This window comes from Myxocyprinus asiaticus, chromosome 19, assembly GCF_019703515.2.
Source record: "Myxocyprinus asiaticus isolate MX2 ecotype Aquarium Trade chromosome 19, UBuf_Myxa_2, whole genome shotgun sequence".
NCBI classification, from domain to species: Eukaryota; Metazoa; Chordata; class Actinopteri; order Cypriniformes; family Catostomidae; genus Myxocyprinus; species Myxocyprinus asiaticus.
In genome coordinates, this window is record NC_059362.1 from 40,128,455 (window position 1) to 40,416,812 (window position 288,358).

The window sequence follows — 288,358 nt, forward strand, 5'->3', positions numbered from 1 at the left end:
ATAAAACTAGAAAACACCTACATTTATACATCCATGTCAAAAACATACCTACATTTAGTCAGACTATACAGGGATTGAGCAAATCATCATTTGTGTTCTGCAGAAGAAAGAAACTCACTAACATCTGGGATGGCATGAGGGTGAGTAAATGATGAGAGCATTTTTGTTTATTTTTATTTTTTTTACACCAGTTCTTTTAAAGGAATGGTTCACAAAAAAAAAAAAAAAAAAAAAATGCTCTTATCATTTACTCACCCTCATGCCATCCCAGATGTTAGTGAGTTTCTTTCCTCTGCAGAACACAAATGATGATTTTTAGAAGAATATTTCAGCTCTGTAGATCCATACAATGCAAGTGAATGGTGACCAAGACTTTGAAGCTCAAAAAAACACATAAAAGGCAGCAAAAGTAATACATAACACTCCAGTAGTTTAATCCATGTTTTCTGAAGCTCAATTACACTTCCTAGAGCATGACACAAGCGCAGAGCACCAGATGGCACTAGGAAGTGTAATCAAGCTTGAAATCATGATCGCCAAAGAGACTGTTGTTTTCTGCTGATGTCATGATTTATAGTGAAAAAGGAGTTACATTTTGGTCAGTTCTCACCCAAAACTGATTGGATCGCTTCAGAAGACATGGAATAAACTACTTGAGTCATATGGATTATTTTATGCTGCATTTGTGTGCTTTTTGGAGCTTCAACGTTTTGGTCACCTTGATTCACTTGCATTGTATGGACCTACATAGCTTTGATATTCTACTAAAAATGTTTGTGTTCTGCAGAAGAAAAAGTCACACATCTGGGATGGCATGAGGGTGAGTAAATGACGAGAATTTTCATTTTTGGGAGAACTATGCCTTTAAAGAATAAAACTGTTTAGTAGAGCATTTTTGAATATTGCCTGATTATTAAAAATTTGCAATATAAAAAAAAATCATTGTACACTGCTACTTGTTGGAAAAAAAAGTTGTTAGCTTGTTACTGGAACAACTACTGATGAATGTAGTTAAGCAGCATCGCTATTTTCAGTTAGTTGTTTCCAAACACTAGGAGTTACCCACCTGAACGCTGGTCAGTGTGGTGTACTGGTAGGCTTTGATGACCAGGTAATTGGCCTCTATATCGATCAACCCCAGAATCATGTACTTCCACCATCTTCTCTTCAATATCGCCAGTAGATTCTCCTCTCCTGTGAGAAAAGAGTAGGAACCCAATTTAAGCAATTAGGAGCCTCAAATGATCCATACATATATTTGGACAATCAGTCTGTAGCAATTAAATTAATTATTACAAAGTCAATATGGATAAATAGGTCAATGTGCATTTCTGTTGGAGGCTGCTCTTGGAAGGATAAAAGGTGTTTAACATGATTTACACAAGTATGACATATTCCTGGATCAACATTATTTAATGGTCCTGAAAAATTATTTTTCAATCACCAATCACTGGCCTCAGATTTCAGGCTTAGGGTCAACTTTTTTTGTGTTATGTCATGTCTTAAAGCCTCCAGTGAGCAAGACAAAAGCAACTGCGGCAAGTAAAAAGAAAACTCCATAAGATGTTAAATACGCCATAAGATGATATGCCAAATATGATCTAGTTGTGTAACGTGTAATAACAGTAATGTTTTAATAGAAAAAATTATTACATTTTTCAAAACGTTAATAAGCCAATGTTTAAACAATAAGGATATCGCTAGGGGCCATTCAGACCGAAGCGCATGTGTTTAAAAAAAAAAGCAGCACAGCAGAATGCAGGTGTCTTGAGACGTGCTTTTAAGTTCTTTTAAGGGGCCGCTCACACAAAACACAGTTTTGACGAACTTCTTTGACCACTGCACTGCATCTTGCTGGATTTTTTCAGGTCTCGCACAAGAGCAACCCGTTTTTAAGTTAAAAGAACATCAACTGTTAAAAACGTGTCTCGAGACCCGTGTATTCTGATTAATTTGTTGCGCTCCATATAACGTTTTTAACAGAAGAATGTGTTTGGTGTGAAAACTTGATAAGCCATCTTCAAAATGGGCCATTCAAGTGCGAAACACTGAAAAAACAGCAAAACACGGCAAAGATATCCAACTTGTGCATGTTTACATAGATAAATAATAATAAAATAAAAAAACAGCACTGACGGCCCCTTAGGCTTCATTGGGGTAGGTTTAGGGTAAGTGTTGAAGGGTTAGTTCACCCAAAAATGAAAATTCTTTCATCGTTTACTCACCCTTGTGCCATCACTGATGTGTATGACTTTCTTTCTTCTGCAGAACACAAACAAAGATTTTTAGAATAATATCTCAGCTCTGTAGGTCCTTACAAAGCAAGTGAATGGTGGCCAGACATTTGAAGCTCCAAAAAGTACATAAAGGCCAAATAAAAGTAATCCATATGACTCCAGTGGTTAAATCCATTTCTTCAGAAGTGATATGATAGGTGTGGGTGAGAAACAGATCAATTTTTAATTTGTATTGATCACATTTTCACATTTTGAAAGTGAAAGTGAAACTGGAGATTTGTGAAAAAAAAAATATTGATAATGTTTAAAATAATGTTAAATGTTGATCTGTTTCTCACCTGCACCTATCTTATCACTTCTGAAGACATGGATTAAGCCACTGGAGTCATATGGATTACTTTTATACTGCCTATGTGATTTTTGGTGCATCAAAGGTCTGGCTACCATTAACTTGCATTGTAAGGACTAACAGAGCTGAAATATTCTTCTAAAAATCTTCATTTGTGTTCAGCAGAAGAAAGTCTACACATCTGGGATGGCATGAGGGTGAGTAAATGATAATAGAATTTTCATTTTTGGGTGAACAATCGCTTTAAGCTTAAAGTATGTTTCAGTTTTCAATGTCAGTGAAGTATATTTTGAAGGCTAGAATGATAGATTGTGTCAAACCGTAATGGCCAAGTAATTTTTCCAACAATTGTTTACAGACAAATAGTTTACTTTTAATTTACTATATCACAATTCCAGTGGGTCAGAAGTTTACATTCACAAAGTTAACTGTGCCTTTAAGCAGCTTGGAAAATTCCAGAAAATTATGTCAAGCCTTTAGGCAATTAGCTTCTGATAGGCTAATTTGAGTCAATTGGAGATGTACCTGTGGATGTATTTTAAGGCCTACCTTCAAACTCAGTGCCTCTTTGCTTGACATCATGGGAAAATCAAAAGAAATCAGCCAAGACCTAAGAAAACAAAATTGTGGACCTCCACAAGTCTGGTTCATCCTTGGGAGCAATTTTCAAATGCCTGAAGGTACCATGTTCATCTTTATAAACAATAGTACGTAAGCATAAACACCATGGGACCACGCAGCCATCATATCGCTCAGGAAGGAGACGTATTCGGTCTCCTAGAGGTGAACGTAGTTTGGTGCGAAAAGTGCAAGTCAATCCCAGAATAACAGCAAAGGACCTTGTGAAGATGCTGGAGGAAACAGGTAGACAAATATCTATATCCACAGTAAAAAGAGTCCTATATCAACATAACCTGAAAGGCTGCTGAAAAAACCAATGTTCCAAAACTGCCATAAAAAGCCAGACAACAGTTTGCAAGTGTACATGGGGATAAAGGTCTTACTTTTTTGAGAAATTTACTCTGAATTTGTAAAACTGTTTGGCCAAAATGACCATCGTTGCAAGCCGAAGAACACCATCCCAACCGTGAAGCATGGGGGTGGCAGCATCATGTTGTGGGGGTGCTTTGCTGCAGGAGGGACTGGTGCACTTCACAAAATAGATGGCATCATGAGGAAGGAAAATTATGTGGATATATTGAAGCAACATCTCAAGACCTCAGCCATAAAATTAAAGCTTGGTCACAAATGGGTCTTCCAAATGGACAATGACCACAAGCATACCTCTAAAGTTGTGGCAAAATGGCTTAAGGAAAACAAAGTCAAGGTATTGGAGTGGCCATCACAAAGCCCTGACCACAATCCGATAGAAAATGTGTGAGCAAAACTGAAAGAGCATGTGCGAGCAAGGAGGCCTACAAACCCGACTCAGTTACACCAGTAACAGCAATGCTACCAAATACTAACAAAGTGTATGTAAACTTCTTATCCACTGGGAATGTGATGAAAGATATAAAAGCTGAAATAAATAATTCTCTCTACTATTATCCTGACATTTCACATTCTTAAAATAAAGTAGTGATCCTAACTGACCTAAGACAGTTTTCTACAATTAAATTTCAGGACTTGTGAAAAACTGAGTTTAAATGTATTTGGTTAAGGTCTATGTTAAATTCTGACTTCAACTGTATATCTTGTTTACTAGGTATACATGAATATGATATATCGCTTGATGCATAATAACAATAAATCCATATATACAGTATACAGTATATCTATAAACTCAATGTTCCAAACTTCATACTCCCTATCTGACAGAAATACAGAATTAAGAATCAAGTAAAAAAGTAAATAAAGATGTTCATTTGTCAATTCCCATGAAACCACAGATGAATAAAATATAGATCTACATATTTTCCTAAAGGTGCGGTTGGATTTTGCCTGTTTGGGCCCCAGAGAAATAAAACACAGCAGCCTGTTCTCTTTCAGAGCTTTTATTAAAAGAACACAGTAATCTCTTGATACAGCGCGGCTGCTCCTGAAATAAATATGAGTTTTTATAGGATCATAACGGCAGTAGCACCGCAGGTAGTTAAAGAGAGAATGAAAACTTGATCGAATTATGTAGACCATTCGAACCCATTTTCCCATCATGCTAACAATTTTTTTCTAAATGACTAAATTAACCAGTTTATGTTTTAGCCTCAATACATTACTAAACGAGGATGGACTTTTTATCTGGAAATAAGCCTTATGATCTTAAGAAACAAACATCCATGGCCTCGTTTCCCATAAGTACAGCAAGCCTAAGTATCATAGAAACCACTTTACAAATCACCTTATTTTATAACTGGATGTCAATCTGTTTTTATCCATTTTTATTTAAATTCAGTGATTATGAGCTGTATGATACAGCATTAAAATGGACTTTTAAAGGGATAGTTCACCCAAAAAAATACCATTCTTACATCATTTACTCACCCTAATGTCTTATTAAACCTGTATGACTTTCTTTTTTCCATGAAACACAGAAGGACATTTTAGGCAGAATGTTTGGTACTTAAATCCTAAGTCACCATTTACTTTTATTGCCTTTTTGTGAATGCAGAAATGTGAATGGTGACTGAGGCTGGTGTTCCACAGAAGAAAGAAACAACATGGAACAACATGAGGGAACGTTTTGCAGAATGGCTTACTCATAGATGTTTCTGCACATTAAACTAGGATTGAAGAAAGTATTTTAACAGAAAAAAAAATTACACATCATCTGTAAAAAGCCCTCTGTCCTTCTCTCAGCTTTATAAGGATATATATTACACTGACAATGTGCCACACTATTCTCTATGTGACTTATAATTTTGCTTTTCAATTATACTATGCATTTCCCACCTCCCACGCATAAGAATATTAACGGTGTGTGCCATTATTTCGAATTTTTACACAGCTGTGACAGTAATGTCATCATGAAGCTTGTTCCAAGGACTGACTTCGGACAGCGTGCTGGTCGAACAAGTAAAAGAAAATTACTCTTAAAGACATGTCATTCTGAGAGAACATATAATAATCCCATCTTCAGAGAGTGCTGACAATTTCCACTGTGTTACCAGAGTGTCTGGATCTTGCAACAGATGACTTGTGTGGTCCTGCTCAGTGTTCGAATTGTGCAAGAGCTCTTGGAGTGTCCCCCCGTGTTAGTCTTAATAGTCTTAATAATAGACTATAATTTTTAGAATTTTAAAGAGTGGTCACCGCAGCTGAGATTCATAGTGTATGGTAAAGCTATAAATGTGTAGCTCATTTCCACAAATTATTTTTTCTGTTGTTGATGTCATTTATCAGCATGTGCCACAGACCAGCAAAATAAATGGACAAAGACATTTCTCCACATAGCATTCATGAAAAAAAAAACATTAAAACTGTTAAACAGTGAGCTAACATGAAGTGTTAGATAAACATTGACAAAACTATGTGCATATTAACAGCATGCATTTTATTTAACCTCTAGCGATGGTTCAGTTCTAAGAAAAATTATTATTTAATGTCAGTAATTTAGGTGTACCAACAATCATAATTCAAAGAAGAAAACAGCGCTTGGCACCCTTGTGGGTGTTTCAGATTTTCCAATGGAAAAAAATCTAAGTTGGATTATTTATGAAAACTGGGACAGATAATGGTCAATGTTGTGTTGTGTTGTGTTCTGTGGTTGTGACACCACAATAACATGAAAAGAATTCTAGTTTTCTGTCTACGGGCATGGGTAGGTGAAGACCTAACAAGAAACGGAAGACTATTTCACAACTAAGGGGCTGCTACTGAAAAAGCCTGATCACCCTTGGACCTTAAGCGAGAAGTAATTGATTGCAAGACCTGAGTGACCATGATTGAAGGAGATCACAAATATATTGTGGGGCAAGACCATGCAAGGCCTTAAAAACACTTAAATCTTAAAATTAACTCTAAAACTAACTGGTAACCAGTGTAAAAATCTTCTGCATACGTGTAAGGGAAGACAAGGGAAGGGAAGGGAAGACTGAGGTAAGTTAGAAGATAACAGACCGAACTGGTTATCAAGGCTAGACATGCAAGCTGAAGAGCCAAAGACAATTGCTTCAGTTTTGTCTTCACTGAGTTGAAGGATATTTTTTGACATCCAGTATTTTATCTTTAAGGCAGGAAAAGAGTTTGCTTAAGGAGCAGCTATTGTTTGACCTGACTGGGAGATAGAGTTGTTAATCGTCTGCATAACAGTGGTATGAGATATTATATTTTTGAAAGATAGTGCCCAGAGGAAGCATATATAGGGAAAATAGTAGAGGACCCAAGATGGAACCCTGTGGAATGCCACATGTGAAAGGTGTTGATATTTATATTTATTTTTTTGCTCATTTTCAAATGTTTTAATGTACAGCTTTAACTGGTTAACCCTTGTCCCAGACCCAGACTTAATTTTGAAATATTAAAATATGAAATATTTAGAAACAAATATGGAAACCTATCATAAAAATATATATTTTAAAAACTATGAAAATATAAACACATTTAAATAAATAATCACAAACCATTTTGATATTTACCTTGTCAAAATGAGTAATATCTGTTTTTACACAATTACTGACTGTCTTTCAGATGTGTCATCATTTCCATCATGACCAACAATTTTGCCACTATATATTAATAATGTTAGTAATTAATAATAATGTTAATAACCTAAAACTAATAACGTTAATCATGTAAAAAGCTAACATACTTGGTTTCCAATAAGACAACAGTGTCAGTGAAGCACATGCTTGAAAAGAAATATGAGACAAACAAATAAAAAAAAAAAAATCAAGGTAAATGTAACTTTTTGTGCATAATTTCCAATTAAAGTGCAATTTTAAATTATGTAAAAATATAATTTAACTGTATTTAGGATACATAAAATACTAGTTATGACAGTAGCCTTTGTAAGAAAAATGTGTCTGCCATTTTATTCCAAAAATGTTTAAAAAAATGTCTTTGAAATATTTCCATCTCCTTCATTTCCACCTCAGAATGCAATAAAAATGCATAAAAGCGTCACATACATGAGAAGTTGATAGTAGCTAGATGCATTCAAAGAACCAAACATTCATTCTCAGACTCGTAAAAACTACAAGAGAAAATCTATGTTTTGAGGTGATCATATGATGTTGCTAAGAGCTGAAAGTAAAACCCAAAGCCCTGAGGTAATGGCATGTAAATGCATGGCATTAGTCAAAACAAGGCAGTTATACTCAAGAGAACATTGAGCACTTATGTTAAATCAATAAATAATGCTGCAGTCCTCCCCACAGCACATCCACATTCACTGTGGCAATTACTAAATTACAATACTATTACTATAGAACTAACATACCCTAGATCCTCATGAGAGTAAATGATCCCTTCCAGAGACTAATTCATGTTTAAAATACTCAAATTACAAAATAATTACTAATAATTGGTTCCAAAGACAAGCATGTCCTATTTGCAGGCCTATATCAGCAATTAAAGAATGACTTAAAAGCACTCACTGACAAAATAATATCCACTCTTCTGTTCAAAAGATGTGCGTTCAGAATGGAATACTAGCTTACTGAATACTCGATAGTATATACAGTGTACTGCCTACTAGTATGCAGTATGCAATGATAAACACATTGGCATGTTTAATTCAGTGAGTGGCATCCAGTTTTCATGCCAGAAATAAATAAAGTTATTTTGCATTTTTATTGCAATTTTGTCAAAAAATATCTTTATAAATGTCACAGAGTGCTCTGGTGGTATACTGCTCATTTATGTGATTGTAGTAGGTCATCCATGTATTGCATGCATAGTAATTAAAAATGTGTGTGTGTGGCCGTAAATGGCTTATTCTCGCTTCACAATGACTGAAGAGTAAACATGCTCACCCCATCATTTTGTGGACACAGTTTATTGATTATCTGTCTATGGGAAGAGCCTGGGGAGAGTCGAGGCGTTGTAGGAATGCACACCATAAATCTCTTGCCACACTCCTGCCATCTTAACATTTCTAATCTGTGTCAGTATAAGGGAGTGGATACAGCTGGCCTCTAATAATCCAAAAAAAGAAGATTTCAAAGGTAATAATCAATGTAGAGGACAAAACACTGGCCTCACATTTTACCTAGCACAAGATTCCACAGGAGAAAAAAAAAGATGCCTGTTTGAGATGCATCTGCCAAACTCTCCACCAAACCTCAATGTGACATATTTCACATTCATATCATTCAGGTTCAGTTCACAAGAAGCAAACCCTGCTTAAATAAAACATCTTAGACTTGTTTGGACCATCTTAACTAGTTTTAAATGGGCAATGTTTGTCTGTTACTGGCACAAGATGTTAGCAAATCAATCTTTTAAAGTTGATTCTTTTGAATGAATCTGTCAATGAATCAGTTGGTCTGAATGATTCAATTCGAAATTGGTCTGAAATAATTTTGAATTGGTCTTAATCAAATATTATTTTTTAAATCCTTATCCAGTATTCACAAATGCCTGGAAAGGTAAAAAGGTGGGGGAACCCTAAAGCTGGTTAAACTGGTTAATGTTGCAGACCAGTGAAGCAATGAACTAGCACGAAGGTGCCCAAAATATATCCCTTTTAATGGTAACCAACAATATGGTTTTAACAGGTAATTTAAGTTCTGAACTATCTTTGCAGGGAAAGATGATCCAATGTCTTGTGGATTTCTGCTACATAAGCTCTAGGCATTGGTCTTGAAATTATATAAGTAGTCACACCAGGAATCATTTGAAACAAAAAAAAAAAATTAACATATTACAGCTAAGGCTCCAGAGTAAGTTGTACATAACATAAAAACTTACTTTGAATAATAACAAACTCACACCGACAACATCAGTATTATTTCCATCAAGCATCATAATGGCAAATGTCAGTTAATTTTGGCATTCAAAATCCTTACAAATTCTGATCCAAAGTAATTTTTTTTTCTAAATATACAGAATGTCTCTAGGAGACGAGCTGTGAAAAAAAAAAAAGACAAATTTTGCTGTAGCAATAAAGCAGGAAATATCTCCAATATAACAAGCCTTAAATAAGCAATTAAAAAGTTTTCCAATGCCAGGTCTCTAGATGTGTGAAGAAATCAACATTAAAACAAATCTCAGCAGCGTAAAATCAATATCACGGGGAATCCCATTACAATGATTAATTAGGTTATTGAACGCATCTCTGTAGGGGAAAGTAACAACTGTTGTACAATTTGTACAAGCATCCTCTATTGTCAGATTATGACAGTGATAAATGTGGGTGGGGGCATAGATTTTTATTGCCATGCCTCCACCAGTTCAAGGCCAAATGTCATCAATTAAATGGAGCTTTACACTGACAGTAGGCACTGGCCCAAATGGCATGCATGATGTTGACTTGTGGTCTTGTGGCCTTCACTCACATGTGTCCATGAAGTCCACGAGACCATAGGGTGTCCCATCAGTCATTTAGATTCAGAAGGTTGCTCACAAGCATCCCCTCGGGGGCTACAATGTGCCCTTTTGCCAAAACCACACTGGAGTGAACTTCACAGTGAACAATTGCTGCCTGACAGTAAATAGAGTACTACGTCACTGTAACAGTTAAACAGCGGGCAAGGAGGAGGCGGGAACCAGCTGAACAATCAACAAACTTTTAATGCATAAATGAACTTAAACAATGAACTTACACAAACATAAACACACAGCGCGGCCGCATGCGTCTCTCGAACCGGATTCTCCGGCTGCCCTTTATCTCACTCTCCCGCTGATCAGCTGATTCAGCGCCAGCCGTGCTTCATCACTGCCCAGCCACGCCCTCCTCCTCGTCACAGTCACCAAGACAATATTCAACATCTATTGTTACGATATTTAACTAATTTCCTTGGAGACCTAGAGACTAGTGTTGCTTACAAGTCCCTAATTTAGAGTCCAAGTCTCAAGTCTCATCAATTGATTATAAGTCATCAAATCATTCTTTTTGTATATTTGTTTGCTACACAAGTGTGAAATGAGTGTCAGACTTGAGTTTTCATCTCCAACCTTACCAAAGTGTGGACACGAAAAAGGACCAAAAGGGCTGATGGCATCATCTGGGACAGGGCCGCAGATGGAAGTAGTTAGTATTACTCACCAAATGTCAAAATTGTATTGATGGATGAGATAAGGATGATTTTGAGGGGGGCGGGACTTAGACCGGATGTGTGTGGCAGATGTTTGTGTCTGATAAGTCTTGACCGAATGTGCAGTCTAAGTCCTGCCCCCCTCATCAATCATCCTTATCTCATCCATCATTCAAATTTTGACATTTGGTGAATAATACTAACTACTGACGGAAGTTAACTTCTGGTCTGGTCTGAGGAATGAACATAGATGAAGACATCAGTGAAAACAAACTTGGCTTTCACACAAGATTTCCTCTAATTTCCCACCACTTCCCACATAGCAGCTGTTTTCAGATTTTCTATTCCTGAAAGCCATATGCGGCATAGACATGGTCTTCTTGGAACAAGAGCAGTTCTGATTAGGTTTGTGTTCTCTGGGTAGATGGGACATTCTGATACACTAATGTTTTGTTGAAGGCTATCCTTTCATTTTAATCTTGAAATATAATACTTATTGCTCACTTAATACAGGATGGTCATTTACACCAGTGATTCCCAACCAGGAGTACACGTACCCCAGGTGGTACATAAGCAGATTCCAGGGGGTGCGTGAAAATAATTGGATTTTGCTATGTTGAACCTAACAAAATCACATAAATAAATAATAAATTAGGGATGGGTAAAAATATCGATTTTCCAATTAATCACAATTTTTATTTTAAAAATCCTAATATTGATCTTTATTTTTTTGAATGATCTTTACTCTATGCAAAGTTTGGCACCAAGATATTTTCACTGCATGCTGAGAGTAAATGTTTGGTTTGACTCATCCCATGTAATGTGTGTCCAAAGATGAGATCCAAGCAATCTACTTGTTAATAATAATTAATTCATAATTAATAATAAATAAAAAAAAGTTCCCATCTGGGCTTGTTTTGTACATCAAATAGCATTAAGAGGGCCCCCATCTTTTTATCATGGAAGCATTGTTGTGTGTGTAGATATTATTTTATTTAGTGAGATAACAACCTCCGCGGCTCTATCATAGGAGAGAGCGCAATGGTCAGCTTGCGTGTTACAACAGTACTGCCCATAGAATGTCTATGGGACCACCACGTTATGCTATTTTATGTTAAACTTGTAGGCTCGACTTGGTAGAAGGGCTCTGGTGTGTGTGTTGAGGTAAGTGCATCAGTGTAATGACTCCCGATGGACACATTACAAAGGTTCCACCTTTCAAACCAGTATTTATGCTGGTGTATTAATGGTAACTGCATTAATCACGTTAAAGAAAAATCAACGCGTTAAACTTTAATTAATCGCATGCGTCAAGGCATTAATTCTGACAGCTCTATTTTATTGTCTTCCCTGAGGTGAACTGATAAAGTTATTAAAGTTTTTTTGCACCAAAAAAGTCATAATTTAGTAATAGATGATCATTTTTCACCCTGTCTCTGGCTCTCTGACTGAAACGCTCGGTTTTGGCATAAACGTCTCCTTAAAACTTCAACGTAAACACCCACTGTTATGATTGGCTAACATCGTGCAGCCCCTCAAATAAAGCCATATTTGATACTCTATCGGAAGTGAATGAACAAAGCTCCATAACATTATAAAACTACATTTTAGGGTTTCCACATGATGGACATCCAACACATTGAATCTGAAAATATTACACTGTTCATCTCAAGCACAGCTGTTAACACACAGCACCATAAACTATCATACAGTCATAACATTTGAAATATTCATGAATGAAACGGTTTACTCACTGCTTTGCGATTGGCTCCAATAGTGTTTTTAACTGCCCAATCCATCAATAACAGTTCCTTTGCTAAGCTTGAATCGTATTATGACAGGTTTACAAAAAATCCATGCTGATATGAGCCAAAAAACGCACACACATAGTCCAAAGCATGGTGAAATGCCACACACACATAGGCACACATCGCCGGAAACACATAAAAACGGTCAAAGACGTCCATATAGTGCATGTTTACAAACACCAACAATCAAAAATAGTGCAGATTTGTGAAAGAACGCATTTATGTCCGCATTTGTGCTCAAAACAACAAGAGGCACAGCAGCTGAAAGAAAGAGAATGGCTTCTCCTCATCAGAGTTGTAGCTTGACAACGTGTCTCTTAAAAGTGGTGAGATACATGACAGCGGTCAAAGATGTCTGTGTAGTGCATGTTTATATACAAAAGTAATTCAAAATAGTCCAGAGGGGTCCCCTTTGGTATTCAGGAATAGTTAGCCACACTAGGCCTGTCTGTCCAGGACAGTGGCGGATTTAGGCATGGGTGACATGGGCAGTTGCCCAGGGCGGCAACTTGTGGGGGGGCGGCATGAAGTTAACAACTTCGGGGGCGTTCTCATTTACAATCACCACCCCCCAACAACTTCGGGGGCGTTCTCATTTACATTCACCACCAACCCCCCACCCACAACATTGGGGGCGTGTTGAAGTGGGTTTCGCCATACAAGACCGTAGGGCACCATACAAGCTAGAACCGCTACTGGTCCAGGGGGCGATGATGCATGTTGTGGGATGTGTAAATCCAAATGAGCAATGTCTCGTGATGTCACGAACACACAGATTGCAAAATGAGATGTTTCAGCAGGGTGGTAGTGTCACTATAAATGCTCTTTTTAGACTGGGTAGGAAGTTTTGAGTTCTGAAATTTACAGTATGTTTTTATAGAACAGTTACCTCTTATATGTCTAAATATCAAGGAAAATTAGATTTTCCATTTCCCTTACAGTACTCTAGGTAAAACTATTCAGAATGACCATTTATTACCCCAGTCTCAGCAATGCCCATGTTTTTGCTCAGATAGTGTGTTTAAATGATACTGGAAATATAGTTCTTTATGAATGTATGCTCATCTCAAGCTGTTTGTAAGTATTGATTTATATTTGTAGCACAGTATTTCATACAGATTTACTCGTTTAGCCTGCTATTTAAATGGAGATGGAGATGTCGGCATTCTCTCCATTATGTCTTTACTGCAAACAAAAGACATTTTAAAAAAGAAATTAATTTATTACTGTTGTTATCACCATATTATTTTGTTTAATAAAGTATATTGCATCTCCATCATTATTAAATCCTTATTCTTTGTGTTTTTACTTTAAAATTGTATTGTAGCTTTCTATTTTACCAATGTTTACTTGCATTGTCCGATCAGGCTGAAAAATGTAATATAAAAATATTTAAGGGTCTTCCATAAAACTTATATCAGCCATATCAAGTGTGTCACCTCTTAAATTTAGGCTATTTTATGGGTATACCCTGCCCGGAGACTGCTTTTTAACATTAATATGTGGTAGATAAAACACTTGAATAATCATGTTACAAGATATACAAAAGGGTTGATGATAAACAAAGCACATACTATCTTCGAAAATGTGTTTTATATTGCAATTGAATAAAATACTAATGTGAAAATAGCATGTCATAAATCCACCCTCACTGCTGCCCCAGAGCTTCTGCCCTGAAACTGCTTGATGCAGTGATTCTGCAGCTGGATATATCTCAAACTGCCGCCAGTAGTCTTAAAGATACAGTACCGTTTTAGCTCTTGTTCTATATATCAATGTTAATACTTGTAAATAGTACAAATTATGCATGTAAACAAACATAATAAACATATGTATGCAATATAATATGCAATTTCAAGATCACATTTATTGATATAATACAAGGAATTTGTACATTTTTAAAAAGCTAATGTGACCAAAATTATGATAGAATAATGATAAAATAAACATTTTAAAATTAATATTTCATAATGTAGTTAGAAGGTCCCCTTAATAATTAACAGCATTAGCAAAGAGACAATTTCTTTCATATTTAAGCAAAATGTACATTATAACTCAAATATACCTGAAATTATATTATCCATATTAATGATAATGTTAACTGATATATTCTTTGGTACACATCAGTGGCGGACTGGCCATTGGGAGAACCGGGACTTTTCCCGGTGGAGACCTCAGGAGGTCAAAACTAAATAATACATGAACAATTCATTTTATATGAGGTTTGCAGTATTTGCAACCCTATTACTAAATTTTAAGACATTCATGTCTAAATAAAGTTTAAACGCATGATTTATGTGATTGCTATTTTCTAGCAATAAACAATAATTAAATAAAAAAATTACACAACAGACAATACGTGTAAACTAAAAAAAGTTTTAAAAAAGCCAGTTTAGTACCAAATGTTGTAATTATTGATAAACGTCCCATTAAGTAAGAAAAAAATAAATAAATAAAAAAAGTTGACGTGTTTTTATTTCACAAATTTTTTCACCATTTACATTTTTTTATTTTTTTTTTTATATCAACTTTAGTGACCGGGTTGAATGGTTGAGCTTAACAAATGCATTTAACATAAAAATACGTCTTTAACCAAAAAATTCCAGTGAACAAAAAAAAAAACTTCTGAAAGCTTGGGTTGTGAAAATGTGGCTTAAGATCTTAAAGGGATAGTTCACCCAAAAATAAAAATTCTCTCATCATTAACTCACCCTCATGCCATTCCAGATGTGTTTAACTTTCTTTTTTCTGCAGAACACAAATGAAGATTTCTAGAAGAATATCTCAGCTCTGTAGATCCATACAATGCAAGTGAATGTTGACCAAAACATTGAAACTCCAAAAAATACATAAAGGCAGCATAAACATAATCCATATGACTCCAGTGTTTCAATCCGTCTTTTGAAGCGATCCAAACAGTTTTGTGTGAGAACAGATATATAACTTCTTTTTCACAATAAATCTTGACATAAGCAGTCTGCTTGACAATCATGATTTCAAGCTGTGCATGCAGCACTAGGAGGTGTAATCGAGCTTGAAATAATGATCATGCATAGAGACAACAATTAAAATATTTATTGTGAAAAAGGTTCAATGAAAATTTATTAGATTGCTTAAGACGTGGATTAAACCAATGGTGTGGTTTTGGACAAATCTGGTCACAATTCACTTGCATATGAATCTACAGAGTTTAGATATTCTTAAAAATATTTTTTCTGTTCTGCAGAAGAAAGTCATTCACATCTGGGATGGCATGAGGGTGAGTGAGTAAATCATGAGAGAATTTTCATTTGTGGGTGAACTATCCCTTTCAGACAGTACAACCTTGAGCGGATTGCGCTTCTATTCTTCATTTTCATTAACGTCAGATTAAACATTTGCGTCTACCCTGAATAAGGTCCACTGGGATCATAAATTGGTAGCCTATTTTCAAAGGATCCTTTGAGGTCTTTTGGCTGGATCAAGAAACTGTAAGCTTTCAAAATGTATTTAAAGTTGTGTATTTAATATTGCCTCTGATCAGTGGAGCGCAGTATTCTGGAATTGCCATAATATGAATCAGGCTTAATAACGCACACGGCGCAAAGCACTGTAGCTTGAAACATTTGGGTTAGACATCAGCATTAGCCCTGGGTAATTAATAACTGCCTAGCTGCATTAGTACAGGGAATCATGTTCAGACTACACCAGTAAAAAGTTATGAGAGAGAGAGAGAGCAAAAGAGACAGATGGCGCTTTCCACGAATGGGGTATGAAATAGGGCCTGAAACACTTTTTAAAAGTTTTTTTTTTCAAGAAGTGGTCAGTGAAAGGAGGTGCCTAACATTCATAAAATGTTTAGTCAACCTCAAAACTAAATACATGAACCATTTGTTTTATATTAGGTTTGCAGTATTTGCAACCCTATTATTAAACTTTAAGACATTCATGTGACAGTGACCGGGTTGAATGGTTGAGCTTAATAAATGCATTTAACACAAAAATTGTTTTAAAATTTACAAAATTAAATTAGTTTTTTTTATTTACTTGACTTATTTACATGCTGTCGAAAAGGGCAAAATCATGCTACTACTTGTTTTTTTTTTTTTTTTGTTTTTTTTGGAGTATTCCATAGTTTATTTTTTATATAACTGTAAATCAACAACTGATTACCAATTTATAAAATTATGAAAATTATGACAATGCTCGTGGGTTTCTGTTGTTGGATACAGCCAAGAAGGTCAAGACCTCTGAGGTGGGACAGGCAAAATCCCCATTATGCGGGGCGACACAAACATTTAGGCTCTGTCAGGCTCCATTATTTTTTTTAATGGTTGTAAACTTGATGTTTTCCAATTTTGTAAATGTTTAATACTGCTACTTACATTATACAGCAGTCCTGCAAACAAAAGCAAATCTGAAAAAGCATAATAGGGACTCTAAATCTGTGGCATATTGTTCCCATATTTGGCTGGTTTTATTGGTGATATGGCAGGTTTTGTGTTAGTTTAATTGCTTTGTCAAGCAGACCCGGCAACCCACTCCACAGTTTGAATCCAATTTGAACAGAGCGCAAGGGTCACAACAGCTACAATGTTCACAAGGGTGGTGAAAAGAGGGGAAGAGAAGGAAATGAGGAAAGGAAGTTTCACTCTACCAATGCTAGTGTAAGATGGCAGCTTCTACGCAGTCTGACTGTAAAAGATGAGGATCATTATTTGGCTAGAGCTAGTGGACACAGGCCGGTTGACAGGCAGCTGCTCGCATTGCCTTCTCGTTATCCTGAAAGCACACATTGCCTTCCCACTTTCTGTAGCGTGTGGGCATGTTTACTGAGGCTTCAAACACAAGACTTTGGTCACTGAGGTAGAACAAAGGGAACAGGCCAATTTGCCAGGCGCTACTTGGACGTGACTACCCGATGACTCGCGCAGAGCAACGTGCTTGTATGCAAGTTTGTATGCTGTGTTCACATACTTTGTTCACGTAGCTGCAGCTAGGCTCCTCAATTGTAATGATGCACCATAGGGAAATGGTGTATTAGAAAATAATACACAGTATATACATGTGTGTGTACACACACACACACACACACACACACACACACACACACACACACACACCGATCAGCCACAACATTAAAACCACCTGCCTAATAATGCCGCCAATACAGCGCCAACCCGCATCTCAGTATAGCTTTCTGAGATGCTATTCTTCTCACCACAATTGTACAGAGCAGTTATCTGAGTTACCGTAGACTTTGTCAGTTCGAACCAGTCTGGCCATTCTCTGTTCAGTGAGTTCTCTGCGCCTCTTTGCTTGACATCATGTAAAAATCAACAGAAATCAGCCAAGACCTCATAAAAAAATTGTGGACCTCCACAAGTCTGGTTCATCCTTGGGAGCAATTTCCAAATGCCTGAAGGTACCACTTTCATCTGTACAAACAATAGTACGCAAGTATAAACACCATGGGACTACGCAGCCATCATACCGCTCAGGAAGGAGACGCAATCTGTCTCCTAGAGATGAACGTAGTTTGGTGTGAAAAGTGCAAATCAATCCCAGAACAACAGCAAAGGACCTTGTGAAGATGTTGCAGGAAACAGGTAGACAAGTATCTATATCAACAGTAAAACGAGTCCTATATCGACATGACCTGAAAGGCTGCTCAGCAAGGAAGAAGCCACTGGTCCAAAACCACCATAAAAAAAAGCCAGACTACAGTTTGCAAGTGCACATAGGGACAAAAGATCTTACTTTTTGGAGAAATGTCCTCTGGTCTAATGAAACAAAAATTGAACTGTTTAGCCATAATGACCATCATTATGTTTGGGGGGGGAAAATGGTGAGGCTTGCAAGCCAAAGAACACCATCCCAACCGTGGTGGCAGCATCATGTTGTGAAGCTGCTTTGCTGCAGGAGGGACTGGTGCACTTCACAAAATAGATGGCATCATGAGGAAAGAAAATTATGTGGATATATTGAAGCAAAATCTCAAGTCATCAGCCAGGAATTTAAACCTTGGTCGCAAATGGGTCTTCCAAATGGACAATGACCCCAAGCATACCTCCAAAGTTGTGGCAAAATGGCTATGGGTATTGGAGTGGCCATAACAAAGCCCTGACCACAATCCGACTGAAAATTTGTGGGCAGAGCTGAAAAAGCATGTGCGAGCAAGGAGGCCTACAAACCTGACTCAGTTACACCAATTATGTCTGGAGGAATGGGCCAAAATTCCACCCAAGTTAAACAATTTAAAGGCAATGCTACTAAACACTAACAAAGTGTATGTAAACTTCTGACCTAAGCTATTCTGAGAGATGCGGGTTGGCATTGTTTTGGCGGCATGAGGGGGACCTACACAATATTAGGCAGGTGGTTTTAATGTTGTAGCTGATCGGTGTATATATATATAATATATATATTTTATATACACATACACACACACACACAGTTGTGCTCAAAAGTTTGCATACCCTGGCAGAAATTGTGAAATTTTGGCATTGATTTTGAAGATATGACTGATCATGCAAAAAAAAACTCCCTTATATTTTAGGATAGTGATCATATGAAGCCATTTATCATCACATAGTTGTTTGGCTTCTTTTTAAATCATAATGATAACAGAAATCACCCAAATGGCCCTGATCAAAAAAGTTTACATACCCTTGAATGTTTGGCCATGTTACAGACACACAAGGTGACACACACAGGTTTAAATGGCAATTAAAGCTTAATTTCCCACACCTGTGGCTTTTTAAATTGCAATTAGTGTCTGTGTATAAATAGTCAATGAGTTTGTTAGCTCTCACGTGGATGCACTGAGCAGGATAGATACTGAGCCATGGGGAGCAGAAAAGAACTGTCAAAAGACCTCCGTAACAAGGTAATAGAACTTAATAAAGATGGAAAAGGATATAAAAAGATTTCCAAAGCCTTGAAAATGCCAGTCAGTACTGATCAATCACTTATTAATAAGTGGAAAATTCGGGGATCTCTTGATACCAAGCCAAGGTCAGGTAGACCAAGAAAGATTTCAGCCACAACTGCCAGAAGAATTGTTCGGGATACAAAGAAAAACCCATAGGTAACCTCAGGAGAAATACAGGCTGCTCTGGAAAAAGACGGTGTGGTTGTTTCAAGGAGCACAATACAACGATACTTGAACAAAAATGAGCTGCATGGCCGGTTGCCAGAAAGAAGCCTTTACTGCGCCAATGCCACAAAAAAGCCCGGTTACAATATGCCCGACAACACCTTGACCTGCCTCACAGCTTCTGGCACACTGTAATTTGGAGTGACGAGACCAAAATAGAGCTTTATGGTCACAACCATAAGCGGTATGTTTGGAGAGGGGTCAACAAGGCCTATAGTGAAAAGAATACCATCCCCACTGTGAAGCATGGTGGTGGCTCACTGATGTTTTGGGGGTGTGTGAGCTCTAAAGGCACGGGGAATCTTGTGAAAATTGATGGCAAGATGAATGCAGCATGTTATCAGAAAATACTGACAGACAATTTGCATTCTTCTGCATGAAAGCTGCACATAGGATGCACTTTTACTTTCCAGCACAACAATGACCCTAAGCACAAGGCCAAGTTGACCCTTCAGTGGTTACAGCAGAAAAAGGTGAAGGTTCTGGAGTGGCCATCACAGTCTCCTGACCTCAATATCATCGAGCCACTCTGGGGAGATCTCAAACGTGCGGTTCATGCAAGATGACCAAAGACTTGGAAAAATGCCTCCAGGTCATGCAAAAACGAATGGGCAGCTATACCACCTGCAAGAATTTGGGGCCTCATAGACAAATATTACAAAAGACTGCACGCTGTCATTGATGCTAAAGGGGGCAATACACAGTATTAAGAACTAAGTGTATGCAGACTTTTGAACAGGAGTCATTTCATTTTTTTCTTTGTTGCCATGTTTTGTTTTATGATTGTGCCATTCTGTTATAACCTACAGTTGAATATGAATCCCATAAGAAATAAAAGAAATGTGTTTTACCTGCTCACTCATGTTTTCTTTAAAAATGGTACATATATTACCAATTCTCCAAGGGTATGCTAACTTTTGAACACAAAAGTATACATATACAGCAGTTAGTTCTGGTCCTTGAATCTGATTGGAAGAGAGACGTTCCATGAGTACTGATGGTCTTCACTGTGTGTATCACTCCGCTTGTGTTCGTGCCGTTCTAAACTAAAGTGTAAGAGCAGTGCAGATGTGTTAAGGGCCATCTGTCTCTTTACTTTTAATTTTGTGACATTATATATTTTAGCCAGTAGGTGGAGGCAAAAGACCATTTTTGTGTGTAATATGAGCCAGTTAGTGACGTGAAGTGAGTCAGCGTCACTCAGTGTTTATATTGAACAGCACGTATTGATCGCTCGTATTACTACTATACTACTAAAGCTAGGAAATAGCTTTAAACGGCTTTAAACTAACAACTTCAGCATTAAGGCTCATCACAGCTGAGAGACACAACAGACTGATTAATTACACAAACTCAAGACGCTTACCTCTTACATAAGAGAGGACAAAATGGTGGAGGAGGTTGTGGTTTCTATTAGTTAAAGACTCTTGTGCACCGGCCACCGCGAAATAGGGAGGAATACCCCCACTTGGATGGCTATTTTTCCACTGAGAAAATAGGATGCATTTCACCAAAATGACATTATCTTCAGAAAGCTGACTAACAGACTACAGCATCATCAACAGGTGATTGCACACGCTCCCTCTCTCTCTCTCTCTCTCTCTCTCTCTCTCTCTCTCTCTCTCTCTCTCTCACACACACACACACACACACACACACACACACACACACAAACACATCCTTGTTTCTCCAATAACATGTTAGAAACAGCCCAAGCTGTGATACTAGTAGTTCTGAAGTGATGTTTTTGAGAGGCTTGGACACATCATTTGGTTTGAACCAGCAACAGCAGATTCTGATCCGTCGTGTAAGAAAGTAGTTCCATGCACAGATACGTTTTTTGTGACCGTACTCAGTTTTTCCTAATTTTTTAAAATTTACTTGTTCATTGAACTGTTGTACATAAGAAATATCACACTCATACATCAGCACTGCTGATGATTTTAAGCAATATCACACAAGCAAGAGTGCGATATGACCCTACATCAGCACTGCTGTGATTACCAACGGCACTTGGCCTATGGCCTCGTGCCTGCGGCCGGATCACAGCAGTGCTGATGTAAGGTCATATCGCACTCTTGCTCGTGTGATATTGCTTAAAGTCATGTTAACATATGTAATATTTACATCTTGTGGGTATACTGTTGAATCATTGTGTATTTAAATGTTTATGGACCGGCCCCATTCACTTCCACAACACATTTAAGTGCCTTAATGTAACCCTGTTTTTGCTTTTTTTTTTTAAAAAGAGGGACAAGTCAACTTATTTGTTATAGTAATCAACATTATGCCACAAATGCTGTCGATTAGGCTTAACTTGTATTGATCCCCAGAATATTCCTTAAAAATAGTTTTTCAGGACAACCTGGCTTCTGTTTACAAAAAAAAAAAAAAACAGTGTGTTAGACAAGGAATCAGAGATGTGAGATTTCACAAGACTCGTCCTTTATAAATAGACTGCGAGTTGGCATATTTCTCAGCTCAGAACACGACTCGTTGCCAGATCTATTCATAGCTTCCTCACAATGTTTTCTAGCATCAGCAAGCTTTCTGCATGGACAAAAGGCCCAACACCCATTCAATTAAGAAGAAAATATAATTTTGTGCACTAAGCTTGACATCTCGGCAACAACGATATTTATTCAACGTTAATCAAAGTTTTTGTCCAAACCAGCTGCGGCTGCAACCATAACAACCATCAGCACATTTTGTTGATCACTTCGTGTCAATAGGTGTGTTCGACTTGAACTTTGCATTGCCGATCAGCAAGATTTGCCGGTTGCAGTGGGGGAGGAGTTGAAAAGGGAGATGTCAAGCCAGTCACTTTGTGTTTTCCGTCATGTGGTGAACCTACATCGGTCACGGAAGATCATGCAATATTTGTTTTCTTTATTGCAGACGAAGTGAAATTCAGATAGACAGACGCTTGAATTTTACATATAATAACCAGAAACATTATTCATTTGAAAAGGTTGCTTGATGCAGTGCCTACTGTGTTTACAAGGAAGTCCAATAAAAGCCATTATATACATTCCTTTTTCCATTATTTTTTGACACCATTAAAGGAGTCAGTATTTTAAAAAATTCAAAAAGGTTTGAGTTAAGATGATATTACTATTATAAACATAATATAACAGAATATAAACACGATGTACTGTACAAATTTGTGAAAGTTTAGCGGAACAGAAGGTGTCAGAATAAACACCTTAATTGCATACTACTCCATAGATTGACATAACAGAAGTAGTAAGAGTAGTATGTGTAGTATACCATTGCGAACTCAGCCCATGAAACACACATTGTTGTCATCGGTGAGTCTGGCCAATTGCGAAAAAGCTGTATCATCATCAGAATTTGTGCAGCCGTTCTGAAGCAACTGCGCCGGCTGAGGCAGGTGGCAACTCTTGAATCGTTCTCGCTGTACTTTAATTGCATACCTCACCGTGAAGTGACGGTGGCGCAGTCTAAAGCCAGACAAAATTTCTATCCATGCACTGCTCCAAGTCCGGCGCCGATCGGTCTGCACAGCACTGCACGAAGTCAAACACACCTTGTATTTGCAGCACCATGCTGGGTAGCCCCGCCCACAGGTAAATCTCATTGGTCCAAAATCCCGCTTGACATACAGTAGCTGTATATATTAAACATTAAATATGTTCTGATTTGTTACTGTGACGTGTCGCACAGTATTTTTGTGTTCAGTGAGGACAGACATATTGCTTATCACTGAAAACGTATGGCATAAATGTGTTTTGAGAAATTGACATTTAAAATTGGCCTTTACAATGGAAACATTACCTGAATCAACAGGATTGCAGTCCTTTTAGAACAGAAATGCACACAGCCTGGCTGACAGATTTATGGATGGAAAGCTACTTGTAGTTTTTGAAAAGTACTACTGGAATCCCAGAAGAGGTCAAGATCGAGAAAGAATAATCCTTTTCTGACAGTGTCTCATAGAAATGCTTGTTCTTACGGTTTTATCATTGCCTTGCCTCAAATGTAACCTTTCATTATGTTTCCATTGAACAATGTTTTTTATTAAAGGAGGCTTCCCTTACCTTGCCTGACTGCAAGAGTGGTGGTGTAGACCAGGAATAGTAGTATGTAGTTGAGAAAGCTCTGGAACACGGGGGTGTTGGCATGGTAATCATCTGCCAAGTACTTGCTGGTCAAACCAATTCCACAGATGAGCAGCGATAAGATCTGACCCAGGGCCAGAGTCAGGAGGAGTTCCCTGTGAAAGAAAGACCAGGAGTCAGGACCATATTAGGGTGCATCTCAATCAGATCCCTAGTTATGTAGTCAGTAAACTGGCCAAGGAAGCAGCCATTTCATAGGCTGTCCCATTCTCAAAATCCTTTAAGTGGCTTCCTAAAAATTCCCAGTGTGCACCGTAAAAACCAGTGGGCATCGGTTGCTCACTAAATTCACTTAACTGAAATGTCTTCAGAAGTCTATTACTGTAAGTCATTAGAGGATGAGCAGAAGTGTAAATTCATGATGAATCAAAGCCTGATTTCCTGTCTTTTAAAAGAGATATTGTTTGTAATTATCTTTCATACCTAATGTGCATGAAAGGCAAACAATCCCGAAAACGTTTAAAAGGAAATGTTTACATCTAACCCTAAACCCATTCAAATCTTTCTTCAATACTTCTACAAACCTTTAGTTCATTATGTGGGTATTATGCCCTAATGGTGGGCAAAAATTACTTTAAAAAAAGACACAAAAATGGTCCACAAATTTGAAAGGTATGACATTTTTGAGGACACAATAGGTATTTCAGCTTTAACAGATACCAAACTCCTTAAGAGAAAACATGCAATATTCTGTGAATACACTTTTCTTTCTATAGACAGTACAAGGTCTTTCACAGCAGAAAATCACACACACCCAAAGAATGTAAAGTAGCACAGTATATACTGTGCCAACCGCAAAAAAGTTTAAGTGGGTCCTACACCAATTAACACTTTACTTTTAGAAGCACATTCATATGGTACAACCCACTCAGAAGTGTATTGTACAGGTGCATCTCAATAAATTAGAATGTCGTGGAAAAGTTCATTTATTTCAGTAATTCAACTCAAATTGTGAAACTCGTGTATTAAATAAACTCAATGCACACAGACTGAAGTAGTTTAAGTCTTTGGTTCTTTTAATTGTGATGATTTTGGCTCACATTTAACAAAAACCCACCAATTCACTATCTCAAAAAATTAGAATATGGTGACATGCCAATCAGCTAATCAACTCAAAAGACCTGCAAAGGTTTCCTAAGCCTTCAAAATGGTCACTCAGTTTGGTTCACTAGGCTACACAATCATGGGGAAGACTACTGATCTGACAGTTGTCCAGAAGACAATCATTGACACCCTTCACAATGAGGGTAAGCCACAAACATTCATTGCCAAAGAAGCTGGCTGTTCACAGAGTGCTGTATCCAAGCATGTTAACAGAAAGTTGAGTGGAAGGAAAAAGTGTGGAAGAAAAAGATGCACAACCAACCGAGAGAACCGCAGCCTTATGAGGATTGTCAAGCAAAATCGATTCAAGAATTTGGGTGAACTTCACAAGGAATGGACTGAGGCTGGGGTCAAGGCATCAAGAGCCACCACACACAGACGTGTCAAGGAATTTGGCTGCAGTTGTCGTATTCCTCTTGTTAAGCCACTCCTGAACCACAGACAACATCAGAGGCGTCTTACCTGGGCTAAGGAGAAGAAGAACTGGACTGTTGCCCAGTGGTCCAAAGTCCTCTTTTCAGATGAGAGCAAGTTTTGTATTTCATTTGGAAACCAAGGTCCTAGAGTCTGGAGGAAGGGTGGAGAAGCTCATAGCCCAAGTTGCTTGAAGTCCAGTGTTAAGTTTCCACAGTCTGTGATGATTTGGTGTGCAATGTTATCTGCTGGTGTTGGTCCATTGTGTTTTTTGAAAACCAAAGTCACTGCACCCGTTTACCAAGAAATCTTGGAGCACTTCATGCTTCCTTCTGCTGACCAGCTTTTTAAAGATGCTGATTTCATTTTCCAGCAGGATTTGGCACCTGCCCACACTGCCAAAAGCACCAAAAGTTGGTTAAATGACCATGGTGTTGGTGTGCTTGACTGGCCAGCAAACTCACCAGACCTGAACCCCATAGAGAATCTATGGGGTATTGTCAAGAGGAAAATGAGAAACAAGAAACCAAAAAATGCAGATGAGCTGAAGGCCACTGTCAAAGAAACCTGGGCTTCCATACCACCTCAGCAGTGCCACAAACTGATCACCTCCATGCCACGCCAAATTGAGGCAGTAATTAAAGCAAAAGGAGCCCCTACCAAGTATTGAGTACATATACAGTACATGAACATACTTTCCAGAAGGCCAACAATTCACTAAAAATGTTTTTTTTAAGGTCTTATGATGTATTCTAATTTTTTGAGATAGTGAATTGGTGGGTTTTTGTTAAATGTGAGCCAAAATCATCACAATTAAAAGAACCAAAGACTCAAACTACTTCAGTCTGTGTGCATTGAATTTATTTAATACACGAGTTTAACAATTTGAGTTGAATTACTGAAATAAATGAACTTTTCCATGACATTCTAATTTATTGAGATGCACCTGTATATAGACATAGCTCTGAAGAGATGGTCTCATCAAACATTAGATCTTTCTAGAGCAGCTCCTATGACTGTAATTTCTGTGACCTCCCAACAAGCAAGCCATTCAAGATCTGTTGGCTACATCCACCCTGTCCAATTTATGCAGAATCTGTGAGGATAAATTCACACCAGCTGTCGTGGTGATAAACAAACCATCTTCTTGTAATTCATCAACAAAGTTCCATAGTTTTGGCATTTTCTGGGTGGCGTTAGACAAAGGGGTCAGGGTTTGACTGGTTATTATGAGCAGTCCCACTTTATATTAGGTGTCTTTAACTATGCACTAACATTAAAATACATATAATACAATAACTACATATTGCTCTGCAAAATTCTCACAAAATGCACATTTGCTGCTACTAAGGTTGAGGTACAGGTAGGTTGGGTAGGTAGGAGAATGGTTAGGGTTAGGTGAAGGCCCTACAGGGGTGGGCAACTATTTTGGTACAGGGGCCACATCGGGCTTTTGGTAGTGCATAGGGGGCCACACTGTACTCCTTTTGAGTTCTTGTATCTTTTAAGGCCAGAAATAGTTGACTTCAATTTAAATTTAGTCAGTGTGACTAAAGAGACTAATCTGCAATTGCCTAAAGTATTGTATTGCTCTACAAAAGGTAGATACTTTTCTATCAACCATTAAAAAAAAAACTGAATAAAGGCTGAACATAATTATATATTATTTATTTTTTACCATTACTTCCCTGGTAATTTATTATTCAATTTAAAACTCTCTACATTAGGGGTATGGTTTAATAATAATAATAATACAAAATTAAATTATAGAACTTTTAATGTTTGTCACAAAGCGGGACAGTTTACTTTTTTATTCTCAAAATATTACCCGTTTACGCGCTAAAAGGATCATGCGGGTCTCGTCATGGTTTGTCCGCAAATGGTTTTGCTTTTCATTCAGCATCCAACTGAATAAAACAGGCTGCATGACTATGATAAATGATTACTGCAAGAGTTAGATTAACATACAGGTGCGAGGGACTTCAACATTTCTAAATTGCACAAATTAAAAATACATATTCGTCTCTCGCTTGCTTTTGCTCGCGTGTCAGTGGTTACCCCTCCGTGTGTCAATGATTCCGAGATCTACGTTTATATTTTATTAAACTTCATCACTGAGAAGGTTTACCTGAAAATTTAATAGCACCAAACAGCACAAGCTGCCTCATGAACGGACACAGAGTGGCCGTATCACACTTTACCTTGAGCAGAATATCGCACTAAAGATTGCTAAGTTTGTTCAAAGGAGAAATCGAGAGCTAGAAAGCGTTCACTCATGTGAATTGTTGCCAGATTGCACAAAATAAGTCTAACATTAGGCAGAATATTTCCAATTTGCACAAGAATAAATCTCTAATTGGGGGAGTTTGCATCTCTTAACTGGCAACCCTGAGCATGTTAAATGCTTGTTGTCCTAATGCAACATAACTGAAATATCCATTTTTAAATGAAAAAATAAAAAAGCTTTTAGGATAAATGAGCCGCGGGCCAGATTAAACCATGTGGAGGGCCGCATCCTGCCCCTGGGCCGGAGGTTGCCCATGTCCTGTATATGGGATAGGATTATAGGTAAGGTTAACAGTGTTACTACAGATGTAACTGAATGCACGTACTTTAAATGTAAGTCCAATTCAATGACATGTATGAACAGTACATAATAAGTGCATTGAATTTAATGCTTAAGTTCATAATAGTTAAAGAAACACATTTTTTATAATGTGGGTAGTTAGCTCCAACTGGTGGATGCCCTAACTATACCATTTTGGTTACAAAAAGCATCTTTCTCCATTTTTTGCAAAAAACATTCAAATTGCAAATATTTCAATATATTACAGTAAATGTTTTAACAGTGTCCATTTTTGGAGGGCTCTAAAGAGAGTAAAATGGACGCTTTTTGAAAAATTGTTTGTTGCCTTTTGTGTCCCAGCTCAGAATAGTCGCAAGGGGATGCCTACTAGCTCTCCACATGCTTGTGGTTGTCATTTTCCTGCTTATCCAGAGTGTTAGTTGTTATGTTTGTTTAACCAACCAATGGAATTCCTCTTTGCTGGTGTCACCAGGTATGTTTAATTACAGGTACGGTATGTGTCTAAGCGTTTGACAGTCCACTTGGCTGGATCACAGGGCTGAAGTCAAGGTGGGAAATCAGGCGTATGGAACCGTGTTAGGAAATGAACTGTCAATCAACTTGACTTAAAATAGGGGACCTTCCCTCTCTTCAAAAGCATTCTTCCTACTCCCCAGTGCACACAGCGCATACTAAATAACCCAGTGCTCACTGCGCCCACTGTATACACCCACATGGGTAACAAATGAAGCACACATACAGGTTAGCTCCAGAGCGAACATGCAGTAAAATGAAAGAGATGCTGCAATATCAAAAACATGTGCTGCATTGGTACACCGTCAAAGACAAGGTGGAATAGAAAATGGTGAAAGAGAAAGCTGCAGCTAATGCATTTGTGCCATCTTTCAGAAAAACCCACTTAGTGCTTTACCACAGAGATAATAAAATGAATGTTGCTTAAATCATTTTGAATTGGATTAGAAGCAGCTTGAAAATAAAAGCAGCCATAATTTAGAAATGCAATCAAGCACTCTGAAAATGTTTTTCATACTGTACATTAAAAGTTAACTAAATGTTAAATACAGTAGACATGCTTGCCACAAAATGTTGCATCTATTCAGATGAAATCTTAAGAGTCAAATAAAAAATAAAACAGCTTTGAGACTTGGAAACAATTGCTTAATACTAAGGTAATGGTTTTTAGTAGACACTGAATGGTTGATGATAAAAAAAAAAAAAAACAATTACATTTGCACTGTAACATGTAAAATGTGCAATTTTTACCTTAAGAAGCTACTTCTATTTGATCTCACACTCAAAATTGACTTTCAAAAATGTAACGATAAGTGGTTGATCGATATAGATTTTTCAATGACCAATGCAATATCTACAGTGTCAATGGGCTCAATGACAAATAAGGTTGGCAAAAATAATAAAAATGAGAAATCTTTTAAAAATCTAGTTTAAAACACAAGTCAATTTCTTAGAAAAACCTGTGTGTTCATGTTGGTTTTATAATAAAAATAAAGAAATAAATAAAACATTCAAAGACAAAAAGAAATAATTATTTAAAATAAAAAAGACAAAGATTTAACCCTTGTCCTGTCTTTACATTTTTTACCTAATTTGGTCTTCTTGGTCAACCTTAGCTGTGGGAAAGCTTCTATATATTAGTAAATATTAGCCACGTTTCCACTATTGGCCCAAATGAGGGCGTGCTAGTGCATGCCAGGGCCAGTTGCATTCCCACTGTCACTAGCGGGGCTTCATCGTGACTCCTTGGTGCGTTTGGCCCACCGATAACCCTTGTGCTAAACAAGGCCAACTGGGGATTGAGGTGGGTACAAAGGCGGAGTTTCACCAAACTTGTCAGGATATGTATCCAGCGCACAACGGTACAGGTTCGAGAAAAAAATTAATAATAAAATGTGGGTACAGTAAAAATCTGTTGAAATGCACAGTGGACAAAGCGGTGCCCAAAGAAATTACTTTCCATATTTTGGTGAACTTTCATATACGGTGTGCTTGGACATCGTCCCACTGTTAGTGGGAGGCCACTCGGGACATCATGGCAGTTACAGTTGATGGGTTGTTATCGCTAATTTATCTTGCTAGCTAGCTAATTTTTGCATTCAATATATACTCGCTATTCTAGATTACATGATACCTCAAGCTTGAGCTCCCCTTTTGCTTGTGAAATGGGCGAGGTGTGTGACGTTGGCACCAGCTATTGGCCCCAGCTGGCCAGTTGATAGCCTTGGCTCACACTGGCCCGATAGTGGAAAAGCGACTATTGATCTGCTTCTTTGTGAGAGCATGAAAATTCCAAAATACACTGTCATAATATGTTGTCTAAAAGGTGTGATGAAAGAAAGATCATGAAAGAAAGATTCTGTTGGAGAGGCGTCACTGTGGGGCAAAGAAAGTTCAGGTGTGTGCGTGTGTGTATAATTCAAATCGCTTAAAATGTTTTGGTGAGGGTTAGGTTTAGGGGTAAGGTTAGGGTTAGGGGATAGAATCTATAGTTCGTAAGGTATAAAAATCATTATGTCTATGGAGAGTCCTCACAAGGATAGCCGCATCAACATGTGTGTGTGTGTGTCCACAGGTCCAAGGCCTTTATGTGTATGTGTGCTTGCAAACATATGTGCTCAACTAATGGATGAACATGCTCCTGAACACTCAATTTTTCTCTTATTTTTGATCTCCCCCATTCATTTTCAATGGCCGGTCATGTTTGACCAGAAGACCACAAGTGTGACTTTGTGCCATTTTGTACAAAATAAAAGCATTTTAAAACAAACTTCCTGGTTAAACATTAAAGCACACTAGTGTGATAAACAGTACAGAATGCTTTCATATTTTATTTAATATTGCCAAAATCATCCACAATTTTTTATTTTTTTTTATTTCACTCAAAAATTAGGTGCATAAGCTCAGGTCAATGAGAAATACAAAACCTGTGCTAATTCAAAGAAAACAGTTGACAAAAAGATCTAATGCAATATTTGGTAATAGGTCTGGTGAGTTTGCTGGCCAGTCAAGCACACCAACACCATGGTCATTTAACCAACTTTTGGTGCTTTTGGCAGTGTGGGCAGGTGCCAAATCCTGCTGGAAAATGAAATCAGCATCTTTAAAAAGCTGGTCAGCAGAAGGAAACATGAAGTGCTCCAAAATGTCTTGGTAAACGGGTGCAGTGACTTTGGTTTTCAAAAAACACAATGGACCAACACCAGCGATGACATTGCACCCCAAATCATCACAGACTGTGGAAACTTAACACTGGACTTCAAGCAACTTGGGCTATGAGCTTCTCCACCCTTCCTCCAGACTCTAGGACCTTGGTTTCCAAATGAAATACAAAACTTGCTCTCATCTGAAAAGAGGACTTTGGACCACTGGGCAACAGTCCAGTTCTTCTTCTCCTTAGCCCAGGTAAGACGCCTCTGACGTTGTCTGTGGTTCAGGAGTGGCTTAACAAGAGGAATACGACAACTGTAGCCAAATTCCTTGACACGTCTGTGTGTGGTGGCTCTTGATGCCTTGACCCCAGCCTCAGTCCATTCCTTGTGAAGTTCACCCAGATTCTTGAATCGATTTTGCTTGACAATCCTCATAAGGCTGCGGTTCTCTCGGTTGGTTGTGCATCTTTTTCTTCCACACTTTTTCCTTCCACTAAACTTTCTGTTAACATGCTTGGATACAGCACTCTGTGAACAGCCAGCTTCTTTGGCAATGAATGTTTGTGGCTTACCCTCCTTGTGAAGGGTGTCAGTGATTGTCTTCTGGACAACTGTCAGATCAGCAGTCTTCCCCATGATTGTGTAGCCTAGTGAACCAAACTGAGAGACCATTTTGAAGGCTCAGGAAACCTTTGCAGGTGTTTTGAGTTGATTAGCTGATTGGCATGTCACCATATTCTAATTTTTTGAGATAGTGAATTGGTGGGTTTTTGTTAAATGTGAGCCAAAATCATCACAATTAAAAGAACCAAAGACTTAAACTACTTCAGTCTGTGCGCATTTAATTTATTTAATACACGAGTTTCACAATTTGAGTTGAATTACTGAAATAAATGAACTTTTCCACGACATTCTAATTTATTGAGATGCACCTGTATATAGCATAATGAGAGATTTATAAGGAATTATGTATAGGCCGGTCAAGTGTAACAAAGTGTGAATTTTGCGATCTGCAAAAATAATGTGAATTGCCTAAAACAAAAGAACAATGTGAAAGTGGAGATTTGTATTAAAAAAAAAAAAAAAAAACAGACTTCAAAATTGATCTGTTACTCACCCACACAGACCATATCGCTTCTGAAGATATGGATTTAACCACTGGCCACTATTCACTTACATTGTATGAACCTACAGAGCTGAAATATTCTTCTAAAAATCTTTGTTTGTGTTCTGTAGAAGAAAGAAAGTCATGCACATCTGGGAAGGCATGAGGGTGAGTAAATTAGATAATTTTCATTTTTTGGGTGAACTATGCCTTTAAGCCCTAGAACAAATACAAAAAAATACAACATTGAAAACATGTTCATCATAGAAGAGGTGTATTCAAGTAATGGTTTTGTGTGAATTGCATTTTTAATGTATTTTTGAAATAAAACTTTAAATGCAAAAAAATTAGCATAATAACTTTGATGATTTCCAAATGGCCAAATTGGACCGGTTTATCTGCCTGGCTGATAAAACTTGGCTTATCACTGTACCTAGTCAGGTTCATTCAGTCATATTTAATAATATTTTTTAAATGTGAATAAAACCATAGGAGAAAACTAATAGCCATTCTATTTCAGCTAAATATCATACCAAAAGGTGTACAAAACTATAAACAGGTGAAAGTCACACAAGTCTCTCCACCAGGTTTTCCAAAGGAAAAATGACAACAAATGCTGTTCCTCAGCAGTTCAGCGGTTGTGCCGAATTTCATGATAACAGTATTAAACTGATAGAGCAGATATCCTACATCTCATATCTCTATCCCCGTGGGCTTTTGTGGCCATTTTCTCCTTTTCTCAAAGACTACAGGCTTTTGCAGTGAACGTCATAGTCTTCAGACAAAAGGCAACACAGTCTCCAAAAAGACACTGAGCATATACACTACATGGCCAAAAATATGTCGGTCAAAATTCCCTACTATTCAAATGACTCCATGTAAACTTTAAATAAACATAAAACACTGATAATATAATTTGTATAACAGTATAAAGTATTTAGCATCTCTGTGGCAGTGTCAAACTTCTGAAGAACAGACCCTTCAGTCTTTGGATATTAAATATTGAAATGTCATACATGATTAAGGCCTTTTGTGTGTTCTGGAAAGGTCTGAAACACACATGCAGAGCTCGCTGTGACCACCAGTATACCACAAAGGTAGAAATTTGCATTTAGATAGAAACCAATTTGCTTTTCTCTAACGCAATTTTATTTACCATGAAATATGTCAAGGTTTTTTCTTTTTGGTCTATGTAACATTGCCTCAAGAGGTATTACCTGGCCAAAAGTTTCAATTAATTTGGTTTATAGTTCCTGTAAGGCACCCTTTTTCATTATGGTGTCAAAAGAGTGACAAGGACAAAAAAGAAACTGATATGAAGCTCATATATGCTTTACTGTCCTTTACCTGTTCCTGCTTTGCCTCAAAACAAAAAGCGGGGGCTGTTAGGAACTGGCAGCCTCAGTCACCATTCACTTGCATTGCATCTGTTTTCTATTCAATATGAAACCTTTCTTTCACCTCAGTCCAGCATTTACTGCCTCAGTGAAAGGATCTGTGTTGTATTTGTGGAATTCTAGTGTGCTTCACAAGGACAGGTCTGTGATAAGGACCGACAGAAGAGGAAAAACAGCAAGTAAACATTTTATCTGCTGAAGCAAACAGAAAACAGAGCTCAGGACACAATGAACCCAGGCCTCTGCTACAAAAGCATCTTATGTTCAACTCCAGGGTCATAAACACAGCTTTTTTTAGACAAAGTATGACAAATATGTGCCCTATACTTTCAGGGATGTTTTCCGTTCAACAGGAATGTCATGAAAAAGGTCATTTAGAGTTGACTTTCTGTTCCTGTTTCTGAAGTGATGTATGATGTCTTTAAAAGGATAGTTCACCCACAAATTAAATATTCTGTCATCATTTACTCACCCTCATGTCATTCAAACTCCTTATGGGATTAAGGTGTTTTAATGAACCTTTTCATGAGTAGGGTCTAAATTCCCCTGCAGTGCCCCCTGGAGTGAGTTATTTTTGCATGTGACACTGCACAGGGGTAGAGGGGGGCAGAATGTAGACAAGTATTTTTTATTTTTTTATTTCTAAACAAATGGGTTATGTTTGCTTTACTGTATTAGTTTTATTTATTTCATTTTTATAGCTGTAAAAAAAAACAAATGAACAAATAATATCAGCAGTGCTGCTTGCCTATATGCACTGTTTGACTTCTCAGACATTTTGTGAGTGTGTGTGTGTGTGTGTGTGTGTGTGTCTATGTGACAAATGCTTATGTAAACAGACTTGGCTGCGTGCATTGGATAATCACGCTCGATCAGCATGTTTTCACTGTGAGTATACGAGTTTTAAACTGTTATTGTGATGCTTTTATAATAGTTTGGCTGTCTGTTTCAGAAAATTATTTCTGTATTATATACCTGAAAAGATTGTTTGAGTTGCTGTTTGTGTGAATGAAAACCGCATCTGCACCTAATAAGTAGACGTAGCAGCATGCATGGGAAGACTGCATGTTTGTTTTTTAGCCTAATCTGAGGTGAAGAAGCACAATTTACGATTCCAGTGTTGTCCTTTATTTTTGTTTGCACTTTAATTTACAGTACGTGTACTTTCGGTATACTTAATGTACAAGAAAGTACTGAGTAATATTAGGTAACTTCATGTACTTAATATGGGTAAAGTTTAGGGTTAGGTTTAGTACCTAGAAATTAGATGTTGTAAGTATATAGTATGTAAATGTAGAACAGTACTGTAAAATAAAGTGATACCTCAGATTTGACTGCTGATTTGAAATATAATCTTTGATCGTAATCTTGACCAACCATTTGAGATTTCTTTCCCCATTCAGGTAGATAGGAGCTGCACTGTCATGACCAGAAAAGTTCCAAGGAGCATTCCAAAGATGCTAGAAAGACTTTGATGAAACTTAATTTGTTTACTTGTGTGCAGAGGAAGAATTACAGCAAAATTTAAAATACTTGGAAGATATTGCTAAAAGCTAAAATCTCTGAACACCAACAGAGCACATTTCACATTCAACTTTCACCACTTTTTTTCTAAATAATAGCATGTAAAATTATTTAAAAGAATGTTTTTAGCCTTTGCGTAGACTCAAAGTTTATATATGTGCATTACCCTAATGGCACCAGGATTGGTGATTGCAAATGTTTTTTGCAGTTATTTTTTTCCCCAGTTTTTATTAATGCATTTTGTTCATTTCATTTTTTCCCCAAAAGAAAAGCGCAGTTTATTAAAGTAAGCTCTTTTTTTTTTTTAACCGTTCTTGGTAACGTTTGTGAATAAAATAAAATATAAATTTCACATCTGTGCAATACTTGTTATTTTTAACTTGCATTTTAAATTTACGAGAAATTAATTACTTGTTTTTTTTTTTGTAATAATGCCCATCCCTTGTTCAAGCGAGAACATGTGATGTTTAGCACTAAAACAATGAGCGACAGTAAATTATGGCAGAATTTCTATTTTTTAGTTGAACTCTCTTATCTTTTATGAGTTACCAATTACATTGAGGGGAAAATATTATCCACTGAAAATCTTCCCCTTTGCTGCAGCTCTCAAATCTCTGTCTTCATTGTGCATTTTCAACACACAGTATGCACTTCTTAAAGCATGAAGACACATAAAGCAAAAAGACTTAAAGATGAGGGTGAGCAAATGATGACAGAAATGTATTTTCTACTATACATTTAACAAATGTAAAAGATTAAATGACATAAAGCAACGATGACTGCTGAGAAACACTGTTTAACTGGATAAGCTTGTGGTAACCACAGTAATAAAGTCTGCATTCAGCCGCGAAAGTGCCTCGAAGTGTGAAATTCAAGCCCTTGTTCAAGTCATTTACCGCCAGCTCTCTTTTTCAAGGGTATCAGCCCTTCAATCCAGTAGCCTATGAAGCAAACCGAATGTTCCTCACTGAAAATCCCATGATGCCTTGCCTCTCAGTTGCCCGCCAGCATGACTGCCATTAACTATTCACTGAAACAAGACAGCTCTTGCTGTTTACTTGGGATTAGGGCAGACAAACATCAGTTCTACCAGCTTCACAAGAGCTAGCGATCATTTCTTCAAACTACAGAACTCTGTAAACTAAATATTTGGGTGAATTGTGGCACTGAAGTCTCTTTTTTTTTTTTTTTTTTTTTTTTTTTTTAAAGATGACATGAGTGTGTGAGGAGTCGTAAACAACTCAAAACTTACAGGAAGTTCACAGACAGATAGAAGCTAACTAGGAGAGAAATTCATCTAAAGGTAAATCCTGATACCTTCTGTCAAGAAGGCTTATTAATCTACAGAACAAATTGGTAGATGAGGAAATGCATTTACTATCCAACATTCTTGGTCCTCTGTGGCTTATAAAAAGGAAACATTTTAGATTTCCATCTGAAATATGTCTGGGTTATGTATGATCATCACTAGCATTTTTAACAAGCTGGTGAGTCCGAAAATTGGAAAATGGGGTCTTTTTAAAAGTTTTAGCTATACAGCCAGTGTTAATTTAAAAAAAAAAAAAAAATGTATTCAGCTTTACTTTGTCTTTTGATAAATATGTCTTTTAAAATGCACTCAATCTTTTGTCATGTCATATTAATTCATTTTAGTCAATTTTAACACAGACTAAAACGGAATATAATTTTATGCAACAAAAATGTGGTAATTAAAAAAAAAATGTAATTAAAAAGTGGAATCATGCTTACGGCTCCTAATAAATACAAAAATAAATCCCATTTACTTAAACTTAAAAACTTAAGTTTTGTTGCTGCCTTAACATTTAAAGTAAAATCAATGCGGCATTACAAATCATTTGATTTTACATATGGTCTTAAAAATAGACTAGATGTAAAATAATGAGTTTAAAAGTTTTGTAAAGCCACAATGATTTTACTTAAAAATTTAAAAGAATAGTTCACCCAAAAATGAACATTCTCTCATTATTCACTTACCTTGATGACATCCCAGATGTGTATGACTGTCTTTCTTCAGCAGAACACAAATGAAGATTTTTAGAAGAAGATAGAGCTCTGTCAGGTCCTTATAATGGAAGTACACGGGTGCCAGCACTTTGATGATCCAAAAGTCACATATAGGCAGCATAAAAGTAATCCACATGACTCCAGTCGATCAATAAATGTCTTCTGAAGCAAATCAATAGGTTTGTGTAAAAAAATAAAAGATAATTAAAACATTATTAACTTCTAAAAAGCGCTTCCTGCCAGCAGCTGACGCGAAGCATGATGTAAGCGCATCAGCAAGTTCACGTGAGAATTCGGAAGCGGTGCTTACTATAACAGAAGAACAAATGTCACGCAAGAGTTCGGCCATTTCAATCAGCATCAGAGCCCTGGATGGAAGTGCCGATTTAAAGTTAAAAATGTTTTAATTTTCGACTTGTTTCTTACATAAACCTATTGATTCACTTCACATTCACTGAGTGACTGGAGGAGTCGCATTGATTACTTTTATGCTGCCTATATGTGACTTTTGAATCGTCAAAGTGCTGGCACCCGTGTACTTCCATTATAAGGACCTGACAGAGCTCTATCTTCTTCTAAAAATCTTCATTTGTGTTCTGCTGAAGAAAGACAGTCATACACATCTGGGATGGCATCAGCGTAAGTGAATTTATAGACCTTCACCTGAATCACACCATTCCACAAATGTCTCAGACCTAAAACCTTCAACAAAAGACTCTGATTTTCCAAACTTCTTGAATCTAAAAATGGTTTACTCAAATGGATGTACTGACAGATCGATAGGCTGCATTTTACAACAAAAAGCAAATCGTCAAGCTCCTCTGAAACAACTGTGGAAAAACAGCTTTGAAGTCCATCTGACAAAAGTGGGATCTATCTGGTAATTTTTTCTGACAAACTTTCTTTGAAAGAGTCAAGTGAAAAGCTGCAAACCTTATTTACAGAGCTTCTGTGTAAGAAAAGAAAGACTGTTTAAGGATTGATTTAGTTTTCTTCTCACTTGTATCTCCAGGCATCTCCTCATCAGGGCTCCATGCTAATTCTGAAGGTCCAATCAAACATCATTTTCTCCCAAATCCAGATCAATACAGATCAGTGGGGTGACCTATATGGACTCTTCTCAAGGGGTAAATATACATCAAGAGCTAATTTCATTCCTATTCAAGGCATCTCCTTCCCTCTTGATACAAGACTCCTGCTAGGTTAAAACGAGAAAGAGGCTGAAAAAGAAATCACAAAATAAAGCTTTAGCTCACTTCATTTATTATACAGCTCTGAAAAAAATTAAGAGACCACTGCAAATTTATCAGTTTCTTTGGATTTACTATTTATAGGTATGTGTTTGAGTAAATTAACATTTTTGTTTTATTCTATAAAGTACTGACAACATTTCTCCCAAATTCCAAATAAAAATATTGTCATTTAGAGCACCCCAGATCATCACCGATCCTGATGATCTGGGGGTGCTTCAGCAAGGCTGGAATCAGGCAGATTCATCTTTGTGAAGAACGCATAAATCAAGCCATGTACAAGGTTATCCTGGAAGAAAACTTGCTTCCTTCTGCTCTGACAATGTTCCCCAATTCTGAGGATTGGTTTTTCCAGTAGGACAATGCTCCATGGCACACAGCCAGGTCAATCAAGGTGTGGATGGAGGACCACCAGATCAAGACCCTGTCATGGCCGCCCAATCTCCAGACCCCATTGAAAACCTATGGATTGTGATCAAGAGGAAGATGGATGGCCACAAGCCATCAAACAAAGCCGAGCTGCTTGAATTTTTGCGCCAGGAGTGGCATAAAGTCACCCAAGAGCAATGTGAAAGACTGGTAGAGAGCATGTCAAGACGCATAAAAGCTGTGATTGAAAATCAGGGTTATTCCACCAATTACTGATTTCTGAACTCTTCCTAAGTTTAAACATTAGTATTGTGTTGTTTAAAAATGAATATGAACTTGTTTTCTTTGCATTATTTGAGGTCTGAAAACACTGCATCTTTTTTGTTATTTTGACCAGTTGTCATTTTCTGCAAATAAATGCTCTAAATGACTAAATGTTTATTTGGAATTTGGGAGAAATGTTGTCAGTACTTTATAGAATAAAACAAAAATGTTCATTTTACTCAAACACATCCCTATAAATAGTAAATCCAGAGAAACTGATAATTTTGCATTGGTCTCGCATTTTTTTTTTCCAGAGCTGTATATCGTCGCTGTCTGATAAAAACATGCATCTCCAAATAACTAATTTTTCAAGAGCATGAAAAAACTCTCTCATAAACAATCTTACAAGATACTTGTTAAACAGACAGCCTAAAAGATGTTTAAAAGATTAAACATCTTTTCATTGGTCATTTCGATGCACAATTCAAAAAGTAGGAAGAGACCATTCGGCGCATTCCGTCTATGGTAAAAATTCTAAATTGCCAAAAGTGAAGATACGTGTATTTCAATGGACAGCAACGATATACTCTTAATGCAGTCATTTTTAAAGTGGTACATTTACCTCCAGTGGTACGCCATCAAATGACAGAAAATGTTAAATACTAAAAGTATTTTTAAAAAGGTAAGCTTTATTTAAATTTTCATGTTTATTTTGTTTTATTTTTAATTGTCTAATGATTCAGAAAAAAATATATACTGAAAAGTTAACCTAAAATGTTGCTTCATGTGGAACATCTAAATTAAATGATTTTATTCAAAGTCAAAAATACTATTTAATATTACTGATCATTAGGTTACACCATCAACATTACTTTACGTTATACCAACAAAATTACTATCAATCTATCAATCAATCAATCATTTGGCATTCACACTAAATCTCCAATCTAGAATATTACATCAAATCTAGAATATTACAAACCAGGTATTATCAAACTATTTAAATGTATGTATTGTACAGTATCTACAGTTTAAGAGATTTCCTTTTTTTTTTTTTTTTTTGCCAACGATATATTGGAAGATGACACCACTATTAAAAGGGATAGTTCACCCAAAAGAAAAGAAAAGAAGGAAAGTCATACACAACTGGGATGGCAAGAAGGTGAGTAAATGATGAGAGACTTTTCATTTTTGGGTGAACTATCCCTTTAAATAAGCAAATGTTCGCTTGTCATTCTGCAGGACCAATGAACTAGTGAAGACAAATAGGTGATTGTGAACAAAATGGAAAAAAAGAAAAAAAAAAATCAAAAAACAGTGAACTTAAAAAGAAAACAAAATAAACAAATATTGTGCAATATGATAAAGATGCAATATATTGTGCATTCTTAACAGCACTTTTCAATACACCATGAGTTCTTAAAGAACTGATAGGGAGAAATCGTAGGACATGTAAAATGTATTTGAGTTGAAATTATTTTATTATGTGAGAAGAAAGAGACCATGCAGTGATAAAAGAGACACTAGCACACTGTAGAAGATTGGCTGCCAGGGACAACAGTCAAATATACAGTTTATGGGTCATTTTATAAAAAAATAAGACCATAGAATCCTACAACTGACCAATTTAGAATCATGTATTCCAGGGAGCCATGAGATAATTACATCAGACAAGCACAAACTAAAAGGACATAATCACTTTGAGCTTTAAACTAGATTGGATGGATGAATTAATCTGGATCACTTCTGTGAGGATACATTTATTTATTTATTTATTTTTACCCCCACTCTATAGGTCGCCCTCTATTGCATTAATTTCCCCTCTCCTAAAGCACATAATCAACCACCTATAGTGCCTGAGCACAGCAAAGCATAACACTGAAATCTAATATCCTGCCTCGGAGATGACCCTCTGGTGTAATCTACGGTGCTTCATGATGCAATTAGGGGATCTAATGGCTGGGTTCTGTCTCGAAATCAGCACTGCTGATGTAGCTCAGGATTTCTGGAGAGTTCCAGACAATATTTTCACCCCTCCAAAACAAGAAGCCTAAAACTAGCACAGACTCCCTGTGGGGTCTTCGCCACCCGGCTGGACCGGCTTTGCTATATGTATCGAAAATAGTGCATGCTTCATTTAACTAATTCACCAAGGGATTACGGAGAGCACAAAAGTGATTTTTTCCTCAAATAGAGGAAAGATCTTTTATCAAAAGTGGTCTAACTGTGCTTGGTTTGGAATTGGCCTCAACGAGGGAAAGCTACCACAACTTTGGTAATAAATCTCCTGAATTACTTGCAAGTGCCATTCAATTAGACATTGAGCAATCTACAAGACACGGGTTCTAGTCCCATGGAAATCAGGAAGTAATCACATTCACATAAACATGGGTGAGTGCAATTTGGAGGTTGTATTTCGCTCTCGGATTACATTTTCACTCCACTGACAGTTATGTTTAGGGTTGGGGTTTAGGTTAGGGGGTAGAGTTAATAAAATATGCTTTCCTGTTGACTGCATTATCATTTACTAGGGCTCGGTATTGATACAGGTTTCCCAATTCGATTTGATTCAGATTCACAAGCTCTCAATTCGATTCTATTCCGATTTCATTTCGATTAGATTCGTTATCGATTCATATGGGAATATTTCAGTTATAATGTCCCTTTTGCTTACATATGAAATAAATTCTCTCCCAGCTAATGCTGTTGATTATATAGGGGACCTTCTAACTAGGTACATTACGAAAACATTAATTTTACAAGTTTATTTTATTAGTTATTCATCATTTTGGTCTCATTTTAGCATTTAAAAATGAACAAATCCATGTATTCAATCAATAAATGTGATAATATATTGCATATATTTTTTTGTAATTTATTATTGTTTAATAACATAATTTGTACTATTTAAAAGGTATTTACATTCATTTGTTGAACGTGTTAAAAAATGGTACTGTCTCTTTAAGGAAGATGGCATTTCTGTGAACAGCATCTGTAAATGAGCCCGTTAACGAGAAAGACTCGAACGGCTTTATCTCATCTGTCCTACACGTGATTAGAATTAAATGTTTCTTTTTTGTTGTTACAACTGACTGTAGAGAACAGAAAGGGTATTAAAAGAGACATTATTAATTGACAAATGGGTTTCCGTGGATCTAGTCTTTGGACACAAATTATACGGAACAACTTTTACTCTCAACATGCAGTGAAAGACCTCGCTACTGAATACTCCACCACCATACTACACAATTAAAAGGTAGGTGAAATCTAAACATTTACCAGACAGTTGCCAATATTCATTTTAGTCGCATAGCATGAAATTTGGTTGCTAATGCAAGCGATTTCCTCTCATCATAGTAGAGAGTTGCGCATGGAGTAAAAGATCGATCTTGGGATTTAAAGGTGCTGTAAGTGATTTTTTTTTCATGAAAAGGTATGCAAAAATAAATAAATAAATCTACTCCCTGAAAGATATCACTGAAATAAGTGTCATGAGATATCTCACCAGTCTCTGTGACAGCATTAGACTTTGTAAACAGCAAACAAAAATGTGTTCGCGGTCCACAGTCTCTGACGCTTTCGACCTGTCAATCATTTTGCGCATTCTCATTGTGTTGTCGTTGCAGCGAATTGTTAAGGCTTAATGTCATATTCTGATTTATAATTTGTCAGTTGAGGGTGCAATTTCACTACTGTTGTGTTTGATAACCGTGGGAACATGCTTTATGTCGGTTTCAACGGTATCTGTGCGGTGTTTTGGAAAGAGGGGGCATGGCTAAATCAACGGCTCAGTCTCGTGGAAGTTAGAACGGCTAAAATCGCTTACAGCACCTTTAAGGATCAATATCGAGATTGTTCAAATAAAGATCGTGATGCATTGGAAAATCATATTATTGCCCAGCCTTATCATTTACAATTAGAAGTATAACTCACTTTTGCCAACACCCTGTGGACATTTCACTTCAAGAACACTACCAGCCTTGGCCACTGGGGGCAGTGCTTCGAAACTAGGTAAACAGACCGATTTCAGAAGAACTTATGATCTCCTGTTGCTCAGTTCACAGTATGATCAGTCTGATTAAACGTAAGTGCAAAGCTGTCCTAAATTGGCCGGTTTTGGCCAAAATAAACTCTAAACTACACAAAATTTTGTGTCGACATTCAAAAGTCTGGCTATGCAAGACTAACACATATCACACTCCCAACATTTAAGAAAGCCGCAGACAACATGGCCTGTGTTCAGCTGGCATGCTAGGTAGCAGAGAGCAATTGGGAGACCAACCATGCTGCCAGAAAACAACTCAATGGTCACTTCACTCTGAACAGAGCTGTAGTCATGAAATCAATCCCCCTTCATATACAGCCGCACACAAATAACCATTGTCTCCATAGTACAGGGCCATAACTCAAGCTGATGCTTGTGAATCACTCTCACTAACAGATAACAGCTTCTCTCTCCTGTTTTCCCATTCTTACAGGCGGAAAATGCCAATCAATCAACACAAGTCTTAGGAGGAAGTTGGGTTTGGTAATCCTATTTTAAAAGGAATATTCAAGTTAAGCTGAATCGACAGCATTTGTGGCAAAATGTTGATTACAATATAAATGAATTTTGACTTGTCCCTCCTTTTCTTAAAAAAATAAAAATAAAAATGTGGGTTAAAGTGAAACAATTACAATAGAAGTGAATGGGGGCAATCCATAAACATTAAAACCCTCACCGTTTCAAATGTAAAGCCAAAAGACGTAAACAATATGCGTTAACATGATTTTAGTATGATAAAAATTGCTTGCTAACCTTTTCTGTGTAAAGTTACATCCGATTTAACAACTTCGTTGCCATGACAATGTAACACAGAAAATCCTAAAACTACTGTAAAACTATGATTTGAACAACTTTACAGCTTTAAGCTAGTAATGAGCTAGTGAAGGAAAAAAGGTGATTTAAAATGGTGGAACATGGTGAAAAACAAGAAATGGTGACCAGTTACAGAACCTAAAATATACATTTTTCATTATACATTCAAGTTTTAAACTTCAATAAATGTAAAAGCAATTATACTTAAACATTGAGAAAAAAAAATTCTAAACCTAATTAAGCCAAACAAGAATCTTCACAAACTGAAAAGTAGCCTATGCATAAATGCATATACTGTGAATGCATGCACACTGTGAAAACCAACAGAAATAGTATACAGGCCATCCTTTCAGGCATTTTTGACATACTTTTCTCAACTACGATTTGGAACGCAGTAATCCTAATCTTGCATACTTTATAGGACAGACAGTATGCAAATTGGACAGACACTGGCATGCAATCTTTCAACAAAAGTTAAATCATAATGAGCTTCATGCCGCCTGATGGGAGAAAGATGGTTGAAGCAAGAGACTTGAAGTACAATAGTACACTGCAGCGCTTCGTCAAACTTAATTAGGGTCTGAAAGACAGAAACACTTGTCTGTGAACCAAGATGAGATGTCATGACCAAGGAGGTTGGAAGGCAGCAGACAAGCACATACAACTTTTATTCAGCCATTAACAAAAGCCCCACAGAGACAGCTGCCAAATGCCAAGAGAGGGAATAAAACAAATGCCTCGTGATCTCAGCTATGTTGTCAATCATACACCTTCAGTCAGTAGTACATAGACATAATTGGTACTTGGAGATCCTTTAACATTATATACCAGTGGTTCTTAACTGGTTTTGCTTCGGGACCCAGATTTTACATTGGACATCAAGTGGTGACCCAACACAGTAAAAAAAAAAACGCAACCTTGATTTAATTTAGCATGGGTAACATTTTCTTTTCTCTTGCACTGTTTTGTTCATGGTTTTCAAATAAAAGGCCATATATCAAGTGACATTGTTTTTGTTGTTGATGTAGACAACAAAATATACAGGAGTACCATATAAGATTATTAAGATCATGTATTTTATATATAAAATAATAGTAGCCTAAACACATTTAGAAACTTTATATACAACCGCCACAGTTGTAATAAAAAAAAAGTTTCAATAGATTCCACCTAATAGATCATTAACTATAACTATATTAACTTTTGTAAAAGTACCAAAGTTACTGATACTACTGTAAAATCGTGATACATTTTTGTAAGGGTGATGATGTGCAATTTTAAAAACCTTTATTTTGGCACATGCACAGTGTTCTTTCTTTTCCTCTTTGGTAATGTTTATAATATCAGGGCTGTCTAGCTGTTTGAGAGGTTTGACTTCCACCATAGTGTTTTAAACTAGAAAATTCTCACAAGAATTAAAATGGGTCAAATCAGTTTTGTGGTCTGCGGCGCGATAACATTTACATTTACATTTATGCATTTGGCAGACACTTTTATCCAAAGCGACTTACAGTGCGCTTATTACAGGGACAATCACCCTGGAGCAACCTGGAGTTAAGTGCCTTGCTCAAGAACACAATGGTGGTGGCTGTGGGGATTGAACCAACAACCTTCTGCTTACATGTTCAGTGCTTTAGTCCACTACGCCGCCACCACCACTCACGAGGGAAGTCCAGCTGACCAACGCACACTCCAGGGATACAGTAGGTTAGAGCAAAGCAGATCATTAGCATGAGTGGTTCTGTGATGGCACATGCTGCACACTTGCACAAAAACCAGGCTTTAATTGCATCACATTTTCAGATGAGAAGCACTTAGAGCATACAAAGTGCAGAACGCAATATGGATATCATTGAATTTACTTTGGTGGCCCAACATTTTTTTATATTTAAAAAGGAAGCACCGTGGCATTGTTCTTTCCCTTCTGTCTGCATCCCTATCAGAACAGACCTGACCCACCAGTTGAGAAAAACTGGTAAGTACAAGTTCTGATGAGTACAAGTTAGCATTAAGCAACTATTAAGCGTTAAGCATTAGCATATAGTTTCATTAAATTATCCAAAGCTGGAATACGTCAATTGCTGAACCCGGCTTCCAAATATATTTGTATAATGACCGCTTAACTGAATGCTGTTCAAGGCAACCGATTTCTGAAGTGGCTGTGCTAGTTCATTCTTTGTATCATGAATGACATGTATCACATATCATAGTCTAACATCTAAAATCCCCTTTTGTGCTCTATGGAAGAAAGAACGTCTACTGGTTTGGAACAACTTAAGGGTGAGTAAATGATAATATCATTTTCACTTTTGGGCAAACTATCCCCTTTAACCTGTCCATATTGACATATTGGGTTGAATATGATACCAAGTAAAATTAGCATGGAAATTCCTGCAATTATTGTCAAGATTAGCATAATCATGACCTAATCAATTATGCATTCACTAGCTGAAATAGACACTCACTACCATTTACTAATCAAATATACAGTATGTTCATTAGGCACAGTGGCATCATCGCAGTTCATAACACATTTAGAATCTCCAGCGGTGTTCGCAATGTGAAGTTAGTGAAGTTCATGCAAATATATGTTAAATGATAAATGACCCTGAAAACATATGGCTTGATGGAAGGTTAATGAGAAGCATCTTATACATATCCTGTGGCTGCCCTGCTGAAAAAAACAGCCTAAACTAAGCCAAAGCTGGTTAGCTGGTTTAGGCTGGTCTCCCAGCCAGGCCAAGAAGGTCTTGAAGTGGTCTGGCTGGTTTTTATTACCATAGTCTGAGATTTTCTTTTTTTGCAGAATGATTTTTATCACCATAGTTTTGGTTTTCCTGTAGTATTATTATGGTTTTACTATGAACTTCATGATTAAAATACTGTAGGTTACTGTAGTAAAACCTGGTTACTGTAGTAAAACCATTTACATTTTCGTAAGAGATGGATAAAGCTATTGAGATGGAACCCAAATTAATTGCAAGGGAATGCATTGTGAGGGAGTGCAAAAATATTTCAGAATATAAATTACCTCCCTATTATCTAAAAGGCTCTGTAACAATTAAATGGTTAGCTGTATTTTTAATTTTTTGCATTAAGCATTATCAGAACAGACCTGCAACCCATTTTGGGGTTGCAACCCACCAGTTAAGAACCACAGAGCTACAATTCCTGTGCCTTCATTTATTATCTTATCTTCATGAAAATAGAGCTGCTCCTTTCTGACAAGATTACCAATGAGCATGATGGGCATTTACTTATCGAAAATCTCTTCTCTTTTATAACAGAACACTAAATCAGAAACCTTATTTCATCAGTTTTTCAGAACATAATCCAAGATGTGATGAATAATTTACCTGGTATTACATGGTAATAAAGAGTTATTCAGGCATACCACCCTCGTGAATTATTCAAACCAACATTATAGTTCTTATCCAAGGGAAAGGTGGCCTGATTCTCCAGTCTTTCCTTGTTATTCCAAGGCAGATCTTCAAAGGATCAAAATTACACTGAAATAATATATTGTCTACACAAAGTTGCAGCCATGGTACAATCCTTGCTGACTGGGTACAAGCTAGTTCTGAGTGCAATTGCTGTTCTCCGTTACACCACATTTCCTGCTTCGGTGATTCTGTGAAACAGTCCTCCTGGAGAGATTCATCAGATAAGGATAGAGCCCAGACACACAGTCTTGTCTCGATTGTGGTGGCCTAGTTTTACTTCAGAACCTCAAGGTATACAGGCGTAACTATGTGCACATACTGACTCGCGCCTATACACAATGTGTTCACATGATCATGCAAACTGAAACTGCAGACTCTCACACACCCATGAAAACACACGATACAATCCGATGATAAAGATAGCAAAGGTCTAATAGATTTAATGGATACTAGGTGTAGTATGCAGGCACATTGCTAAATACTTAATAGGTTTACTCACTAAAAAATGAAAATTATGTCATAATTTACTCACCCTTATGTTGCCCCATACCCTTTTTCCTTTCATTTTTAAGTAGTTCTGGTAGCACTACACAAGGCATTTTTGCTATTTCTGCCTTATGAGCGAGCGACACAATGTGACGTGGCAAAACTAGATTGCTCCAATGTCACACGCTTGCAATGTAGACTGCTTTGTTGGTTCATAAACAGTGAGAAATAGTTCGATTTGTGTGTAATACCTGCAATTCATGGTTCATGACTTTGACATAATCTAAAACCTATTGGCTATTTTGAAAAAGGGGAGTGTCCCTTTGATATGCCCCACCCAAATTACCTGTTGCAATCGGAAATAAGTCAAAACAGAAAGAAAACTGTGATTGTCAAACAAATTCACATAATCTTAACTGACCTTGCAGCTCAATACACCTAGTGAAAACTTTGCAGACTATTAATGCTGATACATATAGTTGTGTGCATTATTTATCAAAAACATCAACAAATGAAAACCCCAGGGCAGTAGCCGGTACAGTTGCATCAGCTCAGACGGGAATTATCTGCCCGCAAGTCACGCAGCAGCACAGGAATAATAATCTTTCAAAATTTCTGCAGTTGCTTTTGGAACTCAGTCATTTTACAATCTCCGAGGGGCACGGGACAGCGGGAGTTGTGGCCAAAGAATCGGTCAACAATACTCAGGTCTGGCGGGAGTACTACCCTATTAAAGATGAAGCACAAGAGAGGGAACGCATGCTGAAACGAGCTCAACTCTTGGCACTTTGTCAAAAAACTGAATTTGAAACTTCACCCGAAAACGCTTCTAAAAATAACTCCTTGTGCATTGATAAGAGCGGTACAAGCAAATTGATTTCAATTTCTTTGTTTCTGACTTGCTCTTAGTTAGTAGAACCTTTGAAACGCCTGCCAGGGTGACACTGATATCATCCTTAAAAGACTCACATTATAAAAAGGCAGCATATTTCGGAGGCAGGCAACAACAAGACGCAACCATTTCATCTGTCCTTAAGCAAAGGAATCTGCCAGCATTTCCTACAAGCAATGGCACAGGAAGCTCTTTCATCAAACATGAAGTTACATTCCACAGCATATAAGTCATGGTATGAAAGACAAATAGAAAGAAAAATAACTGAGTGCAAAAAAGTGCAGGAGGAACGCAAGAACGCATGTGAATGGCCTCTTAAACAGTATACAATTTAGATTGTGACTGTGGCGATATTTTTGCAAAATTAAATTACATGGTTTCTTATACGTATTGCGGCACTTCAGAGGTGAAATGTTTACTGTGTGGCGAGGTTTTAATGTGAATACTCTATAAAGTTTTAAATGTAAAAACCTACCACCCAACCCTGAACCTTAAATCTAATCCTAACCAACAGTGTCAGAAAAAAGCAAATCCAAGTTTAAAAATGCAATTGCTATGATACTTTCAGCTCACATGTCAACTCATATCCCGGTCCTTATTGCTCCAATAGCTCAACTGATAGTGTTGCACATGTGATGAAATGTAAATCGCACTTGTACAAGCTTGTTAATGTAGTTGGTTATGTAATGCAAACATCAAAATGTATCGTAATGCACTACAGTACAAGTATTTAGATGTCATAAGATAGTCAGTTCCTGACATCTAAACACATTTACAGGGCGAAAAGTACAGGTGCACCTCAATAAATTAGAATGTCGTGGAAAAGTTCATTTATTTCAGTAATTCAACTCAAATTGTGAAACTCGTGTATTAAATAAATTCAATGCACACAGACTGAAGTAGTTTAAGTCTTTGGTTCTTTTAATTGTGATGATTTTAGCTCACATTTAACAAAAACCCACCAATTCACTATCTCAAAAAATTAGAATATGGTGACATGCCAATCAGCTAATCAACTCAAAACACCTGCAAAGGTTTCCTGAGCCTTCAAAATGGTCTCTCAGTTTGGTTCACTAGGCTACACAATCATGGGGAAGACTGCTGATCTGACAGTTGTCCAGAAGGCAAACATTGACACCCTTCACAAGGAGGGTAAGCCACAAACATTCATTGCCAAAGAAGCTGGCTGTTCACAGAGTGCTGTATCCAAGCATGTTAACAGAAAGTTGAGTGGAAGGAAAAAGTGTGGAAGAAAAAGATGCACAACAAACCGAGAGAACCGCAGCCTTATGAGGATTGTCAAGCAAAATCGATTCAAGAATTTGGGTGAACTTCACAAGGAATGGACTGAGGCTGGGGTCAAGGCATCAAGAGCCACCACACACAGACGTGTCAAGGAATTTGGCTACAGTTGTCGTATTCCTCTTGTTAAGCCACTCCTGAACCACAGACAACGCCAGAGGCGTCTTACCTGGGCTAAGGAGAAGAAGAACTGGACTGTTGCCCAGTGGTCCAAAGTCCTCTTTTCAGATGAGAGCAAGTTTTGTATTTCATTTGGAAACCAAGGTCCTAGAGTCTGGAGGAAGGGTGGAGAAGCTCATAGCCCAAGTTGCTTGAAGTCCAGTGTTAAGTTTCCACACTCTGTGATGATTTGGGTGCAATGTCATCTGCTGGTGTTGGTCCATTGTGTTTTTTGAAAACCAAAGTCACTGCACCCGTTTACCAAGAAATTTTGGAACACTTCATGCTTCCTTCTGCTGACCAGCTTTTTAAAGATGCTGATTTCATTTTCCAGCAGGAATTGGCACCTGCCCACACTGCCAAAAGCACCAAAAGTTGGTTAAATGACCATGGTGTTGGTGTGCTTGACTGGCCAGCAAACTCACCAGACCTGAACCCCATAGAGAATCTATGGGGTATTGTCAAGAGGAAAATGAGAAACAAGAGACCAAAAAATGCAGATGAGCTGAAGGCCACTGTCAAAGAAACCTGGGCTTCCATACCACCTCAGCAGTGCCACAAACTGAACACCTCCATGCCACACCGAATTGAGGCAGTAATTAAACAAAAGGAGCCCCTACCAAGTATTGAGTACATATACAGTAAATGAGCATACTTTCTAGAAGGCCAACAATTCACTAAAAAATGTTTTTTTTATTGGTCTTATGATGTATTCTAATTTTTTGAGATAGTGAATTGGTGGGTTTTTGTTAAATGTGAGCCAAAATCATCACAATTAAAAGAACCGAAGACTTAAACTACTTCAGTCTGTGTGCATTGAATTTATTTAATACACGAGTTTCACAATTTGAGTTGAATTACTGAAATAAATGAACATTTCCACGACATTCTAATTTATTGAGATGCCCCTGTAAGTTGTAGCAAATGTTCGTATTTGGATCAAAAGGAGGAAGCGGGAGACGGTTTCAACAGTCAGGTGAGACCAATTTATTATACTTCAATTTAAATGCCAGGAACATAAAGTACTGCTTTTCAGCATAAAACAAAACACAGTTCAGCTTTTCAGCAACAATAATAAACTCTCTATGAAACAGACACTCAGTCTCTGGTGTGTGCCAGTCTCTCTCTGCCTCTCTCTGCGTCCTGGACCCGTTTTTATCTCTCCCATATCTCACTGTCAACTGAGAAACTGCAATTAGGAGCAGTTCATCTCAGGTGGAACTCCTTACCGCTTTCTCTCCCACCAAACAGGCACTCGACCACGCCTTCACCTCCACATAAGTATTTACGTATATACTGATAATCAGCAGCTTTACTCATGATTTTTGTGTAAAGGGAAACAGAAAAGATTTTTAGCACCTCCTAGCGTTCACTTCACCTGAAAAATGGTGCGATATGTACGTGTCACAAATTTTTTTTGGTGGCACTCCTTGGTTAACTGTCCACAGTGAAGGTTGCATGTTATCATCTCATTTCATTCTTATCTGGTGATAACAGCTCTTTCCGTTTTTCAACCCATGCTACTAAAGAATGTTTAATCAGTTGCTGAGGGATTGAAAGAGGATTTTGATTTATCCTGAATGATCCTACCATGACTAGCATGGATTTGACGCCCAGAGATAGCATACAATCCACAGAAACAAAGAAGATGTTTCAGGACGATTTCTCACACATATTATTCGCTTCTACATAAATATAAACCATATAGCTAATAAATGGATAAAAACAAAATACGTACCATTTTAAACGAATAACCACAAGACATAAACAATATGTGTTAACATGATTTTAGTTTGCTCACTAACCTTTTCTGTGTAAAGTTACAGCCATTTTTTACAACTTCGTTACCATAATGATGCAATGTAAACAAACCCTAAAACGACTGTAAAAACTTTAAAGCTCAAATAATAAATAAGTTTAAAACTGAAGAATTAATGTAAGTGCTTTTATAAAATTATGTCCTTCAAATTTCTTTCTTTAAACCCTCCAAAAATTGGCCCCATTCATTTTCATTATAAGTAAGTCATTATTTTAGATTTTTTTCCAGGAGTGATGAGTCAGACTTATTTTTGTGGTCATCAACATAATGCCACAAATGCTGTCGATTGAGCTTAACTTGTATTGAACCCAGAATTTTCATTTAAGTTAATCAAGTTTAAGGAGTACACAAGCATGGCCTCAAAGCTAACAGACATGGACTAAAAGTCACAAAATGTCCTTGTTGATTCCATGGAGTCTTTAACATAGTGACACAGTAGTTTGCACATAGTGGCTTGACTTTCTGCAGCTCCCTGAATGTTTTACAGCCTAAAAATACCCATAATGAGCAGAACTGATGAGTCCCTCCCTGTGTGTTTTGACCTCCTCTCTCTCACATACATATAATTCGTCTTTGTTCCCACATTCATGACCTCACAAGGAGAGGGATGATATTTCAGAGGATCACTTCCTCACAAACCTTCATTCATGAACCATGTGCACAGCATGTCTGAAAGGAACAAGCCCTAATTGAACAAGCCTGAGAGGGTGAGGGGCTAATGTGCTGCTCACTCCTTTTCTCTCAATGTGACTATTTCTTTCTCAACCTTTTCTTTCACACTTCTTAATTTCCCTATCATTTGTATCTTGTTTTCCTCATTTTCTTTTCTTCTTTTCCCACTAGCTGTTTTGTTTTTTGTTTTTTGTTTTTTATCTTTGGGTTCAAATGTCTGAGACCACTAGTGAAAATGCCAACTCTGTTCTCATGACAACTCTTAATTAATATTAGTGCGTTCATGTCCTCAAGGGACGTTCGTACTTACGAAATGTGAAATGTGTGCGATCAAGTAATTATAGTCAGAAAGGACGTACCTGTTTTGCCATTTCAGAATCAGAATCAGAATGAGCTTTATTGCCAAGTATGCTTACACATACAAGGAATTTGTCTTGGTGACAGGAGCTTCCAGTGTACAACAATACAAAAATAATAAAAAAACAGCAGCAAGACATAGATAATAATAAAAAATAAAAAATAAAACTAATTATACACATACGTACAGACACACACATATATACACACATGGGTAGTGCAAATCTATTACAATCTGTTATGTACAGTGCAAATACAAATCTGTTATGTACAGTGCAAATGTTTTTTGTTTTGTTTTTGTTTTTTTGTTTTTTTCAGAGGAATGAAATGGCAGAAGAGGTTGGATGTGTTGGATAAATATAAGAAAGACTAAACTGTGTATTGCACATAGTTATTGCTCAATGGGGCAATTTAACTATTCATGATATGGATAGCCTGATGGAAAAAATCTGTTCCTGTGCCTGACGGTTCTGGTGCTCAGAGCTCTGAAGCGTAAGCCAGAAGGCAACAGTTCAAAAAGGTAGTGGGCAGGGTGAGTGGGGTCCAGAGTGACTTTTCCAGCCTTTTTCCTCACTCTGGAAGTGTATAGTTCTTGAAGGGGGGACAGGGGGCAACCAGTAATCCTCTCAGCAGTCCGAACTGTCCTTTGTAGATTCTGATGTCTGATTTCGTAGCTGAACCAAACCAGACAGTTATTGAAGTGCAGAGGACAGACTCAGTGACTGCTGAGTAAAACTGTATCAGCAGCGCTTGTGGCAGGTTGAATTTCCTCAGCTGGTGAAGGAAGTACAACCTCTGCTGGGCCTTTTTCACAATGGAGTCAATGTGGGTCTCCCACTTCAGGTCCTGTGAGATGGTAGTGCCCAGGAACCTGAATGACTCCACTGCTGCCATAGTGCTGGGGGGGGTGTGTTTCTCCTAAAGTCTACAATGATCTCCACCGTTTTGAGCGTGTTCAGCTCAAGGTTGTTTTGACTGCACCAGACAGCCAGCTGTTCAACCTCCGTTCTGTATGCAGACTCATCGTCATCTCGGATGAGGCCGATGACAGTGGTGTCGTCTGCAAACTTCAGGAGCTTGACAGAGGGGTCCTTGGCGATGCAGTCATTGGTGTAGGGAGAAGAGAAGTGGGGAGAGCACACATCCCTGGGGGGCACAAGTGCTAATTGTACAGGTGCTAGAAGTGAGTTTCCCCTGTCTCACAAGCTGCTGCCTGTCCATCAGAAAGCTGGTAATCCACTGACAGATAGACATGGGAACAGAGAGTTGGTGTAATTTTTTCTGGAGTATAGCTGGGATGATGGTGTTGAAAGCTCCTTGCTACAAAAAGGATCCTTGCATATGTCCCTGGTTTGTCAAGATGTTGCAGGATATGATGCAATCCCATGTTGACTGCATCATCCACAGACCTGTTTGCTCAATAAGCAAATTGAAGGGGATCTAGAAAGGGTCCAGTGATGTTCTTCAGGTGGGCCAACACCAGTCTTTCAAATGATTTCATGACCACAGATGTCAGGGCAACAGGTCTGTAGTCATTAAGTCCTGTGATTTTTGGTTTCTTTGGGACAGGAATAATGACTGAGCGTTTGAAGCAGCATGGGACTTAACACTGCTCCAGTGATCAATTGAAGATCTGTGTGAAGATGGGGGCCAGCTGGTTAGCACAGGATCGAAGACACGCTGGTGAGACGCCATCTGGGCCTGAAGCCTTCCTCGTCTTTTGTTTCCGAAAGACGTGGCTCACATCATCTTCACAGATCTTAAGTGCAGGTTGAGTAGCAGGAGGGGGGAGGAGGGGTTTGCAGGAGGTGTTGGTGTTTGTGTGAAGTGAAGGTCAGAGTGGGTGTGGGGTGTGAGATTGGGCCTTTCAAATCTGCAGTAGAACACATTCAGGTCATCAGCCAGTTGTTGGTTCCCTACAGGGTTGGGGGTAGGAGTGCTGTAATTTGTGAGTTGTTTCATGCCACTCCACACTGATGCAGGGTCATTAGCTGAAAACTTGTTTTACAGCTTCTCAGAGTATCTTCTTTTAGCCACTCTGATTTCCCTTGTTCAGTGTGTTCCTGGCCTGATTGTACAAGACTTTATCCCCACCCCTGTAAGCATCCTCTTTGGCCTGACGAAGCTGCCTGAGCTAACCACGGTTTGTCATTGTTGAACTTTAAATAAGTCCTAGTAGGAATGCACATATCCTGATATATGATGTAGCAGTATCTGTGAGCTCGTCCAGGTCTGTGGCTGCAGCCTCAAAAACACTCCAATCCATGCAATCGAAGCAGGCTTGTAGTTCCCACTCTGCTTCATTGGTCCATCTCTTTACAGTCCTTACTACTGGCTTGGTTGATTTTAATTTCTGCCTGTAGGTTGGAAGAAGATGAACCAGACAGTGATCAGAGAGTCCCAAAGCAGCTCTAGGGACAGAGCGATATGCATCCTTTATTGTTATGTAACAATGATCCAGTATGTTCCCGTCTCTGGTGGGGCATGTGATGTGCTGTTTGTATTTGGGCAGTTCACGTGTGAGATTTGCTTTGTTAAAATCCCCAATAATAATAATAACCGGGTATTGTTGTTCCATGTCTGTGATTTGATCAGCCAGCTGTTGCAGCGCTGTGTTCAAACACGTGTTTGGTGCGATATACACACTCACCAAAATAAACGAGGAAAACTCCCGCGGCGAGTAGAAAGGCTTACAGTTAATAAAGAGCGCTTCCAAATTAGGACAGCACATCCTCTTTAACGTTGTTACATCTGTACACCAACTTTCATTGATATAAAAGCATGTTCCACCACCTCTTGTTTTCCCCGTTAACTCTGCGATGCGATCCGCTCTGAACAGCTGGAAGCTCAGCAGATGTAACGCGCTGTCCAGAATGGCTTCACTCAGCCATGTTTCTGTGAAGCACAAGGCAGCAGAGGTTGAAAAGTCCTTGTTTGTGCGGGTGAGGAGATGTACTTCGTCCGTTTTGTTAGGAAGAGAGCGGAGATTCGCTAAGTGAATACACGGCAGCGCTGTTCAAATTCCGTGCCGACGGAGTTTGACCAGCGCACTGGCTCTTCTCCCTCGCCTGCGTCTCTTGAACAGCAGAGCTGCGCCTCCAACTCAAATGTCTAACAAAAGTCTGAATATTCGAAAACCGGGAAAAGATTGTCTGGTACATGCTGTCGAATGTTCAGCAGTTCGTTTCTGTTAAAACTGACTGGAAAAAGATTACTAAACACAGGACAAACAAACAAAAACAACAAAAGAATTGAGGAGCTCCACACTGAGGCAGCCATCCATGGCGCCATCATTATTAAATATTTCATATTTCTTTCTCTCTTTTTCAGTTACTAGCAAAAACAAGAAAACCACACATTAGTTGTGTAATCAACACTTTATCTATGTATCTGATAATTCTTGTGCGGCCACATATAATCATGGGAAATTTAGTTTTGTGGAAAACACTTGTCACTCTATTAACCAGCTACATGAGTCTTTTTTTCTGGCAATTTTTAGCATTATTCTTCATTAACAATAAAAATAAAAAATAAAAATGCATACAAACTAAACTGCAGTCAAAATCCTCAAGTAAAACTGAATTATAACAAATAAAAATGGTTTCCACCATGATTCTTACTGTAAATCGACACGCCCACAACTCGGAAAGTCAGAGCGCGAAGAAAATCCAGAGATTCCCACTTGTAATTACGACTTTGTGGTGGTGCTCATGTGCGTTCATCTCGTAAATATGATCATTGCGACATAACTTTAACTAACCATAATTCGTACGAGATGGTGAAATTGTAAGATAGTGTATGACTTGGCTTGTACGAAAAAGGTACAACTTTCATTCCCATAGAGACCAACGAATCAAAAAGCAGAATTTCAAATCGGTACAATACAGGCATCAAATTTGAGCTAGCCTTCTATCCAACACTATTTAAGAAAGGAAACATCTGTAAACAAATTTGGCAATACAAATGGCTGATGTAAAGAGCTGCACAATTAATCGAAATAAAATTGAAATCACGCTATGACCTTGTGTGATTATTAAACCGCAAAGGGCTGCTATTTAATTAAATATACAGTATAAATAGTCTGCTCGCACTGCTCACTTTAAAGTTTATGCACGCTGCTCTGTCCTGTCTGTATTGTGTTTTATTTATTAAACACTGCATTATTACAGTATTTTCAGAGCAGTTCTGTGCTCCACAACTCATATCATATAGTAAATTGCACTAGTTTTGAAAATAATCGCAATACGACTTTTTGTTCAAATCATGCAGCCCTACTGATGTATGTCAATAACCAGTAATATGCTTCCCTCGTCTCTTTCTAAACCCTTATGTTGTCTTTCTTCCGTGGTACAAAAAAAGCTATTTACGTATTAAAATCATGGTTAGGTTTAGGGTTTGGTTAAGAGGTTAGCTTTATGGGTAGGTAAAGGTTTGGGTTAGGGGTTAAATTTAGGAAAAATCATATTAACATTGTTCGTTGGTTTGTTCATTTTTCTCAATGGGAATAAAAGTAATACGTTTATCTATGAGCCATGTTTGTTTTTGTGTACGATATTATACTATTATTATGACTTGTCATGAGACCAGTTGGAAAATGCTCCTATTTTGCACAGTTTTTACATTACAGATTATATTTATTTTCAGCATATCAATTTGAATGAAAAGTTGTAATAAAAAGTAACATAAATTTCAGAATTTCTAGGTATTTGGTATGACTCCGTTTAATGACTTAAATGACAGCATGCACTCTGACCTTTCGTAAAGGTGTTAACATGGCCAATCTCACGAATGTGCTTATTTGATTAATAACCTGGAAAGAGTACAAAATCATCATAGTCGTAATTAAGTCTTTTTCCTTTTACATCATAACATTTACATGTTTTGAAAAAACGATTTCATGTTTTAATTTTTGTATTTTTAATCTCACGTTTTCTTCCCACTTATTTCCCCTTTTGTCCATCTCATTTTTCCTACTTTACAATTTCCTTTTCCTCTCCTTCTTCCTTCCTCTTTTTCCTCTCTTATTCTCTTAATCTATACCTAAAGGGACTGATTCACATTTACTCCTGAGAGCTGGCAAAGGTCTTTAGCTGTGGCTCTACAAGCCTGGCCCAGTTAACCAAGCCTAAACCTCATTAACCAGTGAGGGGAGTGTATGGAGCCATTCCATCAGAGACAACAGGGCTAAAGAGAAAACCACTGAAGAATAATAATGGAGTTTAAGGTTTGCTAGGTGGGCTAATGAGTTCCCACAAGTCAATGATCCGACCCCCGCGCTCTGCTTACAGATCTCTATTTAACAGTAAAGCTGCGTTCACGGCCCGGGTTTGGGCTAACAGAGTCTGAAGTTCTCACTGTGCATGCTAAAAGATGCCTGCTCCTCTGCAAGGTGCATCTTGGGAAAATGCTCAGGGCTGGTGATGTCTTTGCTGAAGGATTTAAATATCAGGTTTATAGACCAGGGCCAGATGCCTCATTTATAAAACGTGCATACGATCAGATTCGATCCTAAATTCCATTATTTGTCTCTACGTTAAAAGTGAGGTGTGAGAAAACTTTTATATCAACTCCAAGTAAAAAGCATGTGGGTGATTCTCACGAAAACGGTCAAGAAAATTTCCTGGTCCTATTTTACTCCAAAATCAAAAGAAACAAATAAGAAATTGTATTTTGCATATAGGAAATTACATTTATTTTTGGGCCATTAAGATTTTTACAATGTGACCTTATTTTAATAACAGTTACTCACATACCACCCCCCCAACAACATTCTCATTACCGTAATGTGGAACAGATGGTCATTATGATATTCTCAATACCGCAACGGGAGTACAATGATATATTGTATAAATTGAAAACTATTCATACGTCAGAGTAGTACACCCTTGGATGTCTTTTATTTTCGCTGATTTTAATATAAAAATATAATTGTTAAACAGCCTTTTTTACTTTAATACAGTATAAAAATGACTGTTACAGTAATGACAATCATGACTGAAAACAATAGTAAAGGAACGTCCGAACGCTTTAATGGTAATGAAAATTGGGGAGTAAAATCTTTATGCAAAATATGATTTCATATTTTTTTGTATTGATTTGGGCACAAATATGACCAGGACATTTTCTTGACAGGTTCCATGCAAGATCAACCATGTGTACAAATGTTTTTGTGCCAGTACGCCAATGTGTGATGAATTGATTTAAATGACACAAAAGCGAAGTATGTGATTCTGAGATAACAGACAGTTGTAAGATGTAATGCACAGGGAGGAAAAAATAATGAGATATTTAAATAAATAAACATATCAATATACAGACAGACAAAAACAATGTAAAAGTGCATGTAATGATTCTAAAACTGATTATGAAAATTTAATTTGAAAATTAATCACTGAGAAGTTAATGAGTTGAATATTAGGCAGAAACCAGAAAATAGTACAGCGCATAATTCGCCAACCGCACATTATGAATGAATGACTTTTCGCATATAAAGATATGTGCGCGTTCTATAGGTGGAGTGCATTCACACATTCACATGAACATAAAACATGAAGTACTTTTTCATAATATTAATTTGCCCTTTAAATAGTGGCCCCAGTATAGATTTACTGTATGTTATTTTGTTCAACATCTAAATACGTGCAGTTAACACTCAAATGTAACAAGTATGTATTTTAAAGAACACTCGTTAACCCAAAAAACTAACAACTTCTCTAACATATATTATGACTAACGCAGCAGAGTATACAAATAATCTAAGGTGTTAAATAGATTAGAGGATCCTATCAAAGAATACTGCATTCTGTCAGAGTAAGTGTGCCAACGCTCCCAGTCGGATCAATGCCTCGATTATGTGTGGATGTCCCACGCCTTACATCACTCCTTGGCAGTCATGAAGACACTGCTAAATGGGGGAACAGGGCCGGAAAATTGGACTTCTGCCATCTTCAGGGACACATCCTCTCTATTATGACCTTTGACTTAGATCGCACAATTTCCTGGAAGAGCTTGGCTGTTTTTTTTAAACTGATAGAAATGCTCAAATTTTTCGGACATAAAGGGGTGAATTCACTAAACCTTTGCACCACTTTTTGCAAAAAGCATTTCAGTGTAAAAACCTGTGTCTTATTTACTAACCACACACAATCCAGTTTAATGCGCTGAAATAGCGCTGCGCCATGAGTATTTGAATTATGTTATTTTTATTCTTTTCAAAACAAATACAACTAATTTCTGAGTAAATTAGGCTTATTGCAGATTGCGCCTCAATAACAAAAGTGAGCGTTATATGTATGGCACAAATAAGGTTGTGCTATAACTGGTTGCAGAAATCAGGTGATAAATGCAATATTATTTTAAACACCTTATTAACAAGTAAGCGATATTTGCTTAGCGAAAATAATGTTGCGCCATGATCAACGCAAAAACCAGACATTACAATTTTTTATTAAGAGAGATGTTTAACACGTTCTACCAATTGTAGCAGTAGAAAAATGCTAAAATTTTTTCTGACGTAAAAGAAGGGGCGAATTCACTAAACAGTTGTGCCACTTTTGTGCAATATCTTTCAGCGCAAAAACCTGCATCTTATTTACTAGCCACTAATCTAGTTTAACAATCCGGGCGCTAAATGTGTTGAAATTGCAGAGTATTTAAATTATAAAAAAAAAAAACCAACACACAAAAAATGTCCATAATATTAACGATAAAAGACTGTAAAAATGCTACAGTACAAAAACATTAACTGGTTTAAAAGTAGTTATCATAAAATATACGTAAAAAAAAAAATAAAGAAATAAATAAAAACAATGTATATTTAAAAAGACAATACATGTAGTTTTACGGTAAAATGTTGCAAAAATAAAATGTGTTTAGATGTAAAAAGTATGATTTTCCCATATAATTAACGGTTAAAATGTATATTATGTTTAACAAGAGAGTACATGTACTCTCGTTTAACATACAGAGTACAAATTATTGTTAAAATTACTGTAAAAAACAGTAATCGGGTGTTTCCAGAATTCCCTGCTTGACCCATTACATTTCATTATATTTTATGGGAATAGTTGTTTCTTCTTATTTTTAATATCAGTTATGTACGTTGGGGTGTTCTGTGTTATATCTGATGTAGTTTAGTTAATGTTTATTGCATTATTTTAATTTCACATGTGTTACTCTGATGGTGTTTAGTGTTTGTGTGAGTGACACTGAGCACTGTCTCTACATGTTTATTGCTCATTGCTCCTGGAAGAGCCACTACTGATGAACTTTATGTCATCATGTGCCCTTCTGTAATTACTACGGTGATTAACAATACATTATAAAGTAAAAAGCAGATTTTTACAGTCAGAAGGTTAATATATTAAGTTTATCATTGAATAATATAAACGACAGTACTGCGTTGTAAAATGTACTGTAAAAACAACAGTTTTAAACTGTAAAATTTACAGGTTGTTCTGTAAAGTTGTTTACATTTTTACTGTATTTTTTTCCATAATTATTCTGCCAGTTTTGTTTTTTTGTTTTTTTTTTTTTGTAAAAAATTATATTATTTTTACAGTGTAGGTTTATTATAGATCCTCATTAACAAAAGTGAGTAATATTTGCTTGATGCATATAACGTTGTAGTATTACGAATGAAATATTATGAGCTAAATTAGGCTGCAAACACAATTTTATATATTAAAAAAAAATTTGGTATACATTTTCTAGCGATCGTGGCAGTAGAAATGCTAAATTTTTTCTCACATAAAAGGGGTAAATTCACTACACAGTTGCGCCTACACGTTGTGTTATTACCCGTTACGGAAATCAGGTGGAAAACATAAATGTATTTTAAAAAAGAGATGGTTGTGTAGCAAACCTGATTGCTAGCAATCGTGGCAGTAGAAATGCTCACAATTTTCTGACATAAAGGGGTGAATTCACATAACATCTGCGCCACTTCTGCACAAAAACATTCTCATTCACTAACCACCCACCCGCAATCTAGTTTAACCAGGTAAGTGCTTAATGAGTAAAAATGCATTTTTAATTTAAAGGGGTCATAAAATGCTCTTTTTTATATAGTTTTATTATCTTCCCTGAGGTCCACCGATAATGTTGGTAAAAAAAAAAAAAAAAAAAATGCATTAAAAGTCATAATTTAGTAATATATGATCATTTTCCACTTTGTTTTTGGCCCTCTGTCTGACGTAAACACCCACTATTATGATTGGCTAACATCGTGCAGCCCCTCCAGAGCCATTTTTAAAGCTCAATAGGAAGAAACTGAATAAGTACTAAAACATTATAAAACTAAACGTCAGAGTTTAACACATAAAGGGGCGGTCAAACTAGGCTTTAAGATTTTTTCGTACAACGCAATGGACCAGGATATGATGTCACGCGGGAGGACTTCTGGTGCAAGTAAACAATACATAAAAAACAAATAATATATTAAACATTTTAAAATATATTGTCTGCTCACTTTCCTGCAACAATAAATCTCACAGCTTTGAAATATGTATCCTTTGAACTGAGCCAAGAGGTCAGCATGTGATGTTTCAGTCTACTATTAGTCGAGCATCCTCTTGTCATATACAGTGCATCCGGAAAGTATTCACAGTGCTTCACTTTTTCCACATTTTGTTATGTTACAGCCTTATTCCAAAATTGATTAAATTCATTATTTTCCTCAAAATTCTACAAACAATACCCCATAATGACAACGTGAAAGAAGTTTGTTTGAAATCTTTGCAAATTTATTAAAAATAAAAAACGAAACAAAATCACATGTACATAAGTATTCACAGCCTTTGCCATGACACTCAAAATTGAGCTCAGGTGCATCCTGTTTCCACTGATCATCCTTGAGATGTTTCTACAACTTGATTGGAGTCCACCTGTGGTAAATTCAGTTGATTGGACATGATTTGGAAAGGCACACACCTGTCTATATAAGGTCCCACAGTTAACAGTGCATGTCAGAGCACAAACCAAGCCATGAAGTCCAAGGAATTGTCTGCAGACCTCCGAGACAGGATTGTATCGAGGCACAGATCTGGGGAAGGGTTCAGAAAAATGTCTGCAGCATTGAAGGTCCCAATGAGCACAGTGGCCTCCATCATCCATGAATGGAAGAAGTTTGGAACCACCAGAACTCTTCCTAGAGCTGGCTGCCTGGCCAAACTGAGTGATCAGGGGAGAAGGGCCTTAGTCAGGGAGGTGACCAAGAACCCAATGGTCACTCTGACAGAGTTCAAGCATTTCTCTGTGGAGAGAGGAGAATCTTCCAGAAGAACAACCATCTCTGCAGCACTCCACTAATCAGGCCTGTATGGTAGAGTGGCCAGACGGAAGTCTCTCCTCAATAAAAGGCACATGACAGCCCACATGGAGTTTGCCAAAAGGCACCTAAAGGACTCTCAGACCATGAGAAACAAAGACTGAACTCTTTGGCCTGAATGGCAAGTGTCATGTCTGGAGGAAACCAGGCACCGCTCATCACCTGGCCAATACCATCCCTACAGTGAAGCATGGTGGTGGCAGCATCATGCTGTGGGGATGTTTTTCAGTGGCAGGAACTGGGAGACTAGTCAGGATCGAGGGAAAGATGAATGCAACAATGTACAGAGACATCCTTGATGAAAACCTGCTCCAGAGCACTCTGGACCTCTGACTGGGGTGAAGGTTCATCTTCCAACAGGACAACGACCCTAAGCACACAGCCAAGATAACAAAGGAGTGGCTCCAGGACAACTCTGTGAATGTTCTTGAGTGGCCCAGCCAGAGCCCAGACTTGAACCCGATTGAACATCTCTGGAGAGATCTGAAAATGGCTGTGCACCGACACCCCCCATCCAACCTGATGGAGCTTGAGAGGTCCTGCAAAGAAGAATGGGAGAAACTGCCCAAAAATAGGTGTGCCAAGCTTGTAGCATCATACTCAAAAAGACTTGAGGCTGTAATTGGTGCCAAAGGTGCTTCAACAAAGTATTGAGCAAAGGCTGTGAATACTTATGTACATGTGATTTTTTTTTTCGTTTTTTATTTTTAATAAATTTGCAAAGATTTCAAACAAACTTCTTTCACGTTGTCATTATGGGGTATTGTTTGTAGAATTTTGAGGAAAATAATGAATTTAATCCATTTTGGAATAAGGCTGTAACATAACAAAATGTGGAAAAAGTGAAGCGTTGTGAATACTTTCCGGATGCACAGTACGAATTCACGATTCAGAGTTCACCAAGCTTGAACTTTGGTATGCAGCATAGTACGAAATTTCTTTGCATGAGCTTGCGTTTCAGCTCTGCTGCATTCGCTGCGGTGGAAAGTTTGTGTCAATGCGCTCGGTGTAGATAGGATGTCAGCACCATATACTATCACACAGTCATGACATATGAAATATTCATGAATGAAACTGTTTACTCATGTTTTTTGCGATCATGTCCAAGTGTTTTTAACTGCCCCATCCTTCAATAACAGTTCCTTTGCAAAGCTTGAATCATATTATGACTGGTATAATATAAGCCGAACATACAATCCACTCCAAAAGACACATCCATATCCAGTTTCCAGTATCATTCTATCATGTCTTCATACATACTGCCAACAACACAAATAAACGGTTTAGAAACTTTGTGCAGACGCGCCCGGCATAGACAGCCTCAAGCCAGTGCACCGTACATCCACATCCAGTTTCCAGTATCATTCCATCATGTTTTCATACATCAACAACTAAAAATAGCTCAGATGGCCAAAACAACGCGTCCATGAGTCTGTGCTCAAAACAGCAGGGCAGCAGCTGAATGACAGAGAGTTCCTTTTCACAGTTGTAACTTGACACCGCGTCTTTTAAAAGCGACCCGAGATATGTATCAAGCGGTCAAAGACGTCTGTCTGTGCATGTTTATGTAGAAAAACATTTAAATCCAGACAGGCACATGAAGGTGTCCTGTGTAAGTCTACTTAGGATGAATCTCCCATGACAGGCCCATTATCTCTCCTCTTCACCTGTGTGACTGACTGAGCACCAGTGGGTGAGGCCAAGGGTGCAATGACGGAAAATAGGCATTGCATATGCAGATGTATTTGGTCCTTGTGACGTCACAAGTTCCACGAATTCCAAACGAGCAGTTTTTGCAGCTTGGTTTAAATAAATGGAAACTTTCAGTTCTGAAACTTACAGTATGTTTTTATAGTACAATGACCTCTTATATGTAAAAAGATTAAGGAAAATTGTATTCCTCGTGTCATGACCCCTTTAAAAGTATTTAAATTAAATTTTTATCACTCTTTTCAGATCAAACACATACCTCCTTTATATTTAAATTAGGCTTATTACAGATTGCACCTTATTAACACAATTGAGCGATATTTTCTTGTCGCAATTAATGTTGCGGTATTACCGGAAACAGAAATTGAGCGGTAAATAGAATATTATTAAAAAAAAAATAAAGAGATTTATGTACATTTTCTAATGATTTTGGCAGCAATAATTCATCAAATGATGATCAAATAATGGAGGAGCACTATAACCGGCATATATGCAGACACGTGGTGAAAACAAACACACTTTCAACATTTTAAAGAGCCGATTCGGGTACCTGGATCGCAGGTGGATGACCGTTATACAGTCCAAGTAAAGTATGACAGATTGTCTGTTGCGTCCTCCACAACCTAACACTCAGAACTCACTGGAAAAATTGTGAATTGTGCCATGCAAATTGCGTTCAGCACAAAATATAATGGCTGTGTTTGGTGAAATGTGTAAATAACAACACTATCAGCAATTTATTCTTAGTGATTTCCTTATGCGAAATCCCACAGTTTGGGTGTTAAAACAATAGGGAATCAAAATGCAGCTGGGTGTTTGATTCTACAGATGCTACCTGCACACTTGCATGTAACCAGTGGTGGATATTGACTAATGGCACTGAAATGGCTTTGCCATAATGTCTGTTTTTTGTTTTTTTAATACTAGGGGAAAGGAAATGGAGGGTGCATTCCAGTTTAACATAAGGAAATGAAGATGTAATCCTTGTGTCAAGACAAACGGGGATAGTCCGGCACATTAATTAATCTCTAAGACAAGATAAATCCTTCTGTCTTTCCTTTGCTTTCTTTAATCTCTTAAAGGTGGCGCTTTCAAATGACCAGTTCAATCAAACCCTGGTAATGGTGGAAAGATGGAAACATTCAATTTCTCTCTCTTGCTCTTATTTTTAACATGCTAAAAAGTGTTTTTGAGAAAATTTCTAGACATGTAATCAGTGTAATCACAAAGAACAATGTCCTGGCACTTGGTTTGTGTGCAAAACACAGGAAAAGCAAGAAATAGTTCACCTAAAATTCTAAATTATGTCATAATTTACTCACAATCATGTTGTTTCAAACCTGTATGACTTTATTTGGAACACAAAAGGAAATGCTTTGTGTGAGGAACGGACTGAAATTTAAGACGTTGTTCACTGAAAATCTTGCCCTTTTCTGTAGCTCTCAAATCTCATTCACACTTTTGCATATTAAAACTAGGCTTGCCATGATTGGTTACGGAAAACGTGAAAACCAACAGCATTTGGCGTCACTGACACCAAAGCTGGGCCAAGTTTATGTACACAAAAAACGCGATTTAAATTTGAGAGCTGAGGTGAACAGGATGATTTTCATTGAATAACAATTTGCACTATATTTTGGTCAATTCCTCACACAAAGATATTGTATGGCTTCAGAAGACTTGGAGTACAGCACACAAGTCATATGGACAACGTTTATGTTACTTTTACCTTGCTTTTTTTTTGTCCTTTTTTGGAGCTTGGCCACCCTTGGTGGTCATTATATAACTATTACATTAAGAAAAACAGATTTTTCTTTACCCAAATTTCAATGGTAAAAAATACAGGTACTATTTTCAGTGCTGTTATTTTTACTGAAGTATATTCCTCAGAAGTAAATCAAACAGCACCACGTATCACTCCAGATGAAAAGTGGCTGTCAGTGTGGATCAAGACCAGCTGTAAAACTGACACAATATTTACAGATGTGCAGCTCTGTCATTGACCCCTTATGAGAATACTTCAGTGACGAACAAGGAATTTTGGCATATATATTTTTACTTCTTGAGTTTATTACATGCATTTTAATATAGGATATACTGTATAAGAGGATTTTTCTTGCTCTTTAAAAAAATAAAAAATAAATAAAAAAATAAAATACTCTGATGTACCATGTTCGTTCGCAATGCAAAGCTCCCTCCCCAGTCTACATTTGTCAAAACTTAGGGCACATTCACACAAAACCGTTTTGGTCTGCTTTGATGAGGTTGTGACTGTTTTTGGGTTGGGGGAAGATTAAAAAGTTTATGCTAAAGCACAGAGTCTCTTTATGAAATACTTCATCCCTCATATCAAAAGCACCCATTTCCCAGTGGCCCGTACGGAGACAAATTGAATCTAACTTGTCCTTCATTCACCGGCAGACTGACACACCGAGGCGTCACTCCTGAATTCACTTCGATTAATCACATCTCACTGGAGGGAATCAGACATCAAGCGGATGATGATATTTGACTTTGCTGCAATGCTGTGAGGGGCAATTAATTGAGGGGAAAAGATTTTTCTTTTCTTATTCTTTTTTAATCTGTTATGTTTGATTTGCATGTGTTGTCAAAACATGCTCGCTCCCCTGTTACTTCTAAGCAGGGTTATACGGTAATAGTTTTGAATTTTTCATTTAGTTTTTATTTCTATTATTTTTTTTCAAACTTTCAATTTAGTTTTGTTTTTATTAGTTTAGTTTTAGGTAATTCAGTGTGTTATAGTTTTATTTTAGCTTTAGTATTTAAGGCTGCCAAATGCATTAACTAACATAACTTAAATATGTTTAATGCCATTAATATATGTACACACAATTGAAGTCAGAAGTTTACATACACCTTAGCCAAATACATTCAGAAACTCAAGGTTTTCACAATCCCTGACATTTAAACATTGCCTGTCTTAGATCAGTTAGGATTACTACTTTATTTTAAGAATGTGAAATGTCAGAGTAACAATAGAGAGAATGATTTATTTCAGCTTTTATTTCTTTCATCACATTCCCAGTGGGTCAGAAGTTTATATACACTTTGTTAGTATTTGGTAGCATTGCCTTTAAATTGTTTAACTTGGGTTAAACGTTTTGGGTAACCTTCAACAAGCTTCTCACAATACAGTGATGGACCTGCTGTAATGGAGTCAGGTTTCTAGACCTCCTAGCTCACACATGCTTTTTCAGTTCTGCCCACAAATTTTCTATTGGATTGAGGTCAGGGCTTTGTGATGGCCACTCCAATACCTTGACTTTGTTTTCCTTAATCCATTTTGCCACAAATCTGGAGGTATGCTTGGGGTCATTGTCCATTTGAATGACCCATTTTCGACCGAGCTTTAACTTCCTGGCTGATGTCGGAGATGTTGCTTCAATATATCCACATAATTTTCCTTCCTCATGATGCCATCTATTTTGTGAACTGCACCAGTTCTTCCTGCAGCAAAGCACCCCCACAACATGATGCTGCCACCCCCATGCTTCACAGTTGGGATGGTGTTCTTCTGCTTGCAAGCCTCACCCTTTTTCCTTCAAACATAACGATGGTCATTATGGCCAAACAGTTCGATTTTTGTTTCATCAGACCAGAGGACATTTCTCCAAAAAGTAAGACCTTTGTCCCCATGTGCACTTGCAAACTGTAGTCTGGCTTTTTTATGGTGGTTTTGGAGCAGTGGCTTCTTCCTTGGTGAGCAGCCTTTCAGGTTATCTCGGTATAGGACTCATTTTACCATGGATATACACTACCGGTCAAAAGTTTTGAAACACTTACTCATTCTTTATTATAATTTTATTTATTTTCTAACATATTTTTTTTCTTCACATTTTAGAATAATATTAAAGTCATCAAAACTATGGAATAACATAAATGGATCTATGGGAATTATGTTGTGACTAAACAAAATCCAAAATAAATCAAAACTTTGTTATATTTTAGCATCTTCAAAGTAGTCACCCTTTGCCTAGAATTTGCAGACATGTACTCTTGACATTTTCTCAACAAACTTCTTGAGGTATCACCCTGGGATGATTTTTAAACAGTATTGAAGGAGTTCCCATCTATGTTGAGCACTTATTGGCTGATTTTCTTTATTATTTGGTCCAAGTCATCAATTTCAAAAACATTTTTATATATACACTATATTGCCAAAAGTATTCGCTCATCTGCCTTTAGACGCATATGAACTTAAGTGACATCCCATTCTTAATCCATAGGGTTTAATATGACGTCGGCCCACCCTTTGCAGCTATAACAGCTTCAACTCTTCTGGGAAGGCTTTCCACAAGGTTTAGGAGTGTGTTTATGGGAATTTTTGACCATTCTTCCAGAAGCGCATTTGTGAGGTCAGACACTGATGTTGGACGAGAAGGCCTGGCTCGCAGTCTTCGCTCTAATTCATCCCAAAGGTGCTCTATTGGGTTGAGGTCAGGACTCTGTGCAGGCCAGTCAAGTTCTTCCACACCAAACTCACTCATCCATGTCTTTATGGACCTTGCTTTGTGCACTGGTGCGCAGTCATGTTGGAACAGGAAGGGGCCATCCCCAAACTGTTCCCACAAAGTTGGGAGCATGGAATTGTCCAAAATCTCTTGGTATGCTGAAGCATTCAGAGTTCCTTTCACTGGAACTAAGAGGCCAAGCCCAGCTCCTGAAAAACAACCCCACACCATAATCCCCCCTCCACCAAACTTCACAGTTGGCACAATGCAGTCAGACAAGTACCGTTCTCCTGGCAACCACCAAACCCAGACTCGTCCATCAGATTGCCAGATGGAGAAGCGTGATTCGTCACTCCAGAGAACGCGTCTCCACTGCTCTAGAGTCCAGTGGCGGCGTGCTTTACACCACTGCATCTGACGCTTTGCATTGCACTTGGTGATGTATGGCTTGGATGCAGCTGCTCGGCCATGGAAACCCATTCCATGAAGCTCTCTACGCACTGTTCTTGAGCTAATCTGAAGGCCACATGAACTTGAGGTCTGTAGCGATTGACTCTGCAGAAAGTTGGCGACCTCTGCGCACTATGCGCCTCAGCATCCGCTGACCCCGCTCTGTCATTTTACGTGGCCTACCACTTCGTGGCTGAGTTGCTGTCATTCCCAGTCGCTTCCACTTTGTTATAATACCACTGACAGTTGACTGTGGAATATTTAGTAGCGAGGAAATTTCACGACTGGACTTGTTGCACAGGTGGCATCCTATCACAGTACCACGCTGCAATTCACTGAGCTCCTGAGAGCGGCCCATTCTTTCACAAATGTTTGTAGAAGCAGTCTGCATGCCTAGGTGCTTCATTTTATACACCTGTGGGCATGGAAGTGATTGGAACACCTGAATTCAATTATTTGGATGGGTGAGCGAATACTTTTGGCAATATAGTGTATATATATATATATATATATATATATATATATATATATATATATATATATATATATATATATATATATATATACAATTTTTGTTTTAGAAGGAAATAAATTAATATGGTGGCACAATTATATTTTTGTCTACAAAACTAATTTAAAACATTTAAGCATACGCCTTCAGATCAAAAGATTTTTAAGATCATGAGAAATATTTCAGTCAAGTGTTTCAAAACTTTTGACCAGTAGTGTAGATACTTGTCTACCTGTTTCCTCCAGCATCTTCACAGGGTCCTTTGCTGTTGTTCTGGGATTGATTTGCACTTTTTGCACCAAACTACATTAATCTCTAGGAGACAGAATGTGTGTCCTTCCTGAACAGTATGATGGCTGTATGGTCCCATGGTGTTTATACTTGCGTAATATTGTTTGTACAGATGAACGTGGTACCTTCAGGCATTTGGAAATTGCTCCCAAGGATGAACCAGACTTGTGGAGGTCCACAATTTTTTTTCTGAGGTCTTGGCTGATTTCTTTCAATTTTCCCATGATGTCAAGCAAAGAGGCACTGAGTTTGAAGGTAGGCCTTAAAATACATCCACAGGTACACCTAAAATGAACTCCAATTATCCTATCAGAAGCTAAATTAGGCTTGACATCATTTTCTGGAATTTTCCAAGCTGCTTAAAGGCACAGTTAACTTAGTGTATGTAAATTTCTGACCCACTGGAACTGTGATATAGTCAATTAAAAGAGAAACAATCTGTCTGTAAACAATTGTTGAAAAAATGACTCATGTCATGCACAAAGTAGATGTCCTAAACAACTTTCCAAAACTATAGTTTGCTAATATGAAATCTGTGGAGTGGTTAAAAAATGATATAAAAAGTGTATGTAAACTTCTTGCTTCAACTGTATATATATATATATATATATATATATATATATATATATATACACAGGTGCATCTCAATAAATTAGAATGTCATGGAAAAGTTCATTTATTTCAGTAATTCAACTCAAATTGTGAAAATCGTGTATTAAATAAATTCAATGCACACAGACTGAAGTAGTTTAAGTCTTTGGTTCTTTTAATTGTGATGATTTTGGCTCACATTTAACAAAAACCCACCAATTCACTATCTCAAAAAATTTGAATACGGTGACATGCCAATCAGCTAATCAACTCAAAACACCTGCAAAGGTTTCCTGAGCCTTCAAAATGGTCTCTCAGTTTGGTTCACTAGGCTACACAATCATGGGGAAGACTGCTGATCTGACAGTTGTCCAGAAGACAATCATTGACACCCTTCACAAGGAGGGTAAGCCACAAACATTCATTGCCAAAGAAGCTGGCTGTTCACAGAGTGCTGTAACCAAGCATGTTAACAGAAAGTTGAGTGGAAGGAAAAAGTGTGGAAGAAAAAGATGCACAACCAACCGAGAGAACCACAGCCTTATGAGGATTGTCAAGCAAAATCGATTCAAGAATTTGGGAGAACTTCACAAGGAATGGACTGAGGCTGGGGTCAAGGCATCAAGAGCCACCACACACAGACATGTCAAGGAATTTGGCTACAGTTGTCGTATTCCTCTTGTTAAGCCACTCCTGAACCACAGACAACGTCAGAGGCGTCTTACCTGGGCAAAGGAGAAGAACTGGACTGTTGCCCAATGTTCCAAAGTCCTCTTTTTCAGATGAGCGCAAGTTTTGTATTTCATTTGGAAACCAAGGTCCTAGAGTCTGGAGGAAGGGTGGAGAAGCTCATAGCCCAAGTTGCTTGAAGTCCAGTGTTAAGTTTCCACAGTCTGTGATGATTTGGGGTGCAATGTCATCTGCTGGTGTTGGTCCATTGTGTTTTTTGAAAACCAAAGTCACTGCACCCATTTAACAAGAAATTTTGGAGCACTTCATGCTTCCTTCTGCTGACCAGCTTTTTAAAGATGCTGATTTCATTTTCCAGCAGGATTTGGCACCTGCCCACACTGCCAAAAGCACCAAAAGTTGGTTAAATGACCATGGTGTTGGTGTGCTTGACTGGCCAGCAAACTCACCAGACCTGAACCCCATAGAGAATCTATGGGGTATTGTCAAGAGGAAAATGAGAAACAAGAGACCAAAAAATGCAGATGAGCTGAAGGCCACTGTCAAAGAAACCTGGGCTTCCATACCACCTCAGCAGTGCCACAAACTGATCACCTCCATGCCACGCCGAATTGAGGCAGTAATTAAAGCAAAAGGAGCCCCTACCAAGTATTGAGTACATATACAGTAAATGAACATACTTTCCAGAAGGCCAACAATTCACTAAAAATATTTTTTTTATTGGTCTTATGATGTATTCTAATTTTTTGAGATAGTGAATTGGTGGGTTTTTGTTAAATGTGAGCCAAAATCATCACAATTAAAAGAACCAAAGACTTAAACTACTTCAGTCTGTGTGCATTGAATTTATTTAATACACGAGTTTCACAATTTGAGTTGAATTACTGAAATAAATTAACTTTTCCACGACATTCTAATTTATTGAGATGCACCTGTATATATAATTTAGTATATCAAAAACTAAAATTTAAATTGTGGTCATTTTTATTTTAGTTAGAGTTTTGGAGTAATAAAAAAGTATTTTAATTAAATTTCAGCTTTTCCTGAAATTTTTTTGTGTTTTTTATATTTATTTCAGTAAACAATTTTTTTTATTTTATTTTTTTTATTTAACGATAATTCTGGCTCTAAGCCTAGTCATAACAGATCCATGAATTATCTGGGGTGCCAACATGTCTGGGCAAACCACCACTCATCGCTGACCCACACACATGTTCATAACCTTAGCACTCCAAAAGATTTACTGGTGAAACCAACTGCTGAGTTTGGAAATAGAAAAATGTTCTGACATTTTCCGCTCTCCTGACCTGATGGTGGGCACAAATTGGATATCTGGTTATTCTTACACCTCACAGCAATGTAGAAGAAGAATAAAAAAATAAAAACAGTCATAAATGTATGGGCGTTTCTTCAACTACATGCACTTTTGGAACTGTTGACTTTTAGAAAATATTCTCCCTCAAAACACACTTTTCACACTGGCACTAGTTTATTTAATTTGTCTACTATCAATGTACAAAAGCTTATATACATGTATCGCAGGAGAATTCTGTAATTTTCGTTGTTTTTTTTTCACACCACGTGTCTCACATTTTTATCTCAAGCTTGCTTTACAATATTGGTAAACATTTAAACTAACTCATTATTAAACTTTATTATTAACTTCATTAAATGTAGTGAAGGAAAAGATGTCAAGACTAAGGTAGAGACATAATTTGTGTAAAAATTAATATAATTATTTTCACACAATAAATACTGAAATGGGTTATGTTGTTAATTTAACTCCGGTTTCAACTTCATCTAAGTTACAATAATGAACAAACACAATCTGTTTTAACTAATAACACAAATATTATTGTATTGTTCTTGTAAACACTGAATACATAATTCAAACAATCACAGTGTAGGTTGGAAAAACTATGTGAACCCCTAGGCTAATGACATCAACAAAAGCTAATTAGAGTCAGGAGTTGGCAAACCTGGTATCAATTAATGAAACGAGACTGGAGGTGTGGGTTAGAGCTACTTTGACTTATAAAAAGCACTCAAACGTTTTTAGTTTGCTTTTCACAAGAAGCATCTGCTGACGTGGACCATACCTTGCAAAAAAGAGATCTCAGAAGACCTATGATTAATAATTGTTGCTTTGCATAAAGCTGGAAAGGGTTACAAACTTATCTTGAAGAGCTTAGATATTCATCTCTCCACAGTTAGACAAATTGTCTATAAATGTAGATGATTTAGTACTGTGGCTACTCTCCCTAGAAGTGGCCATCCAGCCAAGATGACTGAAAGGGCACACTGCAGAATACTCAATGAGGTAAAAAAAAAAAAAAAACAACCCTAGAGTGACAGCTAAAGACTTGAAGGAATTATTGGAACTGGCTAACCTCTCTGTTCATGAGTCTACTATACGGAAAACATTAAACAGCCATGGTGTCCAAGGCAGGACACCACGAAGAAAGCCACTGCTTTCCAACAAAAACATTGCAGATCACCTGAAGTTTGCCAAAGACCACCTTGACACTCCACAATACTACTGGTAAATGATTTGTGGACTGATGAAACTAAGGTTGAATTGTTTGGGAAGAACACACAGCACTACTGTACATATGGCGTAAAAAGGGCACCGCATACCAACATGAAAACATCATCCCAACCACCGTTCCCAAGTACAGTCGAGGAAGCATCATAATTTGGGGCTGCTTTGCTGCTTCGGGGCCTGGAAGAATGGTCCAAAATTCCTTCTGAAAGTTGTGCAGGTCTAACTGGCAGCTACCAGAAATGCTTGGTTGATATTATTGCTGCCAAAGGAGGATTGACCAGTTATTAAATCCAAGGGTTTACTTACTTTTCCCCAGCACTGTGAATGTTTAATAGGATGTGTTCAATAAAGACATGAAAGATTATAATTGTTTGTGTGGTGTTAGTTTAAACACATTGTGTTTATCTATACATGTGACTTTGATGAAGATGAGATCACATTTTATGACCAATTAATGCACAAAAGCAGCTAATTAAAAGGGTTCACATACTTTTTAAATTTTAAGATTGAAAGTCTGGGTCTGGGACAAGGGTAACCTACAGTAAGCTGGTCATTATCACAGAATAATGTAGATTATACTGCTTATTACATAGCTACTTACCAAATAAATAAATTAATGGACATGAAAAAATTATTTTTGAGTTGAAATTATGTTATTATATGAGAAGAGACCGCAGAGTCTCCAGAAACAGCTGAATCCACCTCTGGTTTGTGCCGGAGGTCTTTAATGTGTTTATATTGCAAAAATGACTATTCATTATCTCGATTATTACAAAACTACTTGCCAAATAAATAAATGAACATGAAAGTTTAAATAATTTTAAGATTAAGAGATCACAGAGTGATATGAGAAGTAGGAACGATGACTGGCAATATCCGGATAACACAGGATGTGCAATCATTTTTCAGAAATATGAGACCATTGGATGGCGCGATTGACCAGTCTGAATCAAGTATTCCAGAGATCCATGTAATAAAGCGTATATATAAATGTATTAAAAAAAAATAGCGATCCTGTTGGTGCCAATGGCATGGTAAAAGGTTTCCAAGTCTTCATATAACAAAATGAAAGACTTTAAAATCTTTTAGTTTTAATAAAAATAAAACTCTTAGACATAAAGGTGCCCACATCTGAAAAAACATAAGTATGTATGTGCAGCCCCTCTTACACATCTGATGTATTAGCCACTATTGTTCCCATAATTATGCTTTTGAACAAGTGAAATAAAGATATTAAATGGCACTGAGGAAGGAGTTAAAGAGCGTTCTGCTAAGACTAAATAAAGCCGATTAAGATGTCTGGATTAAATTGCTCATGAATGTTCCAGAAAGCAATAAATGGGCATAAAGCTGTGAACAAAACTGAGGCTCATTATCAGGAGGAGAATTTCATAACTGAGACTGAATGTTAACTCGGTTTTAACAGCTCCTGTCATTTCAAGCCATGCGAGTTCCTCTGACCTGATTACCGCCACATGATTAAACAGCCAATTACATCGCGGCACAGGGCTCCGAAATAGCCATTCTGAGGGCAGAAATCATCAGAACTGTTCCACTGTTATTCTTAATGGGCTCTTTACATCAGAGAAAGAGTGGACCAATTAAATTGAATGAGCTTTAAAGAAATAGTTCACAAACAATGAAAATTCTGTCAGAATTTACTCACCCTTGTGGCGTTTCAAACCTGTATGACTTTCTTTCTTCAGTGGAACACAAAAGGGGAAATGTCGCTCTTTTTCATATAATGAGAGTGAATGGGGACTCGGGCTGACAAGCTACAAAATGACAAAAAGCACCATAAAATTAATCTCTAAAAAAAAAATATATATAGTTTATATGATGCACATGCTATTTACAAATCTTCTAAAGACAGTTTTGTGTGAGGAACAGACTGAAATTTAAGTTGTTATTCACTGATCATCTTCCGTGAATGGGGCCAGTCCGTAAACGTTAAAATACTCACTATTTTAAAAGTATAGCCACAAGACGTGAACAACATGCATTTTAACATGATTTTAGTGTGATAAAATTGCTCTCTAACCTTTTCTGTGCAAAGTTAAATCAAATTTTGCAAACTCATTGTCATGACGACGTAATAGCGTTAAACCTGTATCCCAGTAACAACAATTTAAACGACTTTACAGCTTAAATAATACACAAGTTTTAACAGAAGGATTAATGTAAGTGCTTTTATGGGCGGGGGGTTTGCGAGTCGCAATTATTTTTTGTGGTAATTAACATTATGCCACAAATATTGAGATTGACCTTAACTTGTATTGAACTTACAATATTCCTTTAAATTTTTAAGCTTATCTGATAATCATAATTTGGAATCATCCATTGATCCTCAAAACAAAGATCTCAATTAAACTTATAGGCTACTTTGTAGCATATCGCTTTTATAGCACTTTTTCAGAGGATTAATTTAAAAATCAGGGAAAACTCAGGGCATAGTGCATAACACTTTAATTTTTCTAATCTTTTCCTCAAAGACATGGGTGGCACGTTTCATTTAACATTTCACAAGATTTCAGCTGTTCAGTGTGCAGTAATTGCACCACAGGAAATACAAAAAAAAGTTGCGTTGTTAGACGCAGGAAGTCCACGCTTCCATGTAAATGGCTTGGGTGCACAAGAACAATAACATCAGCCCACCCTCCTCCTCAATGAGTCACGTGCATTCCAAGTATTATTTCCTCGGTTGCTTAGAAAAGGAGACACGTTATTCAAGGATTACGCTACGTCTTAACAACTCTGAAAATATGCATTCTGAAAGACGAGTGGTTATGACAAGTAGCCTAGAATTCCAAAGGTTAAAAGAGGCTGTTTAAAGGAAATCATTGTCCACCAAGTTTTCTGATTAAATATAAAAAAAAAAAAATTAAAAAAATGTCCCTATGGTTATTGTAAACTAGCAGCTAAATTTCTTTGCTGTCTACTGAAAGGTTAAGAACTCTGATTTTAGGACTACAAAGGACAAAAATTTAGATTTTCTCAGTGTCAACAAAGTAGTTGTGCATGCTTACACTGAAGAATATGCACCCTCTTTTTACTGTTAAAGGAATGTTCTGTGTTCAATACAAGTTAAGCTCAATCGACAGCATTTGTGGCATAATATTGATTACCAAAAAAAAGATGTTCAACTCATCCCTCGTTTATTGAAAACAAACTGCAGTTACAGTATTGCACGTAAAATGGTAGTGAATAGGGCCCAGTCCATAAACCAATACACATAATTTCAAAGATATAGCCACAAGATGTAAACATACATGTTAAAATTATTTTATTGTGATAAAATCGCTGATTGATGATTTTCATGAGGACCCAAATGTCAGTGGAGATGTGTGTTATTTATTTGAATGTTTTTTTGTTTTTGTGGATTTTTTCCCCTTTTTCTCCCAATTTAGAATGTCCAATTCCCAATGTGCTCTAAGTCCTCGTGGTGGCGTAGTGTCCCGACTCAATCCGGGTGGCGGAGGACGAATCTCAGCTGCCTCCGCGTCTGAGACCATCAACCCGCGCATCTTATCACGTGGCTTGTTGAGCGCGTTACCGCGGAGATATAGCGTGTGTGTAGGCTTCACGCCATCCACCGCGGCATCCACGCACAACTCACCACACGCCCCACCGAGAGCGAACCACATTATAGCGATCACGAGGAGGTTACCCCATGTGACTCTACCCTCCCTAGCAACCGGGCCAATTTGGTTGTTTAGGAGACCTGACTGGAGTTACTCAGCATGCCCTGGGATTCGAACTAGTGAACTCCAGGGGTGGTAGCCAGTGTCTTTACTCACTTGTTGTATTCGGCAGGTCATGTGATTCTAACATGGCAGCCCCCATGTAGAACCCTCACCATGTAGAATAAAACAGCTTTTATTCTTTAGGAGTTAAAACTTTTTTAATGAGGAAAACATTACTGAGTGTACCTTTAATATGCAGAGACAACTGTAAGTAAGCCATCTGAAGGTTGATTTCCTGGAAACATTGTGACGCTTTCCAAACACTGCTCTGTTTGTTACAGTATTCTGACCAATCCAACACAGCAACACTGGCTCAACCATCAGCATGAGATTGGGGCGGGCCACATTTTTGTCATGACCAATCAAAGACGAGGGGGAGTGTTCAGAAAATCTGTTTGAATAATTTTTGCAATTTCAATTGGTGACAATAGCGGCACAGAAATATCACACCTCACCTTTAAAGCTGTACTATGTAAGATTTTTTTGGTTAAAAATGAACAAATTGTCATTATTGATTAAGTACATAAACAATCAGTGTTCAAAACAATGTCCTTACATTACCCAGATTCATTTCAGTAAGCCTATATAAATGATTTGTATTTTGAGCTGTCAGGTCAGATTTGGTGTGAAATCGCTGACTTATGTCATTCCTCTTTGCGTCATGACGTCATGTCCGTAAACACAGGAAAGAAGTAATGGCTGTCACATGTTCTGGCTGAGGACGCTGTTCAGTTCAGTCAGTCACAATCAAACAGTTCAGGATGGATGGATGTTTATCTGTTATCCGTTTGGCAAAGTTGTTTACCTGCTATAATGCTTGGAATTGGATACAGTATTTTTGGAGTAATGCTTTTATGAATCGAACATTACCCGTGTGGTTACCGATCGTGATCTGTTATCAGGGGAAGTTAATGTGCATGTTTACTGATACATATGACTTCTTAAATTGACATCTTGCACATAATATTTTCATGTTTAATAAAGTATATTTTATCCCCATTATTGCTCATTTTATGTTTTTAGTTTACAGTGTTATTAGGCCTACAGTTTCACTTGCTTTATCAACTGCCCTGTTCATTTTTTCATTTTAGTCACAGTTTTAGTCCTTGGGCAAAAATGTCCTTTAAAAATAGTCAATATTTTGTCATGTTATATTCATTAATTTTAGTCAGTTTTACAAAAATGACAAAATTGTAGTCAACGAAAATAATATATTTTACTTGATGATGACGTGCAAAATTGCCAAAAAAAAAAAGTGTCAAACTGTAACAGACCAAACTTTAATCAAATATTCAAATATTTAGAAAAAAATCATTTATAAACATTTTCTAATGTAAACATGTATCAAACATACAGTATAAATGTTCATAGGCCTACTGTCCTTGTTGTAAAAAAAAACCTGAGCTCCTGAAATAATAATGAATAGACTGAAGTGTTAGCTAATTTTTAGAAGTTAGCCTGTATTCTGAATTCTTCATGCTTTAGAGACGTATTAATTTTACGCGAAAGGAGATTAACATTGAGTGTAGCGTGTTTCTATGGAAACAGTGTATTCACAATGCAAGTTACGCAAAGCAAATTATGATTATTCTGACTAGCGCATCATTTAATTCAAGTTCACATGTTAATTCGTTTCATTGTGCAGATGTAAGTTGTTCCATAAATGTTACATATGTTGGATATATAGATGAATCTCATGTATAAATAGGATGCGCTTGAATGAAGCATTTACCCCGTTTTAAAAGCGGTTAATTTTGCCAGTGTTAGCAAGTTCAACTCACGCAGCTTAAGCGGAGAAATGCCCAACACACTTGAATCCATATCTAATATCTTCTTCTATTTACAAATTATCAAGATGTTTCTTCTTCAGTTTATATCTTGCACTGTTAATATCTTGCAGTATAATTTTTATCGTCATATTTTCGCCAACACCATGCTTTAAAACAATCATTTAATAATCTTCATGATGCGCCTTTTTTGTCTCATCTTCGTTATCGTTGACGAAATCAAAAAACCTTTTGTCAACAAACGATTTCATCATTGATTTCGTTGACAAGATTAATCATGTAAAAATAATGAAGTCTTACATTGAACTCGAATCAGCAGAATCACGTGTTTCACCTCTTAAATTGATAACTACAATCCAATACAAACATTAATAGTCGATAAAACACTTGAATAATCTTATTAAAACATACTGGTAACTGGTGGTGATTCAGGAGAGTCCCCTGTTCTCTACGTAAAAGCACTTACGATTCATTCATTAAAAATATGTAAATAGGAGTGTCATCAAAGCAAGTAATATTTCATTTTTAAATGTTTAAATCACATAACAAAATAATATCAACATGAAAATAGCACGTTATAACTCCGGCTCTGAATATCTTCCAGTCATGAACACAAACCGGCGATGTCCAGGTAACCTCAAATCATGAAATTCATCCGCCAGAGCAGCAGTGTCAAAACGGACGTAATGTATTCTTCTGCAAATTGCTTGCGGTTTTAAATTTCAACCACAAATGTCACTAGAGAGCACCAAGTTACGTAGTGCAGCTTTAAGAAAAGTGCCACATTTACAAAAATGTCCCAAAACCTCTGCTGCCATTTGGCTAAATATTTTACCAAGACCGTCCATATGCTACAGATCCTACCAACACACTCTCATGGCAAAATCGTCAGGATTTGTACGACTTTTCTTAATTTGGCTAATTCGTATGATTCCATGCGACTGCACTCGTTTGAATTCCTACAACTTTCACTACAGCCAATGACGTAGCTGGACATTGTTTCCATCTAATACGCGACAATTACTTGCTTCTGTCATACACAACAGCTTCCTATTAAGTTTACACACTCTACTGATTGATTAAGATTGATAAGGGGTTTGGGTAAGGGCATAATATTAAAAAGTATGTCCTTAACGCCTCATGTGCGGAAACTCGTGCTTCCGCATTAGAAATCCGGGAATTTGCACTTGATGAATTCATATGCGAGTTTATGCAAACAACATCACGCAAGACCATATGAAATAGCAAACTCGTAAATTATGTACGAATTTTCATAAGATCGGATTGGATCCTACTGACACAAACGGGTTGATCAGTTTCCAAAGAATTTAATTTGTTAAACAGCATTTACAATTGCCCCCTAAAACAACAGAATCTGTTTTTCCAAATACAAAACTTGATTTGATTAAGCTTAGTTGTCCTCGCCATCTATCTTGGTCTACCAGTCAGGGGAAAAAAACCACTCACATTTTGCTCGTTTCCACTCTGTACAATTTCCAGTAATTACTGTGTGTGCACCATCTGAAAGAAAGGGGTGTGAACTGAACCCACATTTTCAACCATATGTCATAACTACCCAGTTCTCATCAACTCATTTTACCTAGCATCAGGTAAGAAAAACACGACTCTAATAAAAGGTAATAGAGGACAAACGTACCTTTTTAACGAACTAACATGGGTGCCTCATGGAAATTACGAGACACTGCCAATCACCATTTACTTTCATTGCATCTTTTTTCCATACAATGAAAGTGAATGGTGACTGAGGCTGTCATTCTGCATAATATCTACTTTTGTGTTCCACAGAAGAAAGAAACTCATTCAAATTGTGTTTAAAATTCTGGTTCAAAACACAGAATGCTGGTGTGCTGTTGTTCCAACAAGGCTTTTTAACTAGCTTAGCTTAGCTCAGCATGACTATGCTGATCCACCATCTATACCAGCGCCAAACCAGCACTAACTACCATAAAACAGCCTACGCCAATAAATTGGATGTAACTGAGTATTTCTGTAACTGCTGATCTCCTGGGATTTTCACGCTCTAGAGTTTACTCAGAATGATGCCAAAATCAAAAAACATCCAGTGAGCGGCAGTTCTGCGGATGGAAAAATGCCTTGTTGATGAGAGAGGTCAATGGAGAAAGGCTATGGTAACTCAGATAACCACTCTGTACAACTGCAGTGAGCAGAATAGCATCTCAGAATGCACAACATGCTGAACCTTGAGGCGGATGGGCTAAAACAGTAGAAGACCACGTTGGGCACTTTATTAGGACCATAATGTTTCTAATAAAGTGCTCCATGAGTGTAATTATCAATATAATATTGTGATTTCTAAGTGACTCAGCGAGCACCACTAAAAGTGTTAATTTCTAGACAACGTCCAAAGAAGTTTACCGAGAAACAAATGAATAAAGATTGCAATATATCACAGTTTTGAACTGCAATACACTAAACATAAAGAAACGCAATATCATTATATCATGAATCCAACCCCTAAGTAGACACCACTAAAAGCATTAATTTCTATACAAAGTCCAATGAAGATGAATGAAACAAATTAGTAAAATAATGCATTATCACAGTTTTGAAATGCAAGATACCAAAAAAAAAAAAAAAAAATCACAATATCAAATCACGACATACATAGACATCGATATAGTTTCATGAATCCCACCGCCTTTGCAGGCACCACTGAAAATGTTTATTTTAATACAGTTGGCATCCAGCTGGTTCTCAGATCCCTCTGACTGTGCAGAAATTCCTCGGAAAAAAAGAACAGGCCTCACTTTCACCCCAAGAGCAGATTCCTCTCTTGGCAGGTTCACAATGGGCCCAGAAGCAGCCTGCGTGCAACCCGATCTGCCCCTGCACAGATTCCACCTCCTGGGACATTGTTCTAGGAGATAAAGGCAAGTGGCTTGGATAAAAAGCACCAGCAGATGGCAAAGAGAGAGAGAGTACAGGCTGCCCGACTCATCTGACCTAAGACTACCAGCTGTCATCCTGGATACATAACCACACATAAAACTGGAGCTCAAACCACCGAGCGGCTACCCTTAAACACATGGACGCACTCATTGCTAAACTAAACAACTCAAACAAGTCAGAAGAACACTTCTGTGCATGTATAAACACTTGCACGATACGTTAAAAGGTGGAACGTCCCAATTATAGCCCCCACCAGCATCCGAAATTAGCCAGGGCTTGCGGCAAAAATGCCTTCAAACGTGACAACAATTTGAGAGCATTCATTAAAATATGATATATTTCATCATTGTATGTTACATTATGATATATACATAAGGTGTTACTGTAGCTCAGCTGGGGGCAAATTTCTGATACTGGCCCCCACCCAAACTAAACATGAACTCAGGCCTCTTGAAAGATGATTAAGTGGAAATTTTCAACCAGGCTTGCTTGGATCAGAGTTTTATAAAGCCAAATGTATTTTCGTTCTGTATACTGTAAGTTCACGACAGGTTTTGTGTGGCCGCACTTGAATGGGCGTTCAGTATGCACTTGTGATTTATGGCCGCAGACACCACAAGACAAAAGAGGCTTGTGTGCATTTCTCAGGACCGCACTGTAACCGTCATGAAGTGAATCCTGTCTTTTACAGAAGAGAACATCTGTGATACTCTCTGCAAAAAGCACACAGACAGCGACCATTGCAGCACTTTATTCATGAATAGCTCATGAATTTATGCAGAGTCAATTTGACTGTGAACTAAATTGTACAGATTGAAGGAACAGTACAACACAAAAAAATAAAATAAAAAAACATTTTGAAGAATATTCACACAGGTCTTTCTTTTCCATACAATGACAGTTCACAGTGACCACGGCTGTCAAGCTCCAAAAATTACAACCAAGAGAACCGCTGCAACCAGATCATGAAGTCAGTGACTTAAACTGTGACACCGAATCAGTCCAATTAGAATCGTTTAGTATGATTTTGTGAACCAGATCAATCATATCATCGAAATGTCGTATGGAATACTTTTATGGTGGTTTTTGTCCTTTTTGAAGATTGACAGTCATAATAAATAAACGTAAACATTCATTAAATGTCAGAAAAACTGAATGAAAAATAAAAGCATAAAAACATGGAAATAAATATAAAATACATTTGAATGTGTTTTCTGATGTTTTTTGTCATTTTTTGGAGCTTGACAGCCAGTCAGTCAATTCATTGAATGGAAAAAACCTGACAGTGATTTCAAATTTTTGCTTATAAAATGTATGAATAAAATACTGTTAAAAAAAAAAAAATAAATAAAAAATGTATGCATATTTATTAAATGTAAAATAAAATAAATAAATAAAAATGTAAAAAAAATAAAATAAAAAAAATGTAGAATAAAAATACTAAATGAAAAATTAAAGCATAAAAACATGGAAATAAATATACTATTGTGATGTTTTTATGGTGTTGTTATTGCATGGAAAACTCATATGTAAAGACTCATATGTTGTTGCTCTTCTCTTGAACAATAAAGGAAACCTGCTACTGGCCCATGAAGGTAAAAAGAGGACTTGCATCACCTCTGTGTAACTAATAACAGTCATTAAGAAATAAACCAGGCTTACTCAAAGCATTGACTTGGATCCACTACTACAACAATAACACATATGGACCCACTATTATAAACTCGAATCTAGCCATAGGAACAGGTGGACTCAGTTTGCACACACAAAAAAAATAAATAAATAAATAAATAAATGCAAACCAAGTACAACTGCTAAATTAACATTTAAAAATGCACGCACAGCATGACAAAGTAAAATTAATTTCTGCAAGCATTGAAGAGCAGACACAGCTTCCATAAATCCTGTTTTATGACGTTTCCAGTTGATCATTTGATAGTGTCTCTTACCTGGTAAACACTTTCTTCATCCTCTGAAACACAGATGGTGATGCTGTGACTGTCTCTGATGGAATGGTCTCAATAGTGGTGACAACATGGTTCTGATGCTCGGGAATCATGTCTAAAGCTTGAAACTGAAGCGATCGATCAATAAGCAGTTATCATTCTTTGGTTATTGCGACAGCTTTAGCATTCCATCCTGCAGGTGAGAGTAAACAGGTGTATATTTATCCAGTGACTGATGCAGGTGAGAGGCTGGAGGCTCCTATAGTTCGCTGGATGTTACAGATTCGTGCACGATCATGCACCTGTTTCCCTGTGTGGTTTGTGAGCAGATGTTCCTCTGTGTTTCGATGTGCATTTTCTGAACGCCAGCGCTGGACTGGTGATTGCTGGGAGGAGGCGAGATTTTGAGTGAAATGTGACCGCTAGAGGTCACTGTTTCCAACTACACTCCAACCAATGACAGTGATTTAAAAATGATGTTTATAAAATTAAACAATAAAGTACTTTAAAAAATAAATGTAAACATGTATTACATTTTAAATACTGCAATAAATGCAGTATATTAGCATATTAATTAAATGTAAAAAAATAAAATAGGTACACTGTGATAATTGTATTGTACAAGTACTGAATGATAAAAGCATAAAAACGTGGATATCAATTTATGTAATTTATAAATAAATAAATAAATGTACGAATAAATTAAATAATTAAAGGAATACATTTATACAGAAATTATTAAATAAATGAGTACACTTATATTTAAAAATATATACTAATAATAATAATAATAATAATAATAATATATATATATATATATATATATATATATATATATATATATATATATATAAACTGGCAAAGAATATCAGATTCATTTAAAAATGAGCAAGAGAGAATCAATCCCTTAAAAACTAGCAATTAGTGTGAAATTATTGTGAATAAGATTAAATGTCATAACTGAAAAGCATTTTACAGTAATTTAATTAATTTTTTATGCTATTTTTTTCAAAGTTAGTAGAAAGAAATTTAGTTGTTTTATTCCTCTAAAGATGACAAAAAAGAAAGAACGAAAGAGCAAAAGAGTGAAATAAAGAAAGAAAGAAAGATAGATAGAAAGATTTGAGCTTTTGTCAGTTAAGGTAAGGGTTAAGGCAACCCCTTTAATTGTATCTTATTTTATTTTCTAAAGATCTAAAGATACCAGAAGAAATAATAAAAAAAATACATTATTTTATTTTATTCTTCTAAAGATGAAAAAAGAAATAAAAGAAAGACAGAAAGAAAGAATTGAGCCAATTTTATTTTATCTAATTGTATTTTTCTAAAGACATAAAATACCAGAAAAAATATCAAATAAATTATTTTATTCATCTAAAGAAAGAAAGAAAGAAAAAATTGAGCATATGTTGGTTAGGGTAAGGGTTAAGGCAAAAAAATTGATTTATCTAATTTTATTTTCTAAAGACCTGGAAAAAATATATATTTTTATTTTATTTGTCTAAAGAAAGATAGAAAGCCTGTGCAATACTCTTATTGATTATTTTTTATTATATAGGCTCCTGTTATTGATTCGTTTTATAGAAAAAAAATTTCTCCCAAAGCCAAAAAAAAAAAGAAAGAAAAAAAGGGAAACATAAAAGAAGAAAAACAAAAATGAATTCTCCACATTTATCTTCAGAGGATGTATCCTTGCCTTAAGGAAACACTGCAGGTTGCTCCTTGTGCACCGAGATGTCAACAAAGACAGCACACAGTCGGTCAGCCAAGAGGGCCACTCATCTAACCTCAGATGCTTGTTAGTGAGCCAAAAGACCAACAGTTATGGATGCTTTGACCCAGAATCAATATATTGATTGCCTTTGCTCGCAACACATCTTCATGTGTAATGGGCACACTTACAATAGTACAACAGACATTAGCTGGCCTGTATTTACAAGCTGTCTCTCTTCATTTGGCTTTAAAAACAATTTAGAATAATTTAATCGACATCCACTTCAATATCAATGTAATGACAGAGTTGTCTGTTCAAAATGAGTCAGTGTTTAGCTTGAGAAAGTACTGTTTTCATATAGGCTTTGACCACCCATCACCCCTTTGTTGTCATGGAAACCAGTGGCCAGCCTGCTGAACAGGATTCGCTCTCATGTTGCATGTGTGAGAAAGCGCAGTATAGAATATATTCTGAGCCTGAACCACATTGACGGGTCACTGGCTTGTTCAGAGAAACTATATATACAGACTATACAGAGTAGGTGCAATCATAACCATCAGGTAATTCTTGTGTTAGGAACAGTGTTGGGTAAGTTACTTTTTTTTAAAAGTAATCCACTACTGATTACTTATTACTTATCTAAAATTGTAATTGGATGGCTTTACTGCTTACTTCATTTGGAAAAGTAATAAGATTACTGATTACTTTGACATTACTTTCTAAAAGCAATCAAATCTGCAAAAATACAAAGTGACACTAATAGCTCTTTTAGTACTTTAATATTGACTGAAAACAATAACAAAATTACAGTAATATGACAAAGACAGCAACTTGGCTAAAGAGATCCAATGCATTTCTAAAAATGCAACTTAAAGGTGCAGTATGTAAGATTCAGAAACCCTTGTTATTAATGACACCTGTGGCTGTTAAGTGAACTGCAGCCAGCTACCTGTTGCTCGTGCTCGCGCTCGTGCACACACTCCATAGGGACGCGAGCGAGCATTAGCCAAAACAATGACGTAACGTACAAAAAGGCTGAACGTGATTCACTGGCATCATGCTGACAGATGCGATAGCATAATTAAAATTACACAGTTATGATTGTTTTACTACAAACTTTGAGACTAAACTAAAACTACTTATCAGCTAACATAGCATACTGATACACACATACAGCTACATACTACCAAACTATACCAGTTTACTGTTGCACTGCACTGTTATGTTGCACTATTGTATGTTTTGTATGTCATATGTTGTACTGCGATCAAGAAACCAGCGTATTTGCTTAAATTTATCCTGTAGGGGAGAAGCAATTCACTAAGATAGTGAGGTGCCAGACCATAATGTAAGCAGGATTAGTTTATATTTGATGTGAAACAAAACTGGTAACCAGTGAAGTTCAAACAGGAATGGAGTAATATGAGCTGAGCGCTTGGTGTGTATGAATTCTAGCAGCATCAATTTTGAATATATTGCAACCTAGCAATAGAGTTAGCTGGTAAACCAATGAAGAGGGCATTGCAATAGTCAAGACGTAAGGATACAAATGCATGAACCAGTGTTTCGGCATCTTTGAAACTGATAAAGGGACGAAGGCGAGCAATGCGGCGAAGGTGAAAGAAGGCAGTTTTAGACACAGATTTAATATGAGCTTCAAAAGTGAGGGAGGGATCAAAGATGAAACCTACATTTTTTTCAGTATTGGATGGTTTAATGAAAGTGCCATCAATACCACAACCAAAGTCATAAGGAATTTTTTTCGTAAGTGTTGGTGTTCCAATAATAATGATCTCAGTTTTATCTATGTTCAATTTTAGGAAGTTGGTGGTTTTGGAGTATTTATTTCATTTACACATGTTGACCGGTCTGGAGAGTAGGAGCAGATCTACAAGCTGTACATATTTGAATGTCATCAGCATAACAGTGGTAACTGAAACCGTGGTAGCGAATGAGTTGACCCAAAGGCAGTATATATATAATGAATAGTAGAGATCCAAGAACTGATCCCTGAGGGACACCTAATATCAGGGAAACAGTAGGTGACTGATAATTTTGCATTGAAATGTAAAACTGTCTATCCATGAGGTATGAAGAAAGCCAGGAGAGAGGAGCACCAGTGACACCAACATCCGAGAGGCGGGAGAGAAGTAATTCATGGCAAACAGTATCAAAAGCAGAACTAAGATCAAGTAAAGAATCACTAGTGAGTAGTAGGACATTGACAACCCATACAAGGGCGGTTTCAGTACTGTGAAGTGGACGAAAGCTAGACTGAAATGGGTCAAAAAGATCATTTTGAACAAGGAAAGGTTGTAACAGGGAGGCAACAACTCTTTCCGGTATTTTTGAAATGAATGATAAGTTTGAGATAGGGTGAAAATTAGAAAGAACAGTAGGGTCCAAGTTAGGTTTTTTAAGTACTGGAGTTACTGCCGCAGTTTTAAGTGGTAAAGGGAGAGAAGCAGAAGCTAGAGATCTGTTTATGAAATGTGAGATAGGTGCGGGATGTGGGAGCAGGATCAAGTCGGCAAGATGAAGAATTGGACTTCAATATTCAGTCACTGTTAGAGGAGGGGTGTGTAGGAGTAAAACTAGACAAATATTGACAAGAGTGGTCTGGCATAAAACTCAAATCTGAAGCCTCATCTATAAAGCACTGGCAGACAGCATTCAACTTTTCCTGGAAATAATTCAAGAAAGAACAACAAAGCTCATCAGCATGATGGACATCATGAGCTGGAGGTTGGGTGAACTTATTTATCATGTCAAACAAAACCTTGGGCCTATTGCTTGCTTTATTGATAATTGTAGAGACATAGTTAGACCATGCAGAGTTTAGAGCAATTTTGTATGTGTTGAGGTGTATGCTTGTTGTTTCCTTTTGGTGTGTATATACAGGTTTGAATGTGTGTTGCATCATGCATGTGTATGTGTGCATGTATGTTTGTTTGTGTGTGTACATGTGCAGCATAGCATGTGTGTGTTTACACAAGTTTACAGTGAGTGGATTATTTCAACCTCCCTGCTTGTGCTCTGACAAATTGAGTATCTTTTATCACTTGCGAATCTGTAACGCTATTGCATTATGTTTGTGTTTTATTGTGTACAGTACATAAAGAACATAAAAGAGCCGCTTGCTTAGCAACATCTTTTTCAAGATGCCGTTCCACAAATGTTTCCACCTTGAGAGCAGGAGCGGGGTCAGAAGGGTGGCATGGGGTGGCAGCTGCCACCCTAAAAATTAGCTTTGCCACCCCACTTGCCACACCAACTCGGAATCCTCCTCAAGATGACACCGCACAACCAGACGGGAACAAGCGCTGTTTTCCATTTACGCCCGAAGCCAATCTCCCCTCCTACCACGGCAGCTGCAGAGGGACACACGAGGGAGGCACGCGAGGAAGGGGTAGAGCACGGAGATGGGGCTGGGAGCACGCTGACACAGCGCTTGCTGAGATTGAATGTGAGCATATGAAAACTTGAAACACTTCACTTTCGTTTTCAATTTGAATAAACAACTACACTCTGCTTCATCCATAGTAACGCCGCTCACTCGTCTGCCGTCACCTCGATACATGTCCTCAATGCCAGTGGTTCTCAAACCTTTTTGACTACTGGACCCCCATCATATCTCTCAAACCAGTTTCAAGGACCCCCTGGACCCCCCTCCCTCTCTCTCTGTTCTTTACTTTACATTTTTACTTTTATTTAATACCTTAATTTCCTTTTATATTTTATAATATATTACAATTTCAATATTTTCATAGCAATAAAATTACATTAATCACACAAAAGACATTAATTTTCATACAATATAAAATTTGATCAAAACGTACAGTATTTTAGTAACAGAACAGTATTATAACACTGAATTTCCAACAGTTTATCTTACTTTTGATTGTCAATTTGTTCAAAGGATTCACATTACACGGACCTTTACATTTCTATTGTTACTGATCAGTATTTTAAAGTCATTAAACATTAACCTGAATTATAGATTTTATCTATTTTTGGAAATAATATACATGTAAAAAAAATTATATATATATATATATATATATATACATACACTACCGTTCAAAAGTTTAGGGACACTCTGTTTTTTTATTTTATTTTTTTTATATATTTTTTTCACATTTTAGAATAATAGTAAAGTCATCACAACTACGGAATAATAGAAATGGAAATATGGGAATTATGTTGTGACTAAAAAATCCAAAATAAATCTAAACTATGTTATATTTTAGCATCTTCAAAGTGGCCACACTTTGCCTAGAATTTGCAGACCTGTACTTTTGACATTTTCTCAACCAACTTCTTGAGGTATCACCCTGGGATGCTTTTTAAACAGTATTGAAGGAGTTCCCATCTATATGCTGGGCACTTAGTTGCTGCTTTTCTTAATTACTCAGTCCAAGTCATCAATTTCAAAAACTTTTCAAAGATTTAGAAATCCCGGTCTGACTTTTTTGAAGTCCCTTTCAGGGGTAAGGACGTATTGTCACCCCAAAGAAGCAGATATTACAGCTTTCCCTACTTACATTAAAAATTGTGGACAGTTTTGCTGCTTCCTGTGGTGATTGTTGTGCTGTACTGATAGACTGAACACCGGGGCACGTGAATGCTCTGACATCACGATCCGCGTATATCTTCTCACTCTTAACGAATATTATCCATAACAGCAAATTAAACATTAAACATAATTGTCACTAGAAGGGGAAATGCAACTGTCGTATCCGGAGGTCGGAGATGGTGAAACGGGGGTGCTCTATGACAGTTTGGGCATATCAAGATGGCCGCTCAAACACTTCTGGTGGCTTCACCTCCTGCTGGCAGTTTACCGTTGCATCAGCGATCCAGTTCTATCCACCATTTTCCTGAACGCGGAAGTGTTCCATGATTCGACTGTTTTCAATTTCCGGTCTCAAGTGTGCCTGAAATTCATTTTGACACTAAGCAACACTTAAGTGGTTGTTGTTCTCCTCTGGATCGCTCGTTTTGGCAGTTTTTACTTGGCGTCTCGAGACATACAAAATAGGCAATTAGAATCACCATGGCACCACCCAGTGGTTGCTCAGGAAAATTGTGGATACACTGTATATATCAGTTGTCTTTGTATGTCATCAGCGCATGCACCTGCCGTTGACTGTGCTTAAAGAGTATCACAAAGAAGTTGTAGTCACATGTCAAACACGTCTTTATTGGCTCAGTGGCTCGCGGTCAAAAAAATCTAATATGAAAGGTAGGGCTCTCGACCGTGCCCAAAATGAACACGATAAACGTATATCTAGCCTTAAAGGAACAGTACACCCAAAAACTATATTTCTCTAAACATTTACTCACTCTTATGGCACCTCAAACTCATATGACTTTCTCTGCAGAACACAAACAAAGAATTCTCCATATAATGCAAGCCAATGGGATCCAAAACGTTCATGCTCCAAAAAGGGTCATGTCATCATAAAGTAATCCATATGACCAAAGTGATGGTTGTTTCAGTTGAAGACACATTGATTTTTGTACATTTACGCCTCTCATCCACACTGGTACAGAGTTTTCCTCCACTGAAAATGGAAACTTTTGAAAACGCTCTCTATTATGGCATACTTTGGAAAGAAAATGACGTTAGAAAATGAAATATAGAGCTTTCAACCGAAAACGTATTTGCGTGGACAATAAGTTTATTTCATTATTAGACAGCGTATCTACGTAGATTTTAGCAATTTCCCTATTTTTACTCTGAATGCTGCATTGCAGTCTTGGCCAGCATGAATTAAACATCATTACTAAAGATCCCATGACATCAAAAGTGAGTTTTGTGGCTTTTAGTTCATGTCTATAAACTATGAAACCATCTATATATGAGTATATTTAAACTTTCAGCATTTAGCATACACACATTTAAAAGTTTTTCTTTTAAGAGTTCTTCAAAAAGTCAGTAAAAATATTTCAATGGTACATCCACCATAATATGAGATAATTGTGATTATGGGATACAGTATTCCATGTAGTGTGCTCTGTTACATACTGCACGTTTTAGCAAATGTAGTAGGTCATTCAGGTCACTACATGCATACAGAAAGTTTTCATACTGTCTACACTAATACTAGGGCCTACAATGCCGAAATAGTAAGAGTAGTACTGTAGGTTAGTATGATATTCTTGACATAACCAATGACTTACTTTATATTTGATTTCTTGACTTAAAGCTATTGCTTAAGAAATCCATTTAAAATTTCATGCAGCCACTATATACAGAAGCCTTTATCTTTTTACCTTTGCTGGGGGCCGTGACTGTAACATAACTGCTTTGTCGACTGACAGAAGACAAACACCCCTTTAGAAAATAACGACCTGGCAGCATCTGTACTATAAATAGGCACAAATTCAAATCAATAAAAAGAAGGGACTGCAGAGCTTATAAAGAAAGTCCTTGAGTGGATTTATGCGGCTGCTAATGCATCCTGACATTTGTGTTCTCTACAACAACCTAATGATAATTCAGGGTTTGGCTAATCCACTATGAGTTCCTATGTTGTGGGCAGGTCTGAATTATTCTTTCTAAGCACCTTGGCCCAATTTGGTCGGGTGATCAATTGATTTGTTTCTATTCAAGGTGTTAGAGTGCCGCTGCCATATTTATCTTATTAGACATGGGGGGCGGACCACCTAGAGCTTCGGTCGATGAAATTCACTAACTGACTGAATGTCCACATTAACCATTTTATTTTTCAGAACCGAGTACAATAACAAAGAACAAAGGATTTCCAGAGACCACCATGAAACAGACCAAAGATAAAGACCACCATGAGGTCCCGTGACCCACGACCTAAACCATCCGCTGTAAGTCATCCAGTTTTTGGAGTTATGTCCACACCTCTTTAGTATTCCTCAAACTTTCTCTCCTTTATAGTGTAAAAAAAAAAAAAAAAAAAAAAGGCAAAATTGCCATATACAGTAGTGGCCAGTGGCTGTGAAAACAAATCTGCATTGTTTAGCCTTTTGATCTTTCATTGAAAAAAATCACAAAAATCTAACCTTTAACTGAAAACAATTGAAACAGGGGAAATATCTCATTATTAAATAAATATTTTTCTCCAAAACCCATTGGCCATAATTATTGGCACCCTTTTATTCAATACTTTTTGCAACCTCCCTTTGCCAAGGTAACAGTTCTGAGTCTTCTCTTATAATGCTATGTCTATGTTAGTGGACTCTCCTCTTCAGTTCAGCCCACAAATTTTCTATGGGGTTCCGGTCAGGGGACTGGGATGGCCATGGCAGAACCTTGATTTTGTGGTCAGTGAACCATTTTTGTGTTGATTTTGATGTTTGTTTTGGATCATTGTCCTGCTGGAAAATCCAACCAGGGCCCATTGTAAGCTTTCTAGCAGAGGCAGCCAGGTTTTAATTTTTTATCTGTTGGTATTTGATAGAGTCCAGAATGCCATGTATCCGAACAAGATGTCCAGGACCTCTGGCAAAAAAACAGCCCCACAACATTCAAGATGCAGCACCACATTTAACCGTGGGCATTGGGTACTTCATCTCTGTGTACGCCAAACCCATCTCTGGTGTTTGCTGACAAAAAGCTTTTTTTTGTTTCATCTGACCATAGAACCCATCGCATTTGAAGTTCCAGTAGTGTCTGGCAAACTGAAGACTTGAGTTTGCTGTTGGATGAGAGCAAAGGCTTTTTTTCTTGAAACCCTCCGAAACAATTTGTGGTGATGTTATGTCCGATTTTTTTTTTTTTTTTTGACTTTCTGACCCCAAGACCCAACTAATTTCTGCAATTCTCCAGCTGTGATCCTTGGAGATTCTTTGGCCACTTGAACCATCCTTCTCACTGTGCATGGAGACAAGATAGACACACGTATTTTCCAGGCCAATTCTTAACATCTCCAGTTGATTGGAACTTCTTAATTATCGCCCTGATGGTGGAAATGGGTATTTTCAATGCGTTGACTATTTTCTTATAGCCACTTCCCATTTTGTGAAGTTCAACAACCTTTTGCCGCACATCAGAACTATATTCTTTAGTCTAACCCACTGTGATTGATGATTAAGGGAATTTGGCCTGTGTGTTACCTCATATTTATACCCCTGTGAAACAGGAAGTCATGGCTGAACAATTTCATGTTCCTTGTCACCCAGGTGCACTAAAAAATGTAAAATATGAATGGGAATATACTTCATATATATTTTACTCATAAGAATTTCTAGGGGTGCCAATAATTGTGGCCAATGTGTTTTGGAGACAAATATTTAATAATGAGATATTTCCCCTCTTTCAATTGTTTTACTTCAATTAAAGGTTAGATTTTAGTGAACTTTTTTAATGAAAGATCAAAAGGATAAAAAATGCAAATTGCTTTTCACAGCCTTCTTTGCTCATATTTATCAAGGGTGCCAATATTTTTGGCCACTACTGTGTGTGTGTATATATATATATATATATATATATATATATATATATATATATATATATATACTGGCAGCCAAAAGATTGGAATAATGTACATATTTTGCTGTTTTGGAAGGAAATTGGTACTTTAATTCACCAAAGTGGTATTCAACTGATCACAAAGTATAGTCAGGACATTATTAATGTAAAAAACAGCACCATCACTATTTGAAAAAAAAAAAAAAAACATTTTTGATCAAATCTAGACAGGCCCCATTTCCAGCAGCCATCACTCCAACACCTTATCCTTGAGCAATCATGCTAAATTGCTAATTTGGTACTAGAAAATCACTTGCCATTATATCAAACACAGTTGAAAGCTATTTGGTTCATTAAATGAAGCTTATCTTCTTTGTCTTTGTGTTTGTTTTTGAGTTGCCACAGTATGCAATAGACTGGCATGTCTTAAAGTCAACATTAGCTCAAAAATTAGTCAGTCAATCATTGTTTTGAAGAATGAAGGCTATACAAATTCTTGAAATTGCCAAAAAACTAAAGATTTCATACAAAGGTGTAAACTACAGTCTTCAAAGACAAAGGATAACTGGCCCTAACAAGGATAGAAAGAGATTTGGAAGGCCAGATGTACAACTAAACAAGAGGATAAGTACATAAGTTAGAGAAATAGACGCCTCACATGTCCTCAGCTGACAGCTTCATTGAATTCTACCCGCTCAACACCAGTTACATGTACAACAGTAAAGAGAAGACTCAGGGGTGTAGGCCTTATGGGAAGAACTGTAAAGAAAAAGCCACTTTTGATACAGAAAATCAAAAAGAAAAGATTAGAGTGGGCAAAGAAATGTGCACATTGGATAATAGATAATTGGAAAAGAGTGTTATGGATCTTAATCCCACTGAGCTTCTGTGGGATCAGCTAGACTGTAAGGTGCATGCAAATTGCCCAACAAGTCAGTCACATCTATGGCAAATTATACAGGAAGCGTGGATTGAAATGTCACCTGAGTATCTGGACAATCTGACAGCTAGAATGCCAAGGATCTGCAAAGCTGTCATTGCTGCACGTGGAGGATTTTTTGATGAGAACACCTGAAGTAGTTTAAGAAATTCTTAACATTTTTTTCAAATTTTAATACTAATTTTTTCCAAGTTATTAATGTCCTGACTATACAATGTGATCAGTTGAATGCCACTTAAAAGTAATAATTTCTTTCTATAAGAGCAAAATCTGTACATTATTCTAAACTTTTGGCTGCCAGTGTGTGTGTGTGTGTGTGTGTGTGTGTGTGTGTATATATATATATATATATATATATATATATATATATATATATATATATATATATATATATATAGATAGATATAGATATAGATATATATATATATATACAACAGTTAGTTACGGTCCTCGAATCTGATTGGACAAGAGACGTTCCATGAGTACTGATGGTCTCACACTATCAGCACTCGGAAGCTTCACTGTATGTATCACTCCGCTTGTGTTCGTGCCGTTCTAAACTAAAGTGTAAGAGCAGTGCAGATGTGTTAAGGGCCATCTGTCTCTTTACTTTTAATTTTGTGACATATTTTAGCCAGCAGGTGGAGGCAAAAGACCATTTTTGTGTGTAATATGAGCCAGTTGGGGACGTGAAGTGAGTCAGTGTCACTCAGTGTTTACATTCAACAGCACTCCGTGATCACTCCTATTACTACTAAACTACTAAAGCTAGGAAATAGCTTTAAATGGCTTTAAACTAGCAACTTCAGCATTAAGGCTCATCACAGCAGACTGATTAATTACTCAAACTCAAGATGCTTACCTCTTACATAAGAGAGGACAAAATGGCGGGTGGTTTCTATAGTTAAAGACTCTTGTGCACTGGCTACTGTGAAATAGGGAGGAAAACCCCCGCTTGGACTGCTATTTTTGCACTGAGAAAATAGGATGAATTTCACCAAAATTACATTATCTTCAGAAAGCTGACTAACAGACTACAGCATCATCAACAGGTGATTGCACACGCTCCATCTCTCTCTCTCTCTCTCACACATACACACACATCCTTGTTTCTCCAATAACATGTTAGAAACAGCCCAAGCTGTGATACTAGTAGTTCTGAAGTGATGTTTTTGAGAGGCTTGGACACATCATTTGGTTTGAACCAGCAACAGCAGATTCTGATCCGTTGCGTAAGAAAGTAGTTCCATGGACAGATACGTTTTTTGTGACCGTACTCAGTTTTTCCTAATTTTTTTAAATTTACTTGTTCATTGAACTGTTATACATAAGCAATATCACACTCGCAATCATGCTATATGTCCTTAAATCAGCACTGCTGTGAATCAGACGCAGGCAGAGTACGTAGGTAATCATAACAGTGCTGATGTAGGGCCATATCACAGTCTTGCTTTTATGATATTGCTTAAATATATAAATATATATATATTTATAATTGCTTAGATATCAAAAGTGTATAGTCATTAAATATGTAATAGATATGTAATAGGGTCTTTTTTCACTTCCTTATACTTTTATGATTATTTTGTATCTGTATAAGTTAATCACAGGGTAAATACTTCTTTATTACAAGACAAATGAATACTATATCATGTTGATTATATCGGGTTGCTAAGGACCCGAGTACGTAATAATGTTTAGCGAAACACCCATGCATTTAAGGGTTAAAGGTCAGTCGACCAGACAAATAAATTAATATCCACTTTCAATAATAACCCTCATATCAGGGGCCTGGGTAGCTCAGCGAGTATTGATGCTGACTACCACCCCTGGAGTCGCGACTTCGAATCCAGGGCGTGCTGAGTGACTCCAGCCAGGTCTCGTAAACAACCAAATTGGCCCGGTTGCTAGGGAGGGTAGAGTCACATGGGGTAACCTCCTTGTGGTCACTATAATGTGAGGTTCTCCCTATCAGTGGGGCGCATGGTGAGTTGTACGTGGTAATCGACCTTGATTGAGGCAAGTCACTATGCCACCACGAGGACTTAAAGAGCACATTGGGAATTGGGCATTCCAAACTGGGGAGAAAAAAATAATTAAAAAAAATAACCCTCATATCAACTTCCAGCAAGTAGTGATATTTAGTTTGTTTGCTCTGTATTTTTCGTTCTTCTCCTTTTAAAGATAAGATTCCATATCATTAAAACCATATACCAAGAGACGACAAGACCATTTTGATTCTTTGATGCTCAACCAACTTGAAGAAAAGAAAAATAAACAAAAATGCCTTTAGACAGTATAACAGTGTTGCATGTAGTCTACTGATGGTCATCTTGTAACCAGTTGTAGTTCTTCATAAAGTATCTTTAACTTAAGAGTTACATTTGAAATTCCTTTTGAAAATATGGTTAACAGAAAAAAAACAACAACAAAAAAAAACACTTATTTACTCTGTAGAGACAAAAAAGGCAGAGAGTATACTGTAACTAGCTGCTGTAAGAGGCTTAAGGCAAAAACCCATCTTGCTTACAACTGCAGTTTATGAACCCCACTGACGAACTGTAAAATCCATTTAGAGAATAAAAATGAAAAGAAATCCAAGTGACATGAAAATAAGCAATAAATAAAGATGGGAATGTAATACATTAAACATGACGAGGGGATCATAAGACTGAATTATTTTGCACATTTCAAACCACATCCCAAATCTAAAGCCTTAGAGCCTAATTAATGTTAATTTAACATGTTAATCCATTCTCTTGAGCAAGACATGGTTTTAAAAATGCAATCCGAGATATTTTCAATATTTACAGCAACAGTCTATAATGAAAGTGCCCTTATGAAACATAGAATTATATATATATGTGTGTGTGTGTGTGTGTGTGACATATTTGAGTGTACACAAAATCATAAAACTGATCCAATCGACTGTCAAATAGATTTTAAAAGGCAATTGTGTACATATTCTTTAGTTGGCTGAAGATTCGAGTAACAGATATTGAATAACCAGACGAAGAGTGAAATTCAAAAACAATAGCAGTGCAGGTATGCCTTTTCTTCTCAAAATAGACATTTTCACAGTCTTGGACTTCAAAGGGAGTAAATGACAGCAGACAGAAGCAATGAATAAGTCTCAGGATGTAATCGGTGCCTCAGATGTTCGTAACACCTTCTGTCCGCACTGACCTACATGTGTGAACTACTTCAGAAGTTGCGTTTTTGGACATGGTGAAGTGTTTAATAAGAACAGGCAGAATTTATGATGACCCCCATCCTTCAGCTTTGATGTTCCAATTAAAAATCACATCATCTCAGATGGGTACGAGTATGAATTTAGATTAAAACAGATGAGTTTATAAAACATAGAGAGCTAATGATCTAGGGCAGAAGACAGCTTGGTTCTGTATGCAGGTTTCTCACACCTTTGAGCAATGAAATTCCATGGCTTTTCCAGTCATTTGTGATTCGACGGATTTCTAAAAACATTTTAGAGATTGAAATAGGGCTGGGTGTCGATACGGATTTTCTGATTTAATTAGATTCTGATTCACAAGCTCTCAATTTGATTAAATTCTGATTAACTTGGGCAGGCCTATATTTCAGTTAGAATGTCCATTTTGACTACATATGAAAGCATTTTGATGATTCTCAATAACAATTTCAAAACCACAACAAATTAGCCTACTAATTAATATGAGGATACATTGTTTTAAGACAACAGTCAGAAATAAAGAACAAAGAAACACACTATAAGCAATATAATAAAAACAATAAAACAAAGATACATATTAAAGCTGAAGTATGTAACCTTTTCAGTGTTAAAACATTTCTCCTATCCCAACTTAATATGCAGAGACAACTAAGTAAAACTACTTAAAAACTAAACACTGTGTCTCTGTGGCTCTATAAAAATAAACTGTTTGTTTTGAGTGACCCATCCAGCCGACACAACAGCACTGACTCAACCAACGGTATGTGTTTGGGGCGGGACTATCTGTTTGTTCGTTCAACAGCAGACCGAAGCGTATTCAGAAGGCTGTTTGAAAACAATGCTTTTTTTTTTTTTCAGTGCTGCAGAAATTACACACTTCTGCTTTGAGCTTTTTAATTTCATTAGCTAGCTTATCAAGTATTCAAGTAAGCATTCAGAAACTGGAAAAATGTATGAAATGTAACAGAATTACTTAGATTAGTGGTCTTCGCTGTATGATTATAACAGATTCATATTTTTTTAAGCTACTAAAGTTATCCAGCCAAGATCAGCAATTTGTTTTCTTGTTATATTTGTTTGATTAATAGGTCTATGCTGCGTTTACATTTTAAAATAAATCCGCTTTTTTGTCCCACTGCTTATGTTCACTTTAGACATAATAACTGTGTTTACATTAAAGGAATATTCTGGGTTCAATTCAAGTTAATTTATGGCATAATGTTGAGACCCACAGAAATGAATTTCAACTCATCCCTCCTTAGAAGAAAAAAAAAATAATAAAAAAAAAAAGCAAAATCTGGTTTATAGTGAGGGATTACAATGAAGTAAATGGGGCAAATTTGTAAACTTTAAAATACTCAAAAGCATGCCACAAGACAAATGGGTGTTAACATGATTTTGGTGTGATAAAATTGCTTACTAACCTTTTTTGTGTAAAGTTATATCAAATTTATTCATGCGATTATCTAATCGGCCAATCGTGTGGTAGCAGTGCAATGCTTAAAATCATGCAGATATGGGTCAGACGCTTCAGTTAATGTTCATATCAACCATCAGAACGGGGAAAAAATATTATCTTAGTGATTTTGACCGTGGCATGATTGTTGACAGACTGTTTGAGTATTTCTATAACTGCTGATCTCCTGGGATTTTCACACACAACAGTCTCTAGAGTTCACTCAGAATGGTGCCAAAAACAAAAAACATCCAGTGAGCGGCAGTTCTGTGGTTGGAAACACCTTGTTGATGAGAGAGGTCAACAGAGAACGGCCAGACTGGTTCGAACTGACAAAGTCTATTGTAACTCAGATAACCACTCTGTACAATTGTAGTGAGCAGAACAGCATCTCAGAATGCACAACACATCGAACCTTGAGGCAGATGTGCTACAACAGCAGAAGACCATGCTGGGCACTTTATTAGGACCATAGTGTTCCTAATAAAGTGCCCAAGGAGTGTATATCTCAAACTTCATTGCTATGAAAACGTAACACCATAAAACCTAGAATGACCATACAAATTAAGATTTAAACTACTTCGTTCAAATTATACACAACTTTATACAGAAAAATTAAATCAAAGAGATTTTGTATAATTAAATACTTCATATTTCTGCCTTTAACCCTTCCAAAAATTGGCCCCATTCACTTCCAATATAAATGTTTTAAAAGAAGGGATGAGTTGAAATAATTTTTTAATGTAGTCAACATTTTGCCAGAAATGCTGTCAATTGAGTTTGTGTACCACCAAGCTTAGACTCAAACAGATTTGGGTTTCAGTAACATTTATTGTACATTCACACAGGACACTATTACACAACCCTGCCAATGGTGCTTCATGAATTACACATTTAAGACTTCTTCAAAGGGGCTTAGCGGTAAGAAGAATGATGTACAGCCTATGGCATTTTTCAACCAATTATGGACTTCATGGATTATTAATAAGAACATTTTTATTAATCTATAGAATCATTGATTAAAAAAATAAACAACTCTTTAAACAGGTAATAACTCAGACTTCTGAATGGAACAGTATTTACTGATGACAAATAAAAAAAATATCTAAAAGCATAATTAGTGCCATGAGCCATTACAAAGAGCAAGAGCATTTGGGGGACAATGTGGAGCAATCAATTTACGCTCTTAGAATTACAAACTTCAGGGTTTAACGCTGATTAGTGTAATTTGTGGCACACACGCACACATTCAAACAACATAATTACACATAAACGCACAAAACCACACATATCCTGTTCCAGCTCAGTTAAGCCTTGATTGGAGCATTATGTTGCAATAAGATAGATTCTGCATGCAGTAAAATTGCGGAATGGAAAATTCTCATCCGTTTTCACCGCCAGCTAAGAGTTCATTTTGAAAATCCCGTAAAAGTACATCCTCTCCGAGCACTTAGAGCCCGCACCGTAGAGTCACGCTATGAAAGATGCCCGATTGTACACCACACCGTAGAGTTCAGCGCACAGGCGTAAGCATGGCTAACTTACCTATTTTAATGAGTCCGTCAGGGCGGGGTGTGTCCACAGCTATGGTAAAAGAAAAGACTGACAGTAAATTTACACCATACGTCTAACGTTCTTCAGGCTGAAAGGAGCTCCTCTTTGTGACTGGCGGCTTATTGGCGTAACGCAGGGCAGCGTCTGTCTCCTTCGGGCGAGCAGACACACTGCTTTGTGTGCATTTACACGGGAAGTTCACACACATAAAAATATACAAGCACAATCACACCTATACACACACACACACACACACACACACACACACACACACACACACACACACACAGAGAAGCCTGGCAGAACTTGGCGGAGAGGAGTACAGTTGATTCAGGTGGGTTGCTGGCGCTCCAGTGCTTGTACTGTAAACATGAAGAGAGGGATGTAAACCCCATCCATCCCTTCTTTCTTGCTTTCAATTCCTTCTGTACTCTCTGCGGACAGTTCCTCACTTGCCCAACCGCTGCTCACACGATGCATATCGCTGAAGTGCACCAAACAGGTCATCGTAAGAGACGTCTATGTGGGACGGCAATGAACTGCAAGAAAGGATAATTAGTTGGGAACCAAAAGATCAAACAACATGCTATTAGGCACCAGATTAAACACTGTGTCAACAGTTTATTAAATTATGAATGTTTAATGAAGTACAGAGGGGAAACTAAATTTAGAATCAAGTTTGCTAAATAATGCAGCAAAACAGCACAGTGACGCACTGCCACCTAGTGGACATTTAATAAAGCAGAAATAAACAAAAATACATAAAGGGCAGTACATAATGCAAATTCTTTCTCCATTATTTCTGTTTGATTCACAACTCTATTCAAGAGTCTATGTAATGCATATGAGGTTAAATAGATGTTGTTGAAATTTTGAAAGTAACAGCAAATAAATTTAAGTAGCTGATATGACATAACATTAACTTTTTTCACAACATCTAAAAGTATTAGGAATATAATTGTTTTAAAAGCAATTCCAGCTACGATGGATTTTCATGGCGAAATCCAGGTTAATAAAATAAAACAGAAACACCTAACCCTATATATATATATAATTTATTTATTTAATAAAAACTCAAACTGATTCTGGACTGACTTAGGATTTACCCTATTTTTAATTGGTGGTTGACTGATAATCAGATCCCGATACTGATATTTACTTAGTTATGTTATATACTTGTACAGTATACAGTACCATAATATAGACTTTGATATGTAATACTTGGATATATATATAAATACATGAATTATACCAGATGAAATTAAACTAACGCTATAACAGAAATGTTTATGTATTTGATAATGCACAGCAATTTCCTTTGCACTGTTACAGCATTTGAAAAAGCTTATTGAGATAAGGGAGGCAGCGCAGACAGGTTTAGCAGTTAATCTGTGCTGATAATCTCACAACAGGATTTAAGTGTACTCTAGAGGCAGAATGCCAGCATATGCACTGATGCACATTCATCAAGAACAAGCACACAATAATGCATACTTTTACTGGCACAATATCTCTAAAACACAAAATTATATATTGAAAAGTTATACGCTTAGGATACAAAAATGCACACAGCTCTGGAAAAAATTAAGAGACCACTACAAAATTATCAGTTTCTCTAGATTTACTACTTATAGGTATAAAATGAATATTTTTGTTTTATTTTATAAATTCCAAATAAAAATATTGTCATTTAGAGCATTTATTTGCAGAAAATGACAACTGTTCAAAATAACAAAAAAGATGTAGTGTTTTCAGACCTCAAATAATGCAAATTAAAAATCAATCAATCACTTTATTGTCACTCAACCATATACACAAGTGCAACAGTGGGTCTTGGGTGCAGTTCTGAGCAACATAGCAGTCATGACAGTGATGAGACATAAACCAATCTACAATAAACATCAGATTTACACAACACAATTTACATATCTAATATACACATAATTACACACAACACAATATACAAATAATAACATACAATGTACAGTATACAGTACACACAATATAGAATACACAGTATACAATAAAAATAGTATATATAGTATATATAAAATGAACAGTAGGTTGTATTGTGCTGTATTGACATTCAGGCTGTTGGTTGATAGTCAGTTGCCAGTGTGTTGTTAAGAGAGAATATAATTTATGACAGTCCAGTGTAAGATGATAAGATTAATAAAGTGCAGTGCTGATGTATATTGATCGTGAGAGATCAAGTATTCAAAAGTCTGATTGCTTGGGGAAAGAAGCTCTCATGAAGTCGGCTGGTGCGGGTCCTGATGCTGCGATACCGCCTGCCTGATGGTAGCAGTGAGAGCAGCACATGGCTCGGGTGGCTGGAGTCTCTGATGATCCTCCGAGCTTTTTTCACACACCGCCTGGTATAGATGTCCTGGAGGGAGGGAAGCTCACCTCCGATGATGTGTCTGGCAGTTCGCACCACCCTTTGCGGTTGAGGGCGGTGCTAGTGCCGTACCAGGCAATGATGCAGCCAGTCAGGATGCTCTCTACAGTACAGGTGTAGAACCGTGTGAGGATGTGTTGGTTCATTCCAAACTTCCTCAGCCGTCTCAGGAAGAAGAGACGCTGGTGAGCCTTCTTCACAACGGCCTCAGTGTGGACGGACCATGCTAGTTACTCAGTGATGTGGACACCAAGGAACTTGAAGCTGCTGACTCTCTCCACCGGTGCTCCATTGATGGTGATGGGGCTGTGTTCTCTTTCTCTTCTCCTTAAGTCCAACACAAGCTCCTTTGTCTTACTGACGTTGAGGGAGAGGTTGTGCTCCTGACACCAGCGTGTCAGAGTGTGCACCACCTCTCTGTAGGCTGTTTCATAATTGTCAGTGATCAGACCTTCCACCGTCGTATCATCAGCAAACTTAATGATGGCACTGGAGCTATGTGTTGCCACACAGTCATGTGTGTACAGTGAATTCAGGAGTGCGCTGAGAACACAGCCCTGCGGGGCTCCAGTGTTGAGGGTCAGTGATGAGGAGATGTTGCTGCCCACTCTAACCACCTGGTGTCTACCTGACAGGAAGTTTCACATCAAGCTTAGAGGGCACTATGGTGTTGAATGCTGAGCTGTAGTCTACAAACACATGTGTTTCTTTTTTCCAGGTGGGAGAGAGCAGTGTGCAGTGTAGATGCAATCGCATCATAAGTGGAGCGGTTGTTATGGTAAGCAAAATGCAGTGAGTCCAGTGATGGAGGCAGCACAGAGCAGATGTAATCTCTGATTTGTCTCTTGAAGTATTTGCTGATGATGGGGGTCAGAGCAACTGGACGCCAGTCATTTAATCAAGTGATTTTGGATTGCTTTGGTACAGGCACAATGGGAGATAAGGAGAGGGAAAGGTTGAAAATGTCCATAAAAAACACCAGCCAGTTGGTTCGCGTGTGCTCTGATGACGTGGCCCGGAATGCCGTCTGGACCCGCGGCTTTACAGATATTCACCCGTCGGAAGGATCGGGTTACATCCGCTACAGAGACGGAGAGTGAACTAACCTCCGTAGCTTCAGCTGCGAGACAAGTTCATATTCATTTTTAAACAACACAATACTAATGTTTTATCTTAGGAAGAGCTCAGAAATCAATATTTGGTGGAATAACCCTGATTTTCAATCACAGCTTCCATGCATCTTGGCATGCTCTCTACCAGTCTTTCACATTGCTGTTGGGTGACTTTATGCCACTCCTGGCACAAACATTCAAGCAGCTCGGCTTTGTTTGATGGCATGTGGCTATCCATCTTCCTCTTGATCACAATCCATAGGTTTTCAATGGGGTTCAGGTCTGAAGATTGGGCTGGCCATGACAGGGTCTTGATCCGGTGGTCTTCTATCCACACCAGATGATGATTGCCAATATCGGGAAATGGCAAAACAATGGATCTGGGAAATGGTCAAACATATTAAACAGTGGCCAGGGTGTGAAACTAGTACCCACCACCCGCAAAATGCAACAAGGCTGAATTCAGTTCGCAAGCTCCTCGTCCAAATGTATTTAATGCGCTGGTAATTTTGCTCATATACCGGCAACCTGTAAGACGTCTTGGAGTGACACATGACAAGAAATGCTGTTAGTCACAAAGACTTTAGAAATGTCTTTTATGTTTTTCATGTTTCAATAAATGAATAAAATTTTTTAAAGCAAACTCAATAAAGCAAAAGAATTCACCGCCCCTCGGCAGGGGGGTTGACGATGTAATCGGATATCGCAATCTTTTTTAAGGTGATTATTGCTAAAATATTTTTTGTATATAGACCAGTCCTAGCCACAAGCCATCAAACAAAGCCAAGCTGCTTGAATTTCTGTGCCAGGAGTGGCATAAAGTCACCCAACAGCAATGTGAAAGACTGGTAGAGAGCATGCCAAGACGCATGAAAGCTGTGATTGAAAATCAGGGTTAATCCACCAATTATTGATTTGTGAACTCTTCCTAAGTTAAAACATTAGTATTGTGTTGTTTAGAAATGAATATGAACTTGTTTTCTTTGCATTATTCGAGGTTTGAAAACACTGCATCTTTTTTGTTATTTTGACCAGTTGTCACTTTCTGCAAATAAATGCTTTAAATGACAATATTTTTATTGGGAATTTGGGAGAAATGTTGTCAGTACTCTACAGAATAAAACAAAAATGTTCATTTTACTCAAACACATACCTATAAATAGTAAATCCAGAGAAACTGTTAAATTTGCAGTGGTCTCTTAATTGTTTCCAGAGCTGTATGTACTACAGAAATTTCCAGGCTTTTACAGGCCTGGAAATCTCAAATATCTAATAACATTTCCCTGATATTTTCAGGTTTTCATGACAATGATATTATAAAGTGTATAAAAACCATGGTATTACCATGATACATGTATATAAAAAAAAATGATTTGTTAGTGATACCCAGAAAAGGACCTCAGCAAGACGTAAAATGTTTTAAAGAATGAAAATAAATGCACAAACACACGTGTACACACACACTTTGTGGTCCACAGTCTATATACACCCTGAAGAGATAAAACAAAGTTTGTGCTTGCTCAAATGCATCAACATATAAACATACTCACATAATCTCAGTTAGTCTGATGTGCCAGGGCAGAAAGCCAAGTGTACTTTCAACAGGGCCAAATTTCAGCACCAGGTCTGGGTCAGGTATGTTCTTTGACTCTAAATGGAAAAAAACAAGCATTAGTGCAATGAAAAACACAGGGTAAAAGCTGAGGGCTTTAGGAGGAAAAATCTGATACTGAGATGCTTCCAGGCTCTTTCAGTAAGAGGCACTAACTGAGAGCAGCTCTGAAGCCATAGAAACAGTTGTAAAGTGTTCTGAACTTATACAAAGGTTGCTGGCACACAGATCTGAAATCACTGCACAAAACATTTGAAGCAAAATCTGAAGGCTTTTTTGAGTAACCTAGTTGTGATTGAGACATAATGCAAATATTCTTAGTTGCAATGACCAATATTACAAAAGATGATGGCATATTTCAGTGTCTCCAGGACTATTTGCGGCAGCTTGCAACTTTGCTGCATAAACCGTGAATCTGAGGTTATCAGATACCTTGTTTGACAGTGGCAAAACAAATGCTTGAAAAGCTTGAAGCAGTCCAGACATCTCTAACCGCACAGTTGCCATCTATCATCTCCACAGGGTTGCCAACTGTCCCACATTAGCTGGGACGTCCCGTATTTTGGCCGAAATGATGACTTCCCATACGGGATGCCTAGTGTCCCCTAATGAAGAGACGAGACGCTAGAGAGAAAGAATCCTATTGTATTCACTATAAAAAAACTTAAGCGCCGCACATACATCACAGCTTGCATTTAATCTTTTGAGTGCGGTGAGCAGTGCAGATCAATCACCGATTATTTGGAGAGGTAACAATGTACTATTCCACCGGAAAATGAGACAAAAACATGCCGCTCATGTCATATATTCACTTTGAATTATTCAAATTTGATTAGAATTTAAAGTGCTCAATAATTGCAGTTCTCAAACAATCATAGATTAAATGCTCCGGTAATGTAATAATTGCAACAGGTCTAATTATCAATATATCTGTGTTCTTAATTTACAGTTTTATTGTAGGTTTTATTTTTTTAACCATACCAAAGCTCTCTTGAATTGGGCAGAAAATTTTAACATAAAAAAATAAAGGGTCTTCCATTGAGCTTGTATCTTAAATGTATGGTATTTTTGTGTGTATTTATTGTTTTCCTTGCTTACTGCATATTCAGTTATTATGCACTAAAATGTATAGGTAATTGCACTTATACCGTCACTGACGCAAATTACACAAGTATGCTGATTTTTTGTGATTTTTCAATGCAAAATACCACAAAAAAATGGTGCAAACAGCATTGTGATTTTTAAGAAAAGCCACAGCAAATTCCGTCATTTTGGGCCGCAATAATCAAGAAATAGTGCAGTGAAATCCTGGTGGGACTGATATTTGAAATGGTCATTTAGGGGCTTTAAGATTGCTGGATGGTAATCAATGTAGGGTTGAGAATTGTAAGGAATTTTATGATTCCAGTTCCTTAACGGTTCCAGTAATTCTTTTAAAAGAATTATTTAGAAATGAGAAATGCAATTCTTATTGCATTTACTACCCTCTGCTGTCTGTTACCAAATAATGAGATAATTTCAGATTTGTACAGAGCAGATATAACAAATCAGAAATAAATTTAATACAGTTCTTTTAAAAGGTGTGTTTGCAGACTTTGAGACAATTACAATCCAATAATATATCCTTACTCTATTTTAAATTATCTAAAATAGATCTAAACCAACACGAAATGTGATGGCATATTTCATTACTTCATTTATTATTTTATAAATTTCCAATAATTACAACAAAACTTGTGTATCTTTAATTATACATTGTCATATGAACAACCAGTCAGTAACTGCACTGCTTGATTTAATAGAGAATCAGGTCATAATTAAATAAACAGTAACAGTTCCAGAGACAGTTAAGACTGTGTCATGTAGCCTAATGATGTACTTCAGACTGGTGAGACTTCAACAGTTCTTATTTAATTTCGAGTTGGATATTCATATTTTGCACATCAATAAGACTACTTGTATACTGGAAGTGCTGTATGTTTCACGCTGTAGATTCAAAAGAACCAGCTCAATAGAATGGTTCTTTCGAGATCTGACTATACCGGAAGCTCCATATGTTTCACGCTGTAAAAAGAGCCGGCTCAAGACTCGTTCGATTGGGAATTAAATACACTGGTAGAACTGTGTTTTTACACTGCAGAGTCAGAGAGGGCTGCGCTGCTACAGCGATGCACTGCTGGTCAGAGTATTTGAGGACGGTGTTCCAGCCACATTGGCGGAAAATTGCACGCTGGAGAACCGTTAACAGAACCGAAAGTCACGAAGATCATACGATTCCGGTATTTTTTTAAAGAATGGAACCGGTTCTGAACAAGAACCGGTTCTCGGTTCCCAACCCTATATCTATGCATTGGATATAAAGAAATGTCATTTGTTTCATGAAGAACAACACAGTGTTTAATAATTAAACAGTGCTTAACAGTGATGGGAGACAGAATACTGAAAGTTTTCATGAATGCGTTTCCCAAAACTAATGTCATTTTCACACTAGAAGTTTTGCTGTAGATCAGGGTTCGATTTTTGCATTGAATCTCAGTTTGTTTGCTTAGTGAGGAAAAAAAAGGGGGTCTGGGATTCAGACACAATCTGGAAATGAACAACTACTGAATATGTATATTTTCAGCTGATTCAGACCATCTTCACTGATGTATGATCTGGATTGCTATTGACATTTTTATACAACAGTAATCAAATTACAGGACTACCCATTTTGTCCTTATATTCAATTGCTATTTTGTACTGATGGTCAGCAGACTGGCATGCTGTAAGCTCACCTCTGAGTAATGAATCAAGCACAGTGACATTGATGTCTTTGGATGTCTTTTCCTTCTGCTCAACGGCCTTACAGAGCTGCTGTGCTGCCTTGACAATACTGAGCTGTCCATCGTCTGGAGATAAGACCTTCACCACTGACTGACAAGATAACACTGCAAACACAGACACAAAACCATAACAATAGGATATATTCCAGTGTGACTTCCTTCAAATAAAAACACTTGAAAAGACAGGCAATGCATTGACCTAGTCAGGTCACTATTCCATTTAGAAACTGAGTAAGTGAGAACAAGTAAATAGGCTAGATATTAAGTGACGGTCTGGCTGTTATGGTAGTTGCACTACAGACGTGAAGCGCCGTGCCACGCCACACTGCATTGTGGTTAGGAAAAGGCACAAGTATTGCACACAGAACACATCACTCTGTGAATGGATGAGGCAATCCAAAAAAGTGAATCTAATCACCGTACAGGCAAAAGGTACAAACAAATGTTTTTACCGTTCCATGGGTTTGCAGGTTAGTATATGAAAGAAATAAAGAAAAAAAAAAAAAGTGCAACTGCGCAAACTTAAAACTATGATTATTATGCAAATTCTCTCTATATAGCCTAGGCTTTATTCAAGATGTCAAACCACAAAAAGAAACTTTCCTATACACAATGTATCTTCTAGCATAGGCTGAATTCAATAATGTATGTCACTTGATGATTTTAAATTTAATGTCATGTAAGGGAAAACATTGTGAGTGGTGCACCAGAGTTTTGAGCAGTCTCCGGATTCGTAGCTGGGCACGGCCGAAGGCATGCGTACATTCATAAAAAACAATGGTTTCGAATTTTAGGATGCTGTGTGTCATCTGCCAGACGCATCCGATGCGTGACCCCCTCTAAAGTCAGGTGTGCTATGAGACTGTGATGGGATCTAGCTAAATTCAGCCATCATGTCACATCTTGTGAACAAGCCCATACAAAGTAACAAAGCTATTTTAATCTTAAAACAAAACACAGTATTATGGTATTAATATGCATTGCTAATATTACTAGCTTGTTAATATTTAGTTACAGCTAAATTTAGACGAAGAAATTGAATACAATGCTGTCATTATTTTAAGATTTATCAAAATTGTATTTAGCAAAAACAAAAAACTAATTTTATAATGATTACTGCCAAGCTAAACAGTTCAGATATGTATTTGATTCAGTATTTGGTTGCTTTTGTATTTTAGTTTGATTCTAAGCAATACCTACTGAAAAATAAATCATTATTTGCAGTTTAGCCTATTTAGTCTAATTTCTGCTTCATTTCACGTGTGCCTAAAGCACTTTGTAAACCCTATCTAGTAGATTACAAATAAACATTATTACGGTTGAGCGATATGGCCAAAAATATTATCACAATATTCTTTTTCATATCGTTTGAAAACGATATTTATCACAATATACAGTACGTTCACATTTGCACACTGCACATTTTTTTTTGGAATTTCCAAGTTGCCAGAAAACAAAAAACAAAACAAAAAATCCTAAACAGCCAAAATAGTCTCTTAAAAACTGCACTGGGGGTCCAGAGACAGCCAAAGCAGTGGTGTCTGAGGGATCCAAAATATAAAAATATTTTATAGAGTTTAACAATCAAGTGCAGTTGGATATGAATATTAAAAGATCATCTGTTCGTTTTAAAGCATGATGACTGCATATAATTTTACATTCAAATTATTTTTAGATTTTATTACAATTAGGTACCCAAGTATGGAGGCATAGAAGCCCTTGTGACTGAGGAATGATACTGCATGGGGGTTCAGGGGTATCCCGAGAGAAAATTTACAAAATGTAAATGTCAGAATGGGCCATTTTTATATTTTAATTAAAGTGAAAAAAGACTAGGCTACAAACTAGAAGTTTTATTGTCTTTCCTTGTCATCCATGCCAGAGATGATGACATCTGATTGATTTCACAAAATTAGAACAGAAATCTATTTGTTTATTATTAAAGGCTCATAACATGCTGATTAATAAAGTTAAATTTAGAAGGAAAAACGTTATGGTCTAAAGGCGTTCTGGAACCACGTTAACTTATGCAGCGCCACATTTCTACTCGCATGTGGGGAAAAGAGGCAATGCGTGCAGTGCGGGACAGGGCATAAATGAAGTGTGTTTGGTGCTAAAGAAAAATATTCAAGAATACAGCACAGAAAGATCAGATTTGGTGTACACAGCACTGTTGTTTTGTTGCACTGCATACTAGAGACGATGAAAGGGCGCAACCGTCATCATGAAGTCTTGCAGTCCAGATGGAATCAACCCAGGGTCCGGACCCGGACCGCGGTGACTGGCGTAGCCTAATTGTTAGCAGGCAGCTAACAATAGCAAGTTCATACACTCTGAGAAAGCTGAACTTCTTGCGTTTTTTGTGACAAGCACTTGATCGTCTAGATGTAGAACACAGGCTAAATATCAAAATTTACTCTTATGTAGCTTATCATCGATATTGTGGATTTTTTTATCATGATAAAAATCGAGATCATTTAATTGCCCAGCCCTAATTATTATTAGTAGTAGTATTAGTAGTGTAATGTGTTGTGAGCTTACAAAACAGTGTATAATTTGTGCATTTTTGTTACAAGCAATTGTGAGAATCTTTGATGCTTTTAACTGCATCAGTTAAATTTAGCTCGATCAGACCCTTGGATTGGACAATTGTTGTGTATCATCCCCCTTCTCCCCTCAATCTGCTGCTGATCACACCCACTTTGGCTGGCATTTTTTGAAAATGTGGTGAGAACTAAACAGTGCAGATACAGGGGGTTTAATGACCCTTTAAGGTTTCCATATCTCGCGGTGCGTTTACAAATGGACAGTGCGGCGTGAGAGCAGGTTAATCAGCGATGCGTGGGTGGTCTGGTCCCGCTCTGCTCCCGGGCAGCAGATGCACCGTGCGGTTCAATCAGGTAGCGTCGTTACGTCACACTTTTGGAGTATTTGGTGTTTCTCATGCACAGCAGTAAATGACAGCGCTTAAAATACAAGTGTGGCAATTTTATAGTTGGACATGGGGGGAAAAATGGTCGCAAAATGTGACCACTTAGTCGCATCAGCCCACTACTCGACCGGTCCACCAAGAAAAGTCCCGGTGCTCCCGATGGACAGTGTATCCCTGGTGACACCGCAAACTCCATTGTAGCAACAATGACATTCAAAAATGGTTTTCGTCTTTCTATTTACGCACCGAGATTTGAACAGATTCCTTGAATCTTTTAACTATATTGTGCACTGTAGAGGGTGAAATGCCCAAAATCCCTCCAATTTGTCTTTGGGGAACATTGTTCTCAAAGTGCTGGATTATTTGCTGATGCATCTGTTGGCAAATTGACAAGTCTCGAATGATCCTTGCTCTTGAAGGACTAGGCTGTTTTTGGAGGCTCCCTATATACTATGACACAACTGCCTCACCTGTTTAACATCACCTTGTTTCAACTCGTCAAATTGTTATTAGTCTTATTAGCCACTGTCTCAACTTTTTTGGAGCGTGTTACAATAATCTGATTTGAACAATAAAAATTCACAAGGAAAAACATCATATAATGTGTAGTTGTAGTGCTTTCAATATAGCAAAAGGTGAATATAATTTACAAATCACTCCTTTTTGTTTTTATTAGCATTTTTCAAAACAAATTCAGAATTGGGGTTGTAAATCAGATATTGTCAATCTCAGTCCAATGAAAGCACAAAAGTCCTCACCCAAAATATGAATGAGCAAAGGGGGTTTCGCATGCATCTCTATGCCGCTCCTAACCAGAAAAGCTGGCAGCAATTAATCTATTCCAGACAAAAGACTATGCAACTAAACACGCTTCCATGTTTATCCACAAAGTCAGTAGTGAATCGTAACCAAAGACATGAAAACAGACAAAAGGTCATAAAACTTGTTTATGAAAGGCCAAACCCTCCAATCATGAAATATTCTGACCAAACCTGTTTGTAGAGACTCTTTTCCACAGTGGGCGTTTCCAACAAATAGCAACAGCCCTTTTTTAAGGTAAAGCCTAATGCATACTACACGACTCAAGCTCGTCTCCTTTGATGTTCCGAGTCTGTGACTGGTCTGCGACGAGAAGTCTCAAATCTCATGATCAACGGTCGTGTAGTGTGCGCACTTCTGCGACAAGCCCCAACTAGTCTCAGACGCCACGACAGATTTCAAATCAGCTTTATATCTAGACGTCTTTTCGCCTGGTGTGCACCCTGTCCCAACGAGCTAGACCGACAATGCGTAAAAGCCAATAAAATATATAGAGCGCGCAAGAGGAGAGCAAGGTATTGGGAATCAGGCAACAACAAAAAAATTCACCCAAATCTCCCTACCCTCGATCTCTTTATTATTTTCAGCAGTTTTCCTTTTTTTTTACTTTGCAAATAAGTGCAAAATTTGGCACGAGCTGCTCTTTCATGTTTATTGGCATGTTATCACGAATTAACTGCGCAAGTTTGTAAATGTGTTTTATTATCGTAATTTTAAGATGCGTTTTGGGTGATCCGTTTGAAACGGGACAACGCTAAAGACAGCTGTAACGGGTTCAAACTGGGCTTGTAGTGCCACCTAATAAATCAAGAGTTTAAACTTTGCCGGTAACGTGAGGATTTAAAGGGAAATAACTGTACGACCAGAAGATTTTAAAAACGAATGCATGTACATGCACAAGAACTTCATGAAATTCTTCAGTGTGTCTAATGTCAGCATGATTGGACACAGATATGAGAAGCATGCACATTATAAGCTCAGTTACAGGTACTGCACTAAAATAATTCAGAATTCTGCTCTAAACGTCACGTTTGGGTATAATTAAGAGAAACTGTGCACTGATATTTAAAGCTTTCTTTTTCTTCTTTTACTTTTTTGCGCTTTATTATCATTCAGTAATATAAAGATGTAATGATTGTTGTAAGTCCTCATAAAATAATCAGAGTCTCTCACCCTCGATATCCGAACACAAGTGGGCCAAAAAGACGACCAGGTGTAACGGTGATGTGTCTCGCTTGTACACTTGTGATCGGATCACCCAAAACGCATCTTAATACCAGTGTACCCAAGGCCTCAGTCGGGGATAAATGGTTGTGTAGTTGATACACTACAGTCCTGTAGTGTCCGCACCAGCACAACAGAAAACAAGACTGTGAGTCGTAGTGTGCCGACTGCAAGTCCTGAAGTGTGCGCTTGGCTTAAGGAGCCTCACCTTGATGCTCTTGTTTGTCGGTACCATTCTTGAGGAACTCCACTGTGTATTTGGAGTTGTCCATTCCCAGAAGCTCCTGCTGTTGTCTCAGGATCTCCTCCATGAGTCTGGAGTTATTCCTCCTAAACACTCCTGGTAAACAAGATGACAATGAGAAAGAACATATAAAAATATCCCACACCCCCTAAAAACAACAGTTTCAGAGGAAACTCTTTGTTCTTCATCCACCAAAGTTGGGAACTACTGTAAAAAAATTTGGACTCGCTGTACTTAACCATCTGTTATAACAGCAAATGGGTTGTTATTAGCAAGCTCACACTTCCAGAGGACAAATTTAGGATGTAAACATTGAAGACTAAATGAGGAACATTTAACCTGCAATGAGCGTTGGTGAGATATCCAAGGCCTAACTGTGAACTTTACATTGAGAATTACTATGATAACTGAGTGGTTTAGTTCTGCATGAAGCTGAATCCCTTTCCAAGTGTCCACGCATTGGCACTTACAAAATATCTGTCAAAGGTTCTAGCCTAAGCAATACAATATACACTCCCCTACTTCCATTGAGAAATATGTTGGGCTGAAACTGAAATTGACTGTTTTGAAATAGGACAGACACACTCTCCCTCATGAAGAGAAGTAAGGTTTGATGTTCCCTGTCATTTTGAGCATGAGGATTACAGTACCATGCTGAGGCTTAAAAACAAGCTTATTACTGCAAACAATTGGGTTAATTTTAAGCTCATTCTCATATTAACAAAATAATACAAGATATTTTGGTAAAGCAGCAAGTTAATGAGTTAAAGGAGCAATATGTAATATATTTACTGTACTTAAGCATAAAATTATACTAATAAGTTATCAGAGATTTAAGAAACGTGCTAAGTTGAAATACTGGCTTCTCCGAAAACAATGCCACAGCCAGTATATTAAACTTTAAAATGTCAGTTCTGGGCCGGAATTTCTGTTTGTGTTTTGGCCTGTGTGATCCCGCCCACTGCCCATTTCCCAATAGTATTCGACACCCCGGGTTGCCAGATTTGAAACATGTTAGCGGGCAAACACAGCACGCTGCACCCATGGAAGCCAGCAATACATCTAGCTAACACTGACAGAGTTATAAAAAAAAATCCACATGAGCTGGTTTATAATTTGCAAACAATAAAAACATTACAAACGTACACATTAGCTGATCAACTTACAGTGTAAGGCTCGTCGCTTGCCACTGTCAGTTTTCTCGTTCCTGTTGCGTGTCCTCACCTGGCAACTCGCGTGAGCTTCGAGTCTGGGGAGGAGGGGGCGGGGTAGACAACTCTCTCCAATATTTTGAATTTGGACTGCAGTACCCATTTTAAACGCTTGATGTCAATGTCACATATTGCTCCTTTAATAACTAAAATCAGTTGCTTTTGCTATATTCTAATGCAATTTAGACAAGCCACAAAGCAAAACTGGGACATATAAGGAAAAGGTGAAAAATTTGCAGTAATACTCTGATAAAGATGTGACCACAAACCACATCATTAAAAGTGTCATTGCAACTTTGTACTTTGCTCAAGACGTGAGTGTTTAGGAAACAGCAGGTGACTGTATGCATGTGACTGTCTGGAATTCACTTCCCTATACATGACTCATTCATTTGCATCCAGTGCACAAGAAGCTCAATGAGTCTTACCTTGATTATCATACACACTGACATACGAGATGCCCACTGCCATGCACCACACCACCAAATTGGCAATGTCAGTATAGTGGATCTCCTCTTCAGTGATCAACAGCCCTAGATGAAGCGGCAGCTTCTCTAAAGTTCTTCCATCAGCTCCCCAGCGAACCCGACAGCTGATCCGTTTGCCTACGTGTCCAGTCTTTTTCTGACTGTGAAACCCGAGGGCAAGAGGCAGTAATAATCCCACCACAGCCCGTTTCCACCTCCAAATGTGGACTCGGAACCAGGTGATCAGCGCGCGCTGGAGATGAATCAGCGCGTGTAAAACCCGCCACGCCACCTCATACAGAACAGCCATGGTCTTACAGTCTTTAAACGCGTTGTTGGTTAAATATTTATCGGCGTTTGAAGTAAATTCCTCATGCTAAATTCAGCCGCGGAGGTACGAGCGATGATATATCGAGGAATGTGCCATTTTGGTCACTGCCAACACCGCAGCGTGCCGGCTGCCATTTCTTCAACCTGCCAACCTCTCCACTCTGAACTCGCTGCTGTGTGACATGGAGCTCTCTGATTGGACGGCTGAGAGATCGCATAACGCGTCGCTCTAAGCGCTGATCTGGGATCAGCTTTGACGCGTGTCTTACCATTGAAATATACTAGAAAAGAAAGACTAAGGGCTGATGTGATTGGCTGCAGTACCGGCAAATGTAAAATGAGTACTAATATCTGTAAGTTTGATAAAAGAATATAAAAGAACCGTAATGTATTTTTCTTATTATTTTAAATACACATTTTACGATGTTCAGGTTATATGTAAACCTCGTTTTATAGGATATGTGTAAACCTTTTTGATAAGAGGATTAAAAAAGTATTTTAACACTTGCTGACCACAGACATCAGTGGACTGTTTAATGGACAAGCATTGTGACAATAAAATAACATTTAATTTTTATTTTTAAATTATATTAAATTAGATTAAATAATTTATAAAATTACATTTATAACTAGTGTTTTGTTTGTCACTGTACTTGTTTTGTAAGGGGAAATTGGTGACCATTTAGTTTACATTGGAAGCTGGCAAAACCATGATTTGTTTCAGGGATGTCACTTTTCCCCCGCAGCCGCCATATTTGTGACCGATCATTAGTAGGAGAAAACAATGGCGGTGAATGGTAAAACACCCGTAAAATGATATAAAGAAAAACTTCAAAAAACACTTCTGATATATGCAAAGTCCCAGAAAAGGTATATAGCCTACATGTCTGAGGTCAGCTCAGATAATGCCAAATTTGACTTTCGCAGACATTTAAATATATTTTATCCACAATTTATCTCCTTACGGCGGAGAGTCTGATGTGTGACAGGCGTTCTGACAGTCTGTGCTACCTGCTCAGGATGTGCTAACAGCAGTAAAAACAGTGATATGTAAAGTTAAATCGTGGGTCGCATGTGTCGGCAGGCATGGGCGAACCTGTCAGTATGTACTACAACAGCATGAAATGTGTTAAAAACCTAGGTAGCACATATTGTCAGGCAGATAATACCTATCAGGATGTGCTACCAGCATAACTATCAGATAGTGTGATATGGTGTAAGGCTGTACTAAGCCCTAACCCTACCTCAAACCCTAACCCTAAAACTATGCGACTATAGCATTGGTAGCACATCCTGATAGGTAACATATATTTTCAGGACACCAGCGAGTGCACACGCCTACCGGTACATCACTGTAAACATCTCTTGTTCAGAAGATACTCATGTTTGTGTTGTTTTCTGCTCTGATTTGGTCGAAATATTACAAAACATCTGTGATGATCCCATCTGTATGAATGTAAGAGTGAATATGACAAATATGTTTACATTGTAGTCTGCAGGGTTGGGAGGGTTACTTTTGAAATGTATTCCACTACAGATTACAGAATACATGCTGTAAAATGTCATTTGTAACATATTCCGTTAAATTACTCAAGGTCAGTAACGTATTCTAAATACTTTGGATTACTTCTTCAGCACTGGTTGATTTTTTCACTTGTTTTGACTATAAAAACTCTGCCAGTACAGTAAGACAAAATACACGTTAAAAATACATTCTCTGAAAAACCTAAATATCTTATGCAGTGTTGTTTCTAAAACAAGATCAATCAAACTGATCATGTTTTAAGGATTTTTAGATATTTTTACAGGAAAACAATACAAAAATTATTATCAATGATACGATTTTTGCCCTAATATCAAAGGTCTTACTAGAAAAAAGAAATTATGATCCAACGTGAATTTTCTTGATAAAAAAGTATGATCGTGCCTGGTAACATGTGCATGTAAAATGGCTAGAAATAGCATTTTAGTTTAGCGTAAAGCTGACAATTTACACAAGGTTTATTTCTATTTCTTCTGCTCCAAACTTACTTCTCTGTCTGCTCGTATGAATGTAACACATCATAAGAAAGTGTTTCACCGCTGTTCAGATGCACTTTGGATCGCATCATTTATATGTATAAATGTTTTCCATCTGAAAGGACTAAATATTAAATGAAACAAATGACAATAAAATGCAAAGTAATCTCTTCAGTAATCAAAATACTTTTTGAATGTAACTGTATTCTAATTACCAATGATTTAAATTGTAACTGTAGTGGAATACAGTTACTTATATTTTGTATTTTAAATACGTAATCCCGTTACATGTATTTCGTTAGGCAGGTAGTATTATGGGGGAGTGACATTCTCACTCAACAGAGCATTTTATTTAACAGCAATTTTACGATGAGTCATCAATATTTTGGTCCGTTTTCCCAGAGGAGAAAAACTGCACAGTTTAATACATTTTCTGCTAAAAGTCCACTTTTCATCATCAGTCCCATGATGCTTTGCTGATGATGTGGGTGGAACTTCCGGTTAAGTGTAAACAATCGTTATGTTATGTACTAACGCAGCATTAAAAATGACAAACAAATGATCACAGAATTACAATGAGGCGATATTGTTCTTCCCCATGTATCTGTTAATGATTATGGGTTTGAGGATGATGGTCAGATATCACAAATAGAAGCATTTTAGTTATTTTATTGAGTCTTTATCCATCGATGGAAGAACCTGAGCAGACTAACCTGAAAAGCTATGTAGCCTATTAGCGCCTTCACAGCTGTAAATTTGGACATGTTTTGAGAACTGTAGATAATCATGGTTATTTTAAAGCATATACTGAGTCTAGTCAGAACCTGAAGAGTTTGTTGTTCCGAGATTATGTACTTACTGCAAATACAGGGGTGGTCCAGACAGCAGGATGCTCGTGTATTACAGGACTCGGGCCATGATACTGTCATGCTGCCATTTTACGGATAAAATACAATTATTTTGCAGGAGATTAATGTGTAGTAAGCTCACTCTAGCTTTATAATTGTTGGTTTACATACATAATATCCATGTCTAAATGCTATAACATACATTAAATGTTTTAGTGTTGACTGAACAACTGATCCTATTGATAGATTGAATTTATTGTTCTTGTGTAGGAAATATCAATGTCTTAGCAGCCACACTATTATCTGTACCTTACAAATTATTTTAAAGCTTTTTCAAACAGATGTTCCTAAGTCAATCCTTCTGTAGGCAGCCGATGGAAGAAGCAGCCTCATCTGGGACTGGAGCGCTTTGCATTGCTTTGCGAGTGGTTTCTGAACTTTAGTTTTGCTTGATTATTAGGATAACCATTAACAGAACACACTGTCCGGAGAATTTTAAAGACATCTCACAACATTTAAAAAGCAAGAATCTAACCGCATGACATGCAAGCAAGCAGTGACCGGCTACACACAAAACGGCAACCAATCGGACTTCCGCTGGCCAACCAGAAATTCAGCTCAATTAACGAAATACAATAGAACCACTGAGAATATTGTGGGTAGACATGGGCTAAAAGCCACAAAACTCCAATTGTGATTTTAAGGGGTATTTAAGAGCTCAGTTGATTATTAAAGGAATAGTTCAAAAATTACAATTCTTTACTCACCCTCATGCCATCCCAGATGTGTATGACTTTCTTTCTTCTGCAGAACACAAACAAATATTTTAGAAGAATATTTCAGCTCTTTAGGTCCATACAATGCAGGTGAATGGTGACCAGACCTTTGAAGCTCCAAAAAACACATAAAGGCAGCATAAAAGTAATCCATAAGGCTCCAGTGGTTAAATCTAAGTCTTTAATGAACTATCCCTTTAATTCACTTGTATTAAAAAGGTCAAGATTCCTAAAATGTTATTGTTTGTTTTTTATTTTATTGAGTCAAGAGACATCATAGACAAAACAGATAATAACAGATCATTACAAATCATAACCATCATATTCCTCATTGTCTGTGAATTAAACTTGGCTCTCCAATAATTAATCTTTGGTCTGCTCCTTACAGATGTCTTGAGCTAGTATGCATGCTTGCCATTCATCAAGAGATGCATAATCAGGCCCGCTGCAAAAATCAGGACTAATTTCCACATCCTGTGCTTAAAGAGCCTTTTTGACCATAAGGAGTTCACAGCTACACTGCCATTGGTTTCCATCCAAATACAGCGGTTTCAGTTTTGGTAGCAGTTGAGTGCATCGCAAGGTGGAGAGATTGTTATTGCATAGATTTAACACTTGCAGTTGTCTGAGAGGTCTTAGGTCATGCTCAAGTTGTTGCCCTTTCAGATCCAAATGAATATGAAAACAAGAATTTTTACAAGTGAAAACAGTTATAAAGAGATTCTTGAGGCATTATTGTCTAACATGACCAATATATCACTGGATTTCGTCATCTTCAACATGATAAATACCATTTATATGCCAAAAGAACATATGGTGTGGGATGGACTGTGTGTCATAGGCTTTTAGATTCTACAGTTAGATTAAGATAAAATTAAGATTACAATTCGAAAAGTTGGATTCATTGCAAAATGAAGGAATAACAATATTTGAGACTCTTACTGTTTGTGTAAATTAAGTATGCAGAATTTTTGGCTCATATCGATAGCCAATAATTATTTTTGATGTTTCAACAGCTGATATTATAAATCTAGAAGGTTTTGCCTATTCTTAAAAGGAATATTCTGGGGTCAATACAAGATAACTTCAATCAAGGTTTGAAGTTAACTTAAAAGAATCAAGGTAACAGTGAGGCACTTACAATGGAAGTGAATGGGGCCAGTTTTTGGAGGGTTTAAAGGCAGAAATGTGAAGCTTATAATTGTATAAAAGCACTTACATTCATTATACTTGTGTATTATTTGAGCTGTAAAGTTGCTTAAATTATCGTTTTCACAGTCATTTTAGGGTTTGTTGACATTACATTGTCATGGCAACGAAGAAAACATTTGTAAGCGATTTTATCACACTAAAATCATGTTACCACACACATTTTTACATCTTGTGGCTATAATTTTGAAAAAGTGAGCATTTGAACTTTTACAGATTGGCCCCATTCACTTCCATTGTAAGTGCCTCTTTGAATCAAGATTTTTGCTTTTTTTTTTAAAGAAAAGGAGGGACAAGGAGCTCAAGCTTAAAGTAATATTCTGATTTCAATACAATTTAAGCCCGATCGACAGCATTTATGTTAAAACGCTGATTAATACTAAAAAGAAATTCTCCTTTTGTTTAAAAAATCAAAAATCGAGGTTACAGCGAGGCCAATTTTTGGAGGGTTTAAACAGAAATGTGAAGATTATACTTTTATAAAAGCACTTACATTAATTCTTCTGTTAACACTTGTGTATTATTTGAGCTGTAAAGTTGTTTAAATCATCGTTTTTGCAGTCATTTTAAGGTTTTAGTGTTGACAGCGTTACGTCGTCATGGCAATGAAGTTGTAAATTGGATATAACTTTAAGCAGAAAACGTTAGCAAGTGATTTTATTGTATGAAAATCATGTTAACACGGATATTGTTTACGTCTTGTGGCTATACTTTTGAAACAGTGACTATTTTAATGTTTACGGATCTCCAAATAGGATTTGGCTTAGAAACTCCATGCTCTGAAACGGCCCTAATCTACATAATGCTACCAATGCATAACAAGGTCGCTTATGTGCACTAAATCCCTAATTTAAATTTTATAAAGAATCTACACACCCATGAGAAATAGCAGAGAGTAGATTCTGTTCTAAAGCCAGGTTGGTTAGATGGATGCAGTTCCTCAGGGAATTGGCTACATAGTTTCGGATGGTGTTGTTCTCCAAAAAGAGGTGTTTAAGCTGTTTCATCCCTGCTAGCTGCTGAAAGGTGACTTCCTGGATATTGTTCTGCCTGCAGTCTAGCTTCTCAAGTTTAGAGGCCAAACTTCCAGGCAAAATTCTTTGTTGGTTCCCTGCCAACTCGCACACAGATAGACTGGGCAGTCAAAGACCCCCATCCACTGATAGTGGATCTCACAGAAAGAGTTACAAGGTTTTGCAGCTGGGACATTTCATGATTCCTCAATGCTCGGATCTAATTCCTATCCAAATTCAGATGAATTAGAGATTGAGAAATATCATGAGGAACTTTTGTTAGGTGGTTTAAAGATAAATCTAAAGCCTTTAGAAGCTTCAGTGAGGAGAAGAATGCTGAAGGTACTGAGGAGATCCTGTTGCTTTCCGAGCTGAGCAAATTGAGAAAGGGCACTTTGTATTGACTCAATTTTATTACCATTAAGATAGAGGCACTCTAGTTTTACAAGTGCTGACATGTTGTTGGCACGCAAGATGCTAATCTGTTTGTTCTGGAGTTTCAGGATCCGTGTCTTCTTCAGGACCTCCAGGGAAGACTCTTGCAAGCCATGTATCCTATTATGACCCAGACGGAGGATCTCCAGGATCTCCAGACCAGAGGGCAGGCCACAGGGAAGGTGGCGAAGCTTGTTTTTTGAAGTTCCAAAACTTGTGTGATCTGAATACATTGGTGTCAATTTGCTTGAGCCCTTCTTATGACAGATTGACTTCTTCAAGGCATTGTAGACCAGAAAAATTCGAAGTATGACAAAATTGGTTTCATATATATATATATATATTACATTGGTTGGTTTCAAATATATACAGTATATGAAAAAAAAAAGAAAAGTGAGAAACCTCAGAGTAAAAAGTGGAAAAACTGCCATGAACATGATTGATAAATAATTAAATCAATATTTTACTGATTTTGATTCTAAAAAGTAATATTTTAATTGCATGTGATTTGAATCAAATAAGCACATGCACAAGTAGTGGTTGAACAACTGTGTAACGGCAATAAAAGAACAATAATAATAAAAAATGAGATGATTGTATCCCAGGTTTATTTTCCTCATGTCTTTAGAGATGCCCGGTGGTACAGACTGAACCCTGAAGCACTGCACTGAGGTTGCTGGTTCACAGATACAGTTTTTTGGACACACGTGGTGGCTGCTGTGACCATTTTGAAGGTACAGCAAGACACACAGAAAGCAGAATATCATCATTATTACTAAGCAGCTTTAGGTATGCTGAAGCGGCATTTTGAGGTTCCAAGGCTTATATATCTTAGGCAGATGCACACTTGTGGGAATAAGACTCCTCTGCTTTATTTGGAACAATGGCTTAGATCATAGTTAGAAAACAACACTTCACACCATCAAGGAACCAGCAACAGATTGTCTTGTCTGTTTGCCAGTGTGAGAAACTTGCTGATAAATGTTTTACAGCCTATTCCCCTAAACAAAAAAATGTATTCTGCATGAATGCTTTGCCCTCTTTTTGCACCCAGTAATATAACCTTGATAATACAAAGCTTTAAAATCTAAAAAAACAAAATTGCAATAGTTATGGACTGCTGGATTAACCTCAAACTACAATAGGTAGCTTTTTGAAACATACAAATTAATAGAGTGTGGATCACAGATGAACTTTTTAGCTTGATCTACAGCCTAAAACACCTAATAATTAATTGATCAAAATCAATCTGTAAAAAAAAAAAAACTGTAAAAAAAAAAAAGAAAGAAAAACTGTAAAAAAAAAAAACTGTAAAAAAAAAAAAAAAAAATAAAAAAAACTTTTGTTTGTGCAGCAAATAACCACAAAGTAATTATTACTGCACATTCCTAACTTAAGACATTGTTGTGCATTTAACATGTTCAGACTGATTCGTGGGTTGACATGTTGAGAGAAGCCCGAATAGCCTGTTCACCCTCTGTGAGGACAAATAAAGGCCTTTGTTTAGAATCAGCAAGAAGTCAGCAAAATATGATTTAGTACAGGGTTGCTGGACCAAAACATTTCTTTTGAAGAAGCTGCATATTCCACTTTGAAAAACCCCTCTGTCATGCCATCTTCCACAACATAACAGCCAACCATAAGATTCATCTTTATTTGTTTGTTTGATTTAAGTTCTCTTTCCTGTTAACTTCTGCATGAGCCAAAACTTTTGAACATGACATGATAATCAATCATTTTGATTAATAAAAACTGATTCATTAAAAGTTAACAATGCTGAAAGCTGAAAACCTGAATATAATTTTGGGACATTTTTATTTTCATTTAATATTTAATTACTGTTTTTTTCGCCTTCAATTTTTAAATGTTAATTTCATGTCAAAAGCACTAATCACTAATCATGTGTGTATTCATTCATTCTTTAATTAATGCATTAATAATTGATCATTATAAAAACTTGTTTATTATAAAATAAATATACTTATTAAATATAAATAAAAACTAAATTAATTTAATAAAAAAATGCTTGTAATATTTTTTAGATTGTTTAATATTATTATTATTGTAATTATTCTTCTCTTTATTATTATTCTTATTTATCATTATTCCTTAACTTTTTCTCTAGCTCCAGTTCAGGCTAAAATATATAAACAATATTCAGGGATATAAAATTAAGAGGAAAAAAATCATACATCTGTCAAGTTATGCAAATTAAAAATCGTAACTTTTTTTTATGCTTTACTATTTTAACAACTTCACTGTCCTATAATAGGGATAATATTGCAGTTCTATGAGAAATGAATAATCACATGGATAAATGTTTTTACATAAATAATTAAAAAATGTATTACAAAAGAAAGGCTGAAATCTTGGATTAGGTTGTGAAAAAAATAAAAATAAAGAGGTCCCCCAATAGACACGCTCGTCTATCGACTGCTTTCCTCTTCGGATTTCATCGTGTGGCAGACCCTACTAATCGCTGTTGACTTGCGTTCGATTTCGGATTTCCTGGACGGATGCGCTCGCGGAAAACATCACTTCCACCACGATCACCCTCACTATCTATCCGTTAAGAAGCCTGCAGTTAACACAACTTTAAACAGCCAAGTGATCTCGCCGGGGAAACGAGTAAATTGGAGTTATTTGTGTGTTCTTCCTGTATACGTGTTGGTGTTGAATATGTCTGCGGCCGCTGGCGCTGCTCTGTCTCCCGGTTCGGCCCTCTCCGCCGGTCCTGCTGCGAGTCCCGGCTACGGCATGTCCATGTTCCGATGGCTGGAAGTGCTGGAGAAAGAGTTTGATAAGGCGTTTGTGGATGTGGATCTGTTGCTGGGAGAAATCGACCCGGATCAGGCTGACATCACGTACGAGGGCCGTCAAAAGATGACCAGTCTCAGTTCATGTTTTGCTCAGCTGTGTCATAAAGCCCAAACCATCTTTCAGCTGAACCACAAACTAGAGGTGGGTGGAAAAATATTCTTCTTTTTGTTCTTTTAACCCTTGTTCGTCAATAATAATAAAAAAAAAGTTACTTAGAGGTCCTTAGAGGAAAAACTGCCATAATAATAATATGTATCAATATTATTTTCCACTTTCAATGAGTTAATTTTTTAAACCAACATCAGTCCTGATCATAACTACCAAATATTCATAAATTTTCAGGATTTTAACCTTTTAAATGGCAGTTTGTTTATTTAATGCCACTGTTGTTTTTTAATGAAAAAATACATAAATAAATAAACACGAAAAATGAATTATTTTCCATATACAAAATGCTAAAGGGAATGTCTTTTTTTTTTTTTTTTTTTAATTATCATTCTGGGACATGTCAATGATTAGCAATGACATTGATTTTGATGCATTATTATTTTTTGTGCAATGTCAGATTTAAAAAAAAAAAAAAAAAAAAAAACAAATTAACACTCAGGACCTTAGAGGTCAGAATTGTTATATATTAATATTATTTTCCACTTTCACTGACTTAGATTTTTCAGGATTTTAGCCCTTTAAATGCCAGTTTGTTTACGTAATGCCACTGTTGTTTTTTTACACACACACACACACATACACACCCACCCACATACAAAACACACTCTGACATCCATACCAACACACCCACATTTTAGCTGCATCATTTATACAATTGGCCTGCAGTGCTCTATAATACAGAAAATAGGAAAAAAGCATGTATTTGCTCCATAGGCTAAACATGAGAAAATTGCCATTGCCATCAATTGCTATCATAGAATTCATGATTTTATGCTTTAATGGCACATACATAAACAAACATAAGAAATAGCAAGTTTGGAAGCAGTCCGTATGTGTGCAGCTTTCTGAATCCACTGGAAATATTGCTTTGCATGATATGGACAAAGAATTAACAGCATGCAAACCTTGTTGATAAACCTGTTGAGCTAGTTACGGCCAGATACTAGTTATTTCTGTTTCAGTTGACTATAGTCCATCACAGATAAGATTCATAATGAAATGTGGATTTAAACTGTAATTTGAACTGCAGAATCACTGAAGTTTCTATATCTCAACTAGGGCTGGGTATTGATATAGATTTCCTGATTCAATTTGATTCCGATTCACAAGCTCTCGATTCAGTATCAATTCATATGAGTATATTTCAGTTATAATGTCCCTTTTCTTTACATATGATAGAAATTCTCTCCCAGCCAATGCTGTTAACTATTATATTATATATCTTACAAGGTACATTACGTAAATACTAAATTTACTAATTTTAGTAAATTTTTCATCATTTTGATCACATTTTGACTTTTTAAAAATGAACAAATCCATGTATTCAATCAATCGATAAATATGATATAATATTGCATATATTATGTTTGGTTACATGTTTATTGTTTATTTGCATAATTTGTGCCATTTACAAGCATTTACATTGATTTGTTGGACACGTGCTAAAACCGGTATGGTCTCTTTGACAAATCTGGCATTTCTGTAAAGAGCGTCTTTAAATTAGCGCATGTTAACTAGGGATGCACTGATACCGCTTTTTCTCTTCCGGTTCCGATATCGGAAATCTCAGTATTGGCCGATACCGATCCCGATCTGATACCAGTGTTGTTTTTTGCATAATCAGTTTAGAATATCTTTACATTATTGTGTGGAACTAATTGGGTGTGCTCTGTAATATGTAAAGAAACACAAACCTCTAAATACACATTATTTAAATATAAATGTGTAGCTTATTAAGAAAAACTTTATTGTTATTTAGTATACTTGATAATGTAGCAGCAAAATTAACAGTAATTCCAGTAGAAGTCATCAGTATAAGTATCATAAGACTGTTGTGAGTTATCTTGTTCATCATGTCTATACCCTGTCTGGATATTACTCACCTGCTGTTTGCCACTGCTCAACTGGATTTACTCACAATGTTTATGTCACTGTTTCAATCATCTGTTCAATAAACCCTGCTACTGAGTTCATATCTCTGCCTCCGTGAGTCTCTCCGTGACACCTTTAACTTTTAAAACCCTCACGCTTTTATTTTGACATTCTGAACTCCTGTATGTGTCTGTTTGTAGGCAAGTTCACAGTAGTTTAATTTGCTTCTTATTCAAATTCTGATAAAAATGCACCTCCGGTGCCAGTCTAAATGCATATAACTATTGAGCACCTACATCTGAGATGTTGTTCGTGAGTAGCACTCAAATATTACGCACTGCGTGAAGGCTAAAAATAGTCGCGAGTGTGTAAACAGAGCAGCGCCATTCAATAACGTGCTGGAGCTGCGCGTGCATTTTATATATTTACTTATTAAACACAGCCTTTTGTGATTCACAGAGCTATTGCATGTCTTCAAGTGGCTTTGAGTGAAATGCATGAGTCATATTAACTACTTTGTGATTTAATGGTTTTTTTGTAATTTTTTTGAGCTTGACAGTAACGAACATGACTAACACACAGTATCAGATTTGGATCGGCTTGTTGGCCCGATACCCGATCCGTTTAAAAACATCAGTATCGGAGCCGATACCGATCCAGGTATCGGATCGGTGCATCCCTAATGTCAATGAGAGAGACTTGAATGGCTTGATCTCATCTGTGCCATGCATGAATAGAATTAAAGGTAAAAAAAAAAAAAAAAATATATATATATATATATATATATATATATATATATATATATATACACATACATATATACATATACATATATAGCGAACAGAAAGGGTATTAAAGGAAACAGTATTCAATGACAAATGGGCCGCGTGGATCTTGTCTTTGGACATGTGGAACAACTTTTAATCTCAAAACACAGTGAAAACACACTATACTACACAATTACTGGTGAGTGAAATGTAAACATTTACCAGCCAGATGCCAAATATATACATTTTAGTCGCATAGCGTGAAAATTGGTTGCAAATGCGAGTGATTTCCTCTCATTGAAGTGGAGGGTTGCGCATAGAGTAAAAGACTGATCTTGGGATTTAAGAATGGATATTGAGAGAGTTCAAATGAAGATCGCAATACATCAGAAAATCTATATATTTACCCACCCCTAATCTTAACTGGTAGGGCAGTGCGCCTATAATGCTAAGCTTATGGGTTCGAATCACATGGAACACTCCTAATGGCAAAATGTTCAATTCAGTGTAAGCCGCTTTAGGTAAAATTGTCTGCCAAAATGCATGAATGTAAAATGTAATCCCACTTGACAGCATTACATGCACATTTATGTGCCAGGTCAAACCAGAACTAAGTATTGTTGATGTAGCATCTAATGTTCCTATGAGTCCTGGGATTTTTCTGTCACATAGTCTGGATAATTGGCGTCTTGGCTGTGTGTTGGTAGTGTCAGACCTCTCCAGAGACCAGCCTGGGTAATCTGCTTTTGCCAACACTTTTCAGATCTTTTAATGGCTATTTATTAAAGCTCACTGTCCAATTTGAAAGGCAGTATTATCTTCCACAAGGGAAATGGATCTTGTTTGCCACGGAGGAATAACTTGATTTGAGGAGATAATAACAGGTTCACAGCTGTGGCGTGACTCAACTTTCACTGTATATTTGTGTAGGAGGCTGAATTTCTTTCTGTAAAGGTACTTTAACTGGTAAAGAGGTCACACAAATACCCACCTCTCCACCACCAGTGCTTAGCGGTGCAGATTAACGCACAGCTTGACAAAAACTCCCTGATTTATGAGGAGAGCTGTATGGTAACCTCCGATGAAGAAAAGAGCTTCTGGTCCATACAGTCTTAAACACTGTGGCAGTAGTACGACGGTACAGTGATGGTACCACTCCATGGTATTTACATTGTAATCGAAAGAATACCATGGTATTAACTAGTGGTTGACTGATATGGGTTTTTCAATGGCCGATACTGATATCTAGTTAACAGGATGGCTGATATAAGTGCTTGTATATGTAATACAATTTTACACCAGCAAATCAGAGAACACATTTTAAAGTGAAACAAACACTTATTTGTACAATATGTACTCAAATTTGCTTAAATTTAAAATAAATAAAAAAAAACCTTGAAAACGGAAATTGTTTTATCTATTGGTAGATTTTGTAACTGACACAATGAAAAGTTAACACTTCTGTTTATCAACCAAGCAATCACTGTTATCTGCCAATAATTGCAGAATGGCCCAATATTGATATTGGATGATATATAACTATTGATATCTGGTCAATATCAGTCTATCACTAGTATGAACATGATACATGTCCAAAACCCTTTGGTATTACCATGGTACCATGTCCAAATAATATGATAATAACGTAGTACTACCGTGGGAGTGTTTTTATTGGCAAATCAATCAACATTACTTCAAATCAGCATGAAACGACATTCCCAACCCTTTTATCTTTCATAATGTGACGAATTTCCGAGTGAAACGAGGATATTCAACAAGAAAAAATTTAGAGCAAGGCTTTATGTGCAGCTAATTCAGTTGTGGAGGCCTGAAACAAAGCTGGCACCTGTTGGCTGAAATGTAAGCGGCCTTGGTGACATCAACTGAAAACTTACTTTGTTTCAGAGCTGGAGCAAGTTGTTACATTTTAATGAAATTATCAACTTTTTTCCCTGTGGAATAATGTACATTGGTGAATCATGCACTGTAAAACCAAAAATGTGTATTATGTAAATAGGGTCAATTTTGATTTAATGTTGACTTATGTGAGGTCGTTTCCAAAGTACCCGCCCAAATGTCTAAACCGAACAACGTCTCTGAAGGGCTCGGCATGCAACAATGGGGCATTTTTCTCCATTTATAGGCTGCCTCCCACACACTGAACTCCCTTGAGGTACCTCAGTGCCTCCGTTTTTTGAGTCACAAGAACCATTGACGTTTTTATTTGTAAGTGGAAGATATTCGGTTTTGCCAGTAGAATAAAATTATAGAATGTAGACTTGTTCACTAGCATTTTAAAGAAAATTGTGTCAGATCCTATTGGGAGGGACTGCAGTGGGACTTGGAAGTATTCCGAGGGGCCATTGGGTTCAGATTAATTACTCACTTCTTTAGTTTCAGTACAACAACAGTGCTGACAGATAAAAGAAAACATCTGTTGTATTACTGCTGAAAATTAGAGTCCCTCAGCTAACCTTGGCTATCCAACGGAGGCCAGGCACATAAATAAATGAGTGATTTTTCTATGAGAGGACTTTATTTCTGTCCTTGACACAGCTACACTTCTTAAGAGGCTGAGATACTGGATGACTGAGATGCTTTCTAATGACAGGGCCATCGGATGGAGACTGGCTCTCATTATTCACTCTGGCTGTGCTCATTAATGGGTGTGTCAGCTGAGACATGTTCTTCTGAAGAGAAGAGGAAATGTTAGAGAGAGGAATAGAATTAATAAACAGTTTTCAAGCTAAATCTTATCTTTCTATGTGATGTAAAAAGCATCAAATAAATTTTTTTTAAATTAACTAATTGGCCCCATTTACACCTAGTATTACCATCCATTACCAATGTCTCAGGTGATCTGAGCACAAGTCGACTAAATACAGGTGTAAACGGGATACGAAACGCTTTGTGACCAGATCATTCAACCCATATTTGGATGCAGTCAAAATAGATGTGACCACATTGCATTTGTATTGCAATCTGATGCGTTCTTATGTGTCCCAACTTACTAGTTAATCAACCATTGTGCTAAAATAAGGGTTTTCAAATTTTCTGGTTCATTACGGCTGTAGAAGAAAAAAACAACTCTCACAACTGTCCAAGCAGCCGAGCACCATGGCTTAATGACTTGGAGTGTGTGCGTTAACCACCAGGCCACAGCTCTGACACCATTTCCTCATTAAAACAGTGTTTCTGGGGGCCTGGGTAGCTCAGTGGTAAAAGACGCTGGCTACCACCCCTGGAGTTTGCTAGTTCGAATCCCAGGGCATGCTGAGTGACTCCAGCCAGGTCTCCTAAGCAACCAAATTGGCCCGGTTGCTAGGAAGGGTGGAGTTACATGGGTTAACCTCCTCGTGGTCGCTATAATGTGGTTCGTTCTCGATGGGGCGCGTGGTAAGTTGAGCGTGGTTGCCGCGGTGGATGGCGTGAAGCCTCCATACGCGCTATGTCTCCGTGGCAATGTGCTCAACAAGCCACATGATAAGATGCGCGGGTTGACAGTCTCAGACGCGGAGAGATTCGTCCTCCGCCACCCGGACTGAGGAGAATCACTACGCGACAGTGAGGACTTTGTGCATTGGGAATTGGGCATTCCAAGTTGGGAGAAAAAGGGGAGAAAATCCACAAAATAAAAAAATAAAAAAATAAATAAACAGTGTTTCTAAAAGCCATCAAATGTCAAAATCTAGAATTAAGTATTTCCTTTGAAATGGACACTGAGAATCAGCAGTTGCCTTCATTTTCCATCATCTGTATGACTGTATGATTCTGGAGAGGGTGAAAGATGGTGCAATACTTAATAATATGGTGTAATGCTTAGATCATACTCAGACACTGTCAACTCAGCACTGACTCTCATTTTGAGTATGATTCATGGGTGGCTATTTATTAATATCTGTGTGTATGTGTGTGTGTGCTTCAGGCTCAGCTGGTAGACCTGCGGTCAGAGCTGACGGATGTTCAGGCAGAGAAGGCCGTGGTGGAGAAGGAGGTTCATGAACAGCTTCTGCAACTCCACGCCATGCAGCTTAAACTCCAAGCCAAAGCTGGCCAGATGGTGGACTCTGACTCCATCAAGGACAGGATGGTAGGCACAACACAACTCCATCCTAAAGTCTATTTTATTACGGTATCCCATAGAATATCAGCTTAGCAACACATGCACATCACTTAAGGAGCCCTATTTGTTAAGATGCTGCCTATATTGGCAGATGACAGAAAGGCTACTAGGTTTTGGAACATAGCTTAGGTCAGTTATTGTTTACTGAAATAGTGTTTGGCAGGCCACTCATAGTGGTTTAGATAACATGTAAGCACTGAAGCCAACTGGTTCATTTGCCCATTCTTTAGCCAAAAGTATGTGGACATCTGATCTCTGAATATCTTATTCCACAATAATGGGCATTAATATAGACTTCGTTCCCCCTTTGCTGCAGTAATGGCCTCCATTCCTTTGGGAAGGTGTTCCACTGGATGGTTGGACATTTGATGGAGGGAATTGCTTCCAGTGAGGGGACTTTAGGACCTTGCAGTGATTTTGTGTGAATTTAGGCTAGCTTGACCATAGCTAGTTGGGTGTTGGTTTTGAGTGGGGTTAAGAATCAGATCTTCCACCCCCATCTCTACAAACCATTTCTTGACAAACTAGGAACTTATTTTGTGCACAGAACTAATGTTGCAGAAAGGGCTTTGCCAAACAAACCACTAAGTGTAATGGTGTAGATGATCATTGTGCACTGTAGGTTTAGTTTTCCATTCTTTTGAACACTGGTCGCAGTGAAACAATGACAAATCCAGAATACTGTCCTGCCACTACAAAGGCAAAACACTGAAACAAGACAAAAAGAAAAAAGACATGTCCAGCCAAATGTGTGGTACACACACATGGTAATTGACCTATTTGAAATGTACATGAATCTGAGCGTAGTTGGGCCTAACCTCTCTTAAATAATCTAAGAGACCAGATTTTGGTCATTACTCAGTTTTAATTAAATGTGTAGTTACTGCGTTTTGCCTGTGCACACCATTATTTCTCTGCCACCAAACTTCTGGATTGGCACAATGCATTCATAGCATTTTCTGGCATCTTCCAAAGCAAGACTTTCCCATAAGACTCTCGGATGGTCAAACATGGTTCATACCTCTTGAAAAGGAGTTTCCACACCTCCAGAGTCCAACAGTGTCAAGGTCCAGCCAACAGTTTGTGCATTGTGCACAGTTATTTTAGTCTGGTGCCACTGGAAAGACTTTTACGGAGCTCCCAAGTTGATTTTTGTGCTGATGTTTCTTTTGGAGGAAGTCTGGAACTCGACAGTGAGTCTTGCACTAACGCTTCAGCACACTTCAGCATTCGGCTGTCCCGTTCTGTGTTTCTGTGGCCGAAATGTTGTTGATCCTAGACTTCTTCACTTCACAGTACCATCACTTGGAGTAGCCAAGGGCACAGATCTAAAAAACTGATTTTATGTCTACTGAGATTACATAGCTGTATGCTTCTGTTTAGCCAGCTGTCAAGTCAATGGGTGTGGCTAGATTCTCCATCGTAGCCACATACCTTTGGCTGTGTAGTGTAGCTATGACATTTGGTGGGATTGTTGTAATGATAGGAGTTGTTGTTATAGAAGGTATTTGATTAAAGTATGATCAGTTGTAATCAATGCTAACCTAGCTCTGGTCGGCACTCTGCTGTCTTCCTGACTTAACCCTGCTGAAGTAAAGATTGATGATGCTTAACATGCCTTCCTGTTTAACACTGCCACTCTAACCTTTGACCCTCTGTTTCTCTTCTCAACCTTAAGCCTGTTCCCTCAGTGGAGGAGATGGTAAGTTTAATATCGTTTTAAGTCGGTGTGTGTCTTGTCTAACGTCGCTCTTTGTTTCTGTTTGTCTAATTCTTTCTGTTAATGCTTCTGCTGTCTATTTTAACATCCTTAAAATAGAATAATGTTCTTTGTGAACTAGATTAACTGCTAGACTTTATCAAAGAATTTTGTCTTGTTTTCCAGGAAAAATGTCGAAACATACTTAAAACATGATACATTTACATAAGAATGTAAAAATTATAATATATAAGCTGAACTTTGTTGATTTTTCTTTCCATACTTTTTTGTTTGGTTTTAGGCATACATCTCACAAAATCTTGCTAGATTTATTCTTAAAGCTAGAAGAAAGAATTGCCAAATGAGCTAAGAAAAATGCATTTGATTCAAAATATTCTCTCAAAGCAAATCTTAATATCTTATGCAATTTTGCTACTCTTGTCTTTTCAACTCTGCGGACATGCCGGCAGGTCTAAAAGGGGGCGTTATGTTGCAAAAAAAGTTTAAAATGTTCAAGTCAGGCATATGGTTTGAACTTCTGCATTTATGTTACATAAAAATAAGTCCTGAAAACATTTGCATCAGAAATCAGTGACACCGAGAGGCCATGTGGTAGAAATATTCATGTGAATATAAAAGTCTTTCAAATAGCACTTAAATCATATATCAAAGCTCTAATTCTCAGGAAAGCGACTGCACAGTTTATTTTGTTGTCCTAATATCACAGTTTGAAAGATTTTCAAAAGAATCACAAAGTGAAATATGATATCTGTAAGACATGAAATACAACCGTCTCTTTTATGCGCAGATCACTGCTGCTGTAAGCCCCAAATAGCTCAACTTTATATCTGCTTTTACCTTAGGCAGTTTTCTAAAAAATTAGCAATTTTTTACTTGTCTGTGAGCTTGCTTGGCTGAATAATCCAATGTTTTATCTTAGATCTCCAGAACAAAATATGCGGTCCAGCAGGAAAAACATGCTAAAAAAGTTATCGGAATATATGTTATTGACTATTGATTGAAAAGGGGAGGATCTCAGCTTTCTAATGAACCCTAGATTGAGCATCTAGTCCACTCAGAGGCTGAGATATTCGATGAAACAATGGGGGTAGTGCATGAACTGAAAATTAGACTGAATGTCTATGGACGAGCACATCTGTGAGGGCTAAAATTAAAGCACCACCTTCACATCAAATCAGCATTTTGTGACAGAAGGTGATGCAGGATAAATTATTTTTTCTAGTACATACTGCCATCTAGTGGAATAAAATGAGACTTTGAGAGCGGTGGAGTGAACAGAACCAGAATTACATGCTTACAAATTTAGAAGAAAAAAAGGATTGTAAAAATATACAATATTATTTATAAATAATTGGAGTATTTTATTGGTGTAGTTTGCAGTAGATGGTGAGCTTTTACATTTGAGTGTGAAAATTGCAGGCAGCAGCCCAAAAATGCCCCAGAATTGAAGAGGTTAAAGTTGTTTATACATATTTTTACTAGAAAACAAGACAAAAGTACTGATTAAGAAATGTTTTATTAGCTATTCTATTAGTTATTCTGACTGGCTGGATTCATGTCACACTATTGACCGACTCGTAATAAATTCCATGCTGTTAATTTTACGTTTGTTACAATTCTCAGTCTTTAGTACATGCACATTTTGTTGTATGTGTAAGCAAAAGAGTGTTTATTTGTACCTGTCTATCATGTGTACTGTTGTGAAGTTGTAGTGTTTTTGTGGTCATTTTAGTGACGTACAGTTTTTTTGTCCTGTCCTCTTGGGTAGCACATTGGAAGGGCTGGTAATAATTTGGATTTGATTTGACTCTTCTGGGACCTCATACTTACCCCAGTCATCTTAGCTCAGTCAGCATAGACATTCATACGTCCTGCACAGTGCAAGAGGTCCAGCTCTGTAACCACTCATCGTTTGTCTTTGTGTATTTCACAGGAGAAGGAACTGGAGGCCAGTAAGAAAGAAAAGGTGAAGGAGGTCAAGTTGGAGGCAGAGGTCAAGATGCTCAAGAAAGAAAACGAGGCCCTCCGCAGACATATTGCAGTACTACAGGCAGAAGTGTATGGAGCCAGACTGGCAGCCAAGTACCTGGACAAGGAGCTGGCTGGAAGGTATGAGAAAACGAAAGCTTCTGTTCATTTTCACACATCTGCTATTGGTTATAGCTAAAGTGTATAAAAGCTCAGTGAGCAAAGACACTGACTACCACCGCTGAATTCCCGAGTTTGAATCCAGGGTGTGCAGAGTGACTCCAGCAAGGCTTCCTAAGCAACCAATTGGCCCGGTTGCAAGGGAGAGTAGAGTTACATAAGTTACCTTCCTCGTGGCCGCTATATGGTGGTTCTCGCTCTCGTTGGGGCACGTGGTGAGTTGTGCATAGATGCCACGGTGAATAGTGTGAGCCTCCACATGCACCAAGTCTCCTCAGCCATGTGATAAGATGTGTGGGCTGACTGTCTCAGAAGCGGAGGCACCTGAAATTCGTCCTGTGTTCAGGTGTTTGAAAAACAATTATTTTTGCTGAGGTGGCAGGCACAGAGCTCTGAGTTTCACTTTAAAGCTTGAATGCTCTTTTCTTCAGAGTGCAGCAGATCCAGTTGCTGGGGAGAGACATGAAAGGACCAGCTCATGACAAACTGTGGAACCAACTTGAAGCTGAGATTCACCTGCACCGCCATAAAACAGTCATCCGAGCCTGCAGGGGGCGCAATGATCCCAAGAAGCCCTTGCCATCCCCAGTAGGGCATGTAAGCACAATTTCATTTAATCACGATAGCACTGTTGGCAACTGAAAGACATTATTCACAGCAGTGCCATTTTTGATTTTAGACGGGAATGACAATAAGGCTGTGAGGGATAGATTTACAGTCTCTTCAATTGCATTGACCGTAAATAGCCGTGTAAAGGTTCAAGATTACATCTAAAGCTCTAGAGTTTTTAGTCTACTGATTTTTTTTGGAAAGATGTTTTTCTCAGTGTTTCGCCAGCGAAATGGTCTAAAACACTTTAAAGTCGGCATGAAATCTAAATTGAACCCGTTTAATTTATTATTGCATGTTACTGGTCTTATTGTGAAGGATTCATCCATGCATATTTGCTATTTTATAAAAAAATAAATAAAAAAAATGTACTTCGTAATCTTAAATCAAAATGTCATAACTTGCTCTTACGGTGAAATGACTGACTCTTCTCTGCTGATGTATGCAAGTGGTAGTCAGTTTTAACCCCACCCCTTCAAGAGTCTTAAGTTAGAGTAAATAAACTTGACAAAGCAGTTAATGCACAGATGAAAAGGTGTATTTTTGGCTGTTTCCCCCCAAACCTCCCATTCCTTACGCACTTCCTTGGTTATGGGCCATCTGGCTTGAGTTTACATTTTGAAGGAGGAGGAATAAGGGGAATTCGCAGTTGGGTTTGAGACATTTCACACTTGAATTGCTGATGTTATCACTACTGAATATAATGCGACTCGTATGCCTCTGGAGTTTATTCACATTTTTAAATGCAGATACCTTGGGATGTACAGCACAAGTAAGTGTTTTTTTCCCATTATATTTAGTGTATTGTGATTCAGAAGGTTGAAATATTGTGATCTTTTACTTACTCGTTTCTCAGCAGCCACAGTCTCGTCTTAAGCAAAGACCGCAATGTGCTTTTATCAGTGTGTTAAGATCGCTGTTCAATTTCCCCAGTAATTGGCTCTGGCCCGAGCAGCATGGTTTAAGGGGTGTGTGTTTGTGTCTGTGTGTTGACTGCAAATTCTTATTCAGATCTGCCCCAACTCTGGTATGCAGCGGCCAATTTTCACAATCCAATCAACAACCGATGGATAAAATCACGTCCCCACCCTACATTTTTTTCTTGTTCGATAAGCCGATTCACTCGGAAATATGTCACAATATGGAAGTCGGTCACAACTTATGTTTCTTGCCGACTTTAAACAACACTACAGCCCATTGATGAGTCCGTAAGTCTATCCCTCACAGCCTTGTTTTCATTCACATAAAAATTCAAAGATGCCGCTGCTGTAAATAACGTCCATAGCCAAGAGAATGATTTGCCTGGTGTTTTGATATGAATATTTGACCTCGTCCATCTACCTCTCCAGGACACAGATTCTTTGAAAAAGACTCAGGGAGTCGGCCCTATACGCAAAGTGGTTCTGACCAAAGAAGACCATGAGGGACTTGGCATCTCCATCACTGTGAGTTCAAACTTTGCATGTACATTATACTCCAAATTAGGCATTGTTTTATCATTAACATCAATGAATTACTCACTGTGTGATTTGATTTTTGCATTCCTGTAATTATACAGGGAGGTAAAGAGCACGGAGTTCCCATCCTCATCTCCGAGATCCATCCCACCCAGCCTGCAGAGCGCTGCCGAGGCCTGCATGTGGGAGACGCCATCTTAGCCGTCAACAACATCAACCTGAGAGATGCAAAGCACAAAGAGGCTGTCACCATTCTCTCACAGCAGGTGAGACACAGACTGTTACTTGGTTTAGTTTGCAGTTCAGTGAGGGGGCTGTCACATCAGGCTTAGCATGTGACCTATAACTTATTATTAGAACTGTTTTAAATCACATTCTCACACCTGCAGCGAACCACCCAAAGGTTAAGATGCTCTTTAATTGGGCGTGTGAGGTGTAAATGGAAGCGTTATGAAAAGAACATCCCCCTTTAAAGGGATAGTTCACCCAAAATCGAATTATTTACCTAACCTTCATGTCGCTCATTTGACTTATCTTTCTTCCATGGAACACAAAAGGAAATGTTAGGCAGTGACTGAGGCTTGCATTCTGCCTAACATCTCCATTTGTGTTCCACGGAAGAAAGTCAAATAGGTTCTGAGTGACATGAAGGTTAGTTAAATGACAGAATTTTCATTTTTGGGTAAACCATTCCTTCAAGTTATATTGCATTAGTAACACAGAAGTGACAAGCTGGGAATGACAGCTCTCGGGGGAGCAAAGGGTTATTTTTACCTTGCATAACAAACAGAACTGACATGCATAGATGCACACATCCAGACACTCACAGAGTTGTTGTTTTTCTCTGCAGAGGGGGGAAATCGAGTTCGAAGTGGTTTATGTGGCTCCAGAGGTGGATTCTGATGATGAGAATGTGGAATATGAGGACGATAATGGCCATCGTTATCGCCTGTACCTGGACGAACTAGAGGAGGGATCAGAAGCCAATCACAACAATGGCACTGCTGACCCCGCCTCCCTACTAGGCAAGTGCTTTGAACAAGTTGATTTCCTCCAGCCAAATGAAATGGTTAATCAAAAACAATCCAAAATGCTTAGTTTAATGGCACCTTGTACACCTAGTATTAACATTGTTCTTGACTTGAGTTTATGCATTGGGAATTTGGGGCTGTGTTGTATAGATAGTTTGAGGTTGGACATCAGCTGAAAATGTATTTTAGAGGTGGAGCAATATTTTTTTCTTTGCATTAATGTATACCAATGAATGGTTCACAATAAGACCCGGGCAGAGTTTACCAAAAGCATCGTAAGCCTAAGTAGATCATAGAAATCATTGGCGCCAATGGTCTCTATGATCAACTTAAGCTCGCAATGCTTTTGAGAAATGCAACCCTGGATAGTGTATTAGAAAAGTAAGTGGGGTCTTGTTTGATTCCTGAGAATGTAATTTTAAATTGACTTTATTATCAATTTCTCTACTCCGACCTTGCTTTTCTTCTCCTCCTGCAGCTGTGGGGAAGCACTTAGCAAGTAACAAAACAGAGAACGGAGATGCAGCCTTGTCCAGTGAGAGCCCTTCGGGGGACAAGACTTCCAAGACAGCAGAGTCTATAGAGAGTTCCTCTTAGACCTCCAGATAAAAGAAAAAGATCCTTGGAGATGGGAGAAGAGCATCAGACGTGAAGATGGAGAGCAGAAAGAGATTAAAACTGCACATGTAAAATATGTGACATATGAAATTCTTCTTGTTTTATGCCGCATGAGGAACAGACTGCGTTGACGTCCACTGGAGATGGACTGAACCACTGAGAAACACTGAGAGGACATATTGTTACTCAGCGGCTACAAAGGATTGTCTGCAGATTCACTTCATATCAGTTTAGTTGCAAAGAAACACTTGAGAGAGAAAAATGCAGAGCTAAGTAAGATGAGAAATGTGATGGGTTTAAAAAGAATTGTATGGTACAAGCGTTTTGATTCTCGATTCCTCTTTTGTGTAATCTTTCTGTGCATTTAAAGGGATAGTTCACCCCAAAATGAAAATACTGTGATAAATACTTACTCTCTTGTTGTTTCAAAACATGTATGACTCAAAGGAGTTTGGAACAATATGATGGGCAGTAAATGACAGAATTTAAATTCTGTAACGGCCCTCTGTAGGTCAGCTGAATTTAAAATAAAATGTAGGTTTCCTGCTTAAATGATTGATATTTCTCTTGTACTTCTAAAGTAGATGGATGTAGCAATGAGTAACTGTTTACTCAATATGTATAAAACATCACTAGTTTTTAACCTCTCAGTTTTAGCCTAATGTGAGTCTAATCTATGATGTTAACGCTGCTGACCCATCCTCTAAAGCATAGGTAAACAGGATGATGCTACTTCCTGTTTCGCAGAGGGGTCAGTCATAAGGTCCTCATCCTTCTATTTCTCTGCATTTGTCACTTCATTAATCCAAGAACCAAAATCGGCAGTTTTCCAGGTGCCATAAAGTTGATTGAAGAGATGAATATTCTAGAGTGACTTTTTAAGAGTTAAAGGGAAAGTTCACCCAAAAATGAAAATTTTCTCATTTACTCACCCTCATGCCATCCCAGATTTGTACGACTTTCTCTCTACTGCAGGACACAATTTTTTTTTTTTTTTTTTATAAGAATATCTCAGCTCTGTAGGTCCTCACGATGGGGTCCAAAACTTTGAAGCTGCGAAAAGCAATCAGAGTAATCCATAAAACTCCAGTGGTTTAATCCATGTCTTCTGAAGTGACTTTGGGTGAGAACAGTCAGGAATGTATCTCAATTTTCACTATTAATCTTGACAGCAGTCTCTTTTGCATTTTTGGGTGAACTGTTCCTTTAAGAGTGAATCTCAAGCAGAATTGTCCAGGTCATATCACACTCCAAAATAAAAAGAAATAAATAAGAAATTATATTTTGCATAGTGAAAAAGGAAGCCTGTTTTAGAAAAATCATCCTGTCCAGACACAATTATTTCTTTTACATCAGTATAAATTAAATCCAGTACAAAAAATACAACCATGATGTATGAATACACATGTACTATACTGTGTAAAATAGATTTTTATGTATTTGTTTTTTATTTTTTTTGCATTAAATTAGGCAGCTGACAATTGATGAAATGCACGCTTAAAGGAATGTTATGGATTCAATACAAGTTAAGCTCAATTGACAGCATTTGTAGCATAATGTTGATTACCACTAAAACATATTTTCAACTCATCTCTTGTTTATTAAAAATAAAAAGCAAAATCGCTGTGACAGTTAGGCACCTACAATGGAAGTGAATGGTGGCAGGCCATAAACATTAAAACATACACTGTTTCAAAAGGACAGCCACAAGATGTAGGCCATTATACGTGTTGACATGATTTTAGAGTGATAAAATGGCATAATAACCTTATCAGTGTAAAGTTATTTCCAATATACCAACTATAATTGTTGCCATGTCAAGGCAAAGCCGTAAACCCTGTAAATGATTTTATCACACTAAAATCACTTAAATAGGTATAATGTTTACATATTATGGCTATACTTTTGAAGTGGTGTATATTTGAATGTTTATGGACTGGCTCCATTCACTTCCATTGTAAGTGCCTTACAGTAACAACGATTTTTGCTGCTGCTTTTTTTAATCAGACAGGGATGAGTCAAATATTCTTTGTGGTAATCAACATCATGCCACAAATGCTGTTGATTTAGCTTAACTTGTAGTGAAGCCGGAACATTCCTTTAATTGTCATAAAACAATGTCACAATGCAAAAAATCTTAATGGTTACAAAATTAGGCTTTAATATTCAAAATATAATTTCCTGTTTTTTCTTTTTTTTATTTTGAGGTGAAATATGACAAATATTTCTTCACTGTTTTCATGACATTTACCATTACATATCTACAGAGGAGTATTTTGAACTTCTTTGCCATAGACTGTAGACCTGATAGTGCCATAGAACCTACTGTATTATCTGTGTTTGAAAGAGATTACGGATATTGGTTAGGGGTAAGTGTACATGTATTGTTAGATGGCAGTGTGGCTTAGTTTATTTAAATGTATTTAATCAAGCCAATTTACTCTATATTTCATGAAGAAAAACTATAAAAGGGTACAAACGTTTTGATATGAGCTTTAGAGGATTTGAAACAACAATCTTCCTATTTGGCTATCTTGGCTCTGGTGCCTAAAATCTGTGAATTGTAATTACTGTATAGCTCGCTAAAAGAGAATTCCATAATCATCAGTGTTGTTCTCTACCATTGAGTTATTTAACATCACTTCATTCCCATACTGTGGAATATCTATTTCTCAATAGCATCTTTGACTGCATCTCAAGACCTTCTCTGTTGTCCAAAAGGTGTTTATTATAAGACAACAGACCAAATGCACAAATCTGACTGTCTGTACACTGATTACTATATATGTGGGCTGTATAGCAACATAAACCTTCCCTAAACATGCTAAAGTGTAGCCTTAGTGCTATATATAATATAAAGTTATTTACAATCACACTGTTTGTCTGTTATTTATCACCTCACTGTTGTTTACATATGTGTTTTAGATGTTAGGCAGATGAGGGCAGTCAGGACAATCAGCTCATTTGGCCATACGGTCTTTCTCTTATCAGTATGTGGGCTGGTTCAGTGGGCTGTTGTTGTTAATTTTATTTCCTTGTTACTGATAAGTTCATCTGGGTGGTTATTAGTCAGGTGTGATGTGTGCCTGCAGGGCACCAGTTGCTTCCCACACTGCCAATGCATGGCACAGCACAAATGCAACTTGGATCTGGATGTCAAAGATTTCCCACTTTTTGCCTATTTTCCCAAAATGTTTCTCGATTGTGATAAAAAAACAAAAAAAACAACAATATTTTTAAAATACTTATTTTTTTAAAGTGTCATAAGAAATGTGTTTCTGAAACATATTTGGAAATGTTCCAAATGTTGTTAATGTATGACATGAAATGTTTCAATAAACGTAAATTTACTTGCCCAGAGCATTGCTGAATTGATGGGGTGTTGATAAAGGGCCTTATTACAGTTGAGCAAATTTGTAAAAAAAAAAAAAAAAAAAAAAGGTTATCCATGAACTGTTACAGAACCTCTTATAAACGTGAGGGGGCAGTATGACCTGCAAACAGAAGTCCAAACAGCACATTACATTTAAAGATAAAAATGTAACCAAATGAAAATTAATTTAGTCTTCAACCTGTATGATTTACTTTGTTCAGTGGAAAACAAAAGAAGAAATTTTGAAGAATATACTAGTCCTTTTTTAAAATGCCATTGCAAGGAAAGTCATATGGTTTTGGAACAAGGGTGAGTTAATGATGACAGAATTTTATATATATATATATATATATGGATTCCTGCACTTTTTAATCAATACATTTCCTTGAATTTTTCAGTTGTTCATGATTTATTTTTTTTTAATCCCCTTTTTCCTCCCAATTTGGAATGCCCAATTCCCACTACTTAGTAGGTCCAAGTGGTGGTGCAGTTACTCACCTCAATCCAGGTGGTGGAGGACAAGTCTCAGTTGCCTCTGCTTCTCAGACCGTCAATCCGTGCATTTTATCACGTGGCTCGTTGTGCAGGACATCACTGATACTCACAGCATGTGGAGGCTCATGCTACTCTCCACGATCCGCACGATGATGCAATGATGTTCCGTGGTTTTTAACGGTGCATTGTGGGATTTGTTTTTAGGGAGTGAGCGTTTCAGTGCACTGAACAGAACGATTTTGCGAATGAGACAGCCCTAAATATGGCTGACTCCCTGATTGAGACGCACCCAAATTCTTTCTAGCAAGTCAGTCCAATGTCGGCCATATTTGAAGCGCTCTCGGGAGGCTATTTCCAGTCATGCCAGTGCAGCTCCTATCTACTTGAATGTAGAAAGACCAACGTCTCAGAAACGGTTGGTCAAGATGACAATCTAAGAACATTTTTCAAATCAACAATCAAATCTGACAACACTGGTATCATAAATTATGATTCTTTGCCTCATATTACGCAAATAATAAAAATAAAATAATTAAAAATCCCGGCTTGTAGATAATGCACATGCGCGTTCTAGAGTTGATTGACAGGTGATGTCTCTATCTAAAAGGTGATTGGCTCTTTTAACTGTAAGGCGGGACATCCGTTGAGCACTGAGAGCTCCTTGGTTGAGCGTTCCAATTTCTCCCATTCATTTAATAGAAGTGGCCCATCTCTGCTAAATAATCTCTGGAATATATCAATATATCAAGTAAAAAAAAAAATCTGACAGTTTACATTGTAGATGGAGAAAATGGTAAATCCTGGGCTTCACATGCACACAAGCAGAGGCTAAATAAATTCTACTGACTCATGTATATTAATCACAAAATGTGACATTCGCTCAGTAGGCCAAACCGATTGGCTAAAAGGAAGACCACCCGTGTGTAAATTTAGCCTAGTTGTGGCGTAAATGGGCAATAAGATAACATTTTCGCAGTACTAAATATTTGAGTGTTGCACCGTTAAACTTAGGTGAATAGTAACCCTACGTGTAAACTAAATACTTACGGAAGCCTCCAGCCAGCGGTTGGAATAAAAATGCAAACCGATTAAATTACATCAATGAGCTCATTTTTTGGGTGATGGACTTCAATCCTTTAGACATACAGTACTGTGCAAAAGTCTTAGGCACATAAGATGTTTCACAAAAGCATTTGTCTTAAGAGCTAACCAGCCTAAGATGGATTGCTGTTGTTAGATAACCTTCAACTGGTCTAGCGGTTCTCCTAGTCTGGCCTGAAAAGTAGATTTGAACAACAGGGTCACTATCAGCTGTTGCCTCATGACTAACACTCAACTGTCACATTCCATTCACTCTGCCCCCGTTCATCCCCCTCGCACAGAGGGGCTTTCTGGGACACCTCTCATGTGACATCCTGCTTCCACTGAAAACTTGCATAATCGCTTCATACAGTTTCACCCCCATTCTCTCTGGTTATGCTGAGACATGCACATTTTTTAAAGTGAGGAGACGTTCACAGGGCAGGTTCAACTGCTTGTATTTTAATCAGGGTTAAGACAAGCATAAACACAGCACTGAGATTCTCAGTGGCACAGCACTTCAACACAAAAGCATGGGCATATCAAATATTAACCATCAGTCCACCAAGCAAATCCCCACAATATTTCATAGAAATTAAGACCAGTCAGTAATCTTTAACAGGGATTGTCCCCTAAATACAGCAGCAAACTCACAGATCTTTAGGATGCTTTAAATAATCGTCAACACCACAAAGTAACGTTTCTTTTGTCTTGCTTTTTAACCAAATTTACATTTCAAAACTGTACATTGGTATATTCCCATACACAATAATAAAAAAATAATGAAATAGGACCAAATAATCAATTTCAGTTTAGTATTGCTTGTAGTAACTTAATTGTCAATTTGAACAGGTTGTTCAAAACAGTGAATCAAGGGACGACATTGCCTATACAGCAGAATCTAAGGTAAACATAAAACCCTTACCCCAATCTAAACTGGAGAGTTGCAAATAGGACAAAACTAGAAAGCTTCCATTTTATATCAACAAAACTGTCTACACAGCAAGCGGCCAACATTCCTTTGCGTCTGTCTGTGCTGTTTTTCGATAGTTTTTCTATTTAAATGCGCTAGATGGACATCTTTGACTGTTCCAGCGAATCAGTGTTTTTAGAGGCCATGTCAAGTTAAAAACCATGTCTCAGGTCACCTGCGTTCAGTCTACTTACTTTTTATTTTATAGAGCAAGAGCGTGTTCAGTCTCAATGGCCCATTAAAGTATAGTTGTCATGTTGCAATGCTTGCTTACAGTGTTAGATACAGTGTTAGGCAACGTGAAACATTTTCACCCATTTCCTGTTCGTTTTGATTAGTGCCGAGATACAGCAAACACCGACTGTGGTGGCACATGGATTCTCTTAAGGCCACATCTGCACTAATCTGTTTTCATTTGAAAACACATTTATTTTGCTATGTTTATGATCTCTTATCCACACTTGAACAGCATTGTCCTTCACCAAAAACAGAGACTTTCGAAAACCCTCTTCATAACCACTCCTTTGGAAGACGATGACGTTAGGAAACCGAGAAATTAGGTGTATGACTTTAACAGATTAGGTCACATCCACTTTATCCATTTTAGTTTAAAACACATAGATTTTTCTACATTTACGACCCCTTATCCACACTGAAACAGTGTTGTCCTTCACCAAAAACAGAGACTTTCGAAAACCCTCTTTTTAACCTTTCCTTTGGAAAATGATGACATCAGAAAACTGAAAATAGAGGTTTCAGACTTAAACGTCCACACTAATCCTTTATCGATTAAAAACTCAGTTTTCAGTTTCCTTCGGCAACATTTATTAAAGTTTGCGGTAATTAAGAGCGTTTTCTGAAAAGTTTTTGGTGGAGGAAAACACTGTTCTTGACAAAATGTTTTCAAAGAAAAAGAGTCGTGTTTTCAAACGAAAATGTTTTATTGAGGATGCTGCCCGTCATCTTTTAGGAGAGGCACAGAAGTGTAACTGCACAGGAAATTGAGTTCCTCCAACCATAAAAGTATCAAACATCTACTGAAATGCATCAGGGGAGAGGGAGATCTGCTTCATAAAGGCTTCTGGAAGACATTCTTGTTTTCTGCAAATGGATCTTAATCTATTGACATTTCTGGACATTCAGAGCAGAATCTGAGAACATAGAGACAGCGGTCTCATTGTAAAATATAGGAAAACCTGGCTCGCATTCACAGTTTGTCTCAAGAGTAGGGGACGAAAAGCTTGAATGTCTGCATATTGTTCTCTCCTCCAGGCAAAGCATTCGATTTTAAATAAAAATGCTCCCTCAGAATAAAACCAAGAAGAAGAATAAAAATAAAATCAAACATTCTTTGAGTTCATCATATATACAAAACATTTAAATACATAAACAGCATCTGTTATTTTGCACAGAGAAAGTGATGCTTAAAGGAATGTTCCAGGTTCAATACAAGTTAATAGACAGCATTTGTGGCATAATGTTGATTACCAAAAAAAAAAAAAAGGCAAAACATATGGTCATAGTAAGGCATTTAAAATGAAAGTCAATGGGGCCAGTCCATTAACTTCAAAATCGGAGACACAGCGCGTGTGGAGGCTTCACACCATCCACTGCGGCATCCACGCTCAACTCACCACGCGCCCCACCGAGAACGAACCATATTATAGCGATCAAGAGGAGGTTACCCCATGTGACTTTACCCTCTCTAGCAACCGGGCCAATTTGGTTGCTTAGGAGACCTGGCTGGAGTCACTCAGCACACCCTGGGATTCGAACTAGCGAACTCCAGGGGTGGTAGCCAGCGTCTTTACTACTGAGCTACCCAGTCCTCCGTGGCTGTACTTTTTAAAGTAGTACTTTAAACTGGTCCCATTCACTTTCATTGTAAGTGCCTTATTGTAACAGCAACTTTTCCTCTTTTTTCTTTTTTTAGTCGAAATTATTTTTTGTGGTTATCAACATTATGCCACAAATGCTGTCAACTGAGCTTAACTTGTATTGAACCCGGAATATTCCTTTAAAAAAAGCCCCCTGCTGTCTTTCTTTACTGCAAAAGGTACAAAACAATGTGTTCTCCCCTAACACACAAATAAGTTAACAGAGGAGTCCTGAGGTGATTTCGTTGAATCAGGTAAATCAGGCAAATCACAGTACGGTTCTGCTCAGCTTCCGTCCGAGCTGCTGCCCTCTGGGTCCGGTCTGGGTCCAGAGAGTGGCAACCTGACGCAGTCTCTTGGAGTTGAATAGCACTCCTGCACTGGGGCTTTTATCTGGGGCCTCTTGTACTCTGGACAACCACCATTCTGCATGACAGGCTTCTGGATTTTAGGGCTGTCGTAGATGTCCTCTTTGTGATTTCCTCTGTCTCTTTTGACTTGGGGTGTCTGGTAACCCCCAGCCAGCCCTCCCACAACTTTCCTACAGTTACTGCCCTCCACCGCTCGAAAAGACGGGCTTTTGTTTAGTACCACACCTGGAACGCTGTAGCTGGGATCTGGGAGGAAGGGATCTTTGCGGAAGGCGTGGCGCTCGATGATGGGTGTTGCATACTCTGGCTCCTGATTGGTCAGTGGGAGGGCGTACTGGATCCCCGTCTGCAGGTGATCATAGTGAGAGGTAGCATCATTGTCCTTGTGTTTGGCATCAGTGTCCATCGGCCTAAATGTCGAGCCTTTTCTAGACACTGTGTCCGTGCCGAGCATTAGTGGTTGCTGGTACTCGGCTGAAAAAGAAAAGGGAAATTCAGATTTTGAGCAATAATATTTATAAATAAATAAAGTAAAGAAAAAAAATAAAAGAAAAAATACAGAAGCACAGAGGCCGGATTCACCAAAAAATGTAGCCACTGTCACTAGACTTTGTGTTCCTTTCAAACACATTTGAACATGGGAGACTGGAAATGCAAGCCCATGCAAGGAAATTTTGCATTCTGCTGTGTGCAAAAGTTCCAGTTTGGTTAACTTTAACCTGAAAATTCGTATGATGAGAAGATGTGTGACCAATAGAAACTTCACACTGACCTCTTGGCTCAATAAAAACAATACATATTTCAAAGATGTATGTTTTTATTGTCGCACGAAAGTGAGTAGACAGTGTATTTGAATACAAATAAAAACAAATACATTTATTTGTTAATTGTAATTTATTATTTATTAAAAACAGAAGCCCTCGAGCGTGACATCATATCCTCTCCACTGCAGTGTCTAAAATAATTTTGCACACTCAAAGCCTAGTGTGACTGTGGCTTTAGGATAAATTAAAAGTTTGTAAAATGGTATAGTACCTATCAAGTTTGATGATTAAACGAAGAACAGAAGAACATTCGAAAGAAGTCTTTTAGTCTTTTCTGAAATACAATATATGTACACACTCACCGAGCACTTTATTAGGTACACCTGTACACCTACTTAGTCATGTGATTATCTAATCAGCCAATCATGTGGCAGCAGTGCACTGCATAAAATCATGCAGATAAGGGTCAGGAGCTTCAGTTAATGTTCACATCAACCATCAGAATGGGGTAAAAATGTGATCTCCGTGATTTGGACAGTGGCATGATTGTTGGTGCAGACGGGCTGGTTTGAGTATTTCTGTAACTGCTGATCTCCTGCGATATTCACGCACAACAGTCTCTTGAATTTACTCCGAATGATGCCAAAAACAAAAAACATCCAGTGAGCAGCAGTTCTGCAGACGGAAATGCCTTGTTGATGAGAGAGGTCAACGGAGAATGGCCAGATTGATTCAAACTGACAAAATCTATGGTAACTCAGATAACCACTCTGTACAATTGTGGTGAGAAGAATAGCATCTGAGAATGCTATTCTGAGATGCGGGTTGGCGCTGTTTTAGTGGCATGAGGGGGACCTACACAATATTAGGCAGGTGGTTTTAATGTTGTGGCTGATCAGTTTATGTCTAAAACAAACTTTATAAATACCTTAGAAAGATACAATGCCAATAGTGTCGGAAATTAACGGCAGTGGTGGAAAGAGTACTGATTTTTATTCTTAAGTACAGCTACTGAAGAAATAATTCACTCGAGTACAAGTAGAAGTACTGAGAAATTGTATGACTCAAGTAAGAGTAAATAAGTAGTTTGCCGAAAAACTACTCAAGTAATTACTTTATTGAAATTACTTTATGAAAATTATATTATAGCCTTCATCTCTCTAAAACAATAGACTTTAGGAGAAAATAGAACTGTAAAGCAACTTGTAAGAACTCAATACCTCATCAAATAGGGGAAAAAAAACCACTGTATTGTGATTTTCACATAACGCAACCTTTTTAAATTTTTCTAATAATAAGAAAATATTCTTGAGTACCAAATTAGTAGTGAGTATCTCACTGTAGATTTTATAAGTTATCGCTTTTATTAAGGATTTTATGAAATCCATTTGGAAAAAATTAATGAGAAAAATACTTCCAGAACCAAGATGGCTGTAGAAAATCTTTACCTGCCATTGCACTTGTTACCAGATCCAGTTTCTGGATGGGGTCTTTCTCAGAGCTGTATTTAATTATGAACTCTGTGGACTGGTGTCTGGCAAAGGGCTGTTTTATCTGTCTCCAACAGCCTGTAAATGAGAATCATTTAACTGTCAGTTTGTGCAAGATTGGTTTTATCTGTGGGCTAGTCAAGCAGCAAAGCCTTAAATTATACATGTCTGATAGAGCAGAATGAAATGTATACTTGAAAGAAGGGATAAGTCAAGATGATAATAATACTTTTTGGAGACTTAAAGAATGCTAAAAGGTAAAAAAAAGAAAGGAAAAAAAAAGAAAAAAATGACATCCCACCATTCAGATGTGGTCAAGTTTTAGTACAATCAAATGTGTGCATTTGATGATTTTCTGCATTTTATCTAATTATGCAAGCAATGTAAATTAAAATTTGCTCATCATTTATTCACCCTCATGCCATTCGAAGAAAGTTATAGAGGTTTGGAATGACATCAGGGTGAGTAAATAATGAAAAGAATAAATTTTTTCCAGTCAGCTCATTTTAAGTGGGTGTTTTCACTGACCTGTATGATTTGTATCTGCAGAGTCATACGTGTTTCCTTTTGTCTTCTTACTGTGGAACGATAACAAACATCAGTGTCAGAGCCAGAGAAGGCTTGTATTCATTCATCATCATTTCCCCAACATCCTACAGTCCCCAAACTAACTCTCAAGGGACTAGGGCAACTGGCACATCCCCTGACACTGACCTTTGACCCTAAAGCCTCCTTTATCTCCCCCTTCCTCAATCTGTCCATTCTTTATTAATCTAAAAACCACTCCAATGGTGGCTGCGGTATCTATTAGAGCAGACTGTTGCATGCACATATATCTGTTGGGCTAGATAACATGGCTACTTTAACAGACAGTAACTAAACTGTAATAGGCCTGCTGTGCTCCAGTGATTGTTAACAAATGTGAACCTCACAGGTCAGACACAACAAAGAAAATACAGACAAAATACTTGCCAACTTGTGCTTTTATCCTTGCTTCTTAAAGGGGCATACAATACAGGGTTCCAACTCTTTTTGACCAGTGAAATCCCATGACTTTTCCATGACATTTTCAGTCATTTGGGATTGCTGGATAGAGATTTTTAAAAATTATTTTGATTCAGACCAATTCGCTAATGAATCATTCAGAATGATTTGTGAACCCCTTTGACCTTTTAACTGACTCAAAAGAATGATTTGCTCACAAATCAGAAATCACTAAGACGTGCGAGCATGTTTTACTCTACACAACAGCAAAATCTAGAAAATAAATGCATATTCTCTATACAAATTTCAATGATTTTTGAAATTTGATACATTTTCTTGTCTTTTCCAGGCTAGGAAAACACAATTTTACAACTCCTTGATATTTCCAGGTTTTCCATGAACATAAAAACCTTGATTAAAAAAAAAACACACACACACACACACACACACACACACACAAAAAAAAAAACAGGATTTTCCTTGCTTTTTTGTGATTAAATAGTTCTATATACCATGTAGACAAAGATGTTCACACCTCAAAGCTAAAATAGGTCATTCAGAAATTGACATGATTATGATGTCACAACCATAAACTCATTAACATATGACTTATTCAGTTTTCATCAACTTGGCACAACCTGATGAACAACAGTGTGAAATACACTGGTAGTTTTCACATGCAACATGGTTAGCAAATCATGAGTCATTTAATAAGCCCTTATTAGTAATCTAGTAGTCTTAAAAGAACAGTAACAAAACAGACAGGGTGAAAATGGTCATGAAAAATACAAGAAACCTTATTGTACACCTTATTATTAGGAAATTATAATATAAATATTATAAGAAACATTATAATTATTATTTTTTAATGATAAAAAATGCAAAATTTTTTTTTTTTTTCGCATAGTGCTTAACTTTAAATAGAAGGAAATAGTAATAGTAGAATAGTAATTTGGAAAAATATGTTTGAATTGATGTACACTCACACAAAAACTGGTCATGTGAGTCTAATAGAAAAAGCTACATATGCACTAGGGCTGCACGATTTGGAAAAAAAATTACATTGCAAATATTTTTTTAAAGATATTGCGATTGCAATTTGAACTGCTATATGATATATGGAAAAAAAAAACAACAACTAGTAAGTGATTCATTTCTGACCAAAATTCGGTAATGTTTTGCCTGTGTTCTACTGCCAATAAAAAGACTTCGGCTACTCTTTGCGGGTTCACACTTGAGTCCTCTTAAAAAAAGAACCAAACTCAAAACCTTTTTTAATTCAGCCACAAAACAAACAAATAAATAACTGTGAAAGAGAAAACAAAAGTCTTCTTAGTACTCACATTGTACCTGTCCACTGTGTAGGCTACCTTTTTATTTTGTCCACTTTGTGATAGGGTCTCAGCCAAAAATTCATCATCATTATTTTGGTATCCCAGTCAACTTGAATATTATTGTAATATAATATTATATTGATTATTATTAGTAGCAGTATTATTAGTAGTATTATTATGCAATAGTAATATATTTCTATAATAAAATCTTAACTTGCTATGCGGTCCAATTAAACCAATGAGTTCTAAACCGTCAAGCTTTTATTTTGGCGCCATCTGCATGAAGAGTTTCCATGTAGCCAAGTTTATATTTACAACATCTATATAATGTGCTCCTCATTTTAACATCTCCTCTGTCTCTTCTATTTGTATATTAACTTGAAGCGGTCAAACATATTTGGAATTACGCAAAAGTGAAATTAATGTGAATCTGGAACGCTTTAAATATAACACGCTCAGCGCAAGTAGGCAAATAAACCGAACTCAGAGCACATCTGTTACTCTAAGCACAAGATGGAGTTGTGGAGCACAGAACCACACTGAAAACACTATTAATGTACCAATACAATACAGACGGGACAAAGCAGCGCACATAAACTTCGAAGCAAGCAGCCCGGGGAGACTTTATTTAATTAAATCACAGCCCTTTGCGGTTTAATAATCGCACAAGGTCATATTGATTTCGATTTAATTTTGCTTAATTGTGCAGCCCTAATATGCAGCATTCTACATATGCACATTCATGAGTGCCGCCATATTGAGATCACATGACCAGCAGAATATTACTCACTTTATCTCAAAAATCCCCCGTAATTGGACACTTTTGCATGCAAAATAAATCAATCATAGCTGACTGTAAATAGCACATTTTTACTATGACATTAATAACTGAAAACTTCTGTTTTTGCACAATGTTGGATCTATGCCGCTAGGTGTCTGTGCAACATAAACAGAAATTTTACCTTTAAAATTACAAGGGGAAAAATAAAAAGCTACAAAAGTGAAGAATATGATCTTAAAAATGTAATAAAAGTGACTTACTTGTACAGCATTTTAACCACACAGACTCCAACCAGGAGCAAAACCACAAGCAAAACAGTGGGCACAATTATTACCAACAGATTAACTGAGGAAAGAGATAAAAAAAAAAAGAAAAAGTGTAAGTCAGAGATTCAGTGAACAAAAACAGAACAAAGGAGGTAAAAACTTAGCTTGCATTGTAATTGGTGTGTGAAGGAACTGTACCGAGATCAGCCTGGGAGGCCACTGGCTTTGTCATATCATTGTGAATGGTCGGTGTAGGCAGGGCCTCTTGCGTTACCTGAGAAGATGCATTTACTACATAGAGAGAAGTTCAGGTTTAGTGAATGGTTAAAATGAGAAATTATGAAAAAAAGAGGATTACTAAAGGTTTCACACACACCTGGGACAGGTTTAACATAAGGGCAGCCCAGTAACTGCACTCTCATGGCAATTATTCGGTGCCAGTGTTGAGGTACAACACGAAGACTTCGTGCTACAATGGAGGGATGGAAGGTGTTGCGTGTTTGGTGGAAGCTGTCTGTATTGCCTTCAAAAATCTAAGATAAAAGAAATCATTATTGTGTATTAGAAACTATTATACAGCCGTAGGCAAAAAAAAACAAAAATGACGGATTAAAAATAACTTAATTATATTATTAAATAGTCTTACCATATCTTCAGATCTATTGTACTGGAAAAATGTCCGCCAGCGATTCCTCTCTTTGTACTCGACCTTGTAGCTTTTCACAAAATATTCAAAGCCTCCAGTAGTTAAGCCTGATGTCACTATACCTATAAAACAAGCATACAATTCATCATTACTGTATTACAAATGAACAAAAACTACAGTTTTACTAAATGTCTAGTCACACGATCAAAATTTTGCCTTAAAAAGAAAGTTCACCGAAAATGAAAATTGCGGTTGTGTTCTTGTGGTTGAAGATGAATATATAGACAGAAAACTAAACAAGCAGTAGAAGCTAATTATAAAACTAATAGTTGCGTTTCTAAAATCTGATTGGATGAGCCACGGCTGCAAAATTTAAGATATAAGCACAACTGTGACCTCACATAAACTGAATTTTGTATTAATGTGCCAAGTTCTTACATACCAGTTAGGATAACTATATTAATTATTTATTGTGATTAATAAATTAATAATTGGTGGTACTTGCTATTGCACTTTATAATTGACAATTAAAACTTTATAAACTTTTTAAAAAAATCGCTTCCTGCCAGCAGCGACGTCAGCACAGTGGCACATTCACACGAGAAGTTGGAAGCGTGCACTTTGTTTACAACAGAGGAACGAATGTCACGCGAGAGTTAGGTAATTTCAAATAGAAATAGAAATAGAAATACAGCGCTAACCGAAAACATTTTAACTGTCGATTTGTTTCTTACACCAACCTATCAATTTGCTTCAGAACACATTCACTGATTGACTGGAGTTGTGTGGATTACTTTTATGCTGCCTAAATATGCCTTTTGGACCATCAAATAGCCAGCAGCCTAATGGCACCTTTATACTTGCATTGTTTGGACAAAAAGAGCTGAAATGTGCTTATAAAAATCTTCACTTCGGTTCTGCTGAAGAAGGAAAGTCGTACACATTTGGGATGGCTTAAAGGTAAGTAAATCATGAGAGAATTTTCATTTTTAGGTGAATTAACCCTTTAATCATGCCCCCAGACCATTATAAGGAGTATTCCAACCGTCGGAGCAATTCAAGCTTGAAGTACCACCTTCTTGTTTTCAGCCTGTCCAGTAGGTGGTGATATGCACGAAGAATGCGCATTGCCAAAAATAAAATACAAATGTGGAAGTGAAAGTTGATATTTATAGTAAAAAGAACTTAAATATCGATCTGTTACTCACCCACACCTATCATATTGCTTCTGAAGACATGGATTAAACCACTAGAGTCTTATGGATTACTTTTATGTGGCCTTTATGTACTTTTTTGAGCTTCAAAGCTCTGGCCACCATTCACTTGCATTGAAAGGACCAACAGAGCTGAGATATTCTTCTAAAAATCTTCGTTTGTGTTCAGCAGAAGACAGACATACACATCTGGGATGGCATGAGGGTAAATAATGAGAATTTTCATTTTTGGGTGAACTATACGTTTAAGGTTGGATTACACTACCCGACTTTAACAATGATTTTAGCCCTGATATGCAACCAGGCCAAGTATGTGCTTGTCAGCTCCAGTCTGCAGATTTTATGCCTGTCGGAGTTGACCGATTTCACTTAAAACCTTGTAGTGTGTTTAGGGTACAGACTCTGACTTCTTACCCTTAGACTATGATTTAGTCAGAGGATATCAAACATGTTTGATATTTTAGAATTGACTATTGTGGATATATAGTAGTAAATGATACTCCACGACTCGCCGGTGCAACTGTATGACTTCGGGTAGTGTAATGCAGCCTTTAGAAAGCCTTGTGTGAACTTAAGGTGCTGACCCTGCGTATAAAAAGAGACGCTTTTTTATGAACCCTATTTAACCTTGCAGATCAACATAACCACATAGATAACAGCTTCCTCTCTGAGATGGTTCAGTTCCACTCAGAGTCACCATGCCTGAAAGATTCTGAACAGGAGACAAAGTGAGCATTCTCTTGCTCCGTTCGCATCTCCTTGAGCTGTATGAAATTAGCTCTGTCGTGCCGACTACACACAGAGTGCTCAAAATAAAAGCCATGTCCTCTGTCTTCCTATATTTAAATGTGCTTTTGTAAGTGGGTTTGTATTTGTGATGAATGGACACAGAGAAGGCCTTTCTGTGCTTTTATGCAATACCAGGAACTGTTCAAAAGATGCAGATGCCAGTTAGTTGTTGGGGAGGGGTCTGCGCTCATGTGCTCACACTATGTACTAAAGCTCGGAACTCCAGAGGCGATCACGAGAAAGAATTTGTAAGGATAATTACCGCTTATAATACCCTCTCACTATGATCCATCCTCAAGTCTTTTCGACAGTTTTGTGTGTACGCATTTGGCTATAGTTTGGGCTCAAATTGTCCACAAAAGTGAGTTTAATCCATCTAAACCTCCCTTTGAGGACATCCTCAATTAGAAATTTGATTAATAAATAAAGACAAAATGTGTTTTTGAAGTTCTAAAAATTTATTTCTTTTAGGGGTAGTCTGGGTAAGCCTATAATTATCGTTACATAAAAACAATAGAAGTCTATGACATTAGCAGACGTTTATTAAGTCGTTAATGGACCAAACCGGCATAATAAACATACTAAATGTCTTTAATGAAAATGTAAATATGCGGAATAGTTTGTGTGATGGTTAGGTTTGTGGGTAGCGTTAAGGGATAGAAAATATTATTAGCCCAAGTGTCAAAGGAAATTCCCTTCCATGATAGAAAGACAAATGTGTGTGTGTTTTGGGATCTAATCCCAGAACAAGAGTATAGGGACCAAAACTGGCACAGGGTGCCACTTAGCAAGTAGAGCATAAATTCACAAAAGGATTTCAACCAATTCAATGATCCGTCTACATCCTGGAGTTTGCTCAATAATTAAAGTGGACTACTAAACAATGTTGTGCAGCCAAATAGGATTTCTGTTGTGCAAGAAATGTAAAAAATCGAATTATTCTAATCGAAATAATCTAATTCGTGTTTACTATGTATTTGTATGCTTTTTAAAGGGATAGTTCACCCAAAAATGAAAATTCTCTCATCATTTACTCACTCTCATGCCATCCCAGATATGTATGACTTTCTTTTACTGAACACAAACAAAGATTTTTTGAAGAATACGTCAGCTCTCTGGGTCCTCACAAAGCACAGAAATGTTGAAGCTCCAAAATGCACATAAAGGCAGCATAAAAGTAATCCATAAGACTCCAATGGTTAAATCTATTTCTTCAGAAGTAATATGATAGGTGTGGTTGAGGAACAGATCAATAATTAAGTCAATTTTTACCATAAATTCTCCTCCCTGCTCAGTAGGTGGCGATAGGTGCACAAAGAATGTGAATTGCCAAAAACGAAAGAAGAATGTGAAAGTGGAGACTGACGGTACAGATGGACTTAAATATTGATCTGTTTCTCACTCACACCATCATATCACTTCTGAAGACATGGATTTAACCACTGGAGTCTTATGGATTACTTTTATGCTACCTATATGTGCTTTTTGGAGCCTCAAAATGTTGGCACCCATTCAATTGCATTGTGAGGACCTACAGAGCTGAAATATTTTTCTAAAAATCTTTGTGTTCAGCAGAAGAAAATCATACACATCTGGGATGGCATTAGGGTGATTAAATGATGAGATCATTTTCATTTTTGGGCTAACTATCCCTTTAAGACTAATTTAAATTTACTGGACAAACAGATTTCTTTTATTTCGCCTGAAAAATATGACGAAATGCACTGATGGTGTTATTCTTCCAAGGTGTTCGTTTATTGATATTTCTCCTGTTCGCACAAATCCCTGAAATTCTTAAGCTAAAATAACTCAGCTAGTCGAAGAGCACTGATGATTGGTTAAAACTAATCATGGGTGTGGTTTGTACGTGACATTCTTTTTTTTTTTTCACCCAATTTGGAATGCCCAATTCCCAATGCGCTTTTAAGTCCTCGTGGTCACGTAGTGATTCGCCTCAATCCGGGTGGTGGAGGATGAATCCCAGTTGGCCATCTTTTCACGTGGCTTGTTGAGCGTGTTGCCACGGAGACATAGCGCGTGTGGAGGATTCACGCCATCCACGCTCAACTCACCACGCGCCCCACCGAGAACGAACCACATTATAGCGACCACGAGGAGGTTACCCCATGTGACTCCACCTTCCCTAGCAACCGGGCCAATTTGGTTGCTTAGGAGACCTGGCTGGAGTCACTCAGCACACCCTGGGATTTGAACTAGTGAACTCCAGGGGTGGTGGCCAGCATCTTTTTACCAATGAGCTACCCAGGCCCCTGGACGTGACATTCTTTATTAATTTTCCCTATTAAACAAATTTTAAAATGATGCAGCGCATAGTATAAACACAGGCTTCATTCCTCTATGGTAGGCCTTTGTTCAGGCGAAATGTTTTTTGGCTTCTTCCATTGTATTAGTTAGGCTTAATATTGTGCCATTAGCTTAGCAACATTCTAACATCAAGCACTATTGGAATCAAATTTGCATAAAGTGAAGTGCAATATTTGCACAGAGTTGCTGCCTATGCTGAGCATTCTAAATCAGTCACATATGAGGTGCCTTAAAAAGGCAGATGCCTATGTAGGCCTCTGTTTTTTTGAGGTCTACATATGTATTACCTGTGATCCTCCTCTTCTCTCCGAGGTCGATCTGAAGCCACTGAGGATGGTTATTAACGTCAGCAGCCCAGGGGTCCTCAAGGATGGCTGGTAGGGTGCTGTTGGGAATCCATTGGACTTCGGAACCATCAGAGCTGATATTGTGCCATGATGAGCTTGTATTGGTGCCAACTGGCTGAAGAACAGTTTGTCTACTACAATCTACAGAAAAGAAAGCATTGCAGTCAGAAAGACATGAAAATTAAGTAGAGCTGTTGAAATTAACGTGTTAACGCATGTAATTAATTTGAAATGTTTATAACACTCCATGTGCGTTCTGATCACTGGTTGGAATAGGGCGGAACCTTTACGATGGGTCAGTTACACTGATGCATACACCACAAACACACACAAATGTGACTCTGCATCAATGGTCAAGTGATGGAGAAAAGGACCTCTTAACCATATTTTTGGTACAAACAAACCGAGATGGGACCTATGAAAAGCCGTATTCACATGACTTGCTGGAGTAATGCATCAGCGTTTTACTGGTGCCGTGTTGTGCTTCCATCTTACCGGACAATTTGGATGAAGACTCATTACACAGTCAGTGCCAGCGCTCAGAGCTAAACAAGATATCTGATGCAGCGCTTTTTATGAGGAGTTAAAAATGGCGCAAATCCTTTAAATGCGACTTCACCATTGCTGTAGCAAAGTGGATAGCCACTATTAAACTTGTGGAGGACGAGGATTTAGCCCACTGCAATAAAGCTATGGGGACTAGTTTTTTCATTTTGTCAACCTCCCACTTAGACTTTGGGAAATGTTTTATGTTATTTAAATTGTTGCCATATTATTTCTATCTTTATACAGTGTAATACTTTGTTTGGAAAATGTTAATAAAACATTATTGTAAAATATTGTTGTCTTTTCTAAGGAAAAACTAAATGCATTTTGACACAAAAATAAGTCAAATTTAAGACATTTCAAAATCGGCGATTTATCGCTATTAACCCTTTAAGCTCTGAGGGTGTTATTAAAGATTTTCTGTTTGAGTGGCATATGCAAAATTAAAGGCTTATTTTTTAATGGACTGATACATTGAGACTCTCAGCATAAGAAACAGCTGCAAAATCACATTAAAATTGACACAAAAAGGTACTTTATTTCTTATTTTTCTGGTTTGACATTATATAGTTCAAGAGTGTACATAAGGTGGCTCCAAAAAACTGCTTTTGTTTTGTTCCCAATCATGTCAACTGTATCTTAGAAAAATGTTGTGTTGATACGACAAAGCAATCAAAAGTTCTAACATTACAAAAATAATTTATCATAGTGTCCAATAACGTCTCCATGTGTCCAGAAGGCTCTCCAAACAAAAAAAACATAATAATTGTACATAAGAACTAATTTCACATGCAAACACAACAATGACTAAAGGTTTGCATAGCATGCAGACATGATTTTAGTAATAAGATTTCACAGAATAAGTGCCTTTTTACTCAATGAGTCTGCATCCAGTTGGTGTCATTTACTTAGCGCCATCTCCTGGTGGCCATTTGTAACATTGTGCTTCGTGTGGATTATCTAAAGATCTAACTAATGATAATTGCCTCCTATAAGTAATGGTATGTGATATTTAAGTTATATGCGAAAACGCAGCATGTAAGCAACACCAACATAACTGTCAAAGATATATACTTGGCTATTATTCACTATATTTTTGTCTGGGAGTAAAACAAATTGTCTGGTTGTATTCTACTCTTTGAGAGCTATGATACATGGCTATTTGATGCGTTTGACATTTTTACTGATTGCAATTATATGTGTACAGTGCAATTGTTTTTATAAATTATTAAAACGTAACTTCTAAATTGTCTGCAAATTTCAAAGCACTTGTTCAGTTTTGGTCATAACGCCTTGCATGCATTGGAAAGTAGAGCTTCTAAGTTTTCAAACGATACCTATTTTGGGTTGGTCAAGACTGTAGCTATTAACATATTGACAATTTTGTTTTCCCACGGGCTCATTCGAACTAATAGGGTTAACTATGAAAAATCAAGAGATTAATCGTGATAAAATATTTTAATCGACTGACAGCACTAAAAGTAAGTAAAAGGAGTTAGCTCATGACACATGCAAGAAATAATATGAGTTCTGCCCTCAATGACATATATTTCTGACAATAATTTTTTAATCTGATTGAGATTCAGAATGAAATATCATTCTGTTCCTTGCAAAAAGCTATTGTATAGCTTCAGAAGACTTGGAATATAGTGCACTGTCATATGGTAGTAGTACTGACTACTTTTATAGTGTTTTTGGTCCTTTTTGGAGCTTGAGAGCATCTAATCACTATGAACTATGAACAGTACCATATTTAAAAACATTCTTCAAATGTCTCCTTTTGTATTACACAGAAATAACAGCATACTGGTTTGAAACAACATGAGGTTGAGTAAAAAAATGACAGAATTTTCATTTATGGGTGAATATTCCTTTAAGAACATCAAAAGAGGGTGTGATAATTATAACTGTGTCTAGCGTTTACTTGACATAATAAAACACATATGTGGAGCAAAAACTCAGTTATGTGTACACTGACTCAACGGGAAACCTTGAGCTCTTAAAATACCCACCACGTCTTAAAAAGAAACGTAAAATTGCTGTGTTCATAGCACATACAATAAAAGAGGAGGGAAAAAGCACCCACTTCCTTTAAGGAGAAACAAACAGGGACAAACACACCCTGTGCGTTATCCTGATTCAGCCAACATTATCACATTCCACACATCTAGCACGTGGGCAGAGGAAACTCAGGAAGACGCAGAGAGAATCTCAGGAGGAGATCGGAAAAAAATCTGCTGTTTGAAGTGGCTGCATCTCAGTTTGCATACTTGAGTACAAATACTGTTTTGTGTCTGACATGTAAGCATTTGCAACATATGAACGTTTTATTTATATAGCGCTTTTCTGACACTTCACTCAAAGCGCTTTACACAGTGAACAGGGGACTCTCCTCAACATCCACCAGTGTGCAACATCCACCTGGATGACGTGACGGCAACCATAGTGCGCCAGTATGCTCACCACACACCAGCTATTGGTGGAGAGGAGAGAGTGGAGTTAAAGAGCCAATTAGTGGATGGGGATTATTAGGAAGCCATGAGTGAGAAGGGCCAATGGGGGGAATTTGGCCAGGACACTGGGGTTACACCCCTACTCTTTACGAGAAGTGTCCTGGGATTTTTAATGACCACAGAGAGTCAGGACCTCGGTTTAAAATGTCATCTGAAGGACGGTGCCTTTTTACAGTATAGTGCCCCTGTCACTACACTGGGGCATTAGGACCTACACAGTCCACAGGGTGAGCACCCCCTGTTGTCCTCTCTAACAACTCTTCCAGCAGCAAACTTAGTTTTCCCCAAGAGGTCTCCCATCCAGGTACTGACCAGGCTCAACCCTGCTTAGCTTCAGTGGGCAACCAGTCTTGAGCTACAGGGTGATATGACTGCTGGCAATATAGCTATTCACCATTTTTTAACCTGAAAAAGATCCCAAGTAATCTGTGTAAAAACACTTCATAATAAAATATTTTTTTCAGGTTAGTCCAGCTTATGTTTCTGCACGTTTTAGTGCAAAAAGACAATTTATTCTTTTAACTTTGAAAGGCAGCACTTCTTTTTCTGTAGCCACCATACTGAGTATCTCTGGTATAGACTGTAACGGAAGTTGAGTTGGTTGGGGGTTGGTTGGTAAGGACAGGGGGTTTGTTTGATGCTAGCAGTCATTGCTTGATGCATGGCACTAATTGGATTAGTGAGAATAAATTGGCATGCATCGACTGGTGTTCACACAACTAACAATCTCCTGTCATCAAGAACTGTCAGGACAATCAACAACCCACACTGATCACAGGTCCACTTCCAGAACAGAAGAGATTAGAGCGCTATCGATTGAGGACGATATGCTCATGAATCCATAATAATCGACTGAGTTTGTGCATTTCACTAAAGCTAATGGTAAACAGTCAATGAGTCCTTGTTATGAAGTACATTTTCCACTCTTACAGGTAGTAAAGCCCAACAGAGAAGGTAAAATTTTGAGCTAGTGTTGGCACAGATATACATTCAACATGCAGCTGAGCTTTATGTAAAGAAATATTTTATGGAAGTACGCAAACGTAGATGTGAATACTTGCCTAATGCATTGCAAGTGTGTGGTCCAGTTGAAAAAAATATAATGCAATTTTGCATCTGTACTCAAGGGGGCGATAGAGATACCTACAAATGTCTTTGCCACTAAACTAGCGATTTAACTTCCTTAATAAGATTCTTGTCAAACTGTTGCTCTGTCATAACAGCAGTTGACCTGAAAGCGAAAACTGACTGTAGAAGACAACAGTTAACATTATGCCCACCATAGCGGCCCTTGTGGTAAAGCAAAGAATGTAACGTACTTGCGTTACATTATTAACTGCAGTCTGAAACATTTTAGGATGCAAAACCGAAAGTGAACTTTTGCGTTCACACACTTCGTGGAGTATGTTTAAGGCCTTCACTGAAAATCTTGACATCCTAGCTTTCTTTGGCACTTTTATGAGAGTTCATGAGAGAAGTAGTGATGTCTGATTTTTTTTTAAAATTCTGATCTTTTCAATGAATTGTAGATTGTCTGAATGATTTGTTCTTGAATCGGACTGATCTGCCTCTCAATTTCAACACTGACTCGATCCGGTTGCAGCGTTTAAAAGCTCTCTTAAAAGGCTGTGAAGATTATCAGTGAATAACAACTCAAATTTCGGTCTATTCATCACCCAAAGCTTTTGTATTGCTTCGAAAGACTTCATGTTTTGATGCTTAAAAGCTCCAGTCCATATTCTTTGTATGGGCAAAATTGACCAGTAAATTACATAAAATTTCTCCTTTTGTTTTTCAGATGAAAAAGTCATACAGGTTTGGAACGACAAGTGAATAACAACATGAGGGTGAGTAAATGATGACAGAATTTAAACTTTTGAGTGAATTAAATGGCAGGCGCATGCGCTGACGACGCACACATACGAGGACTGTGCGCGTGTCGAGAAAATCTCACAGTCTGGACAGCGCGGACTGTGCTGATGACAAAATTTGCATCACGTATACTATGCGATCAGAGCAATCAACAACGTGGACAACCGAACTATACTTTGGCCTCAAGCCACTTCCTATTTTAGCAAAGGTGTAAATATTCCGGTTACATGCAGTGGCAGCAGGACAGATAGCAGGTGGCAAAACCTAATCATGTCATCATGGTCCAGGATGTAACAGGATTAATCCCACACCAATGTGTGTACTCAGTTCATATCAATACCATTGAACCAGACACACAAAAAAAGAAAAAGATTTGCTTACCGTTTGTAACAAACATGAAGAGGGTTTCAGACAAGGAGCCACTGAAAGACATGAAAAAAAGAGAAAAATATCAGTTAGCACTGAGCTTTTTAGACTCAAAAGATCATTATTACAGTGATTAATTATTATCCTGTCATGTGACGGCAACGCCCACTGGGGCCAAAAGGGAGATTCCCATTGTCATCCCTGTTCATTTTCTAAATAACAGCCATGTCGTGGGCCTTTGGATCCAGAAGACCTCCCTGACTGCATCCCACATCTCCCCCTCTGACAGGATGACTGAGGTACAGCTGGGCCAGTGAAAAAGAGCAGTGTGGTGTTAATTAAAGGGGAACGGGCTGAGAAATTGGATCTCTGTCAGCCATTACTTAAAAACCTGTCGTTTTCATGGGCTTCCTGGATGTGATTATTTTTTCATTATTTTTATGCTGTTTAAGCAAACCAATGCAGAGTTCACATTACAAAGTGGTTTACGATAGTGTATATAAATAGGATAAAGTGACGTGTGTACCCACACACACAAAAAATAAAAAAATAAACCTGAAGCCTGGGAATATAAGCAATAAAGTGCTGGTGACCGAAATATAATTTATTAAAATGAATTCCAAAAAGGATCAAACACATATCCGCATCACAGGGCTGAAATTATGCAATGCAGCATGTCAAACCAATATTTATTCTGATTATCCGGTTAGGTTAAAGCAGCCCTGAGGACTGTTACATCATCAACATAATCTCCTTAAGAGTGGAAATTATGGATTTAGTTTGCTAATCAATTGAATTAATCCACCGGTCCAGTACAATGTGGATACTCAAGTTTTATTTACATTTTTCATAGTATAAATTATTTGTTATATGCATCCTTATGAAAATCGAGAGTTCACGGCAAATTTGTTTTGACACGTCCCTCTATTTCTTTAAAAAAAAAAAAAGATAATCATTTGAGGTTACAAAGAGGCACTTACAATGAAAGTGTATGTGGCCAATTTTTGCAGGGTTTAAAAAGACAGAAATGTGAAGCTTATAATTTTATAAAAGCACTCATTTTTCTGTTAAAACTCAAATTATTTTTCACTTTCATTATATGGCGAAGAGATGTCGAAAATGTCTTTTTTGAGTTTCATTGAAAAAAGAAAGCAATCTGAGTTTGGAATGACATGAGGGTGAGTAAGTGATTTGAAATTTTATTTTTGGGTGAACTATTGCTTTATGGTAGCATTGACATAGTAAATAGAAGTGTTATATTCATTGTATTCATATCAATATACTGTATATGTTAAATTCATATTCAACATTATATTTCAAAAGTAATTTCAGGTATTACTTAAAACCCTTCAAACTGTACTAATCAACAGGTACTGTATTAATATCAGACAGATTTTACACATTAAGATTCTAGTGTCTAAGGGCCATTCATACCGAATACGTTTTTGAGGTTAAAAAAAAAAAAAAAAGCTAGATAGTGCCACACTTTTAAAAATAGTCTTGACACGGTGTGTAAAAAAACATAGCGCTCCTGTGCGAGACGCTGCAAAAATAATAAATGAGACGTGGCTCAATGGTCAAAAACGTCTTTATCTTGCATTTTTACATTGAAAAACTATAAAAAACCAGTGCAGATGGACAGCAAATGTGTTTCCATAAAAGGAAATTAACGATCGGGACACTAAGGATTCATTCTGTTTGGTTTCCAGGTTTTAAATGGATTAAATGAAGCAGCTCTGTCTCTTGAGAGCTGCCTGTTGTCTTTATTTAAAAAAACAGCCCTCGGTGGACACCTTAAACACTCCTCAGAGACTATAACGAGAGGCAATCTACATTTCTTTTTCAACCTGCCCCCCCATTACCATGTGCAAATCTGAAGAACATTCAAAGTCTAGACAGAGTGTCCCTGACATCAGGCAGTGCCTGGACCATCCATCATGCTAAGAGGGCAGGAATACAACAGTAATAACTGCTATCAAGCTGAAGGAACCAAGCAAGGTCACATTCAGCCACAGCCGTTAGTAGACGCTCAAGAATAAGACATGTTGAGACTTGTCAGGAGAAATTGCAAGACAGAATATTTGAATTTTTCCAACTGCTATCTAACTAGCAATGAGAAACACTGGGGTTTGTGTAAACAAACTGAGGAATGAGTTGAAATTACAGGAATAGTTTACAAAAAAATGAAAATTCTGTCATCATTTTCTCACCCTCATGTTATTCCAAAACCATATGACAACAAATGTCGAGATTTTTTTGTTTTGTTTTTTTACTGAAAAAATTACATTTATTTTGGGTTGTTTGTCACCAAAAAGATGCATTTGTATGCCTTCAGAGGACTTGGAATATGATTCAGGAATCGCATGGACTACTTTTATGATCATTTTGGGTGCTTTTTTAAGCTGTAATGTGAGTCATTATTAACTACATTTGTATTGAAAAGATGGACCAGGATATTCTTTTTCTCTTTTTGCATTCCGAATAAGAAAGAAAATCATACAGGTTTGGAACGACATCAGAGTGAGTGAACTATACCTTTAAGACCATGGAATAATGCATATATAAATATATATATATATATATATATATATATATATATATATATATATCTCAGTATTTTTCAGCTTTTTGACCAAATTTAATAAGTCCTTTTCTGCTCCCCATGGCTCAGTATCTAGCCTGCTCAGTGCATCCACGTGAGAGCTAACAAACTCATTGATTATTTATACACAGACACTAATTGCAATTTAAAAAGCCACAGGTGTGGGAAATTAACCTTTAATTGCCATGCACCTGTGTGTGTCACCTTGTGTGTCTGTAACAAGGCCAAACATTCAAGGGTATGTAAACTTTTGATCAGGGCCATTTGGGTGATTTCTGTTATCATTATGATTTAAAAAGGAGCCAAACAACTATGTGATAATAAATGGCTTCATATGATCACTATCCTTAAATAAAAGAGTTTTTTGCATGATCAGTCATATTTTCAAAATCAATACCAAAATTTAATAATTTCTGCCAGGGTATGCAAACTTTTGAGCACAACTGTATATCTTAATATTTATATATTTGCTCTAGTCTTCAAAAATGTCTTAAAATATAGGTTTTTTTCAATCAGTGGAACTAACATTGCAACCAAGCAGATAACTGTCTACAAACTAATGTTATTAAAATAAAAATATTTATGATAAGCTCATAGCATATATAAAATCTAAAGCTTCTAGTCTCTATCTTTCAGAAAGACCACAGAAACCACAGCAATAACTCACTCTTTAGACTGGATACCATTTGCTCTGACAGACGGGTAGTGACTGAGCCCTTTGCGCTCCTCCACTGTGACTGGTCCTCCAAACTGGTCCATAATGACTCCTGCATGCACCGCTGCTTTACACAGAACTGATGTCTGAAATTAAAAGTGGAGACAACACTCAGACACACTAACAAAGGGACAGAGAGAGAGGACAAAGAATAGAGCATAAACAAAAGCCCAGCAAGACTAACATTTTCACGCATACACAACTTTCTTTCGATAAATATTCCAGCACTAAAAAGAAAAAAAAAAAACATTTACTGCAGAAGCTACATACCTTCACAAACAAAGTACTATAGTATACTATGGTACATTTTATAACATGATAATACTATGGTACTGTGATATTTAAGATGGTAATAATTATCATATTTAAGTACTATGTACTATGCACTGAAAAAATGCTTTAAATTTACATGATTTAATCATGTACATTGGTTCCACATGAATCAATTAAGTTGCATCAACATATTTTTTCCTCTTGGTTTAGCTCATTCGTCCTTTGTCAGGAATCATAATATGTTCACATAATTTCAACAATAGAATAAAGCTATTTTTAAATGACACAATTACGGTAAGTAGCCTCAAAGTGATTTTATATGAGTCCCTAACATGATTCATTTCCACAGTTTTACATTAAGTCAGAACTGTGACACAAATTAGTATGTTGTAATGTTATGCTAGTTAGCTAACTTTTAGCTAGCAATCACATACATTAACATGCTTAATGCTAAGTATTTTCATGGCACTCCAGGTACTTCAAATCTAAAACATGGTATTGCAATAATAAATGTTAACAACAACAAAAAAAGAAGGTATTACCATGGTCATTTTTGGCACTTTTGTGTTAGTGTAAGGATTTGATAGGCACTGTGCAAACCCAAAGGACAGACCAACAAACAACTCAACACTGGATTCAAACACTTCATTCCTGCCATTTTAGCCAAGAGGTCATTTCACAAATGACAGTTGTGAAATGTTGTGAGCACACTCTCCGTTGCCATAATATGCTGCTAGAACCCTGCTAGCATAGGCATTCAATTAAATTTGCTCTGGCATTTCATAACTGCAGAGACAGGCCTCTATTAACCATAACTATGCATTTTTTTTCTTCCAACATAGATTAATTTACAATTTCTGAGTGAGAAGGGCTTTATAATTTAATTTGAAGGTAACGATTACAGTAATTGCAGCAGCCAGTAGAAATGCTTAGCATTCCTCAGCTACCACCACTAATGCTAGTGCTATGTCAGAGTAAATGCCTTCACATGGGCAATCCTTTAAAAATTTATTTTTAACAGGCTGGGTCAGGTAAAATAGCCATGACAGGACAAATGGTCTTTCAACACAATGACTTCCTTACATGTCATTTAAAACGTTAGTACAATTTGAGTGTACAATGAATAACTCTAAAGGAATAGTTCATGCAAAAATGTAGCTTTAAACTTGAAGCGTCAAGATGCATCATCGGTTCTCGCGTGTCTCAAACAATCGCGACACACCAAGTTCGAATATGTGGTAGTGTGAATGAGATTTGAGATAAGCTTTGGCAGAGGGGAAGATTTTCAGTAAATAACAACTTAAAGATGGGGCTTTTCCTCAAACAAAGCTGATGACTTCAGAAGACTTGGAATATGGCACTCAAGTCGTACAAACTACTTTTATAGTACTTTCATGCTGCCTTTTGTCGTTTTTGGAGCTTGCAGGACCTGATCTCTGTCAGCTTCTACTGTATGGAAAATAATAGTTGTGAGTTTGGAGCGACATGACTGTGTATTTATGATGCTAGAATTGTTGTTTTTTCAGTTGAACTACTCCGTTAAGCTATAATGCAAGTGGGAGTAGCTGAATCAAAGAACTGCTACAGACTTCATTCATATCAAGTCATTAATTGCAGAAAAGTTTACAATTCATGTCTGGACTGTGGCAAAGGAAAGTGTTTACAGTCTCTGGTGTGGTTTATGTTTTGCACTGAGTCCATCATTAGCTAGATGTGAATGATTACACTGACGAGTTAACAGAAGAGGTATTTTGTCTTATTATCAGCAGAAATAGCTGCTCTGCATTTAGACTGAGATGCTTCATTAACCTGAACATGTCTCCTCCAGTCAGGACCATAAATACAGCCCTAATATATCTGCCCTACTTGAAGTCTCTCTGTCTTAGTGTCTACCTCTAATTTATGACTTTGCAATAACTAAATTTCGAGATTTTCTGAAGAAACAAGCTCAACAAGCTGCACACTTTGAGGTATCATTCATTACTTTGTAGCACAAATTGTGCAGGACGAGCTATGCATCAATGTTTAAAAGGAATGTTCCAGGTTCAGTATAACTTAAGCTCAATCAACAGCATTTGTGGCATAATGATGATTACCACAAAAAATGTAAACTCGTCCCTCATTAATAAAAAAAAAAAGCTTACAGTAAGGCACTAACAATGGAAGTGAATGGGGCCAGTCCATAAACATTCCAATGGAAGTGAAAGGACCAGTCCATAAACATTATATAACACACAGTTTCAAAAGTATAGCGACAAGACGTCAACATTGTACATGTTAACAGGACTTTAGTGTGATAAAATCAGGTATTTACTGTTGTTACAGCTTTTAATATATTACAGTGTTTATGCCATTACATTGTCATGACAATGAAGTTGTAATACTGGATATAACTTAACACAGATAAGGTTAGTAAGCCATTTTCGGACACTAAAATCATGTTAACATGTATAACGTTTACATCTTGTGGCTATACCTTTGAAACGGTGTATTTTAATGTTTATGGACTGGCCTCTTTTACTTCCATTGTAAGTCTTACTGTAACCATGTTTTTTGGACTTTTTTAAAATAAATGAGGGAGTCCAAATTATTTTTTGTGGTAATCAACATTATGCCACAAATGCTGTTGATTAAGCTTAACTTGAGCTGAACCCAGAACATTCAACGTTTTTCTGTCGATTTGTTTACTTGAGTACTTATTTGTTTATTAACTGACTCTACTGGATCACTGTCATTCAGACTTAGCTATTTATGCAAAGGTCCACATAAAGACGGTTAAGAATGAGGATGTCAAGTTTGCATAATGACTAGTTACACAATTGCATAATTCACTAGTTTGAGTAGACGAAACAGTCAAATCTTATCACTGCAGGAGGGGCCACAGATCTTTCCAACTGTAAATGCATAAGCTTTACATAAGAATAACTTTAATCTCTAACCTTCCTGTTGACAACAAATGCATATTATTTCCCATTACCTGACTGCAGAAGGCAATAATGCTGTATTGTGATGCTTTTATATATTCAAGGGCCATTCTGAGAAAGGACTGTCTCTAAATATCTAAATACACTGATCAGCCACAACATTAAAACCACTGACAGGTAAAGTGAATAACATTTATTATCTCATTACAATGGCACCTGTCAAGGGGTGGGATATATGAGGCAGCAAGTGAACAGTCAGTTCTTGAAGTTCTTCAAGGGCCAAATTGTGATGGCTAGACGACTGGGTCAGAACATCTCCAAAATGGCAGGTCTTGTGGGGTGTTCCCAGTATGCAGTGGTTAGTACCTTCCAAAAGTTGTCCAAGGTAGGAAAACCGGTGAACCGGCGACAGGGTCATGGGTGCCCAAGGCTCATTGATGCGCATGGGGAGCGAAGGCTAGCACGTCTGGTCTGATCCCACAGAAGAGCTACTGTAGCACAAATTGATGAAAAACGTAATGCTGGCCATGATAGAAAGGTGTCAGAACACACAGTGCATCGCAGCTTGCTGTGTATGGGGCTGCGTAGCCGCAAAACGGTCAGAGTGCCCATGCTGACCCCTGTCCACCACCGCTGAAAGCGCCTACAATGGGCACGTGAGTGTCAGAACTGGACCATAGAGCAATGGAAGGTGGCCTGGTCTGATGAATCACGTTTTCTTTTAGATCATGTCGACTGCCTGGTGTGTGCGTCGTTTACCTGGGGAAGAGATGGCAGCAGGATGCACTATGGGAAGAAGGCAGGCCGGCGGAGGCAGTGTGATGCTCTGGACAATGTTCTGCTGGGAAACCTTGGGTCCTGGCATTCATGTGGATGTTACTTTGACATGTACCACCTACCTAAAGATTGTTGCAGACCACATACACCCCTTCATGGCAACGGTATTCCCTGATGGTAGTGGACTCTTTCAGCAGGATAATGCACCTTGCCACACTGCAAAAATTGTTCAGGAATGGTTTGAGAAACATGGCAAAGAGTTCAAGGTGTTGACTTGGCCTGCAAATTCCCCAGATCTCAATCCGACTGAGCATCTATGGTATGTGCTGGATCCATGGAGGCCCCACCTTGCAACTTACAGGACTTGAAGGATCTGCTGCTAACGTCTTGGTGCCAGATACCACAGGACACCTTCAGAGGGCTTGTGGAGTCCATGCCTCGATGGGTCAGAGCTGTTTTGGCGGCACGAGTGGGACCTACACGAGGTGGTTTTAATGTTGTGGCTGATCGGTGTACAGTATATTCTCTAAATATATAATCTCCTCACTCTACAATTTCTTTCAATCTACATTATAAGACGTAATAGGTACAGTGCATCCGGAGAGTATTCACAGCGCTTCACTTTTTCCACATTTTGTTATGTTACAGCCTTATTCCAAAATGGATTAAATTAATTATTTTCCTCAAAATTCTACAAACAATACCCCATAATGACAACATGAAAGAAGTTTGTTTGAAATCTTTGCAAATTTATTAAAAATAAAAACCGAAAAAAATCACATGTACATAAGTATTCACAGCCTTTGCTCAATACTTTGTTGAAGCACCTTTGGCACCAATTACAGCCTCAAGTCTTTCTGAGTATGATGCTACAAGCTTGGCACACCTATTTTTGGGCAGTTTCTCCCATTCTTCTTTGCAGGACCTCTCAAGCTCCATCAGGTTGGATGGGAAGCGTCGGTGCACAGCCATTTTCAGATCTCTCCAGAGATGTTCAATCGGGTTCAAGTCTGGGCTCTGGCTGGGCCACTCAAGGACATTCACAGAGTTGTCCCATAGCCACTCCTTTGTTATCTTGGCTATGTGCTTAGGGTCGTTGTCCTGTTGGAAGATGAACCTTCGCCCCAGTCTGAGGTCCAGAGCGCTCTGGAGCAGGTTTTCATCAAGGATGTCCCTGTACATTGCTGCATTCATCTTTCCCTCGATCCTGACTAGTCTCCCAGTTCCTGCCGCTGAAAAACATCCCCACAGCATGATGCTGCCACCACCATGCTTCACTGTAGGGATGGTATTGGCCAAGTGATGAGCAGTGCCTGGTTTCCTCCAGACATGACGTTTGCCATTCAGGCCAAAGAGTTCAATCTTTGTTTCATCAGACCAGAGAATTTTGTTTCTCATGGTCTGAGAGTCCTCCGGGCGGGCTGTCATGTGCCTTTTACTGAGGAGTGGCTTCCGTCTTGCCACTCTACCACACAGGCCTGATTGGTGGAGTGCTGCAGAGATGGTTGTTCTTCTCGAAGGTTCTCCTCTCTCCACAGAGAAACGCTGGAGCTCTGTCAGAGTGACCATCGGGTTCTTGGTCACCTACCTGACTAAGGCCCTTCTCCCCCGACTGCTCAGTTTGGCCGGGCGGCCAGCTCTAGGAAGAGTCCTGGTGGTTCCAAACTTCTTCCATTTATGGATGGAGCCCACTGTGCTCATTGGGACCTTCAATGCTGCAGAAATTTTTCTGTACCCTTCCCCAGATCTGTGCCTCGATACAATCCTGTCTTGGAGGTCTACAGACAATTCCTTGGACTTCATGGCTTGGTTTGTGCTCTGACATGCACTGTTAACTGTGGGACCTTATATAGACAGGTGTGTGCCTTTCCAAATCATGTCCAATCAACTGAATTTATCACAGGTGGACTCCAATCAAGTTGTAGAAACATCTCAAGGATGATCAGTGGAAACAGGATGCACCTAAGCTCAATTTTGAGTGTCATGGCAAAGGCTGTGAATACTTATGTACATGTGATTTTTTTCGTTTTTTATTTTTAATAAATTTGCAAAGATTTCAAACAAACTTCTTTCACGTTGTCATTATGGGAAATTGTTTGTAGAATTTTGAGGAAAATAATTAATTTAATCCATTTTGGAATAAGGCTGTAACATAACAAAATGTGGAAAACGTGAAGCGCTGTGAATACTTTCCGGATGCACTGTAACAATAACAAGATTAGCGACATCATGCCTCACTCTTTGGGAATTCCGTTTCATTGGTTTGAATGGAGGAGACTGGTACAAACTGTGAAAGCTGGTTTCATTCACAGAGTGTACTGAAGTATTGACAAACCTAGAGCTGAGATTAAGAAGGCAAAATAATGACTACATTTGTGCATGAATGGCTTTGGTGGGCAGATCCACACCCTCACTGCAGAGGCATTATCTGTCTTTAATCCCAGAGTCCTCTGCTCCACCTGATCTGCACAAAAGCCAATGTGAGGTAATCAATCGCTCTGCCCCTCTCTAAAGCCCTCCACGCTCGCATATCAAAGCAGACAGCAGTGGGGGTGGAAATGTGTCCCCTTGCCTTTTATTGTTAGTTAAGGCCATGTTGTGTGTGTTGAGCCTGAAGCCGTTGTCTTGAACCTGTTGTCTTTGTTGTGCATGCACACAAACAAAATCTGTGATCCATTATCTATGTTAGAGAAAGTTCCCTCCACCATCACTTGCGTGTGTGTGTGGAAATGTATCATGAGTAAATTACAATACTGACAGACAGTCACGCTCTGAAAGACTGAATACTGATACCATCTTTTCCCAGATTCAGAACCTGCATGATGCAGTAAATGCAGATCAACAGCACGTTACACAGAAATGGATGACAATTGAGGCCTCCGTTTTAACATGGAATACAACAAGGTGAATTAAAAAGACAGAAAGTTCGAAAACAGAGGCCATTCTAATTACAGCCTGTTGCATCAGCTGTTTCTTTCTTTTTTATGCTATTTTGTCTATTTCCATGTTATTTACTGAAAAAAAAAAAACATTAATCAACATACATTGATAGCAAATATTTCCATTTATATTGTTACTTTTTAAACACATTGATCTAGCCATTTCTTTATATTGCGTATTTTCAGTATTTTGTACATTTCTCTATATGTTGTTAATTTTTAGTTTTAAACTATTGCTAAACTATAATTATTTTAATTGTAAACTATAACAAACTATTATCTTTGTTTTAGATCATAACTACATAAGCTTTAGTTATGCATTATTGCTAAACTATTATTGATTTAGTTGTAAACTACTAAAATTACGATCTGTATGTTTAGATCATAACTACATTATTTGTAGTTATAAGCCATTGCTAAACTGTTATTGATTTAGTTTTAAACTATTACAAAAACTGCTATGTCATTTTTAGTTAAACACTATTGCTAAACTATTATTGTTTTAATTGTAAACTACTAAAACTATTATCTGTAAGTTTTTAGATCATAACTACGTCATTTTTAGTTATACACTTTTGCTAAACTATTATTATTTTAGTTGTAAACTATTACTAAGACTACAATCTGTTTTTACATCATTACTATGCGAATGTTTAGTTACACATGATTACTAAACTATTATTATTTTTGTAAACTATAACTAAATCTACCATCTGTACGTTTATATCATGTACGTTTATTTGTAGTTATAAGCTTTTGCTAAGCTGTTATTGATTTGGTTGGAAACTACTACAAAAACTACAAACTGTATGTTTCTAGATCATAACTACAGAATTTTATATACACAATTTCTAAACTATTATAATTGTAGTTATAAATTTATAGCACAATCTTTATATTTCTTGTACATACCAATTTCTGTATATTACATAATTGTCACTTCGCATTTCTCTGTATGTATTGTCAATTACACTAAACTATTACTTTTTAGTTACAAACTAATACTATAACTACGAACTGTATTTTTATTGTATATAGCAATTTCTGTAAATCATTGATTCCCAGCTGGGGGTACACATACCCAGGGGGTACGTAAGCAGGTTCCAGGTGGTGCGTGAAAATAATTGGATTTTGCCATGTTGAACCTAACAAAATCACATGTATGGCTTCAAGTAAAAATAATAAAATTAAGGATGGATAAAAATATTGTTTTTTTCAGTTAATTGCGATCTTCATTTGAACAATCCCGATATCGATCTTTTAATCTATGGGAAGTTTGCCATGGATCTTTTCATTGCATGTTGAGAGTATAAGTTTGGTTTGACTTGACCCGTGCAATGTGTGTCCAAAAATTTGATCCACGCAATCCATTCGTCATTGAAAGTTTCTTTTTATACCATTTCTGCTGTATTCAGTTTGTTGATCAAAAACAACAAAAAAGAAACATTAATTCTAATCAAACATTGCAGGGATGTGCTAAACAAACCATGCACATTCTCTCTACATGTGCTCACTGTTCTCAACTGGCGCTGATAGTCTTAAAGAGTACCAGTAACAGTACCATTTTAGCTCTTGTTTTACATATCAGTGCAAATACTTATAAATAGTACAAATTATGCATGTAAACAATAAACATGTAATAAGACATGCATGTAATATATTATATGCAATTTCAAGACATCATATTTACTGAGGGAATGCATGGAATTTTTACACTTTTAAAAAGACCAAAGCAATGAAAAACTAATGATGAAATACAATTTGTAAAATTAATATTTTGTAATGTTTTTAAACAGCATAGCTAAGAGATAACTGTTTCATATTTAAGAAAAATGGACATTATAACTAAAATACACCTGAAATATAATTGATTATTATCATTAATAATAATCATCACTATTATTAATCATTAATAAAAACAATATTAATAATTTGGTACACATTTTTGGTTGTGCTTCAGCCTTGGTAATGGTGAAATATATATATTTCAATATCTATACTGTATATTGTAAATTCTTAATTAAAAACTATCACTAAACCATTAATATTGTAGTTAAGCTATCAGATATTTTTGCTGCTGCAGTACAACAATTTCCCTTCCCACAGTGATCAATAAAAATGTACACTTCTCTTGGTTTTTAAGAGGTTGAGATGTGCATTTGAAACAAAAAGATTAATGATTCAGTTCAAAAGACCCTTTCAATTTTTCTCACAAAATCAATGTAACCAGAATTTGGCGTGACACATATAAATGACTGACCAGCTTAGCTTTCACAAACAGGAAGAAATTTGGCCACAAAGCTACAGTCTTCAGAAACGGCTCTTAACTTCTTAAGTTAGGCCATAGCTCAAGCACATGATTCATTCCACACACAAACATGAAATTGGCTGTTACAACTCAGCCAATCTGTCTTGTAACCCAAAGATTCAACCCCAATTTACATAGAGGTATGCACAATTACATAAACGCCTTCCATTTATACTTTACTACCCACTAAGTGACCAGGGAGAACAATGGAGCTAGCACAAATGGTCTGTCACTGCATGTCCTCAGGCCGTCCCCACACACACACACACACACACACACACACACACACACACACACACACACACACACACACACACAGCTTTTGCTTCGCTCCCTCAGCTACGCACAAGCCCTGTCACAACAAATGCACGGCAGACAATGGGACAAGCCATTAGCACATTCCTCCCCCGACTTCTGGCCTGCTTAAACATTCTCAGTGAAGACCCCAGAGGCTTAAGCACCTGTGGGAAAATCTGCTTAGAGAAGCGGCTTTCCCTGGCCGCAGAGTCACGGCAGCATCCAAAACCTGTTAGGGAAGCATCCTGCCAAGAATCTGTGTCAAAGCACGTCGGCCTCGGTAATATACCCAATCACAGACATTTCTATCTGGACTGAATTATTTTCTTCATGGACCCCGCAGTTACAGAAGGAAAAGGACAATTTGCTCCATTTTTACAGAGGTTGTTTTACAGAGAAATGTTCGATTTGGACAGGATTAAAATAACAAAGTATGTTTGTAAAACATGAATGTACCCAACCTCCTGAGGGTAAACTAATCCCATTCAAATAAATCTATAGAATGAGCCGCGGTATGCCAGACGCACCTGAGCAAAACAATGGGACACTACTCACATGTCTGTAGCCAAGAGAAATGTCTCCAGACACGTCTCCCGTCACTGCGGCGCATCCAGCTGGACAGTACTTCCTACATGAAAAAAAAGAACAAAGCAACATATTTGATTAAAGCATGTCAGTTAATTATAGCTGGCATATCTGGAAGGATAATGACAAAAATCTAATGTTTTCGGAGTACAGCGGTTATAACCATTTGTGATGGAACGAGATACAAGTTCAGTTTCAAAAAAACTTAGTGAGCTGCCTTTCAATATGCTGCTTACATAAGCAGCTGCATTCATACAGAACGTGTTTTTGCATCCATCTGCGCAGTTTTTCATCTGTATTTCAATGTAAATATGCGCAAGATGGTAGGGTTGGGCGATATGGCTACAAAAATGTTCTCTCTATATATTTCAGCCAATTGACGATATTCTATATTAATCTCGATAATTATGTATTTGCTCTGAAATGGCTTAAAATATTTCAACCAAACCGCCATTGTAGTCAAGTAGATTAAAAATGAAGCATGAAGCAAAAATCTAGTTAAAAATAATTTGACATTTTATCCACATTTTTTAACTAAATGAACAAGAATAATTTTTTTTTTTTTCATTTATGCACCCATATACAATGATACCTAGCAACCTAATAAAAAGCATTATTTACCTTAATAAATTTTTACTAAAACATTTTTGTGAATTAACTTTATATGAATATAATGTAATACTGAATCATTATTGTGGGACCCAGTCAAGTTAATTATTATAATACTGAATAATTACTATTTTGAGGATTAGATTCACATAATAGTGATTATGTGTTTCTATCATATTTATTTCACTTAGAGCTTTTATTTGCAGAACACTGTAAGTGTCTGTAAGGGGGTTCAGTGGAAAGGAGGCGGCGAGAACCGGCTTAATAATATAAATAATAATTTAATAAATAACTTAAACAAAACACACAACCAAAAACACACAGTACAGCTGCCTGCAATTCTCTCTCTCCCGAACTGTCGTCCCCGGCCGCCTTTATCCCTCGCGCGCCCCATCAGGCTGATTGGGGACCGGGTGTGTCTCATTCCAGCCCGGCCCCGCCCTCCTCGGCTCTACACTGTCGTATTTGACAGTGTACAGTGTTACTTATGACTAATCTGGTAAGACGCTGTCATTTCCTTCTTTTCTGTGATACTGTGTTGTGTTTTTAGATTTTTATAATAACTTGTAGCGGTTACAAATGTTTGTAACTGCGTGATTGGGTGAAACGTTGCACTTTGTTTTCGCAATGCATATGAACCGCTCTGAGACTTCTGAAAACAGCATATCATGTGACGTCCTTGGTATCATTAGCCCCACATGTGCACACAGAGCAGCACGTCACCCATTCCCTCTGAAGAAATTCAGCATTTAAAAACTCGTATCAAGAAACTTGTGTACTGTTCTATTCATTGCACCACGTTTACCTTATTTTAGAGCAAGGACGCGTTCAGTCTGAACAGTGGTGGAAAGAGTACTGATTTTATTTTTTTTACTTAAGTAAAAGTACTGCTACTGAAGAAATAATTCACTTGAGTACAAGTAGAAGTACTGAGAAATATTATGACTCAACTAAGAGTAAATAAGTAGTTTGCTGATAAACTACTCAAGTAATTATGCTACAAGTTACTTTATGAAAATTATATTATATATAATATATATGCTTCCATTTTTAAAACACAAAAACAAATTTGTTCTTGAAAGAAATTGGTGCTTCCTTTCACCACGGATGAATTAATTTGATCAAAAATACTGCCAAAATCATTCATTGCAAATTATTATTATGTTTTGAAATAACTGTTTTAAGTGGTATTTATTCCATTTTTTTCTTTACCTGTGATGGTAAACATATACTGTGTCACCTATTCCTTACAAAAGCATTCTAAAGTGCTAATTTGGTACTTAGGAAAATTTTCTTATTATTAGAACAATTGAAAATGGTTGCGCTACCATGTGGAAATCACAATACAGTGGGTTTTTTTTTTTCCCCCATTTGCTGAGGTATTGAGTTCTTACAAGTTGCTTTACACTTGCAAGTCAAATTTTGGTTTTAAAAATAGGCAAAAAGAAACACATTTCTCCTGAAATTCTATTTTCATTGTAACTGAAACACATTCCTATGTCAGGTTTATTCTCATTCATGTATATCCAAGTATTTTGGCTATTAAGTTAACATACAGTACAAAACTAATATAATGCAATATCATAGAGGAGGAAATGTATCTCTCTTCTATGATATTGCAGCAATTATCCAGATATGGAATGACATTATTAAGCAAACTGTTATCAACTCCTACATGCCATCTGAATTATAGTTGTAATAATAAAGTCTTAATTAACATTATGGTTAACATATTGATATATTAAGTAAATTGTAGCAATTGGTTACATTGTTTTGTGATTTCTCATCCCTCCTTTATATAACATCCATCCCTTGCGCAGTTTTGGCCTCTAGCGGGTAAGGCTTTTCAGACAGATAAACAGCAGCACAGGGCAAGGAAGTACAGTACAGCACCGTGAGCGAGAGTGTTACCCGCTAGGTCAGTTTATTTTGAACAAGAGGGGTGAACGATTACGGAATTTAACGTGGGAGTACAATACCGAACTGATGTGGATTGATAGAAGCGGAGAGCCCATCTGTTCGTGATGGTGCAAGGAACCGGACGGCGGGAAAAAAAATAATGTTCAATGAAAAGTCAAAAGAAGATTGCAATGTATGTAATTGTAACTATATCAGAATCAGAATGAACTTTATTGCCAAGTGTGCTTACACATACAAGGAATTTGTCTTGGTGACAGGAGCTTCCAGTGTACAACAATACAAAAACAATACAAAAACAGCAGCAAGACACAGATAATAATAAAAAATAAAAATGATACACATACGTACAGACACACACATACATACATACACATACACATGGGTAGTGAAAATCTAATACAATCTGTTATGTACAGTGTAAATACAAATCTGTTATGAACAGTGCAAATATTTTTTTATTAATTTTTTTCAGAGGAATGAAATGGCAGAAGATGATGGATGTGTTGGATAAATATATGAAAGACTAAACTGTGTATTGCACATAGTTATTGCTCAATGGGGCAGTTTTAACTGTTCATGAGATGGATAGCCTGATGGGAAAAAACTGTTCCTGTGCCTGACGGTTCTGGTGCTCAGAGCTCTGAAGCGTCAGCCAGAAGGCAACAGTTCAAAAAGGTAGTGGGCAGGGTGAGTGTGGTCCAGAGTGATTTTTCCAGCCTTTTTCCTCACTCTGGAAGTGTATAGTTCTTGAAGGGGGGGCAGGGGGCAACCAATAATCCTCTCAGCAGTCCGAACTGTCCTTTGTATTCTTCTGATGTCTGATTTCGTAGCTGATCCAAACCAGACAGTTATTGAAGTGCAGAGGACAGACTCAATGACTGCCGAGTAGAACTGTATCAGCAGCGCCTGTGGCAGGTTGAATTTCCTCAGCTGGCGAAGGAAGTACAACCTCTGCTGGGCCTTTTTCACAATGGAGTCAATGTGGGTCTCCCACTTCAGCTCCTGTGAGATGGTAGTGCCCAGGAACCTGAATGACTCCACTGCTGCCACAGTGCTGTTTAGAATGGTGAGAGGAGTCAGTGTTGGAGTGTTCCTCCTAAAGTCCACAATCATCTCCACTGTTTTGAGCGGGTTCAGCTCAAGGTTGTTTTGACTGCACCAGACAGCCAGCTGTTTAACCTCCCTCTGTATGCAGACTCATCGTCATCTCGGATGAGGCCGATGACAGTGGTGTCGTCTGCAAACTTCAGGAGCTTGACAGGTGGGTCCTTGGCGATGCAGTCATTGGTGTAGAGGGAGAAGAGTAGTGGGGAGAGCACACATCCCTGGGGGGCACCAGTGCTGATTGTACAGGTGCTGAAAGTGAGTTTACTCTGTCTCACAAGCTGCTGCCTGTCCGTCAGGAAGCTGGTAATCCACTGACAGATAGACATGGAAACAGAGAGTTGGTGTAATTTATTCTGGAGTATAGCTGGGATGATGGTGTTGAAAGCCGAGTCCACAAAAAGGATCCTTGCATATGTCCCTGGTCTGTCCAGATGTTGCAGGATACGATGCAATCCCATGTTGACTGCATCATCCACAGACCTGTTTGCTCAATAAGCAAATTGAAGGGGATCTAGAAAGGGTCCGGTGATGTTCTTCAGGTGGGCCAACACCAGTCTCTCAAATGATTTCATGACCACAGACGTCAGGGCGACAGGTCTGTAGTCATTAAGTCCTGTGATTTTGGGATATTATTAATAAAACATGGGAACTTGTTGAGTGGGCATTTCTTGCCCCCATATTTTGAATTTTGGGGATATTTTTGTCAATTTCAGTGGCATTTTTGCCCCCGTTAATGTCCGACACTACTGGCATTGTATCTTTCTAAGCTATTTAAAAAGTTTGTTTCAGACATATAGTAGCAAGTAAACAAGATATCCCCACATATATGTCAAACTACATTGTGTTAATGTTTGACCCAGTTAAAACATTGCCTACCTTAAAAACAAGTGACATTTGATCAGTGGTTAAACGTGTTCAGACGGTTCCCTCGTACCTGAATGAATGGCTCCTTTCCAGAATAAAATGAAATATGCAGATGTTCTTGTATAGTGACAGGGCAGAATGTCTTGGAGAAGCTAGAGAAGAGAGGACACCGGCGGCAGTTTATGTAAGCTGCTGTGCTCATGATGCTTCTGTAATACACAGCGTGTTTTAGTTTATAAACAGATTTAGCGCTTATAACTTGCCGATTTCTTCTTCTCAAAAAGCTTCCCAAAAATTCAGAAATATTATGTATTGATTTGTACTTTGTAACTGTGGTGAAAAATAACTGTAGCGAAGTTGAATACTTTTTTATATTTTTAATCAACTCAAGTAAAAGTACTATTATTTATTTATACTTAAAAAGTATACAAATTTACTCAAGCACTGTAACGAGAGTAGTTGTAATTTGCTACTTTCCACCTCTGAGTCTGAATTCTGAACAAGTTTTTGCATACGTCCACGCTATTTATTAATTGTTTTTCTTTGTCCTTTCTTTGACCGTTGGTTCCCGTCTCACTGTTTTTTCAGTGTCTCATGCAGGACAGCAACATTTTTGGACACAGCGTCAAGTTAAAAAGAACTTCAACTTTTAAAAACACATGTAAAGTCACCTGTGTTCTGTTCTACTGTATTTGTTGTGCTGTGTCTAACGTTTTTAGCACAAGAACATACGTCAGATTTTTTCCACACTGGTATGTCCCGACAAAGGCTTACAGGCAAATACACACTCTCAGCCTCGCAAACACGCACACACACTCTTACCTGTACTTTGAAGCTGGGAAATGACTGCCTCTGTCCAAGCATGTCAGCAGCTCTGTGGAGGAAAGCAGGAGGCCACACAATGAGGGTAAAAATGGAGGAGAGGAGAAGTGTCTCCAATAGGAAACAGTGCTCCTGACTCAACAACAACAAGAACAACAGGACATGAGCTTCACAACAGGATGACAAACTGTTCAAATCCTGGGATGAACAAACACATCCCACTCATAAAGCCCACTCACAACAAAGACCAACGTGACAAGGTGGAAATGAAGTCACAGGCACATGAAGGGAGAGTTTGAAGGGGTCATATCATGAGGAATCAAAGTTTCCATCATCTTTTATGATAAAATAGCTTGATGTAATATGAAAACATCCTGTTATGTCCTACATATTCCAAAAAAACTTGACTGAAACAATGTTCAAAAATGCCTCGTTCAGAACCTCCCCAACTTTCTGATGCCAAATAAATATATTATCACAAGACAGTCCTTGATTACACGTCAATGATGCCTAGAAACTGATAAGAAACTCATACCATTTCAAAACACCAGAAGAATTCAAAATAAAATCAAAATGTGCTGAAGTTCACCAAAGCTTGAGCTGTTTCTGGTTATGTAGCACCTGCTGCTCTGCATATCCTTCTGAAAGATGCAAACATTATGTTGTAACCGCTCCGAGAGGGATGCGAACCGGGGTCTCCGGAATGGGAGGTGGGCACGCTAACGAGGAGGCTAAAGGCTACCATTACAATTAGAAAAGAGGAACTGAAGGTCAATTTTAGTCAGATCTTAACTGTTTATTTGTAGATTATTTTATGAATCTGTAGGGTTGCCTGCATTTCGTGCAGTGAAAAGAGTTAAAAGTGTGTTATTACGTTTTATAAAACCCAGCTCTTCCTTATGCTCGTTGGTCGACACCATCTTGGATGGTGATGTTAAATGAAGCTTCTTGCTGAGGTCAGGGTTGATCTATCTTCTATACTGTGTGATTTGAGCTAGAGAATACGAAATTACCCCTTTAAGAAAACATCCAAGAGAATCAATCAAGAGAAATTAAGAACATTGGATTCCTTAGAGCTGATACTGCTTTGTGGGTTGTAGTTCAGTTAAGTTACCTTTGTGGTTTTCGGTGGAGTACGAGAGCAGGAATCCTCTACCAGAGATGTGCTGGCTGCTACGGAAGCGGACGGTTAGTTCACTGAAGTCGGTGTTTATCTGGGTAGGCTCGGGCATTGGACCACCACAGTACTCCCAGAATACTAGATGAGACAGAAAAAATAAAAATTTCACTTACATTAGAAATTTTATTGTGTAGGTCAGGGTCCAATATTGTTGCACATCTTCAAACAACTTTTACATCTTGAAATGTAAAAGAAATTGCATTGGTTACTAAATAAAATGCAGTTTCTGGCTAGCTGACCAGTAACATTTTAGCAAGTGCAATCTTAAGGCCTTTGCACACCAAACGTGAATTTTTAGTGCGATTTCTTGTCAATATTACATGAGTTCTCTTATATCTTTAATATAATGCAGGGCTAGACATTTAGGATTGTCATGTGCTTGTCCTTTGACCAAGTGAATTGAACAAAAAGTTACTTTTCCAGAGAGAAAAAAAAGGGCATTTTTTCAACTGTGGTGTAAATATATTTTTTCAGAAGCAATATTCTCATTAATATTCTTATTCAGTCACTTGTTTCCCAGCAAGACGTGATACAATCATGCACCAACTTACATTTACGTTGTTGTTCTTGGCAAATCAAATACTTAAACAGGTCTTTAAAGTTCACCCAGAAATTGGTATTCTGTCATGAATACTCATCCTCATGTTGTTCCAAGCCCACAGAAGAGAGACATTTTAATGAAATACAAAAGGCAGAATGTTAGCCCCCGTCACCATTCACTTTCATTCTTTCATCTTTAAGTCCATCTTGTGTACATCTAGAACTGTCTGGTTTGGTTCAGCCACCAAATCAGACAGAAGGAAACTACAACGGACAATCAGGACTGCTGAGAGGATTATTGCTGCCCCCCCTGCCCACCCTCCAAGACCTGTAAGTCTCCAGATTGAGGACCCCACACACCCTGTCCACTCCCTTTTCAAACTGTTGCCCTCTGGCCGGTGCTTCAGAGCACTCAGCGCCAGGACAACCAGGCACAAGAACAGTTTTTACCCTCAGGCCATTTACCACATGAACAATTAAACTGCCTTCAGAAGTCCCATAGTGCAATAACGTATAAATATGTCATGAACATATGTAAATTCACTCATATTTAATTCAATAACTGTACATACCCCTACCTTGCACATCTATTACCACTTGCCCATGTACATATGCCATTCTATGTTATATGTTTTTGCATGTTTATTTATACTCTTACCTTGTTTTATATTCTGTGTCTCACTGTAAAATTCGGTGCGCACTTGCTTATTTCTCCTATCACCAAAAAAATTCCTTGTGTACGTGAGCACATTTGGCATTAAAGCTCATTCTGATTCTGATCTTTTTTTCCATACAATGAAAGTGAATGGTGACTGAGACTAACATTCTGCCTAACATATATGATATGACAGTATTTTAATTTAGGTTCAACTATTCCTTTAAGAGTTCAAGTCAATGCCAGAATAAATGTCACGAGACTAAAGTTGACTAAATGCACCAAACATTAACAGATGAAATGGAAAGAAATGGATACTTTTATTCACCAAAGTGGCATTCAAGTGATCACAATGTATAGTTAGGACAATAATCACAATTTCAATTTGAAAAAAATGTTCAGAACTTCTTAAACTACTTCAAAGATTTCTCATCAAAAAATCCTCCACATGCAGCAATGACAGCTTTGCAGATCCTTGGCATCCAGATAGTCAGGTGACACCTTTGTATGAAATCTTCAGTTTTTTGGCAATTTCAAGCATTGTCTAGGCTTCATTCCTCAAAACAATGATTGACTGACAAGTTTCTAGAGAAAGCCGTTTCTTTTTTGCCATTTTTAACCTAATATTGACCTTAAGACATGCCAGTCTATTGCATACTGTGGCAACTCAAAAACAAACACAAAGACAATGTTAAGCTTCATTTAATGAACCAAATAGCTTTCAACTGTGTTTGATATAATGGCAAGTGATTTTCTAGTACCAAATTAGCAATTTAGCATGATTACTCAAGGATAAGGTGTTGGAGTGATGGCTGCTGGAAATGGGGCCTGTCTAGATTTGATCAAAAATGACTTTTTTCAAATAGTGATGGTGCTGTATTTTTACATCAGTAATGTCCTGACTATACTTTGTGATCAGTTGTATGCCACTTTGGTGAATTTAAGTACCAATTTCTTTCCGAAACAAAAAAATCTGTACATTATTCCAAACTTTTGGCCACCAGTGTATATATATTAAAGACAGATAATAGGATGATGTTTAAATATGTATATCATTAATCTATTTTTTATATTATAATGTAAATCAGTACATAGGCCTACTTATATTATTCAAAAGGCAGAAAAAAAATACCCGTATATGTCAGATGTAGCTCTAGAGAGATGGAGATGAGAGATGTAACATGTTTAAGTTTAAGGTGTTGAAGTTGTCTGTTTTAAGTGTTTCTCTTCACCCAGCAGCTGAGTAGTTCAGTGGTTCACAAAGCATTTTTTGCTATTTGTGCCTTTCTTGTGAAAGGTGCTGTAATATGAGCCGCACGATGTGATGAGGCAAAATCAGATAACTCCAACGTCAGGCGTTGCACTATTTATCTGTTTCATGTGAAATCACCGTATGACCATGGCGCCATGTTTGTGACCAAAATTCCATTTACCTTTAATATGCTGCGCTGTAGGATGCGGCAAAAGTAGGCTACATTTTTTTTTTCTATTTACAAATCATGAAAAGGTGATACCGCTGTTTAATTACCAGAGCCAAAATGTAATTTTTCTTTCAATACAGTGTTATCTTAAGTGACACAGCTTCATTTCGCCAAAGACAAGCAGCGATGAAGGGGGACAGCAGGGATAAAAACACTTGTGGGTGTTTGCTCATTTATTCAGACAAGTCAGTTATCTTTACACGTGTCAGTTATGTTCATAAAACCATCAATTCAGATACAATTAAACTGGAAATTACATAGGATGATGTTATTCATAACACCCAGAGTGTATAAAGGTATACGATAATTGTAACACATTGTAATATAAATAAAAAGCATTTTTTTAGGTTTTTCTTGATATCGTTTTACGGATGTTTTTCCATTCACCGCTACAGTTTCCTCCCGCTGATGGTCACATATATGGCCCCTGCGGGGAAGAATTGACATCACTGAAACAGGACAATAGTCTGCATCGCTGTTCATAAACAGGAGGGAAAGTTTAATTGTGTCGCTTGTATGCAGAGGCTGCTCTTTTTATATAGGTGTAATGAAATTTGCATGTCAAATTAGCAGGTTAAAGGTCAGCAAAAATGTGACAGCGTGTTGCTCACTGAGAGCTCACTCTAAACTCATGTGTTCAATGAGCCGCTGTATGCTGCGAGAGAAGCGGTAGCACTGATCAGTCGCGAGGATTCTAATATTACGATAGAACATTTTGCGCAATCCCCCGCCTAATTTCATTTGCCCAGTTTGTAATAAGTGACACAGGCCTAGGTTATATCACAAATATATCCAGCAATTTTTTTGTTATTGACGTTTTAATCAGGCTGCTTGTCTGGTCGGACAAGTAAAATTCTCTTTCACTTGCCTCTTTAAAAATCCACTTGTTCCGGACAAGCGTTAATGTCGAGCCCTGTAATATACAGTATATCATAAGATCATAAGTGTTTTTCTTCTCCAAATATTAATACTCTTGCAGTACACTATGTGTGCCTTTAAATACCAAATACAAAATTGATATTGCTGTGCTAATTTTTAATAGTCGTTAACAGCCTCGTCTGTCAGTAGCAATATTAAAGTATCTAATAATGGGTCACACTGAAGATGGGTTTTGTTGGGTGAGATCTGTTTTACTGCTTGCATACTTGGAGCATCGCATTAGTAACATGCAGGTTTTTTTTTTTTTAGCAAATATAACATGAGTACATGTACATGGCAATAAGATACAGTCAAACATTTGTTTTAACAGTCATTATGAGTGTGCATTATGCAGAGATTTTAAACAAATGCACTTAACACAAGTATATACAGTATGCGGGACAGTGGCATATACTTAATATCGTTCCAAATGATAACATGTTTTAACCGTTACACTTGATTCTTTCTAATCACCCCTCAGACTGTGTATTCATGATAATACTGTCAACTTATCCAGCAGGTGAACTGAAGCAGTTTGTAAACATCGCTATAGAAATGATATGAAAATAATATTATGATAATATTTTTTGGCCATATCGCCCAGCCCTACCTCTTAGCCACTTTTTTGGCATTTTAGTGCAACAAAAGCAAGATGTAGATCACAACATAATGATTGTCTACTCCTATAAAAATAGCAAAATGACAAAAATAAATCAAAGTGAAAAAAGTGAACTAAAACGGTCAATTGAAGAAAAACAGAGTAACTGTTGAGCATCTTCAAACAACTTTTACCTCAGAAAATATACTGTTAGATGCTGAGCCAGAAAGACCATTTTTGTTTTTGCCGTTAAGCCATCAAATGAAAACCCGAAGAACAAAACCAAAAAATATGTTTTGATTGTTTTGTGCCACAACCAATACAGTAAGTTAATTTTGTATCCTGGTCTAAGTATAAAACAATCAATGCAACAACATAGTTCTTCAGCTAATGGTAACAATTCTCAATCGGCAAAACCTATACTGCAAAAAAGGTGTAAGTTTGATCATTTATGACACGGTGACACCAAAGACAGAGATTGTGTTATGCTGAAAAATTTAAGAGACTTCTGCTAAAAGAAGGGTAAAACTTGGAATGCAAACCACATAGTGTTTGATAAGTTCTGATGATTAACCGAGCATTTTGAACTTCATAAACAACCAAACGCACCAAAGGGTCAAAACACTGAGAAGTGCGAGTGACGCAACTGTCAAACTTTGCACCAGCACAAAGCTTTAGTCATCCAGCATCTCTCAACCATCGTTTAAGAGACACTCAGTGAGGAATTCCAGCCATGCCACGGCTGGATGCTTTGATCAGTGGATGTGGTTGAGGCTCGACTCTGACACCATGATGGAGTTTGTGGTTAAAGAGTTGGCAAGGGAGAAACCAGACATAGTGCAAGAAGTTTCATGCCCTCAAGGGTCTTTTGGTGCCATATGTTCAATCCAGAGCTCATCAACATGATGGTTCTGGATTTAATAAAGACCCACCACACGTATTACCTAAATCTCTTCCCAGCCTTTCAATAAAGGCAGTAAAATGTTTCCTCCAAAGTTAATTATTTGTGGGTACAAGACAAAAAAGGGCAGCTTGTGTTTTCTATCAATTTTTTGCAGGGGTGATGAAAAAAAGACCCTAGGTTTGGTTGTAAATCTGAGATACCTGACAGGGCCGAAAGATGATAGCCTCACAAATCAAGCCCTGGTCACACATGCAGAGCAACATTTTCGCTAATTTAAGTCCATGTTGTTGACTATTATTATTATTGTTATTAACTTTCTTCAAGAAATTCAAAATCTTCTTCAAAGCAATGCAACAAAGAAAATAGTATACAAGTAAAAAAACAACAACAAAAACAATGAAAATAAACACTTATAGGCTCTTAATGAAGTCATCTCTATAGAGAACATATGAATATCTGAAGTCAAACATTGCTGGTTTGTTTCCTAATATCTAACATCACTTGGACAAAATTTTAATAAGGGTGATGATGTTTAGTTAAAAAAAAAAAAAAACTATTTTGGCGCATGCCATAGTGTTGTAGCTGTTTTCCTCATCAGTGGTGGTTAAAATTTTGTTTTGTCTAGCCGTTTGAGATGTTTGACTTCCTCCATAGCGCTTAAAGGTAAAAACAAATAAATTCAAATGGTCACGTAAGTTGTGAGTAGTGCCCGACCGATATATTGGCCGGCCGATATTATCGGCCAATATTAGCCTTTCACCGATATATCGTATCGGCGTATATTTTACCGATATGAAAACTTTTTTTCAGAACATGTAATGCAGAAAACAATGTTTTAGAATTGTGTCATAGCATAGTTTGTCCAGCAGAGTGCGCTCCGGCTCCATTGATTACTGAGCTGACTCTGTGCTGATGGTGGTTCTGCAGACAGTGCGGATTTAAGCGGTGTCTCGGTAAGTTAACTAGTTTGTGAAATATATACTGGAAACTTAATAAACAATGACTCCATCATTTTCCCTTTTCAATATAACTAATTTAACATTAACCTTGTCCCTGACAACCATGTCACTCATGTCTGTTTGCTGTTAGCCAGCTATATTTTGTCAGTGCAGTAAGTAATGTAACAGATTGAAATTTAAACATCAGAGCATATTTTTGCAGCTCAGCAGACAACGGTGCGGTGGTGGATCGTGTGTGGTGAGTGTTGATTTCATGCTATGTTGTTATGTAGTTGGCGAGACACAATGCTGGAAAGTAAAATAAACAACGTCTGTCTTTTACTCTCCGTGACAACGAGCTTATAGCTAACTAGCTAATCATGTAGCTACTTTCAGTAACTACGTTTCCATCCAAGGATTTTTTGCGGAAAAAGTTTTAGCGCAACAAAATAAAGCTAATTATCGCTAAAATTTCACAAGTGTCGACATAATATTTTTCCGTTTAACTCTAGCGCATAAACTCTATGTCGATACATCAAATGTCGCGAAAAACTGGTTTGGAAACACTTTTGTCGACTGACATTAACGCAAAAATGTAGTGTCACATGACAGAGTTTACACCAATAGTTAGCCTGTGTTAATCATGACGACAAGGTATAGGATCCTTGAAAGCTAATTTATTGTACGTGATTATGGATTGATCTGAACGGCATAAAGATCCGATCACTGCAAACATGACACTTCAAGGAGTGCCAAAACAAATATCTCGTATCAAGACATGCACATTGACAAGTGCACGGAGAACAAATGAGTGGCCACTCATTGTGATTAATTTAATCACGGTAGACATCCATTTATTTATTAAAGTTGCTTTTACACACCATTCAAAATAATAGACGGAAGACACGGAATTAGCCCACAATACAAAAAACATAATTTCTGTGCACAAAGATGTTTTAAATAAAAAAATAAATACACAATACTAGAAGAAAAGCTTCAGTGTGCTTTTTTGGAACACTAACATAGCCCAATTATATTAAATTATTGTTTAGTTTACTTTTGAAAAAATGCCTGCAAAATTCCCTGTATTAAATAAAATAAATTACCACATGAAAAAAGCATTAAATTAAAAAACATAAATTACCAAACGAAAAAAATATATATTTTTTGTCCTTTTTCTTTACACAAACTTAAATTAGCCGTACCCTTTTCTGTAGACGAATAAAGTCGGCTGAATGACATTTTCTACACTTCAAGACTATAAACTATCAGAACTATTTGTCCAATGCGGAGTTCACTTTCAGAAAACAAGCTTTTGAACCTTTTAAAATGTTTAAATATTTTAAATCTAACCCTCTTTACCTCGGATCGCATTTGCTTCTTCATAAATATAAATTGCATTATGACGCTAAAATTAATTTTAGGTGACAATCAAGTTCAGTTGGTCCTTAAAAGTTGTGGGACAAATATACAGGACATAATGCAGTTGAGATGGCAATGCTTCAGATTAGATGATTGTTCAAAATTGCCCACTGAATATCAGGAATGTATAATGTAAACCCTGATATTACACCGCATCACTTTTTCTTTAATAGCTGTGCACACAGCATATACACACTGATGGATGATCCTTATCCTAAGACCGAAAATTTCCCCATTACTTGGTGCAGGATGCCAGCTTGAACAGGGCCATGATGATTCGCTTTCGGGTCGGATCCGGTGTCAACCTGCGATAGGCGCAACATCAGGACCAATATTACAGTCCTATCAGAAGGGCAACTGCTCCCTTTTGATTGCAATTCCTCATCTTCTGATTGCATTTTTTGTGAAATTAAAATGACAGTAAGCTGGCTAATTTCAATTAATTGTCTCAATACTCTCCCCATTTTACCAAAACTTCTGAGGAAAAAATTAGGGACATCTGGGAGGCGAATTAGCGATAAACACACATTTCTGTATGGAAAAGGCTTAAGGGCAGATTTATTTTGCGATAAACCAAATCTTACGTGACAAAGTGTTATTTTAGCCATGACATCATCACGCACACCATTTTTATCGATAAAGGGCCATTTGAATGGACACAGGCAGAAGACGGCAAATTTCGCAAAAAATGTTTTCGCCATTTTCGATAACAAAATAGCGCGAAAAGTGGATGGAAACTAGGCTATTGTTGTCAGCTGAGTGGAAGCTAATGAGTAAACATGTATTCACCAAACTGTTTTGTTCAGGATTCACAGTTTGGTACCCCTTCAACCGAACAATTCCAGTCGTTGCATTTATAAAATATAATATTTAAAAGTCTGGTTTTCCACCGTTGAAAGTTTCCCCTGAACTTCCATAGCAGAATACGGTGTAACACCACTGCTTATCTGTTTATCTTGACTCAGCAGTATTAATATAATCAGCATTTGACTGATACTAAACAGTACTGATGTTTATTTAGCTATTTATTGTATTTTTATTTATTCTTTATTTTCTCAGTGTTCATTTCTAGAATTTGTTGACAATGTATAATAATAATGTCAAATATTCTTTGATAAAAAATATTTAAGAAATCAGCCTTCTGAGTACCTTTGCATAGTCATATCGGTGCAAAATCGGTGAAAAATCCACAAAGAAAATGTCTGTTTTCATTCCAGCTCAAAAATGTAATATATCAGGCACCATATTGGGAATCGGTGAATTTTCCCTTTCTAAAATCGGTATCGGTCTCAAAAATCCCATATCGGTCGGGCTCTAGTTGTGAGTACCAAGAGTGATTCTGCTCTGTACTCGTCTGTCTATGGAGCACAAACATCGGAAAGACTGCTGGACTCGCACGCACTTGCTCCAGAGATAGCTCAGGTGACACTCACGTGAAAACAAAGATGTGCGTGTCAGATGATAAGCATATTTACTGCTTATGAAGCGCCGAATTCAAGGTGAAAGTCATTAAATTAGCTGAATTTCATTGAAAATTTTAATTCTGGAAAAACCCTGTCCATGTCTCTTCAGTTCTCTCAGTCTCACATGAAGCCCCGCCCACTGATAGCTACACACATGGCGTGCACATATTCACATATCGCGATATACACGATATAGCAAAATCTCAATCAATTAGGTTTACAACTAACAAATATTTTGATAATCGATTAATCTTCGATTATTTCTTTGATTAATCGGATAATGCAATTTTATTAAAATGTATTTTATTAAAATAAAATAAATAAATTAAAAAAACAGAAATGATAAATGGTGTAAGGATTTGGTTCGATTTACATTACTGAATTCACGATTCTATACTCTCACAAAACTTTGAACAAACCCTGAATCATGAATAGTTAAGTTTGAATTTCTAATTATTATTATTATTATTTTCAGAACACATGCAAAATAGTTCCTTTCCTTTACTTGTAAAACTTAACAGGAACAGGAATGGAGTGGGACCAAAAAACAAAAAACAAAAAAAAGGGCAATAGTGACACTAGAACAGAAATATTAATAATTCTGCCCAGCTGAAAAAACACATAATTATGTTAGATATGCTTGTACACTGTCACTCAATACATGCATTTTGAAGTATTTAAAATTAATATTTAAAGTTTTAAAATAGTATTGTCATTGATCACATGTTTTTAAAGCATTATTTAAAAAAATACACTTTTAATGGTATTGTATGCTTATCCAGTAACACAATGTTTGCCATAAAATACACTTACAGGTGAAATCAGACATTACATTGGGCATTATTAGGACTATCACATATAAGACCCCTTAGCATTATTATACATTATATTCATCATTATATACAGTTCAGTATAGTGCAATATAGTACAATCATATATAAACGCAGTGCAGATTCACTCTTGCACTGAAAAGTCTCATCCCGGAGGTGCTCATTCTGTTACATGCGCTTACATAAGAAACGATATAAAACACTTAGAACACCGCACACCTTGACCTCGAGACATCAGTGTGACATCCATGAAAGCTGCACGATTGATTACATTGAAACTGAATTGGCAGTATGATGTTGCACGTGTTTGATCACAATTATTGCTCTCCCTTTCTCCATTGCGATCGGTTTGATTGATGTGGATGTGCGTGCTTGCTCAGACGAGAATCGCTTGTGGAAAAGACAAGCAGTTTTGTGAAACACGCGGAAATACGTGCCTGATTTTGAATTCATAACATGTCTACATTATAAAGAGAGAAAAAAGCAGTAAAATGTAAGTTACGCGTGAGATAGAAACATATCTCAAGCACATTAAACAGCACAAGCCCTCAGACAACGCACCTGATGCAGCAACTGCGCCACGTTAAACTATATGCTTATTATGATCTTCTTTGAAGTGTTTATAAAGTGCTGTCATTCGCAGGACATCTTGGGTCGTGTTTTTTGTGCTTCAATTTGTCTCCATTTTTCAAACGAGTTTCATCATTTAACGCATTTTTCACTGGGCTGTAAAGTGACGTCACTGACGGAGCTTCTCCGTCCTCGCCGAAAATATTCAACTAATCGATAATGAAATCCGTTGTCGATGATTTTAATTTTCAATAATTATCAATTTTATCGATTAGTATGCAGTATCAATTGACACTTTATATCATTGATATATATCGTCATATCCCCATAACCGTAAATTATATCATTTATAAGATGGACGATCTATCAATGTACGAATCAAACTCACTCAGACTACCAACAATTCCTTTTCTACACATCATGGATGGATGGATGGATGGCAAGGTACTGTAAGTACTGTAGCTAGCTTGATAGCTATGTCGGAAACTAGACAGATAGATACTGTGAAGAGATACTGAGTTGGCTAGCTAGACAGCTAGATACTGTAAATAGCTAGCAAGACAGCCAGCGACAGCTCTTTTATACCGTTATATAGTTTCAAATTCTATTCTTTTAAATATTTTATACGTTTTTTTTTTAAGGGGGAAAAAAAACAGTAAGTTTATCAATCAGTTACTGGTGCCAGCTCATGGTAAGGCTCGGATCTGAAGCAGGTTAATCAGATTTACTCACAGTAATGTTATCTGGAGGAGAGTAGAGTGACTAAAGACCATATGATCAATTATATCACAATCTGATTGCGTAAGAGATCACAACTCGATGAGCTAAGTGTTGTAGAGAAAGTGTTACATTTGAAAGCTTTTATATCTTTTCCAATCAAAAATTCAAATGCTTTCTTTTATACTGTTATAAAGTTTCAAATTCTACTCTTTTAAATATTTTATACGTTTCTTTTTTTAAGGGGGACTCTGTGGTTTCCTCCTGCTTTACAGTAAGTTTATCAAGCAGTTACTGGTGCCAGCTCATGGTAAGGCTCGGATCTGAAGCAGGTTAATCAGGTTTACTCACAGTAATGTTATCTGGAGGAGAGTAGAGTGACTAAAGACCATATGATCAATTATATCACAATCTGATTGCATAAGAGATCACAACTCAATAAGCTACGTGTTGTAGAGAAAGTGTTACATTTGAAAGCTTTTATATCTTTTCCAATCAAAAATTCAAATGCTTTCTTTTATACTGTTATAAAGTTCCAAATTCTATTCTTTTAAATATTTTATAAGTTTAAGGGAGAAATAATACACAGGGCACCTTTAAAACATAAAGGGGTTTAGTTGTAATCATAATGGAGAATTGCTGATGTCTGAGAAAGCAACATCTATACCTAATTTTTAAGCACCAATGCCAATTAAGTTAATTATTCAGTCAGCTTACCATTGTCCGCTTCATAGGATCCTTTCATAACCTTTAAATAGTCCGTCTCACAGTCCTTTTTCTCTATGTTCAGGTCTCCAAACTTGAGGATGATTGTGAGGCCGATGGGTACACGGATCCGCCATTCACACCAGGAGTTGTTGGGGTAAGTTCCTGGGTAGTTCTTGGAGGACAGGACACCACTCTCTTGGCCCAGGACATAATGACCACAACCATCATCTAAAGAAAAAACAGATCAGTATAACATATGACACCTTGTTGTAATAAACCATGGTGAATTCAAACCCAGGAGGAACAGAACTCAAGCATGTACAATGAAATACGGGGAAGTGTTGGGAAAAGTAATTTTGTTTAGTGTCACTAGTTGAACAGAAATTAGTACTTAACCTTTTTAAGGCTCAGTGGTTAAGGCTCTTGGTTACTGATCAGAAGGTTGGGGGTTCAAACCCCAACACTGCCAAGATGCCACTGTTGGGCCCTATCTGCTCCAGGGGCGCCGTATCATGGCTGACCCTGCACTCTGACCCCAGCTTAGCTGGGATGTGTGAAAAAAAGAATTTCACTGTATATGTGCAAAAATGTATAATGTGTGATAAATAAAATTAATTATAATTAAAGATGAGGTTGTTCCTCAATTTTAGACCCCAATTTTGCATTGCTATAAGCTATAGACCTGTTGAACTCCTCTAAATATCAAAACAGTTAAAACTCTTTTGCAGCAAGAGCTTGCATGGGCCCAACAAGCTAATGCATGCCAACACAACGTAAACCAAATAATATTATGTCAGACAAAAGCTGGCGAAAAGTTTAATTATATCACTGTTTCAACACGTACACGCCTCTGGCCCCTAAGACAAGTCAAAACACAACATGCAGTCTCTACTGAAGGAGACCTGAATTTGAGTTTTGTAATTAGATGCAAAAGACTTATTCACTCACGATGTAACAAGACAAAACCCTGATTAGAGAGGAAATGTGACTTTCCTCACACATGCTCACAAATGTGGGGTGTTAGAAACCATCAGCTGCTGGGCACAGGCCATGTGGATGAGCCCAATGTTAAGGGCTCCCACGCAGGGGGGGTTAGTGAATGTTTATGCGCATTTGTGCATATATGTTTTAAAGTCTCACACTTTGGCCCCTGTTCACTGAGGCCCTGTTTACACCTGGTAGTAACATGCGTCTTAAATGTGTCTCCTGTGACCATTTATGATCGGATTTCCAGTGGAGAGTGACTGATTCGTGACTACATACATCAGTTACTATGAAAGTGCATTAATGCTAGTGATAAACCGATAGATTAAGGGTTCCCACTCGTTTTGACCAGCAAATTTCCATGACTTTTCCATGTCCTTTCAAGGCATTTGTGATAACTAGACAATTAGTAAAAACATTTTTTTTGCCACAATTACACTACCAACAGCAATAACAGTTTAACTTTTAATAATGACACCACATCGTCATGCAGTTGCTTATTAATTAAGCTAGTGATTGTTACAACAAAAAGGCAAACACAGTAAACAAATCATAGATACTAGTGATCAACCGATATGGGTTTTTTTAATTGCCGATGCTGATTTCCAGGAAATGATTTCTTACTAGAGCAGTTTTGGAGCTTGTAGTGGATATACAGTATCTCTCTTACTTTTGAATGTTTCTCTGCTGTGTGATGCTCTGATGGTGTTTACTGGTTGCCAGTATGTCACAATGATCTTTGATAGTGACAGCAGAACTATTCATAACTGTTGTCAATTCAAACATTTTTAGCATTTCACAGTTATTGTAAATTGAATGTAATTTTACAGAGTGTGGCACAAAAACATATCTGCAGCATATAACTTGGAAAAGTGTGCCAACTTTTAAAATAAATATTGGTGATCAGATTGTATCATCCATTCACAGTGCTAAAATATCTGTGATTGGTTTTTATATATTTTGAGAGAATTAAGAGTAAATATTGTATAAGTGTTAATTTAATTTTAGCAATCTGACGTACATTTTATTTTAAAAACCCTTATTGGTTGACTATTAGTTACCGCGTGTCAAGTGTAAAAAATAAATACAAATTTTTAAAAAAAGTCACTCTTCCTTCCAAATATAATTCCAGATTTTACTCTCACCGCAAAATATTACATTTCAAGCAGCATGACTTCTGTCTTGTGCATGTTTAGATATGTGCTTGTCAAATTTTTTTCTATCAAAGTTATTTTTAAAGCTGCACATAAAAAAGGGGTTTAAACTTCTCGAATTAGGAGCAATGGTCCTTTGACAGGTGAATAGTCGGGCCTTCACTGTTGTCCAAAACACATCAGGACAGATTAGCATTTACACAACAAATGCATGTGGCACAATCTCTTTAAAAGACCTCTGAATGTAGTTTGAATGATCGGATCACGATGCATCGATTTTGAAAATCTGTCCGATAAAAGTATTTATAATATCGGAATTTATTGGTTGGGGAATTAAAACAATGTAAAGACTATTCCTTTCAAAATCTGCTGGAGGAAAAAAAAAATTTTTTGAATGAGAGAAAATAGAAGTTCTCATAAAAATAGCAGAAGGATCCTGAAAGTGCTCTTAAAGGGTTAAATCTTTGCCGTAATCTAATCCTGTAATCTAATTTAGCGCAAGATGATGGCAAAAGAAATCTAAACCTAAAACAGGCAGAATATGCAGTTGAATTTCCAATATCGTCCGATAAATATCAAATAATGACCAATAACGATAAATAAATAAAAAAAAATAAAAAAAGTATAAATATCAGCCGATTACCAATATGGTGCCGATATACAGTACTGTGCAAAAGTCTTAGGATGACACATAAGATGATGATAAGATTTATATCTTCAGCTTTAGTGTGTCAATAGGAAATATAAATGTTAAGACTCCCAAACATTACTTTTGTAAATAGAATAGATTAGAATAGAAGAACAGGGAGCCCTGCAACATGTCATGGCCACAAAGAGCCCCCCACTGAACATAGCATCAGTCTGGGATTACATGAAGAGACAGAAGCAGTTGAGACAGCCTAAATAGATAGAAGAACTGTGGCGAATTCTCCAAGAAGCTTGGAACATCCTATCTGCCAACAACCAATAAAAACCGTGTCCAGGTGTACCTAGGAGAAATTGGGACTGTTTTAAAGGCAAAGGTGGCCACACCAAATATTGATTTAGCTTTTTTATGTTTACTGGACTTTGTATGGCATTAACTGAAATGAAAACTATTTATGTCATTATTTTTGAAGACATCCTCACTATGCAACATTTTTCACAAGTGCCTAGATCTTTTGCACAGTACTGTATCATGCATCCCTAGTATCGGATTGCACAAAACTAATGTTAATACCAGGTGTACACGGGTCTAATATGTTATGGCCCTGTTATGCCACTGTCTCCCACGGTAAAGGCACTCACACCTGTGACAGCAGCACCAGTTCTTCCTTTCCTACCAGACAGCTGGGTCACCAACAGCCCTGCAAGAACATGCCGCTGATATATGCACATAACAGCGCCAGAGACCCGAGACTTTTGTGGCATTGAAGGCATTCTTAAAATGACATTATGAAGAATGAACGGATTAACACCATAAATAACTCTGTAGACCACGTAGAACATAGCGGAACATTAGCATGGCAGGGTGCACTAACCATTGAAACGAAGCTTTCTTTGACCTTAGGTAGTATTAAGTCAGTGCTAAATTTTAGCAGACACACAGTGTCCTTTGTGGTGGTGGCTGAACTCCAGATGTAGGGCTGGGTTTGTGCCAAATTTCTGCATGGAAAATGTAAACTAAAGGTCCCACCTTAAGGCAGGTGGAAGGGAAATGATATCACATGTTAATCATGGACATACAACAATGGCCCATTGAATGGACATTAAGCTAAAACGACACTTCAAAAATAATCTGTGTATTTTTCACAAATGTCAAAGCATGAAGATAGCAGCAGTCACAAGAAACTTTGACCAAAAAATTAAACTTCTGTCATCAATTATTCACCTTCATGTAGTTCCGAACCTGTATGACTTTCTTCCGTGGAACACTAAAAGATGATGTTATGCAGAATAGGGGTGGGTAAAAATATCGATTTTCCAAAGCATCGGGTCTTCATTTGAACAATCTCCGTATTGATTCTTAAATATCAAGATCGATCTTTTACTCTATGCACAGCCCTCTACTACAATGAGAGGAAATCACATGCATTTGCAACCAAATTTTGCACTATGCAACAAAAAAATTATATATTTGACAACTGGCTGGTAAATGTTTAGATTTCACTCACCAGTGATTGTGTAGTATAGTGGTGGAGTATTCGACAGCGAGATCCTTTTACTGCGTGTTGAGAGTAAAAGTTGTTCCGTGTGTGTCCAAATAAGAAATCTATGCAGCCCATTTGTCATTAAACGTCTCTTTTAATACCCTGTCTGTTCTTTACAGTCAGTTGTTGATCAAAAACGAAACATTTAATTCTAATCATGCATAGCACGGATGAGATAAAGAAGCCATTCGAGTCCTCTCTTGTTAATATGCACTCATTTGCAGATGCTCTTTACAGAAATGCCAGATTTCTTAAAGAGACAGTACCAGTTCTTAGCACATGTTCAACAAATCAGTGTAAATACTTGTAAATAGAACATTTATGCAATTAAACAATAAAGATTTAACAAAATATAATATCTGCAATATAATATGATATTTATTAATTGAATACAAGGATTTGTTCATTGAAAAACTAATAAAATATAATTAGTCAAATTAATATTTTCTTATTGTACCTACTAAGAAGGTCCCCAGTATAATTAACAGTATTAGCTAGGAGAGAATTTCATTCAGAGGTAAGCAAAGTGGACTTTATAACTGAAATATACCCATTTGAATCAATATCGAATCGAAATCAGAATCAAAAGCTAATGAATTGGAATCGAATCGGGAAATCTGTATCAATACCCAGCCCTAATGCAGAATGACAGCCTTGGTCCCCATTCACTTTCACAAAAAGGAGATGCAATGAAAGCGAATGGTGACTGAGACTACCATACTGCCTACCATGTTCTTTTTTGTATTTCACAGAAGAAATTAAGTCAAATGGGTTTGGAACAACATGAGAGCGAGTACATGTTTTGGGATGAACTATCCCTGTAAATATGCCAAAAGCAAAAAAAATAGCTTTCAGCAAAAACTGCTTGTTTTTCTCCATTCATCCTGATAGAGAACACAGCACAGCTCCAAATCCACCCCTTTTAGCACGCTCAGGAACACCTGGACATCGTTTGCCCCAGGGTGGCAAACAAAATATTCACAACATTGAGAGGTCTGCATGTAGAGACAATGCAACTGTCTCCTAATATCAGTTCACACTAGTTGAAGCCATTCACACAGTCCCACATATGCGGCATTGCAACAATAATGCCACCAAGTGATACTAGCGCGATAGTTTTCTCATAATAGAAAACAAAGAATACAGCAGCTGTCTTAATGATGGTAACAACACGATAGGCTTGATGAAGCACAATGCTTAAATATCTGGTGGTAACTAAAAGGTTGCTGGTTCAAACCTCATTAGGTGATAGATCCATCAGCTACAAACATTGTGCCCTTGATCAAGACACTTAATTCCAGGTTAGATGGACTCCCCTGTAATATGTGCACTGCTAGCTGCTTTGGATAAAAGCATGGGCTAAATGACTAATTAGTAGTACAGGAACATCTCAACAGCAGATCAGCTCAAGTTACATGGTCATAGCACCAACTAATCAGCACTGGGCACATTTCCGAGCACTTTGATGGCAATACAGTCCCACTATGGGGTTCCAGGGGAAGCTGTCCGCATGAACATGCCTGCATGTTGTGTCAACTGCTGTCTGGTGTGTTTAGACTACAGTCAGCACATTTTTTTTTACCAGCCAAAGTTGACACTAAACATCTTTTCAAGCACTAAATCTACACCGAAGTGTAAGGATATCAATTTGAGGTTATTAAAAAAAGAGAAATGTTAAAAGGTTGGAAGTATAGCTTGAGATTACAGGAGCAACATTGTGGTTCACAATTACTTTAATCATGTACCAGTTGGTAAAGTTTAGCAAAAATACAAACACAGAATGTATTGAAATTATTTTAGCAAAGTTTGCAACACTGTAACTCCCCACTGGCGGCGGCTCTTGTAAGTGTACTTTCAATGATACTAAAGTATCGATGAATGTTACATATTAACAGCGAAAAAATCCACAAACAATAACCTTAACCGCCTAAAAAAGCAGACCTTCAAACATCAGACCCAAACCCTTTTGTTCACTTACCCGGTTTCTCGGCGAACACAAGCGGGTGAATTGTTGAGCAGAAGAAAATCAGTCCATGCAGTAAAATAAGTCCAGACATCTCCACTTAAAACCTCTTTGAAATAAGAGAGAAACGCGAAGGTGCATTGGAGAAGCCTCACGGGAGCATGTTTACCGGGGAAAAACTCGTGTACGTGTGTCTGTGGATCCGCAGCCCACACTCCCCAAGCGCCTTGAATGAACTCTTCCGTGTTTTCCCCACAGGCGGCACCAAGCGGTCACTAGACCAGTCTGACGGGTCTGACTTGTGACAGGCAGGCGGTTACTTTATTATCAGATACTGACTGAGTATTCTGAGTGTAATATATTTCAATATAGTGTAAATAGTAAAGGTGTAGAGCATAGTGTTTTAACTAAACAGTCTATAGATACTTTAGATAGACTACTGAATTTAGTATAGTTACTTATGGTTACTTAGTATACTAAAGTTAGTATGTACTGTATAGTGTCAGTATACTAGCATAAATACTGAGAATAGTATACACTGGTCAGCCACAACATTAAAACCACCTGCCTAATATTGTGTAGGTCCCCCTCATGCCGCCAAAACAGCACCAACATGCATCTCAGATTAGCATTCTATGATGCTATTCTTCTCACCACAATTGTACAGAGCGGTTATCTGAGTTACCGTAGACTTTGTCAGTTTGAACCAGTCTGGCCATTCTCTGTTGACCTCTCTCATCAACAAGACATTTCAGTCCACAGAACTGCCGCTCACTGGATGTTTTTTGTTTTTGGCACCATTCTGAGTAAATTCTAGAGACTGTTGTGTGTGAAAATCCCAGGAGATCAGCAGTTACAGAAATACTCAAACCAGCCCGTCTGCACCAACAGTCATGCCACTGTCCAAATCACTGTGATCAAATTTTTCCCCATTCTGATGGTTGATGTGAACATTAACCGAAGCTCCTGACCCATATCTGAATGATTTTATGCACTGCACTGCTGCCACATGATTGGCTAATTAGATAATCGCATGGATGATTGATGGTGGCAGACGGGCTGGTTCGAGTATTTCTGTAACTGCTGATCTCCTGGGATTTTTATGCACAACAGTCTGTAGAATTTACTCCGAATGGTGCCAAAAACAAAAAACATCCAGTGAGCAGCAGTTCTGTGGACGGAAATGCCTTGTTGATGGGAGAGGTCAACGGAGAATGGCCAGACTGGTTCGAACTGACAAAGTCTACGGTAACTCAGATAACCGCTCTGTACAACTATAGTGAGAAGAATATCATCTCAGAATGCTAATCTGAGATGCATGTTGGTGCTGTTTTGGCGGCATGAGGGGGACCTACACAATATTAGGCAGGTGGTTTTAATGTTGTGGCTGATCGGTGTAGATATGTAGTATGTAAAGAAAGGTATGTAGAAGACAATAGAGTGAAGTAGCCTGTAGATAGTGTATTTATAGTCTAGATACTGACAGGGTTGGGGAGTAACAAAATACATGTAACGGGATTACGTATTTAAAATACAAAATATAGGTAACTGTATTCCATTACAGTTACAATTTAAATAATTGGTATTTAGAATACAGTTACATTCAAAAAGTATTTCTATTACTGAAGAGATTACTTTGCATTTTATTGTCATTTGTTTCATTTAATATTTAGTCCTTTCAGATGGAAAACATTTACACATATAAATGATGCGATCCAAAGTGCATTTGAACAGCGGTGAAACACTTTCTTATGATGTGTTACATTCATACGAGCAGACAGAGAAGTAAGTTTGAAGTAAGTTTGGAGCAGAAGAAATAGAAACAAACCTTGTGTAAACTGTCATCTTTACGCTAAGCTAAAATGCTATTTCTAGCCATTTTACATGCACATGTTACCAGGCACGATCATATTGTTTTATCAAGAAAATTCACGCTGGATCATAATTTCTTTTTTTTTCTAGTAAGACCTTTGATATAAGGGCAAAAATCATATTTCTGATAATAATTTTGTATTGTTTTCCTGTAAAAATATCTAAAAATCCTTAAAACAATTTGACTGATCTTGTTTTAGAAACAACACTGCATAAGATATTTAGGTTTTTCAGAGAATGTATTTTTAACATGTGTATTTTGTCTTACTGTACTGGCAGAGTTTTTATAGTCAAAACAAGTGAAAAAATCTACCAGTGCTGAAGAAGAAATCTTAAGTATTTAGAATACGTTACTGACCTTGAGTAATCTAATGGAATACATTACAAATTACATTTTACAGCATGTATTCTGTAATCTGTAGTGGAATACATTTAAAAAGTAACCCTCCCAACCCTGGATACTGAGTATAGCTACTTAATGCATAGTATGTAATGTAGTAAAGTATTTTGAGTAGGCTATAGTATAGATAGTGTAGCCTAGTTAATTTATAGTAGATATTTTTCAATACATTATATAGGATGAAAATTTTATATTTACTATGAATATAGTATTTGTACAATACTTTAGATTGCAGTATAGTACATACAGTATAGTATATTAGTGTATATAGTATATGTATAGTATATGAGTAAATCATACATACTGAGTGTAATATAGATATTGAGTGCATAATGTGAATAGCATGCATAGTAAAGATACAGGTTGTTGTTAGTAAATAGCCTATAGATACTTGATATAGATAGACTACTGAATATAGTATGGTTACTTATAATTACTTAGTATAGTAAAGAAGTATGTATAGTGTAAGTACTAGCATAAAAACGTAGTACAGTATAGATACTTAGAAAGATACGTAGGATTTGTAGAACGTAAAGAAAGAAAAGTAGCCTATAGAGTATAGTATAGATAGTGTATTTATAGTATAGCTACTGAGTATAGCTACTTAATATGCAGTATGTAATGTAGTATAGTATTTTGAGTAGGCTATAGTATAGATAGTGTAGCCTATTTAATTTAAAGTAGATACTTTTTGATACATTATATAGTATGAAAATGATATACGATATATTTATGAATATAGTATATTGTGCAATACTGTAGTCTGTAGTATAGTATATATTGTATATTATATGTTATAGTGTATATATTATATTTATAATATATGAGCAAATTATAGATACTAACTGTAGTATATATATTGAGAGCATAATGTAAATAACATACATAGTAAAGATACAGGACATAGTGTTGTTAGTAAATAGCCTATAGATAGCCTTGGTATATAGATAGACTACTGAATTAAGTATGGTTACTTATAGTTACTAAGTATAGTAAAGCAGCATGTACAGTGTAAGTACTAGCATAAAAACTAAGTATGGTATGGATACTTAGAAAATAATTAGGGTCTGAAGTATGTAAAGGAAGATATGTAGTAGCCTATAGAGTATAGTTTAACCCAGCCATATAGTTGATTCCGGATAAATGGGGAGGGTTGGGGAAAGCAGTGGTGAACTACCCTCTAAAAACAATTCCACCAGTATACTTTATGGCAAGATTTCAACGTGCTTCATATATGGATACAGACAGTGGACCCTCCAGGCTGGATGGTAGCCTACGAGCATCTGGGGAAGAGCAAGGGCCTGTGCCTAGTAGTCAGGGAGTGTATGACGCAATTGGGGAAAATCCTATCGGAAGCCCATCAGCTGATGGTGCCCACGACGAAAGGAGCAGCCAGCGCTGCACAAAGTATTATCAAATTAAAACGTGGAATGTCAGGGGCATGCACCTTGGCAAATTGGAAATCGTGAAACGGGAAATGATCAGAACCAACATAGACATCCTTGGCATTAGTGAACTACACTAGATAGGAAATGGTCAGTTTCAGTCAGACGAGTTTGTGGTCTACTTTTCTGGAAATTACAAAATCAGGAGGAAGGGAGTTGTCATTATTGGAAGCAAGCGGGTAGCTAGATGTGTCGAGAATCACAGAGCATACACTGATCGTATAATATCCATCCGAATCCGTGGCAAACCACTTAACATCACCATACTACAAGTCTATGCACCAACTTCAGATGCAAGTGAAGATGAGATTGAACAATTTTACAGCGAGGTCCAAAGAGCGCTGAACCAATTACCAAAGAAGGACCTTCTTTACGCTATGGGCAATTTCAGTGCGAAAGTAGGCAAAGAAGAAGATGCAAGGATCGTAGGCAAGTTTGGTTTGGGCAAAAGGAACGAAGCTTGTAATCGTCTTGTGCAATTCTGTAAGAAGAATCGCATCAGGATCATGAACACATGGTTCATCCAACCCAAGTGACGCTTATACACGCGGACCACACCAAACGGACAACATCTGAACCAGATAAACTTCATTTTATGCCAGCAACGTTGGAAAAGCTCCATTGTCTCCACGAAGACACTCCCTGGCACTGACTGTAACACAGACCATCAACTGTTAGTAGCCAAAGTGAAGCTCAAACTGTACAAGATCAAGAAGAGTACCACCCAGAAAAAGTTCAATGTCGACAACATATCACCAGTGTATGCTGTGGAAGTGAAGAACAAGTTCAACCTACTCAGCCTAGAAGGGAGAGATCCAGATGAGCAATGGTGAGAGATCCGAGATACCATCATCAGAATCACTGAGAAACATGCTCCATACCAAACGGCAAATAAGACAGTGGCTATCTGTCAACACCATCAAAATAGCCGATCAGCGAAGGGTGGCCAAAGCCAGGGGCAACAAGGACGAAGTCAAAAAGCTGAGCCCAGATTTCCAACACGAAGTTAGGAAGGACAAGGGAAGACAGCTGGACAAACAATGTAAACATCTGGAAGAGGCCAATAGGAAGGGACACACCAGAGCCATGTCTGCTGAAGTGAAGCTGATGCGATCCAGTTTCTCTCCCCGAAAAGGAACGGTCAGGGATTGAGCAACCAGCAGAAGATCAAGAACAGGTGGAGAGAGTATACAGAAGAGCTATATGTCAGTCAGACTGAACACCAAGAAGACAATGATAATGGCCAGATGGACAGGGAACCCAACATTTTGTAAGAAGAAATAACATGAGCTATGAGACAACTGCCAAACAAGAAAGCCCCAGGAATCAATAGGATACCTGCAGAACTTCTGAAACCAGTGCCAGTCAGTGTCATCAAAGCCTTGTGCCAAGAGATATGGTCCACTTGTAAATGGCCAAAGGACTGGACAAGATCTGTGTTTATCCCATTACCAAAAAAAGGGGATGCCCGAGATTGCTCCAATTACCACACAATAATGCTGATTTCTCATGCTAGCAAGATCCTACTGAAGATTATTCAACAGCGGCTACAGCAGGTCATCGATCGGGAGCTGCCTGATGTCCAAGCTGGCTTCAGGAAGGGGAAAGGTACTAGAGATCACATTGCCAACATCAGATGTATTATTGAAAAGACCTGCGAATACCAGAAAGATCTGTACATTTGTTTCATCGACTAGATTAAAGCTTTCGACTGCAATGAACATGACAAGCTCTTGGTGGCTCTGCGTGACCTCGGCGTCCCAGTTCATTTGTTCAAGCTTATTAAATCGCTGTATATCGACCAGGAAGTAACGGTGCAAAAATTCTTTTGTGATACAGATTGGTTCAGGATCGGCAAGGGTGTGAGACAGTGCTGTATTTTGTCCCCTTTCCTTTTCAACCTCTATGCTGAGGTGATCATGAGAAATTTAGACCTGGACTTGTCCAATATTGGAGTGATGATCTGAGGAAGAACTATCAACAACTTGAGATACGCAGACAATACAACCTTGCTGGCTGAAAGGGAGGAGGACCTGATATATCTAATTTTGAAAATTAAGGAAGAAAGTGAAAATATGGGGCTGCACCTTAACATCAAGATCATGAAGACAGCAGCTAGTGGAAAAGTGAAGTTTAAAATCAATGAGAAAATTGAATCAGTTCAAGATTTCATCTTCCTTGGATTAAAAATCGACCATGATGGAGAATCCACCCACAGAATCAAGCACAGGATCGCACTGGGCCACACTGCAATGGTTGACATGAATAAGATCTGGAAGAGCAAAGATATCACTCTAACTACCAAAGGCAGATTAATCAGAGCCATCGTCTTTCCGACGACGATGTATGGGTGCAAGAGCTGGACGCTAAGAAAGGCAGGCAGAAGGAGAATCGTTGCATTCGAAATGTGGTGCTGGCGGAAATTATTACGAATACCATGGACAGCCAGGAAAACAAACAGAGAAGTGCTGGATCGCATAAAACCAGGGACATCACTAGAAGCTAAAATCACTAGTGTCACGGTCTTACTGTGTTATTTTCTTTGGTTTTCTTTTTCTTTTTGTCTGTTATCCGTCGCTGTCTATCTGTGATTGTGATATTGTGAACACCTGGTTTGGATGGGCTGTGGGTATTTAAGTGTCTGTTTGTTAACCGGTTGGGGGGATGTTCGATGCTCTTTGTTCTTTTCTTGCGTTTTAAAGAAATGGGCAGGTGGCAAGTGCCCTTGGATTAGAACTCCTCTACCATCATGAGATCCTCGTTTGTCCCATCTACCTCGTGGCCATGGTTGAACTGGTCAGCGTTTGAATGCCTTCTTTGTTTTTCATTTCATTATGTTTTCCCCTAGAACTTTGTAATAAATACATATTTTGCAACCATATCTATTTTGTGATTGCCATTTTTTGTTGCAGTTACGAGCCGAACTGTAACGCTAGACTATGACTGACTGACTTTGGCTCATGCGTGCAAACTCGCTAGAGAAGTCAGTAATGTTGGGAATGGTCAGTGGAACCAGAAGAAGGGGCCAGCAAAGAACACGCTAGCTCGACACCATCAAAGTGGATACCAATATGAAAATCAAGCAGTTGAGAGATGCAGTGCTCGAGAGGATAGCACGGAGAACGCTTGCCTATAAAGTCACCGAAAGTCGGACATGACTGAATGGATGAAAGTGACAGAGTATAGTATAGATATTGTATTTATAGTAAAAATACTGAGTATAGTTTCTTAATATGTAGTATGTAATGTAATATAGTACTGTATATTGAGTAGCCTATAGTATAGATAGTGTAGTCTATTTCATTTATAGTACTAGATACTTTTCGATATATTATATAGTATGAAAATTATATATACTATGAATATAGTATGTTGTGCAATACTGTAGATTGTAGTATAGTATATATTGTACTGTATATTACATATTATAGTGTATATAGTATATTTATAGTATATGAGTAAATTATACAGTAGATACTAAGTGTAATATAGCTACTGAGTAAATAAATATAAATAGCAGGCATAGGAAAGATACAGAGCATAGTGTTATTAGTAAAAAGTCTTAAGATACTTGGCATAGATAGACTACTGAATTAGTCAAGTTACTTATGGTTACTTAGTAATGTAAGCATGTATAGTGTAAGTATACTAGCATAAAAACAGAGTATACAGTAGAATAGATTAATATAAATATATGTTGGATATGTAGAATGTAAAGAAAGATATGTAGTAGCCTACAGAGTATAGTATAGATAGTGTATATATAGTATAGATACTAATTATAGCTACTTAATATGCATGTAATGTAGTATAGTATATTGAGTAGGCTATAGTATATTGTAGCCTTTAGAATGTATAATAGATACTAATAGATACATTTAGTATGATAATTACATTTACTTGTAAATATAGCATATTGTACAATACTCTAGATTGTAGTATGTACATATATAGTATGTAGTACATATATAATGGATGTAGTATATTTATTGTATATGAGTAAATTATAGATACTGAGTGTAACATACATTTTGCGTGCATAATGTAAATAGCATTCAGAGTAAAGGAAGAGAGCACAGTGTTGTTAGTAATTAGCATATAGATACTTGATGTAGATAGACAACTGAATTTAGTATGGCTACTTAGTATGGTAAAATAGTATGTAAAGTAGCATAAAAACTGAGTATAGTGTAGATACATAGAAAGATTTGTAAGATCTGTAGTATGTAAAGAAAGATATGTAGTAGCTTGTTCTACAGTATAATCAATTTCTATACTACATACAGTAGACTTCCTAATATGCTCTCTGTTTTATGTGCACTAAACTCATTATCTATAGTTGTGACGAGGAGGAGGGCACGGCCATCACTGAATCAGCTGATCAGCAGGAGAGCGAGATAAATGAGCTGGAGGCGCCAGTTTGAGAGAGAGAGAGAGAGAGAGAGAGAGAGAGAGAGAGAGAGAGAGAGAGAGAGAGAGAGAGAGAGATGCACATGGCCTCGTTGCATGTGTGTCTGTGTCCTTATGCTTTATGTTGTTTTAAGTTTTATTTATATCACTAAAGTTTGTTTACTGTTCAGCCAGTTCCCGCCTCCTCCTTGCCCATCCTTGAACTGTTACAATAGTATACTACACTGTAGTACTAGTAAAAGTACTAGTATTGTATACTTCCTGTAAAATTCTTATCGACACCCCAATGTATTGGCAACCTAACCTCCTTACCTGTGCAGTCCCAATATTTTACACATACCTATTCAATACTCAGTGTCTATAATACAGTAAGGATCAATATTATATTCTATCTAAATTACTGTATATCATCAGTATACTATATTTATACTAAATATGTAATTCATATTACTAGTATACTATTTATACTATACTAAGTATCTACACTATATATTCACTATTTATACTATACTCAGTATACTATACTACATTTAGTTATCTATCTTTCTAAATACCTGTAAATATTCAGAATAGTATACTGTTGGCACATAAATAATGTTAATACCCAGTGTAGATACTTAGTATAGTATATGGTTGGCACATAATGTTTATACCCAGTGTAGATACTTAGTTATTATAAAAATGGTCATATAAATAGGCCTACTTGGTATAGAATTGATACTGAGAGTGAGAACAAGTAACTGTTAAATTAAGGGTAATTCATGTGGATCAAGTCATGTGAAAGTACATAATTAATTTTTATTGGTTAGGTAAATTTGATCAACTTGCATTCGTCAGATTATGGTGGCTTTAAAGCACTTTCAAAGATGGGCATATTCTGTTATCAAAGATATTAAAGTTGTGCCCCCATTTCATACACTATAATATGTTACATAATATATGATAAAACAAAACAAACAAACAAAAAAAACATTTTATTATTATTAAAACAGAATGAATAAAAACAAAATCACTTTACTAATGTTCATTCTATCAAGATTTCTATGATGTAATTTCAAGCAGTGCCCAGTGGATTTCCCCTACCATATGGCTCTTGACAGTCTCAACAGCATACAACACGCCCCCTGTCCCAAAAGAGAACATGCCCATCTTTAACATCATAGACAATAAAGTTTTATTACTGTAATTATGACAAACCTAGTGGCCACTCACCGTGCAAAGATCAGATGAATGATTGCACCATAGAGAGGTTGATCTTTCCAGTTTAGTAGTTCCTTTTTTGCATTATTCCCATTAAGCCCAACAAATACAACAAACAAATACAATATATATATATCATCTCTCTCTCTCTCTCTCTCTCTCTCTCTCTCTCTATAAATTTATTAAGTATACTGTAATTGAGTGTAATCTGTATAAATCTTATTGACCTTTTATTGTATTGCTGAGATGTCAGGTTTACAGGGTCTTACAAATACAAAAAACAATCATTTTCAGCAAATTCAGCAAATTTCAGCCAATATTAAATAAGTCATGCAAAAAAGTTCGAACTTGTGTGCAGCTGATGAGAATGTACATTTATGAATATAATATTTTGCTAATAATATTATTTCATCAACTATATATTCTATATTATTATTAGGATGAGAAAAGTAACATATTAGATCACATAATGTTAATTCTGCTCATCTTGACTCTGGATGAGTTGATTTCAGCTGGCAATTTTTTTTTAAAGCTATTGCGCTCTCTTGTGGAGAGAAATCACACCACGCACAGAAGGGTAATCTGGAATACTGACTGCATTTTCAATCACCATGCCCCAGTGCAAAAAATGCAGAAATACCAAAAACAAAAAAATGAATCATGCCCCAGTGTGGGATGTTGACAAGCCCCATCCTAAAGGTCAATATGTAGTTATATATTTGTCTCTCATTTCTCACTGTTATCTCAAGCATCTGCCAAAAACATTTTATTTTCCACCTGCAAAAAGTATTTAGTTTTATTACACCCATTTCATTGCAGAAACATTTTCAGTACAGTGGCATGGTAAAAAATTGTTTTTTCTTTTTTTTGAAGAATGAACTGTTTATGTGAATATAACTACAATATATAAGATGCAAAAAGCAACACACATACTACAAATCTAAAAATAGCCTAAAGGCGAATTCAGGTATAATTCTGTAATTCTATACTATATAAAACAAAATATGTAAATCATAATTTTATTTATAACATTAACAGAAAGTTATATAATGCATTACCTTCACTCACATGCTGACTTTGGACACCGATGAATACATAAATTTGTTGTTGCAGCCTTGTGAAATCTAGAGAAAAGCACTAGATGGCGGTGTTGATAACATTTCTTTGCTAACTAAAACTCTTCGGAAATCTTCTGGATCAAATCAATCTTAGTGAAAATCTTTACAAGCATAAGCTATGTAATAAGGAATGCAATAGCTTTGCACCTGAGAAGTTTGACAGGAAAACAAACAACTACATCTAGGTCACTTAGCACTTGAACAGTCATGAACATAAGTGCAGATCATAACTGTATCATCATAGACATCTGGTGTGAATGAAGGCTTGTATGTAATGCAGAGTCTGTAAGAACATTGTGTCTCATTCACACTCGGGTTTCTACACCTGTCTGAGTTCCCTGTAAAATTCAAAATGCTGACAGACGAAGTACACACTCTGAATGTTGCTTATTCGGTTAAGTCTTTTAATTAGGAATTAAGAATGATTCATTCTTTTTTCTTTTCTTTTCTTTTCTTTATATATATATATATATATATATATATATATATATATAAGTTTGCATACCCTGGCAGAAATTTTGGCATTGATTTTGAAAATATGACTGATCATGCAAAAAAACTGTCTTTTATTTAAGGATAGTGATCATATTAAGCCATTTATTATCACATAGTTGTTTGGCTCCTTTTAAAATCATAAAGATAACAGAAATCACCCAAATGGCCCTGATCAAAAGTTTACATACCCTTGAATGTTTGGCCTTGTTACAGACACACAAGGTGACACACACAGGTTTAAATGGCAATTAAAGGTTAATTTCCCACACTTGTGGCTTTTTAAATTGCAATTAGTGTCTGTGTATAAATAGTCAATGAGTTTGTTAGCTCTCATGTGGATGCACTAAGCAGGCTAGATACTGAGCCATGGGGAGCAGAAAACAACTGTCAAAAGACCTGCGTAACAAGGTAATGGAACTTTATAAAGATGGAAAAGGATATAAAAATATATCCAAAGCCTTGAAAATGCCAGTCAGTACTGTTCAATCACTTATTAAGAAGTGGAAAATTCGGGGATCTCTTGATACCAAGCCAAGGTCAGGTAGACCAAGAAAGATTTCAGCCACAACTGCCAGAACAATTGTTCGGGATACAAGGAAAAACCCACAGGTAACCTCAGGAGAAATACAGGCTGCTCTGGAAAAAGAGGGTGTGGTTGTTTCATCAAATGGCATTTGAAAGTTAAAGGGATAGTTCACCCAAAATGAAAATGTTCTAATCATTTACTCACCCTCATGCCATCCTAGATGTGTATAACTTTCTTTCTTTAGCAGAACACAAATTAAGATTTTTAGAAGAATATCTCAGGTCTGTAGGTCCATACAATGCAAGTGAATGGTGATCAGACCTTTGTAGCTTCACAAATCACATAAAGGAAACATAAAAGTAATCCATACAACTCCAGAGTAGAGGTCTTCACGGGTCCACCCTAACCCGAGGACCCAAGACCCGACCCGGGACCCGTATGGGTTCGGATCCACGTTTTATACGGTCAGCCAGGTCCGGGTTGGGTCCCATTCTATTGCTGCTGGTCCCGGGTTTGTTTAAAAATGTTTGTAATACCCGAGTGGATCCGAGAAGACCCGCTGTGTTCACACAGCGCTGATGATGATGATGATGGTGCTGTGTGTGTGTGTGTTGTAACTTGCAACATTGTAAAATTCGGATGAGAAAGTGCGGGCGGGAAATAAGGAGTGGAGCCACAACGAGCTGAGTGACGTCAGAGGCAGAGCAGAGTAAAGGCACACGATAGCAATTTAGCAATGCCAACGTTAGCAGCCGTGGCAGTGAACGAGCAATCGTTATTATAGTTCAAAAGGGCAAACAGTCAAAGTTATCTTATGCAAGATACAAAAAAACTGCAAAGCTGATTCTAAACAAGTCACATTTGTCATCCGTCACCATGACAGCAAGTGGACTTTTGAAGCTGAAATAATGAGTGGATTAGCTATGCTGTTTCAATCAGCAAGAGAGGAATCACAGAAAACATGGATGTATTTTACTTGGCAAGGAGGATGGATTATATGCATCACAGCCAGGCACAGGGAAGAAGGCTACTAGCATTACATTAAGTAAGACACAAAGTTTTGTTTTCACAACTTGTAAATTAACTTGTTAATAGCAATCAGCTGTGAAATCGGTGTCGATCAGGTCTGTGTCTCCCGGCTGGGTCCGGGTCCCAGCTTTCAAATAATAGATGGGTCCGGTTCAGCTCCGGGTCCGGTATTTCTCGGTTCTGCATGGGTATGGGTCCAAGCTTTCAAATAATAGACAGGTCCGGTTCGGGTCTGGGTAGTACATTTCCGGGTCTCTCTGGGATGGCACGAGGGTGAGTAAATGATAAGAGACTTTTCATTATTGGGTGAACTATCCCTTTAAGGGACAAACAGGCATTTGTTCTTTATGAACATTTAATTTGAAAAGTATAAACCCAACTAACATTATTTGGTTCCAAGTATGTTCCAGGAACATTAGTTTATGGTTATAAAAATAAAACCAAAAAGAATGTTCCCAAAACGTTACACTTTGCTTTAACACAGATCCCATTGTTTTTTTTTCAATACGCTCCTGCAGAGTTCGACAGCTCAGTCAATGTTTGACTTCATACATTTCTTTCAACTACTTTAATTTCTTCAGACAAATCGTTTGGGACCCCTGCTCTTGAGGGTGACATCATGAGAAAATGCTATAGCTGTAGACAAGGGCGTAGATTCCAGGGGGGATGGGGGGAGGTTACCCCCCCCAGTACTCAAAACAAGCAAGTACAACCCCCCCAAAAGGCCTGGCTCCAGCTCTAAGATGTAAGGTGGGCCATAGGACACGCCGGGTGGGCCGAACAGTTGGAGGGGTGGGTGTAGGTGTAGTTCTCAAGGTGGGCCAAGTTTATGATGGCCCCACTGTGGAGCCGGGCCTGCCCCCCAATATTTATACCATGATCAATGGAAACATGTAAATGCTTCATGCTGCAACACAACCCCCCCCCCCCCCCACCCCCCCAACGTTCAAGCCAAATCTATGCATTGGCTTGTAGATTTAATTATCAATGACAACAAATCATAACACAAATACCACAGCATGCCGTGGTCCAGTGTAACAGCAAAGTTTAGTGTTTCACCTCATTGCTTACACACTACTTTAAAGATGATATTTGTTAAACTGAGTTATTTAAAGAAATAGTTCACCCAAAAATAAAAATTCTGTCATATTTATAGTACTTATGTCTCATTTCTCACATATAGTCCGCATCTGCATTCACACTAAAAGATGGCGGGTTGATGCCACTGACGCCTAAACGGCATTGATTCTTGAGTGTGTAGTAACCAAAGTCCCTTTTAAGGCAAGTTAGCCATCTTGAGAACACTGACAGGCTTTTTCTGTATCTGAATGATGATTGGCTCTTTTACCTGAAAGGCGGGATTTCCTTTTCTACATCCACCATATTGGGTGTTCCAATTTCTCCCATTCATTTTAATACAAGTGAATGGACCCTATCCACAGTAGCGACATCTTTAATTTTTGACTGGACTGACAATGAGGCTGTGAGGGATAGATGTACAGTCTCTTAAAAATGTTGTACTGTTGTTTAAAGTGTTTTGGATCGTTCCGCTGATAAAAAACATCTTTCCAAAAAATGTCAGTACACAAAAAACACCAGACAACATGAATTGTGGAATATTAGATGTGATCTAGGAGCTTTATACAGCATTATACAGCGGATGCCATTGAAGAGACTAATGGCACTTTTCCACTACACGTTGCGATTCGACTCGACTCGACTCTGCTCGCTTTACTTTTCTGAGCTTGCTTTTCCACTGCAGTTTAGTGCAGCCTCAATGTGGGTGGGATTATAAGATGATCGTCATAGTTGCGTTGCCCCATCCAGCTCTCGTTGGATCCTCTCCTTGGCTACTAACGAGAGGAACATCTGCACCTCGTTTATTGACCACGCCGTGGTTTTGCGCATAGCCATTTCTTTTTACAATTAGAAAGTTGCGTGAACAAATGATACTGCTATTGCCGTTGCTAACTTTAAAACTAGTGGGTTGATGTCCCATGTCACAAATCCAGTGACGCTGGTAGTGATGATTCTCTCTGACCAATCAGTGATCTGCAGGGTTTTGACGTCACATTTAGTATTGGCTCGGCTCGCTTGGAACCTCGACCGAGGTGGTACTAAAAAAAGTACCAGGTACCAGGTACTATCCACAGTGGAAAATCCCCAAAAAGCGAGCAGAGTCGAGTCGAGTCGAGCTGTACCGTGCAGTGGAAAAGCCCCATTAGTCTATCCCTCACAGCCTCATTTTCATTCATGTCAGAATTCAAAGATAGCGCTACTGTGAATAAGGTCTATTCTGGACACAAACGTAGCTAGGCGTGAAAAATATAAATGAAATAGCTTACATATAATAGCTTAAATTTCAGTCTGTTGCCTGCAATAAAAATGCATACTAGGGCTGTCGATTTAAACCATTAATTTAATGCGATTAATTATATAAAAAAATTAACGCAGTTAATCATGACCACTGATGCGTACGTAAATACCGTAATAAAAGTACGGATTGTTCTACGAGCAATTCAAGCTTGAACACCTGTTTTGAGCTCGCCTCTACAAATCTCACAAGCAGCACAGCCACATAATGAGAACTGCTCTCGGTGGAAGCACAACAGGTAGGCGAAACACAATATAATACAGGAATTTGAGACGCGATTTCAAAGATTCTACTAATTTTAACTTAACCAAGCCTCCTAAAAATGCAGCATTTACGACCCTGAATAGTGAGACCAAAGTCTTTCTAGCAAGTCAGTCCACTGGCGGCCATTTTTGGAACGCTCCCGGGAAGCTATTGCCAGTCATGACAGTGCAGCTCATAGCTACTTGAATGGGCAAAGACCGAAATCTCCTAAACAGTTGGTCAAGATTACGATCAAAGGACACATTTCAAATCAGCCCTAAAATCTGACAATGCTGGTATCATAAATTGTGCTTCTTTACCTCAGATTATGCTAAAAATGCAATTTTTCCCAGCTTGTATAGCTAATGTGCATGCACATTCTCGAGATGATTGACAGGCGATGTTTGCATCTAAAAGGTGACTGGCTTTTTTACCTGTAAGGCGGGACTTCCTTTCTATATCCGTTGACCGTTGGGTGCTGGAGCTTCTTGGTTGGGCATTCCAATTTATTTCATTCATTTTAATAGAAGTGACCTTCTCTGCTAAATAATCTCTGGTGAGTCACTCCATCTGAGGCACGCACATGTACATTGAGCGACATTTAAGCAATATCACACGAGCAAGAGTGCGATAATTGCCCAACATCAGCACTGCTGTGATTCGGCCGCAGGCCAAGTGCCGTAGGTAATCACAGCAGTGCTGATTTAGGGCTATATAGCACGATTGCGAGTGTGACATTGCTTATATACAACAGTTCAATGAACAAGTAAATTTAAAAAAATAGGAAAAACTGAGTACGGTCATAAAAACGCATTTGTGCATGGACGGATCAGAATCTGCCGTTGCTGGTTGAAACCAAATGATGCGTCCAAGCCTTTGTTAGTAATTCAAAAATGTCACTTCAGAAATAGCATCATGGCTTGGGCTGTTTCTAACAAGTTATTGGATAAACAAGGATGGATGTGTGTGTGTGTGTGTGTGTGTGTGTGAGTGAGAGAGAGAGAGAGAGAGAGAGAGAGAGAGAGACGGAGCGTGTGCGATCACCTGTTGCCACTCCCAAGCAGAGATGCTATCAGCCTTCTGAAGATCAGCTTTCTCAGTGGTAAAATAGCATCCAAGCGGGGGTATTTCTCCCTAATTCGCGGTAGCCGGTGCGCTAGAGTCATTCACTATAGAAACCACAATCTTCTCCGCCATTTTGAACAGTATGTATCCAATGTGGAAACTCCGGTAAGAGGTAAGCGCCTTGAGTTCTGTAATCAGTCAGTCTGTTGTGTCTCTCAGCTGTGATGAGCCGTAATGCTGAAGTTGTTTGTTTAAAGCCGTTTAAAGCTATTTCCTAGCTTTAGTAGTGTAGTAGCAATCACGGTGCTTTGTTGTATGTAAACAGTGGCTGACATGGATTCACTTCACGTCACCAACTGGCTCATATTACACACAAAAATGATCTTTTGCCACCACCTGCTGGCTAACATATGTAATGTCAAAAAAAGACAAAGAGTAGGTCTTAACACATATGCACTGCTCTTACACTTTAGTTTAGAATGGCACGAACACAAGCAGAGTGATACACACACACACAGTTAAGCGTCGGAGTGCTGATGGTGTCAGACCATCAGTGCTCATGGAACGTCTCCCGTCCAATCAGATTCGAGGACCGGAACTAACTGTTGTATATTTAAAAATAACGCGTACTGTGACAACTGGACACTTTGACGAACTCAGTGCGAAACAGAACAGACTGCTGTCAACTGTAGGCTTGTTCAATGATATGAGAATAAAACTAACAATATGTTGATTGAATATCAAAAGATTATCTCAATCGCTTTGGCTCAATTCTCGAATGAGAATAATTTTTTCCCAAAACATTTAAGTTCAAATCTCTGAACAGTTAGTTTCTTGTTCACACCAGATTTGAATTTCTTGTTCATTTAAGCAAATTGCACGTGTTTTGGCACTTGTGTGCAAAAGAGTAATTACAATTGTCTACAATTTGCACAGTAACTAAATGCACATGGCTTGCTGATCAAAACTGATGAGTTGATTCTCTTCACAACTTCTAAACATTCTTTCATCGTGTGAGTCATCACATGCAAAATGATCCATTCAATAATCAAAATCTGTCAGACATACAGGTATTGTATATTCCATAAATATCTATGACATGGAATGTTTTTTTATTGTTGCGTTTATTTGTTTTTTTACCCGGATGTCATTTTGTGGCAATTTTCTGTTCACTATATATGACTTTACATGTAAGAAATGTGTAAAAATGGACATGCAAATGTGAATTTTCTGTTTATATGTAACACATTGCTACAAAAATACATTTACTGTATACATACAAATCTGCATTTCCTTTTTCTGTGTACTACAGTATTATACAGTATTGACTTTTCCCAGTAAATTTTTAACTACTTTTGAAATCGGTATCTAAATAGCACAATAGCATTCAGCTAGACAAAACTGACATTCTTGTATAGTACAGTAAGCAGTCAGTATCAACAAAAATGTAGAACAACATTTAAATTTGCATATAACAAATATTTCCAGGGTTGACTACCATGGTGAAAAAACATCTAAACATTTTGACCAGTATGGCTCACACGATGAGAAAAAAACTTTTCACTTTGGTGGCATTGGCCAATTTACACACAATAACTAGGTTTTGAAGCATGAATTAAATGTTTTGGGTGAGTTACTACATTTTGCAGACATGCAATAGAGTTGTGATGTAGCATAAAACATCTGTGACAATTGCACTTACAGTTTAGAGAATGTTAAGACTGTTTCAAAAAATGAGCCAAATCGATTGAGAAAAACCAACCAATGCTTTATTCATCTGCCACAACAATGCAATTTATTTTAAACTGAATTTCATAAATATTAATTATTAAATTATTAAATAATAATTGTATCAATATTTGAATGATCATACATCATTTATATGAATTATCTTCATGGGGGCCTTTCTTAACAAATAATGATGTATGCGATTAATTGCGATTAATTTGATTGTCATTCAATTAATTCGATTAAAAACTTTAATCGATTGACAGCCCTAATTCTTACAAAATATTTTTGCCTTGTTTTCCAGTAAAAAAAGTATCTAAGCATTCTTAAAATAAGCCAGTTTTACTTTAAGATGTTTTGTTTTCAGAGAAATCTAACAAAATTGAGTAATTTTAGTGCTTACTCATTAACAAGAAAAAACGATTTGCCAAAAACTATTTTTCCTACCCCATTGGTAAATAGTATTTTCTTGTTTTAAGCATAAATGTCTATTTTTTAGATTTAGTTAGATTTCTTTGAAAACAAGACTTAATATGTCATTCTGTTTCTCAAGTCATTTTCTCTTGTTTTAAGGATGTTTACTAGAAAATAAGACAAAAAAAGTTCTTTGTATGCAAAGTATTCTTTGCAGGGTTCCTCACAGAAAGCTATCATATGGATTTAGAAGACTTGGAATAAAGCGCACAAGTTTTATGGACTACTTTTATTAAGCTTTTTATTGTTTTTTTTGGAGCCCTGCATTGTATGGCAATCTGTAAAGATGCACAAAGTTCTACCTTTTTTTTTTACTTAGAAAAAATGACTGAATACTGGTTTGGAATGATGTGAGGATAAGCAGCTAAAGAAATTATTATTATTATTATTATTTTTTTTTTTGGATGAACTTTTCCTTTAACTTGCCGTGGGCTTTTTACTTACATTAAACAACCCCCTACTCCTACTACAAGGATCTGTGGCACCACATTCCACACATACAGTTCGTTTAACACCATCAACTGCCTTCAGATTAACATTATAGGAACTGCATACCTTACTGTATAGATTTAAATTGTACAGTCTTGATCATTTTTCAGAAATGCATGTCCTTAGGCTAGAATACATATGTGACAATGCATGAACATTTTTGAAGGTTTTTGAAGGAAACTAATGGATATGTTTGTTTGTGATGCATTTTTACCTTTAATTAATGAGAGGATTGCTGGAATACCTGAAAGATTTTATCTATAGAGAACAAAGAAAGAATGGTGTAAGACCTTGGTTGTCCCTTTTTACATGAAGGATAGGCTGTTGACAACACTTTTAAACTGATTTCTGGTTTTTTGCTTTTGAGAACATGCTGTGGCTACAAGTATTGCAATTCACTTTATAGAAGCATGGAGTGATGTTAAGTGTTTGAAGACGGGCCAAAAAACTCTCCTCCCTTTTTTGTAAAAGAGCAATTTAGAAGAATGAATCATTTACTGAAGAAAGGCAAGGTTACATTTTCTTATTCACCAGAACCGCTTTTCAATGCATAAGCTTTATTTATGAGGATCATTCACATCATTTGGTGGAGGCTAGTCTTGTGACGGTAATTTTTCAAGTGTACCAAATTTAAAGAAAGCAAACCACAGTATAGATTGATAAATTAATGCAACCTTGTGCGTGACTTACATGTTTCAGATTGAAATAATCCTTCATACTTCGCAGACCCTTGTGGTTTATTCACATAGATTTATTTTAAATAATGCTTGATAGCGTTTTGAAGCTTACATATAATATTTTTACCACAGGCTTTGATTTCAATAATGTAAATTGAATTTATGTAACATCTTGTCACTTTAAATATCTTAATAATGACAACTAAACAAAATTCCAAGGCCTTTTTCCTGTGTTTTTTTGTAAAGTGTCTTAATAGAGATATAGATTAAGTAAATCAAAAATTAATGCATTAGTTAAAAAATAACAAAGTACCAAGGCAAAATCCTAAATGCCTATAGCTTTAGTACTTCTTAGAAATAGAGTGTGCTTTGTTGAAAACAAGTTCAAAGTAACCTGATGTTCAAAGAGGAAAGAAAGATAACAGATTTGTTCCTTTTTATAGGAACAAACTGTACAGGAGAATAAGCATTTAGGGTCCCTTTACTCTCTCTATTAATTGCATTTCAACTTTGTTGCTTCGTAATGGACTTCTAGATGAGGCTTCAGAGACATCAGAAACACTGTTGAAAAGAAGTGAGGTGATGAAACTTGCTTTCATGGTCTTTGAGATCCATAGACTCTATTTTCTGAAACCAAGCACATGCTGTGTTGCTTTGTAAAAATCACTATACCTTCATGTGGTTCAAGATTTCTGGGGGATAGTAGCTATTCCCCATCGCTGTACCATATATTTGTAAATAATATTTCCCATTAAATTCCCATTACATTCATAAATCAAGTAAGTCTAAGATATAGTAGGGTCAAAGTGCCTCCTCTGGACATTTAGAATCTGGATACATTGCAAAAGCCTCCCTAACTACATTTAATCCTAGTGTAGTATCGATATCTGTGTATAGACTATCTACATCAATAGAGAAAAGTAGAGAGTTCTTAGGTACTTCAATGGTTTTTAACTTGTTACAAACTCATAAGTATCTTTGATGTAGCTACAATGTTTTTGAGACAAAGGGTTAATAAACGTATCTATAGATTACGCTACTCTATACGATTCTGAACCACAATCACTTATAATCAGTCGTGCACATGGGATCATATAAGGAACCGTCGACGACTCCAGTGGCTTATGTATTTTGGGAAGAAGATACAATTTATGTGACCTTGGCTGTTAAGGGCCAGAGAGGTACAGAAATTGTTTATAGATGGATGGATGGATGGATGGATGGATGGATAGATAGGTAGATGGATAAACTGGAATAAACACGGCAAAACATGTTCATGTGAATATATCCGGGTCTTATGTACGACGAATTAAATGTAAAGATGAGAATTAAGTTGTTAGATTCAAGGTGCTTCTATTTGGGTCTAAAAATACCAAAATGTTGGTATTTTTCTTCTTTTTAAATATATTAGTGAACTCTGCACCTCCTTTATTCCCTGCAAATTTGCGCAACTCCAGGTATGCTGAGTCTATATGTTTGAAATCTTGCTGAAAATTAGCTGTTTCACCTTGGCTGTCCGATCTGAACTGAGGTGATGTTCAATTATGCCATTAAAACATCTGTGCACCTTTTCTTTTCAATTTTCTTTTTGAGCCAGATGGAATTTTAATTAAACTCATGGCAAATGCTGAAACTAAATGAATCTTGTTTTCTGATGGTAATTTCTTTTTTTCTAGTAAGACCTTTGATATAAGGGCAAAAATCGTATTCTTGATAATAAGTTTTGTATTGTTTTCCTGTAAAAATATTTAAAAAATCCTTGAAGCAACACTGCATAAGATATTTAGGTTTTTCAGAGAATGTATTTTTAACATGTGTATTTTTTCTTACTGTACTGGCAGAGTTTTTATAGTCAAAACAAATGAAAAAATCTACCAGTGCTGAAGAAGTAATCCAAAGTATTTAGGATACATTACTGACCTTGAGTAATCTAACGGAATATGTTACAAATGACATTTTACAGCATGTATTCTGTAATCTGTAGTGGAATACATTTCAAAAGTAACCTCTCATCCCTGTATATATATATATATATTGATCACTGAGGTTTCACAATTTTATCTGCAGGATTTCTGTCTTTCCTGTCTTTTAATTAACTTTTGAGGAAGTGATCGTGAATCTACTGATATAAAATGGAAAACTGTTGAAATAGGATATTGAACAAACATTTAATATAGGAAGACACAGAATGATCACTTTACTATCCCACATTGTATACTACTCTTAAATTTGGCAAAACAATTGTGTTACTCTTCTGGGAAAATGGACTTAATGGACCGAACTGGACCTAACTTCCTTTCTCAATAGGAATACATCAACACAGTAAGGAAAACTGTGCTTCTTAAGCCATTCCATGGGTCTTTATTACTAGCTAATTACTAGCGCAAAATTGTAAGGAAGAAAAAGAAGAAGATTTGAGGCAAATAAATCCAATATTAAGCACTGTAATAAATTCAATATTGTTCCAACATTGATTATTCATAAAAAGTAACCTATGACCTGGTGAAAATTCAGGCTTAGACAATGACTGTGTTTGGACACAAACTAACTGGAGAATTTGAAGGGCTCCAGTGTGTCCCATCCCTGTAGGAGACAACACATCTCCCTTCAGTGCTGCACAGCTGTCAGTGCGGAAAGAGAATACCAGGCAGCACTGTAACCCATCACATCAATCTCTGACCGCTTGACAGGCGCTATGCCCACCTGTTCATGGTCGCTACAGTCCTGGCCAAAGTTTACGTGTATGATAGCCAGTAGCACGTCTGCTGGTGTTTCTCAATCCTTGGATTACATATGTGCACTTTAAGAACCAACAAGTTCTTAAAGCTGAAGTACGTAATTTCTGCGACACTAGTGCCACCGATTGGAATTGCAAAACACATTTTTTTTAAAGAAGCTTTCTGAATACGCCCTCTGCCTGCCGTTGATCAAACAAAGAGATTGTTCCGGGTTGCTCAAAACAAAAACAAGAATTTTTATAGTGCCACAACACACAGTGTTTACAGTTTTCAAGAAAACTGACCTATAAATGGCTTACTAGTACTAGTTGTATCTGCAGATTAAGCAGGGATAGGATAAAGTATTATAACACTGAAAATGTTACATACTTCAGCTTTAAATTCTGTATTTAATCTCCAAATGGGTAGTTGAAATGACATGCCAAGCAGTTACATCAGTGAGTGCATTTACATGCACACCAGTCTGATGATAACTACCAAAAATCATCTTTTTTTAAAAAAATCAGACAAAGCAAGAAAACCGCATTTACATGAGACTTGAAATCATCAGGGTATTCTCTGCTTTTGACATCAAAACATAATCATGCATGCACACAACACTTGTGCACATTGGATAAGCCGGTAACAACATAAAATTTTAATAGGTATTAAACTAAGTCCTTTCTTGTAATTACATCATCTCTTCTCTGATTTATCACCAAGACGAATCTGATTTTGATGTGCATACAGCGATTGATCTGATGTAATTTGTTTCAAATTCCATGCCGATATAGCAATATTAGTCATCAGGATTGGACATTTGTATAAATAATAGACATGCAACGACAGCTGTGAAAGTGTGACCGTCTACATGGCTAATAGCTCTCAGTCACCATGACCTGATCATGAACTCTGTTCACATGCAGTCAACAAGTATAGCATGACTCACAGATAGTTTCAATGCATACACAGTTTTAAAACAGTTAATTTAACTGAAATACACAGGTCACAGGAGCAGTAAATCTGTGAAAAATCAGTGAACACCTGAATCCTCATGGCCAATGAACCGTTAAAGGGGATATTTCACCCAAAAATAAAAATTATGTCATTTACTCATTTTCATATTGTTCCAGACCATACCTGCACACAATGGATTGTGAAAAATAGGGAGATTTTCATAGACTGCATAATATGCTTATAAGGAGTGGCAGTACCTGTCAGTAATACTACATTGAAGATGAATAATACCAAGAAATGTACTCAGATCCTAACCACATCCTTCACAGTTTTAGCAATACATGCTTTTTGAGTTATTAATAATAAAAAGTGTATATCGTTTCTTACGGTATATGTTGAGAACTTTCCTGAACCATGACTTTATATCTGCTTTATAATTATAAAAAATATATTTATTTTTATATTTACTTTGATTATTTATCTTCTTTATGTATACATCTATGTTGGTTTATATGCATGTTTACGCTTTTTTTATTTACTTAATTTTAATTATTTTTTTCCTTCACCCGTAATTGTTGGATCTTTGTAATGTTGTGCATCTTATTGAACATTTATATTGAACCTTCTGTTTTTCAATAAAAAAAATCCAATTTTAGCACAATGTGTGGACTTTTCAGACGGCCCCTTACCACACCCTCCATAGTATTAGCACGTTTCAGCACAATGTGTGGACTTTTCAGACGACCCCATACCCACTGAAAAATTTCCAACTTATATCAATGTTAAATTAACAATCTGGAACAATTTTGCCGTGACGGCATCTGACCAGCTTACAGGACAAATCGTGTCCCGTATTAATTCTAAAACTGGACGCATCGTTTTAGATTCAAATACGGGACGTTCCCGTATTTTATGGGATGGTTGGCAACCCTACCTGGAGGTCTAATACATTCTCATGAGCAAAGTGTGGATGAGGAAAATCTTGAGTTTATCGCTAGAATTTGCAAATTGGGAGTACAGCGGGAGGAGGGGTGGAAAAATGGGAGAAACCCGGTAAAATCAGGAGTGTTGGCAGGTATGTTCCAGACCTGTGGTTATTTTCAAAATGTTTATTGTTATGTTTTCAGTATGCGATAACTCCTCTAGTCACCAGTAGTCAAAATGCGAATGGATGTGAAAGTGAAGATTTATACTAAAAAAAGGACATAAATATCGATCTGTTTCTCACCACGCTTATCATATAGCTTCTGAAAACATGGATTGAACCACTGGAGTTTTATGGATTACTTTTATGTGGCCTTTATGTGATTTTTGGAACTTCAAAGTTCTGGCCATCATTCACTTGCAATGTAAGAACCAACAGAGCTGAAATATTGTTCTTAAAATCTTTGTTTGTGTTCTGCAGAAGAAAGTAAGTCATCAAATCTGGGATGGCATGAGAGTGAGAAAATGATGAGAGAATTTTCATTTTTGGGTGAACTATCCCTTTTAGGAATGCACACTGGAATAAGAAGTGTGACAACTAGCGCTGTAGCCAAGTTTCACTTTGTTGAGTTGTTTCTTTATCTTCATTTTGTCAATGTGTGTGTGTGTGGGCAGGTTTAAGTGGTTTACAAGGATTTTTTTTAGGTTACAAACTGGTAATTACAAGGGTATTATGCTATAAATGTGGTTTGAGGACATTTCTTAGTGTCCCCATTATTTAAATCGCTTAAAAAACATACTAAATGATGTTTTATTGAAAATGTAAAAATGCAGAAAGTTTTTTGTGAGGGTTAGGTTTAGGGTTAGGGTTAGGGGATAGAATCTCTAGTTTGTACAGTACAAGAATCATTATGTCTATGGAGAGTCCTCATAATGATAGCTGCACCAACGTGTGTGTGTACACTGAAGCGAAAGTGTAAAACACAAAATTAAATGTGTTAAATTAATTTTACAGTTTTATGATCTAACAAGTTAGTATTCATAAGCATTCTCACATCTGTGGTGACTGATTTAGCAGAGTGAACACATTTACCGTTTACATTTAAGTAGGGGTTACTTGCTCTAAGTAAGGTGCACAAACCACATTTTAGTTTCACAACCTACAAATCACCTCTCATACCAGTTATCTTTCTTCTCCTTAAATCTATCCCCCATCCGTTTCCCCTTCAGTTGCTGCTTTCAACTTAATGCGGCTAAGGTCCATTAGTAGTATCCCATCTACCCCCCATCCCGTAAAGCCCCTGCACCCTGGGGCAGAGGCCTAATAGCAGGGCTGGCTGGAACTGAGCTCTTAAATGATCCACTGCAGGAAGCTGGGGCTCTCAAGTTACCTGTCCAGGTAAAAAAATGTTTGTTTACTTTTATCGCCTTAAGTCCGAAAGTCATGGGACATGAAGAAGTGCTGAAGCATTAGTAGTTGGAGGCTTGTTGACATTGAAAAAGGCTGACACTCAATCCCAATATTGTGTGAGATCCAACATTTAGGACACTGAGGTGAACACATTCCCGAAACCAGTCATACATCTGGGCTGACAGAGGTGCTGTATGTGTTATGCAGCTAGATCCTTGATCCTCTGATCTTCTGTACAACCTAAACAAGCATGTATGTCTACCCAGGTAAACCAAAAGGGTGTGTCGTTTTCTGAACAGAGTCTCATAAATCATCATTTTACCTGGCAAATAGTGGGAAGTTGAGAAATGCTGACACATCCTTTTTTTATGCTGGTGTGCTGGTGTCCCAATCTGGCTTTTTAACGAGCTAAACCAGCTGGTCTTGGTAAACCAGCATTACCTGCTAGGCTTTGCTTGTGAAAAGAATGCAGATGCTGGTACACCAGCTACATCAGCACCAAACCAGTGCAGGCCCGGTTCCAGATCAAAATCACTGAGGGTGCTTCTGAAAATTGTGGGGGTGCTCTGTATAAAGTGGAGATGTATCATAATTACACATTTTTTAAGTTTCGTTTGAGGGTGCTTAGCACCATCAAGCACCCCCATAGAACCGGGTCTGAAACAGTGTAAACCAGCATAATCCATGCTGGTAATTCATGCTGGTCAAAGCTGGTCTTTTCAGTAGGGATGGGTTGATGGATCCTAACGTAGGCGTCATTTATGGATGGGACGGGTGGGACATGTCCCTACCACTTTTTGCCTTTTCCAATTTTGTCCTCACCACTTTTTGAAATATCTTTCATCAGGTAAGTGTCTAATGCAACATAAACATATCCAGTTCTTGAGCAGGAGTTTCCATTTCATACGTGTGTGTTTTAATAAGTTGTGATGGAGTTTGTTATTTCGAATGTTATGATGAGTGTTCATTGCGCCTGTTATCAGTGGCACTGAATGACAGCAGGCAGCAATCTTCTCTCATCCAGACGTGTTCTCTACTCACGCCACACCACACACTCCACACAAAGCAAATTGCAATGTGTTGCAATTAATGTATATCTGCTCATGTATATACTGTATATATATATATATATATATATATATATATATATATATATATATATATATATATATATATATATATATATTGGTGGTCAAAAGTTTGGAATAATGCACAGATTTTGCTGTTTCAGAAGGAACTTGGTACTTTAATTCACCAAAGTGGCATTCAACTGATCACAATGTATAGTCAGGTCATTACTGATGTAAAAAAACAGCACCATCACTTTTTGAAAAAAAAAAAATATAAGTCATTTTTGATCAAATCTAGACAGGTCCCATTTCCAGCAGCCATCATTCCAACACCTTATCCTTGAGTAATCATGCTAAATTGTTACTTTGGTACTAGAAAATCACTTGCCATTACATTAAACACAGTTGAAAGCTATTTGGTTCGTTAAATGAAGCTTAACATTGTCTTTGTGTTTGCTTTTGAGTTGCTACAGTATGCAATAGACTGGCGTGTCTTAAGGTCAATGTTAGGTCAAAAATGACAAAAAAGAAACAGCTTTCTCTAGAAACTTGTCAGTTAATAATTGTTTTGAGGAATGAAGGCTATGCAATGCTTGTAACTGCCAAAAAACTGAACATTTCATACAAAGGTGTACACTACAGTCTTCAAAGACAAAGGACAACTGGCTCTAACAAGGACAGAAAGAGATGTGGAAGGACACATGTAGAACTAAACAAGTGGATAAGTACATCAGAGTCTCTAGTTTAAGAAATAGACGCCTCACATGTCCTCAGCTGACAGCTTCATTGAATTCTACCCGCTCAACACCAGTTTCATGTACAACAGTAAAGAGAAGACTCAGGGGTGCAGGCCTTATGGGAAGAATTGCAAAGAAAAAGCCACTTTTGAAAAACAAAAAGAAAAGGTTAGAGTGGGCAAAGAAACACAGACATTGGACAACAGATAATTGGAAAAGAGTGTTATGGATCTTAACCCCATTGAGCTTTTGTGGGATCAGCTAGAATGTAAGGTGCATCAGAAGTGCTCGACAAGACATTTATGGTAAGTGCTACAGGAAGTGTTGGGTGAAATGTCACCTGAGTATTTAAACTGACAGCTAGAATGCCAAGGATCTGCAAAGCTGTCATTGCTGAACGTGGAGGATTTTTTGATGAGAACACTTGAAGTAGTTTAAGAAGTAGTAATTTTTCACGTTATTAATGTCCTGACTATACATTGTGATCAGTTGAATGCCACTTTGGTGAATAAAAGTACCAATTTCTTTCCATAAGAGCAAAATCTTTACATTATTCCAAACTTTTGGCTGCCAGTGTATATACAGTATATATATATATATATATATATATATATATATATATATATATATATATATATATATACAGTATATTAGGGTGGATTAGAACCTGGAACTCCTTTACCATAAAACTATTCAGTCATTCTAGCTAAAGATTTAGCTGATCCATATATTTATCCACTGAAATCCCAGTAATGAGAGTTTTAGATGTATGGATCAAGTTATAAAATTAATTGTGTAAAATACTTATTGGATTGCTTGAATTGATCATCAAGAATGAATGACTGGGGGCCTGGGTAGCTCAGCGAGTACTGACGCTGACTTCCACCCCTTGAATCGCAAATTTGAATCCAGGTCGTGCTGAGTGACTCAAGCCAGGTCTCCTAAGCAACCAAATTGGCCCGGTTGCTAAGGAGGATAGAGTCACATGGGGTAAGCTCCTCGTGGTCGTAATTAGTGATTCTCGCTCTCAATGGGGTGCGTGGTAAGTTGTGCGTGGATCGCTGAGAATAGCATGAGCCTCCACATGCTGTGAGTCTCTGCGGTGTCATGCATAACGAGCCACGTGAGAAGATGTGTGGACTGACTATCTCAGAAGCGGAGGCAACTGAGACTTTTCCTCCGCAACCCGGATTGAGGTGAGTAACCGTGCCACCACGAGGACCTAGTAAGTAGTAGGAATATGGGCATGTCAAATTGGGGAGAAAAGGGAGAAAAAAAAAAAAAGAATGAATGACTATCAAAACAGTAAAAGATTATTTGACTTTATCTGCACATAATTAATATTCATATGTTTCGCCACTTCATGGCGTCCATACAAAAATTAAATAAAAAAACTGTCCCCACCACTTTTTAAAACAAAGTTATACATGCCCTTGTATCCTAAAGTAACAATGCTTCCAATACTGATGCTTTGATTCTGAAGTTTTTTCTAGTGATTCTATTATTAATTGGCTATGAAAATAAAAATGTATATTATTAAACCTCGAAGTGAAAAAAAAAAAATCTTAATTTGCAAATAGTTGCATACGTTAGGAACTATTTCTCCTTCTGTTCATATTAATGTGAAGAAATGCTGAACAACATATTTAGCACTCAGTCAGTCATATTGCTAATTTCCTGTTATTGTTGTTAATAAATGATAAATGAAAACAGATGTACAATCATTTGCACAATTGGCATTAGTTTTGTCCTATACTGCAAAAATGTATTTTGTTTAGTTTTCCACTTAAAATATCTAAACATTCTTAAAACAAGATACATTTACTTGAGCAGCAAAATGACAGTAGAAATTTTTTGTCTTGTTTACAGGGAAAGCTAACAAAATTCTGTCATGTTTATGAAAAAAATATTTGCCAAAAAAATTATTCCACGGGAAAAAAAAGGTTATTTTTCTTACTCCATCGACAAATAGTTTTTATTTTTTTAAGCATAAACAAACCCCCCAAAATTTGTTGGATTTCTCTTAAAACAAGATTTAATATTTTATGCCATTACTTCTCATGTAATTTTTATTGTTTATGTTTGTTTACATATTTTTTTACCAGAAAAAAAGACAAAAAACTAAAGAAGAATATTATTTTTTTGCAGTGAAAAATTATGGCTTTTAAATATAATATAAAATTACCCATTTTATCCCAAGAAATAAAAAAAAAAAATAAAAAAAGATTTAATAGAGGTATCATTATTTGCCTTGATAGTATATGGTATCGAATCGAAAAGACAGTAAGTGGTTTCCCCATCCGCACTTTTAGATGGGCATTGAAAATATTTTATTACCTTACTTGAAGAGATCGCACAGTGATCAAAGAAGCCAGAGACGGCTCGCAAGGACCCGGGTGAGCAGTCTGATACTTGGAGCTTCGGTGATTACAGAGCAATAACAGACCGCTAGATTGTGCCATTGACCAATCAGAACCAAGTATTCCAGGCCGATGTGTAATAAGAAATTTTAAAATCAGACTAGTCACTTCGGCTGGCTAACTAAGAATTAAAAGACAATGCAAGATACTAGCTAACAGATTGGAGATTAAAATGATACCAAGTTTGCCTAATTTTAAATAAACACTAAAAACAGAGATGAAAATTAACATATGTGTGAATTTTTACTTTTGTTACTGTAAAATGAGTTTTTTTTTTATTTTGCCGCAATTTTTTACTCTACACAGTGTTGATATGCCCCCAGTGGCCGAAGCTGAAAGTGTTGTTGACTAGTTTCCAGGTGAAATCAAGTACTCCTCGCTGCAGACTGTAGTGTGATGACGTAGTGGATCTAATCCCATGCGTATTGGATTTTAGTGACGTAGTGGATGCTTTAATGCACATGCATATTCAAATTTTAATGTTATGTTTTATTACGGTCTTTAATACAGTATATATTCATAACACACACACACACACATTTATATATTAGGGCTGCACAATTAATTAAAATATAATCGCGATATTACATTGTGCGATTATTTAACCACAAAGGGCTACGACAATTTAATTAAATTAATAGATAAATCAAGCTGTTCGCTTCAAAGTCTATGCATGCTGCTCTGTCATGTCTGTATTGTGTATAAGCATTATTACAATGTATTCAGAGATGTTCTGTGCTCCACAGCTCTGTCTCGTGCTCAGAGTAACGGATGTGCTCCACTCGGTTCCGTGTGCTGAACGCGTCATTTTTAAAGCCTTCCAGATTCACTTAAATTTAAATTTTGCATACTTCCAAGTATGTTTGACCACTACATGTTAATATACAAATACAAATAATTCACCCCATGGCATTTATGTACAGCAGAGGAGATGTTAAAATGAGGAGCACATTATAATGAGGAGTATATTGCTTAATTTAGATATTTGTTTTCTGAGGGTGAAGAGGAATAACAAGGAAAAGTAATTTACAAAATCCATGACCATTTTTAAATGCTAAGCTATATTAAACAAATGTCTCAGTGTAATACTTTAATACTAAGTAATAATGTACTTAGAGTAACGCATAAAAACCAAAACATCCACTAGTCACCAAAATCCACTACGCAGAGGATTAGATCCACTATGTCATCACGCTACATTCTGCAGCGAGGACCCTCTTGGTGAAATGTCTACAGGTGGTGCCAAAAGCTAGTTGTAGTTTTAGTTGTAAATTATGTTTTAAAGTCAACATGAATGCATATTTTATTAACTTTGCCCCCTAACCCAAATCCCAACCCTTAACCTAACCATCAGTGGAGTGAAAATGTAATCTTAGAGGGAAAATGCAACCTTTATATCATGCTCACCATTATTTATGTGAGCACGATTACTTCTGGGTCCCACGTCTTTGTAGGCAGTACTGTCAAACTCAGTCTACCACTTTGAAAGGAAAGATACACCACCAAAACAAACCACAGTCATTCTAGAATCACTGAAGTGCTGGCACAGACCCTTCCTCCGAATGCCAAGCTTCCAGTGGTCTTCCAAGGCTTGAAAAACGGCAGTGAGTAACACCATAGCTTCCCTAAGTTGGAAAGGGCTCCTTTGATGATGTCATTGCGAAGTCATACTAACACTGAGAACAAGACATGTGAAAAGGCAACTGACCAATCGTGATCGGTAGCAGCTTATCCTTGATCCATAAAAAGACCCAAGGCCCTGTGAATACGAATGCATGGAAGGGGTCCTGAAATAGTAATAACCACATGAGCTGGCAACTCATCAGAGTGTAATTTACCCTTTCCATTTTTTTTAATGTCCTAGCATGTTCTGTAAATTTCATCTGTGTGGCAGGCTACTTTAAGTGCTGCCTTATGTGACGCTCCTGTTCTACCCGCTCTGTACGGGACTCGAACCGGCGTCTCCGGCATGGGAGGCAGGTGCGCTAACAAGGAGGCTAAAGCCCTTAGCGTCAGTCGCTAGTGCACCTCTTGAGGTCAGGAGAGTGAGGTTTATACACATTGCACAGCTATATATCAGCTGGCTCCCGTTACACTTAGATTAACTCAAAATGTCAGAATACGCAATGTGATTTACAGTACTTTCTAGACCCGACCTGGGCAACTTATGGCCCCTCCACATGGTGAAATATGGCCCGCAGCTCATTTAACCTAAAAGTGTTTTTTTTCATGAGATATTTCAGTTGTCTTGCATTGGGACCTAACACGCCTCCACAAGCATTTAACATGCCCAGAGTTGCCAGATAAAAGACGCAACACCCTCAATATGATATTTATACTTGCACAAGTATAAAATATAATGTTATTCTTATTTTGTTCAATCTGGCAACCATGCACGCGAGTGTACTTTTTCTAGCTCTAGCTCTAGCTCTCGCTTTCCCTTTTTCTTTTTCCTTTTTTCTCCCCTTTTCACCCCAGTTTGGAATGCTCAATTCCCAGTGTGCTCTAAGTCCTCGTGGTGGCGTAGTGACTTGCCTCATGCCTCAAAACTCACCACGCACCCCACCGAGAGCGAGAACCACACATTATAGCGAGCATGAGGAGGTTACCACATGTAACTCTACCCTCCCTAGCAACCGGGCCAATTTGGTTGCTTAGGAGACATGGCTGGAGTCACTCAGCATGCCCTGGATTTGAACTCGTGAATCTTTACTCGCTGAGCTACCCAAGCCCCCTCTCGCTTTCCCTTTGAACAAACTTAGCGATCTCTAGTGCAATATTCTGCTCAAGGCAAAGTTTGACACGACCACTCTGTGTCCATTCTGGAGGCTAAATCTTCTCAGTGATTAAATGCAATATAGAGGTAGATCTCGACATGATTGACACGCGGAGGGGTAATCATTGACACGCGAGCAAAAGCAAGTGAGAGACGAATATGTATATGTATTTTTTATTTGTGCAATTAAGAAATAGCTTTAGAAGTCCCCTCGCACCTGTATGTTAATCTAACTCTTGCAGTAATCATTTATCATAGTCATGCAGCCTGTTTTATTCAGTTGGATGCTGAATGAAAAGTCAAACCATTGACGAGACCCGCATGACCCTTTTAGCATGTAAACGGGTAATGTTTTGAGAATAAAATAAGTAAACTCGCCCGCTTTGCGACAAACATGAAAAGTTCTATAATTTTCTTTTTCTTTTTTCATTAAAACAGACCCCTGATGTAGAGAGTGTTAAATTGAATAATAAATTAACAGGAAAGTAGAGATGGTAAAATAAATAATTTATAATAAGCTCAGCATTCATTCAGTTTTTTAATGCCTAATTATTTATCTACCTTTGTAGAGCAATACAACACTTTAGGCAATTGCATTAGTCACATATACACTTCAGAAATTGAGTACATAAAATGTTCTGGGCTTACAAGATACAGTTGCAATCAAAATTATTCAACCCCCCTGACCAGCAATACATTCTGGTGATGTGAATTAAAACACATCAACTAAAACCTCAGTGAACAGTCAAAGTAAGTTTTTAATACACATTTGAGTGATTTTGAGAACAAAGAGTTCAGTTTTCCCAAATTTTACAATAAAAAATAACTAATTCTCTCCACAAATGTCATGTCAAAAATATTCAACCCCCCAAAGTCACTCATTTGTGGAGCATCCTTTATACTTAATAAAAGCAAATACAGGTTTCAGGTAAGTGTTCTCAGGCTTCGGATACCTCTCTATTAGAATTTTTTACACATTTCTCATGAGCAAAAGCTTCCAGCTCATTGACATTCTTTGGTTTCTGTGCTGCCACTGCTTCCTTGAAATCCCAACAAAGGTTTGCAATGGGATTTTAATGATGGACTGAAAGGGCCATTTAAGGACATTCCACGACCTATCCCTGAACCAGATTTTGGACAACTTGGATGTATCCTTGGTGTTATTGTCTTGCTGGAAATCCAGTGATCAACAAGCTTCAATTTACACATTGAAGGCATCACATTTTTCATGCCAAAATGGCCTGATACCTGAAAGAATCTATGGTGTCAGTCACATAGTCAGAATAGCCGTTTCCTGCAGCCGCAAAACACCCCATAATAGGACTGACCCACCTCCATGCTTGACTGTGGGGATGGTGTCGTTCTTGTCATCACCTTGTCATCATACTCAAGACGTACTGCTGATCCATGGGTCTAAAACTCATTTTCAGTTTAGTGTCATACGTCTATAAAACCTTCTTCCAGGACTCCACAGGTCTTTCCTAATTACTTCTTGAATATTCAGTCAACTGGAGTCAACATTTCCCTGGGTGAAGTTTTGCTTTCTTCCACACCCCAAGAAGGTTGCTGTTGTACCATATTTAAAAATGTATGAATGGTGCTGCCAACTTTGTCTATTGGAAATTGAAGTGCCTTGGAAATGTACTTTTAGCCATGACCTTTCTTGTGTAATGAAATAATCTCCTCTATTAGCTTTTGAGACAGCTTATTTTTAATTGAATTTTTTTGCATAGAAATAAATTTTTGCTTGCAACGCTAAACTTAAATTTTAAAACTTAAATAAGTGCCATTGCAGATTGATGACTTAATTTTGTTTTAAAACAATTACTTGTGTAGCCTTACATATTTAAGGAACAGCTACATGCAATATGGGCTGAATAATTATGACATGGCTGTATTTTAAAAAAATTCTGCTATTTAGAAATATTAGGTTATATATTCACACTATGACTTTGAATATGTCACTCAACTGATATAGATGTAAAGTTTAAAAATTCTGGGTCAACAGAAAAGCTTACTTTTATAAATCCTTACTGTCTTGGGGGGGTTGAATAATTTAGATTGCAACTGTACAAAATTCAAATCAATGTGGAACATTGAAAGGAATACAATGTGGCCCCCTATGCACTACTTAAAGCCCGATGTGGCCCCTTTACCAAAATAGTTGCCCACCCCTGTTATAGATGGAGAATGGGTGAATAAATAATGTTACTGTTACTTATGTTGCATGTTTACTGTTTTATGTCTTATGTTTTTAAAGGAATATTCCAGTCCAAGTCAAGCTCAATCGACAACATTTGTGGCATAATGTTGATTACCACAAAAAATCTGTCCTTATCTTTTCAAAAGCAAAAATCAAGGTTACAGTGAGGCACTTACAATGGAAGTGAATGGGGTAATTTTTTTTGAGAGTTTAAAGGCAGAAATGTGAAGCTTATAACTTTATAAAAGCATTTACATTCATTCTTCTGTTAAAACTCATGTATTATTTGGGATGTAAAGTTTTTTTAATCGTTTTCACAGTCATTTTAGGGTTTTAGGGTTTGTTGACATTATATCGTCATGAAAACGAAGTTGTAAAATTGGCTTTAACTTTACACAGAAAACGTTAGTACGTGATTTTTATCACACTAAAATCATGTTAACATGCATATTGTTTATGTCATATGACTATAATTTTGAAACAGTGAGTATTTTAATGTTTTTTGCCCCCATCATAAGTGCCTCACTGGAACCCAGATGTTTGCTTTTTTTTTTAAGAAAAGGAGGGGCAAGTAAAAATTAATTTTGTGGTAATCAACATTATGCCACAAATGGTGTCAATTGAGCTTAACTTGTATTGAACTTGGAATATTCCTTTAAGTGTTAGTAAATGTAAAGCTGTTTTTATACTGATGCCAGACTTATCATTCATTTGTTAACTTTTGGAATGATTATTCATAATTAATACATAAATACAATTATTATTTAAAAATAAATAAATTAGTGGTAACACTTTATTTTACAGTGTCCTTGTTACACATATTACATGTATCAACTATAGTAATAACAGTCATTTATGCATAATTACATGCAACTAACCCTAAACCAAACCTTTACCCTTACCCTAAACCTATAGTAAGTATATGTTGTCAATTAGTAATAATCAGTAATTACTTGTGTAATTACATTGTAACAAGTACACTGTAAAATAAAGTGTTACCATTAGTGATTCAAAAATGAGATGAAATCTCTATAATTTTTCATTATTGAAGTTAATAAGATATTATATAATATAAAGACATTACTAAATGGGTTATGTAATATTTTGTGGTTCAATATCTAGCATAACTGACTACATTGTAATATTGTTTTAGGCCTGTTACTGCTAGGCTGGCTAGTGTGAAATAAAATTACACATACTAAGATTTTGGTCATACCCACCCCTAGATGTGTTAAAGATTCTACTTGAATTTGTAACCAGATGTCTTTCTAATGGAAAGTAAGTGTCCAACACCGAGATGTTCTGTCCATTTGTCTTTCACCATCTGTAAGTGTAACCCACATTCTCCGCAGGTAAAAGCGGGTGTTTGACACTTGAGGATATTTGATATCTCTGATCCAGGAACGGTGTAAAACTTTAACTTGAAATAGGCATATAATTGCATGCTTTGTTAAAATATTTCAATGTAAAACTGACAGGACATTGAATTAGCCCCAGAGAGTCATAAACAAAACTCAATTAAAGTCAGTCTACTGTATGTTTTGCTTAGAGACTTGTTTTATGCCATTGTAGACAGTTCTGGCAGATGGAATTTTCCTAATCTGAACCTGTTTCTATTTCCCTAAAAAAGTTTAATGTTTCCAATCAGTAGTCGTGGAAGTGACAAAAAGCTCACACATTCTTGGAGCGGTTAATGTGAGCTGGCAATGGATTTGTTGATGCTTGTATTTCAGCAACGGGCTTTGGGTCTGAACAAATGTCCTATATTTACACGTGTACTCACATTCATTTAAAGTCCAGTGCTGCACGCGCACTGCCAAGGGATAAACTGAAAGCTGTAGTGAGTGTACGGTTTCATTTATGGAAAGGGAAATGGTAGAAAACCTAAACATATAGGAGAAACTCAGGGGTTTAGAATAACTCCCTTTTTTCTGTAAATGAAATCACAAATTGGCCCATGTTCAACAAGGGTTTTGATTATTTTACCCATTTACACTTTTTTTAAAAGCCACCCGTATGCTCTACATCTACATCTACTCTTCAGCAAATGTCTGCCATTAACATTAGCCCTTTGAGAGGACAAAGACCTTCTTTTTTAAGCTTTGTGCCTTCCATCAGAAGAACTGTTGCAGAGCACATTAGCTATGTGAGGAATTCCCAGGACAAGACCTTTGGATTCATTTGCTTCTGTAAGATGTGCTCGGCTTCGGTGAAAAGCCAAACACTGTGCACTGCAGTGTAATGTGATATCCAGGCTTAACACTTCAGACACAACATCATCTCTGAGATGCTTAAACGTAAAAGTGACGCTTCGTCTCTCCACATAAAAGGCGACTGAGTGGAGTTTGTCTTTGCTGAAAAACTTTAAGTAGGTATAGTTTGAAAAGAGGGCTGGAATTAATGTATTAGCTATATGCAAACAGTATCTAATTGCTACACATATGCTATATACCTTTTATTGTGGGGGGAAAAACCCCTCTGAAATCTATATAAATCATTTTAAACCTTCCAAACATTACTCTGGTAATAAAATAGTACAGTGTTGGTATCAGATGGTAATACCAATATGCTCTAATGTATGGTATTGAATGATTGCCATACTATGATTTTTTTTTAATGGTCCTCTAAGGTCATTCAAAAATGTTTTTTCTCCATGGTACATGTCCTTAAAACATAGAATTACTATAGTACCTATAGTACCTAAAATATGCTAATATACCTTAAAAAAAATGTGTAAGTGAAAGCAGGGGCGTAGATTCCAGGACGGATGGGGGAGAGGTAACCTCACCAATAATCAAAACAAGTAAGTACAACCCCCCAATATTTATATCATGATTAATGGAAACAAGAAAATGCTTCATGCTGCAATGACAAGCTTCTTACCAAATAAGTAAATAAAGACATGAAATATTGGTTTGAATTTAAATGATTTATGATGTGAGAAGAAAGACACTGCAGAGTGATATGAGAGACATGAAACCAGCACATCAACCTATAAAATCGGTCATCTGAGACAACGGTACTGTAGGGATGCACTAATATGAACATTCTTGGCGGATACAGATACCAATTTTACCCCCCCCCCCCCCAAAAAAAAACCTATAGGCTGATAAGGATATTTTGCCACTTACTCACATTGTTTTGTCATCAGAATTATGCTTTTAAAATGTACAGGGGTACAAAAGCTATTTTATTGTTCTCTGTATTTCCATTGAATATGGATTGGATCCGCTGAAGGCCGAAATGTTTTATGAGAGCCACAATGAAAGATAAATGAAATATTAAAAGGTAAGAAGATAGTAATAATAATAATAATAATAATAATAAATATGATAACATGATGATTGACGTGGGGTAAGAAAATGTGCATTTTGAAAAAAATTTTGCACTTCTGTTTTTTGCAAGTTCTAAACTCACATTTTGCATATTATGATAGAACGTTACGAATTCATATTATGCATATTTCAACATGCTTTACTTTTCTAATTTAATTTAATTTCTAATTTGTTAATTTACACACAGAAAAAAGTATCATAAACTTTATGCAACCCTAATAAATTTGCATAAATAGTTACAAATAAACCATCGGCTTTTCATATCGACACATTCATGCTTATGACTGACATGCAGAAGGTTTAATTTAGTCAATAATTGGCTGATAAATAAAAGAATATTTGACCACAGAATGCAGCGATTGACCAATCAGAACCAAGTATTACATAGAGCCATGTAATACATTTTACAAAACATAAATATACTGTGTATATATATATATATATATATATATATATATATATATATATACACATACATATTTTTTTTAATAGGAAATCCAAGAACATAATGCTTTCTTCATTTATGGGAAATTTCTCAACACAATATTATTTAATCTCAAGAAAAAACATGCTATGAAGCAAGCCAAACAGGCCACGTCCAAGGCCAATGTTTTGTTCAGGAGTGTTATCCATCCTCTTCTGAAGAGTGACGGCTCCATGCTTTGGGGTTTAGGCCAATGATAAAGGTTTCACAAACCTGCTGGTCTTAGATGGAGGATCAGCAACATTCCACAGCCATTAAAGTAGCTCTCTGACTTTAACCTAGTTATTTTCCTTGTAATTAAAAATGTAATATCAATCCTAAGGCATGCTCATTATTGTTTGAACATGGTTTTGTGACATTTAGTAAGCTGTTCTTTAATGTGATGTGTGTAATGTTAAAATATTTTCTCGTATCCCAGCTTAATATGCAGGGACAACAATAAGTAGGCAATTTGTAGGTTGATTCATCTGAAAAGTTTATAACTGTGGCTATGTAGCACTTTCAAAGTATCGCTTTGTTTGTTGCATCCTGAGTTTGGGGTAGGACTATCTGTTTGTCCAACCAGTGGTAAGTAAATTCGTGTCAGCCTCAAATATGTAATCTAATAAAAAAAAAATCAACAATATATTTCTTATGAAAAGCTATTTGTTTTTGTAAGCTGTATGCTCAAGCTTCATCAACGGTCCTGGCTTTGTCACAGAGGTCCGTATTCAAATTTGTTCTGCTTATGTTGACTAATGTGTAAAATACCACCAGCAGTGGTGTGAAAATTGACAGCCATGTGGCACTTGTGGATGTTCTGAATGTCATATAGAGCTTGGCCTTCAGCTCAGGCATTAGCGAGGTTCACATTCCATAACGACTAGGGTGAGATGTTATCATACACACACTCATCTACCTCTTCCGCCCGCAAGGGGAAGGTTCCCTCTAAACACTTTTCGTGGACATGTGCTGCCTCACAAACCACAAACCTGATCATTCACTTGTGTTTGTAACTGTTTCAAAAAAGACCACACAGGAAAGAGGTTACATGCTGAATTGGTAGACATGAGGGAGCTTTTGTAGATGAACTCAATAGATTTTATCATTCTGAAGGGGGTCGTAGGCCAGTGGTCCTCAAAGTGTGGGGGAAAACTGTCGTAGTTCTCAAATCTCGTTCACTGTCTCTGATTTAAATTGGCTGCGGTGACAAATAATTCACACAAGAACTAATGGAATTTGTGTGCATTTTTTTCTTTTCCGCCACTTTCTGTCAGGTGCTCACATTGTACTTATGTAAACTGAACTGCTGTTGTGTGCGCACCAGGTTGGAATGAGTAAAGGGGAAGATTTTCAGTGAATTAACACTTAAATTTCTTTCTGTTCCTCACACATCACTTTTGTATGGCTTCAGATGGCTTGAAGTATATAGCACACAAGAGTTTCAGACAACAGTTGCTTTTATCTGACTTGAAATGAGTGAATGTAAGAATTATTTTTTTCAACATTGCTCCTGCAAAGCAGTATAATTTGTTTTTATTAATCGCATTTAAAAAATAAATAAATAAATAAATAAAATGTAATTAAAATACTTTATTTATTTTTTTTAATATTTTTGTAACAGAGAGAATACAGAAAATAACAGAACAATGTAAGCAATGTAGGGTTCCCATATTTTTGTCATGCGGATGTGGGACACTTGAGCATTTTGAGTGCTTCAGTACAGGACGTTTCACCGTCCTTCCCTCTTGAGCGTTTCACCACTGAAATACAGGACAGTATGTGTCCCATACAGGACGCCCACATTTTGGCCAACATGTGGGATGTCCTGACTAATATGGGACATTTGGCAACCCTAACGTAGGCCTAGTGTCAAAAAGTTTGGATAATTATCGGCAATTATTCCTCAAAAAAGTAAAAACAGAAAGAATGCGTGCAGATTTTATTGTATTTTATAAATCAGACTTGATAAAACTCTTTTCGTTATTCATTTTTAAGTGTCATGACGTTGAAAGAAAAGGCAATTAAGCATTTATTTTTCAAGAAAATTTTTTAATTTATTTACATTTTCAAGTTGTGTGGGGGGTGTAACCAACAAACACTGAGAGCCACTGGTGTAAGCAGATCTAAGACTTCACAACAAGACATTAATTTAAAGAGACTGTTCACTCGAAAATGAACATTTCGTCATGTCATTCCTAACCTGTTTGACTTTCTCTCTTCCGTGGAGCACAAAAGATGAATTTTTGAAGAATATTATGGGTGCTCTTTTTAATGTAATGAACTTGAAAGGGGACTGGGTCTGCCAAGCTCCAATATGACAAAAAAAGCACCTCAAAAGTAGTCCACACGAATTGTGTGCTATATTCCAAGTCTTCTGAAGCCAGATGATAGCTTTATGTGAGTAATAGGCTGAAACTGAAGTCGTTATTCACTGAAAATCTTCCCCGCCACCAAAGTTCTGAAATGGACACCAAAATAGCATGTTGACACTGAACTCAATTGGATATTGCTTGTCTTGTGTCTAAATGTCAATGGCGCCATATTTGATTAAAGAGCTACAGCGAAGGAGATTTGGAGCCTGTTCCTCACACAAATCTTTTGTATGGCTTCATAAGACATAAATATATAGTGAATGAGCCGTGTATAAATATATATATATATATATATGGACAACATGGATACTTTAATGGTGTTTTTTGTCATTTTGTAACTCGACAGCCCCAGTCACTATTCACCTTTGCATTCCATGGGAGCATACAGGTTTGGAATGACATGAGAGTGAATAAATGATGACAGAATTTTCATGTTTGGATTGAACTAGTCCTTTAATACACTCACTTGTCTCCAAAAAAAGATTTGCCATAAGGGGAGAGCTCTTTTATTAACAGTAAGCTGAGCTGTGGCGCGATGCCCGGAGTCGAGTGTGCTGGATATTCAGCGGCTCTGTCTCTGTTTGTGCAGCTCGAAGTGAGAGATTTATTCACAAGCTAAATAAAAAGCACAATTCCCTCTGTGATTTGACCAACATGTGTTTACATTCACATCTTGATTATTGAGGTTGGATTACCAAAGGAGATATATGGAGATTATGTATTATGTATGCAGAACTCTGCTGACAGTGCTATGATCTCTTATTATAGAAGAAAGTGATTGCTGCAAAATTAAGTGAGAGAGAAACACATAGGCTACACAAGACAGACAGACAGACAGACAGACAGACAGACAGACAGACAGACTATGTGCAATCTAGTATAGGCTTTTGTTTTATAATTGATATCTTTCTTTCAAATAAATGGCACTTGTTATTTAATGCAAGGGCATTCATACATTTTAAGTGTCCAAATACTTTTTGGGGCCAATAAGTAAGATAAATTGAATTTTCAACAAAATTCAGTATTGCAGCATCGTTTTTGATGGTGTGCTTTGTAAATATCTACAACCAGAGCCCCACATATAATTATATCACCGGCTGCGTGCGCAGTCAACCGCCAAAACATAACAGTTATCTCATGGGTGTTTATCTTAACCACTTGATTGATAGAGAACATAAGACGTAGGCTGATTAAAATACCAGCGAACTGCTGATGTGCTTTTAAAAGTTTGGCGGTGTTGACCTTCTGCTCGGCTGCGAGCAAAGTGACAACTGGCCGCGGATTCCTCGACGCCACTCCAAAAAAGTACAAGGGAGTGCGTTTGATTTTGGAAGTGGATAATGTGACTGACAGCTCGCCCTTTCGCCCCTAATTAGCGCTCGGCAATTTATGAGCTACTGCTGTGAGATTATACGTCAATTTTACAAATCCCCCGGTCACGAGCGGATGTGCGAGTTCAGCGCGCGCAGTTGTAAATAGTCTGAAATAGTCCCGTCATGCTAATCTTGGCGCTGGGGTTACCAGGCAAAAATACGTTTTAGCAGCTTTGCGTAATCATATGCTTATAGATTTACGACCAATAGGATATCTAATTAGGCATACATTTTTGGTAATACTTTACAATAAGGTTGCATTCGTTAGTTATCTACATTAACATTAACTAACAATGAACAACTTTTACAGCACTTATTAATCTTGGTTAATGTTAATTTCAGCATATACTAATAAAAAAAATATTAAAAGTTGTATATGGTAATATTAGTTAATGCATTATGAAATAACATTAACTAGCTATGAACAATAGTAGGCTGTTTTCATAAATTAACATTAACTGACTGAAAGGAATATTCTTGGTACGATTTAAAGGGATAGTTCACCCAAAAAATGAACATTCTCTCATCATTAGCCTACTCACCTTCATGCCATCACAGATGTGTATGGCTTTCTTTCTTCTGCTGAACACAAACGAAGATTTTAAGAAAAATATCTCTGTAGGTCCATACAGTTCAAGTGAATGGTGGCCAGAACTTTGAAGGTCCAAAAGCATACAAAGGCAGCATAAAAGTAATCCATATGACTCCAGTGGTTAAATCCCTATCTTCAGAAGCGATATGATAGGTGTGGGTGAGAAACAGATCAATTTTTAAGTAATTAAAAATTTTATTTTTTACAATAAATCTGCACTGTCACTTTCACTTCTTTTGTTTTTGGCGATTCACATTCTTTGTGCATATCGCCACCTACTGGGCAGGGAGGATAATTTATGGTGAAAAGGGACTTATAAATATTGATATTAAATATTGATGTGTTAACACATTTTGGTTAAGTCTTATGGCTATATTTTTGAATATTTTAACATTTACGAATTGGCCCCATTCACTTCCATTGTAAGTTAACTACTGCAGTTAACATGAACTAACAATACTTTTACAGCATTTATTAATTTTGGTTAATATTAATTTTAACATATACTAATACACTTTAACATTAAAAGGTGTATGTTTTAATATAACTTAATGCAAAATGAACTAAGATGAACAAACTGAGCTATAGTAATTTCATAAATCAACATGAAATGAGATTAATAAATGCTGTTAAAGATAATTGATTATTGGTAGTTCATGATACCTAATTAATTGTAAGCTGTTACCAAAATGGCTTACACCAATATTAAAATTTGGAGCAAATGTGGCTGCTTAATTGTTCTAACTGTAATGCACTTTTTTACAAGAGTCCTATTGCAAACTCTCTCCACTTCTCTTGGACCCAACACTTTATGACAGTCCTAAGTGCCACTTTTGAAAAGAGCCCATTTTTCACCCACTTTAGCAAGAGAAACCCCTGGCCACCCATTTCTTGTCCATCATTGCTGTTGTCATAAGCCAATATAAATCTTCAGCTGTCTAGTATTCACTGCGAACGTAACCAGATCTCCCTCTTTTTTTCGTGCTTTCCATTTACTTTTCATTGCCCGACTCTACAATTCATCGGAAAAAACAACCTATGGACTACTGTGTTTACATTCTTTCTTTACTGATTTCATGTTGCAAAAAGAGCACACATATCGACATATAGACATCATGGAGAGGCAGTACAAAAGATGAGTTTCTAATACACCAGTTAGCGGCTACTGGGGTTTATTCTTTGGAAGGTCAATGTCGTTCTTTACATGTACTGCATAATCTGGCTAATTGTAGAGTAAGCACTTCACTCACCTTTAGAAATTCAGACTCTCTTGACTGATTGTCTGTAGCAGTGGCAGTATTTATAAAACACCCTAACAGAGAACAAATTGGTAAAAAGTTGAAATGAAATCATTTAATTCCTGATGGCGTTGCTTTTGAGGGTTTGAAGGTTGCAGTCAAGTTTACCAATAGTGGGTCCGTAATTCACTCTCTTTTGTTTCCTTCTCACAACCCAAACCAAACAGATAAAATACAAGACACAAAAAGATAAGTCAGTTTCCTCAAGTGTGTATAGTCAATTGCAAAATACTTTGTCTGGAAAGCAAACTTTTGCAAGGAGCAAAAATGTGCATATTGCCATTTTATTACAGTGCTTGCAAGACAGCCTTGTATTGATTTTCCCTTAAATATTCTGGTTATGGTTTTGTTCTAAAGTATGTATTTAGCTTCTACAATTAATTTAGCTCTATTCAATTAATTAATTCACTTCCATTGTAAACGCCTTACTGTTACCTTGATTTTTGCTTTTTTTATAGAACAGGATGGACAAGTCGAAGAACATTTTTATGGTAATCAACATTGTCACAAATGCTTTATATTGAACCTGGAATATTCCTTTAACATACATACTCCATTCAAACTTTGTTTTGTAGATAACTAACTTATCATAAAAAAGGTAAACTGACTTACATCGACAGAATGTTCCGTGTTCAAAATCTAACTAAAGTAATATTTGCATTATGATTTTTGATTGGTCTTCTTTCTTACATCTATTTGCATATTAAATTGGGATTGGTCTTGTCTTGCTTGCATTTATTAAACCATCTATAGCCAGTTTACTTATATTGTTATAATTTATTATTATTACATTTTCTATAGGCAAATGCTGTTATGTTTTTATTGCTGTAGTCTAATTATTTTTTGTTACAATGCAAAAAGCCATAAATAAAACAATTATTAAGCATGGTTTCTGATTATCAGTTATAATCTCGGTCAATAGAGCAGCCTAAAACCTAAGCTCACCTGAAACTTAAACATTATTCTTTGTCTGCCTTGCAAGCACTGGTTTTTCCTTTCGAAAATTCAAATCTAGTTTCAACTGCTATGTTGTTTATTAGAATGAAAAGCGTCAACAATGATAAAAACAAATAACACCTAATTTTCCTCAATGCAGATTCATGGAAAAATACTTTAGATTACATGTAATACATTCAAATACATCGAGGTGAGATGTCACCCTGACCTGATGGTGACTAAAAACGTAAACTAACATTCTTTCCCCCCCCCCTTTTTTTTTTAAGTAAAAACAAAAGAATCAATATTTCTGATGCAAACAGATCTTATATTTAGCACTGGACACACTAAGATACATACAATATATACAGCTAAATGTGTTTGTCCACTTCCTGTCCAACAGCAACACAAGCCCACACTTCCCCAAGCAACACCACACCTCCCAAGAAATGAAAAGCCAAACCAAACCAGTTGTTCCCTTTTGCTGTGTGTCCAGATACAACAAAATGCCTCTTTTATGAAATCCAGGGCGCTTGTTCGGGCAAACGGCGCACAGTGAAACTGCCATTGTGTGTGTGTCCGCTAAGTTCCACAACAGTTGTCGATGACAGGTGCTGAAAGAAATATAGATAGAGTCAAGTGGCTTCAAATAGCCTCTCTGTGTCTTCTGTCATGATAGGGAATGCTGCTCTCTGATCGGAAGCTCTCTTTTCTAGTCGAAAGAAAGAAAAGACTTCATATAACATGTCTGCCAGATTTCTGCTCTCAAGTGTCCCGCAAAAGACATATTTTTTCTTTATTAGCTTGTGTTGGGTCCGTTTTGCTGAGAGCGCAGAGGATGGTTGGGGGCAAGGCCTTGCTGAAAGCAGCTACTAGTCGCACCACCGTATATTTCTGGAAAGCCCTCGTTTAGTCTCATTGCTTCTCTCTCTTTACGGTCTTTTCTCTCTCAAGAGTCTTCCGAATGGTTCTTGAAAGGGTTTGGGTTGAGATTATCCACTGCGGCTTAATGTTCAGTTTAGGATGGTTCCACTGCAGAAGGTGTAGCGCCGAGCTGCAAGTGAGATGAGAATCTGTTACAGAAAAGCCTGGGATTGTCTACAAGGCAGATAAAGACAAGCCAGCAGAGGAAGAAGTGGCCGCAGGGCATTAAAACCAGTACAAGTCCTTGCTCTTATCCTGGCTCTGTAGACCTGAGAGGAAGCAGGAAAGGAAAAAAAAAAAAGAAAAAGAATAAGGAAAAGAAGAGAGAAATGCAGCAAATACTGAGAAGTGAGAGAACCTGAAGCGAGAAAGCACTAGAGATTTAAAGTCTTAAAGAGTAAAGACTAAAAAACCAAGTAAAAAGTCAGCAAAGCATATTTTTGAAAACAGCGTTGGGCCTTCTTTAATGTCAACTCTACCTACCTAAAAACTATACTAAACCTAAAAAAATTAAATGAACTGGTTTTATTGAAGTCAAAAATATCATTTAACATCTCTGAATCAACCTGAATACATTAGATAACACCAATAAAACAAATTTTAAGGATTAGATCAGGTAGAAATAGCTTTTTAAAGGAATATTTTGGGTTCAATTTAAGTTAAACTCAACAGAATGAATTTAGACTTGTCCCTCCTTTTCTTAAAAAAAAAAAAAAAAGCAATAATCTGGGTTTCAGTGAGGCACTTACAATGGAAGTGAATTGGGACAATCTGTAAACGTTCAGATACTCACTGTTTCAAATGTATATCCACAAGATAACAATATGCATGTTAACACTATTTTAGTGTGATAAAAAGTTGCAACGACTTAAACCCTGTAATCCTGGTAATTTAGTACCACTAAAATGTCAATTTAAACAACTTAGCTCAAATAATGTGTGTTTTTTTAACAGAAGAATTAATGTAAGTGCTTTTATAAAATTATAAGCTTCATATTTCTGACTTTTAAAACCTCAATAAAATTCACTTCCATTGTAAATTCCTCACTGTAACTTAGATTTTTGCTTCTCATTTTTCGTTCTTTTTTTTTTTTTTTTTTTTTTTTTTTAAAGAAAATGAGAGGGACGAGTCTATTTTTAAAATCTTTTGTTATATTTTTTGTGGTAATCAGCATTATGACACAAGTGCTGTCGATTCAGCTTAACCTCTGTTGAAACCGGAATATTCTTTTATGGTAACAATTGTCGGTAACCACTTTTTACAGTGTACAGCAGAAAAGCTCTTTAAAAATATTCGGGTTCAATACAAATTAAGCTCAATCGAGGGCATTTGTGTCAAAATGTTGATTCCCACAAAAATCGTCCCTTCTTTAAAAAAAAGACGAAAAAAATCGAGGTCACAGTGAAGTAATTACAATGGAAGTGAATGGGGCCAAATTTTGGAGGGTTTAAAGGCAGAAATGTGAAGCTTATAATTTTATAAAAGCACTTACATTAATTCTTCTGTTAAAACTCATGTATTATTTGAGCTGTGAAGTTGTTTAAATTGTCGATTTAATGGTCGTTTTATGGTTTTAGGGCTTACGATGTTACATCAACATGGCAACGAAGTTGTAAAATTAAATATAAATGGTAAGAAAAGGTTAGCAAGTGATTTTATCACACTAAAATCATGTTAACATGCTTATTGTTTATGTCTTGTGGCTATACTTTTTAGACAGTGATTATTGTAACGTTTACGATTGAACCCATTCATGTCCATTCCAAGTACCTCACTGTAACCCACATTTTTGCTTTATTTAAAGAAAAGTATGGTCAAATCGAAGTAAATTTTTGTTGTAATCAACATTATGCCACAAATGCTGTTTATTTAGCTTAGCTTGTATTTATCCTTTAAAATTATATTCACAATGAACTTTACATTTTTATAGTATATTTTGGATATTTTGGTATGACTGCAATGCGCATGTATTTGGACACTTAAATCACTCTTTAAAATGTCTGAATGTTATTGCATTAATAAACCAAATATCAACTCAAGTGTCATATGCAAACAAACGATGGTAAAGTTTTTCACTGAGCTATCTTCACTATTAACTGTGTGATTTTTAGCCAAAAGGTGATTTTTAATTATTATATATTATATATTATAATATATGAAGTCATTCCACACAGATTCTCCCTATGGATATGCCCCACTAACATTTGACAATCAGAAAGTTTCAAATCACTGTTTCTTCAACACTATTTCTGTCGTTTCTTCCTTTAAAAATGATCAAACATTGTTTGACTAAATGTTTATCTTGTGGACATATTTCTTTCAAATAAATGCTCATGCAATCATATTCAGACATTTTAAGTGTGCCTCAAGTGTCCAAATGCTTTTTGTGGCCCCTATATACACTGTAGTTAGTGAGATTGCTTGACGCCTTCACACCTGCGTCCATGTTCAGACTGAGGCTCTGGCCCATATCAGAGCTCGTCGCTGTGAAAGCTCCAGTCCACGCTGAGCTGCCTGGTTCGCCCTTGCTGATATCGCACGGTGAGGCTCCAGGTGCGGGTACCGTGGTGGGGGGCAGTCTATGCGGCCGTACCGAGGGGACAAGCAGAGAACCGTATCGGGGGTCAAAGTGCGTTCCATACATATCATGCATGGAGGGCCGGGAGTATGCAGACCCCTGGCTGCTGATAGCTCCACTGAGAGAGTAAGGGTGATGGTGGTGAGAGGGGTGCCAGGGCTCTGGGGTGGCCTGGTGGAGGTGGCTGTGTAGGGACGCTGTAGAATAGGGGTCTGCAGGGAAGGGGAGATCCGTGTGGGAGGAACTCAGGGCACTGCTGAGAGACGCAGTGACAGACGGCTGATACGCGCTATTCCAGAACGAAGGAGGAAAGCTTCTCTGGCTCATAGGGAATGATCCTTCTGGGGAGACACATATTCAGATGTAATGTACTGTATAAAACCTTTACAATTAGTAAAACCTGAAATATTTAAAGGAATAGTTCAACCAAAATTGGAAATTCTGTCAACATTCACTCACCCTCATGTTGTTCCAAAACTGTATGACTTCCTTTCTTGTGTGGAAAACAAAAAGAGGCGTTAGGCAGAATGTAATGGGCGTTGTCATTCTAACATCTCCTTTCGTGTTCCATGGAGGAAAGAATGTCATACAGGTTTGGAACAACATGAGGGTGAGTAAATGATGGCAGAATTTTCATTTTTGAGTGAACTATCCCTTTAACAATTAAAAATGAATGTCTAAAATATTAAGATTAGCAACAAATAAATGCAAAAAATTATATATATATATATATATTTATGTGCATGTTTATCTGTATGAAAAATCACAAAAAGCACAAACATCCAAGAAACTACTAAGAACACTTTGGGTTAGAACACAATTAAAATTAAAATCTCGGAAGCAACAATGTGTCGACCTTGCTGTGTTTCGGTTAATCTGCAAGGTTTAAAACAATTGTGACAAGTATTAAACTAATATTTGTGTTTTGAAACATTGCTGATCAGAGCACAACCATATAAATGAGGCAAAAAGCAAACATTTATCAAGTTCCACTAGGCAGGCGTGAAATACAAAAAAGTAAAATCTTTCCCATTTTGTCTTTTAAATAATAACAGCAAAATAAAAAAGGACAGAATTACTTTACAATACGGTTTCATTTTTTAACATAAGTTAACAACATTAGTTAATCTGAACTAACAATGAACAATACTTTTACAGCATTTATTAATCTTGGTTAGTGTTAGTTTCAACATAGAGTAAAACATTTTTCAAATCAAAATTTGTATTAGTTAACATTAGTTAATGCACTATGGACTAACATGAACTAACAATGCACAACTGTGTTTTTATTAACTAAATTTTAACAAAGATTAATAAATGCTGTCAAAAAATATATTATTCATTGTTTGTTCATGATACCTAATGGAACCTTATTGTAAAGTGTTGCCATTTAAACTTTTACATAGCAGAAATGATCATGCAGGTATGTTAGATTCCTACCTCTCCAGGATGATGAACCTCTCGCAGTCTTACTGTTGGTGGATCCAGGTGCGTAGCTACTCGTCTGACTCAGAGCCCGGCTGAAATGTTCATCCACCACAGAACTGATGTCCCCTTGGAAATAGCTGAAGACCACGCATCTGGAGCTGATGTACTCTGCCTCTGGCGGGTGGTCTTTCTCCCGGGCGCAGTCCTCCTCTTTTATGGGTGGCATGGACAGGTTGGAAAAAGATGAGCTGCTTGCACTGACCGTTTCTGGTGCTTCTTGCATTTTTGAGTAAAATGCCAATTTCTGTAAACATGTAAAAACTTTCACATTTACATAATATTAACTTTAATATTTATATAAAAATACATTCACACACATATTCTCTTGACACATAGACAGATATAGGGAATCAATATAGTCATACTGTATATTCCTGTTTATATGTATTTTGTTGCACAGTTATATGTTGATATATGTTGACGATATATGTATATACAAAGTTGTATATATTTTGAAAAATATACAGTAAAGATATAAAAGATACAAAGCGACTTTACATAAGACATTGCACATGCCAGTAGCATTATGCCAATTAAAATATTATTCACTATGTCCATCTTATCTTTCATTTTAATTATTATTTTTCTAAAATATGCTTATTATTAAAAATATGCCAGTTCGTAGCAGCTTTTCAGCTCTTTTGTATAATTTTAAACTAACTGTAAAATATAACTTTTATGTATAATATGATACAATGGTAGCACTTTACAATAAGGTTTCATTTTTAACATCAGCTAACAACATTAGTTAATATGAACTAACAATGAACAATACTTTTACTGCATTTATTAGTCTTAGTCAATGTTAATTTCAGCATATGCTAATACATTTATAAAATCAAATGTTGTATTAGTTAACATCGGATAGTACCATGAACTATAAACAATTGCATTTTTATTAACTACTATTAACAAAGATGAATAAATGCTGTAAAAAATATATTGTGGATTGTTTGTTCATGATACCCAGTGCATTAACTAATGGAGCCTTATTGTAAAGTGTTACAGATATGATAACATTATGCCTGTAATACACTGTTAACTAGAAATATGAGCACACCTTTTTGTCATATACCTTTAAATAACACATAAAAAGCCATCAATTAAGTTCAAATTTGCCAGCACTTATACAAGTCTAGCTATGCGATTTATATTACATTTAAATTAAGTTTGAAACTAGGCTAAAGAACTGTTTGGATAGGATCACAGGCGCAACAGTCCAGGAACGAAAGTTTTTACGCACAGAATCACAAGACAAAAAACTAAAAGTCCAACAAAATAAAACGAAAATAAATGATCTTCTTATGCAGTGGAAACACAGTACACTTTTACATGAACATACCTGATGGTGATAAGGTGTGTATGCTGCGGCAAAATAAGGCTGAGGTGGACCATAAACTTGGTACATTACATCCAAGCTCATGGCGATGACAGCTGTTATATCACGTATAAAAAATTAATAACGGAATGAAAGGACGCTTCATTTGAAATAAAGCGGCGAGTCAGTGTGTACAGACGGAAAAAGAAGCACCGTGCGTCGTGTCCGACTGAAGCGCGCACTGAGCACCTTTTATGTTCTGTACTCTGTGCTTATGCACCAGTTTGATTTATTCCCACGACTCGGTTCATTCGGACGATTCAGTTCAATGAACCGACTCGTTTGATTCATCCAAAAGCTCCCACTTGTAATGTAAGGACTGTCCCTTGTAATTCAATAAATATTTAGGTAAATACTACTGTTTATCACTATACTTTCGATTATGTTAGGACAGTCTAGATGTAGGCTATGTGTAGATGTATGTGTTCCAGTTTCATGTTGCTCTGGTGTGCAATAGGCTACTGTTTGTTTTGAAACCGAAAATGTGTGAAACGTGGGGTTTTTTTTTTTAGTTTCTTATATGTTTCCCTTTTTACTCTCAAAATTTGATTGATATAAAATCGATTTGCGGTGTATGAATCTGTAAATGAATTGGTAAAAAAAAAAAAAAAAACGACTCCTTAGGAATCGGACATCACTATTAATTTAATGCTTACCTTGGGTCTTTTGTGACCCGGGACCAAGGGTGTAGCAGCAGTGGGGGACGTGGGGGACGTGTCCCCACACTCTTTAAAAAGGTGATTTTTGTCCATCGCACTTTTCCTAAGATAAACCCATACCGAGTCCAAATGGTGGATTTGTTTACAGGATTCTTTGCGTTTTGTTACTTTGGGCTGATTGAGTGACCATCCAGCTAATCGCAGGTGAGTTTCATGAGCCGAAAACAACCCTTACGTAATAGGCCGTCAGTCAGAGAGTCTAATCAGTGCAGCTTCATTAATTTCTACAAAGTTGCTTTCAACAATGCTCATTTATCCATGTTTTTTTATCGCCATTGATGTTGATCTAAACTGATAATCTAGAGATGAGGAAAACATAAGCGAGAGTTATTTATCGGCATATCGTTCTTGATTGGCAGCATTAGGTGAAATGCACTGCAGAAAAAAAACAAAGGACAATCCTTCTTCTGAGCATAAATTGTGAGTGGAGTTTATATCAGCGTATGAGTCTTCATTAAGTTATGCTTTTTACATTATGTTTGTGTGGTAATAGTTTGGTCGGCTCTTTTTGCCAATTTAAGCAGATTATAGATCTGTGTTAAATATGTAAAGCTATTTTTAATATCAGCTCCAGTTTTTTACCTCTTTGTTGGTGTGCAGTCGACAAACTGGAGGAAAAAAGATAGATCTGCTGTGTTCTTAGATCACTTAGGCATTTTACTGAAGTCAATAGATATGTAGACACGGTTTTTTATACATGAAAATGTACAGACGTTATTGAAACTCATTAGAATTATTATAAGACTATTATTGTTGTCTTTTGATAAAAGTCATGCTCAGCAGCTCACAAACTGTAAGGAAATTATAGATTTGTTTTGTTCTTATAATGCTTAAAACCTCTACTAAAGTCTCTTTGTTGGTCTGTAGACATACACATTTTAAATGATTAAAATTTTCTTTTGATCGTTGATTCAGTGACTAACTAATTTCACACAAGACACTCATTTGTCACCACCTTCTGTCATCACCAGAAATGGTCACTGAATCATTAAATGGTTCGGAACTAATTTTGGTGAACATAGTCAAAACACTCAAGCCACTTGGATACATTTAAATCCCACAATGCACAAGCACAGAGTAAAAAATGAAATTGTGCACATGCACGATTGACATTATTGTACTTGATTAAATAATGTATTCAGAACCAGCTTGTGCTCAGTCTTTTATTGTCATGTGTGAAACAGAAGTGCTCCACAAGATGCCCTTTATTTTTGCAGCTAATTTTGCTAAATTTTGCAATTATTTTGCAATAGTTGAATCTTTAAAATGCTACAAATATTAAAAATAAATAATACGTATATTAATATAATACGTATATCATACTTATATATTAATATATACTGTAATATATTAATACTGTATTGTAAGTGTTGGGTCAGTGTGAGCCACCTACTGACACCTGTGTCCCCCCACTTTTAAAATGACTGCTATGCCATGCCCGGGACCTCACCCCCTGTACCTCATCCATTTTTTGGAGAGTAGCTCTGTAGTATTCCTCAACCTTACGCTTTTGAGTAGTGTAACAAAACAAAGAAAGGCAATATTTTTATAACTGCTTAATTACCAAAAGTATATAGGGTCATTAAAGACCCTATATAAGTAATAGTGTCGGGGTGGGTGGAGGTGGGGGAACTCTAAAATCGGGTTATGTACAACTTGAATTGTTAAGTTGGTAAAACTAATTTGCTTGAAGTTGAGTAAACTCAAAAATGCTTTGCAGCTGTTGTTGAGTGCATTACTGTGGAGACCTGGTGTGTGTGGAGGCTTCATGCTATTCTCCTTGGCATCCATGCACATCTCACCACGTGCCCCACCGGAGCAAGAACCACATTATGGCGACCATGAGGCGGTTAACCCAACATGACTCTACCCACCCTAGCAACCGGGACAATTGGTTGCTTAGGAGACCTGGCTGGAGTCACTCAGCACGCCCTGGATTTGAACTTGCGACTCCAGGTGTAGTAGTCAGTGTCTTTACTTGCTGAGCTACCCAGGCCCCCAGTTCAGGGCATTTGAAAAAAAAAATGAGGCAATAGCATTTTTTGTTTTATGAATAAATAATGTATAATATTACAATCTGATCTCTTGTACAAACCAGACAGATAAATGAATGCTAAAGTGTGCTGTCAACAGACTATTTAAAATGCCATGGTTCCCTGTGCCTATTGCCCTGGGCTCCTTAGGTTTTTAGGTCGAAGGTCAGATAGTTTTCACACAATTGGGGCTGGGGTCAAGGGACATATTTCTGTCATTAAGACCCTTAAAATCAACAATTTGCTGCAACTGAGATAGCACTTTTACACTGGCCAGTCTGAGACAATGACACTGATGCTGTAGTAAAAGATACACATCAATAGAAGCAGCGTAGTTAAAGCACATCATGATTTTACTGGGAATTTCACAGGAATGTTTGGTATTCCGGCACTATGTACCCACTTCATGGAGTCTTTCACAAATTAAGCTAAACTAGCGCTGTCCAGAGTGCTGGAGGCCAAATATTCCAGTTATTTCTCAGCAAACACTAATACCAGTATCTGAGGTGCAAGTGATCCTCCTTACAGTTTTTAAGTCCTGTACTTACTCTACGTCAGATAGACTTTCCCAGGATTTGTGCATTCTTGTGCTAGACATTCTTGTGTACTGTATTTTCCGAGGGCCCTACTTTTTTGTACAGTTAGAATAAAATGTTCTTTCTTGTATGGAACCAGATCTATCTATTGCACTATGTTTGTTTCTATTCAGTAACTAAACTCAAAACTAATTTTATGCTGGAGGAATGACTCCCACCAGAATTGGAAGTAACAAGAATTTATTTTGGACAGCAGAACACATTTTGTACTGTGTCTGTCCATCTCATCCACATAGCAGTGACATTGTCAAATGACTTTAAAATATCACAATGAAATCAAAAGTTTGATGGGAATGTGATCAATGGTGATTTTAGAGTATAATTTTCCTACAAAAAATAGAACACTTTCCGAAAAAGTTCTACTGTACTGTTAAAGAGAAAAAGTCAAACTAAAAACATGTTATTTTTAATGGTTATTTTAATTTAATTAATTTGTGATTTAAAAAAATTTTTTTTTTTTTTTTTAAATAAAACGTCACATTTAAACTAAATCTTTAAAAAAGTTATTTAAAAATAAGAAGTACTATAATAAACAATGTAAATGCTTTTTAATAAAATACATTTTTAAATAAAAAAATAAAGATTTTGGTTTTTTTTTCTGTAAAAATTCTGAGAGAGTATATGGAAATAAAAAGATATACTAATAGCTTTAAATTCAACTCAATTTCATTGTTCCCACTTCAAGTTTAGTGGTTTCACACCTGTTCACAGATAGAGTTACAGCGTGCAATAACTCTCAATTTCTGATGTGACAGTTCTCAAACAATGGGGGTTTTAGACTGTGTAACCTGACAAGGTTTCTATTTCTACCCAAATAGCTTAAGGACAAGGAAATGTTGAGTGCTAACACCCGGCTAATAGGACCTAACCTGCTGAAACAACACTGCATTCAACACATCTAATGAATAAGGAAAGATCAGGGCACATCACTTATTGCTTTAACTGCTCCACTGTTTTCAGCATAGGCTCTTTTCTCAAGACTAAAATGTGTGAATAAAGGAGTCTCCTGGCTTTGTGCCTCTGCTGACAGAGGGGACCCTTGGCCCCAACCGTCCATTTGCAGGTAATCTGCCTGGGTCTTTCTAAGCGAGGGTGCGGCCGAGGAGGGGAGATGAGAGAAAACCAGAGCAAAGACATTGTCAAGGCAAGTTGAAGAGAGAAAGGAATGTAAACATGTACTTGAGAAAAGGATGTAGAAATGTTTCAACAAAATGGTGACACTTGGCTCCTACGTTCCACAAGCACATTTGAGAAAGTATTGTTCCTGATTGGCACAAAAACGTTAAAAGTATAGTTCACCCAAAATATCTGTCATTATTTACTCACCCTTGCGACTATTTTGTGGAACACAAAAGCAGAAGTGTAGCAGAATATACAGTGACCAAGGGATTTCAAGCTCCTAAATAGACAAAAATATTTTTTTTTAAAAATAACATAAAAGCACAATAAATAAAGTAGAGAAATTATTTTATTCTATGTTGTCCGATTTAAAAATAAAGGTTCTTAAATGGTTCTTTGTTGAGGTGTATGGTTCCATGAAGAACTCTTTAACATCCATGGAGCTACAAAGGTTCTTTGTAGTGGAAAATGTACTTTAGACTATAAAAAGTTTCTTTACAATCAATAATCTCATTTAATGTAAATATTTTTTACATCACTGTAGTGATGTCTGGTTCATGAATAAATTGTTCTTTTGAACAAGTTCTTTTTAGTGAAATCAGTTCAGCAAATCAGACTGAATCGGTTGGAACAGTTTGTGTTCAAGTCGGCACAAATCAAGTGAACAAAGAGTCCAAATCTGTCTGAACGATTCATTCACAAAATTGCAAAAATGTTTTCAGCCAAGAGATGTCCATTAATTTTCCAACTGTTTATTCATTAAACTATTAAACTATTAGAGGTTCTTTTAAGAACATTTGGGAAGAGTTTTTTGTAGTACCGGAAAAGGTTCTTTAATGACACTAAGGCCATGTCCACAATTATACGTTTTCGCTTGAAAACACATAAATTGTGCTACATTTACGCTCTCATCCACACTGGAATGGCACTGAAAATGGAGACTTTTGAAAACACTCTATAACCGTATACTTTGGGAAACGATGACATTAGAAAACGACATAAATACATACAGAAATGCGAATGAGATGAATGAGCGTTTTCAGTAACAAACAACTTAAATTTCAGTCTGTTCCTTACACAAAGCTATTGTATGTTTTAAGAAGACTTGGAATATAGTGCACAAGTCATATGGACTACTTTTATTATGCTTTTTTGTCCTTTTGAAGCTTCAAAAAGAGGGAAAGAGCAGCATCTTCATTCTGCTAAACTTCTATGTTCTATTAAAGAAAGAAAATCTTATGAGTTTGAAACGACATGAGGGTGAGTAAATGACAACAGAATTGTAATTTTAGGGTGAACTGTTCCTTTAAAAAATATTCCGGGTTCAATACAAGTTAAGCTTAATCGACAGCGTTTGTGACATAATGTTGAATACCACAAAAAATAAATTCTTCTTCTCCCTCCTTTTCTTTAAAAAAGCAAAAATCGAGGTTACGGTGAGGCACTTACAATGGAAGAGAATGGGGCCATTTTTTTGAGGGTTTAATGGCCGAAATGTGAAGAGAGTTATTTTATAAAAGCACTTACATTAATTCTTCTATTAAAACTTGCTTATTATTTGAGCTGTGAAGTTGTTTAAACTGTAATTTTTTAATGGCGGACTACTAAATTACCAGGATTACAGGGTTTATGGCATTATGTTGTCATGGAAACGAAATGGTAAAGTTGTAAACTTCAAACAGAAATGCTATGTATGCAATTTTATCACACTAAATTTATGTTCACATGCATATTGTTTACGTCTTGTGGCTATACTTTTGAAACAGTGAGTATTTTAACATTTACAGATTGGCCGTCATTCACTTCCATTTTAAGTGCCTAACTGTAACCCATATTTAAAAAAGAAAAATTGAAAAAGGAGGGCCAAGACGAAATTTATTTATGTCGTAATCAACATTATACCACAAATGCTGTCGGTTTAGCCTAACTTGCATTGAACCCGGAACATTCGTTTAACTTTGCAAAAATGTGCATGTGCTCCTCAAGAAACAACCATATCAAGACAAGAAGTGAATGCAGTTGGACTGTGGTTAGGGGAACAGTTGAGGTCCAAGTGTTCCTGTTGAGGCAACAGGAGACTTCATGAATTGTGGAACTGTGACATGGAAGTGAACCACTGCACTCAATGTGACCACGGCAACTGTTGAGGGATTGGGGGGTGGGGGGGGGGTTGTCCGCTGTGAAACACGAAACAGATAGTGTCTGTTTTAGCAGAACTGCCACGGCACCTGTCCCAGCCATAGAGTGAGAACAACGTATGGACAAACCATTTTAGGGCCACTGAGCGTCTTTTGATCCTACGAGGAGGCCATCAGAACTTTTTGTTTTACTGTGTAAGGGCTCCTGTAGGGGCAAAGGTCAGATTTAGGGATTTTCTGATGATTTTCTGTTATGGAGTAAAGGTTGCAGGCCAGTTGTAATATAATAATGGACATCAGGGGATAAAGAAAATTAATAAAAATAAAAGTTTTTTTTTCTTCGAATTAATGATTTTTTTAAAAAAACAAAATGTGTTATCTCATTGTAAAATAGTTCTAACTTGTTTTAAAGGAATACTTTATGTAAAACAAAAAATTCTGTGACCATTTACACACTGTTAGGTTGTACCAAACCTGTATTTCTTCTGTGGAACACAAAATGAGATGTTAGGCAGAATATTAGTTTTTGTTTAAAAACACATTAATTTCGCTACGTTTTGGCCTTGCGTCTATAACGGTAACCAGCTGGTAGGTAGCTGTGCAGTGTGTAAACCTCACTCCCTTGGCCTCAAGAAGCACACTAGCGACTGATGCTAGGGGCTATAGCCTTTAGCCTCCTCGTTAGCGCTCCCGCCTCCCATGCAGGCTGACGCTGGTTTGAATCCCGCTCGGAGCGGGTTGAGCAGGACCGGTTACAGTGGTGCCATGACCTGGATGGGCGTGAGGTTTAGGGGGGTGAGTGTAATGGTAGCCTGCTGGTAGGTAGCTTTTCAGGGTGTAAACCTCACTCCCCTGGCCTCAAGAGGCACACTAGCAACTGACGCTAGGGGCTGTAGCCTTTAGCCCTCTCGTTAGCACACCAGCCTCCCATGCCAGCTGATGCCGGTTCAAATCCTGCTCAGAGCAGGACCAGTTACATTTCCACACTGAGATGGCATTTTTGTCCACTGAAAACAGAGCTTTTTGAAAATGCTTTCCCAAGTGGATACATTTGAAAATGCCGTCATCGCGTTGTAGTGTAGACAATGAAAACTAAGATATTCGAAAACAATTACGTTTTTGTTGTCATGTGACGCAGACAAACAATCAAGATGGCGGCCCATGTTGTAGCAGGGTTGTTGTGTCTGCTATTCACTTTGATAGCATTGTTAAAGATAAATGTTACTTTCTACAGCCTTCACATTGCATTCCTTCAAATGTGAAATAATAGAAATGAAAAATGTTTTCAGGCCATATTAAAGAGTGAGGCAATGGTCCTGAATAAAATACTCAACTGAGGAAGCGTGTGACACACCTGTTGCTGCTTTCAGGCAGCGATGAAGTGGCGACCCAGACTGAGACGGAAATGAGGAAATCTACGCTTGCTGGATCAACTCTTCACTCACTGAGGTCACAGTGTCAGCTGTGAGTTTGGCTCCCACTTCAGTTTGTGTCAATAGATACAGTGAACCCACAGATCCACACACACTGTCTCCATTCAGTCCCCCAATGTTGTGCTTTAGACACGCTCTTCATGGCCCTCACAGGTCTCATTGTTAAATCGGCCACTGGCTGTACATTATTCAGAAGATATACACCCTGGTGAAAAAAAGATATACTTTATTGTATTTCAAATATATTTGTTTTTTCAATAGTACACTGCAAATATATTAACAAAGAACTGTACCATTTCTAAATATATAAAAAGTATAATATTCATTATTTGGACATTTCTTTCAGAAAGTGTTAAAATGTATGACTAATGCGTTGAAAGCCCATTAGTATTTGGAATTAGCCAAAAGTATAACGGAGCATATCACAAAAATAATATATTCATGGTATATTGCTAGTATGTTTGGAAGACACTCATAATACATTTGTAATGTACTTATAACACAATTAAGGTACACTTTAATTTCACTAATCAAGCATGTAATTAGTCCCTACACAGGCATATACTTAAAGTGTACTAAATATACTTGAAGTTGTTCCACTTTAGCACACAAAAGTACACTAAATACACTTTAAATTGTGCTTTACTATAATTAAATTACAACTAAAATATACTTAGTACAAAATTAGTTGTTCCAAAATAGCAAACTTCAAGTTAACTAATCATTAACACACTTAAAGTATACTGATCATTAGTCTGTCTGCAAGTACACTGAAGAATGCCAAAATTTCATATACTTAGCATATTTATTTTCACCAGGGTACTACCATTTAAAGGTTTGCACACACCTGACTGAATTTGGTTTTATCATTAAACTTAAGGCTTATGCCTACAAGTGTTAGTTTATTAAAAAAGAAAAATTCTGTCATAATTTTCTCACCCTCATGTCATTCTAAACCCAGATGACTTTCTTTCTTCTGTGGAACACAAAAGGCGATATTAGGCAGAATGTTAGGAACAGACAGCCTCAGTTACCATTCACATTGATTTTATGGATAAAGACAACCTGGTCTCATGGCAAGTCGTAATAATCGTACAAGATGGCGAAATCGTAAGAAATCGTACGAGTTGGCACATACACAAATGTACAACTTTGACTACCATAAAGAAATATAAGTGAACAAATGACAACAAGGGCCCAACATACATGCATTCCATACTGTATAAAAAGCATCCCAGGTGGGTACCTCATAAAGATGGTTTAAACAATGCCCAAGTTGTTAACTAATTAAAGAGTGGCTACTTTGAGAAGGCTAAAATATAGGATAGCTTTGATTTGTTTGACATTTTTTGGTCACTGCATAATTTTTATACTTCTATTCAGTAATTTCATAGCTCCAATGATAATACGCCTATTCTAAAATGTTGACAATAGTAATAATAAAGAATGAGTAGGAATAGTTTTAAAAATATATATGAAGAACAAGATCTTTTGTGCTACTTATAAGCAAAAGTGAAATAAAATTAAAAGAAGACAAGACATAAATATTGAGAACGTTTTATATAACATGATTTTGCGAGCTTTTATTCCCAATAACGTAATTAAATGGGTTATTGGGCTATTTGTTTGAGGTGTTTAAAAGCCTTTGAAATGGCAATGCATGAAAAGTTGGTTATAGCATTAATCTGTGCATAAGACGAGACAAAATTCTCTCTATTCAAAGGTTAAATGAAATTACTATATCAACTCTGCATATTGACTTGAAAAAGAAATATGCCAAAATTCATAACAGATTATTTTTAATTACATTTTCATTCATGGTCAACTTTTAATTACAGAAACTGATTATTTATCCTTGCCAAGTTCTTCTATTATTCTGGTTGGGTTGTGTTAAAACGTCCTTATAAGAAAACACGTTCTTCTGCCTCATTGTTGAAAATAAGCCACTGGCCAGGCATTCAAATATCAAACTCAATAGCCCATACAAGTGTCATTATGTTTTGTTAAATGCAATTTCCATTCACTTTTTAAGTTATTCTTGCTGCTGAGTATCGCAAGGCCAGCTATTTAAATTGAGATTTGAACAATCAAATGGTTTGGTGGAGCTATTTGGCTGTCCTAGCAGATGTAGAAAGGACCAATGTAGAGTTTCTGCATTGAAGACCTTGAAAGTTCAGGGACTGGTGTGCCACTGGTAAGCGTTCTTTCTTTTCCTAGTACTTATAAAGTGTTAATGTGCTTCTGTTGAAGTGAAGAATTATTCAACCAATTTGAAATCTCCTGTTTACTCTGTAAAACCACACAGAATCAGTCGGTGCTGTTCATTAGTTTATTTGCAATAAAAAAGGAAACTGACAACTCAAGGTACCTTAAGAAAACGGGAAACTTTGTTGAAGAAAATTAATCAAGGCAAACCCTTTACATCCTTTGAGAAAGAAATTACTGAACTGTATGTAAGTAGCCTCTAAGTATTATGGTTCATCTGACGATAAAGTTTCAGTGTACTTCAAGTTAATGATGCTCAGAGAGATGCTTTCGGTTTATAGCAAACATATTATGTTGTTTTCATGAACAATGCAATGAAAATTGCTCCGTATACGAGCACTAACATCCAATTAACCAGTTTTTGAAGAGCAAAGCTTGAGCATAGCTTGTTTAGACCATAACTTAAAATAATGCAGACCATTTCATGGAAGAAAGATTGTCCTTTGTTGATTAGGAACCGATTTGGAACAACTCTTGAGTCTCGACTCATGAAGACTACAAGTGTACCTGTTTATTAAACATGAAAGTTAAAAAAAGTAGACAGTGGGGCCTGGGTAGCTCAGTGAGTATTGACACTGACTACCACCCATGGAGTCTCGAGTTCGAATCCAGTAGAGTCACATGGATTAACCTCCTCGTGGTCGCTATAATGTGTGGTTCTCGCTCTCGGTGGGGCATGTGGTGAGTTGTGTGTGGATGCCACGGAGAATAGCGTGGGCATCCACACGCGCTACATCTCTGCGGTAACGCGCTCAACAAGCCACGTGATAAGATGCACGGATTGACAGTCTCAGACATGGAGGCAACTGAGATTCATCCTCTGCCACCTGGATTGAGGCGAGTCACTATGCCACCACAAGGATTTAGGGCACATTGGGAATTGGGCATTCCAGATTGGGGAGGAAAGGGGAGAAAAAAAAGAAAAAAAAGTAGAAATAATAAGGATGTTTGCAAATAGTAAAGGTCATGCTACAGTTGTGTACATGGTACATGCAGAGAGCAGTCTGTTCTGAATAGCAAATACTACAGTAATGCGTAATGGTCATCATTTCTCCTTAAGGAAATATTCCGAGTTCAATACAAATTAAGTGCAATCAGCAACATTTGTGGCATAATGTTTATTAAAAAGTTAATTTTGGATGCTGCTTGTGATGTTCCACATTTACAAGATGCTTTGGATAAAACACCTGCTAAACAATAAAATGTTAATGTACTGTTTGCATCTGTAATAAGGGATGGGGATTAGGGTAGACAGGTCACAAAGGGGGCAATTGGGACACGAAGGGGCAGGAATCGAGGAGGAAGATATTGGTATTGCATTTTCACAGGGGCAAGAAATTCCACCCGGCTCAAATGTGTTTTGGCTGCAGTCCTGGCTCCTTGTCAAACCCATGACTGTCAGTCGGTAGGCTATTTCTGGCAGGGTCTTGGATCCAGGCAGGGCTGAGGCTGGGCCCATTAGTGGTTAAAATTAGGGTGGCCTGCTTGTAACAACACACACTCTCTTCCAACAAAGGCGTGCAATGGTGAGGATAGAGGAGTGCTAGGGTGCGGTGTCATGGTCATGTGCCGTCCATCATCATCGGGTCCTGTGATTTGGGAGACAGCTGGGAGCGAGGGGAGTTGGTGGGTGTTCTTGGGGTTCTAAGTGAACTAGGTAGTGGACAACACTCTTATATAACACATTTACAATAGTCAGCATGTTGTTAAAGAGTTAGTTCACCTAAATATGAAACTTCCAACCCAGTTCCATGACAAGTCGTAATAATTAGTTTGAGATGGTGAAATCATAAGAAATCATAAGAGTTGGCTTGTACAAAGGGTTACGACTTTTGCTTCCACAGAGAAAAACAAACAAACCAACAAATGATTTTATGAAGATTTTCCAAATGTGACGCCTAAACCAAACCTAAATCTAACCATAATGTTAATAGGAAAATCACTGTTGAGGACCACGTAAGAAAGAAAAACATCTTACATTCTTATGATTTTTCCTAAGTGTAACCCTGAACCCAAACCTAAACCTAAGCAAAAAGTCTAACCCTAAACCCAAACTCTAAACCTAACCATAATTTTAATTGGAAATACACAGTAGAGTACAACGGAAGAAAGAAAAACATCAGGATTTTTAAACTATCGTTCTTACGATTTTTTCCAAGTGTAACCCTGAACCCAAACCTAAAATTTAACATAAAGTCTAACCCCTTACCCAAACTCTAAACCTAACCATAATTTTAATAGAAAAATCACAATTTAGTACCACGAAAGAAAGAAAAACATTAGGATTTTGAACGATCGTTCTTATGATTTTTCCCTAAGTAAAATCCTGAACCTAAACCTAAACCGAAGCATACATTCTAACCCTATACCCAAACTCTAAACCTAACCATAATTTTAATAGGAAAATCACTGTTGAGTACCACGGAAGAAAGAGAAACATCAGGATTTTGAATGATCGTTCTTATGATTTTTCCCAAGTGTAACCCCAACCCCAAATTTAAACCTAAGCTTATAAGCCCTCACCTAAACTCTAAACCTAACTGTAATTTTAATAAGAAAATCACCATTGAGTACCAGGGAAGAAAAAACATCAAAGACATTTGTTTACTGATGTTTTGTTTTTTAAATAAAGTGTTTGAAAGGAGGCTAACTAAAATGTAAAATGTTAAATGTTGTATGAGCCAAGTCGTACAATATATTGCGATTTCGACATCTCGTACAAATTATTAAGAGTCATCATGAGACTATGTTGAAACGTCTGTCATCATTTTCTCACCCTCATTGGACTCCAAACAAGTATGACTTCTTTCTGTCATGGAACACAAAATGAGATAGGTAGAATGAATGCAATGAAAGTGAATGGTGACTGACTAACTTACTGCCTAACATTTAGGAAAAAAAAAGATGCAATGAAAGTGAATGGTGACTGTGACTAACAAACTGCCTAACATCTTCGTTTGTGTTCCACAGAAGAAATAAAGGTATACAGTTCTGGAATGGCATTAGGGTGAATAAATAATGACAAAATGTTAATTTTTTGGGCAAACTGTTCCTTTAAATAAGACTAGGTCTTTTTGTATTAGTCATCAACCGAATAAAGTCAAGATATTGCTCTGCACTTCAAATGGTGTTCTAAAAACATTATCAGTGATGGTTGATTTAAAGTAGCCAATTGAAAGACAACTAACACACACATGTGTAGGTGTGTGTTTGGGATTAAAAGGGTTAGTTGTGTGTTTTGTGCTTTTTAGCATTGCCAATGGCATCTGGGACTCCTAATGGACAATGCAACACAATATAAAATGATTTGATTGTGCCTCTGTGGATTACACGGGCAGATGTGTCCTTGCTCTCTGAACCCTATTGAGGTTTTTGTTTCTTTATCTTATTTGTGAGGGGCTGTTCGGGTTCTGGGACAGGACACATTAGTGAGAGAGGACAAAACCTAAAACAAGCATCACACATGCACTATACCCATTTGTAGAATGAAATATTTCTTTAACCAAGAGATCATCCACAGTATTTACCAGAAACATGTTTTCATAACCTTAATAATACTCTGCTCTAAGAAAAGTGCAGCTTTTGGAAGGTAGTTTCAAAACCAGAATGAAAACAATTGTTGTTTTGTTGGAGCAAGATTTATGGATGTTGCTTTGGATGAAATTACTCAATTACATGTCACTTGATTGATTGAGAAGGAACACAACAGTGTGTCATGAATGGAATTCAGGTTCAGTCTCACCTATCCAATCACACTTGTGTTGTGTGGACAGATGTGGTACATCAGCTAGTATACACTCCTCCTGTTGCAATTATGGCTTGCTTATTGTGTAACGCTCATTTGTCACAATTAAGACTTCCCTGTACTTGCTTGCTGGACTAACACAATCAGGCTGTATTTTGAAAGATCCTATCAGAAGATATTTGAAAATTACTTGACCGTGGCAACATTTTTGCAAAATGAAATTACGTGGTTCCTTACATGCATCGTGGCAGTTTTAAGATGTCCACTGAGTGGCACTAAATGCGAGTTAAATTTTCTCCAAAACAGATGAGGTTTTAAAGGTTAATGCTCTTGAGTTTTAAATCAACAAAACTAACCTCCCTAACAATGAAGCAACCACATCCTTTTGTGGTGCTTCTATGATACTTTCGGCTCATGTGTCGACTCGCATGCTCTTCAGGAATTGTTCCCCGGTCCTTTGCATTGCAAGTGCAATGCTCAATCAGTTAAGCTACCACACAATTTGATCACTATAAATGTTGGTTATGCACTACAGTAAAAGTTTTAGCTGTCACAAGTTAGTACTGTGTGAGCAACAGCAAAAAGTAAGTGTATTGAGCCACGTAAAAATCATTTAGACTGTCTAAAGTTGTTAATACTGTTGCTTTATGGAGCTTTTTCAACACTGTATTCACTGCAACGTTAGTTGTATGTTTCCACCAAACAGGGAATGTTTGAAAAGCTTCGGCTAATGATAGGTAAAGGTTGCGTAAATGTTCAACAAATGTTCGACAACATAAAATAATGTTAATGAAACGTATTTAAGATGTTATCAGTATAAGAATTAAAGTTCTCACAATGATAGTGGAAAAAAATCTTAATACTACAAACATTTCTGAGTAAATCGTTCTCACATAATTCTTTTTATACTTGTTCTTAAAATTCAAATAGGGTGATATAGCAAGTATAACCTCAATGATGGAGTATTTTATACATTACAAATCTGTGTTTTTAGAACGCTAAGTTGTTAATACAAAGGAGGAGAACATTTTCAGGAATGCTATGCTAACATTCTACTCACATTAAGAAAGTGGACATTTTAACATTCCTGCAACCAAAATGGAATGCTGGGAAAACATTTTTAGAACATAAATTTTTCAGCTATATGTGTGTGTGTGTGTGCATGTTTATTTGTGTGTGTGTGTATGTGTGTGTGCATGCGTGTGTGTGTGTGTGTTTGTGACAGGGCCAAGTAGAAGAATAATCTGAAAAGATGAAAGACAGGTGCTGACAGCAAAATCAGTTTAGCAGAAAAACAAGTGTAAGGTACATACAATGAGAGCACCTAGAGCAGATCTGCGCCTGCAGTCTGACCCCGGTGGTGACAGAGGCAGCTGGCCCGTCTTTTTTGCCCTTCTCTGTCACCATTAATTTCCCACAAACCCCCACAGTGACAGTTCCCTCATAGTGGCCATACTTGGAAACAAGGTGCATGACAGACATGGGGAAAATGAGACAGACAGTTTACTGTATGTGCATGGAAACAGATGCCATGGAACCACAGACAGCAAGTGACCACTGTCACCTGGATGGAAAAAAATGCAATGTAAACTAACACCTCTTTTGCAAATGATGTCACATATATTGTTTAGGCAGTAAATATATTTATATATATAAATATACAGTATATGTCCTTATAAAAAAATTACTATAATAATATAATATCATATAATGTAATATAATATAATGTAATATAATTTAATTACCCAAAATATATCTAAAAAGTGATTATTAAAATGATTATTATAATATATATATGTCCTTATAAACAATTACTATAATAATATAATATAATATAATATAATATCATATCATATAATATAATAATATTAAAATAATATCTAAATTTCCTTTAAATATACAGAGGTAAAATATTTGTATTTGAAGGAAGACCAGCAATGTGCAAGTCATTTAAACTCAGTTTACAAAATATTTTAACTTTCATACCCCAAGGTAACAGGAAGACATGTTTTTATACAACAAAGTTTATTTTATAAATCATATTTACAAGTAGAAACAGTAGGAAATAAAGTAAACCAGTGCTTACAACAGGAGGAATAAATAAATTATTATTGATATTAAAATAAAAATTTTCAAATGAATCATACCAAAATAATCAAATCAAATGGAAGCAAATTGTGACCAATACAGATTTCACAATGCAATAAATGATTTAGTAAAAAATCATAATCTAATCGAATTGTTGTCAGGTCAAATGGTTACACCCCTTGAAATAACTGTATGGGAAATTTTTAAGTTACAGAATGACAGTTTGATAAGATTCTGTGTTCATTATAGTTTCAGATCCACTTTTAAACCACTATTAAAGTAACTTTAATTATGGTTTCTTCAGAAACCATCATCACTCTTGCCGTGGCTCCTTGGCACCCAGAAATATTGCCCCTCAGCTATGTAAATTAGAAATGTTAATGAATAGCTTCTTTCATCACATGGAGTGCAAAGCAACAATTCTATCTATGTGTACCTAGGCTTGTGTTTATGAAGAGAGTGTGCCAAGTACTCAGAGTAAATGAAAATATACACTGGGAGAACCATCCCAGGCATCTCTTATAACAAGCTGCAGAAACTCTCTAAAGCATTGCTGCTATGTTGTGGGGAATCTTGAGAATCTGAAGCTTAAAGCACCATGCCTTCAAGCCTTCAGCGAGACCTCAGGGGTGAGGGGGTGACCGTGGATCATCACCAGCGGCTCACACGATTAAAATGATTTTCCAGGATCTGGGCCACAAAGGTTTATGTCAAGGACAGCTGGAAAGTGATTTGCTGGAGTCTTAGTTGAGTGAGTTGGGTGAGGTGGCATCGCAGAGTGCCCATATGTTTTCTCTGCCACACTGCTATTATAAGTAACTAAAACAAAATTAAAACATATTTATTCACTGAAATAACAATAATAAAAACTTGCATAATTGGAACTGAATACTGCCAAATAACTGACAAGCGCCATCCCCATCAGACATTTTTGCATCAATCTAACCATGATCTATAGGGGTGTAACAATTCGCTCTGACAACGATTTGATTGTTCTTTACCTAACAATTGCGATGCATCATGAAATCTAAAATTTGGTCACGATTTGATTCAATCCAATTCGATTAGATTATTTTGGTACGATCCATAATTATTTAAAAAAAATATGCAGAAAAAAGATTCTGTTTTTAATGAACATTCCTAATTTAGACAAAAATGCATCAGACTTAAGTACTAGCGTCACAGATGCATTTAAGACCAAGAAGGTTTGGCTTATATGTGTGGCTTCATATATTAAATATATTCCTATATATTATATACATTTCTTAAATTCCTTAATCAATGTATCTAAATCTCTTTGATAGATCGGTGCGCCACGATGCATCGATGCATTTTACACCCTAATTATCAACCCCGTAGCGCTACCTTCAAGACGCGGGTTCTGGTCCCAGGAACCAGGAAGTAATTGCGTTCACATAAACAATGGTGAGATTCTTAAATTACATTTTTACTCCATTGACGGTTAGGTTTAGGGTTGGGATTTGTTCAACCTAAACTTACACCACATAGATCTTGACTGATAAGCTAGAAGCTGAAAATGCACAATGCTAGTGTGAATACTGGGTGCTAAATTGAGCATTGAACCTGGGGAATGCACACTTTTACAGCATGGCACCTTGGGAAATATGCCCCAAGTGTAATAGGCTTGTTCTGTTCAGACACATGCTGGTAGCAGTTATGTACAGATCATGTTCTGAATGGCAGAATTCCTGATTCTTGTGGAGTCTCCATAAAACCAGACACAGCCAATAAAACATGAAGATACAGTATTGAAAAAAACAAGTCAGTTTCAAAAAGACAAGTCAATTATAGAAGCTGGTTAATTAAAAGCATTATTATAAGGCGTAAAAAAAAGAAAAATACCATAGACTTACATTGAATAAGGGACGTAATCCATATCCAGGGAGCAGGATAGAGACTTTGGGGTGTTTTTTATTTCACTTTGGCCAGTAAGCAACCATTAGAACACTATATCAACCGCTTAACAACATCCTAGTAACCACCCACAACACCCTTACATTGTTGTGGTGGATTTTGCATGTGCAAACACCACTCACATTTACTTCAACAAATGTAAAAATGAACAGTAGTCTTTTAACAACCCAGCTTCATAAATGGCCGCTGTCCCTGTCATGTCTACACATCATAAGTCATCAATGTGACTTTTGCTTTGACTCGATCAGGTTTCATGTCAGAACCTAGAAAAGCACTTTTATGTCAGTGGCTTGGGTCCTGTGACCAGCAGGGCCATCATCTTTCAGTATTTCAGGATGAGGTCACAATCTTTTTCTTTACTCAGGCGCTCTGCCAGTTTCTCGACACCTGGCTCGGGATTGACAGCTCTATGGGCGTTCCCATGAATCAACGGTCATGTGGCCAGGCCTCCACACTCTAGGACACACCAAGTTATAAACAGCTTTGTAACCCTAGCTGGACAGCTGAGAAAGACACCCAAGACACAAAATGAGAGCCCGAGAGTGAGGAGCCGAAGAGTTGAGTGTATTTATGTATAGATTTTAAAAGTGAGGTCAGCCAAAAGCTTTTGCTGTAAGGTGCTGCTACATAACCAGTTGACCTTGATCGATCAATAGATCTATCTATCTATCTATCTATCTATCTATCTATCTATCTATCTATCTATCTATCAACTATCTGTCTGTCTGTCTGTCTGTCTATCTATCTATCAACTATCTGTCTGTCTGTCTGTCTGTCTATCTATCTATCTATCAACTATCTGTCTGTCTGTCTGTCTGTCTGTCTGTCTGTCTAGCTATCTATCTATCAACTGTCTGTCTGTCTGTCTGTATGTCTGTCTGTCTGTCTGATCAATAGATCTATCTATCTATCTATCTGTCTGTCTGTCTGTCTATCTATCTATCTATCTATCTATCTATCAGCTATCTGTCTGTCTATCTGGCTGTCATCCATCCATCCATTAATCCATCTATCTGTCTGTATCTCATTGTTAATCAAAGACATCAGTTGTAATCTATGCAAACTGATACAAGACATCTGAGGAGGCCATAATTAACTCATTAGTGCAGGTATTTGTATTAATTAACTTCCCTGATCATTCTTTAGTATACTGACACTGCAGAAGACATGAACGTGTGAATTCAGCCCCGGTGGGCAGCGGAGACTTTTTTGAGGGATAGATTACAGTTGCTGAGGGCCCAGGTATTCATCAGCTTCAAGTCAGACAGGTCATTCATTCTGTGGCTATAAAAGGCGTCATTATACAGCCCTAAATACACCATTTGAAAAACATTTCTCACATTTTAGCTTTGCTCCATTTGGGATAATCTGAGAATTTGCTCATTGACGCTCTGATATTGTTATCCCGCCATCACCTTAATTAAACATCTAGACATGTCTCCTAATTAAGACCCTTTTCAAGCCTTTTCAATGTCCGCCTCGAAGAATAGACCTGTTTTTCTTGCCTGTCTCCTCCCCAGCATTTTTATGCCCCTCCAAAGACTTTAATTGAATGCTCATGTAGTGTTATTGCTGAAGGTGAGGCGGCCGCGACAAAAGGCAGGGCAGACAGCGAGATGAAAAGGATGTCGTCAGCTCGAGGAGCCATTCTTCAAACGGACTCATTAACAGACGAAAGATCTGCGCTCTACATATGGCAACAGGTGCAAATCAAAAAATGATTGTGTCTTGGTGATATGACTCTTCCCCCCTGTTTGTTTGGACAACACTCTCAATGGAGCTGTTTTTTCATTAAATGTTTGTGTGTTTGTGAGTGTGTGTGTGTGTGTGTGTGTGTGTGTGTGTGTGGGCGGGTTTGGGTGGTTTACTAGGACTTTTTTTAGGTTACAAACTGGTAATTACAAGGGTATTATGCTATAAATGTGGTTTATGAGGACATTTCTAGCATCCCCATAATTCAAATCGCTTAAAAAACATACTAAATTATGTTTTTTGGAAAAGGTAAAAATGCAAAAAGTTTTTTGTGAGGGTTAGGTTTAGGGGTAGGGTTAGGGTTAGGGGATAGAATCTATAGTTCGTACAGTATAAAAATCATTTTGTCTATGGAGAGTCCTCATAAGGATAGCTGCACCAACATGTTTGTGTGAGTGTACAGAAAGTGGTTCTGGGTTGTCATTGTGATCAGTCCTTAAGGAATAATAATAATAATCAACCAAAAAGGAAAATTCTGTCATCATTTACTCACCCTTGTGTCGTTCCCAAGCCATATTACTTTCTTTCTTCCGTAGAACACAAAATGAGATGTTTTGCAGAATATTTATGCTGCTCTATTTAATACACTGAAGGTGAATAGGGACACCATCAAGCTTCAAATGATCATTTTGTGTGATGAACAGACCCAAATTTAAAGTATTGTTTGTTGATCTGTCCCTCCACTGTAGCTCTCAAACTCAATTTGATTGTATTGAAAATAGCAAATTACCATTCTGCTTAGTTTTTCCTTTTGTGTTCTATGGAATAAAGTAAAGCCCTAGGAGGTTGTGACAGGTTTCTTGCTACTTTATGAAGGAGGAAGCGGGAGCCGGGTAAACAATCCATGTAAGCTTTTTATTGCACACACATTTTAGTCTAATACTCTCAGTTTGCTTTTCAGAAACACACACAAGACTCTGCAGCGTGCGTCTCTTTCTCTCTTTTGTGTCCAGTGTTATTGCAATTGATGCCAGAGGACATTGCTTTAGCTTATACTCGTCAGTTGGACGAGTATAGGCTATAGCAATGTCCTCTGGCATCTCGTCAGTTGGACTCTGATGGTGAATGGAAAGTGCCTGAGCTTATTCAATTTCTACAAAAGGAAGTGCAAAGCAGAGAAAGAGCACTCCAACTTACAAGACCAGAAAGCTCAAAAAAGGACAGACAGTTAAGTAATAGAACTTTCACCAACTCTGAGATGACTTATGAACCAAGGCTCAAAGAATAGACAATGTCTACTGCACACTGCTAGTCATGCTCCCAAGGCTTGTGTATATTGTGAGAATCTGAATCATAAGCCTGAAAATTGCTCTGAATATTCAATGTCTGCTCGAAGAGACAAGCTGAAAAAATTGGGAAAATGTTTTGCTTGTTTGGGGCCTAAACACATAGCAAAGTTCTGCAGGGTTAAGGGAATTAGCTGCGCTAAGTGTGGACATAAGCATCATCAGTCAATCTGTGAGCAAAATGACAAGCAGCCTGATGTTAACAATGACAGTGTGGAAGATAGTAACAATAGCTCTGAAGCTGTAGTGCCATCGGTGTCAAGCACTGTGAAACCAAAGGTTGATGGGCAAACAACTGTGCTGCTTCAAACAGTTAAGGCATGGATAGAGGGTCCGGCAGGTAGAAAATTAGTATGTTGCTTATTGGACGGAGGCAGCCAAAGAAGCTTTGTGCAAGAAAGTCTAGTGAAAACACTAGAATTACCAGTGCTGAATAAAGAGACACTGAATCTTCACACTTTCGGAGCTGAGTGTCCTGTAACTACAAAACGCAATATTGTGAAATTGACACTTGAATGTGTATGGAATGAGAATCAAAGAAGAGAAATCGCAGTTATAGGGACTCCTCAAGTCTGTACTGCTGTTATGAAAGTTCCTGGAGAACATGTGCAAAAGAAGCTTGAAGCTAAGGGTCTGCAACTTGCAGATTTGTACTCTGAGGACACTAATGATTCTGAGCTTTCAGTGTTAATAGGAGCAGACTACTACTGGCAAGTCGTATCAGGTAGAGTCGAGAGATTAACTGAATCTCTTGTAGCCCTGGAAAGTATTTTTGGATGGGCTGTACAAGGACCAATTCCCATGTCTAGTGTAACAGACAAAACCTGCATGCAAATTTGTTTAGAAGAAGATACACAGATTTCAAAACAGTTGTGTGCCTTTTGGGAAGTAGAGTCTTTGGGCATACTGAACAAGACGGCTGAGAGTTCAGAAGAAATAGAAGCTGTACAACACTTTAACCAGACAGTAACTTTTAAGGATAGACGTTATCAGGTTGAGTTACCCTGTAAACCAAATAAACCAGAACTACCAAACAACTTCAAGGTAGCTAAGAAGAGGTTTGAGAAGCTACAGAGAAACCTAAAAGCTGACGTAACCTTTTACACAAAATACAGAGACGTAATATAAGACTATTTACAGCAAGGCATTTGTGAAGATGTTCCAGCCAATGACTCACAAGCAGAGAAAACAGATGCTGTTGAATACTATTTGCAACACCATGCTGTGCTTAGAGAAGACAAAACAACAACTAAACTAAGGGTAGTGTTTGATGCATCCTCACACAAGGAGGGTTGTGCATCACTAAACGACTGCTCGCTGGACCAAACTTGAATCCTGACTTGTTAGACGTGCTTATCAGGTTCCGATTGCACAAAATTGCATTTACTGCTGACATCACAAAAGCATTCTTGCAGATCGCTCTGGCAGAAAAGGAAAAGGATGCTGTCAGATTTCTGTGGCTACATGGTCCTCCAACTGATGATAAGAAAAATGAGCTTTGCATTATGCGACTGTGTAGAGTGGTTTTCGGAGTTTCCCCAAGTCCATTCCTGTTAGCTGCAACTATTAGGTATCACATTCAACAAAAGGAGTCAGAACAGCCTAAAGCAGTGGAGGCCTTAAGAAAATCGCTCTATGTGGATGATTTCATAGTGAGTTCTCGTAAGGTGGATGAGGCGTACACTATCTCCACAGCTGCCAGAGACATCCTACTAGATTCAGGCATGAAATTGTGTAAATGGGTGACAAATTCACCAGAACTGAGAGCAAGATGGGCAGGAAATGCAATGGAGCAAAACCTAGTATCGGATAGCAGTGGAAATATACTAAAAGTATTAGGTTTAGTATGGAGACCAGAAAGCGATGGTTTTGTGTTTGATTTCAAGCAACTGCTGAGTGTTTTGGAGGGGAAAGGAAACACAAAAAGAAATGTGTTGCAAACATCATCCCGTATCTTTGACCCCATAGGGTTCCTGACTCCCTTTACTGTTAGAGTGAAATGTCTTCTTCAGGGAATGTGGGAAAGGAGACTTAGTTGGGATGAACTGTTGCCTCCAGATTTGACAAGAATGTGGAATCAGTGGTGTTGTGAAGTGCCACAGCTTCGCTTGATAGCCATTCCAATATGGTACAAAATTGAGATCCAGTCTAATGTTCAAGCGCACAAACTGCACGTGTTTTGTGACACCAGTGAAAAGGTGTACAGTGCAGTTGTGTACCTGCAAGGAGAAAATGAAAGTGGAGAAACTGTAACCAGTTTTGTAGCATCAAAGGCAAGAGTTGCTCCTTTGAAGAAGCTAACTTCACCACGTTTAGAGTTAACGGGAGCACAAATCGGAGCTAGAATAGGACATAATCTGCTTCTTCCCTTGAAGATGGAGAAAAATCAAATTCGTATGTGGACAGTAATTGTTTTACGCTGGATACAGAGTTCTGCACAGAAATGGAAACCATTTGTAGCTAATAGAGTAGCTGAGATACAGAATCTTACAAACCCTGAATCGTGGTCACATTGTAATGGAAAAGACAATCCAGCTGATTTAGCTACTCGAGGAAAGAGTGCAGATGATCTCATACAGAGTAAACTCTGGTGGAATGGTACGGCATCTTTAGTTCCAGCTCACTCGGAGGAGCCTGAGGAAAATTGTGTTGCTGAAATGAACACTGAACTGAGGTCTAAGTTTCGTGTCACCGTGCAGTTTGGTGGTGTTGCACCAACAGAATCTCATTTGGATTTAGCAAAATATAGCATATTGAAGACAGAGCTGCGAATAACAGCATGGATAAAGAGGTTAATAACCAATGCCCGATCCAGATGTAAAATCCAAGGCGAACTCACTGCAGAAGAACTACTTGCAGCTGAAATATATTGGGTAAAGATAACTCAGGAACAGAGTTTCAACAAGGAAATGAGATGCATCCCACCCTGGTATACTTCAAGTACATACTAAGTGCGCTGATAGCCTTGTTATTGATTCAGCCATTATTAAGTACTCCGGTCGTTTTTTTCCTTGTTTTTTCTGAAGTAAACGAATTAGAAATATGACATCCGTGTAAGTGTCTCAATTTCACTTTCACTAATATGCCCTCTATATACTGGTATGACTGTAACACATCATAAAAAAGTGTTTACCATCGTTCAAATTCTCACATCATTTATATGTATAAATGTTTTCCAATTGAATAGACTAATATTAAATGGAAAAAAATGACAATAAAATGCAAAATAATCTCTTCAGTAATCAAAATACTTTTTGAATGTAACTGTATTCTGAGTACCAACATTTTAAAATGTAACACTAGTGGAATACAGTTACTAATATTTAGTATTTTAAATAAATAATCCCTTTACATGTATTCCGTTACTCCCCAACCTTGTCCAGGTGCATGCGCATTCTACTCATTCAAAGACGCATGGTTAGAAAAACCGAGAAGTACATAGCTACAGGCATTGCTCCAAAAAGGGGCAGGAGCTCCAAACCGCCATTAAAGATATAGGGAGACCCTTACCTAACCCTTTACCTAACCTTAACCGTGAGTGGAATTGATGCCCCCTTTTGGAGTTGGTGCAGCTCCCTTTTGGAGTAACCACGCCCCAATCTAGAGTAACCCCGCCCTCTTTTGGAGATTCCGCCCCCATTTGGCGGTCTCCAGGCTGCAGCTATACCTACTTGGAAAAATCAGGCTCTATGCATTTATTGTCGATAGAGAAGGAAAGGACAGGAAAGTGGTGATGAACAGTATGGTACAATATTGGGGAATTCAAACCAATGATGTACTTGAAGACCAAATGTTCTAACCAAGGCCTACAATATTTTTATTGCAATTTCTAAAAGGATCCAAAAAAGAGAGCTTGCACACTTACTTACTGCTCCAAGTAAGCATGCGATCTCTCTTTTTTGGATTTTAGACATTGTTTAGACTCAGCACCTTGCAAGCATCACTTTGGTGTGAGTGTGTTTTTGATATACATTTCTAAAAGGATAAAATGAATTACACTGCTTGGCCAAAAAAGAAGTCACATACTCTAATATTTCGTTGGACCGCCTTTAGCTTTGATTACGGTGCACATTCCTCATGGCATTTTTTCAACAACCTTATAACATGTCACAACATTTACAGTATTTCTGTCCAGAGTTGCAATTTTTGGCCGAGATCTCGTATTGATGATGGGAGAGTCGAACCTCTCCGTAAAGTCTTCTCCAGCACATCCCAAAGACTATCAAAGGGGTTTAGGTCAGGACTCTGTGGTGGCCAATTCATGTGTGAAAATGATTGCTCATGCTCCCTGAACCATTCTTTCACAATTTGAGCCCGATGAGTCTTGGCATTGTCATCCTGGAATATGCCCGTGCCATCAGGGAAGAAAAAAATTCATTGATAGGATAACCTGGTCATTCAGTACATTCAGGTAGTCAGCTGACTTCATTTTATTGCCGCATAACGTTGCTGAGCCTAGACCTGACCAATTGAAGCAACCCCAGATCATAACACGGCCTCCAGAGGCTTGTACAGTGGGCACTTAGGGATGTGCCCAAAGCCGAATACTTTATTCAGAAAAGCACGAATAATGACTTCAGAACGAATAACAGATTCATCTGAATAATAGAAAAAATATTTGTTTGACTGATTATCTATGAAGCACAAGGATAAAGAGACATTTTAAATAAACATAATCAAAATTACAATGAATTTCTGAATCTGTAAAGCCAATATTTCTAAAGTGTAAACCTTATGAATGAAAATGTGCATGTTGTGATTTCAAATTGGATGGGTGCGGTCTCCATTAATTGTGCGTGTCTGGAGCTTGTCAAGTGTAACATTAATTAAGATACGACATCATTTACACATTCCACTTCTTGAAATGTCTATGTTAATGTATCACACGATTCACACGTAATGTCCCCATGTATTCATTTATAGCCTAAATCTGAGCGTGATGTTAAATTCCTGACCTGAAGTGATGGTTTCACATCGGAGCTCGTCTGTCTCTCTCTAAAGTGGACCACATTTATATCCATATCAGCGATTAAGGTAATTTTTTGGTTAAGACTTTATTCCGAAAAAATTTTTTCATGCTCCATAAAGGTTTAAATGCTCCACAGAGTATTCATCTATTTGGAATATTCCAGCTTATGTAAAACGTATAAACTGAAACATGCTCCGTCTTTTCTCTTTTTCTTCTTTAAACTGTGCTAAATTTGAGAATGTTTAGTGTTCTTGAGCTCTGGAAAGGCGCAATATAAATTTAACATAATTATTATTAATATTATTATCATTATTATTTAACTAAATAATGGCGTCCTATTGTAAAAATTCCTGATAGACTTACAGGACTTTCACCTGTTTTTAGGCTATATCAATTTATTTTAATTGCTTTTAATGTTTGAATTCGTATTTAATATTCACTGCAAAATGTGTGCTTGACATTTCACATTTTGCTTGACACCTCCTGCCTCCAGAGTAATATTATACTTGCACAGACATATATGAAAATAGTGTTTCAGCAGATATTAATCTCTTCATGCGCTTCCCTTCTTACCCTGACGCACCCATCACTTTGAAATAGGGTAAATCTGGACTCATCAGACCACTTGACCTTTTTCCATTGATCCACACTCCAATCTTTATGCTCCCTAGCAAACTGAAGTCATTTTTTCCGATTAGCCTCACTAACAAGTGGCTTTCTTGTGGCCACACAGCTGTTTAGTCCCAATCCTGTAAGTTCTCATCGCATTGTGTGTGTGGAAATGCTCTTACTTTCACTATTAAACATATCCATGAGTTCTACTGTCGATTTTTTTACGATGTGACTTCACCAAGAGTTTTAGTGATCTCCGATCACGATCATTCAAGATTTTTTTCCGACCACATTTCTTCCGCAAAGCTGACGGTTCACCACTATCCTTCCAGGTTTTAATAATGCGTTGGACAGTTCTTAACCCAATTCCAGTGATTTCAGCAATCTCCTTAGTTGTTTTCTTTGCTTGATGCAGGTCAATAATTTGCCCCTTCTGAAACATTGTAACATCTTTTCCACGACCACGTGATACGTCTTCCGACATGGTTGTTTAAGAAATGAGAAGCTACACACTGCATCAGTTAGGGTTAAAAGAATTGTTGCCAGCTGAAACATATTAATCACTGCAATAATGATCCAATCATAGGCTTTTAAGTATCTGCTTATTTAAAAAAATGTTTGGCCAGGCAATGTATTTCTCTCTCATACAATGAATCAAAATGTGGATTGGTACAGTATAAGATTACTGTAAAGAAAAATAAGTTTAGTTTTACCTGTGGCTATCTGGTGGCATATGAAAAATTCTGACAAACCTGTTGTCATTAAAGTATGGCAAATTTAGTATAACCACAGCTTTATTTTCTTCTTCTATTGTTAAAATGTATTTTAGCTCAAAGAACATCACAACACAAGAAAGTTCCTCTTCAGAATGCTGTAGTTTCCAAATAGACATTGAGCACTGTCTCCTAAAGGAAAATGGTGCCCCTTCAAAAGACTTCAAATGCTTAATTACATTTCATATAAGAAGGCAAGCAAAGTGTTTTCTGTTTGTATATACTGTTCCATAGCATCTCATTAGTTTTGAAAGTAAAGGGATAGGAAGCAATTAGTGAATGTATCATTGTTGATGATACATGTTTTACACTTTAAATTACAGTGGAGTCAAAAAGTCTGAGTCCACACTGAAAATCCAGGATTTAAAAAAAACCTGTAAAGTAACAAAGTTTTAGGATTAGGACAAATTTAAACAAAACAAAAAAAATAAATAAATAAATAAAATAAAATAAATGTCACAATGTAAAATGAAGTAGAAATAATTACAATTCTGCACTTTAGTCACTAATCAAAAGTGCACAATCCGTAAATGTTAAAATACGCATTGCTTCAATAGCATATCCACAGAAGTAAATAATATGCATGCTTAAAGTATTTTAGTTTGATAAAATCATTTACTAACCTTTTCTGTGTAATGTTATAATCAATTTAATGCCGTAAACCCTAAAACGACCATAAAAACAACTATTTAAATAACTTTACAGCTCAAATAATAAACATTAATGTTTAATTAATGTTTAAAAATGCATATGAGTGCTTTTATAAAATTATAAGCTTCATATTTCTGCCTTTAAACTCTCCAAATATTGGCCCCATTCACTTCCATTGCCACAAATGCTGTCAATTGAGCTTAACTTGTATTGAATATTCCTTTAAGGTTAATTGTGATAGTAGCTGAACATGTGTTTTGCATCATTCATTAATCTAACATTTTTAGCAGGGTTGGAAAGGTGTATTGACCAATCAGCATCCAGGATCAGAAATATAAATGTTATAAAATTATATAACAAAATATTTTATGATATGATATATAATGTTATGGTAATGGTATTATATAAAAATAATTTTAAATTAGGTGAATGGTAGGGTGACTTGCTTCTGCTTTTGTTGTATTGTCTATAAATCAAAAAAAGTGTGCATTACTGCACAATACTCCATGGTGCTTAAAAACGTTTTCTATATATTTCATTCTCCTGTGGGAGAGATTTGTTTCAGCACATCTCAACAGCTCCATTCAAAAGCCCCCCGTCACACCTGGCCGTCTCATCCAGACATCACATGTCTTTCCTTCACTGAACCTCATCTGGGCTGCCATAGAGACATGGGACGTCCTCACAAAAGAGACACAGTGACACAAACCAGTGAGGCAAATGGTCTGTAACAAAGAGACAAGGGAGGTGGGGGCATCCATTTGGCTTGACATACACAGTCAAAATTCAATAGCAAAATATCAAAAAGCTACACAGAACAAAAAACCCAGACTCATTAGGAGTGTATGTATTGCACAAATTCAAAAAGATGGTTAAAGCTATGTGCACTGAGAAAGAAGTAAGCATATAGTATAGTACACTGTATACTGTGTGTGTGTATCTATCTATCTATACATATATATATATATATGTATAGTTTTGCTCACATTAGTTGTAGATTTTGTTAAAATAAATGGCAGGTTCCACTGTGACAACTTACCCCTTATTGTGTGAAAAACATGTTTTGCAATTGGGACTTGTTGTCACAAAAAGTCTACGTTTTCTATTAACTGTATGTTTTTTCCTGGGCAATAACGGTGGAAATGTTCAAAGCTTTTTTGTTGCCAAGGCTAAAGTATATGCCTATACAGAAACTGACATTCAAAACCAAACCTACTCTGAGAAATATTCACAGCAGTAAACAGTGTGACAACAAGCCCCGGACTCCCCTATTCATTTGATGTGACCAATTTTACACTTTTCAATCCATTTGTATCAAGTGGCCCTCAATGGGCATCTCACCTCACACTCTAATTAAAATCATGTTATGAATAGACTCCTTTCACTCCACCCTGCTAATAGATAAATGTGTAAAGACTCCATCTGCAATAGAACCTTCGTCAAACGAAGATCATACGAGGTGAAAGCTGGAGAGGAGCCAGCTGTATGCCCAATTTGTATAAAGCAAATCGCCATTAGCATTTCTGTTGGCACGATTAAGAAATCTAGTGATTGCATTTGCAATTATTTTTATTTTCAATGAAAGGACTGAATAGCACATAAAGAAGGTTAAGCTGTTTGGACAAACTCCATAATCATAAATGGAACAACATTATAAAGAGAAAAGGTAGCATTCATTATAGTGAAATGGTGGTGGATAAAGGGCAGATGTTGATCAGGGTGTTCATAGACGTGTCCCTGTTGAAAGAGAAAGCCTGTTGGTTGGTCTTAGCTGGATGCCCCAATTGGCTACTTTTAGAGGGGTTTCAGGCACTTTTTTACCTGGTCAGGCTAGGAGACCGGCTAGGCCATCTTGGCCAGGCTGGATGACCAGTTTAAACCAGATAAGACCAGCTTAAACCAGCTGGACAGCAGCCTATTCTCGCCAAGAACCAGAATAGATCTATCCAACTAGAAAAGTGACCAATCACAGTTTGGTCTCACATGCAGTTTGCTTTTGCAGTTTTGACTTTCCCACACTGAACACTGCATGAAAGCTCTGAGATGAATTACAGTAAAATATTTTCAATAGAAGTCCTTGGTATTTTTGCGAAATGTGTATTTCCTGTACCTGCTACAGGAGAAACATTAAGTCCAATCAATTAAAAAAGGCATGTACCAAGTCTGAAGGACAAAGTATTACAATCTGAAAATTTTAATGTAAATCTATGTGATTTTCTATTGTCTTCTATAGGAAAACTGTACTTCCAATCAGTTAGAAAAGATTAGAAAACATAAAAAATAAATAAAAAAAAAGAACCAAGATTCTACAATAACAGTCAAGACTTTGTCTAGAGTAAAACCTGAGAGAGGAGAGATTACAGATTGTGCTAGTTCCATGTTGGCCTTGACAGTGAAGAATTATGTACAAGAAAACACACATTTGCAAACTGAAGGAAGCCTTCTTTTCCAGGATGACATTCAAAAAACATCTTCCTTTTAGCCACTGGAGCACGTAAAATACATAAAGTAATACATAACATAACACATAAACGTCTTAAGAACGTTACAACCCTCTGTCAGGTAAACATTTGTCTGGACTAAAGATATTTATTTCATTTTAGTTGAGCACCCAAATAAAATGGTCAGATAGTCAAAATAGTCATGCTCCTTAAAATTTTTTGTTAAGATTTGTTTTAATTATCGACTTAATTCAGACTGGAATTCATTTGTTTTGCTGCAAAGTACTCTTGAAAACAATGTTGGGAAAACTATTTTCAACAGCTGATATATTTGAGAGCATCGACAATAAAAAAAACGAGGGTTCTCCATACTGGTTACTCTGTATTTTGCAAGGTCCACCAACAGATTGTCTTTTATATGATTCACAGACACTTCAGCGACCTTATTCAAGATCCATAATCTCTTAGTTTCAAAAAAAGGTCAGATTTCTCAGCGACAACAAATAGTAGCTAATATTAGAATTGTCATATTCAGTGTGACAGGTGTGTGTGTAAATGCTTTTGTCAGTTTTATAAAGGAGACCTGAAAAAACTCTGCATTGTGTATTCTGTGGTGCTTTTAATTGCTAAGCAATCTTACAGTATTTAAGCAACTGATATTTTCTAGTTGTATTATAAAATACTGTATAGATCTAGTATTTTACTTTCTAATTCAGATTTTTTGAAAAAGAGCTGGAAACTAGTGCCACCAAATGGAACTGCAAAAATAAACAATGTTTTCCAAACAGTTTTCCGAACACGGTCCTCATCTGCAGTTGTTCAAACAGTCAGATAGTCCCACCACAAACTCATGCTATTGGTTGAGGAATGTTGTTTGGGCGGGTCTAAGCGGGTCACTTAAAACAAACAGAAAATTATATATCGCCACAGAGACACAGTGTTTACACTTTTTGAGAAGATTAACATATGAATGGCTTACTTATAGTTGTCTCTGCATATTAAGCTGGGATAGAAGAAAGAAAGAGTACTTACTTCAGCTTTAATGGTGAATGTGGCAACTAGAGAAACTTTTGTGACGACAGCAGGTTGCAAATGTAAGTTAAATGCTTTACCATCACCCCACGCTGTATGAATATTTATGTCATTTGAGATACATATTGTACTGAGCTTGGCTAATGTGCTAAATCTAGTGGCAACCCATTACCTGCATTTGAACGTCAGCTGGAAAAACAGCAAATGGTTCTGTGGAGTAAGCGTCAAGGACCCGGCACACTACATACGAAATCAAAGAACGAACAGGTGTGACGTCATTCAGAACAAAATATGGTCAAAACGAAGGTGTATTTAAGTTCGTTTCGGTGGTTCGTAACAGTTCGCCAGGGCGAACTTTCAGGAAAACTTTGTATGGGCTGCTAAACTCCTTACTGCCATTGGTCCACATCATCAGTAGGTGTGGAGATCCTTTGAAGGAACTTTGAGGCCCATGGCTAATGGACCCTTTTCACAGACTTGTTGTGACACGTTTCCGCATTCTTTAACAACGTAAATGTAGCAAACCTTTTAATATTTCCATATTTTATTTTTAACAAAAATATTTGGCTGTTGGAGCAAATGGATAAGAAAAATTTTAATTTGCTGTGGTCCCCCATTCACCGCAATTCAAGTTTAACAAACTATGATGACTTCTGCTTTGCAGCAAACAAACGTGTGAAAAGGGCCCATTCACATTCAGTCAGTTAAGATCAGTCAACATGAACACACCTGCTGCTGGTGCAAACTTACACTGGCGGCCAAAAGTTTGGAATAATGTACAGATTTTGCTGTTTCGGAAGGAAATTGGTACTCTAATTCACCAAAGTGGCATTCAACTGATCACAAAGTATAGTCAGGACATTACTGATGTAAAAATACAGCACCATCACTATTTGAAAAAAGTCATTTTTGATCAAATCTAGTCAGGCCCCATTTCCAGCAGCCATCACTCCAACACCTTATCCTTGAGTAATCATGCTATATTACATCAGAGTCTCTAGTTAGAGAAATAGACGCCTCACATGCCCTCAGCTGAATTCATTGAACTCTACCCGCTCAACACCAGTTTCATGTACAACAGTAAAGAGAAGACTCAGGGGTGCAGGCCTTATGGGAAGAATTGCACAAAATAAAAGCCACTTTTGAAAAACAAAAAGAAAAGTTTAGAGTGGGCAAAGAAACACAGACATTGGACGACAGATAATTGGAAAAGAGTGATCTGGATCTTAACCCCTTTGAGATTTTGTGGGATCAGCTAGACTGTAAGGTGCGTGAGAAGCGCCCGACAAGACAGCCACATCTATGGCAAGTGCTACAGGAAGTGTGGGGTGAAATGTCATCTGAGTATCTGGACAAACTGACAGCTAGAATGCCAAGGATCTGCAAAGCTGTCATTGCTGCACGTGGAGGATTTTTTGATGAGAACTCTTTGAAGTAGTTTAAGAAGTTCTGAAAATATAATTCAAACTGCAATAGTGATTTGTCAAGTTATTAATGTCCTGACTATACATTGTGTTCAGTTGAATGCCACTTTGGTGAATAAAAGTACCAATTTCTTTCCATAAGATAAATATCTGTGCATTATTCCAAAGTTTTGGCCGCCAGTGCACATCTAAATGATCATTCATGTAGAACGATGCAATTTTTTTGTTTAATTAGTCTACAAAATATGTTGTTAATGTAGTTTACATATCTACTCAAATATTCAAAATTGCCTACTCACTCTGTTGTTTAAAGATGCATTCAGTTGTTTTTTCCTTGTTAAAAAGGTTTAACTCCTTAAA

General features: G+C 37.1%; 5 protein-coding genes and 1 pseudogene across 7 annotated transcripts in view; 2 read left to right on the forward strand and 4 right to left on the reverse strand.

Moving 5' to 3' along the window:
- The window catches only part of LOC127410255 (solute carrier family 35 member F1-like), a 143,045-nt gene extending 57,683 nt beyond the window's left edge, over positions 1-85,362 (reverse strand). The window contains exons 1-3 of the mRNA XM_051645420.1: positions 84,998-85,362; positions 23,729-23,904; positions 1,067-1,194 (exon numbers count right to left, since the gene is read on the reverse strand). Of these exons, the coding sequence (XP_051501380.1) occupies positions 1,067-1,194; positions 23,729-23,904; positions 84,998-85,107 (414 nt within the window). The 5' untranslated portion in view covers positions 85,108-85,362. The remainder of the gene's footprint in view (positions 1-1,066; positions 1,195-23,728; positions 23,905-84,997) is intronic.
- A 16,213-nt stretch (positions 85,363-101,575) lies between these two features.
- LOC127410260 (dehydrodolichyl diphosphate synthase complex subunit nus1) lies at positions 101,576-117,669 on the reverse strand. The gene is made up of 5 exons (XM_051645429.1): positions 117,124-117,669; positions 115,449-115,580; positions 110,218-110,370; positions 107,382-107,481; positions 101,576-102,857 (listed from the first exon to the last, which is right to left on the reverse strand). The coding sequence occupies exons 1-5, from the start codon at positions 117,470-117,472 to the stop codon at positions 102,767-102,769; spliced, it is 825 nt and encodes a 274-aa protein (XP_051501389.1). The 5' UTR covers positions 117,473-117,669; the 3' UTR covers positions 101,576-102,766.
- An 8,584-nt stretch (positions 117,670-126,253) lies between these two features.
- On the forward strand, positions 126,254-144,485 carry LOC127410254 (Golgi-associated PDZ and coiled-coil motif-containing protein-like). Of its 2 annotated transcripts, XM_051645418.1 has the most exons (9): positions 126,255-126,753; positions 133,345-133,509; positions 135,221-135,244; positions 137,196-137,371; positions 137,842-138,007; positions 139,369-139,464; positions 139,578-139,742; positions 140,327-140,501; positions 140,986-144,485. In XM_051645418.1, exons 1-9 carry the CDS (start codon positions 126,472-126,474, stop codon positions 141,102-141,104), a joined length of 1,368 nt encoding a protein of 455 aa, XP_051501378.1. In that variant the 5' UTR covers positions 126,255-126,471; the 3' UTR covers positions 141,105-144,485. The 2 variants fall into 2 exon arrangements, with proteins under 2 accessions (XP_051501379.1, XP_051501378.1); XM_051645419.1 differs by lacking the exon at positions 135,221-135,244 and having other exon boundaries at positions 126,254-126,753.
- Positions 144,486-146,519: 2,034 nt separating this feature from the next.
- Positions 146,520-203,718, reverse strand: LOC127410249 (discoidin, CUB and LCCL domain-containing protein 1-like). The gene is made up of 15 exons (XM_051645413.1): positions 203,503-203,718; positions 197,207-197,425; positions 185,388-185,531; positions 184,274-184,325; positions 178,922-178,994; positions 168,801-168,934; positions 165,547-165,587; positions 160,175-160,375; positions 155,560-155,681; positions 155,290-155,446; positions 155,112-155,204; positions 154,908-154,992; positions 152,077-152,126; positions 151,507-151,626; positions 146,520-149,768 (listed from the first exon to the last, which is right to left on the reverse strand). Exons 1-15 carry the CDS (start codon positions 203,579-203,581, stop codon positions 149,209-149,211), a joined length of 2,130 nt encoding a protein of 709 aa, XP_051501373.1. The 5' UTR covers positions 203,582-203,718; the 3' UTR covers positions 146,520-149,208.
- A 3,275-nt stretch (positions 203,719-206,993) lies between these two features.
- On the forward strand, positions 206,994-208,037 carry LOC127409979 (craniofacial development protein 2-like; annotated as a pseudogene).
- Positions 208,038-248,962: 40,925 nt separating this feature from the next.
- LOC127410092 (transcription cofactor vestigial-like protein 2) lies at positions 248,963-255,131 on the reverse strand. Of its 2 annotated transcripts, none has more exons than XM_051645156.1 (4): positions 254,952-255,131; positions 253,562-253,853; positions 251,980-252,459; positions 248,963-249,812 (listed from the first exon to the last, which is right to left on the reverse strand). In XM_051645156.1, exons 1-4 carry the CDS (start codon positions 255,030-255,032, stop codon positions 249,769-249,771), a joined length of 897 nt encoding a protein of 298 aa, XP_051501116.1. In that variant the 5' UTR covers positions 255,033-255,131; the 3' UTR covers positions 248,963-249,768. The 2 variants fall into 2 exon arrangements, with proteins under 2 accessions (XP_051501116.1, XP_051501115.1); XM_051645155.1 differs by having other exon boundaries at positions 251,980-252,462.
- Positions 255,132-288,358: the final 33,227 nt, after the last annotated feature.

What these genes read in the sequence shown, in the direction of transcription:
- LOC127410249 (XM_051645413.1), bottom strand. Translation starts at nt 203,581, where the DNA reads ATGTCTGGACTTATTTTACTGCATGGACTGATTTTCTTCTGCTCAACA. An exon ending in TTTCTCTTGGCTACAGACAT is followed by an intron (nt 168,935 to 178,921) that starts GTGAGTAGTGTC and finishes TTTTAATTTCAG; the next exon opens with ACATCAGTTCTGTGTAAAGC. An exon ending in TGCAGATACAAATCATACAG is followed by an intron (nt 151,627 to 152,076) that starts GTCAGTGAAAAC and finishes TCTCATTTACAG; the next exon opens with GCTGTTGGAGACAGATAAAA.
- LOC127410260 (XM_051645429.1), bottom strand. Translation starts at nt 117,472, where the DNA reads ATGGCTGTTCTGTATGAGGTGGCGTGGCGGGTTTTACACGCGCTGATT. An exon ending in CGACAAACAAGAGCATCAAG is followed by an intron (nt 110,371 to 115,448) that starts GTGAGGCTCCTT and finishes CTGTGTTTGCAG; the next exon opens with TGTTATCTTGTCAGTCAGTG. An exon ending in ATCAGACTAACTGAGATTAT is followed by an intron (nt 102,858 to 107,381) that starts GTGAGTATGTTT and finishes CCTTTCTTGCAG; the next exon opens with TTCATTGCCGTCCCACATAG.
- LOC127410254 (XM_051645418.1), top strand. Translation starts at nt 126,472, where the DNA reads ATGTCTGCGGCCGCTGGCGCTGCTCTGTCTCCCGGTTCGGCCCTCTCC. An exon ending in TGCCATCCCCAGTAGGGCAT is followed by an intron (nt 138,008 to 139,368) that starts GTAAGCACAATT and finishes CTACCTCTCCAG; the next exon opens with GACACAGATTCTTTGAAAAA. An exon ending in TCACCATTCTCTCACAGCAG is followed by an intron (nt 139,743 to 140,326) that starts GTGAGACACAGA and finishes TTTTCTCTGCAG; the next exon opens with AGGGGGGAAATCGAGTTCGA.
- LOC127410092 (XM_051645155.1), bottom strand. Translation starts at nt 255,032, where the DNA reads ATGAGCTTGGATGTAATGTACCAAGTTTATGGTCCACCTCAGCCTTAT. An exon ending in ACACACCTTATCACCATCAG is followed by an intron (nt 253,854 to 254,951) that starts GTATGTTCATGT and finishes ACATGTTTACAG; the next exon opens with AAATTGGCATTTTACTCAAA. An exon ending in AGGTTCATCATCCTGGAGAG is followed by an intron (nt 252,463 to 253,561) that starts GTAGGAATCTAA and finishes GTGTCTCCCCAG; the next exon opens with AAGGATCATTCCCTATGAGC.